Here is a 288,358-nt window from a genome sequence, read left to right as displayed (position 1 = left end):
TTCTGTTAGTTTCACTGTGTCCCTGTTTAGTTTCTGTTTCCATGATCTGTCCATTGATGAAAGTGGTGTGTTGAAGTATCCCACGATTATTGTATGAGGTGCAATGTGTGCTTTGAGATTTACTAAAGTTTCTTTAATGAATGTGGCTGCCTTAGTATTTGGAGCATAGATATTCAGGATTGATAGTTCCTCTTGGAGGATTTTAACTTTGATGAGTATGAAGTGCCCCTCCCTGTCTTTTTTGATGACTTTGGGTTGGAAGTCAATCTTATCAGATATTAGAATGTCTACTCCAGTTTGTTTCTTCATACCATTTGCTTGGAAAATTGTTTTCCAGCCTTTCATTCTAAGGTAGTGTCAATCTTTTTCTCTGAGATGAGTATCCTGTAAGCAGCAAAATGTTGGGTCTTGTTTGTGTAGCCAGTTTTTTAGTCTATGTCTTTTTTTTGGGGAGTTGAGTCCATTGATATTAAGAGATATTAAGGAAAAGTAATTGTTGTTTCCTGTTATTTTTGTTGTTAAAGTTGGCATTCTGTTCTTGTGCCTGTCTTCTTTTAGGTTTGTTGCGGGATTACCTTGTTGTTGTTTCTAGGGCGTGGTTCCTGTCCTTTTATTTGTTTTTTTTTTTTTTCTGTTATTATCCTTAAAAGGGCTTGATTCGTGGAGAGATAATGTGTGAATTTCGTTTTGTCGTGGAATACTTTGGTTTCTCCATCTATGTTAATTGAGAGTTTGGCTGGGTATAGTAGCCTGGGCTGGAATTTGTGTTCTTTTAGTGTCTGTATAACATCTTTCCAGGATCTTCTGGCTTTCATAGTCTCTGGTGAAAAATCTGGTGTAATTCTGATAGGCTTGCCTTTATATGTTACTTGGCCTTTTTCTCTTACTGCTTTTAGTATTCTATCTTTATTTAGTGCATTTGTTGTCCTAATTATTATGTGTCGGGAGGTATTTCTTTTCTGGTCCAGTCTATTTGGAGTTCTGTAGGCTTCTTGTATGTTCATGGGCATCTCTTTCTTTAGATTTGGGAAGTTTTCTTCTATAATTTTGTTGAAGATGTTTGCTGGTCCTTTTAGTTGAAAATCTTCATTCTCATCCACTCCTATTATCCATAGGTTTGGTCTTCTCATTGTGTCCTGTATTTCCTGGATGTTTTGAGTTAGGATCTTTTTGCATTTTCCATTTTCCTTGATTGTTGTGCCGATGTTCTCTATGGAATCTTCTGCATCTGAGATTCTCTCTTCCATCTCTTGTATTCTGTTGCTGATGCTCGCATCTATGGTTCCAGATTTCTTTCCTAGGGTTTCTATCTCCAGTGTTGCCTCATTTTGGGTTTTCTTTATTGTGTCTACTTCCCTTTTTAGGTCTAGTATGGTTTTGTTCATTTCCATCATATGTTTGGATGTGTTTTCCTGTTTTTCTTTAAGGACTTCTACCTGTTTGATTGTGTTATTCTGTTTTTCTTTAAGGACTTGTAACTCTTTAGCAATGTTCTCCTGTAATTCTTTAAGTGAGTTATTAAAGTCCTTCTTGATGTCCTCTACCATCATCATGAGATATGCTTTTAAATCCAGGTCTAGCTTTTCCGGTGTGTTGGCGTGCCCTGGACTGGGCGAAGTGGGAGTGCTGGGTTCTGATGATGGTGAGTGGTCTTGGTTTCTGTTAGTAAGATTCTTAAGTTTACCTCTCGCCATCTGGTAATCTCTGGAGTTGTTATAGTTGTCTCTGTTTAGAGATTGTTCTTCTGGTGATTCTGATTACCGTCTATCAGCAGACCTGGGAGACAGGCTCTCTCCTCTGAGTTTCAGTGGTTAGAGCACTCTCTGCTGACAAGCTCTCCTCTTAAAGGGAAGGTGTACAGATATCTGGTGTTTGGACCTCCTCCTGGCCGAAGAAGAAGGCCCAAAACAGGACCTTTCCCAGATGCTGTGTTGCTTTGGAAGGTCACAGAAGCTGTCAGCTTCTGTGGTGCACACTCTCACCTGTGCAGACTAAGTTCCTAAGTTCGGCGGAGTCCCGGATCCAAGATCATAGTGGGCCTATCTTAAAGAAAGTCTAGTTATGACATCACAGGCAAACAAACAGAAAGTCCAAATCTAAAACTGGGTTGTATTTTATTTTATAGCCATTGGTGAGTAATGTTCCATTGAACAACAAACATTATAGACTGTTGCTAATGATCTTGCCCCCTGCCATGAGCTTGATGGTAAGAACCAACTGGTTGGTCAATAGAACAAAAATTGAGCCATATAATATGGAGAGATAAAGCTAAAATATGGAGAAAAAGAAGCTCTTAGAAACTTCATCCCTACTCCCTAAATTTTCAGAGTGCTGGAATGTACTATGCACACTACCAGAAGACAAAACTAAACATAAAATGTACCCATTTGTAAACCCTATGATCTACAAAAATGATATACCTGGCAAGACACACCCACTGGTGCAATGGTAACATGAATGTCATGAAAGTACACAACCACATTCTGATTTTATTCAAGGCCCTCTACACACAAGGAAACTCATGCCTGGCACCTGTGTAGGACCAAGAAAGTGTGGTTAAACAGGCTTTAGGTTCTATATAAAGACCGATTACTATCTCCTAAATAGTCACCGTAGTAAATGTACTCCTAATAGGGTTGGACAGATGGCTCATCAAGTAAGAGAACTTACTCTGGTAGAGGACCCAGGTTTAGTTCCAAGTACCTACATGGTGACTCACAACCATCTGCAACTCTAGTTTCAGGGCATCTGAATCCTTTTCTAAACTCAGAGGATGCCAGGGACAAATACTATAAATGTACATACATACATACGTGCATACATACATACATGCATACATGCATATTCATAGTTACATATTTATATACATACTTGCCTACAGGCAGACATCACAGTCATAAGTATCAATGTTTTTAAACCTACCCTTACTGGTTTAGCATTATAGCCATAAAATAGTATATCTCTAAATCTTCATCATAAAAACTACTTTTTAAAATTAGATGATTGTTTGCATAGAGAATGACAGTAGACAAAGATGCTGATAATATGAGACTAAGGAATGCTCAGACCTAAATGCGGCATCTATATCAGTCTCTCACCCTGAAGAACCATGGATTATTTTGGAAGATAACCATGGAAGATTGTAAGAGACAGAGGCAATGGATGAATACATATACAGACTCACAGTAATTGTGACAGTATGCCCAAGACTTGTGAAAGTGCAAGCCTGATAAAATATAGCATGGAGAATGAAAGTGGGCATAGAGTGATCCCCTTAACTGAGCTAATGGGAAAATGAAAGTCAATGATATTTAAGGTCATAACCTCTGGAAGGTAGGTCCATAATCAACTGGATGGCCACACATCCACTGATTGGTTGGTAGCACATCCACTATCTGAGAAGCGCAAGTTAAAGTTAATTAAAGTTGCTGTGTTTAAATTATATAAGAGGGACACAGAGTTAGACAGGAAAATGACCCAATCCTAGAACTTGGGAGATGGGCAAATATGTTTAAAATACATAATAGACAATTCTCAATGAGCTAATGTAAAAGACCTGTGAGAGTCTGAGTGTCAGACAGTAAGAAGGTCATCATCAAGGACAATGAAAAGGATAAAGTTAAACTGCAGAACAATTCACAAGAACTTGGTAATGTTTTCTCCAAGGTTAAATCAAAATGAAATACTAATGACCACTGGTAGATTCCAGATAGGACAGTGAAGGATTGCAAGCAAGGCATGATATGTATGGTGTAAACACAGTAACTCGGAAGGCTGAACCAGAAATGTTGCCAGTGTCTTAGTATTGCCCTCACCTGAACAACAAAGAAAGCTCATCTTTTAATCAAAATCAAGAATGGGAGACCCAACTTCAAGTCTCAGATCTTTAAAAGTTACCTGCTTCTTCTCAGTTTCCGTTTTTCTTTTCAGTTTTTAAAACAGAACTATATCATTTTAAAATAGAACTATATCAGTGCTTCTGTGGTTAGTGTTTCATAAACTCTGGGTTGTGACTTGTTTATTACACAGTTATGAAGAGCCAGCCTCTTTATTTCTTATTATATTTGCTAGTGTATGTGTGAGTGTGTGCATGTGAGTGTGTGTATGTGTGTGTGTGTGTGTGTGTACATTTCACAGCACATCTGTGGAGGTCAGAGAACATCTTACAGCTGTCATTTTGTTCCTTCTACTGTTACCATGTGGGTCATGGGATCAAATTTAGGTTTTCAGGCTCAGTGGCAAACACCTTTATCACCTAACTCATCTCACTGGCCCATTATTCAGCATTTTTTATAATGGTGTGGAATAAAATTGTAACCAGCATCACACATAGAAAGAATGGTAATTGTCATAGTAAGTAGTTTCTGTCAGTACAGTGTATATGTGTGTCTTTGTGTGCGAAAAGCAGTAATGTAGCAATTAAAATACTTTTGCTATGGATTATGTTAAAAATATATGTGAAAATGAAATACTGTTTTAAGAATACATACAAATGTTTCACATAAGAACAAGGCTTATCACCACATCGAGGGAAGATGTGGTGAAGGAAGAACTTATTAATACTATAAAAATACAACAGAGGGCAAAATGAAATTTGAATAAGTGGTACTGATGTGGAAACCATTAACTTCTAAACAAAACAAAACAAAACAAAACAAACCCAAAAAAAGGTGGCCTACGAAGAGTAGGTGTAACACATTATGTAAATGTAAGAATGTTACATTATTATTTATGGCAATACAGTAACATTGCTTCATAGTGCTTTATAGAATAGAGTCTATAAAACTGATCGTAAAAAGAAATACAGGTGATTTATAAGTAGAAATTGTAATCAATAATAAAAAAGTGACTTGAGCTTTCTCATTTCTGTAGAAGGTAAAACAGATACATTTACATTTTGTTATTCTGATTTTTTCTAATTAAAGTACCACAAAAAAGTTAAATATTTCTCCACAGAAGTAGCATACATACATTTACATTTATTATACTTATATTTTTTCTAATTGGAAGATTACTAACAAGGTTGGAGCACATGAAAGTTCAAGGAGATTTTTCCCCCCTGTCATGCAGAGAAAGGCCCTTTGATTTTGTTGGCAGAGTGTATCTGGAGATAAGCTTTATGGCTTCTCCAGCTGGTGTCTGCAGATTGCAACCAGAGCAGTGACTTCCAATCTGAAGTTCAAAGTGACAGATTGCATCTTACCCACTTTTGCATAAAGCACCAGATTTTAGTGAAGGTTCTTAAAGTTTTTCAAATGACTACCCCTAAGAATGTACTAGGGAGTGTGGGAAAAGAAAGGAGGGAAGATGTGGGTAGGTGGACAGAAAAATTGAATCCCTCCTCTTAAACCTGAGAGAAAATGCCTCACTTCTTTGGCCTTCCCTCAGTCTACCCCTTACTGCCTGGCCCATGCTCTCTGGTCTTCCTTATACCCTCTCTCATCCGGGGTTTCTGTTTAATGTTACATGTCTCAATTCCTAGGTCACTCCATGTTATGATAACAAAGGGTCAAAAACTGTATGGCTTATAAACAATAAAAATGTACTCCTCACTGGAAACTATAACTGTGAGATCAGGGTGCTGGCAAGATAGTAAGGACTGCCTCCGAATGCCAGCAACTGACTTCTTTGTGTCCTCACATGGCCTGAAGATGTAGTTAGTTTCCAAGTCTTTTCTAATGAGGACAACTGTCCCCATTATAGAGGCTCAAAGTGTTACTGCTTAATTTCCTCCACAATTCTCTGCTTCCAAATGCCATCAGATTGAAAGCAGTATTCCAGTACTTCAGTTTGAGAGAGATATAAGCTATTAGAATATCTTTCCATTTTCTTGGTTTTTCTCTGTAATTATTCCACTTCTCCTACAGAAATTAAACATACTAATTCTTTTCCCCTTTCATTTTCTTTTACAAATTATCAACATTAGAGGTTCAGTTTTTATAAAAGTATTCTTGCTTCTCAGTAGAAGCCATGTCTCTGTCAACAAGTCTATCTAGTATGGAAGGAACCTAGTAAGAGCATACCACAGGTTATCTATCTTACAGATGAAGGTTTGTGGAGAAATACTGAACAGGTTTTGCTACATGGTCTATCTATATTGATCCTCTCATGATTCTCAGCCATAGATGGAGAAATTTATACAATGAATAAAACCATCTCAATTATCAATTCATCTAGAAATTTGCTCATTTGTACTCTATAGAACATGTTTTGTTTAGTTTTTTATTTTGTTTTACATTGCTAAACTGATCTCTATTTGGCACCCACAATCATAGAGTGCATTTTTGTCACTTAAGATGCAAGTTAATCATATGAAGATCTATTGAAATGTAGATTCTATTTTAAGAGTAATACTTAACATTGTACTCTCTAACAAATACCTAAAGATATGAAAGATATTATCCAGGGATCACACTTTAAATAATAAAGACCTAGAACAATGAACATTAATCTGACTAATCTGATTAGTAGATCATCAAATTTATTGTCATATGCAAGGGACTTGTGACTAGTGAAACCAAATCCGGAAGATGCTATTATCATACAAGTACATGTTGAAAGAGAAACAGTGTATATATCAGAAAATTTTCTTCTTTTCATTAGTATAAAATTCAGTTAACTAAATTAATAGTATCCATTGATTTCCTATGGTTCTTTGACATTGTTGTTTTGTACATGGACACAAAACTGATAACATTGAAAAATTTCCTAATAAGAAACTCTCTGGTTCTGATCATAGATCTGGAACCATACTAGATTATGATTTCTAGTGTTTCTCTCATTTTACATTACCCCAAAAGTACCGTGAAGGTTCAAAACCCATCCTAACATGTCTTAAAGGTGATTAAGAGCCATATGCCAACATAATGTTAAAAAGAATGTACAACAAGCAAATAGGTATTGTATATCAGACCACCAATTGAGTACAATCAATTTTAGTGGGCATCTAAGGAAAGGTTGAGAGATGACACTGTAGTGTAGAGAGCTGCTTCATTAATGATATTTAAAATACATTAAATGTTTATTCCATTGTATTATTTAATCATCATACCAAATCCAAAACATATAGGTACTAATAAAAATTTCAAATGAACTAGTTTAGAAACTATTAGAAATGGAATAGATTAGCAATGTGACTTAGTTTGCAAACCTAGCAAATGATTGAGCCACGTTTTCATCTTTGTGCAGAGTTTTCTCCTCTCCAGGACACAAAATGAGTAAAGAGTCAAATGCAACTTTAAGACCATAAAGAAAAGCTATACCAGTAGCTCCAAGTGTAGCAAGTATGGCAAGATTAAAGGTCTCAAAAAACATAGGAGTACACTTCCCATAAATCACTGTAATTTCATAGACTTCCTGATATCATTTATAAACTGAGATTTAGCACTTTGAAAGTAATAGACTTGGGCTTTTACCAAATGAGTATTAAGGTGATGCCCAGGTTAAGTTAAAAATCATATTTTAAGTATTTGATAAATCTTATTGTGAAGGCAGCATATTTCTCTACAGTCAGATGGAAGCTGCACAGGTTAGAGACTCTGATGTTAATCTATAATTGTAAACCCAGAAGACCAGTTTTATAAAGCTTTTGAAAAAGTGGAGATGTTATACTGAGAAAATTTAACCCTCAGTTTTCATCATGGCAACAAAGTAATGAGAAGAGATGAACTGGTGGTGATAAAAGGCTTTTGACAACTTTTACTATCCAAGTCGGTGCCTTGATTAAGCCTTTTCAAGTTTAAGAGATACAGTGGTGATATATCTGCAGATTTACTGTGAAGTAAATCTATCTATTATGTAACTATATTGTACAGCACTTGAGGCTTAAGCACAATCCTTACACAGGCTATACCTGAGTTATATTCCCAGACTCAAATTTCTCAATTATTAATATTTGAAGTTACTAAAAGCAGATTATAGACAATTTATTAAAAATCACTGTAAATTTATTTTTATAATTTCTTTCTTAAATAATGTGTTGAATATATATCATGTTACTCTGCAGAGATTCAGAAATATTTCCAATTTGTTTCTGTTCATTTCTTTGAGAGGGCTTATCCTATGTTGCCTAGACTAACCGTAAATCCTGAAGATCAAGAAATCAAACTCTTGAATACTTTGAATTATAGACACTTATTCTTTCACTTTGCCAGAAAGATTACTTTAAAGTTTCTGAAATGATATTTCCCAATGATTCTTATTTGAGTTACAAAACTGGAAAAATTTCACAAATTAAAATCTGAAAAGGGTAATGTGTGCCATCACAAGAATATTGATTAATTTAAATGCAGAGTAGACTCCTTCAATGGTTTCTACTAGACAGAAACAGCCTCGCTTCCATAACCATGGTCTAAACAGGAAGTAAAAACCTTGTATGGGATGAGTTGACCTTTCGCTGAAAAAATCATCAGAAGCAGCAGTTCTGAGGTGACTGTCAAGCTATATATAAGACATAGGACAAAAAGGAAGCTTGTTGTAACTGCACTCTACACCAGCTACAGATCAAGACCACAAGAGAAAAGCTTGCTAGCCAATCAAACCATAAAAAATTTAAGGACCTTGCAAAACAAATCTCCTTCCTCAAAAGATACTGAAGTGTGTCATTCTTGGTTTTCGGATGCACTCAGCAATTGAGTAGTGCTCTGAATGGCTTTTATGTCAACTTGGCGTAAGCTTAAGTAAGTAAAAGCTTTCTAAACTCACAATGATCAGAAATGACTTCAAAATCAACACAATGTCAGGTCATTTCTGCTACTGATAAGCTTTGGTGCATTGTGTAGCTCCCTGGAACTCTCCTTCTAAATACACACATGTATACTTTTCCCTTTGTATGTCTTGATGATTCATGATACCATCCAGTGATGAATGTAACATCTCAGTTCAGAATCTTCACTATTGAATGTCATGAGTTGCATTGATTTTATTTCATCAATACTCGTGTGCTCTCATAGACCCAGTATGGTCCTAGTACAGAAAATAAAAACATTCAGTGTTTTGATAATTTCGAACCATTATTCCTCAGAATCTATTAAGTTATTTTATATTTCAATTATACGTTTGGATTTTTTTTTAAAGAATCATTTCTACTTGTATAGGTGTGTGTGTGTGTGTGTGTGTGTGTGTGTGTGTGTGGTTGTGTGTGTATGTGTGTGGTTGTGTGTGTGTGTGAACATATGCCAGCAGAGGTCAGAATAGGAGACTGGATCCCTTGGAGCTACAGTTACAGGTATATACGAGACAAATAAAATGAATGTTTAATATTTTTAAATTTCTATTGAGTGTTTAAGGGAAGTGTCTGCTCTTACCAATGACCCAAGTTTGGTTCTCAGCAACAACAACCATTACAGCTCCAGAGAACCAAATGTCTGCTTAATTCTCATTCAGGCTACTCTATGCATATGGTGCAGATAAATTCTCATAGTCACATCAAAATACACATAAATAAGTGAATAAATTAATCTAGACAAATTGTAGACTTAGTTACAAAATAAATTAGTTTGGAATTACTGACTTAATTTCATTATAAAGAAAGGGAGCACAGAGGGGTGTATCTAAAGATTGGAGGGAGGATAGGTAAAGGAGAAATGTTGTAATTGTATTATAATCTCAAAAAATGTTAAAAAGAAATAATATATTAAATGAATTTGACTTGCATTGGGAATTTCCAACAATTGCGGAAAAGAATCTAGACATATTTTTCAATTTTCTATTATATATATAATATAATATATATATAATATATATAATTTAATTATATATAATATAATTTTCTATTATATATTATATATATATATATATATATATATATATATATATATATATATGCAAACACTTTAAAATTTCAACAGAGGTTCAGCCTGTCCTTTGCCTATGATGTTTTTTTCCTAATTCCAAAAGACAGCATGAGGAGGTCATGAGGAAAGATGGGAGGGAAGAGCAAGCAAAACTGCACTATGACACTTTATTTAGGATATATGGAAAATTTTTGACTCACAGTGATGGCCAGCTTCCATACATTTTTGGAGTAGGCTTTCGGTTCTGGACAGGTTCTGTCTCCCTAAACATTTTACTACTTCATAAGAAAAGAGTATATCTCACCTCACATTAATAGTCACTGTTGTAGTATTAATTAATAAGAAAATAATAAATCACTAGCCTAACTACTGACATTAAATATGGCAAGTTATAAATAAATTTTCCAAAGTAAATTAGTTTTGAGGTATGACTCTGGGTATTTAAATGATAGAACAATCTTATAGGAGGACTGTTGGCTAAAATTCACATGAATATTAAATGACATCTTTGAAAAATAATTATTTCTATTTTAGAGATAGTTTATTTGAATCATTCTTTGGCAATAATTAAGAAGCAGAATCAATTTCTTTTTGTGCATAAATGCAATGTGTTACAAAGGCATTACATATGCAACAAAAAGATAATAACTATTCATACTTCCTTCTAGACAGGAAAAATTTGAAGTGCATAAAATATAGCTTAAATACTGCTTACATAGTGATTATTGTCAGTTATCAAGTAGTCCAGATCCATTCTTACTGTTCTATGTTTAGGCTTGGGGACATTAAGTTTGCAGCAAACACCTTTACCATTGGACATTAAAATACATTTTATACTGGCATAATAAGAAATTAAATATTAATTTTCATTATCTGAGAAAGGTAATGATGAACCTATAACTTAAGCAAATAACATGTGCTCAGTCTCCAGTTGGGAAACAGTAGTGATACTGAAAAACCACCTGTATAATTTAGGTTAGTGGCTTCCTTTAAAAGCCCCTCATAATTGGTAGTAGGATGTTGTTATAATTAAAGTCCTAAAAGTATAAGCCGGATGGTGGTGGCACACACCTCTAATCCCAGCAGGTGGGAGGCAGAGGCAGGCAGATTTCTGAGTTCGAGGCCAGCCTGGTCTACAGAGTGAGTTTCAGGAAAGCCAGGGCTATACAGAGAAACACTGTCTCGAAAATCAAAAAAAAAAAAAAAAAAAAAAAAAAAAAAAAAAAGTCCTAAAGTGTGAGTTGGAGGGAAGAACCTTGAAGAAAGAGTAGGTAAACTTGAAGGAAAACCTGCAGAGATGTCTCAGGAAAATGCTTACTGCACTAGCATGAGAATCTGAGTTCATTCTCAGTATTGTTGTAAAAGGCAGACATGGTAGTGCTGGACACATGCAAACAGGTAGATCCCTGGGCCTCAGATCTCAAGAGACAGACACTTTCACAAAAAGACAGATGGACAGCTCCTGAAGAACCACATTCATGGTTGAGCCCTAGGCTACAAACACACATACACTCTCAAAGGATAGTGAGAATAAATATCACTAATGCTAAAAAATATTGCCTCTTGTCATGTAGCACTAGATTTTCACTTGTTGTCTACAGTACAATTATGTTCATTGCTATGGAGATTTCAAGGCTGGGCCAAAAGTGCAAACAGCTTTCCCTTGCTCCTTTTTTTTCCCTTTCCTTCCTTTATTGGTTTTTGTTTTTGTTTTGAGAGGGGTTCCCTTACCCTCTGTTATACTGAGTGAAACTGTCACAAACACATTTCTAGTTTCATATCATATATGTGTGTGTATAGAGACACATATCTTCAAGTATAAATGTTTACGTCTACAATTATTCATATGAAAGCATGATATTTATCTTTCTGTGTCTAGCTTATTTTGCTAAAGATAATGGTTTCTAATTTTGAGTCTCCCTTATCCACAGAGTTGTTGATCACTGGCCCAGGAGAACAAAGAGAACAAAGTCAACAAACAATATGACCCATGAGTGAGATGGAGTTGATGACACTCTGGGATCAGCATCAGGGAGACAGATTAACTTTATTCAGGGTGAATCAAGGGTTATTTAGTTTTGGGAAAAAAGAAAGTAATATCCAGTGTGGGCAAAGGTCATTGGCTGAAGGTTAAGGTACACAGATGCCTTATTAGCATGGGGAGGCATTCCAGGAATCTCAGGTGCTTGCTGGGTAGGTTCTTATCAGAAGAAAGGTAGCTGAACCTGTTATCTCATCAAGGCCATGTGACATTCCTCAGGTAGAGGGCATGGGGCCTTTAGGCTCCCCAGACAAGGTCAGAGAAGCAGAAGCCTTGCTAGTGATGGGATTCTGATGTTTTGCAGGGAACTCAAGGCTTTCCAATAATCTCAGACTTCAACCTTAATTAGCAGGGCCCAACAACTAATTCCACCCATTTTCACCCAAATGTCAATATTTCACTGTTCTATAGAAGTAAGTTCCATTATGAATGCTTGCCACCCTTTTTTTCCCATTCATCTTTTTTTGATGAACAGAAGGCCAAGAAAGATAGATCTACTCTTTCTCAATATATTTTGCCTGAGCAAAGACTTTAATTGACCTGCACTTTTCAGTTTATCAGTTCCATCCTAGCCCCCCCAGTTTCCACAACTGTCAATTAGGGCTGTTGTTCGCATTAGGCAGTACCAGGACAAATTCAGGTTCCCTGACTTCTTTTCTCAGGAAGCTCCAGTTAGCTCAATTTATAAAATAGCTCCTCCTCAACATGGGTCCCATCCATAGTCCTCATTGAGTAATGAAATAAGAGTCTTCTCCATTGATGACCATTCACATGGAATAATGTGTCAAATCTCACTAAAACTTGTGAGTGAATTTAAGACTTATGAGTGTTTATAAGCTTGTGTGGGGGTTGGGACTGCCAGAATTTTCTGTAGCCCAGCTTACCTTTTGGGTGACTCTTCTGTTTCTAGTTCAATCCAAAAGTCATCAAAGGGCATATAAGATTGTTTTATCAACTCTTCAAATAAATGGTCCTTTTAGTATGTTAGGAGTTTGGGTTTTAGAAGCCATTAAGCAACAAAACTTTTCTTGGAACCTGAGATAAAGACCTAGCTTGGGAAAAACCTGTTGTCACACACCTCTAATCAAAGCATTTTAGATATTGATATAGAAAAATCATGAGTTCTAGTCCAATTTGGGCTATATAGTAAGCTGTAGTCTAGGTTGTTTCAATCAAAACAGAGGGAATGGAGGATTGGATGAAAGAAAAGAGAAGGAGAGGAAGGGAAGAAAAAATAGAGGAAGGTTCTAAACAGGGTAAAAATATGACTCTGTTACAAATATGGACAGCTTCTTACAGGAATAGTCAAAGACCCAAGGAAGAGGAACAATTACTCATCTGACAAAACTGGAAGCCACTACTGCCATATCCAGGGATCCATCCCATAATCAGCTTCCAAACGCTGACACCATTGCATACACTAGCAAGATTTTGCTGAAAGGACCCAGATATAGCTGCCTCTTGTGAGACAATGCCAGGGCCTAGCAAACACATAAGTGGATGCTCACAGTCAGCTATTGGATGGATCACAGGGCCCCCAATGGAGGAGCGAGAGAAAGTACCCAAGGAACTAAAGGGATCTGCAACCCTATAGGTGGAACAACATTATGAACTAACCAGTACCCCAGAGCTCTTGACTCTAGCTGCATATGTATCAAAAGATGGCCTAGTCGGCCATCACTGGAAAGAGAGGCCCATTGGACTTGCAAACTTTATATGCCCCAGTACAGGGGAACGCCAGGGCCAAAAAGTGGGAGTGGGTGGGTAGGGGAGAGGGGGGAGTGTATTGGGGACTTTTTGGATAGCATTGGAAATGTAAATGAGGAAAATACCTAATAAAAAAAATTGATTCAAAAAAAAGAAAGAAAGAAAGAAAATTTATTCCCAGGATACAGAACCACCTAGAGGAAGGAATGAACCCATGTTCAAACTAGATTTTAGAAATATAATACATTAATCATTTCTATCCAGCTTGTTTTACACTTGTTGATGGGAGTGACTATTGTGACCATGCTTTGGTTGACTTTATTTCATTTGCATGTAATAAAAATATACCTTGTCTTTTTAATTAAAAGAATTTTAATAAGAATCCAACCATTTGTTGGGCACTGAGGGCACATGCCTTTAATCCCAGCAATTGGGAGGCAGAGGCAGGCAGATTTTTGAGTTTGAGGACAGCAGGGTCTACAAAGTGAGTTTCCGGACAGCCAGGGCTACACAGAGAAACCTTGTCTCAAAAAAAAAAGAAAAAAAGAAAGAAAGAAAGAAAGAAAGAAAGAAAGAAAGAAAGAAAGAAAGAAAGAAAGGAAGGAAGGAAGGAAGGAAGGAAGGAAGGAAGGAAGGAAGGAAGGAAGGAAAAAAAAAAAAAGAATCCAAACATTTGAGGAGTCACAGATGCATATGAACTCGGTTTGGATAATAAAATCATGAGTATCAGGTCTGAGTTCAGCCCCATGATTAGTTAAAAATATAGGCAAGATTGGGAAGAAGAGGCTGAATAGTAAGAGAGAAGATGTAAGTAATTGGGAATACTTTGATATTTCAATTGAAGTTGATACATGGTCACTAAACTTATCATGGGAAGAATCTATGTCTGTGGGCCAACAAAGTACATGCAAATGATGCTGTGCTACTAAGGTCTCAAGCCTTAGGAATCTGTTGGCTTCTACCCCCTGTCTTATGAAACACTCCCTGTTTCTTGAAGCTCTGAGTCACCTAGTAAAAATTTAGACTTCCATGTTCTCAGAAGGGAAGAAAATTAGGAAGGAAAAGGGAGGGAGAAGACTAAGAGAAATGAAAAGAGAGGATTAATAAAGAGGAGAAGGGAAAGGGAAGAAAAACAACATTCAGTCTAGACTACTGAGCTCCCAGAGAGCAAGTACATAGAGCACGTTCCCCTGCTGTGTTTTGCACCTAACTACTAAACTGAGAAATTAAAGCAAAATAAAAATATCAGGTGGCTGTTACAAGTCTTCAAGCCCTGAGATTTGGTGAATCATTTCACTGTAATATATAAATAAATGTAATAGACTGTGAAAAGGGCATTTTCCTATCACTCTGTGAAACAATCTTTTTCATTTAAAGTAAATGAAAATTCCACATTAATTTAATTAAATTTTAACTCTGGCTATTTATGGGCATGTAGGAGAAGTGGAGTGTGTACTATAAATACCCTGACTCAATTTCCAGACTTAGAGTTTCACAAACAACTTTATGTTTGTATCATTAGATGCTTTATCTAGTAATCATTAAGGTAATCCAAACAGTGATTTGAAGTTGTGATCAATACTTTCAGAAATTTGATGGGGGGAGGGGGAAGGAAAACTAAAACCATAATCCAAAGGAAATTTTTTCCAGAGTATTAGAAGTAAGGTTAACAAACATGTAGCTGGAAGTTACTCTGCATGTGACTAGAGGAGAAAAACAATCACCAATATTTTTCAGCTACAGACTCTGGGACCTATAATGGACCAACCTGCAAGATATACTGATATAATAGTATATAAGTGCTATTGGAGTAACCAACCACTTTTTATTTCATGAAATGGAACCCACACCTGATACTGCTAAAGAAGCTAACAATCTGAGACTAGATAATTCATGAGCCCAGGGAATAATCTACTGTTATCCTGGTAAAGGAACACAGCAATAAAATGACTCTGAAGAACATATTGCTATAACATTAGAGAAATGGCTTTCTCAGCATTTATCAGAGATTATTCTTCTTGCAGTGGAGGGGAAATAACACAGAGACCCACAATGTACAATGAATAGAGAGTAACCATCTTTGGAACAGTCAGTCCTAAATGGGATCTTTACATCAAAACTCTGCCCCCAAGGCACAGGGGTCTAGGTGGACGAGAAAACAGAAAGATTGGAAGAGCAAGAAGTAATAGATGACTCCAAGGAAACAGCATCTTTCAGACACAACAGAATTCATACTCATATGAACTCAGTCAGTACTAACAGAAAGTTTCAAATAAAATCCCTCTTCTCAAGGCTCAGGGATCCAGGAGGAAGAGGAAGCAGAAAGATTGTAAGAACCAGAGGTGATATGTGTAAAGAAACAATGTCTTTAAGACACAACAGGATTCATGCTCATCTTAATCCATACAAACCATAACAGGATTTACAAGTCCTGCACAGGCTCAAACCATAAGTTCCAGCATTGAGCCAAGGGGAGGGAGTAAACTTAGGCTCCCTTCTTTGATCAAGAAGCTATATTCAATTTATACCTATTGCAAAGAAAAAATAAATTTCCTCCAATGGAGTTGCTCTAGGTGTATTACATACTTCAGGACATGCTTCTGATCCAGCAACAATCGACTGTCACAAAATGAACTCAATGGTATTTCAGAAAAACTTTGACTCATTTTGTTTTGTTTTGGCTTATATATATATTTTTGTTTTATTGATCTTTTGAATGTTTATTTTGATTTCTCTTTGAACAATTTATTTTTGTTTTACTGTATGTGTTTTTGTTTATGTTCTGTTTGTTTATTGTTTCATTTTTATAGTTTGTTTTAAGGAGTGATAACTAAGTGTTAACTAGATAGAGAGGAGGATCTGTAAAAAAGTAAAGGAGGGGAAACCATCTACTACAGTATATGAAAAAAATTGTTTACAATAAAAAAGTAAAATAAAAAAGCATCTGTACCAGCTAATATTTTTTGTCAACTTGACACAAGCTATAGTCATCAGAGGAGAAAGTCTCAACTGAGAAAATGCCTCTATTATATTAAGCTTTAGGACATTTTCTTAGTTATTGATGAGAGAAGGCCCAATCCATTGCAGGTGATGTCATCCCTGAGTTCATGGTTTCTGATTCTATAACAAAGCAAGGTGAGCATGTCATCGTGAGTAAGCCAGTCAGCAGCACTCTTCCATAATCTCTGAATCAGCTCCTTCCTCCTGGTTCTTGCCCTGCTTGACCTCCTTCCTCTCTTCCATTGATGGTTAATAGTGATGTGGAAGTACAAGAGTGTTAGCTGAATAAATCCGTTCCTGCTTTGCTTATGGTGTTTCATCACAGTAATAGAACCTTAAGAGTGTCTCAAAAAATAAAAATAAAAAAGAGGATTGCCTATCATAGAGGTAAAGATGAGGTAATGTTACAAATTCTGAAATTCTGAACAAAACAGATACTTTTGTTTAAACTGTCCCAGTTCATGGAGGCCACAGGGAGTAAACAAATGAGGCAGATTTGGGAAGGTTTTTTTCAAGTTTCAGGAAACTAAGAGTTGGTTGCTTTTGTCTTCATGACTTTCAGCTGGAAATCAGGCTGAGTTCATGCCAAGTTGCATGGTAAACTTGTAAATAAAACCAGCAGAGGAGCTGGAGGAATAGAAGAAAAGTATGCCAACTATTGTTACAGCTAGGCTTTTGTTTTAAATAGGATGAGAAAAGTAAAACAGATGTTTTAAAAGTACATGGTTTGTTCAGGGAATCACACAAAGGAACATGGTTTTAGTAGAGATTTTGGGTCACAGATAGTGATTTAAAAAAAAATGTATGCAACAAGTTCCTGCATGTCATACATACACAGGTATCTGAAGTCAGTGTTAGGACATGAACCAGGTGTCAGTCTAGCAGAAGATAGAAAAGAACGGTACAGATCCAAGAATAGTAAACCACAATCAGAATATATGAGCGTGTGTGACAGACTTGTAAAATTCTCATAGTGTAGATAAACATCAGGTGGGTAATAGGATTATATATAACAAAAATACAGTTTAACCTTTGCAAGTATTATTACTAGATAAGCCTTAGGAGAGTGTTAGGTATTTTTTGTTGCTTTGATGAATTATCTGACAAAATAAACTTAGGAATGTTAGGATTTCTTTTGACTTACAGGGAAGATGTCCAGTCCATATTACCATGGGGTAAAAGTTGCTCTCATCGTACTGCTTACATAAGTTAAATCAAGATCAGGTAAGCTATTTAAATAGTCTTATGAGTCCCAAGGAATTGAAACAGTCATTAAAAGACTCTCAACCAAAGGGAAAAAAAAAAAAAAAAAGCTCAGGGCCAGATGGTTTTAGCCACAAATTCTACCAGACTTTCAAAGAAGAGCTAATACCAATATTCCTCAAATTATTCCGCAAAAGAAAAACAGAAGGAGCATTGCCATACTCATTCTATGAGTCCACAGTCACCCTAAAATTTAAACCACACAAAAACTCAACAAAGAAAGAGAATTTCAGACCAATTTCCATTATGAATATTGATATAAAAATACTCAATGAAATACGCACAAATTGAATGCAAGAGCAAAACAAAAACATCATCTACCATGATTAAGTAGGCTTCATCCCAAGAATGAGCATTAAACATTTATTTTTAAAAATCCTCTAATGTAATCCAGCATATAAACAAACTTAAAGAAAAGTAATCACACAGTCATCTCATTAGATGCTGAAAAATCCTTTGACAATATCCTACACACCTTCATGCTAAAAGTCTTGGAGATTTTGTGAACAGAAGGTACATACCTAAACATAATAAAAGGCAATGTACTGTCAATAGCCAACATCAAATTTAATGCAGAGAAACTTAAAGGAATTCCATTAAGATCAGAGACAAGACAAAACTGCCCACTTTCTCCCTATCCAATATGGTACTTGAAATTCTAGCTACAAAAATAAGACAACTAAAGGAGATCAAAGGGAAATTGAAAAGGAAAAAAGTCAAAGTGTTGCTATTTGTGGATGATATGATAGTATATATAAGCAACCCCAAAAATTCTACTAGAGAACTCCTATACCTGATAAATACCTTCAACAAAGTGACTGGATACCAAATTATCTAAAAAATAATCAGTATCACTCCTTTATAAAAATGATAAGTGGGCCAATGTCAAAAATTCAAGTGAAAGCACAAGATGGCTAGGATGTGGGGCAAGAAAGAACTCTCCTACAGTGCTAGTGAGAGTACAAACTGGTACAAGCACTTCCAAAATCATTTTGGTAGTTTCTCAGAAAACAGGGAATAGTTGTAATTCAAGACCCAGGTATATCACTCCTGGGCATATCCCCAAAATATGTCCCACTAAAACACAGCGTCACTTCCTCAGCTATGCTCATACCACCTTTATTCATTATAGCCAGAAACTGGAAACAACCTGGATGTCCCTCAACTGAAAAATAGATAAGGAAATTGAGGTACATCTACACAATGGAATGCTATTCAGTAATTAAAAACGAAGACATCAAGAATTTTGCAGGCAAATGGATGGAACTTGAAATTATCATTCTGAATAAGTAACCCAGTCCCAAAAGGACATGCATGGTATGTACTCACTTATAAGTGGATATTAGCCATAAAATACAGGATACCCACCCTATACTCTGCAGATTCAAAAAAGCTAAACAAGAAAGAAGGCCCAAGTGAGGCTACTTGAATCTCACTTAGAAGGGGGAACAAAATAGTTGTAGGAAGCAGATAGAGGGATGAAACTGTGTGGGGGATTCAGGATCATGTGTGGAAGGAGACAGGATAGATGGATAGATGACCAAGGGAATGAATGGAAATCTGCAGCTGTTGAGGTGGGGTTGGGAGACATGCCAGAGATCTGGGATGGGTGAGGTTTCCAAGAATCAATGAGGGTGACCTTAGCTGAGACTTACAGCAGAGGGCATACAGAACCTGAATGGACTATCTTCTGTAATCATGCAGAAACCCCAGTGGAGAAATAGGAATGTCCACCCAACCACAAAACTTTTAGTGCTAAAAGTTGTCATGCCTACAAGAAATGCATGAACAGTGAGTCTTAGGGAATGGCCAAGCAATAACTTGTTCACTAGAGACCCATACCATGGGCAAGCATCAGTCCCTGACATTATTAAACTCTATTATGTTTGTAGACAGGAACCTAGAACGTCTGTCCTCTGACAGGCTTTATCTGGTAACTGATTAAAAGAGATTCAGAGAGCCATAGACAAACATTGGATGGAGCTTGGGAACTCTCAGGAAAGAGTTGAGGAAAGGTCTGGGTGCCCTAAACAGGATAGGAACTCCACAGAAAGACCAACAGAGTCAACCAACCTGGGCACTTGGATGCTCTACTAGACTGAACCACCAACAATGAGCAGACATTGGCTGGACCTAGGACCCTCACATATGTAGCAAATGTTTAACTAGGTGTTCATGTGGGTCCTGAAGAGCGGGAGCCTTGGCTGTCTCTAAAGCTGTTGCCTGTCCGTGGAATCTATTCCACTAACTTAGCTGTCTTGTCTAAACTTAGTGGGAGAAGAAGCACCTAGCCCTGCAGAGATTTAAGGTGCCAGGGTGGGGGGCCCACACTCTTTCAGAGAAGGGGAGGGGAGATGGGGAAAGGGAGTGTGGAACGGGAAACCAGGAAGATGGACAGTTCTGGAGATGTAAACTTAATTAAAAAAGGAAAAAATGTATAAAAAAGGATTATATTAGAAAAGAAAAATAAAACACAGAAAGAAAGGGAGAGGTGGAGGGTTATGATAAGCTATTCCCCTAACATTTGCTATTTTTGTTTTTTGTCCAGATCCTTAGATGGGGATGTGGAAAAGATTGCATCCCCATTTCTTAGTGGCTTAGCTGATGCTGTTCTTTGGCCTGGAATATTAAAGAAAAATTGAGAGTGTCCTGGAGAGCTCACTCTTGTGCATCTGAACTGAATCATCAAGGTGTAAGACAGCTGAGTAACAAATAGCCAAATAACCAAATCCAAGAAAGACATGACAATTCATCTGAAGAAGAAAATTTAATGTTCCCATAATTCTGCCTGTTAAAAATTTGCTTGTAAAAGTAGTTTAGTGAAGGTAAACAGGAGCACTTTGTTTGTTTTGTTTTTTAATCTTAGAGCAATGATTCTCAACATTCCTAATGTTATAATCTTTTAATAAGGTTCATCATGTTGTTGTGACCCACAACCATGAGATTATTTTCAGTGCTATTACAATTTTGCTAGTATTATGAATGGTAATGTAAACACCTAACATGTATAATATCTGATATTTGACCCCTGCTAAGGGTCATTCCACATCCAAAGAGGTCACTAACCACAGGTTGAGACATTCTGTGTTAGCGGGATGAAATTAAATGATATATTTTATTAATTGCCTTCTCTTAGAATGTTTTTGTAGAAGGTCAATGATAGCTCAGTTGGTAAAGGAGTTGCCAACCTGAGTTCCATCTGTAAGACATATATTGTAGAAGGATACATTTGAATCCCGTGAATTGTCTATAACCTCTACATACCCACAAGCAAACTAAATAAATACAATACTGTGGGACATAAAAGCATGCCAGGAAGTTTGGTAAGGTAGAGCAGATCGAGACCCAGAGACTTGGTTGGTACATACCTGAAGCTCCCTGCCAGACTCCTGAATTGGAACATGTGCTATGTTTCTCACAGAAAAGAGACTTAACCAGTCAAGTTGGCTGAAAACAGAGGTCTCAATGCAAATGAGGTACCTAGAAGTCTGAAGAACTTAGCCAATAAGCTTCCCTTCCCTGACTTTCCTCCCTCAAAAGATTTTTAATCTCAAGCCCACTCTGAGAAGTATGGCATTGTTTGATGCATCCATTTTCTGTCATGACAATAAACTGTTGGGAACTACAGACTGCCTCTTTTCACCAAGATCCTCCATGAGGAGCCATGGAGGAGGCCTTTGCCTACAGAGCTCCTCCAGCCTAGTCTCCTATAGAAGGCATCTCTGTGCTCCTAGCCACAACCGCCCCCAAAGCCTGCATCAGCCAAGTTAAAGACAATTATCTCTGCTGGAACAAGCCAGAGCTCCCACACCCAGCCCCCAGGCTATATGCTATCTCCAGCCCTCACTTCCTTGACTCCTAGCAGCTCCTGGTTGTCCAGGAATCTGAGAACCACATGGTCCAGCATCATCACAGGCCTGGGGACCCCAACCAGCTTCCTTTCAACATCTCAGACTGTGCTTTCCCAACCCCTGGTGGTGATGTAGGATAAGCAAAGTCAAACATCCCACTTTCTGCCTCCCTAAGCAGCCATGCCCAGTGGGTGAGTCCACACAGGCTAACAATCCTACACAATGTAATTATTAAAAATTGTGTACTTAAAGAAAAATAAATGCACAGTTTTTTATAATTACATTGTGTAGGGTTGTAATGAATTCTAAGTCACTATACAATTTATAAGGCTACACTCAAAATTCAATGTATTCAAACTGGAAAATAGTTATAGCCCAGTATCTTACTTAATGAATTATATCTCGACTTGACAGTCTTCCTGTGTACAAACACTTATGTGATCAAGCTCATGCATAAATTATAGAAACTGAAGAAACCAAAACAGTAGAAAAGGCCTATGTGGAAAAACCAGGACAGCCCACCTTTCCAAATCACAACATTGACCTGGCTCAAGCTCCAAAAAATTCCTGGACAACCCCAAGCATTGAGAACATTTTAAAGAAAGGAATTTGGAAGATGTCAGACACTCCAAGATGATTCCCACTTCTTATAGTGCTCTGAGTAACTCAGGAAGTTGCACTGAGTCACAGAGATAAGGGCCAGGTAAGGGATCTCCAGAGAATCTAGAATCCAGGCCACCAAGATGGAATACAATATGAAACAGGATCTTATGGAAATGGGGGTTGGCTATTATAAAGATGAACTTTGCTACCAGTGATGTGTGTTTCTAAGAGAGAATTCTGTAAGCTGGAAGACAGGGAAAGTGAAGAAAAAAATGAGAAAATGTGAAAAATTTAAATGTGAAAAATCAAGGCTGTGAATTGTGTGATTCCAGGTAGAGAAGAGAAATTCACAGAAGGCTGTAGTCATTCAGAGTTCATGATTAACATACAAGATTTTATATCTGTAGTCATTTTGAGTTCATTACTAGCATACAAGTTATGTCTGCCACCAAAAGAGCTTTATTTTACTCAGCACAAATTTCCATCCATTGGTCATCTCCCCATACTAATAGATAAAGATGCCTAGACAATGAGATCATAGCCCATACTTCTGCAGTCCTCTCATCACCCAAGGTCTGTGGGTAAGGGACACCTAGACACATAGACCAAACCTTCCAGCTCAAACTTCTGCAGTCACCTCATAGCTTCTGATGCTGACAGATAAGGGGAGTAAGGATCCTGAGCCTACAGGCCACACTTCCACAATTGCCGTAGCTCTTGACACTGACAGATCCACAGACTATCAGCCTTTTAATCTAAATTCCACTCAACAACATCAGTTATATAAGACCAGGCCCAGAAAGAAGTAAACACAACACACACAAAAAAAAAAAATTCCAAGAAAATATGGTTCCTACAAAAATTAGCCATATGATAATGGACTCTATTTAGAATGTCTTAGAAGAATTTCCAGATCAAAAAAAAAAAAAAAAAAAAAACCAAAGGAATGATTATAACTATGTTTAAACAAGTCAAAAATGGCGTGAAAAAACTACAAGATCAACACAAAATATAAAAAGAAGATTCAATAAACAAAGGCCAAATTGAAATGATACTAAACATGAAAAACTCAATAAGCCAAAAAGAAACTTTAGTGGAGAGCCTCACAAAAAGAATGTACCACATGAAAAACAAAATAAGTGAAAAAAGCCAAGGTAAAGTCAATGGATCACTCACTAAAGGTTATTGATAAATTCAGGAAAATCCATAGGTGGAACATGTAATAGCTTTGGGATACATAAACAGGACATATATATTAAACATCACCTCTATCCATCAAGGCTCAGGAAATATCATCGGAGAAGGAGCAGAAATAATACAAAAACCTTTAGTATGGAGCAGAATACTATAAAATGTTGTCTTCTGGACATGACATCATTATAGCTCATATTAATTCACAGCATCTGTAGTCATACAAATATGATATGCACAATATCAAGCCACTCTAGATCTCAGAGTAGACATGATAGGGGCTCTCCAGGCCATTATTGAAAAGCTATTATGTATTTAGTAATTGCTGAGAGAATGAGAATTATTCCTTTTGTGAATGTATCTGCTGGTAGGTTTTATGCTTCAGTGGATAATCCCACATCCATATACATACAGGAATCACTAACTGGGAATATACATACATGGTGTGTGTGTGTGTGTGTGTGTGTGTGTGTGTGTGTGCACATACATGTGCAAGCCTGTGTCTGTGTATGTGTTGTGAAATTTATGTGCATATACATATATGTGTATATATAAAATATATAGATTATTGGGAGATGTGTGGAGGAATAGGGATGAAATATGGCAATTATGATATTTCATCATATATGTATGAAATTTTAGAAACAAAAAAATTACCAAAAGGAAAGAACTTTATTTAAATTGCACCAAGACAACCAGACTAGAGCTAGATATCTACCTAAAAGTTTGCCTCTCAAATTGAAAGACACCAAAAGGAGCCCCTTGCTCAGGCCTCAGGACAATATCGGACACCCAAGAACTCACGATAAACTGAGCTTGATGCAAACCACATGAGGCTTTATTCGGGGAAAGCCAGAGCTCTGGGGACGACTCATATCCCATGCAGGGGTAGAGGAGTCAACCTCGAGGGGAAAGAGGACCCAGTTTTTATAGGCCCTCAGGGGGGAAAGGAGAAGGGGAGAGTAGGGGATTTCCAGATCTAAACAATGTCTATTCTAAAATGATTGATTCCTCAAGAAATGGGTATGGGAGGGAAACAAGGAAAGAGTCTAATGAAGGTGCAGCACTCCGGATTGGCCCCGACTATGGTTGCTGGGGAGATTTCCCGACCCTTTCCCAGCAACCAATATCACAAACACCTGGAAGTGAGGTGCAGCAATGGGCACGCACCTGGTCAGAACATTGGCAGACACACAGGTTCAAAGAGTGGCCAGAGCATTGTGCACCTCTATTTTTCTAAATCAGTGAAGCTAGTTCTACTAACAATGAAATCTATTTTGCCAATTTCAGGGCTTCTGTGACCTTTTACATTCTGTCAGTATCTTTCAAAATCAGTTGAAATTAGATTATAAACTTTAGGTATAGTACATCAAAACTAACACTAAACAAAGCAAACACAAAGGGAAATAGAGAGTTTGGAGGCAAGGAAGCTTGCTAGACAAATGTGAAGATATCCATTAAAATATCTAGGGCCCATAGAAAAAGTCTGAGACATGTGGGGATATGAGGATCACTGGGGATTGTTGTCTGCAAGGCTAGCTGAAAAATACTTTGGAGATTCTGCCAGAAGAGAATAAAGAAGAAATTGATAAAGTTACCTAACATCTTCCTTTTGCCTTTGTGCATGATCAAACACATACAATCCCACATACATACATGAGCACACACCCACACACCACAATAAAACATAAAGAACAAGGTCTGCGAATGTGTCCACAGTAGCTGCTATATACTTCATAATATTCTGAAAAGGTCATGTTCATTCTAACCACAGAGATATGCCATGGTGAGTGAGAATGTCTCCTGTATCACTGGGGCAGTGTGAGAGCAAACAAAAATGGGAGCCTGAGAATAAGGAATAGGGTCAAATTAGAGTTAGCCTTTTAGTTATGGGAACACCCTTCTCTTTGACCTTCCAATAGAGTTGGGCAACCGGAGAAGATGTGGGTACCCTGAGGTAACATGAACATTATAAGGGTTTCTGTGCTAAGGAAATTACACAGGAAGAAGGTAAACCAGGATGGATTGAAAAGGAGTCAAGGTGATTGAGATAGATTCAGCCTGTATGCTGATGGTATGCCAGTGAATTATAAGATCTTATGTCTATAGCAAATAGAGCTTTATTTAATGTAAATCTGAAGTAGTCTAGTTCAAGTTCATTAAAATAATTCACATTTGTTGTTAATGATAAGGACATCTCTCAAATCTTAACAGCATAACATAAAAGAAATTTAAATTTTATCTCAATCACAATAGGCCTCAGACATATCTAATTGTTATCCAAGCAGATTATTCCAAATATTAGTTTGTGAACTGTGATCTTAGAAATTTTATTTTAAATTATATTCCAAGTTAAATGATCATATCTCATGTTGCTTAGAACTTAGATTTCTGCCTAGGATGGTTGTAAACCCCATTTAATCCCAGAACCCAGAAGGCAACACCAAGCAGATCCTTGAGTCCCTGGCTGACCTGGTCTGCAGAATGAGTTCCAGGGTAGCCAGGGTTCAGTTCACACACACACACACACACACACACACACACACACACACACACACACACCCTTTGATGGACTATTGCTGGATTTCTGTCACCCAAACATGAATCATTCTCAAAGGGAACAACTCTAGCTTATACTTATGGTGCTCAAATGCTTGAGTGAAAAGAAAAATGTTTCTTTTTTTAAAAAGAGGGAGAAATAATAGGGAGAAAACTGAATAAACTTTTGTATGGAAAACTAAGGTATTGAAATATACAACACTGTACTTATTAGCAATAAAACAGAGAAGACTAAACTGTCAAGAAATCCAAACTGTAACATATTGTCTATATGTCAGATTGCATTCATAATAAACATCTGTAAATTGAGATACCACCATCTAGAAGAAAAAACAGAGGAGGAAAAGGAGGAGGACAGACAGGATAAGAAGGAGGAGAGTGATTATAAATAACCAACCAAGTCACTTAAGCAGGTAGCTTCAAACATTTGAGTTCATATCTGTTTGGGACAAATCCTCTTGCTTTTGATATCTGCTTACCTGAACTGCAATTCCTGGTATCTTAAAATCACTGTTGCCTAAAAAGGAAGTCTTCAGAATGTGAATTAACTTAAATATATAGGTGAACACTGTATATACATTTAAAGTTCTCATAAAGAGTAATTCTGAGTTAAAGTCTACATTTGAAACAAAAGACATAATTCCCTTGAAATCAACTATTCTTTGAGGTCAGTGAAATTTTGTCTTTTTATTCTTTTGATGACTATCAACTCTGGCATCCTCGCTGCTAGGATTCTTGTTTGCACATAGAGAAAGCCATCTGGAGCTAACTGAAGCAAAACAGGACAGACCATTACAAAAGAACAAGAGAGTATCATGAGTTCAATAGAGAGGATGTGTTTGAGACCTTGGAAGGTTGAAACTAGCTTCCAAGAGTAGAAATTGTAGCAAACTTAGACAGCTCTTCTCAGCATGTATTTAGTTTCCCCTCCTCCCCAATCCACAGTGCCACATGTAAGTCTCTTGAATTTGTTTGTTTGTTTGTTTGTTTGTTTGTTTGTTTTCAAATAGCTATGGGAATGACTACTGTGGTCTCAGGTCTGTGATTAGACCATTATTCTACCAATCAATGCCAAGAAAAGAATGAAATGGTACAATAACAAGTTTATTATAATGGTAATAAACTAAACCTTGTTCTGGATACAGAACAAATTTAAAATCTCATAGTTGTTATGGTCATATGACACATTCATATGTTCTTTGCATCTACTATATAATGAAGTACTTAATGTTATGGCACATATGAGCATTTCACCCAGGATATTTTAATATGAAAGAAATATAATATCAATATTTAGTAACCTATGAAAAACAAGTCAAGTAAACAAACCTCAAAACAACAGACTTACAGAAGAACTGGAGCTGATCAGCTAAAGGTATAGATGGTGTAGAGGGATGGAGTTTGTTAAAGCTAAATCATAGGTCTGTATGAACAAAGAGGTACCCACTCTACTGACAATAGCTGAAGTCGGTAGTTGAAAGTAGCATGAAATTTGGAATCAACCAGATTTCTGTCTAGATATGTCTCATCAACCCACGTGGCTTTGCTGAGATTATTTCGCCTGGATATGAAATAGTCAGATTCATTATTGCTATTAGTATTATTATAAGGTTCCACAATATTCTGCAGTGCCGGTGTATTATGCATGACACATACTGGTATCTACAACTCTTATTTTCCCTATATCTTTGATACATAGATGCTTTCTCGGGGCATAGAATGTTCCACTAAAAATGTAGCATTAAGTAACTCCAAAAGCCTGTGAACTGAGAGCTATTAACCACAGAGATTTCATCACAAAGACCAATTGTTTTGTACATTGTGTCCAGTTTGATAAATATCTCTGATTTATTTACTGAGAGAAGAAAGTTTTCCAGTGTGTCATTGAACAAACAAAAGCATTAGTCTTTCTGGAGACAGATTTTTTTGACTTTATGTATTTTCTCTAGCCACGTGTTTTCTTAATTTTTTAAGTGGTGAGTAGTCGATATTTTCTTTCTCTCTTGTCCTTCAAGATAATTTCTTCAAGAATGTTGAGTGTATGGACATTTCAGGACACAAACTTGAATTAAAATCACTCAATCAATGAGAGATTGAAACATCTCTAGTCTCTAGTGGTGTCTAGTACTTAGAAGTTGCTTTCAGGTTTTCACGTGCTTTCATGTCTACTGTTTGGTTGATTATTGGGTATGGCACAATTGTACAAGTGGGTCTTTCACCTTTTTCTAATTTGTACATTCTCATGTCCTCACACTCTATTTTTAGACAATTTTATTACTACTACAAATTGAATACCTTTTAAATTCTCCGTTTCTGTCTTAAATATGTTTCATTATGGCTATATTAGAAATAAACTTATTTTTTTAATAAAGAAAAAAGACTAGAGAGATGGCTCAGTGGTTAAGAGCACTGACTGCTCTTCCAAAGGTTCTGAGTTTAATTCCCAACAACCACGTGGTGGTTCACAACCATCTGTAATAGAATCTAATGCCCTCTTCTGGTGTGTCTGGAGACAGCAGCAATGTACTGTTGCTCCATAAAAGAATAAATAAATCCAAAAGGAAAGAAAAGAAAAGAAAGACGCACGGAAGGAAGGAAGGAAGGAAGGAAGGAAGGAAGGAAGGAAGGAAGGAAGGAAGGAAGGAAGGAAGAAAGAAAGAAAGAAAGAAAGAAAGAAAGAAAGAAAGAAAGAAAGAAAGAAAGAAAGAAAGAAAGATAGATCTTTGTCATGATATCATGAGTCATGGAATTTCCAAAGATGCCACTGAATTCATTTTCTGTTGGCCTCCTACTGCAGGACATGCAGAAAACCTTTCAGAATATTGTGCTTCCCTAGTGAGATTCCTTTGATTAAAACTACATTTTCATTTTCAAGTAGTTATTAATTAGAGATAGTTTCTGAGTTAAGGAAAGGGGCATATATCCTCTGTTTTCAGCTCTAAGAACCCCTCTGGCACAGATCAATGCAGGCCCATGCACTCTGCCTCACTATGTTCACATCTGTTCTGTTGTGTTTAGAGGGCCTTGTTTTGTTTGTGTCTTCCATCCCCTTTGGTTCTTATACTTTTTTTGCCTCCTCTTCCTCAGGGTTCTGTGAGCCCTAAGGTGAGAAAAATGATGAAATATTCCATTGAAGTCTGAGTTTTGCAAGGTCTGTCACTCGCTGCCTATCATCTGATTTTGGTCTCTGTATTTGTTCCCATTTGATGCAGGAGGAAGCCTCTCTGATCATGGCTGAGCAATGTACTGATCTAAGAGTATAGCAGAATGTCACTTTAATTCTACATTCCTTTAGTTGAACAGTAATATTTGGTTTTAGCCTAGGTCTCTGGGTTAAATTATCTCAGGCTCTTGGTCACCCAGGCAATGTGAGATAGAGGTCCCATCTCACAGAGTTTGCTTTAAGTAATATTAGATAGTGGCAAGTTCCTCTCACAAGCGTGGTGGTAACATTGTACTGGTGTATCTTTCAGTCAAAACTTCTTTGTCAATTAAGGGGTTTGTAGCTAGATGGTTGTTTACTATTGTTCTGTGATAGCAAGAGGAATCCCTCATAGAATGTATTTATGCAAACTTAAAATTTTGCCATTATTTTAGGAAATGTACAGACTTTATGCAGTTAATCTGTAGTTCACTTTTCTTACAAAGAATCCTATCATAAGACAATTTGAGCTTCATTTTCTCCAAATGATACCCTTATTTGGACAGAATTTTATTCTACATTCTTAAGTCCACTAGCACATCAGGATGTAATCACCCAGAACATAAACAGAACTTTTAAATTTTAAGTTCTTTGATGCTATTTCTTTTTCAGCTGACCACTTTGCTTATATTTGGAAAAATTGAATCATAAACAAATTCTTAATTTCTAAAATACATCATTATAAATTCTTAGGGGGTTTTTGCAAAGTAGAGCTTTTACTGGGGAGACATCTACTCACCCTAGATAGGGAAACCGCACTAGATCAAAGTACAGATGCTACCAACATCCAGTTAGGTGAATCAATGAATTTCATTGGAGTTATTACTGCAATATGGGTGAGAGGTTACATATAGGAGCAGACGTGACTCAAAGACAGCTGCATCACCAAAGCCCACCCCATCATGTATGACAACTCACACAATTAGGAACCTAGAGTATACTAAACAGCCAACAGGCAGTTGAACAGATTATAGAGTATTCATTCCAGGTGCCTCAATGAGTTTAAATCTCTTCCAGTCAGCTGAATGTTTTCGCTTCTTTTGGCAGCTGGCCTGATCTCAGGGTCTGCTTTGCAGCTTGGTTTGTCTGAGTCTTCCTTGCAGTTCAGCTTCCTTCCATTTGAACAGATCTCTGTTTTTATTATTTAATCTGGCAGGTAGAGAGAGCTAGTGAATCTGGTCATTTTCAGGGACAGCTTAAAGCTATTTTAAGTTGTTACTTTTCTGCTTAAAGAGCTTCCTGCCTGATGGAAAGCATCTATCTCTAAGGAAGCTATTCCACAACGTGGCTAGAGACATGTGCTATTATTTTGGATATTTTAAATGATATTTGAAGTCAAATTTTCCATGGTATACAGGAAGTTAAGAAGACTCACAGTTGAATTCTTCCCACGGGCATGGAAACATGCATGGCTGCACATAACCTTTCAAAGACTATCAGAAGTACTCTTAAAGACTTCAACTAAGTAACTTATTACCAAGCACTAATTAAGAAAAGGCCTTACAGTCACATTTTATGGAGGCACTTTTCTCAGTTGAGCTTTCCTCCTTTCAGATAATTCTGGTCTATATCACGTTGACATAAGACTTCCCACCACAATAGTCAAACCTATAGAAACAGAGAATAAAATGCTAATTGCCAGGAAGGTAAATTTTGAGGTGAATAAATTATAATTTATTGATAAATTGGTAGAAAATTTGTTATATTAAATGAGTAAGTCATAGAGATGTATTAAACAATACAATAATAAAATACGATAGCATGATCTTAGCTGCGTTATGAATGCTTTTTTAAAAACAAAAAAAGGACAGAAAAAAGTGGATATGATGAATAGCTATTATTTAATTGTTATTTTATGAGTTTCACATGTGTTCAAACTCATCGAATTGTAAATATCAGACAGATGTAGTTTTGTGTATCAGTAACAAACCAGTAAATTTTTTAAAATGATTTAACTGTTGACTTATTCAAAGGGACATGATAAAATGTAATACACATACATGATATGAAGACAAATTAATTTTAAATTGCTCTGTTAAGCTCATGGATGGCCTCAGCAATGTAAATACATTAATATAATAATTTTATTTGTATTATCAAAACAGAGGAAACTGATGATCTAGATGTGAAGTATCTTGTTTCAATATGTTTGTGATGTAGAAATTGTTTTGGGGGCTCGTGAGATGGCTCAGTGGGTAAGAGCACCCGACTGCTCTTCCAAAAGGTCCAGAGTTCAAATCCCAGCAACCACATGGTGGCTAACAACCATCCGTAACGAGATCTGGCGCCCTCTTCTGGAGTGTCTGAAGACAGCTACAGTGTACTTACATATAATAAATCAAATAAAACTTTAAAAAAAATTGTTTTGGTCATAAGTGCAGTTGGGCTCGTTTGAAAACAAGCATGAGCTTTGTGTGTGAGCCATATGGAAAATCTGAAGTGCTTCTTCTCTTTATCTTTATTTTGCTTAGATAAATGTCAGCCATTGAAAATGAAAATTTTGGAAATTAATTCAACAATGCTGAGCTCTTAACTATGGCTTAATGAAGCATTTATTAAAATTTTCTACTTTGGTTTTAGAGTCTATATTGAGTTTTGAGAAAGGACCTGGGATGTCTTCTGATACATAGGCACTTATGATCAGATCTTATCTTTGCCACTGGAATATCTGTTAGCAAGTAGTCAGCTGGAAAATGCCAGCCTTCAATAATGACCCTGGCTTATAAAATCTCCAACAGGACAAAAAAGTTTTGTACTACCCACAAATGTGTGCAATCTATGAAAGTTGATCTTAACAGGCTTGGTGGTGCAGATGATGCAGGCTTGTGGCTTCAGCATCCTGGAGGCTGAGGCAGGAAGATGAAGAACTTAAGTCAGCCTCCATGACATGGTAAGATCTTGTCCCAGCTCTCTTTCTCTAAGTTAAAAGTTTGTTTCACCGAAGCAGAAAGTAGAAAACTGGCTGACAGAGGGGAGAAGGCAGATGGATAAAATGGTGGGAGAGAGGACAGATGCTCACTGAAAGGATTCCAAGTTTCAGCTGGACTGTAGTTCACTCTGGATGATGATCTTAGTCATAGCACACTAGTGGGTTCAAATTTTTAGAAGACCTGGTGTGCGTGTGTGTTGTATTTGAGGATGGGTTTTGAAATTTAGAGCCACACAAATGTAGATAAGTAGTTTACCCCTTAAATTTCACTTATAGACACATGATAGATTTTTAATTTCCTTCTCTCAAATGTATGACAACTTGATGAGGTGATGGGTATGTTATTAAGCTTGATTCAATCTTTATAAAAAATGTCACACACATAAAATAAACAAGTTGTTACTATTAAAAGCTACATGATAAGCAAATGGATACAGGAGCATAGTTGTATATAACAGGACACAAGCAATTACACTTTTACGAAGTGTAGTATCCAAAATTTTGTAAAATGCTTGGGGCGGGGATCACCTTCAGCAGGAGAGCTTTGTTAAATTTAGGAAGATATATTCTGCAGTTTTCACTGAAGCCCCTCTGTTAGCTTTGGAATTACAAAGTTCAATCCTGGTGTAGATTCTTACAAATTGATAATTTCTGGATCAAAGCCAATGTTTCTCAAGTGATGTGCCTCTGATGAAAGCAAGCTGGCAACATATTGCAATTAAAATTTAAAAATTACTCTTATATCAGGAAAAAAACACAAGTATTTTAAGTTGGTAGAGAAAAAAATTGTCACCTTTTTATTTTCTTGGATTTTTTTTAAAGAATGTTGGTGTTCCTTTGAAAGTATAGTCATTATACACAAGTATGTGGTCTGATTCATTACAAAATTGTGTGCACTTGCTAATAATAAAAATACTGCCTTTCAGCAGGGTGTACTATCACACTGCAGATATCATAACTAAGAAGGCTGAATCAGGAAAACTATCCATGAATTTGAGGAAGTTTGAGTGACTCAAGAAAATGACTCTTCCCTGCCCCTCCCCCCCTCTGTATATGTGTGTGTGTGTGTGTGTGTGTGTGTGTGTGTGTGTTTTGTGTATACTGTATTTAGCATCTACAATGTCTGCAACCTCCATATATGGAGGCCTCCTGGAGGAAGTCACATGTTTGCAGTAAAGAAAGCAGAGGAATGAACTGGGGATGATAGAGATGGAAGTGGGATATAGGGAGACCTCAGTCCTCTCTGGTCCAGGATCCTTCATGTAGGCAGTCCTGTGTTCCTCTGATTTTGTTGCGTTCACTCATCGTAAGTCTTACAAGCAAATAATCTCCTACAAGTCCTGTTGAAACAATAGAAACCTCTCCCCCAGTGCAACAATTTCTAGTCTTTTATTCTGAGGTTAACATATTCTTAAGTTATATAAGCTGATTTAACTCAGTAGTACTTTCTAAAATCTAGTGACTTTTAGTAGCTGTGTTGCCTGTCTCATGGACATTTAAGAATATTAAAAACAAAAACACATAATTTATTCCATGTTTTTCGAGTAGCTGATAAAGGAAAAACTATGCTAACAAATGTGGCCTGTGTATAGAAGCCTGGAGCAGTGATGTTTCTTGGTAACATTTAAAAATTGCATTTTGGAGCTGGGCAGTGGTGGCACAGGCCTTTAATCCAGCACTTGGGAGGTAGAGGCAGGCAGACTTCTGAATTCAAGGCTAACCTGCTCTACAGAGTGAGTTCCAGGAGAGCCAGGGCTACAAAAAATAATTGCATTTTGGTTGTTTTGCCTTCTGAAAATTATGGTTATGTTCTATGTCTTTACTCCTAAAGGTACTCTATTTTAATATTACCTTTAAAACCCTTTTTAAAAGTTCTAGAAACTTTATAAATTGAGGCTTTTAAATTAATTTTGCATCCATGAAGAAAATATATTAGTTTGGACATTGCTAACTACTAGGATATGTCATACATCGTTATTAGAAAATTCCATGTGTTATAAAAGATAACATGATGCCAATAAACAATAATTTTGGAATAATCAGTAATAGCTTGTCTAAGCAAATAAACATTACTCCAATAAATGGTCTTACCTCTATTACATTAATAGAACATTAAATAATATAAACAAAATAAAAGAGGCAAAACATATCTCCTATTAATTTTTGTACTTATTTGTTATTGAAATCTTGAATGAAATATATTTGTAGATACAAAAGAAATGTACTGAAATAAAATAACTTTTGCCCATTTTGTTAGCTTTAATGTGTTTACTGGAAAATATAAAATTATACATAGCTTACATTTTATTTCTATTAAATGGCTCTAATTAAGAACACAGATGTTCATTTAGATTGATTGATATCAGAAGTAAACTTATTCATGACAGCACACTTACAGTGAATTTCTCAAGAGCAAAAAAAAAGTACATTAGAGTTTTGGCAGCCTTTATCAATCACAATTCTATATTTTTATTAGTTTAATAATTATAGATTCCATTCAAAAAGAGGTAAACATATGAGCTAGTTGGTTCATTTTACATGGACTTTTGTAATTTTAGTTCCAAAGGGCAAAATGTTAGTTTCATATTAACCAAAGCATCGTGATCAAATTAACTTGAGTACTATTGAGGCTTTTAAAAAATGATTTGGGGTTAAAGGCATGAACATTCTTTAATTTGACTGCAAACCCTAAAAGACGGCTTTCTTTTCTTTATCCAGAAAACTGGATGTGTATAAATTTAGTACAATGTAAAACATTGAGATTTGTTGCTTTCTTAGTCTAAAAGGAGCTGCAATGATTTTTTAAATCATTGATGTTTATCCTTTTTAATGTTGTAAATGTTTAAACATTTTAAAAGAAGTTTAAAATCTCCCAATTGAGTTTTTGTAATATTAAAATAAAGTACCTTTTAGGAAAAAAGACATAGACATACATTGCAAATGATATCCCCCTTCCTGGTTACCCCTCCACAGACCCCCATCCCATCCACCCGTTTGCTCTCTCCTTTGCCTCTATGAGAATGCTCCTCTACCCACTCACCCACTCCTGCCTCACCACTCTAGCAATCCCCTATGCTGGGGCATCAAACCCCCACAGGACCAAGAGCCTCCCCTTCCATTGATGTCAAATAAGTCCATCCTCTGATAGATAGATAGATAGATAGATAGATAGATAGATAGATAGATAGATAGATAGAGATACAGATAAATAGAGATAGAGATAGAGATAGAGAAGATAGAGATAGAGATAGAGATAGAGATAGAGATAGAGATAGAGATAGAGATAGAGATAGAGATAGAGAGAGATAGAGATAGATATCTATCTGGAGCCATGGCTCCCTCCATGTATATTCTTTGGTTGGTGGTTTAGTCCCTGGGAGCTTTGGGTGGTCCAGTTAGCTGATATTGTTCCTTGTATGGGATTGCAACCCCCTTCTGCTCCTTCAGTCCTTCCCCTAGCTCTTCCATTGGAGTAGCCAGGCTCAATCTGATGGTTGGCTGTGAGTATCTGCATCTGTATTGGTCAGGTGCTAGTTGAACCTCCCAGGGAACAGCAATAACAGGCTCCTGTGAGCAACATAACCATAATTTTTAGAAAGCAAAACAACCAACATACAACTGAGTTCTGGATCCTCAGCAATCCATAATTTCTTTAACACCAGAGCCAATTTTTTTTGTCTCAGCTGATAATTTTCTTGTATCTTTAAGTCCAAATCATCTTATAAGTTTTGAGATAAATTACTTAGTTTGGGAGTGGTTAGTCCCATAATGGGCTATAGCCAGTTAGTCAATATTTCTCAAGAAGGGAACATTGACAATGAGTTATTTCTGTTATTTAGGGAAAAACAAAAAAACCATTTAAACAAAATTCAAAAACAATGAAAAAACCAAATAAACAAACAAAACAAAAAAAGCAAGAAAGAGAAAGAAAGAAAAGAAGGGGGAGGAAGGGAGGAATGGAGGAAGAGAGGAAGGGAGGAAGGAAGAAGAAGAATCTAAGTTTCATCTAAGTCTTAAGTGAGGACCAGTTGTGTTGTTCTAAGTTACTTCATCTGTAGAACTTCAGCCTTAGCAGCAAAGCTCTGCCCATCGTTCTTATTCAGATTTTGCTGCCCTGCACTGATTAGCTCTTAGCTGAGAAGCTGCTAAGCAACAAGTCTGGGTAGTCTGTTTATATGGTTTAACTTGGTCTTCTGCTTCTGGTATTGGCAGATCATTTTCACACCACTGCCTCCCAGACCTCTTTCCTTGCTAATAATGGACAGAACCTCTGAACCTGTAATCCAGCCCCAATTAAATGTTGCTCTTTATAAGAGTTGCCTTGGTCATGGTGTATCTTCACAGATGTAAAACCCTAAGACGGGGGATATTAAAAGGGCCTAAATTTCCTAATCTGAGGGTTATTTATTTTAATCTGATGAGTTATCCCAAATGATAGAAAAGAAAAGGAAACGCTTCATCCAATGAAGAACTTCCTGCAGCCTTATGGCTGGCAGGGAATTCTGCAATGACCCCAAGATGTCAGCCTGCCTGTAGGTTTTAACATTTCCAGCAACTACCCTAAGTTGTAGTCCTTGGATGCTGCATAACCATTTTTCATTATTTTTTTAAGAAGAGAAAAGATAGTTTTTTTTTTTCAACACCAAAAGGGCTGTTAGGGTTCAGGCAGAGGATTAGGGATCTTCTACCAACAACAGAGTGCCCAAGCCAGAAGGCTTTAATTATTCTTCCGACATCTGAAACTGAAATGATGACATAAACTGAAAACAAAGGAGGAAAAGATAGGCTCCCAGCCCTCAGTATGTGAAGCTTAACGCTCTTGGGGCTGATGCCAAATACTTGGGAACACTCAACCTTCCTTGCTCAAACAAGAGGTTCTGTTGAATTTATGTGGATATCAGCTGCCAACCCAGTTCTGCTATGCCCTCCAGGTATCCAGGAACCATTGCATACTGGGGCAGGGCTGGAAGGAATGAAGGGCAGGATGATTTGCACCATCTCAGCTGGCTTGAGTGTCTTCTCCACGAGGTTTTCAGCGAAGCAACTCTCTATTGAGGGTAACCAGGGCTATATTAACCTTGGAGAGTGGATGGAGGTTTTCAGGGTTATTGTACATTATTTGCTAGTACCGAGGTTCTGGTACTAACATGAAGGAGAAGTCCAAGTGCTTGCTTGACATGTCTTATATGGATAGCAGAAGTTAAACCTGTAATTTGGTCACCAAGCTACAGGACTACCTCAGAGGTGGCAGAAATGTGGGGTTGTCATGGTTTGAATATGCTTGGCCCAGGGAGTGGTATGATTTGGAGGTGTGGCCTTGTTGGAATAAGTGTGTCAGTGGGCTTTAAGACCTTCATCCTAACTGCCTGGAAGTGAATCTTCCACTAGCAGCCTTCAGATGAAGATGTAGTACTCTCAGCTCTGCCTGTACCATGCCTGCCTGGATGCTGTCATGTTCCTGACTTGATGAAACTGAACTGAATCTCTAAACCTGTAAGCCAGCCCCCATTAAATGTTGTCCTTTATAAGACTTGCTTTCATCATAGTGTCTGTTCACAGCAATAAAACCCTAACTAAAACAGGGGTCATACAGGTACATGCACCAGAGCATGTAGGCCTAGAGCAAGGAGGCAAAAGTCTTAACTCCTGCTGTACCCGAAGAAGGTTTTCAGCTTTTGGATACATCTTGACCTCATTATTGCTCTGAATTGGCTTCCCCAATTGCATTGCTCCCCAAGTTCTGGCCCCCACATAAGCCTTGGACAGGAAGAACTTACAAAGCCCAGGTTAATTTTTCCGGCCCAGACAGCCAGGAGTGGAATCACATGGTACTCTTCCCATAGCTTTCCATTACACTACTGTATAATTTCCTTGAAACAGTCCACAGATCCCAAAGACACAGTCCTGAAGTTGTTTCTTGGTGAAGCCCTCTCCACATTCACATAGTAACTGGACATAGACAATGTCTCTTCTCAGGCAGAGTGTCATTAGAACAGGTCACTTATGTAAAACTGAAGACACTGAAATACTGTATTTCCTCCAAAGTTGGTAGTTGTGTGCCTTTAGGCTGAGAGTATTGAATCTTATTAAATCTAATATAGCCTACCCATTTCAGTAGCTTCTTCCTGTTTCTGTGCTTTTGAGTCTAACCAATCTGTCTGATGGATATATTACCTCTGCAGACGTGGTGCAGGAGGTAGCTTAGATTCTTTAGCAAGTACTTCTAGAGGTTATTTTGGAGCCTGGAAAAAATCTTGTATACTGTCCACCACCATATTATGTTTGTTTCACAACTGTTACTAATTTGCCTGGTGTGTAGTTACTGGAAGATTCTGAAGTTTATTTCCATCAAATGCAATCTAAGGCAAAGCCAGCATGGGACAGAAGGATTTGTCATCTCTCTCATCCCAGACAATTGCTGCCCTTCAAGAATTTTTACAAATGGTTCTTGGATAGCAGCAAGTTGGGAGTCCCAGACTGACCTCTGAAAGTGTTTCATATGGCCATTTTGTTCTAATGAAGCCAACATTTTTTCCAGATGGAGGCTATTTTTAATTAATTGTTGTAATGTCTTACAGACACTGTCTATTATACTGGCAATCAAGATATATTGCTTCCTTCTTACTTCCTTTGTCATCCATCCATGCAATTGTGTTAGAAGAAAAAGTAATTAAATTCGTTAAGACCTCAAAGTCTTTACTAATACAATCTTATTGTGTCTGATTCCACTGGTTTTTGTTTTGTTTTGTTTTGTTTTGTTTTGTTTTATGGAACAAAATCATGGCATCATCATTTAAAATAAAACAAAATCCATAAAGTCCTCAATGACACTGTGATCTCAAGTAGAGCTGACAGTATCTTCATTTATTTCTGAGATTATAATAACATTCCCCCCCTCTTTTCATTTTTCCTAAATCCTCCCATTTACCACTCCTTCCTCTTTTTCAAATTATAGCCTGTTAGATGGTCTCCAACTTCTCCAATGTCCTCTCTTTTAGATCCTTCCCAGACCAATGCCCCACCTCAATCTCAAATTGACACTCTGCTTTTCATTCTTCATTGGTCTTTCTGTCTGGGACACTGTGATATAGAAACCCTCTGACATTCTACAGAGTGATTCTAGTGGCAATCCACTATTTCGGTGTTTTAGAAGATTGGCAATTGGATCAGTTTTTGCACCCCAGTTATTTTAAGGTTTACTGCCATGACCAGACATCATGACCAAGGCAACTCTGATAAGGACACCATTTAGTTGAGGATGGTTTACAGGTTCAGAGGTTCAGTCTATTATCATCAAGGCAGGAACATGGCAGCATCCAGGCAGGCATGGTGCAACAGGAGCTGAGAGTTCTACATCTTTATCTGAAGGCTGCTACCAGAATACTAGCTTCCAGGCAGCTAGGATGAGGTTCTTAAAACCCACACACAAGTGCCATGCCTAGTCCAAAAGGCCACACCTACTCAAACAGGGCCATATCTAATAGTGCCACTCCCTGGGCTGAGCATATACAAACCATCAAACCAGTTTTTCACTCTTTAAAATGTAGTTAATAGTTTATATGTTAAAACCCCCATGAACAACCCTATTCCCTGGGTTCTATTTTCTGACTCACAACTCTGCCTGCTTTTCCAGGGGCCACACCAGCACCAGGGATGCCAGACAGAAGCCTCGAATAACCTTCATCAGAGAGGCTTCACCCAGCAACTGTTGAAAACAGATGAAGAGATCCAGAGACCCCTGAATGGTTTGTAGAATATTTTTTTTTTTACTATAAGGATTTTTAAAGAAGCTAAGAAATTTTTTCACAGATACCGATGATTAACATTCATATCAAACACTTTAGCAAAATCTACTTTGAACAGAATGTTCACTTCTGACCTCTGTTGTCTGTCCATGAATTATCAGGAGAGCAATACTTATCTGAGAGCTATCAGCCATTTTCAGGACCAGTCATATCTTCTGTACAGACATGCCTGTTTGGGTACTTTTTACAGATCATTTCTAAGTATATTTGTTCTATATGATGGAAGTTTAGGATAGATAACCTATAAAACAGCAGGATACTAAGGTTCTTTCAAATAAACTATCATAATAGTCAGGAAAATGTCAATGTGCATTCCAATAGTTTTTGCATTATGTGATTTTCACATCAAATTGAGCTTCCAGAATGAATAGGGTCTAAAAAACTGAGTCTTTAGTATCAAAATAAATCTCCCTACATAGACTGTGAAGACAAAAACAAAGTCTGAATTTGTTTAGCTGAGAATGATTAACTATTTGGACTTTACTTCCTATTTGTTTTCATGTTTTGACCTTTGAATTAAGCTGTGATTTTTCTAAAAAATTCATTTTTTCTTAAAGTTCCATCACTGCTTTCCTTCGAATAAAACCATGCATGCAAGAGACACTTCTATTACATGTGAGTTAATATTATCCACGCAAATGATGGTGCTGACATTTTAAAATCAGAGATAAAAGCTATAAGTGAATAAAAATGACTATAAGAAAACAGAATACCTAAGAAACAAAAAACATTTCAAGTGGCATGATCACATTGATTTTTGCATAGTCAGGTGCAGAATGAAAAAGACATGAGGACATCTTTTAACAAAGTCAATCATGTGTCTAAATAGAAATGTAGGGCCGGGCATGGTGGCACATGCCTTTAATCCCAGCACTCGGGAGGCAGAGGCAGGCGGATTTCTGAGTTCCAGGCCAGCCTGGTCTACAAAGTGAGTTCCAGGACAGCCAGGGCTATACAGAGAAACCCTGTCTCAAAAAACCAAAAAAAAAAAAAAATGTAGTTTACCTTGTGCCAAATTAAATAACTAAACATATATTATAGAAATTTACATATGTGTATTCCATTATTATGTATAACTTGTTATAAATTTATTATTATATGTCTGTTATATCCATGTATACATATAGATATACATATATGTATTGAGTTATAATTAATGCAAAAATCATAAATTATATTCATTTAAAATCTAAATTCATAAACATTGGTGTGGAAACACTCCTGAAACTATCACCATAAAATTATGAATATATCCAATCTTGTCAAAGGATTCTTTGATTTCCTTTGGAATCTGCCCTTGGGCCCTTGCTTTCCAAGCCCATTCCATCCAGAGAAGATTATTGATGTACTTTCTGTAAATACAGAATATAGTTTTATTTTGTTATAACTAAAGCAACATAGTGGACACAGACATATTATTTTGTGTCTGGAGTATTTCCACTGAGAATATTAAGCTTCATGTATTGAGGTCTCAAGAGTTCATTCACTTATATGACTAAACAATACCTCATTGTGTAAATGAACTAAATTTTCTTCAATGCCAATATTTCTTCTTCAGGAATATGTGGAGTCTTTGTACTCTTATCCATTTTGATAATAGTTGTTTATCACTATTCTTTTAAATTACCTTTGTCCTACTTATGGTATTTTCCAATTATTGCTTACTGTCCATCTTCTTTACCAAAACATTTGTATATTTTCAACTGTTATTTTTTATATAATTAAATATTTCTTTCTGAATCATGATTTTACACTACAAATTTTCCACAAGTCTATAAATTCTGTTTATATCCTCTTAATATGTAGTTTGGAGAACTGAAGTTGTATGGTTTATTTAATTTTGATTTAACAATAGAATAACTATATTATTTGCACAGAAGAGTGTGTGTGTGTGTGTGTGTGTGTGTGTGTGTGTTGTATATATGCATACTATGTAAGTATGAACACATGCTATGGCATGCACGTAGAGGTCAGAAGACAAGTTTGGGAAATCTGTTCTTTTCTTCCATTGTGCATTCAAGAGACGAAACTAAGGTCATAGGGCTTCTAAGTACAGACATTTTACCTGATGAGACATTATAACAGGCAAAATTTTATGTTTTAATACATTTAAACTACAATTTCTTTTTCTAGAACATGGTTTTGTTTTATGTTTAAGAAGTTTTGCCTTGATTTAGAAGGCTATGGTTATCCTGTATAATTAATAACAGAAGTTTTGTAGTTGAAGGTTTTACATTTATGTCTGTGATTTGTGTCTAATTTTGAGTTTCTATCTACATATTGTACAAAATACAAAGGAAAATATTCCATCTCTACCTACAACTATCTACGTGTTTTAAAGGTAAAATTTAAAACTTTATTTTCTCCAGACTTCTTTTACCCTATATTGCAACATTTTGCTTGTATATGTTTCTATATTTTTGAAATCCAATCAGTTCTACTGCTTCTTTAACTCTATTGAGGCTCACATCTTAAATGTGGATGTTTTCTTGGTTTAGAATCTCTCAAACAGCAATGACTCATATGGTTGCAGAATTCATTCCACCTATTTTCCAATTTTCATGGGATACTTGTCTTAGGATTTTACTCATGTGAACAGATACCATGACCAAGGCAACTCTTATAAAGGACAACATTTCATTGGGGGCTGGCTTACAGGTTTAGAGGTTTAGTTCATTATCATCAAGATGCGGCTGGAGCATGGTCTCCCTTGTAATATTAAATTATCATCAGTTTTCTGTTTTCCAACTCCTCCACTGCCTAAACTTTGCTTTCCTGGAATTTGCTCTGTAGGTTGACCTTGAACTCAGAGATCTGCAAGGTTCTGTCTCCTGAACATTGGAATTAAAGTGTGGATTTATGCTTTTCTTCACCTACAACTGGTCTTGAACTCAGATCTGCTTGTCTTTGTCTCCTGGGATTAAAGATCATACTTGGGCCAAAGCTTTTCAAGGCTACTGTTCCTCAAAATCCAGACAAAAAGCCTGTGTTTTCCAGCCTCAAGATCTAGATCACAAATGTGCCCCCCCCCCCACTTCTGGATTGTAGATCATTTCAGATTAAAAGTCCAAATGAAAACAATAATCAGGTCATAATAATGCTTCTTCAACTGCAAAACTATAAGTTTACCTAGGTGGGATCTTGCCTCAAGGTCACCATTTCCTTAATTTCTTTTAATATCCTTGAAAACAGGATTTAGGTTCATTCCACTTCCTGGTTCCCCTTTAGTCTTTGAATCATACATTTTGCAGTTTTCCTTTCTGTGCTTGGTACTTTTCATTAAAATGCTCTTCATAATATTGGACTTTAGTAACCACGCAACATAATTTATACCAAGCGATTTTGAGATTTCCTTTGTCAAAGCAATTAATCTAAATCTCTTTACCTTAGCCTCAGGCAGACTCTTCAGACAATCGGGGGGGGGGGGGGAGTCACATTCTTCACCAAAATATCACAAAACAAGTCAAGTAGGCTACATACTAAATGCCTTCTCTGAAACCTCTTGAGCTAGGTCCCCACAGTTCAAAAGCGCTCAGGAGCACAGTCTTCCATGCTTCTAACTAGTATGGCCGAGTAAGCCCCACTTAAAGCGTTCCACTGCTTTGCTGCCTTACAAAGTCCCCGAATCCACATTCCTCCAAAGAAAAGCATAGTCAGGCTTATTATAGCAATACCCTACTAGTAGTACCAACTTCTATCTTAGGTTTTTTAGTGCTGTGAACAGACATCATGACCAAGGCAACTCTTATAAAGGACAACATTTAATTGGGGCTGGCTTACAGGTTTAGAGGTTTAGTTCATTATCATCAAGGTAGGAGCATGGCAGTGTCCAGGCAGGCATGATATGGGAGAAGCTGAGAGTTCTACATCTCATTCCACAGGCAAACAGAAGTAGACTGGCTCCCACATGGCTAGGAGTAAGGTAACCAAACCCGCCCCCACAGTGACACATTTTGTACAACAAGACTGCACCTACTCCAACAAGGCCATACCTCCTGATAGTGCCACTCCCCGGGCCAAGTATATTCAAACCATCATGCTTGTACTTTACTTTATCCAGTTAAATATCTTGGATACCGTTCTAAAAGTTAATTCAGGAGAAATGGTAACTAAATCCATGGTTTTACCAGTTTCTGGTATCCATTAAAATTATAAATGGATTACCATTAGTGTGCCTAGTATGTAGCATTCCTATTAGCCATATTTCTTTTGTACTTAGGAATCACTCAGCTTCAGGATCTGCTTGCTAGTTTCCCAGCATTATACGTCCACTCTGTGACACACTCCTCCAACTGTCTTCACTGAACTCATCCCTTCTTGATGACTTAGGGACTGGACTCTATCTACATCAACAGGCTGCTCCTTAGAACCCTCCCCCACTCTTACCTTCCTTCTAGAATATTCTTAGGCTAATTCTTCACCTGACGAGATCAATTGCTCTGAGTCTCAGCTTCAATACATCTTCAATGTCTGCTTTTTGGGAAAGCTTTTTCTAACCCTGGTGCTCTCATAAGAGATTTGTTCCTTTGATATATGTCTAACAAGAACATTTTTACTGTAATGCATTTTGTTTTGAATTTTATATTTATTTGGTTACTTGTCTTGAAAAGCATAACTTTTGTAGTTTTGTTCACCTTTATCCTTTGTAGACCACTAAGGTCCTTGTGCACCGAGACAGTCATTAATCAAGAAAGCAGGGTTAAATCTGGGACCTGAAAGATAAGTAACAGCTAGCAAGGTATATCTAAGAACTCGGTGCTTAGCCTGGAGAGAAGAAACTCATTTCAAGCTGGGGATAGAAGAAAGGTACATGCTTGAACTGATGGCGCCAAATAAATTATCATTGTTTTTGTTGTATTGAAGTTCAGAGGGAAAAATGAGGGAATTAAGACAGTAGTTAAAGCTTCTATTAGTCATAATCAGAAGTCTTTCAAACATATGGAATTACCTGAGAACCAATGGCCACCATTCTCTTTTTTTTTTTTGATTTATCAAGACAGGGTTTCTCTGTATAGCCCTGGCTAGCCTTGAACTCAGAAATCTGCCTGCCTCTGCCTTCTGAGTGCTGGGATTAAAGGTGTGCACCACCATACCCGGTATGGCCACCATTCTTAAGATCTAGTGAAACATACTTGGACATTACTTTAAAATGACAGGTTCTGGGATCTTCCTGCCTCAGCCTCTAAACTACTAAGAACCTGTCAAGTATCTGGGAAAATTCTGATTTTTATGTTTCTAAAAATCTTATCTTTTACCATGAGCTATAATAATTTTGCTTCATAGTTTCATGATATTTTTGAGAAAGTGACACATAGGATGTATATTGATACTAGATAATCTCATCTCATCTTGTTAATATTTCAAACTTGTCTAAGTGTGTGGAATTGTGAATTTGATACTATAATTTTTTTGGCTTTTCAGGAAATTTCTTTTTAGAATATTAAAGAAAAAAAATCCCACAAGCATTCAGGAATTATTGCCAATAGATGTGCTTAAGAAACACCATACACCAAAAGGGACAAATATATCATAAACAATATGCCCAGCTGTCTTCTGAGAATATGCATTTTTTTGTAATATGAAGGCTGGTACTTCTTTATCCATCTGGGATGATGGTGGAGGCTGTGAATCACGGTCTTATTTGTGGTCTAAAGCAATAGAGCTCAGAGCACATGGAAGTCCTGGCTCAATAATAATGACATGATATAGAGGAAGCAGCAAGAAGATGTACCTCTGGGACTCTACCACTAAGTATCGAGGCATCATGGACAATTTGTTTATTGTCCATGTATCTCAGTTTACTTATATGCAGAATGAATATAGGGAATGTTCCCTCCCATTCTATGAAAGATATTTGGGGATGAGATGATAAAAGCTCAGAAGACTATTCTGAAATGACAGAAATAATTTTGTAGATGGTATGTGTTTTAGTCAGGGTTTCTATTCCTGCACAAACATCATGAACAAGAAGCAAGTTGGGGAGGAAAGGGTTTATTCGGCTTACACTTCCATGCTGCTGTTCATCACCAAAGGAAGTCAGGACTGGAACTCAAACAGGTCAGAAAGCAGGAGCTGATGCAGAAGCCATGGAGGGATGTTCTTTACTGGCTTGCCTCCCCTGGCTTGCTCAGCCTGCTCTCTTATAGAACCCAAGACTACCAGCCCAGGGATGGTCCCACCCACAAGGGGCCTTTCCCCCTTGATCACTAATTGAGAAAATGCCTTACAGTTGGATCTCTTGGGGGCATTTCCTCAACTGAAGCTCCTTTCTCTGTGATAACTCCAGCTGTGTCAAGTTGACACAAAAATAGCCAGTACAGTATGTTTGTTAGATTTAAAAAGTTGCTCTAATTGCAGAAGCCTTTGGTTTGTCTGTGCTGGTATTTATTCATTTGATTATTTTGTAACAGCTCAATGGATATATTAAGACATAAATGTGGATATATTTTAATATACAAATTGATAGTTAGATCTGCATATAGATTTTGAAACAATAACCTTTAAAAAATTATACTAGTCTATGATTCTAGTAGTTTGGACAAGTATTTTGTAAAAGGCAATTCTAAACAAAAAAGTATTATTCAGTTTTAGTCAAGAAATTATGATTGGATAATTTCTTTTCCTGGAATTCTTAACTTGCCTTCACGTTGTAGGACTTGTTTTTCAGCATAGCATCTGGTCCTCTAGGGCATGAGAACTTCTCCAACATCTCTGATTCCATCAGGAGCTGCCCAAGCCATGTGAGTGCACAGAAGACATTCCTGAGAGACTTAGTCATATGGTGGTCTGCACTTGTTTTTGTATAGAAATGACAGTGAGTCACTGTCTGGAATGTGTCCCCACTCTTCAAATGGGAAGCCTCTAGGGCACTTTTCACTGGTTTTCTGATGGGCTTTCTTTCTTGCCAAGGGCTCTGGGGTTAAGGTAAAGTTTCCTACACCTTTATCCTGTAAGTAGTTCAAAGGTTGTGGATTTTCTGTCAGTTAAAGCATACCTAGGATGGTCTTTTCCATGTTCCCTCTTTTTTTGTTTCTTGAAAAAAAAAACACCATCTTTCTTTTGAGTCTAAATACTGTTGTGTCTTGGCAATAAGATCTTTGCTAGCAAAAACAGTAAAGTGCATGTTCTTGCCTGCTGTCAATCATATTTCTAATATTTAATTTATTGGGTCTTAAAAGAAAGGCTATTTAGGAGCACTACACTTTTATCCCTTAAAGTGGATTTCTTCAAATGTGAAACTCCAAGGCTTACGTTTTTAGTCCAAAAGGATAAAAACAAAAGAAATGAAAAAGAGAAAATTAACATCAATTAATTTAAGTGCAATGTGAACTAAGTAGTTGTCATCCTTGAAAGAACTGATATCAATCCTTAGAGACTGTAAATATTACTTACAAAATGCTTTTGTAGGTATGATTAAAGTACAGATTTTTGTTCGATTGTTTAGTTTCATCATGTGGTTTAATCTATCACATTGCCTAGGACGGCTTGTAGTAGCAAGAGTACAAAGACTTTTCCAGCATGTCTCTTAGAGACCATTTCACCTACTGCTCTGTTTGGCCTCTAGCTCTTGTCTCTCTCTTCAACAGTGGTGAGTCAGATTCCTTTTCCTTGGGGAAGAGAGATCCATGATTTGTTGCTGTTGCTAATAACAACAATTTTGGAAAGCCAAGTGGTAAAACTGTTCCTATTGGCATCTTTCACATGAACCACACCAAAAACCAGGGATGCCTGTCTCTGTTAATGATCATACCATTAATTCCCAAGTTACCACCACCAGTCATCATACACAGATTCCCAGTTGATGAAGTCTGTTATTTTCCCAGTCTCCAAACCAATCTGAATGGTGTCATTCCCCTTCATGATGTTATAAGGATAGCAAATTGTATGGGAATGATGGATTACTTGATATGGGATTCCTTTTGTGCCTACAAAGATCTTTCTCTCTTTCCATAACTTGTACTTGGCCTCCTCAGGTGTAATATGATGTCCAGCAAAGAGGCCCTTGGTGTCATAGATCAGACAGAAGTTCTTTCCAGTCCTGTCAATGCCAGTGACATCCATAAACCCAGTATAATAGGTTATATTGGTCCTGACATTGCCATCAATCTTAATGAAGCACTGCATGCAAGTCTATTTTTTACTTCATCCCCAGTCAGGGCATACATTTATGTCTGTTCCTTAGGAAAATGATCAGAGGCAGTAATTCTGTCAGCTTGTGATAACCAGTGGATAAACAAGGACTAAGCACACCAGTCAATTTCTCAAGCATCCAATGTTTTGGACCTGCTATACTCTTCATATGTTTCTTGGAACCATGGGCCATGGCTGTGCTAGAAATGGGAAAGAGACTCCTAAATTAAGGATCATGACATGACTTGAGTCCTATCCACAATCACAGTGTGTCTTTAGAGGACAAAAAATAATGGCATTTGAAAGAATGGAGAGTAAGATGACCATGATGGCACAGACTAGGTACAAACCAGTCAAAGACTAATTTTAGCTAACAGAAGCGGGAATGATAAGGAGCAGATCATCTCTTGACACCTCAGTTGAGGGTCCTGTCACAATCCTGTTTTTTGACTGGGTAATACTGACTTCAGGCCTCTGGTCTTCAGAAGTGTTAGGAAACATATTCTGATTGTCTAAAATGGAGTGTTAGGCAGTGACTCATAATGGTGGCAAGAAATAAATTAAAGTGTCCACTCAGCATAGATACTTCTTTTAACTGGTAAGATAGGTGGCAACCACCTGGAGGTACATTTTCCTATCCATCCTCATGTGACTGTTGTTACTATGATGAACAAAAACTTTTCATATTTTACTAGGAAGTTAAACTTGAGGACATGTAGTTTAAGAAAGACATAGACCAACATATGATATATCATGAATTATGCATTCATTGGATTGAATGATTTATTGAATAAACATTTTATATGTCAATTGACTATGTTAAGATTTGTGCAAAGACCTGTATTAGAACTAAACAAGACAGGGTGTTTATTTTTACAAAGCCTAGTTTATTAGAAATAAATGCATGCAGGAATAAAACTAATTGTGTGGAAAATGCAAGAATTATCTTGCAAACAGGGTATTGTTTATCCCAAAGTGAACACATCTAGATGAGTCTGTGTGTTTGTGGAGAGAATGCTGTTTAGTGAATGCTTCGTGCCTCTTTGCTTAGACAGAAAGGAGTATAGTATGGATGGATAAATAAACTTAACAAATATTCCCCATGTATTCCCCACTGAGGATATTGGACCATAGCTTCAGTGTTTATTAAGGAGGATATAATAAATCAAGAACATTTACAAAGCCAGGTATGCTGGGATACACCTGTAATCTCAACATTCAGGAGGTTGAAACAGGAAGACTGCAGCAAATTACAGGCCTGCAATAGCCACACTGTAAGACCATATTTCAAAAGCCAATGCAAACAATGAAACAAATAAAACATAAAGCATGTGTGAATGTGTGTGTGTGTATATATATATATATATATATATATATATATATATATATATATGTATGTATACACATACATATATACACATAATGTTTGTGTGTATGTGTGTGTGTGTGTGTGTGTGTGTGGTTTTGCATGTCTGTGAAGGCTCGAGGTTGCTTTCTTGATTGTTCTCTACCACATTTATCTTCTAAGTCAAACTGTATTCAACCTCATTAATTACACTTTTCATAAATGATTATGGTGGTTTTCAGACATGGGCAGACGATCATTAACAGTGTTTAAGCATTTTCAAACTCCCTTCTTAGATGAACTACCAAAGTCAGAAAGATACTATAAAAATCCAATGGAGTCTATATTTGATGCTCTGAACAGGATACATTCACACATTTAAGTTTAGCCTGTTGTTTGGCAACTTTCTACAAGCTACCCTTGACTTTTAGTGAATGAAGTTCAGGTAGAAGAATTATTATTCTGAAAAAAAAATAGTCTTTTTGTAAAAGAGCAGTAGGTTTTGAGGAACTTCAGCCATGTTGCTGCAAAATTCAGTCACCTACCACACCAGCAAAAACAATTTTAGCATTCCCTGCAGCCTCTCTATTTGGACATGGCTCTGGAAACAAAGATTAAGCACCACAAAGCATTTTGTATGAAGGTGGCCAAATATGTCAGAATCAGAGACTCCCCCCTGGGAGGCAAGATGAACCTTTCAAATCAAGAATAAGGTGTTTCCTCCTGCATCAATCCAGGTTGGTAGATACTTTGTCTGTAACACACGGGGAGGAGGGGCATCCTGAAAACAATGAAGTGTTGTACTAACAACATAGCTCAAAACAAATACACAAAATAAAGTTGTGCATTTTCATAAAACTTGATAGCAATAGTATTTCAAATTCTACACAGTTGCCAAAAACTCAAAATAGTTTCCTGGGCATCTCCAGCCACTCAGCTTTCAGTGCTGTTCAGTTTCGGCATCTCCATTTTCTACAGCTTTTTTCCCTTCCTTGCCAAAATACACACCCTCTGGTTTCCCATCCATCTCTCTCTCTCTCTCTCTTTTTTTTTTTTTTGTAGGGGTCTTTGCAGGCTCAGGCTCCAGGTTGGGAAGAACAAGTTCAGCAGATAATTCTCAGATGCAAATCTCCTGCATCCCAACTTGGGAGTTTTGTCTCCTGTAACATTCCCTGCAGCCTCTCTTTTTGGGCATGGGTCTGGATACAAAGGTTAAGTGTTGAGTTTGAGGATGCAGTGGCCTCTGGCTTTGGATATTCTCCTTTCTTTAGTGATGACACTCCGGGGGGGGGGGCATATGTCACTTCTTTGGTTCTTTAGGTATAAAGAAGTATACTTAGGTATGAATAAGGTATATTAACTGACAATGAAGTCTTAGTATTACTTACACATCATATGGTAGACAACTCTGAGAAGTATTCTTGATTCACTCATGCTTGAGACAGGTTACACATTGAAATGACAGGGCACAAAGAAATGTGTGTGGTGGTCAACTAGGACTCGATACAGATTGATTCCAGTTTTTCAATCTGAAGGTTGGAATCAAATGCAGTAAATTAACTTAGATAAGGAAGTTGCATGAAGTACAGCATGATTTATTAAATTTTAGTTCCATTAATTAAACTTTTACTTCAATTGCCAGTGCAATAAAATGTTTTTCATTTTACAAGAAAAATCTTGGATGACATGAAATTAGATTAAGCCCATCAAATGCCTTTTCTTTCTTTCTTTTTGACCTATTACGTATGTTAGTTAATAAAGTCACTGAACATCGATTATGTTACAGACATTATTTCATACGATTAACTGTTTAATTAATTAACTATGCCCATTGCACACTCCTCACCTTCCATAGACTTCTGGTACAAGTTTAAGAGGGTTTCTTTTTAATGAGTTGACTTTGCAATTAGCAGCATAAAGTGCACATTCCTAGAGGGAATCTGAGCTTCCCCAAAACTCCTGAAAATAACGTCGTTAACTCTTTGCCTGCCTGGTTTGTTTTCAGCAAGATACAGAAAGTTTTATCTCAAGACAGGAATAGGTGGGGAGCTGATAGAGAAGTGAGAAGAAAGGAAGACTTGAGCTTCTGACTGTGAGATGGTACTTCTTTGTAGACACAGGACTGGCTGGATAGGGAAGGCTAATACACAAAAGGCTACTTCCGTCTCAAATTTCTTTACCAAGTTTCTTTCAGCTGAACTTTTCTTTTTTGTTCTTTTTTTCTTTCTTTCTTTCTATCATTTTGGCGGCGTGGTGGTGGGTGGTGGTGGTGGCGGTGGTGGTGCATAACCATTCTAGGAAGTAGGGTGTATGCGCCACGGGATGCAAAGAGCGTCCCCAAGCTTCCGATTCCCGTTCTCACATCTGGGACTTGTCTGCAGCTGGACAGGCCCAGCTGGAGGCTGCAGGGGACGCCTCCACCTTCCCACCCGGGACGTCCTGAACGGCCGCCACAACAACAGGCTCGCGCGAGACAAAGGGGCTGGCGCGGGGCGGCGCGCGGGGCCAGGGGGCGTGGGGAGGCAAGGGAGCTGCGCGGTGGGAGCCGGGGTGGAGACCTCCAGCCAGGCCTCCAGACTCAGTACAGCTTTTGACCCTCGCCACCACGCCGCTCCCCTGCAGGCGGCGCCCCTGGATCTGCTGCCCCGGCCACTGATCGCTCCTTTCGGTCCCAAGCACGGAGCAGAGCGCAGCACCCCCGCGCCGGCGGCATGGCGGTGTCCTGGAGGAGCTGGCTGGCCAACGAAGGGGTTAAACACCTCTGCCTGGTAGGATGGAGGGCCAAGCTGGCCTGGCAGACTGTCTGTCTGTCTATGCTGCAGCCAGTTTGATTCATTCTCAGAATGTGCACTGGTGGGATGAGAGAATTGGAAGTTTGGGGGTTTAGTTTTCTGACTTTCTCACCTAACCATGACTTTATGCATTCCTGGAAATACTTCCTGCTCAATGCAAGGGAACTTTAGTACAGATTGATGAGGAGCCAATGCGGAAGAAAGGGGAGCTAAGGGAGCTTTTCAAACACTCATTTCCTATGCTCTCCCAATTGCTTCCGTATATTGGGCATCCCATGCGCCATGATAATGCTACTACTTTCTTACTCTCAGTTTGCACTGGAGTTGGGGAAGTAAGGTGTAGCTGATTAAGTGATCTATTTGCCACCAACCTTTATTTCAGTGCAGGGTCTGGGTAAGGCCAGGTGAGTTGTCCTCAGAGCAGCTTTTCCACTTACTGACTGAGCATGCTTTCTGCTTTCTGAAATTGCATGTACCCAGGTGAGTCTTGTGTGTGGCTTCTATCAGATAATTATTTTTCTTTTTTTTTTTTTTAACTTTGATTTTTTTTCTTTCTCTTTGACTGGTCTAGTTCATTTGGCTGTCCCTAAACGTTCTACTTTTCTGGAAAACCTTCCTGCTGTACAACCAAGGGCCAGAATACTACTACATTCACCAGATGTTGGGCGTAAGTGAATCTGGGATGACCTGGTGGAGTGGGTTTAAGGCAACAAACTACTACAGGATTTTGTCAGTACACCCAGTTCTCATAGTAATATTTGCTGTCAACTTAAAAAAAAACAAAAAAAACAAAAAAACATGTGTTTCTTTGAGCAGTCAAGCTTCTTGAGTTTGGCCCTTTAAGGAGCAAGGGTAGTAGTATCTGTTAAGTTGAGGTAAATGAACCTGTCAGACCAGGCTATCAGAGTTTGAGGGAAGTTGCTGGCTTCTTCTTCTTCTTCTTCTTCTTCTTCTTCTTCTTCTTCTTCTTCTTCTTCTTCTTCTTCTTCTTCTTCTTCTTCTTCTTCTTCTTCTTCTTCTTTCTTCTCCTTCTTTTTTTTTTCCCCAAGCTGCACCAGTGAGCAAGCCCTGAAGGGTTTGCTTCTCCCAGAGGACCAGCTGATGACAGACTGTTAGTCTAGACTTATCAAGGCTCTCTGCCTTCCCACAAGTCTGTCCAGAGGATGTCAGCACTGGCTTTCTTTTACTGACAGTTCTCACAAAGTGAGCTGTTATTTATTTCTGAGTAGTCTTGGCTGGTTGCCATAGGTTATTGGTCGGGTCTGGTTCTGGTCTAAGGACAGAATCAAACAAACTCTGTCCTGGTTTATTTCATGTTGATATTTCTCTTTGTTCTGTTTCTCATCTCATCTAATTCTCTCTACTTTACTAGATCCTATAAATGGCAGGGTCCTCCAGGACATCTTACTTTGTACAAGGAGACTGAATTCTCCTAAGCAACCACACAAAGTATAAAAGGTGTTATACAATTGCAGATTTATCATCACCTGAGAGGAAAACATATGCTAAAGAGGACACTTACTGCTTTTTTTTTCATAAAATTGTAACTATTTAAAATCACTTCAGTTGAATTCAGTGCAACTAGCTTCACTTTCATGATTGGACTACATACTTTCATCTTTTAATCTTAGTTCTCTGTGTAGTGATTAGGACATATCAAGTCTGCAGTAAGCTGCAACTGAATTAATTGATATTTTTGAAACAGATTACTGTATTAAAGCTCTTGATTGTGACATCTTCTTAACATTTAACACCACTAGTTTTAACTAATGGGGTCAGAAACATTGTTTCAGAAAAGAAAAAAGAGACCCCCCCCTTATTGAAGATTCTGAAATTAAAATGCTTGTCCTTTCTCATCTATCTAAATTTGGTCTATTTAACTAGAACTGTTCTTCAAATTGCTTTCTAAATAGCCCCAGAGAATAAAGTATTTACTATTTTTCAAGTGCCTTACACTCTGATGCAAAACAGCAACCAAAACCCACAAAGCAAACAAACCAATCAAATAATTGTAGGTTAATAACCAGATTAAGAAGAATTTCTCTGATGAGTTACCAAGGACTCCTAGCTGTTTCATTCTCTTTCTTGAAAACTCACTACTCAAAGTGAATTAATAAGTGAGAAGTTTTTAAATATGAGGTTTATTTTACTTAATACATAACACACTCGGTGAACAACTTGTAAGAAATCACGTGAGAATTACCCTGGCAGAGTTTGTTCTGGATCAGGGTGCTTATGTTACTATCCAAATCTAAGAATTATAAAAGCCATAACTCAACTTTGGAGTCTTACTCTTAACATAATAGAAACGTTTCCTTTTTAAAGGGAGCTAAGCTAATTTTGTTTAGAATCCAACAGGGTGGTTTTCATGTATTTGGATGCTGTGTAATTTGTTGTTGACAAATCAGCTAAGATTAAGCTGGTGTGTACTTGCCCGTACATACAGGAACAGATATAGTCAAACCCATTTTAAAGACACTTCAAAATACGCTCCATGTTTCTACTGTTACTTGACATTAGTGCTTTTGCTCAAATGATGTTATAGAACAGAGATGTCTAAGAGCTGTGCATTCATGACAGGGACTGGCCATGTGAATGAAAAGCTCAGATGGGTGATGAGGAAAAAGAAGTGCAGCAAACAGACTGATGAAACTCATGACTAGTGACAGCAGGTGGACCAACATTTTCACCAGACTCCTTGTAAAAAGGAGTGACCTTTCTTATCACGTGTTGCTTTCTGAACATTACTTGTTATGAGTTCTGTAGTTTACCTAAGCTATTTTCAATAGATATTTCAACTTACATATTGGTGTTTAATGAACAAGGACTTCCATCCATACCTTTACTATTTACTTTGTAAAGGAGGATTTAATGTGTTTTTGTTGATAGTCATCCTCGGCTTATCTTTCTAGTCTTATAATGATTGTGGTATGGTTTCACAAGGAATGAATTTACATTTTGTTCCATGACAAATACAGCATGATGATGAGATATAACTAATTCCAAAATATACATTTTGGTCTCCACATTTTATATCTTTTGCATATCACTTGTTTAATAACTTTAAAGCTGTACAGGTGAAAGAGTTCCACCATGACAGAAATGTAGAAATGATGAGGGATACCCAGGTATTGTGATGTTTTAAGTCACTTTCTGATAATCTTTAGATTAAAAAAAATGGTGGTAGTCCTAGAAATCAATTTACTTTACTATAAAACACAAATGGAAGGTGGAAGTTGAAACTTGCCCGATCACAAGCATCAAGTCGAAAGTGGGGAATGGCCACAAGCTCCTATAACTTCATTGCTGTGGGAGGCAGAGACAGCAGGACCACTGGGGCTTGTTGGTGTTAGCCTAGCTCTAGGTCAGTGAGAGACCCTGTCTCATGGGAGTGAGATTAATAGAGCCAGACACTCAGTGTCTTCTGGTATCTACATCAATGCATGAGCTCATGTACCCAAACACAATGGTGTTTATATAAACAAAAAGGGGAAAAAGGCACAAAAGGAAATAGTAAATTTGTTCTGCAAACATTTTGATAATGCCATTAAGTGATCCGATTGCTGTCATTTATGTATGAAATATAACCCAGTTGTCTAGTTTCATAAGCTGAAAGGAACCACTGGATATGTCTTATTCACAGAAAGATGTAACTCTCTGGAGGTATTACTTATTAGTCATTGTTTGAAATCCCTACTTTTATATTGAAGCTGATTATCTATGAAAGTTCATTTATTCTGATAGTATGTCAGGCACTTGAAAAATGTTTGTTTCAGCTAGGAAGCTATTCTATTTGCCTTATGGAGGAGGAAATATAGAGTAGTAACGCGGTAGGGCTTGCTCAAATGTCTTTGGTGGTGGCAGAGTCAATGTTACAGTGTTTTCTGGCCTCTCAGCTCTTCCCTCATTACCTATTTTTCTAAAGCTCTATACTGGCTAATCTTAGGTACATATCCAGTTGGTTAATATCCTCCTCATCAGTGTTCATCAATAAAAATATGATACAAGACAAAGTTAAAAAAGCTACAGGAATTAATTAAAAAATACCTTTAACCAAATAAATGCAAAGTGCCATTCTTTGGATATGTAGCCATGATTAAAAATATCAAAGTAATATTTGACAGTTTATCATACAAACTATTTGTAATACAGTATGCTACACTCATTTACATTATAATATACTGTTCACTCAGTAAAATGTTATTAGAAATAGTAGACTAGTATTTAGATTTTTACAAAGCTTACAGCTATGAAGCTGATTCATATACCTAAATGCTCTACACATACATGAAGATTGTCTAATAACACAAATGAGTATCAGCTTTTAAATTTAAATTTAGAAGTCAGGTGTCTGTGGCATCTGTCTGGTTTTCCTATGGTCTCAGCTACTTAAGAAACTGTATCAGGTGGATTGCCTGAACTCTAGCAGCGTGATAGTAGGGCCCTGCTTCAAGAACAACAACAACAAAAATTAATTAATTAATAAGCATAAAACCCAAAACTTCAATCTCTTGGTGATCCTAGGCACAGTTTATCCTTCAGGTTACCAGGTATACCAAGTGACTTGTTTTGGGCATTTCAAGTAAAGGCCATGGTGGTAGAATATTCTTGCCTTGATATACAGGTAACCTTACCATTCTGCTTAAAAACAACAGCTGGTCAACCAATTAGCTCAGTTATATATGCCTCGGGGACCAATGGAATGGTTTATCAGGAAAGGAGGGAAAGGTACATGCTACCACACCCTTAAATCTACAGAGAGAGAGAGAGAGAGAGAGAGAGAGAGAGAGAGAGAGAGAGAGAGAGAGAGAGAGAGAGAGAGAGAGAAAAGGGGGGGGTAAAGAAAAAGAAAGAAAAACGTATCTGAATTTTGGTGGCTTTCTAGTTCCTTTTCTCTGGACACTGAGTGGCAAGGTGTGGGATATAATTATTTAACTGGACCATAAAACCAACCAGCCAACCAACCAACCAACCAACCAACCAACCAGAAAATCAAACAAAACCAAATCAGAACAAGAAACATCAGAGTTCTGTGTCAGTATCTGAACTTGTTGATGGGGGCTCATTAGAATTTTGGGAACACTAATTTTCAACACTGGAGTGTTTGTTTTTATTGCCAGATGGTTTTTCTTAGAACAAATTTAAAGGTTGATAAACTTTTGACAACAGAGAAAATTAGATCTGAAGCACTGGAAGATTTAAGAAAAGGTGAGATTAATTTGTTTTGATAGCGTTCTTATGATTATTAGTCACTGGGTGGGTCTGATACAGACTGAGGCACCATGGTCACGGCTGGTTTATGCTCAAGTTAATGTGCTAATCAGATCTTGCACTCCTCAGGAGATGTTTAATTGTGACACGAGGTGTAGTTTGGAATCTTAACATGGGTCGAGAGAAAACAAAGTGTAAGCGAAAGCCAAGATAAACATCCAAACAAGCTAATAAGTAAAATCCCTGTCATCCATCTCCCACTGGAACTCTTAAAATAAAGGATTCTATGGGCTATTTAAGATGAAACCTGTTTCCATTTATTTCAAGGAAGGTGAAGTGTGGTTACTCATTTTTCCACGTTAATGATTACCAATGTCTTGTGAGCCACTCTGAGAAAATTAGTTTTCTATTTTTTATGGATATTAAGTCATTGTTTGCAGTGTTAGATTTCCCAAACTCAATACAATTTCTCTCCAGTACATATCTCTGTCTGTCTATCTATCTATCATCTATCTATCTATCTATCTATCTATCTATCTATCTATCTCTTAAAGGTCAAAATGTGCTAGACACGTATCTCCATGGTATGGTCCTTGTCTAATACACAAGATGCTCTTGCTTCTATCCCCTGTAAAACATGCTATTTTATTGGTATAAATATTTGAGTGTGAGCCAAGCATATATCTGTTAGTAATAGATCAAGTTGTCATGACTTTCTACTTTCTTTTCTCTACAAAGTAATTTTTATATAAAGTATTTATTTTCTCTGTAATTATTATCTTGGTACCATGATGGCAACTTACTTTTTTTATCCTTTTCTCCCATAAATATATATATATATATATATATATATATATATATATATATTTTAAATCTACTGCAGTGATGATGATTTTCTATTCCTTTGGAAAGTCTTACCTAAGATTTTCATGTTGTTGGGAAAAAGCTGTGAGTGTTCTGACTCTTTTTAAGTTTGTAGAGTTATATAAGCATGGCATTTCTAAAGACCACCTTCTGATTCCTAGGGCTATAACATAGCGTTTTCGGAAGTAGCTATCAGCCTGCTCCCCATGGTGTCTGAGGTATCCAGATGAATAGCCCTGGGCTTTCGAGTCATTTTTAGTTCACAGCTTTGATTCTGCTGAGGAAGAATATACATTCTTTGAATTTCAAAGAAGGCTTAATAATTAACTTTTCCTTTTTATTGCACAAAATATAAAAGTCAGTGTCTAGACTTAGCCACGCATGGATTGAGCTTTCAATTCAGAAAATATATTTTCAGGCAAGTGTTTTTGTTGATGTTGAAATGTGAAAACCTGGTTATTGACAATTGAGGTTATATAATGTAGTTCTATATTATATCACATTAAAACCAATCACATATTCTTTATCTGCTTATACTAGATAGGAAGGCATACATTTTTAGGGTTGGGAGTTTTGATTTTGTGTGTGTGTGTGTGAGACTCAATGGCTTCAGACAGAGTCACTGTGTAGCACAGACAGACTGACTGACTATGAGCAGTTATCCTTCCTCTGAGTACAATGATTACAGCTGTGTACCATGGTCCATTGTGCACTTGCATGCCTTATTGTAGATTTCTTTTCTTTTCTTTTTCTTTTTTTTTTTAATTTCTAAAAGAGAAAATTAATGTTGAAGTGGTTTGTTTACTGTTGGTCGTCCAATCAATGGCCTGATCACAATTTACTCTATTTATTCTCAGGCCAGTCTTATCCCCCTGTAGTGAATAACTCTTTATTAATTGGACTGTTGAGATGGCAAAGCAGGTAATAATATTTGCTATACAAACCAGGTGATTTGAATTAGAGCCCTGGAACACATGCAAAAGTTGAATCTCTGATCTCCAGTTTCATGCTGTGCCCCATTCCATTCTCCTTCATCACGAATCACACACAAAGACAAACACACACACATGCATACACACACACACTTACACACACATGCACACACATACACAAAATATTGATAGGCAAATTTAAAGAGGAAGAACACATTAAACTTCACACTATTATGGATCAGTAGTTTTTGATTTTATATGAAAACATATGACGATCTAAGACGTTAAGGAAGCTTACTGACTTAACCTTCAAGGTAAAATATATGTTTAGCACTGTGGTTATTTTTGATTCCTCTTAAACTGCTAACAAAATATGAGGTATTTTACTTAGATTATTTCTAATTCCACATAGCATAAATTTAGGGCTCAACATTCAGCTTCTTTTCTATATATATACTGCATTATTCCCTTTTATAAATATACAAGGCAGCATTGAATTGTAAGCTGAGATGGGTCTTAACCTTTTATCAAATCTGCTTTCTTCATTTGCTATGGAAATCTTACTCTCAGTAACATTGCATAATTGAAGATGTGGCATCTATACCATTCCGACATCATAGCTTTGTAGTGATTAATTAAATTTTTTAAAGATTTTTATTTATTTATTATAGGTAAGTACACTGCAGCTATCTTCAGATCTCTTTACAGATGGTTGTGAGTTACCATGTGGTTGCTGGGATTTGAGCTCAGGACCTCTGGAAGAGCAGTCAGTGCTCTTAACTGCTGAGCCATCTCACCAGCCCCTGATTAATTAATTTTTAAACTAAATCATGAATTAGAGATTTTCAGTTTTCTATTTTGAAGCTGTGAAATTGAGTTATAGAAACTCTTTCACTTGCTAGTCTCACTGTCAGACTGGAATCACGTTCCTAGCTGCTGAACTTTTATACTTTTGTTTTTTTATATTTGCTGACAAATATAAACTGTCTATATTCTTCTAAAATATTGTTTTGACATATGTACATATGTGAAATGGCTCAATGAGCTATTTAACATATACATTGCATTACTTTATCATTTTTGAGGCCAGAATTGTAGTCTGTCTTAGCAGTATTCAAGAATTGGATGGTAAGCTGCTAGTGTCACCTTAACATCCAATATCACTTGAACTTCCAAAAATCCTGAATAACTGAACATTTATGTTTTTTGACTCTAACTTTACCTACTGCCTCTATCCTGGGAATCACCATTCTATTCTTTGCTGTATAAATGTAGTTTTTCTAGATTCTGTCGATCAGTGAGATCATGTGGTGTTTGTCTTTCTGTGTCTGATTTATTTCATCTAATATACTAGTCTCCAGGCTCACCCATCGTGTCTTTCAAGTGAAAGGATGTGCTATTTATTTTATTTAAACACAGACTTTTGTTTCATTTTGTATGTTCAATGTTTTATTTATCTCTTTATCTACTGACAGAAGTTGTCTTCTGTGTTTTTGTGCTCATGTGCCTCCATGCACACCAGTATGAGGGTGGACCATATGGAACTGCCATTTTTGTGAGTCAGTAACCATCAAATGTCAGCCATTTTGTACAATTCAACCTGTAACAAGTGTTACCATTTATTGATCACACACAATGTTCCAGGTATAGTTCTTGGCTCATTTGTTTTTTAAACTTATTTAATCCTTATATTTAATTGAAAATTTGTACTTTATATCAATCAAACTTTTTAAATTCCCAACAATAATTGAAAATAGAAATTTACAACATAATAAACTTTGGAAAACTTAGGTTCACAGTGGTTAGATAAATTCTACAGATTGTGCTACAACATGGAATTCATATATATATATATATATATATATATATTTATACAATATATATTTATATATTACAGGTATAATATAAAATATAAACATATGTAATTATACATTTTAATTATATAATTATCTAATAAGTTATATAATATACAATATATATTACATATTATATAATATATGGTACAAGTAGGAAAGGCAATTTTTAGGACTGTTTTTTTTTCTTGCCATCTTATGCATACATCTCAGGGATAAAAGTTATGCTACCAGGTTTGGCAATGATTGTCTATATATGCTGAACTCTCTTGCAGGCCTACATTCTTTGTTCTTAGCTGAGGTTCATACACATCCTCTCACAATGGTCCTGAATAGGATTGTTTGGATGTGTGTTTACGTTTGTTATTATATATTTACTTTTGTCAATAGGTGCTTGACCAAAAGCAAAGACAAGAATATTATATTATGAAAAAAATTTAGATTTTTTTTATCTTATTTTTGGATGTGTAATTTGCCTCTCTGTACGTCTTTGTATCATCACGTGTCTGGTTTCTTCCAAAGTCAGAAGAAACCATTGAATTCCCTTGGACTGGAGGATTAGAAGGTGGCCAACCACCAGGGAGTTGTGAGGAAGCAAGTCTGGGTCCATTGGAAGAGCAGCAAGTATTCTTAACCAATGAGCCCCCTCTCCAGCCTTCCCTGCTACCATCATTTTGAATAATGTTATTATATGACTCAGATATAACTTTCTTCATGTCCTTAAAGGAAGTCAAATCAACGAACACTTTATGAGCAGTGGTATCAGTATTTTATTTTGATATCTTAAATGTCACTAAATCTGACTTCAGAGAACTGACTTTGTGAATTCTCAGGGTCTATTTTTGTTTTGAATGCAGCAGAGGCCAGTAATAGTTCTAGTGGTTGTGAATATAGTAGACATTTAGTTCAGAGATGCTTTCCTTTGAGAATTAGTCAGCCTGGGAAAATGTGAGGGAGGCTACTAGTCCTGTGATGTGTCACAAAGACCAAAAGAGTTGCTATGGTCTGTTAATGTCATCTGATGGATATACTTAGCACATTCTTTGTGTAGTCAGAGCAAAGCTGAATGTGGAAAGCCAATCTTCTAACTTATGGTCTGTGTTCCTTCATGTTCATGATGCTAATTATTGTGTTTGTCATATAAATAATTTTTAAAACTGCAGAACTAAATCTGGAGAGGAAATAACATTGTAATTTTTTATTAAAGAGACCAAAGGTTTTAGAATTTCTTTGCAGATGAGTTTGAATCATGGCCCAAACATTGCATTGCATTTAGGATTTGGATAAACTAATATACTTTGAAATGAGATTTAAGTTCTGAAGATTCAATGAGAAAAAGCAGGTGGAATGCTGAGTATCTGGTACATAAGTTCTTAGAAGATATAGAAAATATTTATTGGCTTTCCTCTGTTTCTGTTGTTATGTCTCCCTTTTCATTTATGATTTTATTAATTTGGATATTGCCTCTTGGCCCTTTAGTTAGTTTGGCTAGGGGTTTATCTATCTTGTTGATTCTTTCAAAGAACCAGCTTTTGGATTTGGTGATTCTTTGTATTGTTTTCTTTGTTTCTATCTGGTTGATTTCAGCTCTGATTTTGACTATACTCAGTAGAAGGCCCTGCCTTCTACTCCTCTTGGGTGTGATTGCTTCTGTTTGTTCTAGAGCTCTCAGATGTGCTGTTAAGTTGTTAGTGTAAGATCTCTCCAGTTTCTTTACCAGGGCACTTAGTGCTATGAACTTTCCTCTTAGCACTGCTTTCATTTTGTCCCATAAGTTTGGGTATGATGTGTCAACACTTTTATTAAATTCCAAGACATCTTTAATTTATTCTAAGTAGTTTTTCTTTATTTCTTCCCTGTTCAAGTTATAGTAAAGAGTCGTTCAGTTTCCATGTGTCTTTGGGCTTTCTGTAGTTTTTTCTGTTCTTGAAGACCAGCCTGAGTGAGGTCACTTGGACCCAAAAGGATATGCATGATATGTACTCACTAGTAAGTGGATGTTAGCAAACAAACTAACAAACAAACAGACAAAAACCCGTACAAAATACCCAAGATACAGTCCACAGAACTTAAATAGCTCAATAAGCTGAAGTGCCCAAGTGAGGACACCTCAGTCCCACTTGGGAGAGAGAAGAAAGCAATCACAAGTTGGGAGGGAGGGAAGGACCTGGGAGGGAAAGTGGACAGGGTGGGTGGGGGAGTGGGAAGGAGAGAATAAAACTGATCTTGTATTGAGAGAGGGAAAAATGACTGAAGCCCTGAAGGCCAGCAGAAAGAATGTAAACAGGCAACCTCAGGAAATAGGAGGCTGGGTGGACACCCCAGAATGCACCAGAGACCTGGGAGGTGAGAGACTCTCAAGACACAAAAGGAGGAACCTTAGATGAAACTCCTAACAGTAGGGAGAGGGAACTTATAGAGCCCACAAGTGTGGGATGAGGTTGCCATCCCACAGTCACATCTGTGACCCATAATTGTTCCTGTCTGAAAGAATTAAAGGGATGGAAATGAGAGGAGCTTGAGGAAAAGAAGGTCCAGTGACAGGCCCAAAGTGGGATCCAGCTCAAGGGGAGGTGCCAAGGCATCACCCTATTACTAAGGTTATGGAGAGCTTACAAAAAGGGATCTATTTAGACTGCCCTCTGAAAGACCCAAGAAGCAGCTGAAAGAGTCAGATGCAGATATTAGTACCCAACCAATCAACAGAAGCAGCTGACCCCAGTTGTTGATTTAGGGAATGCTGAAAGAAGCTGAGGAGAAGGGTGATCCTGTAGGAGGACCAGCAGTCTCAATTAATCTGAACCCCCTCGATCTCTCAAACACTGGACCACCAAGCACACAGCATACACCAGCTGATATAAGACCCCCAACAAACATACAGTAGAGGACTTCCAGGTCTGTGCTCATTCAGAGATGATGCACTTAACCCTTAAGAGACTGGAGGCCCCAAGGAGTTTAGAGGTCAGATGGAGTGGATGATGGGGGCATTCATGTGGAGATGGGTGTGTTGAGGAGGAAGTGTGGGATGTGGAGCAGACTGAGGGTGGATGAGGTGTAGGGAATTGAATACGGTGGGTAAATAAATTAAAAATGAAATAAAATTTTAAAAAGTTTAAGAAAGAAAATAAAATACTGTATGTATTAGTATAGTGTATATCTATTATAGTTACTGTATTTATATATGAAACATTTGGTATTAGTAGTGATGCTGTAGATACTGTTCAATAGTATTATTGTGAGCTATTCACATGTATGAGTATACATGCTAACTGGAATGCAATGGCATAGAGAAGGGAGGAATTTGCTGAGCATCCAGCACATGACTTGTAGGGCATATTCTTTTGTCCTTTTTTTCATTATTATAGCACTTACAGAATGCTTAGTAAATAGATATTCAAAGATGATGCTGTATATTAGCTACTTATTTGGAACATTTTAATCTGAGTCATTTGGTTGACCTCTGGTTCTTCCTTGCTTCTTGAGAGAAGAGAGATATATGTTGTTGTCGCTGTCACAAAGTTTGTAGGAACTTTGCTGATTGTTAAGTAGAATTTCTGTTTGTGGAAGAAGACTTTTATCATTAAGAAATCATTAAGAATGACTGTTATTAATATTAACTGAATCAGGTTTTTAAACAAGAGAAATACTGTGTTTTATGTGACTGTTCTGATTCTTTAAAAGAAGTTAAAATAAAAGAGAAATTGTCATTGAAGCTTCCTCGAGGGCTCGACATTTGACTATATTGCTACTATTTTTTCCACAGTCGCGAATATTCTTCAAGGTAAATCCTATTCATAAGGGGACACTATGGAATAGATTTTAAACATGAAACCCATTGTGTTATTTTACCAAGGGTGAAAAATATAATTTTCTTCTTTCCTTTTCTGTATTCTCTTCCTTTACAACCATATATAGTAATTCATGTTACTATTTGATATCCAGGAAAACACAAATATATTCTAGCCATATCTGTGATACTCTGAGAATTAAGACATGAAAGTCAAGTGTTTTGGGAACAGAAAATACTACAGATGTGAAAGATGTTTTATCCAGTTTGTGTCTCTCAGCATCCAACAAATTCTAAGGGTATTGCCATGGTGCTGTGCCATAATTCCCTTGAAGAAACATTTGCAGAAAGACATAAGAGTAGGGGTACCCTTCCTGATTGAAAAAAAAAGTAGTTAACTTTCAATGTCAAACACACCTTCCTTTTGCAGATGTGACTACTGAAGTGTGATTTAGAATGTCTGTGACATGTCTACATAATCACGCTTGTTTAGTAGCAAGTTACTTGAATAGGAAACATTCAACACCTTAACCCTACTTCACTTTATAGTTTCGTATACCCTGAAGTTTGTGCTGTGGTGAATTTTAATAGTGTGGCAGAATATTTTGTGTGAAAATAACTTTCTTTCCAGTACTGACAGTGGGAACAATGGAAGACTAGATAGAATGAAAAGAATAATAGATTTTGATAAATCTTGTGTGTATGCCTTTTTAGAAATTGGAAAGTTGAATTTGTCAATGCTTACTATCTGCAATAAACTAATTCAACATTGTTTTATATGGTCAAATTTGTTTCTATGAACTTTGAAGTTCTTACTTGTTTGCAGGTGCAGAATATATTAAGGTTATTTGAAGTAACACATAGTAAAGGCAAATAAAATGAGTTATATACTCAGAGTAAAACATTTCATATACCTGAGATTAAAAATATTTTTTAAAATTAAAATTTGCTTAAGAAATAATTTGTGATGATGCCTTTTTTGACCATGTTACTATACTCCCTTTGCCAGTGATAAGGTTTTCAACGTCATGACTTCAAATTACAAACAACCACATTTAATGAAAATTGGAAAGCTCATTTCAGTTGAAGGAAAGAGACGGGCAGTTGCTCAAGCAGGTTGCATTTCTCCCATGCTGTGCTTTTGTGTCTCCTTGTGCGCCTGCCACTTCAGTATGCTTTTGCCTATGTGCCTTCTTACCAAGCCATCCCTGATTTCAAGCTGGTGCCCTAAGGAAAGAGGGAATATGAAAGTAAAAAGGAGGAGTTGTGGGAAAAGATGGGTTAGAATGATGAGGCAGCCCTTTACGTAGTGCTGCTATTCTTTGGTCATGTTACTTTATAAGTTACATGGGGATTTTGAGCTTTGTCAGATATTCTTGATTTGACAAGTAGGAGCTTCCAATTCCATTTTCAAAGTAGACTGAAGTGAACAAAGCAAAAATATCTTTTCTCTGTTTTTTCTATAGTTCATATTATCTAAGGATAACACTTGGCAAACATCATCAGTGGTCTGATTAGTGGATTTCAACTGATGAGAAATGACTCCCCTTAAATCCCAGGAATCTAGGTTTTCAATAGGAAGGTCTATTGGTGTTTGCTGTTGGGAGTTGTCTGTATTCTATTTGTTACATCTCACTCTGCTTTTCTGTAGGGTTGGAGGTGGGCCTTAACTATAGAACCTTTCACTGAGATATTTTAGTCCTGCATATATTTTCAAGTGTAAGAGAGAAAATGAAATTCTTTGAAGAATTTGCAGTCTGGTTGACTAGGTCCACCATTTTGAAAGTTTACTTGAATAAAACTGGACTATTTTATTTTAGTGTGTCAAATATAAGGAGAAAATGCATTTTGAATGCAAGATTTTAGATGTATAAAATTTAATTTGATGTTGTTTTTACATCCATTTTAATTTTTATTGAAACCAAGTATTGGCCATTAAACTTTTCAGATCATGATGTGACTCTTACCTTAAGTGTCAAATTTGGAATTGATTATAAAAGTCAGGAGAATCAAGGGGAATATGATGTTGCATACAGATCATGGATTTTATGGACAATTGATCAACTTTCATAATCTTCAAATTATATTTTATATAACTTTTTAAAAACCCGGGGTCTTGTTCCTCAATTTCAAGTTGAAAATACAGATGTCTACTTTGACTTTTAATTTTAGAACGGATGTTAGGAAATTTTGAAAATAGTTTAATGATGTGGAATGAGGCAAATGTTGGTTTGGTTGTTTTGGGAGATCAATACATGCAGTGGTTGTAATCAAATGCGCTAAGCCTGATCCATGGGAAAAGCCCTGCTTAGCTTAGATTTCAAGACAACTATGCTCAGCAAAGTCTGTTGTATCACCCCGACCCCCACTCCCCGCAACACCGCTGTTCCATTCCCTTCTGTTGAAGGTGGAAAACACAGCAGTGTAATGTAACAAAATTCTCTAGCTCTTTAGACTTTGTTGCAGTAGAAAGTAGTCAAGATTTAGGGGTGGGCATCAGCAGCAGCAACAAAGAGATGATATATAAAAAGAGATGATCCATTTCTGCAGTGCCTTTCAACTAAAGAAGTAAAGCCACTTCTTTACTTCTTTACAGGATTTACTGGATGCATTTTTATTCCTTGAAGCCAAGTGAAGACAGTTTTTAATGTTCTTTAAATTCTTCACCAAGCAGTGGTGGCACACGCCTTTAATCCCAGCACTTGGGAGGCAGAAGGAAGGGGATTTCTGAGTTTGAGGCCAGCCTGGTCTACAGAGTGAGTTCCAGGACAGCCAGGACTACATAGAGAAACCCTGTCTTGGGGAGAAAAAACAAAACAAAACAAAAAAACAAACCAAACCAAACCAAACAAAAAAAAAACCCTAAACATACAAACAAACAAAAAACAAAAACAAAACCAAACAAAAAACCCTTCAATTCTAGATTCTGGAAGCCAGTGACTTAAATTGAGGCCACAGGTGTTATTTGAGATACACATTTTATTGCTTTGTGGCTGGTGATCTCTTCCTTTAATAACACTCTCTGTAGAAATACATGGATATGCTTATAGTCTTGAATTATATTCATGTTGAATATTAACTTTCCCAGACAGACACAGTCTAGTAGTAAATTGCTATTGCCCTAGGGGATTTGACACATAAAAGACAAGGTAGACATAAACTGACAGAAATATCAAGTTCTGGTATTGTTTTCTTCTCTATAAAGAAAGAATCTATAAGCTATTATATAATAGCTACATGTTCCATTGACTTGTATTAGACTTTTATAAGGAAAAGCTACCATTTGCCTTGAAAGAAGGCAACATTGCCTGTCTTCTGTATCACCCTTTACTCTATTTTTTTGAGGCAGGATTTCTCACTGAACCTGTAACATCCTGATTGTCTTGACTGGTCGGATATTGCTTTTCCAGGATTTCCCTGTCTTTTCCCAGTGTTAGAATGCTAGGCATGTACATTTGATGGATTCTGGGGATCTAAACTCAGTTTTTCATACTTGTGTAGGAAGAATTTTATTGACTGAGCCATCTCTCCAACCATTTAGCACATGTTTTCTTCTCACATGAAATCTTGCTGCCATAGAACATCTATTCTGTTATAAATTCATATCTTTATAATGATTTATTCATTATACAAACTAAATGATGAAGCCATTCACATTAGTAATGAATAACTGATTTATAGGCATAAGAACCATAGTGTCCCAGATATTTTAGATTATAATTACAATATCAATAGAATAAAAAATAACAAGTACCTACAAAAATGTTTACATTTTATTGTAAGCTTCTTCATGGTGTTGTCTATTATCTGTATTTATTTGATGACTACATTTATTTTTCCCACTCATTCCTCAAGGCATGTTTTTTTTTCCAGTGATTACCTATTTTTTCTTTTTTCTTTTATTATAATTCGGTATTTTCTTCATTTACATTTCCAATGCTACCCCAAAAGTGCCCCATACACTCCCTCCCCACTCCCCTACCCCCCCACTCCCACTTCTTGGCCCTGGCGTTCCCCTGTACTGAGGCAGATAAAGTTTGCACAACCAAGGGGTCTCTATTTCCACTGATGTACAACTAGGCCACCTTTTGATACATATGCAACTAGAGACAAGAGCTCTGGGGTACTGGTTAGTTCATATTGTTGTTCCACCTATAGGATTGCAGATTCCTTTAGCTCCTTGGGTACTTTCTCTAGCTCCTCCATTGGGGGCCCTGTGATCCATCCAATAGCTGACTGTGAGCATCCACTTCTGTGTTTGCTAGGCCCCGGCATACCCTCACAAGAGACAGCTATATCAGGGGCCTATGAACAAAATCTTGGTAGTGTGTGCAATGGTGTCAGCGTTTGGAGTCTATTATGGGATGGATCCTCGGGTATGGCAGTCTGTAGATGGTCCATCCTTTCATCTCAGCTCCAAACTTTGTCTCTGTAGCACCTTCTATGGGTGTTTTGTTCCCAATTATAAGAAGGGGCAAAGTGTCCACACTTTCGTCTTCCTTCTTCTTGAGTTTCATGTGTTTTGCAAATAGTATCTTGAATCTTGGGTATTCTAAGATTCTGGGCTAATATCAACTTCTCAATGAGTACATATCATGTGAGTTCTTTTGTGATTGGGTTACCTCACTCAGGATGATACCCTCTAGGTCCATCCATTTGCCTAGGAATTTCATGAATTCATTCTTTTAAATAGCTGAGTAGTACTCCATTGTGTAAATGTACCACATTTTCTGTATCCATTCCTCTGTTGAGGGGCACCTGGGTTCTTTCCAGCTTCTGGCGATTACAAATAAGGCTGCTATGAACATTGTTGAGCATGGGTCCTTCTTACCAGTTGGAACATCTTCTGGATATGTGCCCAGGAGAGGTATTGCAGGATCCTCCAGTAGTACTATGTCCAATTTCCTGAGGAACTGCCAGACTGATTTCCAGAGTGGTTGTACAAGCTTGCAATTCCACCAACAATGGAGAAGTGTTCCTCTCACTCCACATCCTTGCCAGCATCTGCTGTCACATGAATTTTTGATCTTAGCCATTCTGGCTGGTGTGAGGTAGAATCTCAGGGTTGTTTTTATTTATATTTCCCTGATGATTAAGGATGCTGAACATTTTTCAGGTGCTTCTCAGCCATTTGGTATTCTTCAGATGAGAATTCTTTGTTCAGCTCTGAGCCCTATTGTTAATGGGGTTATTTGATTTTCTGGAGTTCACCTTCTTGAGTTCTTTATATATATTGGATATTAGTCCCCTATTTGATTTAGGATAGGTAAAGATCCTTTCCCAATCTGTTGGTGGTCTTTTTGTCTTATTGATGGTGTCTTTTGCCTTAGAGAAGCTTTGCAATTTTATGAGGTCCCATTTGTCAGTTCTTGATCTTACAGCACAAGCAATTGCTGTTCGATTGAGGAATTTTTCCCCTGTGCCCATATCTTCAAGGCTTTTCCCCACTTTCTCCTCTGCAAGTTTCAGTGTCTCTTGTTTTATGTGGAGTTCCTTGATCTACTTAAATTTGACCTTAGTACAAGGAGATAGGAATGGATCAATTCTCATTCTTCTACATGATAACTGCAAGTTGTGCCAGCACCATTTGTTGAAAATGCTGTCTTTTTTCCACTGGATGGTTTTAGCTCCCATGTCAAAGATCAGGTGACCATAGATGTGTGAGTTCATTTCTGGGTCTTTAATTCTATTCCATTGGTCTACTTGTCTGTTGCTATACCAGTACCATGCAGTTTTTATCACTGTTGCTCTGCAGTACAGCTTTAGGTCAGGCATGGTGATTCCACCAGAGGTTTTTATCCTTGAAAAGCATTTTTGCTATCCTAGGTTTTGTGTTATTCCAGATGAATTTGCAGATTGCCCTTACTAATTCTTTGAAGAATTGAGTTGGAATTTTGATGGGGATTGATTGAATCTGTAGATTGCTTTTGGCAAGATAGCCATTTTTACTATATTGATCCTGCCCATCCATGAGCATGGGAGATCTTTCCATCTTCTGAGATCTTCTTTAATTTCTTTCTTCAGAGACTTGAAGTTCTTATCATGCATATCTTTCACTTCCTTAGTTAGAGTCACGCCTAGGCATTTTTCATTATTTGTGACTATTGAGAAGGGTGTTGTTTCCATATTTTCTCTCTCAGCTTGTTTATCCTTTGTGTAGAGAAAGGCCTTTGACTTGTTTGAGTTAATTTTATATCCACCTACATTACTGAAGCTGTTTATCAGGTTTAGGAGTTCTCTGGTGGAATTTTTAGGGTCACTTATATAAACTATCATATCATCTGCAAATCACGATATTTTGACTTCTTCCTTTCCAATTTGTATCCCCGTTATCTCCTTTTGTTGTCAAATTGCTCTGGCTAGGACTTCAAGTACAATGTTGAATAGGTAGGGAGAAAGTGGACTGCCTTGTCTAGTCCCTAATTTTAGTGGGATGGTTTCCTGCTTTTCACCATTTACTTTGATGTTGGCTACTGGTTTGCTGTAGACTGCTTTTATCATGTTTAGATATGGGCCTTGAATTCCTGATCTTTCCAAGACTTTTATCATGAATGGGTGTTGGATTTTGTCAAATGCTTTCTCTGCATCTGAAGAGATGATTTTGTCTTTGAGTTTGTTTATATAATGGATTACGTTGATGGATTTTCATATATTAAACCATCCCTGCATCCCTGGAATAAAACCTACTTGGTCAGGATGGATGATTGTTTTGATGTGTTCTTGGATTTGGTTCACAAGAATTTATTGAGTATTTTTGCATCAATATTCATAAGGGAAATTGGTCTGAAATTCTCTATCTTTGTTGGGTCTTTCTGTGGTTCAGGTATCAGAGTAATTGTGGCTTCACAGAATGAATTGGGTAGGGTACCTTCTGCTTCTATTTTGTGAAATAGTTTGTGAAGAACTGGAATTAGATCTTCTTTGAAAGTCTGATAGAACTCTGCACTAAACCCATCTAGTCCTGGGCTTTTTTTGGTTTGGAAACTATTAATGACAGCTTCTATTTCTTTAGGGGATATAGGACTGTTTAGAACATTAACCTGATCCTGATTTAACTTTGGTACCTGATATCTGTCTAGAAATTTGTCCATTTCATTCAGGTTTTCCGGTTTTGTTGTATATAGCCTTTTGTAGAAGGATCTGATAGTGTGTTGGATTTCTTCAGGATATGTTGTTACGTCTCCCTTTTCATTTCTGATTTTTTAAATTAGGATGCTGTCCCTGTGCCCTCTAGTGAGTCTGGCTAAGGGTTTATCTATCTTGTTGATTTTCTCAAAGAACCAGCTCCTTGTTTGGTTTATTCTTTGAATAGTTCTTCTTGTTTCCACTTGGTTGATTTCACCCCTGAGTTTGATTATTTCCTGCTGTCTACTCCTCTTGTGTGATTTTGCTTCCTTTTGTTCTAGAGCTTTTAGGTGTGTTGTCAAGCTGCTAGTGTGTGCTCTCTCTAGTTTCTTTTTGGAGGCACTCAGAGCTATGACTTTTCCTCTTAGAAATGCTTTCATAGTTTCCCATAAGTTTAGGTATGTTATGGCTTCATTTTCATGAAACTCTAAAAAGTCCTTAATTTCTTTCTTTATTCCTTCCTTGACCAAGGTATCATTGAGAAGAATGTTGTTCAGTTTCCACATGAAGGTTGGCTTTCTATTATTTATGTTGTTATTGAACATCAGCCTTAGTCCATGGTGATCTGATAGGATGCATGGGACAATTTCAATATTTTTGTATCTGTTGAGGCCTGTTTTGTGACAAATTATATGGTCAATTTTGGAGAAGGTACTATGAGGTGCTGAGAAGAAGGTATATCCCTTTGCTTTAGGATAAAACATTCTTTAGATATCTGTTAAATCCATTTGTTTCATAACTTCTGTTAGTTTCACTGTGTCCCTGGTTACTTTCTGTTTCCACAATCTGTCCATTGATGAAAGTGGCGTGTTGAAGTCTCCCACTATTATTATGTGAGGTACAATGTGTGCTTTGAGCTTTACTAAAGTTTCTTTAATGAATGTGGCTGCCCTTGCATTTGGAGCATAGATATTCAGAATTGAGAGTTCCTCTTGTAAGATTTTACCTTTCATGAGTATGAAGTGCCTCTCCTTGTCTTTTTTGATAACTTTGGGTTGGAAGTTGATTTTATTCGATATTAGAATGGCTATTCCAGCTTGTTTATTCAGACCATTTGCTTAGAAAGTTGTTTTTCAGCCTTTCACTCTGAGGTAGTGTCTGTCTTTTTCCCTGAGATGGGTTTCCTGTAAGCAGCAAAATTTTGGGTCCAGTTTGTATAGCCAGTCTGTTAGCCTATGTCTTTTTATTGGGAAATTGAGTCCATTGATATTAAGAGATATTAAGGAAAAGTAATTGTTGCTTCCTATTATTTTTGTTGTTAGAGTTGGCATTCTGTTCTTGTCGATGTCTTCTTTTAGGTTTGTTGAAGGATTACTTTCTTGCTTTTACTAGGATCTGGTTTCTGCTTTGTATCATTTTTTTTCTTCTGTTAATATCCTTTGAAGGGCTGGGTTCGTGGGAAGATAATGTGTGAATTTGGTTTTGTCATGGAATACTTTGGTTTCTCCATCTATGGTAATTGAAAGTTTGGCTGGGTATAGTAGCCTGGGCTAGCATTTGTGTTCTCTTTGTGTCTGTATAACATCTGTCAAGGATCTTCTGGCTTTCATAGTCACTGGTGAAAGTCTAGTGTAATTCTGATAGACTTGCCTTTATATGTTTCTTGACCTTTTTCCCTTACTGCTTTTAATATTCTCTCTTTAGTGCATTTGTTGTTCTGATTATTATGTGTAGGGAGGAATTTCTTTTCTGGTCCAGTCTATTTGGAGTTCTGTAGGCTTCTTGTATGTTCATGGGCATGTCATTCTTTAGGTTTGGGAAGTTTTCTTCTAAAATTTTGTTGAAGATATTTGCTGGCCCTTTAAGTTGAAAATCTTCATTCTCGTCAATTCCTATTATCTGTATGTTTGGTCTTCTCATTGTGTCCTGGATTTCCTGGATGTTTTGAATTAGGATCTTTTTGCGTTTTGTATTTTTTTTTTTTTGATTGTTGTGCCGATGTTCTCTATGGAATCTTCTGCACCTGAGATTCTCTCTTCCATCTCTTGTATTCTGTTGCTGATACTCGCATCTATGGTTCCAGATTTCTTTCCTATGGTTTCTATCTCCAGTGTTGCCTCACTTTGGGTTTTCTTTATTGTGTCTACTTCTCTTTTCAGGTCTAGTATGGTTTTCCTCATTTCCATCACCTGTTTGGATGTGTTTTCCTCTTTTTCTTTAAGGACTTGTAACTCTTTAGCTGTGTTCTCCTGTATTTCTTTAAGTGAGTTATTTAAGTCCTTCTTGATGTCCTCTACCATCATCATGAGATATGCTTTTAAATCCAGGTCTAGCTTTTTGAATGTGTTGGGGTGCCCAGGACTGGACGAGGTAAGAGTGCTGCATTCTGATGATGTTGAGTGATCTTGGTTTCTGTTAGTAAGATTCTTGCATTTGCCTTTCAACATCTGGTAATCTCTGGAGTTAGTTGTTATAGTTGTCTCTGGTTAGAGCTTGTTCCTCTCCTGATTCTGTTAGCCTCTATCAGCAGACATGGAAGACTAGCTCTCTCCTGAGTTTCAGTGGTTAGAGCACTCTCTGCAGGCAAGCTCTCCTCTTGCAGGAAAGGTGGACAGATATCTGGTGTTCGGACCTACCTCCCAGCATAAGATGAAGGCCCAAAACAGGGCTTGTCCCAGAATCTGTGTAGCTTCTGTAGTCCACACTCTCACCTGTGCAGACTAGTAGGGATCCGGGAACCAAGATGGATCCCCCAGGTGCTGTGGCAAAGCCCTTTCAGGCAGGGTGGACACCTCTCCTCTTTTACCTATTTTAAATGATTGTCTTTTTTAATGACCATGTATTTTGAGATCACCAAAAGTAAAAGGAAGTCTGGCTTTGATATTTTACCTGTATTGACACTTGATAACTTAAGGAGCTGTGAAGAATCAAAGATAAAATGCGCTAACATAGAGGTAAATGTTCCTTGGGGTGACAAGAAATCACTGAGAAATGCTGTAGGCTTGTCAAAGTATCAGAAAAGGGGAGAATAGACATAGAGTGTGCAGTGAGCTGTTTACTCTACCAGGTCCTCATAGAAAAAGTAAGCCTTTAACTGGAGTTAGAAAGCTGTTGCAATTTGTCTATTTGTCATGGAGGCGTCATAAGGTCAATTTGTGTTGCAGATGAGATAGAAAGAGTGTGAACTGGGGATAGGGAAGTGAGTTTTGGAGTGATAATGTGGTCTAATTTAAGAATGCATCTGGGAGCTAATCTGAGCCACATATGAAAATATAGCTTCATGGCCTTATGACATCATCAATTTGGCTTGTCAAAACCAACAGTTACATAAATTGAGGCAAAACTGGCTTAGACCAACTGACTTCTGTAGACTCACAAGACTTCTTGGTAACTGTCAGTAGTTTCTTCAGACTAGGTTTTGCTTAGTTCCGGAGTAAGTATGAGTTGCTAGAAACTGGATAATAGAAGAGGACTGGCTAAATGGGTGTTAAAGATAGAGCAGTCTTGAATTCTAGTCCTATGATTAACTTAGATTTCTTGAATAATTACTTTTAGTTACCCTTTTTTTTATTCCTAATGGAAACATATTCATTCATCCACTGTCTAATAGTTGCTTAGAACTTCCTTTGTTTGAATTTATTAGATGTATATGAACAAAATAAAGCTCACCTTCATAACTGTAATAGGGACCCTAATCTATAGAGCTGAAAATAGAATGGCCGAAAGAATAAACACTAAAGAGACTAGTCATGTTTGTGGAGGGCTAGAGTGAACCCTGTTGCTAGGGACCACTGCACTAAGTTCTGTGTTATTCAGTCAACCCTATATATTCCTGTGTGATATATGTAGTAATATCTCTTTGTGTTTCTTCAGTTTCCATGTGAGAAAAATGATATTGAAATTGAATAAGTTTTCCCTAAATTCCCACAGCTAGTAAATGCAGTTCAAACTTAAATTTGCCTGGCTTCAAAATGTACTTTAAACAGCAACAGCATGTCCAGCTGTTTTTTGAGGGGTACAACACAAAAATTGTTTTTCTTTTAGATGTGTGTGTGTGTATTATATATATATATATATATATATATATATATATATATATATATATATATGTGTGTGTGTGTGTGTGTGTGTGTGTGTGTGTGTGTGTATGATTTATGTGTGTATTTGGGTATGCACAGGTGGGCATGAGGGTGTATACACTCTAATGCAAATGTGAAGGAAAAAGTGAGATGTTTCTTACAGCCTTACTCTCTTGAGATGGCTTTCTCACTGTACCTGGACCTAGGCTGGCAGCAATTAAGCCATAATTCTTCTGATTTGACTCTTGCATTGCTAGAGTTGCAGACACACGGACTTTTCCAACTTTTTATATGGGTTCTGGGACACTGCACTAAGCAAACTGAGCTTATATGGTTTCTGGGACATTGCACTGAGCTATCTCTCTAGCTTGCTACCCATCATGAGATTAAAAAAAAAAAAAACCTAGAATTTTAGAAAGTAAACTGAAGGTACATTTATTTTAAGATAGTCAACCAGATCATCAGGCATTTCCATCAGACTGAAATTTTTGGAGAAACTCTTATAAAGACTTACATGTAATGATAGGAAACAGTATAGGTTTTATAAAACATAAGAGCAGATGAATTGGTAAGGAGGTTTTGTAGTTTGGAGGAGTACGACAGAGGTGTCTAATTCCTATTCTTCTCTGTGCTATGATTTGTAGTTAGGAAGGTGACTTACATGGAGGAAATTGGCTGTTTCTCCATAAAATAAAGTGCAGTTTACTTAAATATAGGCAGAATGATGTGCAGATGACTTGCCAGTCTGTGAAAAAACTGTGGCTTTAAAACGTGAATGTGGGCATTCACTTGGTTTAATTAAACTATCTTCATGGGTGAGAAAAATCAATCAAAATTAATCTTACAGGGGGAAAAGGGAGATATATTTTGACAAATATAAATACCAAATCACAATAAAATATGCTTCATGAAACTCTGAGGTATTTTTATTTTTATTGTTTCTAAAAATGGCTCATTGTTGCCTCACCAAGAGGAAGCTACAGAAGTGACCAGATATACAAACTTCCTATTAATACCCCTTAGGCCTTTTTAAATGCCTTTGAATAACAGATTTGCATAGCCCTTTACTTGTAGAATGTCATAGTTCTGAAAATTGTGGAGGAAATTCCTAGTTGTAGAAAAAAATGTTCATTTGAAAATTAGTTTAACAGAAAGGGTACCTGGTGTGTTCTTCTGGAGTCAGCTAATTCCCAGATTTTTTTTTTTTTATTGAAGCCTTTTAATAGATTGCTAAGAATTAAGAAAAACACATACACATACGTGTGAAGCTTTAAATCTAGGCAAAGTTAAGAAGGAAAACAGAATGGTGGACTCATAGTAATGGTGGACTTATTTAGTGAGCTGTGGCAGGAGCAAATTCTGTACTTGTGCTCTTGTCCTCATTTTTTTCTTTCTAATGTAGAAAAGAAGGATTATTGCTTCATGGTGACTCCCAGGAATCATGCTTATACATTGTGAACTCAAGGACAACCATTCTTGGGTATAATTGTCCTATAATAGGGGATCTTAGTATGAAAGCTAGAAGCAGAGTAAGGAATATGGTGATCTTCAGTGCTGTTCTTTGTGTTTGTTGAGATGCTTTGGGAAGTGTCTTAGATGATAAGCGACACTTAAATTTATTTCAAGAGTGATAGAGGTCACCAACTACATTCAACATAAGAAAAAACAAAAAAACAAAAAACAACAAAAAACAAGATCAGGCTCAGGCTCAGGCCAGGAAATCATCCCCTTCTCAGAGTCTCTTATCTTCTGTTTTAGATATCCATGTCAGGAAATTGTTCTCCAGTGCAGCTGTGTGGGCGGAAGTTACCAGGAAACAGATTTCATCTCCTCAAAAAAAAAAAAAAAAAAAAAAAAAAAAAGACAGGGTTGACAGTGGACAGACTGCTGTCTCCAGAGGAATTAAAACAGGATTTTTCCTTTTGGATGTAGCCTTTCAGAGGAGAGACAGACCCTAGGTTGGATGGAAAGAGATGAGGTCCTTATAGTTTTTAAAGAAAAAGTATGTTCTACAAAAAATGATGGTGACTATATGAAGTAACATAAGTGCTAAGCTCCCTTCTCAGACTTCCTTCTAGTCTGTTAATTGAGCACAAACATTACTAAACACCAGTCAGTCCCTTTAGTGCCTACGTCTCTGCCTAAAACGCATTTGCTCTGTGTTATGTTCTGAATATATGGATCCTCTCCCATGTTGCTACCATGATGATGGCTTTAAGAGGTGAGGTCTTTTGTTGATTAGGTGAATAGGCCATAAGGTTAGAGTCTGTGAGACAGACTAGTTTACACCATGAAAGAAGAAAGAACTCATGGCTATAAGGAAGTCATTCTTACCATGAAATCTGCCTTAATCGTGAACTTTGACACTCCGAGAATTGTGAGATTAAAATATTTGTTGTTCATAGAGTATTTAGTTTATAGCTGTCATATCGCATCAACAGTGGACCAAGTCACTCTGACCTGACCTTGGGATAAAGGCAAATTCTAACCCAGGCATGGTAATGGATGATTATTTTATCCAGGATGTTGAGGTGGTGGGAACTTACATTAAGTTAGCCTGCACTATATAGTTGTGGACAAGCCTGGGCTGTAAAGACACTGTACTCAAAAACAACAAAACAAACAAAAACAGAGAAAAAGAAAGACTGGTCTTATTTAATATAATTTGTATAATCTAGCATAGTTTTCCCCAGCTGCTTCTCAAGCTTCCTGTTGTCCAGCCCACTATTCTAATGCAAATCCATTGGTCAACTTTAAAAACAAAATTATGTGTACGGGTGTTGGGAGACTTGAGTTATATAACCACCAAAGCCAGAGGTTAGTGTTGGATATCTTGGAAGTCGAGTTATATGAGGTTGCAAACCACTACGTGGGTGGTGGGAGCTGAACTCAGATTCTCAACCAAACTGACCCATCTCTCCAGGCTCTGTTAGGGCAGGCTTTGTGAGGCCCATATACACTATGCCCCCATTTGTCATGCACAATTATTCATTCCATTCTTATATGTAAGATATGTTTCATTTACAGATGACTTTGGTTTCAAAAGATTTGGATAAGATTTCAGCATTTTGTTTAATCAGGAAAAGTTTAGCCATTTAGATCTAATTTATCTGTCAGATATGGATACTCTATCCTCATTTATGGTGTTTGTTTCTGTTAAACTACACATCTGCTTATCTGACAATTTGATTAGTATCTGAATCCCCTACTACAATATAAGCACCCTAAAAGGCAAATGTACTTACTATTTTAGTTTACAAGTTGTGTATTATTGGAGTGTGTAATACAGTAAATATGTGATGAATGAATAATGCAAGTGGAGCAGATAATATTTGCTGTAGGCATGGAAAAAAAGAACACTTAGAGAAATAGTATGAGATAGTGGCCCTAAGGCACATTTAACTTTATATCCTGTCTGCATTTTAAATTATTTTTCATGTTTCACAAAGCCCTAAAATCTAGTATTATTCGATTACCATATTATATATTTCATATTATTTATGATATTCTTATATTATTTATTTCATATAGCTAGTATTTATAATGTTATATTAGATTAGCTTTATAGGCTGTTCAGTAGCTACAGATAAAGACTAAGGAGCAGATTTAAGCTATGAAGCCTTGTGTTTGAAAATTCAGGATCTTGTACCCATATGTTATATTGTACCATTTTGTAATTGGGCAGTTTTGATTTGGCTTCCTTAACAGCACAGCATAAAGAGGGTGACTTAAGAGGCAGCTGTTGTTTTCTTGTTGCTGTTGAGTCTGGGATATCCAGGAACAAGCTTCCAGTGTGTCTGGGAAGGTGGGGGGCATCTTCAGGCCTCGCAAATGGCTGCTTTAGAGGTTCATTTTAACATCACAGTGAAAACCAATGGATATAAACAGACATGCAGACAGATGTGGAACATAAGCTAGTCTTTTCTTCTCTAGGATTTCTAGTTCTTTCCTGGGTGTCTGATTCCTTTAAGCTATAATTTTCCAATATGCTAAAGAATTTCACCATGAGAACTAATGCTTCAAGAAATAACCTGGGTTGGGGAGGGGAAGAGCAAGCAGTCTATAGCAAGAATATATGCCTGCCTACTCGTTTAAAGTGTATTTGTAGTCTTAAAATTAAATCACACCAGAAATTCTGAGTTAATTATCTGTCTCAGAACTTTGGGACAAACCATGCACTATTAAAATCACACTGCCCTCTAGTGACAACTGGCTTCCTGAGCTGTGGAATCTCTAGACAGCACAATATGAGATGCTTGTGAGCCTGTGGCAGAAAAGTGACTAAATAAAAATAAGTAGACTTAGCAAACATATCAGTGTAGAATGTTACTCAAGAAATAAGGAGGTGAAATGTTTCCCATAACACCATTTTAAAAGTATCTGTCTCCCTTCTTCTCATTCTCTCCTATTTCTGAATGTATGTGTTTTGTACTCTCGGAATTAATGGGAAAGTTTTTTTTTTTTTTTAAGTGTATTCAGGAAACATATGTGAGGAAATGAATCATTGGTAAAATTTCCAGTTGGATTTTGCATCATAGAAAGGAAAAGAATTCCAAAATAAACTCTGTACTTCCCATAGGAACATTTAAAGTCTCTTTGATTTGAATTACTGTGTGATTTAATGTAAACACAATAATTAAACACCCCCAGACATGCAATGACTAGTAATGAAGGAATGTACATTTTTTATAAAATATTGAACATCAAAGAAAATAGACATAATTTATTTGTATTTTTAAGTCCTGAACTTTTATGTTGAATTAGACCTTAGTGTATACATTTCAAGATATGACTTGGTATATTAATACTGCAGATAATATAGCCATCTAGAATTCCTTGGGTTAACATTTTCTTATCATATCCTGATGCCAGAACAAAAGAAATAACAGGAAATTTCTCTGAAGTTCTAGATAAACAACAAACACATCACTCTGAAGTGATTAAAAAAAAACTTTTCTGAGTAAGAAAATTGTATTAAATGTCTTCATTAAACATCCCAGAGAAAATGGTGTTCATGTGTCCATGTAAGTATACTCACTGAAGTGTATCTGTAATGTATTCTAACTCCTGACATGGAATAGTCTGGTGGACATGCTAATTACATTTTATCTTTTAAGGGAAATTATTGCTTTTTAAACAAACACTGCTTTTCCCATCTATTCTTTGGGAGCAATAATTCATATGTTGAAAACAACTTTGTCTTAGAAGAGTTAATATTTTGCTAAGTACTAATATGGGGCTCTTGGGGGCATGGACACATTAAAGTCAAGAAAAACATCTGTTTTGTACATATATCTTAGTATTCTTAAGGCAGGTTCATTTGGTGCCTACTTCTGGAAAAATGTACAGATGGGACACTATCATTTATTCTTGCGGGTAGTACTTGCAAGAGTATAATTTAATTCAGTATCTGAAAACTGTGTCATCAATACCAGAGATTACTGAGTTTCCAAAATATGTGTTAAGCAATGTGATTTTGAAGTTGTATGAATAAGAAAAGGTTATCTGTGATTAAAATCGATTACTGATCTTGAAAATAATGTTCCTCTTATGGATATCAGCATTTTATTAAGTTCTTTCTGTATTGCAGTTAATAAATTAACTTCTTCCTATATTATAATTTCCTTTGTTATTGTATTTTTTTTTTTTTTTTAGTTTGAGTTGCTGATGATGTTGTTGTTGTCAGGAGTGGTGTTGAAGCAGGGCTTCACCATACAACATAGGCTGGTTTGAAACTTTCATGTATCTCTTACCTTCCTTGAAATTTGCTACCCTCTTACTTCTGCCTCTTGAGGGTTTTGGTTTTAGATGTTCAACACCATTCCTAGCTGCTTCTTTATCTTAAATGTACAGAATCTACTCACTGTTGATCCTCAGTTCTTGCAACACTGTGATACTTTAGGCATGATGCTAATTAATGTTTTTATGCTCACTAAAATTCTAATGTAATATCATGGGTGCACTTATAGTCACAATGTTTTGCATCCATACTCTTGTAAGTCCTTTATCATAAACACATACTTTTCTTTTTATATCTTGCAAGAGATTCCCATTATTATGCAACTTGGGTTTGTTGTTAGTCTACTATTGAAACAAAAATACTTATGTTTGATATAAACACTTGTTACATAATATAATATTTTAAGATTTATTTTGAGCATTTAATGATTTTAGAAGTGCTCACCTGTACAGAATGATTATATTTATGCTCACCAGTGCAGAATGTACACACACACACACACACACACACACACACACACACACACACAGCTCTTAAAAATTCATACATTGTTTTTGATATTTAAGTTCTTTTTTAAAATTATCTTTAATCTTTTTTTTTTTTTTTTTTTTTACATTCCAGTCATTACCCCCTTCTGGTCTACACTCCAAGAGTTTGTCATCCCATTCCTTCTCCACCTTCTCCAAGATATTCCCACACCTCACCCAATCCCACCCTACCCAACCAGGCCTCTCCACACCCTGGGACCTCAAGTCTCTTGAGGGTTAGGTGCATCTCTCACTGAGGCAAGTCTAGACAGACCTCTGCTGTATATGTGTTGGGGGCCTCAGACAAGCTCCTGTATGCTGCCAGGTTGGTGGCTCAGTGTCAGAGATGATCTTAGGGTTGAGGTTAGTTGAGACTGCTGTTCCTCCTATGGGGTCACCCTCCTTCTTAACTTCTTCCAGACTTTCCATAATTCAATCATAAGGATCCCCAACTTCAGTTGGGGTAGGTGTAAGTATCTGCTTCTGTCTTGGCCAACTGCTTTTTTGGGCCTCTCTGAGGGCAGCCATAGGCTCTTGTTTGCAAGCACACCATAGCATCATTAATAGTCTTAGGCCTTAGAGCCTCGCCTTGAGATGGATCCCAATTTGGACTGGTCACTGGACCTCCTTTCCCTAAGTCTCTTCTCCATATTTGTCCCTGCAGCTCCTTCCGACAGGGGCAATTCTGGGTCAGAGCTTTTGATTGTGGGATGGCAACCCCATAACTCCACTTGTTGCTCTGTCTTTGTACTGGAAGTGGACTCTACAATTTCCCTCTCCCCACTCTTAGGCATTTCATCTAAGTTCCCTCCCTTTGAATCTTGAGAATCCCTCACCTCCCAGGTCTCAGAGGGTGCTCCCCCCTCCCCCCACCCAATCTCCCGAGGTTGCCTGTTTCCATTCATTGTATTGGCCATCAAGGCTTCTCTCTTTTCTCCCCCCAATACCTGATCATGTTCCCTTCCCCCAACTCTCCCACCTAGGTCCCTCTTTCCTTCTGCTCCCCGAGGTTGCTTTTTTCCCTCTCCGAAGTGGGACTGATGCATCTTCACTTGGGCTTTTTGGCTTGTTAACCTTCTTGAGTTCTGTAGATTGCATCCTATGTATGCTGTACTTTTTAGGCTAATATCTACTTATTAGTGAGTATATACCGTGCATGTCCTTTGGGTCTGAGTTACCTAAGTCAGGATGATATTTTCAAGTTCCATCCATTTGCCTGTAAAACTCATGATATCCTCTTTCTTAATAGGTGAATAGTATTCCATTGTGTAAATTAACCATTTTTCTGTATCCATCCTTCCATTGTGGGACATCTGGGTTGTTTTCATTTTCTGGCTATCAAAAATAAGGCTGGTATGAACATAGTGGATCACTTACCCCTGTGGCATGGTATGGCATCTTTTGGGTATATGCCCAAGAGTGGTATAAAGCTGAGTCTTCTAGTATATCTATTCTAATTTTCTGAGGATTCTCCTGATTGGTTTCCAGACCATTTGTACCATTTTGCAATCCCACCAGAAATAGAGAAGTTTTCTTCTTTCTTCATATTCTTGCCATCATGTGCTGTCATCAGACGTTTTGATCTTAGTCCTACTGATTGATGTAAGGTGTTTTGATTTGCGTTTCCCTGACGACCAAGGATTTTGGACATTTCTTTAAGTACTTACTGCCCAGCCATTAGAGAATCTTCTGTTGTGAATTCTCTGTTTAGTTCTATACCCCAATTTTTTTATTGGGTTGCTTGATTTTTTGAAGGTTAGCTTCTTGAATTCCTTATATATATTCTAGATAATAATAGCCTTCTATTGGATGTTAGTGAAGATTTCCCCCCCCCCCCCAATCTGTAGGTTACTGATTTGTCCTATTGACTTTGTCCTCTGCCTTATAGGAACTTTTTAGTTTCATGAGGTCTCATTTATCAATTTTTGATCTTAGAGCATAAACCATTGGAGTTCTGTTTAGGAAATTTCCTCCTGTGCCAATGAGTTTGAATCTCTTTCCCACTTTCCCTTCTATTAGATTCAGGTTTTATGAGCTTTGGGCAAGGTGACAAATATGGATCTATTTTCAGTTTTCTACATACCTGCTGCCAGTTAGACCATTACCATTTATTGAAGATGCTTTCATTTTTTCTATTGTATATTTTTGGCTTCTTTGTCAATGATCAAGTGTCCATAACTGTGTGGTTTTATTTCTTGTTCTTTAGTTCTATTCCATTGATCAACCTGTCTGTCACTGTACCAATACCGTCCAGTTTTTTAATCATTATTGCTCTATAGTATAGCTTGAGTTCAGGGATCGTGATTGCCCCAGAAGTTCTTTAATTGTTCAGAATTGTTTTCACTATCCTAGGTTTTTTTTTTCCATATGAAATTGAGAATTGCAATTTCCATGTCTTTGAAGAATTGAGTTGGAATTTTGATGGGGATTGCATTGAATCTGTAGACTGATTTTAGTAGAATGGTCGTTTTTACTATGCTAATTCTACCAATCTGTAAGCATGGGCGATCTCTCCATTTTCTGAGGTATTCTTTGATTTCTTTCTTGAGAGACTTGAAGTTCTTTCCATACAGATCTTTCACTTGTTTGTTTCGAGTTATGTCAAGATATTTTATTTTATTTGTGACTATTAGGAAGGATGGTGTTTCCCTGTTTTGTTTAGTCCCCACCCCCGACCAGGCAGTTTATCATTTGTAGAAAAGAAGGCTACTGATTTATTTTAATTAAATTTGATATCTGACCACTTTGCTGAAGTTGTTTATCAGCTGTAGAAATTATCTGGTAGAATTTTTGGGATGGCTTATGTATGCTATCATATCAGGTGTAAATAGTGATACATTGACTTCTTCTTTGCCAGTTTGTCACCCCTTGATCTCTTTTTGTTGTCTAATTGCCCTGGCCAGAACATTGGGTACTATATTAGATATATATATGGAGAGATTGGGCATCCTTGTTCTGTCCCTGATTTTAGTGGGATTGCTTCAATGATCTCTCCATTTAATTAAATATTGGCTGTTGGTCTGCTGTATGTTGCTTTTATTATGTTTAGGTATGGGCCTTGAATTTCTGATCTGTCCAATACTTTAAACACGAGTGCATATGGTATTTTGTCAAATGCTTTCAGCATCTCATGAGATGATCATATATTTTTTTTCTTTTTAGTTTATTTTTTTTTTAAGATTTATTTTATTTATTTATTATATGTAAGTACACTGTAGCTGTTTTCAGACGCACCAGAAGAGGGCATCAGACCTCATTATGGGTGGTTGTGAGCCACCATGTGGTTGCTGGGATTTGAACTTCGGACCTTTGGAAGAGCAGTCGGGTGCTCTTACCCACTGAGCCATCTCACCAGCCCATTAGTTTATTTTTATAGTGTATTATGTTAATGGAATTTCATGTATTGAGCCAACCTTATATCCCTGGGATGAAGCCTACTTGATCGTGGTGAATGATGATTGCAATGTGTTCCTGGATTTGGTTTACTAGAATTTTTTGAGTATTTTTGTATGGATATTCATAAGTGAAATTGGTCTGAAGTTCTCCTTCCTTGTTGAGTTTTTGTGTGATTTAGTTATAAGAGTAATTGTGCCCTCATAAAAGGAACTAGGTAGTGTTCCTTCTGTTTCTATATTATGGAATAATTTGAAGAGTGTTGGTGTTAGCTCTTTTTGAAGGTCTGGTAGAATTTTTCACTAAAACCATCTGGGCCTGGATTGTTTGTTTGTTTTGAAGGTTTTAAATGATCTCTATCTTCTTAGGGGATATGGGCTGCTTAGATAGTATACTTGCTCTTGATTTAACTTTGATATGTGGTATCTGTCTAGAAAATTATCCCTTTCATGTGGATGAGTTTCCAAGTTTATGAGTATAGGCTTTTGTAGTAGGATCTGTCAATTTTTTCAATTTCTTCCGTTTCTGTTGTTTGTCTCCCTTCTCATTTCAGATTTTGTTATTTTGGATATGCTCACAGTGCCCTTTAGTTAGTGTGGCTATGGGTTTATCTAGCTCATTGATTTTCTCAATGACTAGCTTTTGGTTTTGTTGAGTTTTTTGTATCTTTCTCTTTGTTTCTTTTTGGTTGATTTTAACCCTGAGTTTGACTATTTCCTGCCTTCTACTTCTCTTGGGTTTGTTTGCTTCTTCAGGTATGGTGTTAAGTTGCTAGTGTAGAAATTTCTTCAATTTCTTTAGGAGGGCACTTAGTGCTATAAATTTTCCTCTTGGCACTACTTTCATTGTATCCCATAAGTTTGGGTTATTTTCATTAAATTCTAGGAAGCCTTTAATTTCTTTCTTACTTCTTCCCTGACCAAGTTATCATTGAGTTGAGAGTTCAGTTTCCATGGGTATGTGAGTTGTTTTTGTTGTTGTTGAATTCTAGCCTTAGTCTCTGGTGATCTGATAGGATGCATGGGATCATTTCAATATTCTTATATTTGTTGAGGCTTGTCTTGTGACCAATTATATGGACAGTTTTGGAGAAGGTACTGTGAGGTACTGAGAAGAAGGTATATTCTTTTGTTATACAGCGAAATAGTATGTATATATCTGTTAAATCCATTTGGTCCATAACCTCTATTAGTTTCACTCTGTCTTTGTTAACTTTCCATTTCAATGGCCTGTCCATTGGTGAGAGTGATGTGTTCAAGTTTCCCACTATTATTATGTGGGGTTCAATGTGTGTGTTCAAGGGATTGAGACTTTCTCTTGTTGGATTTTCCCTTTCATCAATATGAAATGTCCTTCCTCATCTCAATTAATAACTTCTGGTTGAAAGTCTATTTCATAGGATTTGAGGATGGTTTCTCCTGCTTATATCTTGCTTCAAAGACTTTTTTCCAGCCTTTTACTCCGAGGAAGTATTTGTTTTTGTTATTGAGGAATGTTTCTTGCATGAAGCAAAATTCTTGATCCTGCTTGTGTATCCAGTCAGTTAGCTTATCTCTTTTTATTGGGGAATTGAGTTTGTTGATATTGAGAGATAAGGCAGATAATTCTTAGTTCCTGTTTATTGTTAAAGGTGGCATTATATTTATGTGATTCTCTCTATTTTTTTGCTCTGAGATGATTAATATCCTGTTTTTTCTTTATGTGTGTACCCTCCTTGTGTTGGAATTTTCCTTCTATGATTCTCTGCAGGGCTGGATTGATAGATAGATATTGCTTAAATTTGGTTTTGTCCTGAGGTATTTTGGTTTCTCCATTTATGGTGATTAAGAGTTTTCCTGGGTTTAGTAGCCTGGGCTGGCATTTGTGTTCCTAAGGGTCTGTATAACCTCTCTGCAGGTTCGTCTGGCTTTTAGTGTCTCTGTTGAGAATTCTGGTGTAATTCTCATAGGTCTGCCTTTACATGTTACTTGGCCTTTTTTCCCATACAGGTTTTAATATTCTTTCTTTGTTTGCTTATTTTGTGACAAGAGGATTTTTTTTCTGGTCCAATTTATTTTGTATTCTATATGCTTCTTGTACATTTATGGCTGTCTCTTTCTTTATGTTAGGGAAGTTTTCTTGTATGATGTTGGAGATGTTTTTGGGTCCTTTGAACCTGGAATCTTCACTCTCATTTATTCCTAGTATTCTTAGATTTGGTCTTTTCTTTGTATCCTGAATTTCCTGGATGTTTTGGGTTAGGAGTGTTTTTTTTTTTTTTTTTATGTTTTCAATTATCTTTGACCATCATGCCAGTATTTTCTAGGGTATCTTTTTGCCTGAGATTTCCTCCTCTGCCTCTTGTATTCTGTTGTTGATGCTTGCATCTGTTTTTCCTAACCTGTTTCCTCGGTTTTCCATTTTCTTTTCCAGGGTTCTGGGAACTGAATTTAGACATGAGTCCTTTGAAAGAAAAACAAGTTCTCTTAACTGCTGAGCCACATCTCCAGTCCACATTTTGTGTTTTATTTGGCAGAATCTTAATGCTATTTTGTGTCTTAAGAATATGTTTTAATAATTTCATACAAAGTACAGTATTTTCAAAATTCCCACCTGTCCTTGCATCTCCAACTCCTCCTTTTCTCTCTACTCCCTATATGTTGTCTTTATTACCTCTTCCACAATTATTGACTCTAACAAACATATACAATTTATTGTATCCATTTACTGTTCTTTGTATACACATGAGGTAGGGCTGGCCACTTAGGATGGGATAACACACTGAGTGGTCTTTCTTTCAAAAGACTGATTCTACATTTTCTGTAGCCAATGATTGACTGTAGTTCTTCATCTAGTTGTGAACCTCATTAATTTTTCCCAGCTATGTTGAGATGTCAGCTTGTGTAGTCATTTTCACATCTTATTTAGGCATCCATATTATTGAGATTTCACAGGTGCAACATCCTTTTCATGTTGAAAAGACACTATTTCACATCATGAACCCTAGTCCTCAGCCTTGTGCAATCTTAATATTCCATTTTCTGTGATGTCCCTGCAAGGTTAGGTGTGTTGTAGTTGTATAATTTGTAGCTGGGAACTACATGACTTCCTACTCTGTATTTTGTCTCTTATGAGTTTCTGTAAATACTTCATCTTCTTCACAAATAAACTTATTTAATAAGGGATGAGAAGTACTTGTGTTACTTTTTTGGTGTTGTTGTTTTTGTTTTCGAGACAGGGTTTCTCTGTATAGCCCTGGCTGTCCTGGAACTCACTTTGTAGACCAGGCTGGCCTCGAACTCAGAAATCCGCCTGCCTCTGCCTCCCAAGTGCTGGGATTAAAGGGGTGTGCCACCACACCTGGCACTTGTGTTACTTTTGATTGTTTTAAGCTTACAACTTTTGCTCAATAATTCAAATTATAAGCATACCAGCTTTGAGATTAGTTAATTCAAATTGTTTAAGAAATGAATTTATATGATTTTTGTTGTTAAGTTCTAAGTGAATTATAGCATTGATTAAATGTACTTTACTTTCTCCATCTTTTAACATGCATACTAATTTTATAACTCATTTTCTTGAGTTATCCATAATTTGGTTATAGCCAATTAAGAAACAATATGATTAGATATTTCATCAAAAGTCTGTATCCGATATTTCCATCATGACTATTAATCCTAATAACATGATGACTTTCAAAACATTATGGATGTGTGGAACCAATTAGATTTTGCTTTTACAAAGAACTGTCATTATGTTAGGACTTAGCACAATATTCTATGAAGATCAGATCTTGTTTTTGACAAACAACACAGGTATGAAGAAGCAGTAGGCAGGAGCAAGTCAGGGCCTCTAACCGTGGAGTTAAGAGCCAGGCATAAGGAAAGATTAGTTATTGCACAGATATTATCTCTCTCTATGAATGGATTTGTGAGAATCAAGGCAATGCAGGAACCTTCAAGTGTGATTCCCAGTCAGACACACATATATTTATGATTGTACTAACTGAACAGGGGGTGGTGCTGGCAAGGACTCTAGTGGTAACTCATAATCCAAGAATGCAGTGAAACACGCAGTCTTGATGGGAGATGAAATTCAAGATCTTGACTTGGCTAGTGAGTTATACTGGTAACTGAGATATGATGTATGTGTCTCATGGGAACTATTGGTGCTAGATTGTTCTGTTTCAAGATTTTCATCCCATAACTTTCGATGGCTATTTTTTGCCATGTTTTTAACATGAGATAAAAACACATAGTCTGATTAAAGAATTTACCTTCTACAATTTCTGTGGCTTTGGACAAGTTATTTCACTTTTTCAAATCTCTGAATAAATCATCTTCAAAATTTGTGGAATAGTTTCTTTCTTACAAAGGTTTGAAAACATCTTTTATTCATTAAAGTACATAATGTACTTCAGATGATCAGGCAGTGGTCCGAACGGCTTTTCAACATACATACTATGTCAACTTTAAAGAGGTGAGGTTGTTGTCACTTCTTGCTTTATGTGTATTTACAATAATCCCTTTTATATTTCTTATAAAAATCAAGTCTTGAGTTAATTAATAATACATTTGGGCACACACATTGCATAATATAATAATGTAATGGCTGTTTTGTCTTCATTTCTTGCTTTATAAACAACACATCATAGCTTACCAGCTTAAGTCCTACATCCATGTTGCATGTTTGAATCATTTGGAGATATTGCAGAAATTGCATAATATGTTACCACAAGACACAGACCTTAGAATTCCTGGCTGAGTAGCTTTCATTTTGTTAACAGCTTACTATTTATGGGGTGGCAGAACCTACCTTACATAATTGATCTGAGGATCACCATAAAATTCTGTTCCAAAGCAACTAAAGTAAAGTGATCTTAATTTTAGAAATGTTGTACTCTTAGGGACATCTGCAAGTACTAAGAGAAACAGGAGAAGACAAAAGTCAAAGAAGTCAAGGAAGTCACAAGAAATCAAGGTGACAACATGCTGTATATTGAATGGAGCAAGAGAAGTATGTTGGAAATCCCATTTCCACCACCATTTAGTCAATACTTTTTGGGGTGTCGTTTGTTTTGATTAAAAACAAAACTAGTGACCTCAGGTGCAAATTCTACAATCCTACACTGTCCAGAGAATGATCCATGCCCCAGATGTCCTAGCACACCCAGGATCTTAGGACTCAATATCCACAGATACCAGGAGCTTAGTCACACCAGGATATAAGGGTCTCAGAGGAAGCTTGGCTGCCAAGAACTTTGACACACCCAGAATCTCAGGTTCACAGGATCCTGGAATCACAGGATGACAGAGAAAGCTGGATTCTGAGGAGTTCTGACTCAACCGGGATTACAGGAAGGACAGGCTCCAATCAGATATATTGAGGGTATCGAGCACTTGAGATAATCAGATGGCAGGAGGCAAGCATAAGAACAGAAGCAACAGAAACCAAGGTTACTTGGCATCATCAGAACCAAACTCTCCTACCAAAGCAAGTCCTGAATACAAAATCACATGAGAAAATCAAGATATGGAGCTAAAGTCACTTCTCATGATGATGATGGAAGACTATAAGAAGGAAATAAATAACTCCTTAAAGAAATACAGGAGGATATATCCAAACTGGTGAAAGAATTGAAGAAAACCACCCAGGATCTAAAAATTGAATTAGAAACAAAAAAGATATCACAAAGGAAGACATCTTTGGAAATAGAAAACTTAGAAAAGAAGTAAAGAGCCATTGAAGCAAGCATAACCAACAAAATATAAGAGATAGAAGAGAGAATCTCAGTGCAGAAGATACCATAGAAAACATTGACACAACAATCAAAGAAAATGTGAAATGCAAAATGATCATAACCCAAAACATCCAGGAAATCCAGGGCACAATAAGAAGACCAAACCTGAGGATAATAGATATAGACAAGAAGGAATATTCCCAACTTAAAGGGCCAGTAAATATCTTCAAGAAAATTATAGAAGAAAACTTCCCCAACTTAAAGAAAGAGATACCCATGAACATACAAGAAGCCTACAGAACTCCAAATAGTTTGGTCCAGAAAAGAAATTCATTCTATCACATAATAATCAAAACGCCAAATGCACAAAACAAAGAAAGAATATTAAAAAGCAGTAAGGGAAAAAGGTAAAGTAACATAGAAAGGCAGACCTATGAGAATTATACCTGACTCCTCCCCAGAGACTATGAAAGCCAGAAGATTCTCAGCAGATGTCATACAGACCCTAAGAGAACACAATCGCCAGCCCAGGCTACTATACCCAGCAAAATTCTCACTTACCATAGATGGAGAAACCAAGGTATTCCATGACAAAACCAAATTTACACTGTATCTTTACACAAATCCAGCCCTTCAAAAGATAATAAAGGGAAAACTCTAACACAAAGAGGAAAACTAAGCTCAAGAAAAAGCAAGAAAGTAATATTTTAACAAAACAAAAGAAGATAGCCACATGAACAGAATTCCAACTCTAACAAAAAAATTAACAGGAAGCAACAGTGAATTTTCCTTAATGTCTCTTAATATCAATGGACTCAGTTCCCCAATAAAAAGACATAGACTAACAGGCGTGTTATGTAAACAGGACCCAACTTTTTGCTGCATACAAGAAGCACACCTCAGGGACAAAGAGAGACACTACTTTAGAGTAAAAGGATGGAAAATAATTTTTCCAAGTAAATGGTCCCAAGAAACATGCTGGAGTCTCCATTCTAATATTGAATAAAATTGACTTTCAACCTAAAGTTCTGAAAAAAGATAAGAAGGGACACTTCTTACTCAGCAAAGGATAAATTTACCAAGATGAACTCTCAATTCTGAACATCTATGCTGTAAATGCAAGGATATCCACATTCATTAAAGAAACTTTGCTAAAACTTAAAGTACACATTACACCTCACACAATAATAGTGGGAGACTTCAACACACCACTCTCATCAATGGACAGATCCTGGAAACAGAAACTAAACAGAGACATAGTGAAACTAACAGAAGTTATGAAACAAATGGATTTAACAGATATCTATAGAACATTTCATCCTAAAACAAAAGGATATACCTTCTTCTCAGAACCTCATGGTACTTTCTCCAAAACTGAGCATATAATCGGTCACAAAACAGATACAAATATATTGAAATAGTCCCATGTACCCTATCAGATCACCACTGACTAAGGCTGATCTTCAATAATAACATAAATAATAGAAAGTACACATAGACATGGAAGCTGAACAAAACTCTACTCAATGATAACTTGATCATGAAGAAATAAAGAAAGAAATTAAAGACTTTTTAGAGTTTAATGAAAATGAAGCCACAACATACCCAAACTTATGGGACACAATGAAAGCATTCCTAAGAGGAAACCTCAGAGCTCTGAGTGCCTCCAAAAAGAAACTAGAGATAGCATACACTAGCAGCTTGACAGCACACCTAAAAGCTCTAGAACAAAAGGAAGCAAATTCACCCAGGAGGAGTAGACTTCGGGAAATAATCAAACTCAGGGCTGAAATCAACAAAGTGGAAACAAAAAGAACTATACAAAAAAAAAAAATCAACCAATCAATTTTCTTTGAGAAAATCAATGAGATAAACCACTATCCAGACTATCTAGAGTGAACAGGTACAGTATCCTAATTAAGAAAATCCGAAATGAAAAGGGAGATTTCATTTAATTTCCAATTACAACAGAATTTGAGGAAATCCAAAAAAAATCATCAGATCCTACTACAAAAATCTATACTCAACAAAACTGGAAAACCTTGATGAAATGAACAATTTTTTAGACAGGTACTAGGTACCAAAGTAAAGCCAGGATTAGCCTAACTATCTAAACAGTCCCATAACCCCTAAAGACATAGAAACAGTCATTAATACTCTCCCAACCAAAAAAAAAAAAAAAAAAAAAAAAAAAAAAAGCCCAGGATCATATGGTTTTAGTGCAGAGTTCTATAAGAAGTTCAGAGAAGACCAAATTCCAATACCCCTCAAATTATTCCACAAAATAGAAGCACAAGTTACTCTACTCAATTCATTCTATGAACCCACAATTACTCTGATACCTAAACCACACAAAAATGCAACAAAGAAAGAGTACTTCAGACCAATTTTCTTATGAATATCAATGCACAAATACTCAATAAAATTCTCACAAACCAAATCCAGGAACACATCAAATTGATCACCAATCACGATCAAGTAGGCATAATCCCAAAGATGCAATGATGGTTCAATATATGGAAATCCATCAACAAAATCCACCATATAAACAAACAAAGACAAACACCACATGATCATTTTATTAGATGCTGAGGTAGCATTTGACAAAATCCAACATCTGTTCATGATAAAAGTCTTGGAAAGATCAGGAATTCAAGGCCCTAATCTAAACATAATAAAAGCAATAGAATGGCATACCAGTAGTCAACATCAAACTAAACAGTGAGAAACTGAAAGCAACCCCACTAAAATCAGGTACTAGACAAGGCTCCCCACTCTCTTCCTACCTGTTCAATATAGTACTAAAAATCCTAGCCAGATCAATTAGACAACAAAAGGAGGTCAAAGGGTTACAAATTCGAAAGGAAGAGGTCAAAATATCACTATGTGCAGATGATATGATAGTATATATGAGTGACCCCCCAAATTCCACCAGAGAGCTCCTAAACCTGATAAACAACTTCAGTGAAGTAGCTGGATACAAATTAACTCAGACAAATCAGTGGCCTTTTTCTACACAAAGGATAAACAGGCTGAGAAAGAAATTAGGGAAACAACAACCTTCACAATAGTCACAAATAATGTAAAGTACCTTTGTGTGACTTTAAGGAAGCGAAAGAGCTGTATGATAAGAACATCAAGTTTCTAAAGAAAGAAATTGAAGAACATCTCAGAAGATGGAAATATCATCCATGTTCATGGATTGGCAGGGTTAATATAGTCAAAATTGCTATCTTGCTGAAAGCAATCTGCAGATTCAGTGCAATCTCCATCAAAATTCCAGCCCAATTCTTCACAGAGTTAGAAAGTGAAATTTGTAAATTCATCTGGAATACCAAAAAAACTAGGATAGCAAAAAATATTCTCAACAATAAAAGAACCTCTGGTGGAATCACCATCTCTGACCTCAGTCTATACTTCAGAGCAATTGTGACAAAAACTGCATAGTATTGGTTCAGTGACAGACATGTAGATCAATTGAATAGGATTGAAGACCCCGAAATGAACCCACACACCTATGGTCACTTGATTTTTGACAAAGGAGCTAAAACCATCCAGTGGGGGAAGAAACAAAACAAAACAGCATTTTCAACAAATGGTGCTGGCTCAACTGGTGGTTAGCATGTAGAAGAATGCAAATTGATCCATTCTCATCTCCTTGTACAAATCTCAAGTCTAAGTCCTTCCAAGAACTCCACATACAAAACCAGAGACACTGAAAGTTATAGAGAAGAAAGTGGAGAAGAGCCAAAGGTATGGGCACAGGGGATAGATTCCTGAACAGAACACCAATGGCTTGTGCTGTAAGATCAAGATTCGGCAAATGGGACCTCATAAAATTGCAAAGCTTCTGTAAGGCAAAGGACACTGTCAATAAGACCAAAAGGCAACCAATAGATTGAGAAAAGATCTTTACCAATTCTAAATCAGATAGGGGGCTAATATCCAATACATATAAAGAACTCAAGAAGTTGGTCTCCAGAAAAATCAAAGAACCCTATTAAAAATGGGGTATGGAACTAAACAAAGAATTCTTGTCTGAGGAATACCGAATGGCTGAGAAGCACCTGAAAAAATGTTCAACATCCTTAATCATCAGGGAAATGCAAATCAAAACAACCCTGAGATTCCATCACATACCAGTCAGAATGGCTAAGATCAAAAACTCAGGTGACAGCAGATGCTGGCAAGGATGTGGAGAAAAAGGAACACTCCTCAGTTGCTGTTGGGACTGCAAGTTGCTACAACCACTCAGGAAATAAGTTTGGCAGTTCCTCAGAAAATTGGGCATAGTTTTACTGGAAGATCCAACAATACCACTACTGGGCATATACCCAGATGATGATCCAACATGTAATAAGGACACATACTCAAATATATTCATAGCAGCCTTATTTATAATAGCCTGATGCTGGAAGGAACCCAGATGTCCCTCAACTGAGGAATGGATATTGATAATGTGGTACATTTACACAATTGAATACTACTCAGCTATTAAAAACAATGAATTTATGAAACTCTTAGACAAATGGATGGATATGGAGGATATCATCCTAAGTGAGGTAACCCAATCACAAAAGAACACACATGATATGCACTCACTGACAAGGGGATATTAGCCCAGAAGCTCAGAATCCTTCTTAGAAGGGGGAGCAAAATACCCATGGAAAGAGTTACAGAGACAAATTTTAGAGCAGAGCCTGAAGGAACGGCCATCCAGAGACTGCCCTAGTGGAGATCCATCCCATAAACAGCCACCAAACTCAGATACTATGGCAGATGCCAACAAGAGCTTGCTGACAGGAGCATGATATAGCTGTCTCCTGAGGGGTTCTGCCAGTGCCTAGAAAATACAGAAGTTGATGCTCACATTCACCCATTGGACCTAGCAGAAGGTGCACCATGAAGGAGGTAGAGAAAGTACCCAAGGAGGTGAAGGGATTTGAAACCCTATGGGAGGAATATCAATATGAACTAACCAGCACTCCCAGAGCTCTTTGAAACTAAACCACCAATCAAAGAAAACACATGGTGGAACTTGTGGCTCTAACTGTATATTTAGCAGAGGATAGCCTAGTCGGTCATCAATGGGAGGAGACACCCTAGGTCCTGTGAAGGTTCTATGCCCCATTATAGGGCAGTGCCAGGAGCATGAATTAGAGTGAGTGGATTGGGGAGTAGAGGGGTGCGGATAGGGGATTCAAAGTAGGAAAGGGTATACCATTTGAAATTTTGAAATGTAAATAAAGAAAATATCTAATAAAAATGAAAAAGAAAGAAAAAATCTTTATAGGCTGTGAGTCCATGACCAGATGTGGAATACAAACCCTGGTAAGTGGAAAAATGAAGTTGAAAACAAAGAACAGTTTCATCAATAGTTAACATTTTATTCAGGTTTGAAGTGTCACAAATATATGAGTGATAGTAACAAAGAGGAACATGTTTGCCTTGTGTTTTGAAAAAGAGTCTCAGTTGTAGCTCAGGCTGAACTCACAACCTTTCATCATTCACTTCCTGAATATTGGATAATACGGTACCTTCTTTAGAACCTTTTGTTTTAAATCCTTTATCTTCTATGTAAGGTGTAGACTTCTCCACACCTTATGAATCTCCATTAATTTTGACTTCATAACCCATGGTCATGAAGTATGTGTGGGCCACCTAAGCTCTCAGGTGCAGGTACACAATATCATGGATGTGAAGAGAGTCGCTTCCCTTGCAGCCATGCTCATTGACTATTTTCCCATTGACCCAAGAGTCAGTGAGTTCTTGCCAATATTTGGCCACATGTCACTATCATTTTCCTGAGGAAAAGCACTAGTAAAATATCCTGTCCTCTTGTTGGCAGAGGATTTAAAAACCAGCTCAGGACAGATGTCTGAGCATTGAGCCCAAGGTAGGGGTCAGACCCTCACTGAGATTTAGCCCCAGTGGCTTTCTCTGTCTTTAGAAAAGACAGGGCTCCTCTCCTTCACATTGAGTTCCATTCAGAGAACTATTCTAAATCCCTTCTAGACAAATAACAACACTTCCTGACACATTCTGGTGGCTTTCTCTAGTATAACTACAGTATTTGAATCTCAGGCTTCTCTAATGGTTAAGAACAAAAACAAGGAAAGGGGAGAGCATTTGAGATGTAAATGAAGAAAATATCTAATAAAAATAACATTTTTTTTAAAAATGAACAAAAACAAGGACCATCTTATGGAAGAGCTATTGGGAGGGAAGATTTATTTAGGGCAGTTTTGTAAAATAAGTTACTCCTGATTTCCATTGATCTGTCATCAAAGTATTTACTGCCTGCTATTTCCTTCTGTGCTGTACAATGGTGCTTGAAGCAGCATCCTTAAGTTCATTTAGTTCTGGCATTTTAGTTCTGTAACTTCCAAGCTGGTGGTTGTTTTCGTTGTGTAAAATATTAATAGCAGGATGGCACTTTTTTCTCGGATATAGAAGAGATATTATTAACAATAATTATTTCCTTATGTTCTAGGAGTTAATATAAATAAATATAAAGTGGTCAAACTCTACATGACCAGTAAAGATAGACAAGGTATCTTCACATATGATTATAGGATTTATTTTGTATAATTCTTTATTCAAACATGAAAAGTATTTTAACAGTGATCAAATGGAAATGGATTTCCTAAAAAAAAAAGCTAAAGCAAAGCACACTAAAATGACAAAATAACTTATATATTTAAACTTGTGAATCACAGTTTTACTAGACATGGTCTTTTGTCAAATTACTAATTTGTAACAACATTATGAGCTGGATGTGCTTAGCTAAGTGAGTTATACGCAGAAGACAACTATCCTGATGTTATTTACATTTCAATTTTAACAATAGTTCAATCCACACAGAGAGTAGAATAATGACTGCCAGGGACTTGCAGTGGTGGCCAAGGGCAGGAAAATACTAGTTGAAGTGTAAATGGGAGGGACAAGTTCTGATGGCCAGTTAAACAGTGTGGAATTCCCAAGTCAGTAACATATTGTATGTTTTACAATACTGATAATAGTGGAATTGCAAGTGATCTTAGTGCCAAAAAATGGAAAGTGTTGATGCTAATTAGGAAGTGATGTTAGTCTGGTTTGATTTTTTTCTATACTGTGTGTTCATAGTAATGCTTCACAGTTTAGCTAATGAATGTGTAGAGTACTTGTTTGTCATTTTAAAATAAAATAAAATTTAAAAAGAAGTGATAATAGAAGAGTGCTGAACACATGATAGGAAAGTACAAAAGCAATGGAAGTCCTAGTAACATTGGGATATTTCCAATCCTCAGACCAGGGAAACACTCAAGGGGAATAGAGTTTTAAGATGAAGCTGTAGTGAAATTAAACTACAGGGTAAAGACCTTGAAGACAAGTGTGTGAGAATGAGTAGGCTGGGCAGAAATGGAGAAAACATCAGAGAGAGGTAAGAACACAAATCCAGTTTCTTTTTGAACTCTTCTGAGCTTGTCAGTGAATACAAATTTCTGTGCAACTTGATTGTGGATGTATAGAACACACTTCGATGAGATCTTAAGCATCTTCCAGCTAGGATTGTATAAGAAATTGACCCTGAAATGGAAAAGTATATTAAGGTGATTATATCACTAGCAAAATGGAGAAAAATAAGTTTTAAGGCTATTGAGAGTAGAAAGAAATTGTTTGGGTATCCCGAGCTTTTGTCCCCACCGGCAAGAACACACTCGGGACAACCGGAATCAGCTTTATTGCTTCTTCAAGAGGAAAGACCCCAACCCCAGAAAATGGAGTTGCTTATATAGCCCTCAGCCATGGCGTTTCAGCACCTGATATGGCGTGTCAGCTCCTGATTTGTTCCTCGCCCATCACCCCACTACTACGCCCCCAAGATGGGTAGTGACTAGGAGTGAGTTCACTCTTGCACCTGCGTACAAGGCTTGTTTACTAGTTAGGCACAGTGGAGGCCAGCACCATCTTATAATGGCGATTGCTTGCAGCAAGGCTCTCCACATTTCGGAGGTTTGGTAAGATCAAAGAAACTCTACAGCATTCTTGAAGGAATTGGCATTTAACATGGTCCTTAGCGAGCAAGGTGACACATACAACTTCAGATACAGGCTGCTTTTCCTTTGTACTTGACACTGTTTTGACCCTTGCCTTATTTGTTCAGCTAGGATTGTGCTTAAGCAGAGCATCTGCATCTGTCCTGAACCTCAACTGCAGCCTCATCCTTTTACCTATGTGCCGGACAGTCCTGGCTTATCTTCGAGGATCACAGAAGGTACAGAAAAGAAAATCTTATTCATGAATTTCTATGGCAGGATCTAGTGTAATAATCACATATTAGTTGTTCCATTTTTATGAACTGGTTTTATTTAGAATATCTCTTCTCAGTGGTGGTAAGGGATATGTTACCTTTAAAAGTGGTCAGAAAACTATTCTGTAAACTAGACCAGGGAAGAGGATCACAGATGTATCATCCACCATGCTTACAGGTACTATGTTCAGTGCTATGATGACTCCTAACTACAACTCTACAATCAGACACTACTGGTTCAATTTAAGCTTGAGAACCTGGGGTATGGAAAGTATGACCAAGCCAAGATCAGCTATACATGAGTGGCAGAGCTAATTCCAGCTCTTAGAGATTCTCTACTGTATCAGACCTCATTGAGATTGGTGTTGTATTTAGAAAATCCAGGTGAGCAAACCAGAGGACCGTGTTCTTTGGTATTGTTCAAAATGATTGCTACTGTTTGCAATTTCCAATTGCTTAACACACATGACCCCTTGTGAGCTATGCAAAAGGCTTAAATAGATGACTGTATTGAATAGTGATCCTCAATTCAAATGTTTGTTGTTGTTGTTGTTGTTTTAGTAAAATGAGAGGGACAAGAAAGAGAACTAGTTTGTCATTAAAAAAAACTGCATTTTTTTCTTTAATTGGTGCTTTCTGTACATGTGAGCATGCTCATGTTTGTATGTATGTTTTGCTTTTTTACTAAAATAATGAGGGATTCATGGATAGATAATTATGTTTTCAGAGGTTTTAGTGATCTTTGCAGTGTGTAATGCTGATTTACTGAATCAACATCTTTTTAGTTTTCTAAGGTAATTATATTTGGAAACACTTTATTTTTTCAGTCATTTATGGAAATAACATTCCCTAGGTTGACTACTATTGTTAAATGCTAGGATTTGATCTCTCTACTGGCCATTGGCTTGGCATGAAGAGAGGCACTATAAGTGCCAGAAAGTGAAACGTTCCCTCCCATGTTTCTCAGTAGGTAATAGGTCTTAAAGAGTTGTTGCCCAGTATGAAGCACAGATATTCAAAAATCCTTGACATTTAATTTTCTACAAGATCAAGCCGACATTTAAAACCACAGATCCCATTGGTCTTACTTAAAAATAACCTTAGGTCTTTGCAGCACAAAGGATATCCTATATTCTATCAAATTTAAACATTTTATATATATATATATATATATATATATATATATATATATATATATATATATACCAGGTTATCAGAAAGTTTCCCCTGACTGTGGTCCAACAGAACAACCGCTCATGACAGTTGGGGACAAATGTCAGCATAGACATTTATGTACAGTGACATTTTGTGGAATCACAGTGTAGTTTCTAACTTTTTCATCTAACAGTTTATGTTTTTCAGGTGTTTTTCAAGTAAATAACATCTTTTCACATTCATTTGAAAGGCTTCAGAGACTAGTTATGCCACAGTTCTCTCACTTTTGACTAGGAGACGTGTTGAATTATCAATATTTTTCATGCTATGATCAATGCTATAGTGAACATTTTTAACCATATTTTGACAGGTTGTATTATTTTTACTGTAGTAAATAATTTTTATTTAGGTCCCTAGCAGGAGAACAAGAAGATTGTTGGATAAAAGCAAGACTCTACACATCACATGTGGCATAACTATCTGTATTTTCTCAGGTGAGAGAGCTAAATAGCACTATTTTATTAGAATTGTATATTTTACCAAGGTAGAAAGAGTTGATTGTGTTGTTCTGTATGTTGTCACCTATAATGATCTTATTTGATGATTTTCTAGTTATTTATGTTAGTGCCTCTTTTGTGAGAGTTAGAAGAGAGTTGTGAGGGCAGTTACAGAGCATAGGTGTTTCTTGTGGCATTTTGCATTAAGTTTCCAAATGCTAGATGTAAGCTCATACTGATTTTCTTATAATAGTAAATAAGTTAATTTGTAAAGTTTAAAATAAGGAGACTTATTCCAGGCTTAAAGGTAACATTGTATTACATAAAAATGAATATTAAAAATGTGAAATTTTCATTTTAAAATATGATTCTAGGTCAAGATATATTTGACAAGTATTATTTATATTGATAATATAAATTGTATAGAAGAATAGACTTTACATCTGTGTCATTTTATCTTGATTCATCTCAAGTTAGCAAATGTAAACTTTAAGTTTTAATCTTGAATATTTCTACATAATATGTTATAGGTTTAAGTATGTAAATAGTAATAAGTATCCATGATTACAGTATCATAATGAACATTTTCATTGTTCTGAGCATACTCAGTGTTCTGAAAGTTCATGTTTCTCCTCTCTCTGATATGATACATTTTCCCCCATTAACTGATTTATTCATGTTACCTCCTAGTTGCAGATCCCCTCTCTTCTCTATTCCCCATCTCTCCCTCATGAATCCTTAGAGAAGGGGAAGAACCCCACTTGGGTACCTGCCTACTGTGGGACATCAATTTGCAGCATGGGTGCAGAAGGGTCCTAGGTCCAGCCTCTGCATGTTTTTTTGGTTGGTGGTTCAGTCTCTGTGAGCCCCATGAGCCCAGGTTAGTTAACTCTGTAGGTATTCTTGTGGTATTCCCGACTCCTCTTGCTCACTCACTTATATCCCACACTCTTCCACAAGACTCCTCAATGTCCTCCTGCTGGGACTCTGCATGTTTCCATCAGCTGCTGAATGAAGCCATTCAGCAGAATTATGATAGGCTTCTGTCTGCAAACATTGCTGAGTATCATTAATCGTGTCAGAGATTAGCTTTCTCTCATTGTATTGGTCTCAAGTTGGATCAATCATTGGAATATTACCTCAATCTCTGCCTTTATTTTTTTCCCTGTGCATCTTGTAGGCAGAACAGATTTTGGGTCAAAGGTATTGTGGGTGAGTTGATATCCTCCTTCCTCCACTGGAAGTTCTACCTCACTATAGGAGGTGGACACTTCAGTCTCTATGTCCCGTGATACTAGGGGTTCTCAGCAATGGATACCCCCATAGATTCCTGGCAGTCTCCACTGTCCCATGTCTCCAAATAGTCCAGAGATGATCTCTACCAATTTCCGTTCTCTCTCTCAACCATCTCCCACCCAACCCCATCTCCCCACACCTGATCCCCAATCTCACTGACCCTCAATCCCCTCTCATCCAGATCCCTTCTTCATTCCACCTCCAATGTCCATTTTATTTACTCTTCTGTATGAAATTCAAGCATCCTCCCATGTGCTCTCCTACTAGTTTCTATGAGACTGTGGATTTTGGCATAGTTATCCTGTACTTTATGGCTAATGACACTCATAAGTGAGTGAATGCCATGTCTCAGTTACCTCACTCAGGATAATATTTTCTAGGTCCATCCATTTGTCTGCAAATTTCATGATGTCTCTGTTTTTAATAGCTGAATTACATTGTTTAGATGTACCAAATTTTCTTTTTCTATTCTTCAGTTAAGGACATTTAAGTTGTTTGCAATTTCTGGCTATTACAAATAAAACAGCTATGAACATAATTGAGAAAGAGTCTAGTGGTATAGTAAGGCATCTTTTGGGTATATGCCCAGGAGTGGTATAGTTGAGTTTTGGGGTAGAACTATTATCAGTTTTCCGATAAACCATCAAACTGATTTCCAAAGTGGTTGTACAAGTTTGCACTTCGACAAGCAATGGAGGAGTCTTCCTCTTGCTCCAAATTCTGTCCATCATATGCCGTCACTTGATCTGTTCCATTCTGATGGGTGTAAAATGGAATCAAATTGAAAACCCAGAAATAAACCCACAAACCTAAGGACACTAGACTTTGTTTGTTTGTTTGTTTGTTTGTTTCGAGACAGAGTTTCTCTGTATAGCCTTGGCTGTCCTGGAACTCACTTTGTAGACCAGGCTGGCCTTGATCTCAGAAATCTGCCTGCCTCTGCTTCCCAAGTGCTGGGATTAAAGGCATGGGCCACCAAGCCTGGCTGGACACTAGACTTTTAACAAAGAAGCCAAAACCATACAGTGGGAAAAAAGAAAGATTCTTCAACAAATGGTACTATTCTAACTGGATGTCTACATGTAGAAGAATGCAAATAGAACCACATTTATCACCTCACACAAAACTCAAGTTCAACTGGATAAAAGACCTTAACATAAAACCACAAATACCAAATATAATAGAAAAAAAAGTTGGGAAGTTTCTTGAATACATTGGCACAGGAGATATTCCAGAACAGAACACCAATGGCTCAGGCTCTATAATCAACAATTAATAAGTGGGGACCTCATGAAACTGATAACCTTCAGCAAGGCTAAGGATACCACCAATAGGACTAAACAGCAGCCTAAACAATGGAGAAAGAACTTTATTCAATGTACATCCAACAGAGGACTAATATTTAAAATATAAAAAGAACTCAAGAAATTAGACACCAGGAAACTAAATAGTCCATTTTAAAAATGATATACAGAGGTAAGCACAATTCTCAAACAACGGAATCTCTAATAGCTGAAAAGCACTTAAAAACATCCTTAGTGCTGGTTCAACTGGCAGTCAGCATGTAGAAAAATGCAAATCAAACCTTTCTTATCTCTTTGTACAATGTTCAAGTCCAAGTGGATCAAGGACCTCCACATAAAACACAAATCACTGAAACTATAAGAAAAGAAAGTGGTGAAGAGTCTCAAGCACATAGGCACAGGGGAAAATTTCCTGAACAGAACACTTATAGCTTATGCTCTAAGATCAAGAATTGACAAATGGAACCTCATAAAATTGCAAAGCTTGTATAAGGCAAAGAACACTGTCAATAGGACAAAATGACAACCCAACAGATTGGGAAAAGATCTTTACCAGCCTTATGTCTGGTAGAAGGCTAATATTCAATATATACAAAGAACTCAAGAAGTTAGACTCTAGAGAATCAAATAACCCTATTAAAAATGGGGTACAGAGCTAAACAAAGATTTCTCAACCAAGGAATATCAAGTGGCTGAGAAGCACATAAAGAAATGTTCAACATCCTTAGTCATCAGAGAAATGCTATCAAAACAAACCTGAGATTCTACCTCACACCAGTCAGAATGGCTAAGATCAAAAACTCAGGTGACAGCAGATGCTGGTCAGGATGTGATGAAAGAGGAGCACTCCTCCAGTGCTTGTAGGATTGCCAACTGGTACAACCACTCTGGAAATCAGTTTGGTGATTACTCAGAAAATTGGATATAGTACTTACTGAGGATCCAGCAATACCACTCCTGGGCATATATCTAGAAGATGCTCCAACATGTAATTAGGACACATGCTCCACTATGTTCATAACAGCCTTGTTTATAATATCTAAGAGCCTAAAGAACCCAGATGTCATTCAACAAAGGAGTGTATACAGAAATATGGTACATTAGGTAAATTTACACAATGGAGTACTTCTCAGCTATTAAAAATGATGAATTCATGAAATTCTTAAACAAATGGATGGAACTAGAAAATATCATCCAGAGTAAGGTAACCCAATCACAAAATAACACACATGGTATGCACTCACTGATAAGAGGGTATTAGACCAGAATATTCAAGATATAATTCACAGACCACATGAAGCTCAAGAAGAAAGAAGACCACAGTGTGGATATGTCAGTCCTTCTTAAAAGGGGGAACAAAATAGCCATTGAAAGAAATACAGAAACAAAGCTTGGGGCAGAAACTGAAGTAAAGGTCATCCAGTAACTGTCCCACATGGGGATCCATCCCATATACAGTTACCAAACCCAGACACTATTGTGAATGCCAACAAGTGCTTACTGACAGGAGCCTGATATAGCTCTCTCCTGAGAGGTTCTGCCAGTGCCTGACAAATACTGAAGTTGATGCTCATAGCCATCCATTGGACTGAGCACAGGGTCCCCAATGAAGGAGCTAGAGAAAGGACACAAGGAGCTGAAGGGGTTTGCAGCTCCATAAAAGGAATAACAATGTGAACCAACCAGTAGCCCCAGAGCTCCCAGGGACTAAACCACCAACCAAAGGGCACACATGGAGGGACTCATGTCTCCAGCCACATATGTAGCAGAGGATGGCCTTGTGGAACATCAGTGAAAGCAGATGCCCTTGGTCTTATGAAGGTTCGATGCCCCAGTGTAGGGGAATGCCAGGACAGGGAAGGGAGAATGGGTGGGTTAGTGGCCAAGGGGAGGTGGGATGGAATAGGGGGAGTTTCAGAGGGAAAATGGGGAAAAGGGATAAAATTTGCAACAAAAATAAAGAAAATATCTAAAGAAAAATAGAAATAGTAATTGCATCTATATTCACCAGATTCCCAAGATAGGTAAGACACTATGACAAAATGCTGTCATTGAACTTGCTAAACCTTTTGAATATACAGATATTTAATAAATTCTGACATTCATAGAATAAAAAAAAAACTTAGTCTTCAGGGAAATACAAATCAAAATGGCTGAAACTAGCTTTTTTCTATCTACATAGATTTCCCATTTTCTTTTCAGATGTCAAGTAGTTATAACAATAGAGTGCACTGGCTTTCTCATTTGTATTATCCACTACATCACGTAAATTTACATTCTTTCCTTGTATTTTTATCACTGGATGAATCATTTCATTTCATAGTGGACTGATAGTTTATTTCCTGGATAAACTATAGGTTATCATCTGCCTACATCCAGGTTGCTTCCAACTTTTGGCCATTATGAATAAAGTTGCTCTAAAATATTGTCTGTCTGTTTGAATCTGCCTTTGAATCTGTCTTTGTCTTCTATGTATATATATATATATATATATATATATATATTATTATATATTTGTGGATATTAAGTTTTTTAAGTAGTTTGGATAAGTGTGAGAGTAAAGGAAGTTAAATTTTACCTTCCAAAGAGGCCATTCCACCATCAGTAAAGCAGAGTTCCAGTTTCTCCATATCTTTGTCAACATCTGATGTGCTATATTCTGGATTTCTGCCATTCCATCAGATATTTATTACATTTCATGATACAGAATATGAAACATTTCATATACTTAATTATTATAAATCCTCTTTTGTAAAATCTATTTTAAGATCTTTTCCTCTTATAATCAGATAATTTTTGAACTATTTGTTTAAGTATGATTTGAATAGTTTTAGTAAGAGTCCTTTGTTAGGACTTTATATCTTTTGAAAGTGTTTTCTCCCAATCTGTGGCTTGTGTTCTTATTCTTTCAAACTTTCCTGGAGGAAAGTATTTAAATTTTAATAATGTCTACTTTTTCAATCATTTTCTTAGATTATTTCCTTGAATTGAGTCACATATTAATTCATAGATTCTATGTAATTTCTATTAAAATGTTAATAATGTTCCTTATAGAATCAGAGACTCTAACACTACAAATTATTTGGAAGTAAGGAGAAAGCAAAAACACAATGAAAAGCCAAAACAGTTATGAATAAAAAGAACAAAGATTGAGTCATTATGCTTTATAACTTCAATTTTGATTAAAATTTTTACAAAATTATAATTTAGTACAAAATTTAGTACAATTTAGTGCAAAAGTAAAAGTACAAAAGTATAAGAACCAAAGAGAGAAAATAATGCAGGGCTAGAGAGATAATTTTGTGGCTAAAAGGACTTCTACTCCTCCAGAGGACCAAAGTTATGTTCCCAGTACCCACACTGAGTGTGTCACAATTGCTTGTAACTCTATTTCCAAGGAATCCAACACCCTCCTCTGGTATCTGCAGGTACTTGTGCACATATGGTATATGTACACAGAGACACAAGCATACACACACACACACACACACACACACAACTTTTGAAGAAGAGTAAACATAATCTTGACATATAAAAAAAGGCTTTATAGAACCTTAGCTATTACTCAGTGGGTAAAAGCAATTTGCCACACAAGCCTCTTGACCTGAAGTTTGTGAGCTCCAAACCCCACACAAAGAGCCACATGCAGCCGGGCGTGGTGGCGCACGCCTTTAATCCCAGCACTCGGGAGGCAGAGGCAGGCGGATTTCTGAGTTCGAGGCCAGCCTGGTCTACAAAGTGAGTGCCAGGACAGCCAGGGCTACACAGAGAAACCCTGTCTTGAAAAACCAAAAAAAAAAAAAAAAAAAAAAAAAAAGAGCCACATGCAGTGGTGTCGATCAGTCATCCATGAACACTTACAGCAAGTTCAGAGACAGGAGAATGAGTGGAAGCTCACAGGGCTACCTAGCTAGTCTAGAATATGTTGTGCAGTCGAAAGAAAAGAAACCTTGCCTCAGGAAGGTAGAAGGTGAGATCTAACTCTTGAAACTTTTCTTGAAGCTCTTTCGCTCTCTCTATATACCATGACACATGTGTGCGTACACAATTTTGTTACTTAATTTAAAAAGAAGACACAAAGAGAAATGAGGCAGAGTTGTGTGTCCAGATATAATGCCATGCAACTGTAGTCACATGATTCTCTACACAGAAGCCAAAATCCTAGTGGATAAACAGGAGCATTGTCATGAAATTGAGCCCAGCAAACTGCCTTCACATGCAGAAAAGTATAACTCTCAGGCTAAAGACAAACCAACTTAAAAGGAGATCAGTGACTTACCTGTCAGATGGAAAGATACCAGGGCTAAGAGAGATGGCTCAGCATTTCAGAGTGCTGCTCAGTTATGAGGACTGGACTTCAAATCTGGTTGTTCATAAAAGCTAATAACTCCAGTTCCAAGGGACCCAGAACAGTAAGAAAGTAGGTGGGTGGGCCCATCCTTCCACTGGGAGCCCTGTTTGTCTACTGGAGGTGGTCGTTTCAGGTTCATCTCCCAATTGTTGGGTATTTCAGCTAATGTCATCTTCACTGAGTCCTGGAGGCCTCTCACCTTCCAAGACTCTTGGACTTTCTAGAGATTGTGTTGAGTTTTTTTTTTTTTTTTAAATGGGCTTAATATTCAGTCGTTCTAGGACTGTTTATTGAAACCCTACAATTTTCTTCCATGTGTTGTCTCTGCTCTTTATTAAAACACTAATGAATTATATTCATTTGAAAAGATTTTTGGGTTCTCTATTTCCTTATTCCACTTGTATATTCTTCTGCCAGTAACATACCCTCTTAAGTACTGTAAGTTTATGGCTCTTTTTAAATATACCTAATATTAATGCAACCCATCTTGATACCCAACTTTTTAGCCTGAATTATAATTCCTAAAAATAAACTTTTAGGTTATTTGGCATTTTGAGCCTCTCTTGCCTTTATTGTCCTTTGTGGGTAATGAATAGTACTTGGTGATGCTGAATTTTATAGTCTACGTTTTACACTCTGCAAGCTCTTCTATTTTTTCAAGCCATTCTTCCCTTTGAAACAACATACTTAATAAATTATTTTAACCTGTAGTGGCTTGTTAATAATTACAGAACTTTTATATCTTTCATTACTGTCTTCATGATTTTACAGATAAATTGAAAACTAGTAGATAGGTTATAGGGCCAAGGCTACAGGAGTGTCTTTAATCAGTATGTTATCACAGAATGTTAATGTGTCCCTCATTTAACCCCAGGGAAAAACAGATTGGGAAAGGAGGAGGTTTTGAGGCCTAGTTGAGCAGATCACTTTCTCCCTCCTTTCCTATCTTGAGATAATTTTCATTGCTGGCTATGAACAAATGGGTTATTTCAAACTTCTAGTAATCCTCTGACACATGCATCTTTTATATGAGCTCAGAGTCAGATGAGCACTGTGTTGGCAGTGCCTTTATAGGATGATTGGTTGTCATGTGGTAATCACTACTTTCCAAAGTTGTTTTTTTTTTTTTTTTTTCCCATGAAGTGCCTCTCAACCCTTTACTGTTGAGTTTAGAAAATTATCTATTGATTGTGGAAGATTTCTTCTGGTTAGAAGCTGTTTAGAAGGCTGCAATTTGGGAATGAATGAGAGTGAAGTGCATAAGGTAGAGTGGGTTAGAGCTATTTGAAAGATGAAATGTGTGAAATACAAAGGGATCCAGGAACCAGTAAACAGTTTATTGAACAAATGAATGTTTGTAATGATAGATGCAAAATCTAAAAATGTGTGTGTGTGCTTGTGTGTGTGTCTATGTCTGCGTGTGTGTTTGTAGGGGGAGACATTAAGTTAGAATTTTCTCTAGATCTTAACCTTAATTACTATAGTTATTTAACTCTAGCTTTTGAAAATTTAGTAAACTATCTATATTCAGGTGAATTTGATTTTGTGTTTTAGAATGATTTCAATTCAATATTTTATTGCTCATGTACCTATTGCAGTTCTAGTTTTAATCTCTAATTGTTTATGGAGAACAAATGACTTCTAGCCAAGGATCATATGTGGAAACCCCACTGACTTATACCTGGTGTGGTTCTGTAGGTGTGCATGTAGCTGCCCACTTGGTAAATGCCCTCAACTTTTCAGTGAACTACAGTGAAGATTTCCTTGAACTGAATGCAGCAAGATACCAGAATGAGGTGGGTGGTCTCTGCTTTTCCATTTTCCGCTCACTTGTCATTAGATAACTAATGAGGGTCTGTGATTTTTACAGAAAATCTGTACCTTGCTGCTCCTTTGAGTGCTTTTAAAATGCAGTTGTCAAGTTGAGTTTTATTCCCTTTCAATAGAAATTGCAGGTAATTACTATGCTATAGTTTCTCCTGCTGAAAATGGGAGTTTGCAGTGTCTACTTTTTATATTCTGCAGTATTCAGAAGGTTGCCACTCAGGTCTGCTTTCCGACTCCCAGCAGCTTTTGTCTAATTCCTACCATTTAGTTGAGAGTGTTGACAGTGCCAATCTCAGGAAAAAATACTTTAATAACTCACTTACTGTGCTTGGGTGGAAAAGGGCACAGCTGTAGGTTGATTATTTGTCGATACTAAATAATGAATTTATTTGACTTAAAAATGTATTGTTTTTTTTTATGAGTTCTTTATTTTCATGAGATAGATGACCTTGAGCTGAATTTACAAGTATGTGCGATCTAACTTAGGGGCAATGTTGTTCCATATGATCTTTTATATGTTCATGAGATTAAATTATATGTGCTGAGGAAGAATCAGATGCTCAGCAAATATATAGCAATTGTCAGGTCTATGTTGCCTAGTACTTTCACATTGTCTTCAGAGAGTCATTATTTCCCAAGGTCATGACTACACTCAAGCCAAACTGCTGACTCTCTGACCTTTTCTGATGAATTACAGTGACTTAACCTGTCATTAACCATTTCCCTCATCCCAGACTCCATTTTTTTTTCTTTTACATACCATGAGCACTCTCACAGCTAATACCACTCTAATCATCTGATTGTCTTCCTAAAAGGAAACAAATAACAAAACAAATTGTAAAACTGAATGCCTCAAATAATTTTTGATAAATCTCTTGTCTCTACTAGTGTCTATAGGCATCAATATGATGGGGCTAGTCTGACTAGGGCCTGGGCATTGCTGTTTTTAAAAAGAACGAGCAGGTGATTATGTACTGCACAAAAAGTTGAGATTCACTGGCGAATCTAGCTTCTTAGCTTTCTCAGTGACAGCTCTCCAAATGTCATGATTTCAGACTGAGTTCTATTTCTCACATCTCCACTTCCTCTCCCTGAACTGTCCTCCAGCCCTATTGTCATATTAGCAATGGTTGCTTGTTTCCAGGCTCCACTCCAGTTTCCTTTGCACAGCATTTCCTTTTATGTTCCTCTTTCTTAAATCCATCCTTCTTTAATACCTACAAATATGTTTCCTACTTTCTTACTATGTTTAGTTGTCCAATATTCCACTATGATGGTGTTTTTAGTCTTAAAATTACCTTTTGGTTGAGCATTGAACCCAATATGTTTAACAGCTATCTTGATTGTAAAGGCAGGATAATAATGAATTTATAAATTTACAATCTGCTGGTCAGCATAATGAGACATATATATACCATATAATGTATGTTATATGCAATATATATTTAGTTTTGCATTATAATTTAAACTATTGTATCTCAAAATTGTTGAATAAACACCACCACCATGAGAGCCAGCCTGCAATGAGATTTATAATCTGTCCTAACTTAGTCAATGCTCTCTCATTTTCTATGCTGGTAAGACTTCTCTAGTTTTGCTTTTTATAATACAAAATTGTTCTGAGAATTAATTAAGTGAGACTATCACTTGTACTGGATGAAGGGTTCCGTCATTCCTAATATATGGCAACACACCTGGTAAACTTCTTGTGTTGTATAGGTTTGTGTCACTAGCATTTTATTTTCCAGTCAAATGTTTTATTCTTTTCTTTTCTCAGGATCCCAGAAAACTTCTCTTCACAACCAGTAAGTTTTTATTGTTTTTCAACAATGAATGAAACAAAGGTTTTTGAAAATAAGCATAGTCAAATTATATATCAGTTGATACATGCTAAATTACAACATTCTATAATTGATATTAATAGTTTAGTTATAATGCTGCAATGCCAACTGTTTCAAGAAATCCAATAATTTGAGTCTTGGATAAATAAAGAGAAACAGTAATCAGACACATTGGTTTGCTATTCAGTTTTTGGCAAGTTGCTCAAATGAAAACACTATAATCCTCATGTCTCATGAAGGCCTGCTATAGCTGGTGTTGTGGCAGGTAATATACATGTTCTTTCTCTCAGAGTAGAAGGGAAAATATTGGACTATAGGTGTTTGTGTAGTTCTAGCAATTGAGTTGTCTTAAAGTGATATCTGGGACATGATCTTAAAACCCATGAATGGGAAATTTATTAAAATAAGTTATGTGTTGGGACTCTGTTATTTTTACATTTACATTTAATTATTCCTTGTTAATATTCATTTGAAATGTCAGTCTAGATTATTTGATTGGAAATGCACAACTTTACAACTCAAAAATTAACCCTAATACTGGAGAAAGTTGCACTGCGAGGATGCTTTCAGCGTGTATGTCAAGTATGAGGGGGATTGGGGCATTGAGACAATCTGTGATAAATGATTAGCAGTGATTAACTAGTAAAGATAAAACATACAAAGTGTCTGGGGAATATTACCCAATTATATGCATTGCCTTTCCCTAGCACTAGTTTTATGATGAGAAAGTAATGCAATTTACATCTATCCTTCTACATCTTAGAGTCATAAAGTGTTTTTGTTCTGATGACAAAATTATTGCATTATCATGTTACAGTATTTCACAGTTCTCTATTCAGGAACAGAATTTAGTTTTGCTTAGCCTTTTGTTCATCAATAACATGTTTTGACTTAAATTTTAGTGACTGGATGGAAAAATAAAAGTGAAAAGAGTATCAAAACAAAGCATTATGTACAAATAAATACATTTTAGATTCACATGAACTAAATCAAAAGACAGAACAGAACTGTGTCTTAAGAATATTTTCGCCGGGCGTGGTGGCGCACGCCTTTAATCCCAGCACTCGGGAGGCAGAGGCAGGCGGATTTCTGAGTTCGAGGCCAGCCTGGTCTACAAAGTGAGTTCCAGGACAGCCAGGACTATACAGAGAAACCCTGTCTCGAAAAAAAACAAAAAAAAAAACAAAACAAAAAACAAAAAAAAACAAAAAACAAAAAAAAAAAAGAATATTTTCTGTGGGGCTGGAGAGATGGTTGGCTCAGATGTTAAGAGCTGGCTGTTATTCCAGAGGTCTGAGTTCAATTGCTAGCAACCATGTTGTTGTTCATCAACACCTATAATGAAATCTGGTGCCCTCTTCTGGCCTGTAAGGCATATGTGCAAGCAGAATGTTATATATATAAGTCTCATAATATGTTGCATGACTTCCTAAAAAAACTTGTTTTTTAATTAATATTTTCTACTAAAAGAAGTTTAATGAAAGAATGCCTTGAGATTTTTAACATTCTTCAAAAACTACGAGTTTCAAAGATATAAAATATATTGATGTAGGTATTACATCAAGACAAAGTAGCATAATTGATGCTTCTGACTATGTAGAAGATCACTAAACCCAAATAAAACCTCATTGTCTTCACTTCAACTCTAGTAGAGACTACATTCCATAGAGACCTTTGCATATTCTCAGGAATAGCACCTAGGTAAAGCAACATTCTTTGAGATGGGATTTAAACATTATAAGGTTTTTCTAACATTGTCATTATTATTGGTTCTTTTCTTGTACTGTAGTGAGTTTAATATTCTATTGTCTTCTCTCTTGGTGCCTAATTATGTTTTAGTATACTAAGAAATTATTTCTTAAAATTAACGGCCCGTAAAAATACAATATAGTAGTTACACTTAGTATTTAGGAAATGAAAAGAGTATTGAAAGGAAGAACTTATACAATAAATTCAATAGTTTTGAGTATACACACATCCCTTTAAAATGCTTCTATACTAAAAATTTCCTAATTCAATAATATATTCCATGATGAGCATAAAATACTTGACATTTAATTAAAATAAGAAAAATGTGCATAAACAAACACAATTATGTTTTTAATTAAGTTAAAAGAAGTAGGATAATGAGTAGAATATGATGTGTTTCCAATTGCATTTTGTATAAGGGAACAAATGTGGCTCAGAATCATTCACACAGGGTAGTATAATACAATTGTGTATTGTAAAGTATCACACAGGGAGGTATAGTACAACTGTGTATTGTAAAGGCTACTAATTAGTTGCTTTCATATGAGTAGATATGAATAAATAAGAAAACACATGCCAGTTTTCTTTCTCCTAAAAATAAATATACATATTTGGCTTTATTTTTTTGAGAGGATCAAGTATTTTCAGAAAAATAAGTGTAATTCCATATAGGCAAGTTTAGCTTTGCCCAGTACAACTTGACTAGTGATTAATTTTAGCCTTTTTTTCCTGTGTCTTGGAAATTGTATCCATAAATGGCTAATAGATTAGAACTTAGCTCAGTTGCTAAACAAGAGTACATTGGGGACCATTCAATGTTTCAGGGATGATTCAATGTTTATTACTTAAAATCCTCTATGCTGCAATTTCTATGTTGTTTAACGGCCTTGGATGTACCACTAGACCAAGATTTCTCATTAGACCAGCTTCATTTTATATCTAATGGTACACTTGGAATGCCAACCAACGATTAATTGAACACAGAAAACCACGTTTTTATATGTTTAATTTGATGCAGAGAGCTACATAATTATCCACATAATAAGTTATCTAGCTTTTGCCTGTTTACTTGCACTAAGTAGGTCCTGGGGCTACATTAAGGGGGTCTCAATCCTTACCTTTTCAGTAATTTTAATTACAACAGGTAATATATTTTGACCAGTAGTTCTCTGGGACTAAATCCAAGGATTGCATATTTTGGGGATATACTCTGTGACTGAGCTATATGGACTCCTAATCATTTGACAGATAGATTCCTGCACATGCAAATTTAATGCTTCTTTATTCATAGTAGCCAAGAAATTGAACTAACCAAGATGAATAGCTAAAGAAAATCTGATACATATATGTTATCGAATGAAATAATGACATTTACAGAAAATGGATGGAACTGGGAGTTATATTAAGCAAAATAAGGCAAAGCCAGAAAGCCTTTGTGCTTTCTCCTACAATAAATTCCTACTTTAATTTTTTTTTTTTTTTTTTTTTGGTTTTTCGAGACAAGGTTTCTCTGTATAGCCCTGGGAGTCCTGGAACTCACTTTGTAGTCCAGGCTGGCCTTGAACTCAGAAATCCACCTGCCTCTGCCTCCCAAGTGCTGGGATTAAAGGTGTGCGCCACCACCACCCGGCTCTACTTTAATTTTTATGTGTACGTATGCATCTGTGTGTGTGTGTATGTGTGTGTTGAGGTGTGTGGATATAGACCAGGAAACCAAATATGGAGTCATGGAGAGAGGATTGGAACCATAATGGGTGAAATGAGGAAAGGAGAATAGTCTGAGGTGTGTGACATGCAAGCAGAAGGGATGGTCTGGGTGAGGTTAAGAGACCTGGAGGAAGGGAACAGCAGGAGCAAAACCGGGAGGAGACTTGACAGGAACAAAGTATGAATAAAAATGTCATAAAGAAACCCAATGTGTTGTATGCTGCATTAAAAGAAACAGTGAAAATAATTTGTATATATAAAAAATGCAAAAAAAATTAGATAAAAATATTTCATCAAAGGAATTAACATTCATTAAATTTATTCCCTGTGGTATACAGACCAAATTCAGCAAGATTTGATTTTGCCAAAGGAATGACTACAAGACCATAATGTCAAACCATTTTGAACTTTGGCTCAGAGGTCTTGGCTTCTCTTTCATCTTCCAGTGACAAGAGTCAAGCCCGCAATGTTCCATGCCACATACCTCTCCATCTCTCTCCCTTCCTCTCTCCCTTTTTCCCTCTCTTTCTTCCTTCATTTTCTTTTCTTTCTGTGTTCTATGGGTGGAATAGAGATAGAGTTTGTTACAGAGTTTTGCGTATTCCTCTCTCTCAACTGTCTGTCTGTAATTATGGATAACACTACCTATGCAGTTTGTTTGCTCTTTATGGTCTGTGAGAGTATAGATCATGATTTTCCACATGATGGTTTCTGGCATCAGCACATGCAATGAACAAAACTCCTTGCTGTAGTTGGACCACAGATAAGGTCCCCCAGTACAACTGCTAACATGGATATCAACATGGCATCCCACCACAGCATAGAACAGAGCCTGTCTTAGTTAGGTTTTACTGCTGTGAATAGACACCAAGATCAATGCAACTCTTATAAAGGACAGCATTTAATTAGAGCTGGTTTACAGGTTCAGAGGTTTTGTGCATTATTATCAGGGTGGGAGCATGGCACACATAGGGCTGGAGGGGCTGAGAGTTCCACCTCTTGTTCTGAAGCCAGCTAGGAGAAGACTAGCTTCCAGGCAGCTAGGATGAGGGTCTTAATGCCTAAGCCCACCTACTCCAACAAGGCCACATCTCCAAATAGTGCCTCTCCCTGGGCTAGGCATACTCAAACTACCACACGGGAATTTGTTGCTTACATGGGCCACAGACTTGGCTTCAGTAAGACCTCGGATGGAGACATGGCTCCCAGCTGCATCATAGGTTGTGGTCATCACTATGGCCCCAGGTGGCAGCATTGACGACAGAGATCAACATGGTTGAAGGCTGCAGGACAAAGAGACCATGAACATTCATATGACGTTTGGGAATAACACAGGCCATGAGCACCAACACAGACCTTGTAGCATTAATACCATGGCAAAAGGATGGACCATCCAGAGTCTACCCCGCCCGGAGATCCATCCCATAATCAGCCACCAAACCTAGACACTAATACATATGCCAGCAAGATTTCGCTTAAAGGACCCTGATATAGCTGACTCCTGTGAGACTATGCCAGTGCCTGGCAAATACAGAAGTGGATGCTCACAGTCATTTATTGGATGGAACACAGGGCCTCCAATGGAGGAGTTAGAGAAAGTACCCAAGGAGCTGAAGGGGTCTGCATCCCTAATAGGAGGAACAACAATATGAACTAAACAGTACCCCCCCCCCCAGAGCTCGTGTCTCTAGCTGCATATGTAGCAGAAGTGGGAGTGGGTGGGTAGGGGAGCAGGGCAGGGGGAGGGTACAGGGAACTTTCAGGATAGCATTTGAAGTGTAAATAAAGAAAATATCTAATAATAATAATAATAATAATAATAAAATAATAAAAAGACCATGGACCCAGACATGGCCCTCTGTGGCAGCTTGTTCCTAGGCAAAATCTGCATGTGCTTAAGCTCTGGCATGGTTCACACCATTCCATAGACCTCACATGATTGGCCATCAATCTCAGCCCCCTCTCTCTCTCCCTGTCAACAGTTCAGCAACTCTACCCAGTGCTCTCACCATTCCACTTCTCCATCTCTCTCATTTCTCCGCCTTGAAGTAATAACTCAGGCTGTGCAAGAGCAAGCGGGGACTGTTTCTACCCAGTCTGGCCCTGCTGGACCCACAGTTGCTTTTCTAAATTTTCTAAATTTTTCTGTGCATATTAATCAGCACATTTCTACTTTTTACAAGGTGAAACAATTTATCTTCTTTTACTCAAGTCTAGTCATTTGGAAGATTCGTCTATACTGATGCTTAATATTCCAGTATTTCCTACTTTATTGTTCATTGACTTTTTAGATATGTATAACAATACAGTTGTTTCTCTGCTTGTCTGTTGATGTTAGTATGAGCATTTGTGTTCCACAACCATTAAAAACAGATGTAAATATTCTGAAAAGAGTATTTGTGTTGCTATATGCTTGTTTCTTTGAGTAAATATTTGGGAGCCAGGCCATGCTGTAGGGAGGCTGATTTTAAATAGTCTCTTGTCTGTCCTTGAGTGTGAGGTGGGTTGATTTCTTCCCATGTGGTAGGGAAGCAATCACCTAGAGGAAATAGAAAAAAAAAACTGCTGTGAAATAAAAACCATAGGGAAAAATGGCCCAGAAGACATAATTTGTATTAAGAATATTAGGCAAGGGAATGATTCCTGATGGCACTAAGTCCATGTGAAGGGAAATTTGTTTCTACCATAGTGAGTAGTCTATTATTATTATTGTCCATTTGCTCTAATCACTTTGCTATCTGAATAATACATACAAGCACTGTCCCTAAACTGACCCAGGACTGGTTGTTTCTTTAGTGGTCATATGTCAGTGAAAGTATTAATGTTCCATAGGTGATGCCCAAACAAACAGAGAAGTGGGAAGTTTATATATTTCTCCAAATTGAATTTGTTGAATAAGTCTTCTTTTAGCCCAATTTCAGTCACCCAGATGGGTAATTTAGGATTGATTACTATATCTATAACACCAGCAGAACATGATAATGAATACCTTTAATCCTATACTCAAGAGGCAGAGGCAGACTGATTTTCTGTGAGTTTGAGGCCAGCTTGATCTTCAAAGCAAGTTCAAGGACAGTCAGATCTGTTCTACAGTGAAATTCTCTCTCTCTCTCTCTCTCTCTCTCTCTCTCTCTCTCTCTCTCTCTCTCCATATATGCAGAGAAATTAATTTTATAGTAATATCATTGTAAGGGAACTATTTACATTTTACCTTAGATATCATGTCATCTTGTGATTCTGAACATGGTGTATGGTCTAATGCTAAATTTGTAGCTGTAAAAAATGATCATTAATTTAAACATCTGTGCAAGTTTTCCTATTTATTTAAATAAATTTTATACTATATCAAACCACTGGTTTTACATTTTATAATGTGTGTGTGTGTGATAGTGTTTCTGTGTATGGGGAGTAGGTCAGGGAACAACTTGCTGGACTGGCTTTTCTACTTTCACCATGTGAAATACTTGGACAAAATTCAAGTTCTCATGCTTCTTTGAAAACACTTTTACCTGCTGAGCTATGTCTTAGACCCTAGAATGCTGTGGATATGAAGAGAAAATGTATCTACAAGCTTTCTTCAAATAGCATCACAGAGAGGGAATATTATAGATAATGGATTATAATAGATAATATTATAATAGATAAAGAAAGATTATAAGAGCCAGAAGGCTAGAACATCTCTTTCAAGATAGTGTCTTCTACATATAACATGGAAACTCCCCCACTTAAAACCTCAACAATATGACACCTTAAACAAGACCCTCCATGCTTTCACCATTATGAATAGAGCACTTGGCAATGTAAGAATAGATGCCTCTGCGCCAGGAGCAAAGGAACCAGACTTGTTGGAAAGCCGGAATACTTGAGTCTGTGCTGGTTTTCTAACAGTTTGTCTGAGGAGTTGTACACACAGAGAAATAAAATCTGAATTTGTTTTCTGCTGAATAGTGTACTATACTTTAGACGTTAAGGTAATAATTTTCTTCCAGTATGAATTAAGTTAAAATGTACTTGTAAATGTTCTTACAGTTCCTGGTCTGACGGGTGTCTGCATGGTGGTGGTATTGTTCCTCATGGTTACAGCTTCTACCTATGCAATAAGGTAAGGGTCAGACTGACGACTGAGACTATTTTTTATTCATCTGTCCAGGTTGTCCAGATTTTCCACTTATTTTCACTTTCCTACATATGTGAAAAGTCTTGAATGATTAAAGTATTTAAACAGTGCCTTGGTGAGTGGGTTGTTCTGGGTTGAACACAGCTGAAATAGAAACATTCCAATATTTAATTTACGTTTTTAAAAAGATATATTTATTTATTTATAAGAGTACACTCTAGCCATCTAGCCGTCTTCAGACACAACAGAATAGGGCATCGGATCCCGTTACAAATGGTTGTGAGCCATCATGTGGTTGCTGGGAATTGAACTCAGGAACTCTGAAAGACCAGTCAATGCTCCTAAGAGCTGAGCCATCTCTCCACCCCTCAATTACCTGTTTTTGAAAATTACATTTTATTAGTCATAAGGAGTACTATATGGAAATTTCTACTGAATACCAATGGAAATATAGAATATGTCAGAATCTTTTTTAGAAAACATTGTTGGATGTGAATTGGAATTTTACTGTGTGCCCACAGACCTTGAGAGGAATTTATGCCTTAAAAATATTTTACAGCTGATTACCTGATGATAGTTTTTTATTTTGACTATAATATAAAATAGTGTTCTAAATAAAGCCTCAAAACAAATTTGACACCTGTTTAAATATTTAGCTACACTCCAAATCATACTTTTTTTTTTCAGTTAAAATCTTTTCATGGGGCTAGGGATATGCCCAGTTGGGAAATTGCTCACACACAAGAATGGTATCAATCTGTAGTATCAATGTGAGAGTCAGGCATAGTGACATCTGCCATCCTAGGACTAGGATGGAGATACCTATATATAGGATATAGGGTATAGGATATAGGATATATATATATATATATATATATATATATACTTGACCACAATCTGTAGGTATATGTGTGAATGTGTATAAATAAATAAACAAACAAATAAATAAACAAGTAAAGATTTCATATTTGCATTGTCCGTAGCATTTTCATATCTTGTTTGTTTTTTCTGGTGAACACATTCCATTTCGGAATAGAAGTATCGCACATATAAGATTAAACTTTTTGCTTGAAGCAAAAAAAAAAAAAATCTTATAATTTAAAATTTTGTAGGTATTTCCTTGGCTGAGATATGAAAGATAACGAAGAAACAAATGTTTATATGGTTTGAAAATAATTGGAAAATAGTATTTTCAAATGATTCTCTTGCTGTATTTCTATGTACATCTACTCATAACCATACCTACGCCCACTCATCACAAAAGATTAGTGCTGTCATCCTGTGCTTAGTTTCACACACCAGGCTTCATGTTCTTGCTTATTCTGTGCTGTCCCACCAGCCTCACTCTGTCTCACATAGAAGTTTTAAATATTTTCCATGTAGGCACATTTTATCTTTCTCTTTACTGATGATCAGCTAGAAGAATTGATCCCCTTGTCAACTGGACACATCAATATATTGGACAACATATTACTTTCCTTTCTTATTTATTCCTAAGATCTCCTCTTGATATCAATATTTCAACATAAAACAGGTTTCAACTTTTAAAAGTCCTTGTCTTTATAAATTGAGTCTCTTTAAAACATTAAGAGTATCTCTAAATTCTAAAGTCCTTAATTATGTTTTCCCAATAATCAAAAATAAGTTACATACTTCTTATTTCAAAAAGATGAGCCTGTGCACAATTCAAATTAAAGCAAAACCAAAATTGAACAGTGTAATGCTCTGTGTCATGCTTCTTGACTCATGATTTTCTGGACCTCAAAGGGCTTATGCAGATCCACTTCTCTGGTTCTGCCATCTACAGTACATATAACTTGTCTTATAGTTGCAGGCTAGCTGCCACACCTCCCTGGAGGTCTTCTCATGTGACTAACATTTCCAAAATGCTGGAATTTATGCTCAAACTGTGCTGCACCTTAACCAGTATCCTCCTCTGGGCTCTAATGAGGGACTGATATTGCCACATGAATCAAGCCTGATATTCTTTCCATGACTTCTCCAATCCTGGAGCTTCTACTGAAATGGAGGCCTTTTCATCACCAATGGATTTTTTTTTTTTTTTTTTTTTTTTTGGCCTCTCACAGTGCCACGACCTCCATGACTCCTTCATGATTTCAAGATTAGTATGATCAGACAAACTCTTACACATTTCCAAATCTGGCTGCTAGCCTGAACTTCAGTACCTTTGGAGCATAGCTTTTGAGTTGTGACCCTGAAGAAACACTTCCCAGAAGTTTTCTTTTCAGTTATGTTGGTCTCTTCTTATTCAAGGCCAATTCTTTATCTTCTGGTGAGCAGAAGTGTATGTTCTTAGTCCAACTTATTGAGCATCACAGAGAGTCTTTAAGAAATTGTCAACTTCCCTCTTAAACTTCAGGTCAAGTCATCATTATCTGCACAATCTCTAGCATCTTCTAAATTCCCAAAATAGCCCAGCATACTCAGAACATTCAATAGTTTTCTATCACAAAGTTCCACTCCTTCCACAATAGCTTCAACTCCAGAACATGCTCAGGTCTATCACCGAAGTAGCCCATTCCTGATACTAATTTATGTTTTAGAAGGGCTTTCTATTGTTGTAATGAAAGAGCATAATAAAAAATGATTTGGGGACAAAAAGATTTATTTCAGTTTACTATTCCACATCAGACTATGTTGTCAAAGAAAGTCAGGGCAGAAACTCAAGGCTGAGACTTAAAGCAGTAACTAAAACAGAAGGAAATTGCTGACTTTTAATGATAATTTAATCTTTTTCCATTTGAGGTTTTGTTTTAGAACTTTTAAAAAAAATCCTTTGAAATCAGAACATTACTTTGAAAAACACTTGAAAATATAAAAGTAAAAGAAAAAAAAAAAAAGAATGAGCTGAGAATTGTGGTCCTTGCCATCGATTGGGATGCTTAATTCCAGCACTCAGGAGGCAGAGTCAGGTGGATCTATGTGAGTACCAGGACAAGCTAGTCTGCAGAGTGAATTCCACGGTTACATAGAGACTCCATCTCAAAAAACAAGCAAAGAAAAACAAAATGCTATCGAAAAAGACAAAAACATTATAAATCAGACTCCATCATGGAGTGTTTGTATGTGTGTGTGTGTGTGTGTGTGTGTGTGTGTGTGTGAATCACTTTCAAATGATGAGTTTTCTTAGTGCACCTTGTAGAGTAAGTTAATAGCCTGATATCAACTGATGAATCTTAGACAACTATATTAGTGTTTTTCAAATATGATGTGTATTTTCCAAGTACATGTTTCTTTCATGTGATGAATGTAAAGCTGGACTGATGCAAACTGATTTATTTTTCAGAGTTTCTAATTATGATATCTTCTGGTATACTCACAACCTCTTCTTTGTCTTCTACATGCTGCTGCTGTTGCATGTTTCAGGGTAAGAAAAACTGTCTGAACTACCATCTACATTCTCATGTCAAACATGACTGAAGGGAGGCATTTGTGGGAAGTGTGATTCTCTGCATGAGGCAGCATTTTGTTAGCTGCCCAGGGCTCACAAGGAATACCTTTGCTTTAAACATTATCCTATCTACAAGAACTGATATCTGGTCTCAGGATGACATTTTAGTTTAATCACTGTGTTGTAGTCTAGATATTTTTTCAACAATCATAAATAGAATTAATTAGGAATATGAATGGCATGGTCCCATTTACCCCACCTCGAGTTTCTCTAGGGAAAAAGAATTTATAGAAACAGACCCATTGTCCTTTCTTCAGATTGTTTTGTATAATAGTTGTCAAGGTATTAGATAAATTATATAAATTATGTACTTATTCCCATGTACATGTCAAATTTCCCTCCTCTCCTCAGTTTTGGTAACCATTAGTAATGACAGGGATATTAACCAGCTTTGTTCCAAATGGGCTGGTAGTTTTCTCTGGTAACCCAGTTTGAACATAGAAAAGTGAGACATCAGCAACTTGACTACTCATAATAATCATGGGCCCTGTCTAGCCATTCCTGCTCATAAGGGAGAATGCAGTAATAGATGGAACTGGGAGCTGCTCATTTCCCATGCTGGAGGTACATTCTGTGGAGCCTTGGGCTACAACAAAAGCCTGGGTACTGTGAATTTGCTCTGCATTTTTCTTCTGGAAACAGCTATGTCACCAGCACACCATGTGTTATTTTTCAAATGGCTAGTTTCTAGTTTGTAAGTTCAGAACTGTGGTCACTGAGTAGATACTGAATCAGCAGAGTCTATTCAGGGTATCAGTAATTTACAATAAAATTATCCACTGCTTGCCACAGGCCAAATATGAATTCAACTTGTTTCAAATATTTTCTGACATGAAATGACCAGGACATTATGAAGATAATATTTTGAAAACTACAAGTGAGACTCTAAAGTTGAGAAAGATTCAGCAACTTGGCAAAGTTTACTCAGTATAAACTTGATTCAGACATAGGCATGTTAAAATGTCTTTATTATTGCTAGGTCATACACACACACAAACATTTTTGAGAGCTTCTTAGAATTTGACTTGTTATTGTAATATTCTGTAAAGTTTATCTGGCCTGACTCAGGAGTATAACCCACTTGTCACTATCTCCCTTTGTCTCTGTCCCCACGTCTTCCCTTTCTATTAGAAAAGAGAAGCATCTCCTCACTTACTAGCATAACAAAGGATTCATTTTGCCTTTATGGTTTGGAAAAAAAGTTCCTTTGCAATTTAAAACTGTAGCATATTTTTTTCTTTTTTCTTTTTTCTCTTAGACTGGCATTGAACTCTCAGAGGTCCACTGCCTCTACCTCCCTAGTGCTGAAATTAAAGACCCTAGCACCTGGCTAAAATTAGTTACTTTAGAGAAGGATGATAATAAGATTTTTTTCCCATTTTTTTCTTAAGAAACAGCTATTTAAAATTAACTCTCCTTTGCAGAACAAATATCATAGGCAGATGGTAATTTTAATTTATATACATAACCAACATAATAGCTACTAAAAAATTAAATATATATATAATTCTATTTTATAACTTAATTAATAATGAAATGAAAGCAATGACTATAATTCTGAAGTAAATGTTATTGCATATGCTCACAGTGAATAAGCATTATATACTACATAGGTATTTTTTTCCATTGACCTTTTTTTGAAGATTTATTTATTTACTTTATGTATGTGAGAACATTGTTGGTCTCTTCAGACACACCAGATAAGGGCATCAGATCCCATTACAGATGGTTATGAGCCACCATGTGGTTGCTGGCAATTGAACTCAAGACCTCTGGAAGAGAAGTCAGTGCTCTTAACCACTAAGCAATCTCCCAAACCCCAGACTTTATTCTTTACTAAAATATCATAGACTGTGCTTCTGAGAAGAAGAAAATGACTACTGGTAAATTTTGGAACTTTTCAAGTTTATTTTATTTTTTTTTAACTAACAATTGTATGTATGTAGTTAAGTCATTGTAAATTTTCTTTTATGCCATTATTGGAAATCATGCAAATTCTTATTCTTGAAACTCCTTCATAATGTCATGTTCCAGTCTTTTGTTAATAAGATGGGTATGGAGTCGTTCGAAGCAAAATTCAGGCATGCATGCTAACATTTTTACTTAATAGAATTCTGTAGGCTTGATGGGAACAATCTCTCCTTACGGGGTACCCATTCCCTTGCCTATCAGTGTGTTGAATACTTAAGGGAGAGAGGAGCAATATAGTGTAGGATCACAGTCTCCTGGGATATAATTGATTTGAGGTTAAAAAAAAAAAAACATCAATAAAGAGCTGTAGATGGTATCTTCGAATACAAAAATTTTTATTTACAGGAATTCTAGCCATTCAGGGAATAGATGAATCCACATTGAATAGAAACTTTAGAAAATATTTGGCTTCAAAGATGCGGTGATTAGATTTTTTTTGGCTGGCTTTTATGCTTACATAAAGTTTACAGGAAAAAGGTTGATTATTTCATGTGATTTTTGTAAGGTTTTGTTTAGCCAGAGAATTTTCAAATATATTTTGTATAGCTCCTTTTTGATCTTGGCATATAATATTCATATTTAAATTTTCACTGCATATTTAAATTACTGATACTAATTGTTTATGTTTATGAATAATGATATGAGTTTTGATACATGTATACATTCTCAGTTGATTAAATTAGGTTTTCCAGACTCCATCATATATACATTCACTTCAAATGTATGTTTGGCTTGAATCCCTGTATCTTTATGGAGTAAATGCCTAATTACAAAGATACTCATTCTGATGTGGCAAAACCTTAATAACCACACAGTTTCTTCTTTTAATATCACAAGTTTATTTCATTACAGTTTTACCCAGAGATTTAAAAGTCTATGATTCGATACTTCATCCCTATTATATTCTCATGTATATCTTATGTGGTAATTTTCAAAACACATCATCATTTTATTTTTTCTCATGGAACATATCATTTAATATTGCCTGAATGCTTATCTTCTTCAATGTGTGTGTATGCTTGTGTGTGTGTGTTTGTATGTGTGTGTATTGGGAATTATATTCCCCAGGATTTAAGCATTTGCCATGCTAAGTGAGTACTCTCTCACTGAGCTAGATTAGCCCACTAATATATATTTTACTGAGTGTTCCCAGCAAGCCTACAGTTGCTTCTTATTCCTTTCACGGTTTGCCAGAGAATATAGTGGTACTACACAGGGCCAGTGAGTTGGTTCAATGGGTAAAGGCTCAAGTTAACCAGTCTGACACCTTGAGTTTGAGCTCCAGAATTCACATTGTGGAAGAAAAATACTAAATCTTGCCAGTTGTCCTCTAATCTCCTCATAATATATGTATGTGCATGCACATATGTAATGTGTACATGGGCACACAAACACATACACACAAATAAAATATAGGAAGGAAGGAAAGAAGGAAGGAAGAAGGAAAGAAAGTAACAAACAAAGAAACAAAGAAACGAACAAACAAAGGAGGAATTCAGGAATTAAAATATAGTAAGAAGCAATGAGATGCCTTTGTAAAGACTTCTCATTTTTAAGCTTTTGTGTGGATGTATTTACAGAGAGATTGAAAAACAAACAGCTTTAGGACTTGACAGGTATGTAAAAATTGTTTTCACATAAGCAACAAACATTTAATGTCTGGTATTTTCATTTACTATCTCTCCATGAACCATGAAGTCTGTTTAATCTAGTCTTATCTTGATCAAAGATTATCCCTGTGTTTTTCTTTTAAGCTTGAAGATGTATAGCAAAGTTATTTTCACAGTGTTTATTGAAGTGAAAATTTGTAAGTTAATGCATGAATGCCTAACAGAAGTTAAGCTTGCCCTATTCAAAACACAACAAGAAATTTGAATCTGTTTTCTTCTACCTCACAGACATAGCATTTGTTTGGAAAACTAAACATGTTTACTCTATTCTTTAGTACAGAATTTAGGATATTTTATTTCTTCTGAAATAGATAACACAAATACTTTGTATAAATGCTATAAAAAGTCAGCAGGAAAAAACGAATAACTGCTTCTCTTTACCCATTCCATCTTTTAACTCAGTCTCTTTTCCATCTTCTTGTTTTTATCTAATTTAACTTTAGTGGTTTGTTGAAGTATCAGACAAATTTAGACACTCACCCTCCTGGCTGCATTAGTCTTAACCAGACATCATCCCAGAATATGTCCATACCAGATTATGTCTCAGAACATTTTCATGGATCTTTGCCTCGAGGGTTTTCAAAATTAGAAGATCGTTACCAGAAAACACTTGTGAAGATTTGCCTGGAAGAACCCAAGTTCCAAGCTCATTTCCCACAGGTCAGATTAATTCTGTGTTTGAGATCTGCCAAGTCTGTGGTTTCATGTGACTGTCTGACATTGAATTCAAATATGTCTTTCAATCTGTGTTTTCAGGTACAAGAGGTTATTTCAGGATGTTTAGACAGCAGAGTACTATTTTTTTTTAGTGTGTTTGTGTGTGTGTGAGTGAGAGAGACAGGTATCTAATACTCCAAGACAAAAGGCGTATATAGAAAAATGTATGCTTTTCCTAGTGTTTGCTTTCAGAGAGACAACAAATATATATTCTAAAGCTATAAAGACATGCAGTTTAAATTTAACAAACTGTAAACAAACAAACCCTACTAATTGTTGCAATATACTATTACAACATATTATATATAATAGTGATGTTAATTTGTTGAATGTTTAGTATAATTCTCTTGGCACTATGCCGAATTGCTCTGTATGCAGCATTTCCTTCAGTATCCACAATTAACCTTTGAAACAATTACTCAATTATCTGATGAAAACATTGAGCTTAAACAAGTATCCTGACCAAAGTCTATAAACAAGTGGTGGAAGAGGAAATGTGTAGACATAGGTCTTTAACTCTAATCATGGCCTTGGAAAGTTCTTCAACTACTCCACAAATACTTCAGTGACTTGCACCCCAACTCTGCCCTTGTCTGAGGTAACTGCCAACATCTAACTGAAGCCCACTATTTTGCATATGAAATAGAGGAAAGGAAATTCTATTTCAAAGAGAGAAGACAGAGAAGCACCAATGAATTTTTAGATGACTTTGGAGTCAGCTGGTCAGTTTTCCAAGTGTCATAGAATGATGAATATTATGTAAGGTAAATATGGCAAGTTCCATTTTCTTTATGTGGGTCTTAATCATCTAGGAGTCACTGACTTGCAGATGCAAGGTCACTTCATTGTAGAACTTATCTCACCCTGCATATCTTCAGAGTGTCACGTTCATTGTCACAGTCTACAGAGCAGGAGCTAACTGCATTCATTGAGTGAGCAATGTCTGGTAAAGCTGTGTAAATAAGTTTCCTTCGAAGGGCCATTAAAATCAAACTGAAGGTTGCATGGATTAGCAGACACCTCTAAGCCTATATAATCAAAAGGCAGAGACAGCAGGATATCAAGTCCAAAAGAAAGCTGCCCGAATACAATGAAACTCTGTCTCAGTAAACAAGAAAGCAAACATCTTTATAAATACATTACAATTCAGTTGACAGCTTTGAAGACAAGGAGAGGCTATAGTAGTCAGTTGTAGGGGAAAGATGATTCTCATAGGCATCAAAACTGTCATTTCTCATAAAAGTGTAATTTTGGCCTATTATATTATGTAAAACGTGTAATACAAATGTGCTCGGTGCATACTATTTTCAAAACTAGAAATGCACTTACATTAGACATCATGTTTATAAAGCTGAAATGTGTCTATACATCAGTGTTATATCCATTAACTATCGAGGGCATTATGTTTTCTACTAAACCTTGGAACGGTTTTATTTTTCTAAATCATCAGCAGATAAATATGAAGCTTTAACTTCTCTTTACTATACAGAGGGTTCTGGTATATCCCTGTCACGCACTTCAATGTACAGATGGTTGTCTGAAGGAATGTTTACATAGCAATGGTAGTGCTCAATAGGATATAGATTTGAGATTAGGGTTCTATATTACTTTTTCTCTCACAATTTCATTGCTGAGAGCTTTAGCCATATTTTACTCATGCTTATTAATATCTTCCTGTTTAAAATATAAATTGAAGTATTGCTCAGTTGTTAATTCAGTCATACATTACATGAAGCAAAATTGTGAAAATTTTCCTTTAGACCTGGATTTGGATTTCTGGACCTTTGTGCCTTTATTGTGCGGAGAGGCTTTACCGATGCATCCGGAGCAACAAACCTGTCACCATCATCTCAGTCATCAATCATCCCTCCGATGTGATGGAACTCCGTATGATCAAAGAAAACTTTAAAGCAAGACCTGGCCAGGTGAGCCAGTGGTTAGTGGCTTTGCAAATATCTTTTATCCTTAGGAAATTTTTAAAAGTTAATAGACAGATTTATTGGAATAGTTGTATTTCTTTTTTGATCATTTAAAACATTATCTGTTTGTTGCTTTTTTAGTATATTATTCTCCATTGCCCCAGTGTATCAGCATTAGAAAACCACCCATTTACTCTCACAATGGTAAGACATATTTCTTGAATTTTAAAAAAAATTTAGATTGCAGAACATCTTTGTCTATGCGTATATATGTGTGCACATGGGCATATGTATTTGTTTATCTGTGTGTATATACATATTTGTGCACACACATATGTGTGCCTATACAGACACACATGTCTGAATATATGTGTCTATGTGATTCACATGTGTATATTTGTGTATGTGTTTTACTTCATTCTCAAAATTATTAGATGATCATAGTTTCTTCATGTTTTAGTTAGCTTTTTTTTTTCAAAGAAATATAGTTTTCTATTCAGAGACTTTGTAAGTATTGGCTTTCCATGATTTTCTAATTCCTAACTATTCACTAAACAATGTGCTTATTTAAAATTTATTAAAGCTTTTTGCTTTAAAGCATAGAAAACTCTTAGTTTTCCTTTTCCATATATTTGTAGTGGGCTTGGGAATGTTGGTCAGATGGGGTTTTATTCCTAGGATGCATGAGATCCTGTCAGGTTCCATCCTGAAAACCCTGTACACTGTGCGTGCTGTTGCATGTCTATAATCCAAGTACTCCAGAGGTAGAGGTAGGAGACGCCAATGTTCAAAGTCATCCATGGCAGCATAGTGAGTTTAAGGACAATGTAAATGGCTTGGGATTCTGTATTTAAAAAGAGAAAATAAACAACAAAAAAAAGAATTTTGTTGTTTTCTGTGTATAAATTATGTGTGGAAATAAAATATGGCCAATTTTCATTAAAGAGTTGGAATAAGGGAAGAAAGATACTATGGATGATGTAGAAGCATTAAAAATACAGATAGTAGTAAGAGAAGGTGAAGCACAATTTAGCTGATAACTTCATATATGAGGAAAACAAAGTTGGATAAATGAAATTAGACAAATCATAGAGATATCTGTATACAGTCACAAATTATGCTTAAACCTGCATTAGTATAATAATAAAATATTTTTACCCAATATATGCTAAAATTTACATCATATACATATAGCAAATTACTAAAGATTAAAAAATGGATTTTATTCCAGCGTATCATGTATCTACAGTGCCCTCCCTTTTCCCTCATCCTTTCCTCCTGAACTCTTTCCTGAAATATATAGATGATTTTATGTTAGGGGTAAAATCGATCATCCAAAATTGAAAGAAATATCCAATATGCCTCTTCCTGCATCAGAGTGCTTAATCTGATGACCTTGAGTTGGTCATCTCATTGTGTGTATAGGTGAGGCATTGGATTGTATAGTTGAGTATACAGTGAGCATGTGATCTCATTTGCTCCCAGAGCAGGAGGTTTGTAAGCCTGTTTGAGCTTTTACCACTTATATTTCACATGATTCAAAAACGAAAGATAAAATTGATGGATTTTTAGTTTTTCATTTTCATATCTTCTTCCCCATAATTAGGTAATTCCAGATATTTTATCATCTATTTCAGCATATACAAATTCCTGGGGTTTGCTTGTTTGATCAAATGGTTCTCTCACTACATCACATCCTTCAAGGCTATACCATGAACAGTTTCTCATTCTTTTCTTAATTTTTTAAAAACTTTTACTTTTTATTAGATATTTACTTTATTTATATTTCAAATGGTGTCCCCTTTCCTGGTTTCCCCTCCGAAAACCCCCTATCCCCTCCCGCATCCCTCTGTTCACCAACCTACCCATACCTGCTTTCTGGTCCTGGCATTCCCCTACACTAGTGCATAGAGCCTTTCACAGGACCAAGGGCCTCTCCTCCCATTGATGACCATCCTCAGCTACATATGCAGCTGGAGCAATGAGTCACAACATGTGTATTCTTTGGTTGGAGATTTAGTCCCTGGGAACTCTACAGGTGCTGGTTATTTCCTCCTGTGGGGCTGCTAACCCCTTCATCTCCTTGAGTCCTTTCTCTAGCTCCCTCATTGGGGACCCTGTGATCAGTCCAATGATTGGCTGGGAGGATCCACCTCTGCATTTGTCAGGCACTGGTGGAGCCTCTCTGGAGACAGCTATACCAGGCTCTGTCAGTAAGCACTTGTTCGCATCCACAAAAGTCTCTGGGTTTGGTGATTGTATATTTTGGGATGGAGCCACAGGTGGGGCAGTCTCTGGATGATCATTCCTTCGGGCTCTGCTCTGAACTTTGTCTCTATAACTCCTTCCATGGGTATTTTGCCCCCCTGCCCCCCCCCCTTCTCAGAAGGCTCGAGGTACCCACACTTTGGTCTTCCTTCTTGAGTTTCATGTGGTTTGCAAATTGTATCTTGGGTATTCTGGGTGTCTGGGCTAATATCCATTTATCAGTGAGTTGCATACCACGTGTGTGATTGGGTTCCCTCACTCAGGGTAGTATTTTCTAATTCCATCCATTTGCCTAAGAATTTCATAAATGCATGTTTTTAATAGCTGAGTAGTCCCTCATTGTTTAAATGTACCACATTCTTTTCAATGCCTATATAATATTCCACAGTGAGGAAATACTGTTTATTTGATATTTGCATTAAGGACTGATGTTTAGGTCTCATTCATGTTTCTGATAAAGAATAACTAACACAACCTTGATGTATATACAAAAAGTAAAATTTACCACATTAGGGAGAAAGAAAGAAAAACCAATAACTTTTTTTTCTAATCACAAAATTATATTTTATTATTTTACTATTTCCTACTTTTCTTTTTTTCCTTTTTTTTTAATATTTTTTTATTATGTATTTTCCTCAATTACATTTCCAATGCTATCCCAAAAGTCCCCCATACCCTCCCCCCACTCCCCTACCCACCCATTACCACTTTTTGGCCCTGGCGTTCCCCTGTACTGGGGCATATAAAGTTTGTGTGTCCAATGGGCCTCTCTTTCCAGTGATGGCCTACTAGGCCATCTTTTGATACATATGCAGCTAGAGTCAAGAGCTCCTGGGTACTGGTTAGTTCATAATGTTGTTGCACCTACAGGGTTGTAGATCTCTTTAGCTCCTTGGATACTTTCTCTAGCTCCTCCACTGGGGGCCCTGCGATCCATCCAATAGCTGACTGTGAGCATCCACTTATGTGTTTGCTAGGCCCCGGCCTAGTCTCACAAGAGACAGCTATATCTGGGTCCTTTCAGCAAACGCTTGCTAGTGTATGCAATGTTGTCATCGTTTGGAGGCTAATTATGGGATGGATACCTGGATATGGCAGTCTCCAGATGGTCCATCCTTTTGTCTCAGCTCCAAACTTTGTCTTTGTAACTCATTCCAGGTGATTGTTTCCAATTCTAAGAAGGGGCAAAGTGTCCACACTTTGGTCTTCATTCTTCTTCAGTTTCATGTGTTCTAACCAATAATTTAAATGTTTATGTTTAGGGTATAGGTTTGTGAAGTGACTTTTGGATTATATGTATTAGATTTAAAATTCACAGCCAATGGGTGTATTACTTTATCTTTTGGGACATTTGGCTTTCAGTATAATATTATGATTTAGTCAGTTCTGAATAATAGATTTGTAGGAGTTAAGCAAACTACAAGTACAGCATAAAAAAATAATCATGAAAGTACTGAAAGTATCTGGTGTGTGAATAAAACCATTATGATTTTAATTTTCAGTTCAAGTTTATGTCTCAAAATCACCAGAACATTGACAGTTGAGCTAAATAATTCTATACATAAAGAATAAAGGAACCAACAAGCTTGTATTAATTTGTTAGAATAAAATCAGAGGCCATATATTCAAAAGGGTTTTCTGAAGAAACAAATGACACTTTTCTCTTTATTTACTTCAAATTTTGTATTCTGTCTATATGAGTGAATCTTGTTTAATAATCATCAAAGAAAAGTTGTTTAGCATCTAGTGAGATAATGATATATATTTAGATCTGTCATAAACGATGGCAGCCCTGGCACAGCACAATATGGATATACAGTTTCTTGTCTGTAGTGATGGTGAGTTATTCTGAATACTCTTTCATCTGCTGCTGTATGGGCTTTGACTAGTGTGAAAGTGAAGCATTTGTCATGAGAAATAGTTAAAGCTAGGCTACTCACATGGAGTGTATCCTAGGAGCTTTTAGAACACAGTTCTTATGAGAAGTCAGATTGCTATGGCACGCCCATTAGTCCTCTAGTGTTTCTCATGTTTTACCAAGTAACAGAAATGTACCTGAATAACAAATGTTTAACTGTAACAAAAATAAAATTGCATCTAAATCATGTCTGCTTCTGACAGTTTTAAGACATATTTTCATATCTCAGCTTTCATACATTGATAAACATGAAGCTGTTATCAGAAAAAAGTAGAAGGTGAAAAGGGAGAAAATATACAAGTAGCTTTATAGAATTTAGGAGAGCAGACCTACTGTTTACAATCGTTATAAATTTCCTCCAGAATCGCTGTTTGAGAATTTATTTTTAAATTTCTTTCATAGAGGTAGTATTAAACAGAACATAGATTGTAAGAAATGAAGCAAATTATTGAATGCCAACTACAAAGCTTGGAGAGTCCTTTTTTTCATAAAAAATATTTTCCAACATGTTCCAAATGGAGAAAATAGCATAACATACCAGTAAGCATCAACTGTCTTAGGGAAAAAAGTTATCTCACTGTTATTATACTTTACTAAAAATGTTATGTTTTCTCAGAAATAATGACAAGAGTTTTCCCCTGACATAGAGAGGCTTTTAGGTCAAACGTCTCACTTCTCTACAGCTTCTTTCTCAAGCCAAAATGAGAAAGACACACACACACACACACACACACACACACACACATACACACACACACACACACACACACACACACACACACACAAATCAGAATTCATAAACCTGAAGGGCTTTCATCCTGCACACGACCTTGAATCAGCTGCATTTTAAATCACAGTTCAGATCAGCACATTCCACTGAGATACCTCAGTATTATGTATTTGTTATATTGAAACCAAAATATATTCTTGAAGCTTCTGCTCTTTAATCTCCAAGTCTTGTTTCTATACAATGGGAGCACTAGATCTGGGGATGTTTATTCTATAATTTTATTGACATAGATTTTTCTATGCCTGTAGTTTTGATCTCAGCCCTATGGATATTTATGTTTGGTTTCATGATAGAGCTCAGAATTCTGGGAAATTGTGATTAGGCCCTTTTATTTATTGTATTCCTTTATTGATATTTGAATGCGTTATTTTTTTTTTTACTTTGATCTTCATCGTTCACATTCCTTCTTTTACTTCGTTGAGACTGCTGTGACATTTTCTTTGTATTTTAACTTGATTCATTTGATATTTCACTGCCAGAATCTATTTTCATTTTCCCCCAATTTAATTATCCTAATGAATTTCTCTGCTATGGTATTAACTTTCTCATATATTTTGACACTGCCCTTCTGACTTACTATTCTGTGTTGTTGGCTTTCTAGTCCAGGTCTACTGTTGATTGCCTTTCTTCATGTCTCTGCTTATTTCAATTATTTTTTGTGGCCAATGAAAACTCTCATGAGTAAATTAGTGCATTTTTGTCATTGTAGAATCTTTGAATTCATAAATGCATGGTATCTTTTATAGGAGGTGTGTAGCCTTTTTTTATGTCATTTGGTGTCCGTATGTTGCCAATTAAGTATCGATTGTTTGTATATCGCTTCCATTTGGTTTTGGGCATCTTCTCAATGATCAGCATATTCTTTTGTCTAAAAATATTAATTTGTGTGTGTGTGTGTGGTGTGTGTGTGTGTCCTCTGTGTGGATATGAACATTTGTGTGGAAGAGCCTGTAAAGATCAGATGATTTTGAGCCACCTCATGTTGGTGCTGGGTACTGAACACTGGTTCACTGCCAATATAACAAGTGCTCTTTAATAGAAACCATCTTCACAGCATAGCAGCCTACTCTGGTAGAGCTCAATCTCTAGTACCATTCAGAAAGTAAAGAAGAAAAAACAGTTGTTAACAGCAACTCAAATCAAGCAGTATGTTGAAACATGCTTAAAGTTAATTAGATCTCACTAAACTATAGTTAAATCTATTATCTGTAGAACAACAACAAAAAGGCAAAAAATATGTACAGCATGCTATGCAAGTCAAATAATTTAGGGTAAATGGACTGGTAACCAAAGGAGCTGGGACTGAAGAAAATGTAGCAGAAATAAGGTTAAATAAAGGAAAAACAGAAGATTCAGAAAGGTTATTGAAGAGAAGACAAATAAAGAGATATAACATAAAATAACACAATAATGAAAGAATTTGTAAAGATAATTATATAAATGGAAAAAGAAAAAAATGGGAGGAAGGCTGGAGTGATAGGTCAGTGGTTCAGAGCACTGGCTGCTATTCCATGGGTCTTTAGTTCAATTTTCATATGATTGTCACAATCATCTATAATGGGATCCAAATCCCTCTTCTGTTATGTACAGACAAAGCACATGTATGTATAAAATAAATATTGTTTTTTATAAAAAGAAAAAAATAAAAGCATAAGTCTTCGAAAATTAAGACCAAGAGGGAGATTACATGATATCGAATTGTTGGGAATTGTACTCAGGACAGCATCTTGTAAGGCTTGACAGACAAAAAGGCAACCAGAACTTTAATGGTACAGTAGAATAATAGAAGAGGTCTCAAAACAGCTGACAAGAGCTCTTCAGATGAGGTGTTATTTCACAGTTGTCCTGTCTTGGTGTCAAAGACCCAAAGCTTTTTATCCCCCAGTGGAGTTGACTTTGAATTTTAGATGTCTCCATGTCTCCAGGGCAGGGAACTTGGATTCACATGAAGAAATTTTGAGTGAGTATCAGGAAAGTCCCAGTAGAAAGCCAGTCATAGGTAGCCATCTCTACTGCTGGGAGCCTTGAGTGTTTTGATTGTAAATTTTGAGAAGAATTGGAAGGAAAGTGAAGGATAACTTATCTCAAAGCACTATTTGTTTGTGCAAAGTGATTCTCTTTTAGAACCTGAAATTAAACATATAAATCCAACTTACTAATATATTTAAGGTTCAACATTTCCTGTCCAAGTTTTTTTAAGATTTGTTTGTTTATTATAAATATATATATATATATATATATATATATATATATATATGTGTGTGTGTGTGTGTGTGTGTGTGTGTGTGTGTGTGTGTATACACTGTAGTTGTCTTCAGACACACCAGAAGAGGGCATCAGATCCCATCCCAGATGGTTGTGAGCCACCATGTGGTTGCTGGGAATTGAACTCAGGACCTCTGGAAGAGCAGTCAATGCTCTTAACTGCTGAGCCATCTCTCCAGCCCATCCTGTCCAAGTTTTATTTGAAGAACCAAAAATGTAAATTGTTGAAGAGACAAAAGTCATTAAACAGTGTAACTGATGACAAAAGCTAGAACTAGAACCAATTTTTCATGATAATTTTTCCTTTTAGGCATTTATTGACTTAATAAGTAAATAGAATTTTACGCTGTGTTCCTATGCTACTAGGTGTTTCCCAGCTGTTTTCTATAACGAATGAATGTTTAGATTTTTTTTTTTTGGCTTGGGGGGGGTCGCACATCATGCTGTTTGTTTTCTAATTTAAAAAGCAAAAATAAAAGTGAGTTTTAAAAGGACTTCGCAAAAGGACTTAAGAAAAGATAAGATGTACTTATTACAAAACTCAGCATCTCTTAATTTTTTGCTGTGGTACATGATTTTATCTTCTTTTTCATAAATTATCAATTATAGAAGTAATACAGTCTTCCTTTTCAGTATTAACTCATTGAAGCCTATGCACATACCTCCATGTCCTTCTAGTGTTGTTTTTATTCAGAAATAAACATGCTTTCCTGACATCTGTAGTTTCAGTTGTATGATTCATCATTTCGAAATATGAAAAACCCAATTTTGTATTTTTTCCATGAGTCAGAACCTAGTGGTTCTCCTGTTTATTTTCTGCACTTTTCACATAGCATGCCTGCTGGTCCATTATTTTTCTGTTTCATGTTCTTTTCTTTATATATATATATATATATATATATATATATATATATATATATATTTAAAAGAAAATGAAAACAAGACAATATGTTACAGTTGTCATTTATTAAATTTTATGTCATTAAATGTAATTAGTAATTCTTTGTCAACTACTTTGATTTCTGTTCTTAATCCCTTCTTGTTAGCACTTAAAACTTGCCTTACTCTTGTTTTTCTCAGATCTTTTGCACTAGAAACTTGGAGGAGAAGGTAGCTTGCCAGGCACAATCTCTCATTATGTATTCAAGGCACAGTGTTGAAAACCACAGACAGTGATTAGTATCCATAGAACCCAACAAAATGTTTGAGGTTTTTGAGAATTAAACATCACCTAACTCCTGTACTTTGGCTGTCTTCCAGGAGAAAAGCAATGTTTCCTCAGAGGCTAATGATAGCTTCTGTGATAAATGTGAGCTAAATAAAGCAGCATACTCAGAACAAATAGACTGGTTAATATTAATTTGATTTATTCCATCAATAGTTTTTGATATTTCTTTCACCTCCTGGTTTCAAGGAGAAAATGAAGACACTCCTTTCCTGACTCGTCCCTTCTAGCTACTGCTGCATTCATCAGCAGCAATCCATGTTGCTTACCCTTGGATTTGGCCACAGCAGCATGCCATGAAGATACTTCCAAGATGAGCCATGCCTTCTTACTGGTAAATGCACTGAGCATTTCCCATTGATTCATGGTCTTTACAAATCAGCACCTTTTCATGCTGCTGTCATTTTTTATTGAAACACTTTTTACAATTTTCGTTTTGTTTCCAGGACATCCATGTTTATGATGACTTTTGATTCAGTCTTGTTTCATTTATTTCCCTTTACATTCCCATGAGCTCTGAATGCCAAAAGACACTATTATCAGTCGACTAACCCTCTGTTACTTTACAGCTGTCTATATTTCTCTGATGGTCCACCTGTGTTTCCAGATCGAAAATCCCAGTTCATATCAGGATGTGTTTCCCAGACATTTAAGGCACTGTCCTTTTCCGTGTGTGATTCTGGTTACTACATTAGCAGAAGCAGGGAGAGCAGCTAGGTGTCTGTCCCATCCAGTAGGTAGGTATGATGATAGCTTTGATAATGGTGGTGACACTAGACCTGACAAGAACTGTCAACTCCTAAATCCATTTTGAGGTTTTGGTGGTCAAGACTTGTTTTTCTCTTGCAATTGGGTTGTAAATGTACAAAATTCAAGGTTCATACCTAAGTTTCTGGCCTAAAGAATTAGAGTTCTATTAACTAAAAGAGGAAAGACTGGATTAGGATCCAGGTTGTGAAACTCAGTTTAAATCATATGATTTGGATGTATTATGCAGCATGCTTGCATTTTTTATCCAATAAATGAGTGATAGCCTACACTTTGCTTTCAATGGGCCATAGTTCCAGACCCAAAGACCTGTGTGTTTTGCTTCTGTTTTACTTTGGGTTTCTAGAGTGGTACTTCTCATATTTTTTGTCAGACTAAAGAAAATCTTGGGAGAGAGAAACTGATATACAAATATAGATAGACATTTTTGAACTCCAGATTTGATCTTCCTGACTCTGAGAGCTGAGGTTCTCCAGTGTTCTGGTGGCATTAGTTTCCAAGTTGCTCCCTTCAGAAGAATTTTAGTTTCAAATATTTCCCTATTCATTTCCAACATCTCACTACATTCTGCCTTTTAAAAACTTGTACAGGGAACGAATCCACATCCTCTGAATGAGCAGGAAGGGTTTTTAAACACTAGACCATCTCTCCAGGCCTTATTTGTTAGTATAAAGAACAACAAAAAAATAAAATTGGACTTCTAATCTATGTTATCAAAAGTACATTTACATATTCTGTGTTTAATAATGAGTATAAAATTTTCAAATATACAGATATACACTATTTTATTCTATTTATGTTTAACTAAACAGTATCATTTTGTATGTATAAAAATATTTAGCTCACAGTGTTGCATTTCTATGAGGTACTCTATGCTCCTAACTCACTGTGCTTTCTCATGCTTTTTTGAATATTTCTCATTTGTGAAATTATATGTTCTCCTATCACAGTATCTAGAATATTTTGAAACCACAATAAATTTGTCTTTAGAAGATGAAGTAGTCATGGAAGAAAGACATACATTTGAAGTCCATATGTTTCTCTCAGGTTCATTCTTTAATATTTTATTCAAGTGATACTTCATTCAACTAATGTTTTTCCACCTTCCATCCTGTATGTAATATATTATAGATTTTTAGAATATGTAACAATAATTTTGAACTACATCTTGTTTTCATTTTTTAAATATTTTTATTAGGTATTTTCCTCATTTACATTTCCAATGCTATCCCAAAAGTCCCCCATACCCACCCCCCCACTCCCCTACACACCCACTCCCCCTTTTGGGCCCTGGCGTTCCCCTGTACTGGGGCATATAAAGTTTGCAAGTCCAATGGGCCTCTCTTTCCAGTGATGGCCTACTAGGCCATCTTTTGATACATATGCAGCTAGAAACAAGAGCTCCAGGGTACTGGTTAGTTCATATTGTTGTTCCACCTGTAGGGTTGCACTTCCCTTTAGTTCCTTGGGTGCTTTCTCTAGCTCCTCCATTGGGGGCCCTGTGATCCATTCAGTAGCTGACTTTGAGCATCCACTTCTGTATTTGCTAGGCTCCGGCATAGTCTCACAAGAGACAGCTATATCTGGGTCCAATCAGCAAAATCTTGCTAGTGTATGCAATGGTGTCAGCGTTTGGAAGCTGATCATGGGTTGGATCCCCGGATATGACAATCACTAGATGATCCATCCTTTCGTCACAGCTCCAAATTTTGTCTCTGTAACTCCTTCCATGGGTGTTTTGTTCCCAATTCTAAGAAGGGGCAAAGTGTCCACACTTTGGTCTTCGTTCTTCTTGAGTTTCATGCGTTTAGCAAATTGTATCTTATATCTTGGGTATCCTAAGTTTCTGGGCTAATATCCACTTATCCATGAGTACATATTGTGTGAGTTCCTTTGTGATTGGGTTACCTCACTCAGGATGATGCCCTCCAGGTCCATCCATTTGCCTAGGAATTTCATAAATTCATTCTTTTTAATAGCTGAGTAGTATTCCATTGTGTAAATGTACCACATTTTCTGTATCCATTCCTCTGTTGAGGGGCATCTGGGTTCTTTCCAGCTTCTGGCTATTATAAATAAGGCTGCTATGAACATAGTGGAGCATGTGTCCTTCTTACCGGTTGGGACATCTTCTGGATATATGCCCAGGAGAGGTGTTGCTGGATCCTCCGGTAGTACTATGTCCAATTTTCTGAGGAACCGCCAGACGGATTTCCAGAGTGGTTGTACAAGCTTGCAATCCCACCAACAATGGAGGAGTGTTCCTCTTTCTCCACATCCTTGCAAGCATCTGCTGTCACCTGAATTTTTGATCTTAGCCATTCTGACTGGTGTGAGGTGGAATCTCAGGGTTGTTTTGATTTGCATTTCCCTGATGATTAAGGATGTTGAACATTTTTTCAGGTGCTTCTCTGCCATTTGGTATTCCTCAGGTGAGAATTCTTTGTTCAGTTCTGAGCCCCATTTTTTAATGGGGTTATTTGATTTTATAGAGTCCACCTTCTTGAGTTCTTTATATATATTGGATATTAGTCCCCTGTTTTCTAAACCTTTTAAACATATTCATATGGACAAAGTATACAAAATATCACAGACTGTAAAATGAAGTGGGGATACAAAAGCTTCACAAATCTTTTAGGTTCAGAGAAGTGAAGAATTTTTTGACAAAGAAATTCAGGCTCTTATGAAATGCAGGCTTTGAGATAAGTCTCAAAGAGTTTCCAAGAGTTAACAGCCGAATGGAAGAGAACTTGTTATAAATGACCAGACTGTAAATAAATTGTGTTTAGGGATGTATTAAATGTTGACAATTTGTTGAATTAAAATAGATGAAATTGAATCGTACAGAATAGAGATGAACCAACTAATTTTGACTTTTGACTGTAAGAAAGAGAATTTGCATGCTTTTGAGTCAGTTTTTCATTACTGTGACAGGATACCAAAGAAGTTAACTTAAGCAAAGAGTCTATTTTGGCTCATAATACCAGAGGTCATAGAATGTATAAAAGGGAAATGTGAGCACAGAGCATAGCCTTTAGTATTAGGCCTCCCATGCTCTAATTTCTTTGACTTGGCCTGTACAACTCACACAGTTGTACAGTCATCAGTGAATTAACCAATTGATTCAGTTACTGCCCTCCTTACTCAATTACCTCAGTAGCATCACTAGCTTGGAATCAAGACTTCAATCAATAAGAAGGTGCTTTTCCATATAGCACAACCAATATGAGATTGCTATGATCGGACAGTTTCTTTTGGAAACTTATTTGAAAGGGCTTAAAAGTTGATTGAACCTGGCAGCAGGACTAATATGTGATATTGTGATATTTGGTCCTATTCTGGAAAGAATTTGGTTCCATGTACAGATATATGAGAATCAAAAGAATATAATTTGAGACATAAGGTAATAACAATTTCAGCTAAATTAAATTTAGAGTGAACTGGCTAGAAGACAGTAAAAAAAAGTGAGAGATTGGAGCTAGAAAATAAAAAAGGGCCACAGAGACAGATCACAAAATGATTTAATAACATTCTTTTGATCATTTTGTGATCTGCAATCATTTTTCTGACTTATGAAATTAGGTTACACATAACTTTAGATAATGAACATAGATATAAATTTCAATTATTTTGTTTATTTCAAATCTCATGTTTTAAAAACAAAAATATATTATTTCTTATATTTTTGATGGTTAATTAATAAGTACATATATAATGAAATCATATTCCTAAGTAGATATATTTTAATATTTTGTCTCACTGATATGTAAACATTGATAAATTTTTCATACTTAAAATTTAATGCCTATCAAATAAATATGAACAATACTTTTGTAGCATCCAGTGATATGATCATATGGGTTGTTTTCTCTCCATTTGTTTATATGGTGTATTATATTGATTGACTTTCATATGTTGGGCCATTCCAGCTTTCCTAGGATGAAGCCTAATTGAACATGGTAGATAATGTTTTTGATGCATTATTAAATTTGGCTTTTGAGTATTTTGTTGAGTATTTTTGCATCAATATTCACATAATTGGTCTAAAATTTTTCTTGTTGAGACTTTTGTGATTTAGATATCAAGGTGACTGAGGCCTCATAGAGTAAGTTGGCAATGTTCCTGCTGTGTCTATTTTATGGAATAGTTAGAGGAGTGTTTATGCTAGCTCTTCTTTAAAAGGACTGGTAGAATTCTCTGCTAAAACCACCTGGCCTTGGGCCTTATTTTTGATTGGGAGACTGTTAATAACTGCTTCTATTTCCTAAGGGGTTATAGATCTATTTAAATTGTTTACTTGATCTTGACTTAACAATGCTAGTTGGTATCAAGAAAATTGTCCATTTCATTTACATTTTTCAATTTGTGGGATTTAGGTTTTTAAGTTAAGCCTGATGATGCTTTTGGTTTCCTCAGAGTCTGTTGTTATGGCCCTCTTTTCATTTCTGATTTTATTAATCTGGATACTGTCTTTATACCTTTTAGTTAATTTTGCAGAGAGTTTCTCTATCTTGTGGATTTTCTCAAAGAACTAACTCTTGCTTTTGTATATTCTTTGTGTTGTTTTCTTTGTTTCTATGTCATTGATTTCAGCCCTCAGTTCTATTATTTCTGTTTTGATATTTGCTTCTTTTTGTTCTAGACCTTTCAGGTATACTGTTAAGTTGTTAATATGAAGATCTCTCTAATTTCTTTATGAAGGTTCTCAGTGCTATGAACTTTCCTCCTAGCATTGCTTTCATTATGTTCCATAAGTTTTGGTATGCTATGCATTCATCTGCACTGAACTCTAGGAAGCCTTTAATTTCTTCTTTATTTCTGCCTTTACCCGAAAGTCATTCAGTAGGGAGTTGTTCATGTTTCATGGGTTTGTATGCTGTCTGTTGTGTCTATTGTTGAAATCCATCTTTAATCCATAGTGGTCTGATAAGACACATGGGGTTATTTCAGTTTTCTTGTATCTATTGAGACTTGCTTTCTCACTAGTTACATGGTCAATTTTGAACAAGGTTTCCTGAGATACTGAGAAGAAGGTATATTCTTTTGTGTTTGGGTGAAAAGTTTTGTTGATATCTGTTAGGTCCGTTTGACTCATAACATCTGTTAGTTTCATTATTCCTCTGTTTAGTTGCTGTCTGAATGACCTGTCCATTGGTAAGAGTGGCATGTTGAAATCCCCCCGCTATTAATGTCTGGGGTTCCATTTGTGATTTAATCTTTAGTAATGTTTCTTTTATAAATGTGTGTACTTTTACACTTGAGGCATAGATATTAAGAATTGAGATGTCATCTTGGTGTATATTTCCTTTTATGAGTATGAAGTGTCCTCCATTTTTTTGATTAATTTTGCTTGAATGTCTATTTAAAAATTAGAAATTAGAACTTAGAACAGCTCCTTCACCTTATTTGTGTCTGTTTGCTTGGAAAATCTTTTTCCAGCCACTTACTCTGAGGTGATATTTATCTTTGTTGCTGAATTTTTCTTCTAGTATGTTCTGTAAGGTTTAATTTGTGGGTAGATATTGTTTAAATTTGGTATTTTCTTGAAATATCTTGTTTTCTCCATCTATGGTGATTGGAAGTTTGGCTGGGTATCGTAATCTGAGTTTTCTTAGAGTCTGTGAGACATCTGCCAGGCTCTTCTGTCTTTTAAAATTTCTTTTGAGAAGGTATGAAAAATTCTGATAGGTCTACCTTTATATGTTACTTGGCCTTTCCCCTTGCAGCTTTTAATATTCTTTCTTTGTTCTGTAAACTTAATGCTTTGAATATTGTGTGGTAGGAGGATTTTCTTTTCTTGTCCAATCTATTGGCTATGCTATAAGCTTTTTGAATATGTATAAACATCACTTTCTTTACATTTGGGAAATTTTCTTCTATGATTTTGTTGAAAATATTTTCTGGGTATTTGAGCTGAGAATCTTCTATTATTCCTCTTAGGTATGGTATTTTCATAGTGCCATAGATTTCCTAGATATTTTGTGTCAGGAACATTTTAGATATAGCATTTTCTTTGACTGATGTATCAATTTCTTCTATCCTATCTTCTAAGCCTGAGTCTGAGATTTTTTTCTTCAGTCTTTTGTATTCTGTTGATGATGCTTGTGTCTGTAATACCTGTTCTCTTTCCTAGGTATTTCATTCCAAGTATTCCCTCAGCTTATGTTTTCTTTATTACATCTATTTCCATTTTCAGGTATTGAACATTTTTATTCATTTCCTTCACCGGTTTGATTTCCTGTATTTATGTAAGCGGTTAATTTATTTTCTTTTTAAAGGACCCTATCATCTTCATAAAATTAGAATAAAGTCATTTTCTTTTGCTTCAGCTCTGTTAGGATATCCAGGGCTTCTTGCCATAGGATAGCTGGTCTCTGGTTGTTCAAAATTGCCTTGGCTCTTGTTAATTATGTCCTTCTGCTGGCCTTTAGACATCTTGTTGTTCCTAGTGCCAACGAGCCTCCAGGAAATCAGGCAGAGTTTTGGGCCAGAAAATGGAGTACAGGTTTACAGGGCAGTTTGCTACCCTGAAGGGGACCTGGCAAGCAAGGGGCCTGGGGCAGGGGTCCTCCTTGGTTGTCCTCACTACTGGTAGGTGTGTAGTAATGCAGGCAGAATACTGTGGGACAGAAAAACCATGTAAGTTAGTATGGGTCTGAGACCCTGGAGACTTGGTGGGCACACACTTAAAACTTAGGCTACTCCCCTCTCCCTGCCAGATTCCTAGCCTGAAACCCATGCCACACGCTGCACATAAAGAAACATGACGTATGGTCACAAAGGCTCAGGACAGAGTCCTCCATGCTAATGAGGTACCTAGAGTCTCTGGAGCCAATAACGATCTCTTCCCAGACATTCCTCCCTGCAAAAGGTATTTTTTAATCTTGAGTCCCCTGAGAGGTTGACTATGCATCCATTTTCCACCATAAATAATCAATAAACAGTTTAGAAGCATAGACTGTTTCATCTACCACCACCATAGGGAACATGTATAAGGTTTTCACTGACAGTACTGCAACTCAGTTCTCTAGTAGGAGGCCTCTATGTTCCCATACAACTACCACCAAACTAAGGACAATCACAGCTAAAATAAGCCAAGCTCTTCTTTCCACCAGCCAAGCCTAGATACTAGTCTCCAGACTCTATTCCTGACTTAATTCTCTGCTCTTTCACAACTCTCAGCAGCACCTGGATGTCCTAGAGTCTGAGAATCCCAGGAGCCCCTAAACTCTTCCAGCTTTCCCACATCTTAGACTGTGCTTTTCCATCCCTGAGCAGTATCTTGGTGCTTCCCTGAAGCCCAGCACCCGCCCGGAGGCTGTGTGAAATAAGCACAGTCAAACTCACAACATTTCACCTTCAGATTGGCCTTGCCCTGAGGCAGGTGGACTGTGGACCAACAGAACAGTGGGACAGAAAATGGAGATTAGGAGGCAAGGTGAAACTCACTACTGCTGAGTGTGCTCCACGGGAGCTATACCTGGTATCTGCGGGCCTGACAGAATGAAGGCCAAAAAATCCTCAACAGATATCTTCACAGGTTTTATAGTTACCTATAATAATCTATTAACTTTTATTTGCATATTATATGGTTTATATGCGTATTTATGGGTCTTTAGAGAAATGCAAATACCCTACTGATCAAATGGCATTGCTTTATCTATCATATACATTTACACCCTGTTCTTTCTCATTAGTTGTTGATCTGGGGGCTTGCAATAGAATAAAGGTTTTAATCACATCATATTCTTCTAATAGATAACAATTAATCTGAATTGATGCTAGCATTTTTTTTTTCAGTGTCCTACTGAAACCAAAGCAACATTTGGTGTCCACTTTAAAGTAGTAGGAGACTGGACAGGTATGTACCATGTAATAGCTTTAAATTCTTTGAAAAGAATGTAGTATAACAAAATGTATCAACACAATTAACTACTCATTTGTATGGAAAGATATATATGTTCAGAAGTTCATTTTTCTTTGTTTATTTAGTTTTATTGCCTAACTTTTCTTAGATTTATGAAATCAGAATAATATGAGTACCTGTAATTATTACTGATGAATTATTTATGGGGTTTATATCATAGACTTCTTATTGTCAGTTGTGTTGGTAGAAAATAGGAATGCTTAAATCTATTTCTAGAAAGCATGATTTTAAAGTTCATGGTGGCATTGAGCTGCAAAATAATCTGCATTTAGGTGAGTAATACTGTTAAGAAAGATGAAGTGCTTGATGTCAAGCTTGGGGGCCCAAGTTTGAGACTCAGAAACTGCATTCAGGAACGAAAGAATCAACTTTCTCAAACTGTCCTCTGAATTCTACACAAATTTCTTAACTGGTTTACACACACACACACACACACACACACACACACACACACACACACACCATGTAAAGGTTTAAATAACCACTTTGGATTGAGAACAAGCAACTCTCAAGTTTGAATGACCTTGATGTATATCCATAACACCAAAACATCTTTAGAATAGAAGTTACTTTTAATATCAGGTCTTTTGGTGTTACTTTAGACATCTATTTAATAAAAGCTTTATAGTCTTTGAGAGATGCATTATATTGAATCCCAAACAAATACATCAAGTATGATTTATTATTATAGTCTCTGGATCCAACACAATGGGTAAGAAATGCACACTTAGTTAATATTGGCATGTTGGTTCTTTAGAGGGCTGTCAAAAGAAAAGAATGAAAGTATAAGAAAGAACACAAACACTTTAAAATACATTTACAATTAAATAATTAGCAAGAATCTTCTTTATAGTAAACTCAGTGTAGTCTAGAGTTAGACTAAGAAAATCCATGGAGAAGATAGAATTTTTCAAATTTAGACATTGAGCAAATGTATGAAGATGTAAGAAAAAGTGTAAAATTAACAAGGAAATCTATCTCAAATCAGGGAAAGTAATGAATAATCATACTCAGGAATCAAATGAACAAAAAACCAAGACACCTAATAAATCAAAATGAAAGAAAACAGTGTCAGCCAAATCAAAGCAAATAATTTGTTCCAGTAAGAATTTGTTTGGATCCAGCTTAGCAAAAGATTGGGTGAAATCACAATATTCTGGAGATGTTGGTGAACCTTTGAATGAAGTGAACCTCTCTAGTGAACATACCATCAGTGAGTTGCTATTACAATCTATTACTAGCAAATGAAGACTTATATATTCTTAGAAACAGAGGGGAAGCAATCAGAGGCTTATGTACTAAACCTGGGAAAAATAACTATGAACAAAAGTTAAGAAATTAGTACTGGAAGGAAGAAAATACTTTTAAAATCAAGGAAAGATAGAATTCTGGATAAAGATGGAATATTCAGGAATGTAGAGTAAGGTTATTTATATAAAGAGGTTATAGTATATAATAAAATACATGGTGCAAATAAATATTTTGTATTTAAAGGCGGTGAACATGGAAGTTGAAATTTGAAAAAATGGGAAATATAAGCTATGTTCCCTTTTTTAATGGGAAAAAAGCCCAAATCAGTTTACAAAGATTGATTTAAAAAGATTGAGAAGTAATAACCTTCATGGAGCCACAAAATATAATCTTAATTAGATAATGGTTATGCATTGCGCTAAAAATGCATCGCAGCAGTCCATCTGTAGATAGATTTTCATGTATCATGGAAAGGTTACTTCTTATGACATAGCAGGAAGAGTTGAAAAAATGAATTTGTTTTGACACTGTCTGGGAAATAAAGAATGGGGGAAAATCTTTTCCAGTAAGAATTTTAATATAGCAGAAATTAAATTCAGCAATGAATTGTAATTGATAGAATTCTGTATATAAAGGAAAAGAACAAAAATATAATTTAACTCATAAGAGCAAGGAAAAGCCATATGATAGTTTGTAACTATCTATTGTATATGATTTTTTTTCCTCTGAGACCTTTGTGATCACAAGTAGCTCATTAAAAATTAACTACCTCAATATTTATTTTAATTACCTCCACTTGAGCAGGAAATATGGTCAATTTTGCACCCTTTTTAAATTGTGCTAAAATATTGGTAGAGATGCAAGATCATTCTATTCAGAGAGTTAAATTCTGTCTAAAATAATGGAAATTTTCATATAATAGAGGTAAACATGCATGTAGAGGAGCCCAAAACAATTGTGTCACTCACTGACATAAAATTTCAAGAGGAGATTTAGCTTCCAGGAAACAACAGAGTTACAATTATTGAAAGAAAAATGAAAACATTCTTCTGAGATCAGAAATCACTGAGTTTTTCTCCAAAATTAAAATTATGAGCAGAATACTATTTCTAGAAGTGCCAAAGAAAAACTTAATAAGAATGTGAACATTGGAAGCTTTTTAAAAATGATATTGTTTATTCATTTGTGTGTACAGGCATCTTTGTGTGTGTGTGTGTGTGTGTGTGTGTGTGTGTGTGTGTGTGTGTGTGCATTTTGTATTTGTGTGGTGGTGGTGGTGTGTGGGTGTGTGTCTATTTGCATATATTCCATAGTGTGCATGTTGAGGTCATAAGGCTACTTTTGAGAGTAAGTTCTTACCTTCCACAATAGCTGAGGATAGAGGTGGTTTGAGATCCAATCACTTTTACATGCTAAGCGATCTCTCCAGCCCCATTTTGGATTTTTAACTGTGATTTTGTTTTAGTGAAGTATGCTTTACCATGGGCGATGAACAGTGCTTGCTGATAGGAGCCTGATATAGCTGTCTCCTGAGAGGCTCTTCTAGAGCATGACAAACCCAGAGGCAGATGTTTGTAGCCAACCATTGGACTGACCACAGGGACCCCAATGGAGGAGTTAGAGAAATGACTGAAGGAACTAAAGGAGTTGTCAACCCCACAGGAAGAACAACAATAATAACCAACTAGATCCCCAGAATTCCCAGGGAATAAACCACCAACCAAAGAGTACACATGGAGTTACCTATGGCTCCCATGGAGTAACCTCATAGAAGGAGGGGAAGGGGTGATGGGATAAGGGAATTCCAAAGGGGAAACCAGGAAAGGGAATAACCTTTGAAATGTAAATAAAGAAAATATCCAATAAAAGGAAATAAAAAAGAAAAGATTTAGGTATGTTCCATACCAATTCTTTCAAGAGTTACCTACAATATACAGTGTACAAAGATGTAAATGAAATGACTACATAGTTCTTGAGACTCACCTAGTTTCATTCTTGTCAGCATTTTCATTAAGAATTGCATCTCTTGAATGCATGAGTGATACATTAAATATAGAGGACTATGAAAGATATGTTTTTGTTCCCTCTAACAATGATAATAGTAAAGATAGTCAAAATAATTGCATTAGAATTTTATTTCTCTTCTAAAATTAATCATATTTTTGTTTCAAAGATATGATTAAGAATATTACCTTAACTATACTTCTGTCTAAAATATCTTATCTATGGTAGATATGATTACTGTGGAATAATTTCACTATTTGCACATACTCTGTACGTTTAGTACTTTAAATTACAGATTATTTTAAAGACTTTTTTAAATTTAACAACTAAAGAGTTATATATGCATTATCCCAACACAATTATTCTACATGTTTAATATGAATATATTCAACAACCAATGAATAGGTAATCATAGATAGTCAGAAAATAAAGAACCTATTATACATGTCACATGATGGATTTTTATTTATCCTTGGTATCTTAGTCAGGATTTCTATTCCTGCACAAACATCATGACCAAGAAGCAGGTTGGGGAGGAAAGGGTTTATTCAGCTTACACTTCTATACTGCTGTACCAAAGGAAGTCAGGACTGGAACTCAAGCAGGGCAGAAATCAGGAGATGATGCAGAAGCCATGGAGGGATATTCTTTACTGGCTTGCTTCCACTGGCTTGCTCAGTTTGCTTTCTTATAAAACCCAAGACTACCAGCCAGAGATGGTACCACCCAAAAGTGGCCCTCCCCCCCTCCCCCGCTTGATCCCTAATTGAGAAAATGCCTTACAGCTGGATCACATGGAGACGTTTCCCCAACTGAAGCTTCTTTCTCTGTGATAACTCAAGCCTGTGTCAAGTTGACACAAAACTAGCCAGTACACTTGGTTATGAAATTTTTGTATTTCCCATTATAATTTGCAGTAATAATTAGATATAGTTAACTGATAGAATCTAAACTGAAAATGAAGGACAAACACTGTGAATTTTCTTTTATAGTACTAATCCAAACTAAACACAGTGTAAGAAATATTAAATGTAACTTTAATCAAAGACATCCACAAAATACTTGATTATTATATCTCTGTATGTCTATGGCATTCTATAAAGCATGCATACTTCAGGTACCATCCAGCTGATTTTCATGAAAAGATGAAGATTGGATATGTACTGTATATGTTAAATACTTTTTAAATTTTGAGTTTTCCTTATAAGTTGTGATATTTTCTTATGAGACATGATAACACTAAATTATATTAATTTATGGTTACAACGTAGTTAGGGAAACTATATAACTTATCATATAGTAGAAATGACTTTGACTTCCTGTTTTACTTTTTATTCAAGTAGTTTTTATTAAATTTATAGAATTGTGGTACCATCAACAATGTTCTTATTCACTTATATTTCTTTTTAAGTTTCATACATTGCATATAATGAATTAGAGTTGTTTCTCCTTATTGCTCTCTTTCATCCCCATCTCTCCCATGCAAACATTTCTTTCTGGAAAGCTATCTGCCAACATTAAAGTCTTTTGTGTGTGTGTGACTCAATGAATCTAATTCCAGTTGATTGTATGAGCATGGTAGAGGCTTATTAGAGCATGAGCAACTCATCAGTGGGCTCACCACTGAAGAAAGCGATATTCCCTCCCCTAGCAGCCATTAACTGCTAATAGATCTTTACGGAAGGATGGGCTTTTTAGTTACTGCAAAATTGCAAGTAAACCTGAATGCCACCAGTGAATCCCAATGCAAAGGGAATCGCTAAAATAAATTGGAGAGTGAATTATTTGGACATCTTAATTTTTTTTCTGGATGTCAGGTGTCCATTTAGTTCATGTGCTTGTAATGCAAATATTAATCTAAGTTTATAATAAAAATCATTATCTGCTGCTTCCAGAAAATATTGCCACAGAGAATATTCTCTATGATTGTTGTTGCTATGACCATTGAATTCCTTGGATAGCCACCAGTAGAACATAGTTTTTAAAAACAATTGGTCATTTTGGCTAATAAATATTTATCAACCATCTACTCTAGGCTATAGGAGGATGAGATATTAGTCTTTCAGACATGTCACAGGTATGGTTTTCAAGTCTGTCTGAATGATTTTTACTTAGGTCCTAATAGGATCAACCTTGTAGTTTTCAGGTTGTACTTATTTGAAGGGAATGAGTTTACAAGGAAGGAAGGGAAACAATTTTGAGAATCCTAACCATTTTAGGAAAATGATAAAACTCTTTGGGGAATAGACTTATACCATAATTTCTGTGGTTCTTTGATGGTGGTTATATCCTGCCATATGGTTGATTAATTCAATTATCCTCAGTTTCATTTGTGTCCATCGGACTCTGCAGTAGTTACCAACTGAGATTGCGAGGATCCATCAAGGAAAAAAAAAAATCACTGTGTATGGCAGCTTTAGCCTTATAAGATGTGTTAGTTAAACAAGAGGACTTTATACAGAGTTGAAATTGTGCCAGTTGGTTTTCCATCTCTGCCTGAGTTCTTAGACTATTGGATACATTGCTGGTGAGCCGCAGTACCTTGATAGAAAACTTGATTTCTGAGCAATAGTTTTTAGCAGTGTGTTTCAATGACTCGGTGAGCCATGGTCTAATCATGTGTGGTATCCTCCAACTTCCTGTCCTATTTCCTTCATATACAGGACATGCTTTCATGTGATTTCATCATTTTTATTCTACATTTATTTATTATTTATTTTCTGGTCTACTTTATATGTAAGTGTGTGTTATCACATGTGCATTGGAGAGTATGTGAGGGGGTCAGAGGCCAACTTGCAGGACTCAGTTTTCTTTTTCTACAGTGTTGCTTGCTCAGGTTATCAGGCTTGATTGGAACAGGCTCTTTTACATGCTGAGCCAGCTTGCTGCTCTGCTTTAATATAATTTTCTTTCTTTCCTTTTTAGTATTTACTTTGTTTTTGTTTATTGATTTTTTTATTTAAAAATTTCAGGCATTAATATTGTATTTACATAATTTCCACCCTAAAATCTTCCTTTCTATCTCTTCCTGGGACTTTCTTGACTCTATTATATACATATATTTGTGCAGTTATAGATGTTTGTGTATATGTGCATTTACATATACATGGTTTTATGTATACATGTATGATTTATGTGTATATGTGTTTATTTGTATACACATATATACTTATATACCTATACCCTGGGGACTTCATTTAGTGCTGTTATTCAATTATGTACATTTAGGATGAGTCCTTGGTATTGGATAACCTATCAGGACCTCTTCCTGGAGAAACCTGAACATAAACAAAACTTTTGAGATTAAAGAGGAAAAAATGCAGTTCATAGGACTCATAATGTGGTTTTCCATGATTCCATGAGCTACATCATTTGACTTAGTTCTGGACACAGTTAAGTATAATATCCCTTCAGTTTACAAAGTAGTTGTAATCCTAGAAATTTGATTTGTAAGTTAAAGTAATTTAAAACATTTCATTTTTCATAGTTATACATGATTTTTTCAATTTGTATGTATGGCCAACATTTTCAACATATTCTCTAAAAGGATTTCAGAGAATTATTGTATGATATGATATTTTGTACAACATTGCTGAATATCTAATGGTCCCCTTCCCTCCATTTTAATTTCAGTAACTTCTGATAACCATTTTGAGAAAAAAAATTGTTTTAGTAATTACACTAAACTTACCCTAGGAAGTGGCACTGTTTCACATCTTAAAGTGTTCATAGTTAAAGAAGAACTACACTGGAGAACTGAACTCTGAGACATTCTTACATGTTATGTTCAGCAATGGCAACTAAACAGCACTAGCCACTAGACTAGAAGAGAGTTAAGATCATTTCATTTACACATCACAGGAAGATGCTTCAAAATGGTCAGATGTTGACCAGTTGTAACAGATGCTTTTAAGAAATCACAGAAAATGAAGATTGAGCTAGTAACTTCAGAAGATTTTGTTTTTGTAGAATGCTTGAAATAAAAGCCACATTGAAGTAGTTTCATGAGACCATAATTTTAAAACCAGATAGACATCCTGAGAGATGCTAGAGTTCATCTCAGTTCAACCTAAGTTGGGGAGCGTTTCTTCTCAGTTATTTATCTAATGAAATCAAGTAGGACCACTTCCCATCATTCACAATGGGGCATTTATTCCACAGTAGTTAACATGTGTTATCACAGTTACATGAAGCCTTCCCTATAATTTATATGCTGAGACTTAATTGCCAATGGATCACTACAATTGGTAGGCCTGTTGTAAGAGCTGCAGGGAGTTAAATTTGCCCCTTTTAAGTCTTAATTCATGCATGCATAGCAAAGAGATACCATCTTGGAAACAGACTAAGCATCAAATGTTCAAACAGACTAAGTACCTCAATGTTCAAATTTCTGTGAGAAATACACTTTGGTAATGATTTAGTCATTGGCTTTTTTTAGACATGTCTCTTGAACATTTGCCAAAACACAACAGTACATGTTTTTAATATTTCTTATTTTAAATGAAGTTAAAAATATAAGTTACTATTAGAATGGATTAGGGACAGAACAACTAACTAAATCGTCAGGATACATATATTGTAATAACTGCACACATCAGGATACATATATTGTAATAACTGCACACACTTATATACTTCTGGAAGTGATGTGGATAACCAGAATGAAGTATAGAGGGCAAGATTTGTACTGCTAGAGAGACAAAAATTTACAGTTATGAAATCAAACTGCCCTCAAAGAGATTTGATCCAATATGTATGTGACCAACTTGAACTTTCCCTAAGGCAACTTATATACTTCTTGCTTTATAAAAGGAGGAATGGGTCATTTAGTAGATGTGGCTGAAAGAAATGGTAATTTTGTTCCGGTTCTTCCTGTCTCTAATGAAGATAAATTGTAGGACTAACACTAAGAATGAGGACAGGGAAGGTATGCAGTAACGTTGAGAAGGAATGGATCATATACAGTATTAAATTGATGAGTGAATCCTGGTGGCTCCTCTGAACTATGTCAACTAGTCTTCTGAGATGTGTGTTTCTAAATTTGAAAAATGATAATTCAGAATAATTGTAATTTCTTTTCAGTTATGGTTCACTGTTGCAAATTAGCAGTTGAGCAGGTGGTAAATTGGATTTTAATTGACATCAGTCCACTTCTGAAAAAAGTGTATGATATCTGCCACTTTGAATTCATTCTTTTTACAATGGTCTAGAAAATTCAAAACATCAATCAACTTAAGGGTCTTTTGTTGTTTACAACTCCAATACCTTCCCGTTGCTTCTTGGGTGAAGGTCAGATTATCTCTACCATGTCGTAAAATGATCTTGTCTTAATTAATGTTCTATTGGTTGGAGAAGGCATCATGACCAAGGCAACTTATAAAAAAAAGCATTTAATTGTGGGCTTGCTCACAGTTTCAGACAATTACATCTTGATCATAATGGAGGGAGGCAGACAGGCATGGCTCTGGAGCACTGGCTAAAAGCTTTACATCCTGACCTGTAGGTGATAACCTGAGAGAAAAACACAGTGGGGCTGGAAAGGGATTTTGAAACTTCAAATCCCACTCCCAATGACACACTTTCTGCAAAAAGGGCACAATTCCTCCAACAAGGCCACACCTTCTAATTTTCCAAATAGTTCATCAACTGGGGACTAAGCATGTAAATGTATGAGCCTACAATTGCCAGTTTCATTTTAACCACTACTGACCTTCAAGTACTGGCTCTCTTTTCCATTATTTTGCTTTCATTAATTTTTATGCCCATTAGCAACACTGCCTTTTTAAAAAAAATTTTTTTTGTTCTCTCCCGTAATATACATGTCCTAACCTACACCCAGAGAACTTACCATTGCCCAATGTGATCCCTACCCTCAACAAACATGCCTTTAATGTCTTTAGATCACATCTTATGATTCAAATCCTCTTAGAAATCTATAGATACCTTAATATGGGTTGTACTTTTTTTAGGCATTTTTACTAGATATTTTCTTCATTTACATTTCAAATGCTATCCTCAAAGCCACCTATAAGCTCCCCCTGCCCTGCTCCCCAACCCACCCACTCCCACTTCCTGGCCCTGGCATTCCTCTGTACTAGGACATATGATCTTCGCAATACCAAGGGCCTTTCCTCCCATTGATGGCCAACTAGGCCATCTTATGCTACATATGTAACTAGAGCCACTGCTCTGGGAGGTACTAGTTATGTAGGATAACATCATACATTTCTCAGCACTTGTTTTCATTGGCAACTGTAGAACTCAAGTGTATTCAGAGCAAGCAAGCAAGTCTACCAATATAGGGTCTTCAGAATCCAGTTAGGATTGCATGTTTTGCTTGCACATGCAACAGCTATTCGGGCTGTGCACAGACATACATGCAAGCAAAACATGCATATGATTAAAATAAAAATAATTTAAAAAGTTAAAGAAAAGCAAATCTGTAGAGTTAAAACATAATCAAGTTTGGCTTTCATGGACCTTTGGATAGATATAAAAGGATTTGATGTACCAGCACATAAAAACCAGAACAAAGTTTTTTTTTTCTTTTTTTCAACTTTTCCAGGCTAGTTAAAACAAAAACAAACAAACAAACAAACAAAAAATTTCTTTGTGCCTGGCCAGGTCCTCTCTCTCCTTCAAATCTGGATAGGATTCAAGAAGTACCTGATACAGGTACTCATCAGCAAAGTTCATGGTCCCCGTGTCTGGGTAGAAAAATATGTGCTGTCATTGGTGAACAGTTAGATTCCATGTGGACAAGGCTCAGCCATAACCACTCTCCAGTGGATTCACGCTTTTGTGAAATTGTTGTCTGTAAGATTTATATGGTCTTCATTACAAAATTAAGGGAAAAATATGAGTCTTTGCGCAATGGATAGGAAAAAAATGTAAATGCTTTTAAAAGAACTGAGCATTCTCCGAAGTAGCTTGTCTTCAGGAGAAATTATTTTTTAGCAATGATAGGAACTTACTGACCATAACTTACCTGAGAAGTGGGAAAGTGAGTATCCCAGCCCCTTCCAGCTAGCTCTCTCTCTTCTTTTCAAGCTAAGAAGGCAGGAGAGAAGAAGCACTTCTTAACTTCACAGTGTCCAGGCACAAGCTCTCTCGCACTCCTTTTATTCCATTCATATACCTGCCTTACTGAGAGCAATGGACTGTTGCTTGTTCCATCCTATGCATCAATGAATTGATGTTTGATTTTGCACAGATTCAAGGCATATATATTGCAAAGACGGAAAATTACAGAATATCCAAAGCTAATATTCAAACTAGATACAAATCAGTAGTAATGTTAGAATTATATAACCAGAAAAAGCTAAAAACTGAATAAAATGCAAAGATCTTTAAAAGAAAAAGTAGATCCCCTGATAAAACAGATACATAATGTCTATGGCCAGAGAGAAACTCAGAAAAGAATAGGGAGAAATGGTAAATACATGCTCATTAGACAATAATCTTGTGTTAACAAGGCTGAGTCTCATACTGTGTTGAGTGGAGGGTCTTTTAGCATTTCATAAAAATTTTAAAGCTGAGCCAAAGAAACCAGCCTTCTTTTTCTGTTCTATGGGAGATAACGAATCTCTACCTCATTTCCTAATTTTAATGTGTATAATCTCTCACCATCAACTGGGAGCTCAGGAAGTTCAGTGAAAATATTTTTACTGTGTGATCAGCCTTCTCAGAGAATGAAAGTCAGAGTTAAGCCTTTAAATCTTGGGCAGGACTTGATGAAAGACATGGGGTGAAAGAGGTCCTGGCAGTTGAAAAGTGGGTAATCAGGGGGCCAAGGAAAAATGTTTAGTCTACTGGAACAGCCCAGCATTATATACTTGGGCTCTTCTCTGGTGAAGTATTCCATGTGCTTCATCTTTGGCTAACATGTCTTCTACTTACTAACATAGAAGACTCACTGCTGGGTTGATTTTAATATATTTCAAAAGACTATGTATTGCACGCTATTGCTTTTCATAGCTAAAGTTTTAGTGAGCATACTTTAAAAACACCCATACACAAAAACCTTGTATTTTCTATGAGTCCTGAACAAAATTACCTTTTTCTTTTGAATATGAGTGTAGGTGGTATTAGAGTTTGTGCTGAAAGCAGAGACTGAATTAGTATCAAGCTGAGCCTTGATCTCTCTGAGGTGTTTCTTTTGTTCAGTGCCAACACCGTTTAAAAATGCATTGGCTGTGACAATTGTTAAGTATAGCTTTTTCCTTTAAAGGTGGATTGTGTTAGAGAAAACTCGGCTGCAGTAATGTGCTTATCCAAGACAGTCTCTGATATTTGCTTTTGCCTTGCTTTAGCCTGCGTTTCCTTCCTTTCCTTTGTCAGTGTTTTTGTTGTTATAGCATAATTTCCACAACAATAAAAGATAATTTATATTTTAGGAGAATACCAGTTATAGACAGTGAATCACTGATGTGTTTAGAGGCCAAGAAGTCTGTTTATAGTTTCCAAAAGTGGATTTCACTTTTTAAAATGGTAAGTTTAATAAGTAGGAAGCAGAATAATGGGTGTCAAGGGAATAGAATGTTATCCCTGCTTCCCTTAAAAGTCCCATTGAAATGTTTTTCTTTCTCTAACACAGCGTTGTCTCTTTTCAGAACTTCAGTGCTTACATGTAGCAGGTGTAGACCTATGTAGATGGTATGTCTGTTTTTCTGTTACTTTATAATCCTTAGAAAATGGAAAAAGGAGGAGGGAAGGCAAGCCAGCAGCATGTCTCTCTCTAAAGAAAACAGTGGAAACACAAACCAAAAACCCTAGACAAGGATTTTGCTTTGCTTTGTTGATTTTTGTCTCCATCGCTTGCCCTGTGGTTAGTCAGGTCCTTGCTGATTTTTAGTTTCTTCACCTACACCATCAGGATTTGAGAAAATTGCTAACCATTTCCTTGCTCAATATTGATGCCAAACTCTAAATCTTCTCATAGAAGTAAAATCTAGAATAAATAATTCAAATCTATATAAAGCAACAATAAAGGTAGATAAATTTTTATATAGTTGAGAAACTCTAAAAGGAAGGTAGTGCAGGAGAGATGATCAGACAGGGTGAATATTGCACCTTTGCCCAGGTTCATTCCTTAGCTCTTCTTGTTATACATGCATTATGCTTATGTTGGCTTCTGGAAAGTGTGCACAGAAGGTTGTTTTGTGTAGCTGTACATATGATGGAATAACCTTTTTCTTTTATAGTGCTCTCATTTGCTCTTAATATTTGTGGAAAGAAAGTTTTAGGATACCCAAACAATCAGCTCTCATTTTCTTCTAAAATTGTTGTCTATTTTCTTGTAAGTTCTGTTTCCAGAGTCTCGGCCCTATAAGAAGATATTTTTGCTCTGTATCTGGTTTTCTTGATCAAACCAAAATAGTCTAATTTGGATGCCTTGAATGCAGTTTTGAAAGCAATATTTTAAATGTAAAGTATTGTCATTCAACACTAGTTACCATGGTAATGAAGAATGTTATTGGATTTAAGCAAACTTTTCAAAAGGGGAATTTCTATTCTATCTCTTTTCAGTTGATATGGCTGTCTCTGTGTCTGCCCTTTAATTCCATTGTCCAAAGTAATTTCTTTTGCTAAGATTAATGTGTTTATTTCTTTTCCTAAGAAAACAAATTTAAAAAATTAAAAACCATAAAATTTTGAGTCACTACAAATAATGTTCTTTCACTTTTAAAGTAATTTTATAATTCCATTTAAAACCTCCTTAAGGAGCATCTATAAAGACTTTGTAATACTTTTCTCATTTAAACTTTATTTTTCATTCAGAAGAGTTGCCTTGATGAGAATTTGTTTTATTCATAGCTCATGGCAAATAATAACTACTCAATACATGTTTTGTTGAGCAAGGAAAAAATGTATAAAATGAAGTAAAACTCTAACTCCCCTACATATTGATCTTATGCCCAATTCTAAATTGTCTTCCATTAGAGATTAATGGTCTTTGTTGATGTGGGAGAAAAGGAGAAATCTTATCAAATATATTTAGATTGTCTCTTAGTACCATGAAACAGAAGAGTACTCCCCTCTCTTTCACTCACACACACACACACTTGCATGTGCTTGCTTGCTTTTTTAAATTATCAGCATGTTCAACAATGTTTGGAATTCTGAGGTTACAGACTAGTATGTATAATACAGTTATCATTTACTTCTAATCTGGGTGTTTTTCTGTATATTTATGTCTCATATAATTTACCTGTAACTCACTAAGTAATAGACATGTTGTAGCATGGAAATCCAGCTCTCCTCTTGCGATTCTTAATATGACCAATAAAGGAATTAAGAAAGGACTCAACTGGATCCTCAAGGACTCTAGGGTATACAGAATGGTTGGGATCATGGTATAAAAGCATACTTCATTGAGTTGGCTTTATCAAATACAAAGCATATCAAATACTGGTACCTGTTCAAATAAATCTGTGTCTGATAGAAATTTAAGAATGAGCACCTGTTTGTCTGATCCAGAAGTTTGTAGAACATCTGGACCATTGGAAATGGTTTGTTTTGGACTGTGGTCCTCCTTAGTGGCATGCACATGGGTTTTCACCTAGTACTTCAATTCAAGATTCATGGAGACTCTTTCAGAACAAGATGGGAACCTGACAGCCTTATCTTTTCAAGCTGTGTTCAAAGAAGCTGATTCTGAATTTTGTTTGCTTAATGCAACATGCTTATTAGAGATTACTACCTTAAGTGGAAGAACAAGGAGTTATTAGGTAGAGGGAGAAGTTGAACAGCTGTTGTACAGTCTCAATCTAGTGCAGATACATGGATAATAAGATTTAGAGTAAAGATTAATAATCAAAGCTGCTGGAATAGGGCTGACAGATCTATGCTTTTTTTTTTTTTTTTTTCATTTGTGAGCTGTTCTGGGGGATTTCAGAGCCCTTGCATAGAAAGCCAACTCAGGAGGAAATTAAGCCTCTCAATAGCTGTTTGACTGCACTTTCCAGAGCTGAGCAACAAAATCTTTGAAGAGGACTATGAAGACAATGTCTCTACCAACAACATCATAACTAATTTTTTTTTACTATTTTTCCTCATTTAATCAAAAGATAGAAACATGAAATGAGCACTATATTGACCAGAATGTCGGGAGATAGGCATAAATCAGGCTGTCCAAAGCATTGGCTCATGCTTTTCTACTGACTTTGGAAATCAAGACTACAAGCTTTCTCATGAATTTAGGGTGCTTTCTTTATTCTTTTTAACAAGGAAGACTTTATCTTCATTTAGATTTATTTAATAAAATAATTGTATATAGTCAAGGTATATAACATGACATTTGGTATATACTGTGAAATGACCACCAGAAGCAATCTAATGCATACATTTCCATATAACAATGTTATTTTTTCTGTGTTTTCATGATAATACTTAAGATATACTTTCCTGTTAGATATTCTTTCTGTTATAATCTTTTGCGTCTAAGTACTGCAAAGTATGCACAGAGAAATATTTGTTAGTGTTATAAAATAATTTTAACTTTTAGTGTAAAATCATTGTAAAAGAAAAAAATATAACCTGGTATAAAAAACAGAACCAATAGAATGTGTTTCTATATAATATACATAGATATAGACACTAGATAGGTGAGATAGATGGATAGATAGATAGATAGATAGATAGATAGATAGATAGATAGATAGATAGATAGATAGATAGATATAGGTAGATGATTGATGGGTGATAGGTAGATAGAGAGATTGATAAATGATCAATAGCTGCTAGATAGATAGATAGATAGATGATACATGAAGGATAGAGATGATAGATAGATAGATAGATAAATAGATATATACATATATACCCATTTACATATATACATAATAGATAGGTAGATAAAGATAGAGATGAGTATGATAATGATACATTGATTGAAGGATCTGAAAATGAAATTATTTTGAATTGGCCTACACCCTAGATCTAGGCAATCAATAACTACTGTCTGGACACTACAGGAGTGAATTAAGAAGTTAACCAATCCAGGGAGCTCAACAGTCTCAATCCAAGGCTGACACTTCATGGAAAGTTGCTGTTGTTGATGGTACACCAAAACGGTGATGAAGCCGGAGCATTGTGGCAGCAGCAACTCTTGAACTGACTCAGGCAGAAATGGCTCACGGCTGTCTAAACACTGCTTTCATCCAACTTCTTTTACAGCAGAATGCCAGCTTCTGGGAATTTATCATTAATATTTCACTCTCTAGCCGTGCATACACCCCCACAGACCCTCTAATTTTCTCACATGGTCCTCTCTCGAAATGACCCCTGGAGCACACAGTGATATTTCAGCAATCCTACAAGTATCTCAGTGCAGCTGAGCTGAACACAAAGACCAAAGGTCACATATCTATACTCAAATAGTACTTTCTATTTTATAAAATGAGTGTAAGATCTCATAAGTATCTTGGGAGGATCATTTTTACTAATTCATTTTATATTGTCCAGAGCTAGTTTCTGTTTCCTTGGTAACACACCTTCTAAAACTACCTGTTATATCCTCTGTTTATTTTTCACTGTTTTAAAATTGTATTTTCTTATTTATTTTTAAGATGGTATCTCACTGTGTAACCATAGCTGTCTCTTATTTGTAATTTTCTTGCCTCAAGCTCTAAAGTGTTATAATAGAAGTGTTCCCTTTCATGCCTGCTTTTTCCAGGTAGCTTTATAACTTAGGTCAAGTGTGCCATGGGGGAACTTCAGTGTCCTTTAAGGATTTGACTTGGGTGCTTTTTGAAAAGAAGAACTGACAACTTAGGTGTAATATAAATATTGAATGAGAGAAAAGTTTTATGTATTAATAAAAACATAATTGATGTCTCTTTTGTGGCAATGCTCTCAACCTTGAGAGATGTTTTATATGATTGCTTTTCCTTACTTATGAGCATAGATCATTCCAAATAAGTGCAACATTCATTTATATATTGGAGATAATGGTGAGGCAGACAGAGAGTAAAATGGCCACCTCCTGAAACATAATAATTTGAAATTCCCTAAATCTGTCTGACAGGGTCTCTCCAGCAAACAAGTTTCTCCCTAGGATGTTACTGAAGAAACTAATTAAGTTCGGTGGTCAAGAGACACTTAGGTTATAACAGAATAGAGTTCATTAGTGTCATTTTTTTCATAAATCATTTTTTCTTTGTACAGATAGGAAGATTTCATTCCTTTCTCACAACATAAATAGATTCCCATGTTCTTTATTGTCATGACATAAATGCCTATTCTGGTTAGTATAACTTCACGTTTCCAATAATTGGAAGATTGATAACCCCGCTCCCCCCCAAAAAAAGGTGACACGAAACTGGGTCATAGCAAATGTAACAAAAATCAAATCATTCTAAATTGTGAAAAAGTATTTTTCCTATTTTCTTCTTTAATAACTAGCTATTTTGTATAATAAATTATTGTCTATGTTGCACCTATTAATGTAATTATGTATAGAATGTCCTCTAGGCTTGTGTTATTGATTGAGTTTGAGAGAAATAAAAAGAAGGTGAAAGTCTATAATAGCTTGTGTCAATTAAGGAATCCCCTACTGGTGCGAAATCACATCCAGACATCTCTACCTCATTAGTCAGCTCATCACAGCATCGTTGTAAGTCCCTTGGTTCTTGTCAGTTGCTTTAACATCTTCCTTTAAGATGCCCTGTGAAAGACTTGAGCACCAGTGCTGGAAAGCTACTGTTTTCTACAGAAATTATGTGACATCTGAGAAACCACTAGGAGTAGCATTTTACTCTTCGTTCTCAGCAAATGAAAAATCAAGTTATGTTTTCTCCAGAATCCTATGAAGAATGAGATGGCAGCTGAAGTAATTGTTGGCAGGAATCTTAGAGGCTGAAACCTACACATACCTATAACTGATCTTTATTTTCATAAAGGACAAACATATAAACAGTGATTAAACTGTAATAGGAAAAGCCTAACTGATCATGTTTAGGGAGTTACTCATATATTAATAATAACATTTTAAGAAGAAAAAATTACAAAGTACTTCATATTTCTTGTGTGTCTGTATACTTTGCTTAACAGTCCTACGTGACAGCTGAAGGAGTTTTAAAAATGTTCACTTACTGTCCTTCACATTTACTATGTTTATATGTGTATATATTCTTATTTTTCTATAATGTTATACTCAGAGATTTTCCACCATGGCTTTGTAATGAAAATTTGGGGCATATATAAAAAGAGGCAAACCCATCCCTGGATAATTGTGTATGAAAGCACAATTATATGAATTAAGAATTCACATTGTTGCCTGCTTTTAAGCAAGTTTGGAAATCATTCTCCAAATTTCAATTTGTACATTTAGCTCCCAAGAATATCTGCTATATATTTTGGGCAAAACTTACTTTTACATGATGCATAAAGTTCTTGATTTCTTTTGGGCTTAAGTTTTATTTTCAGGGTCTATTTTGGAAAAGGACTAAGTGGTTAAAATGATTTGATTGGGTAAACATTGCCAACTAATCTTGCAAACTTAAAGGTAAGATCATGTATTATCAAAAATAGAGGCCATTAATTTGAAAGGGAGCAAAAAGGTGTTTGTAGGAGGTTTTGCAGGGAAAAGCCTCCTATGTAGGGGAAAGAAAAGTCTAGATGGTGTCATTATAATCACAAATAATAAAAAATAAATTTGAAAGAAGAAAACATAGAAATTTCAAAAGTAGTTGACATTCATTTTATTGGAACAAATTATTTATTCATTTATTGGACTTCATAGATTAAAAATAACAATGTAACAGATGTTGATATTGGTTAATTTTTCAAAAATGTGGATTCAAATTAAAGGAGAAATATGTGTCACAGCTTTGGAACTCCACACTTCAAAATAGAACAAGAAAACCTCACACCATTCTTAGATGCTACTTCACTATGCCCAGTTGTGTTTTAAAGACTGTCTGAGTGACAAAAAACAAAATTAGTATGGAAACCAGTGAAATGATTCTTATTCATGAAAGTAAACTCTATGCCTTGTTCAGTATTACTTCGTGGCCATTCTGCTTAGGTCTGTGACCTACTCTCTTCATTTGATTCCTCGAAACTCATTTATTTAGTCACCACAATAATAGAATTAGAACATTTCATCATAATACAGTTAATGCATAGAAAGTATTAACAATGTCTTACAATCCTCTTGTTGCTTCTTTTACTAAATCATTCTACCACTTCCCAGAAGTTACAATGAAGTATTATTGACAGTACCATTCCTGTTCTCACTGCTGTGTTTGGATTTATATATACTGTGCTGAACCCATGCATGCCTTCATTGCTTTCTATCTCAATGAAATTATTTTGAGAATTTCCACCCTCAAGTGTACATTGATGTGTTTCCATTCCTAGTTATATTTGAAAGCATTCAGTTTCCCTTTAATTTGTAAGTAGTCTATTATATGGATAAAGCACAGGTTGGCCATGCTCATGTTTATGAGAATTGTAGATATTTCTCTTTATGGTTATTTTTAAAATAGTGCTATTGGTACACTCCTACTTGCTTTCTAAATCACATGTGAATGTTGCTGCAGGACATAGAATGAAAACATTTGGCAACAGTCAATGCAAAGTTCACATATCAAAGAGAGCTCTGAATCACTTTCCCCTGTCAGATCTGCATCATCAAGTGGCATGCAACAAGAAGTTTGGTCTTTACATTGATCTTGCATCACTAATTTCTGACAAATGCCTGCCACCTTACACAAGAGCTACAAATGTATTTTTTTTTGCAACTTATGTTGCCCAAATTAATAACACTGTAGAACTCTTAGTATTTAATGTCATATAACTGTTTTCTCAAGTCCATATCAAAGAATATTCTTTTTGAAATATTTTCAGTGATTATGTTATTTTGTTTAAAAAAATGTATGCAGACAATAAGGATAATAACAAACCCTATTTTGACATTACTCTCATTACTTATTTTTTCACAGTTGATATTTTATTTCTTTTGGCAGAACGATTCCGAGATTTGCTACTGCCTCCATCAAGTCAAGACTCTGAGATTCTGCCCTTCATTCACTCTAGAAATTACCCTAAGTAAGTAAGAGATGTTTGTGGATATTGAGAAGGGAATGGTCAAGATACTGGCAGAAATTGATGCAGGGAAGGTGAAACGTTATTGTTGTTTGGGACTTTTACAAATCCCGAGTAACCTAAACTGACTAATTAGGATCTCACCTGTAATGTATGGCAATTGACTCTTTACAAAATAGATCTGGGGATCATTGTTCTAAAATATAACAAAGTTACTTACATTTTTTAAATTTATGAACTCTCATAAGACCCATTGCCAAAACCAGGAACATCCATTCCATCTTCAGAATTCAAGTGCAGACATTGTTCTGTGAATGTTCCCAAAGTGTGAATAGATGAGAACAAAATGGATGACTTAAAGGAAAGTACACTTACTGCAAAGTATGCGTGGATTTAGAGTTAGAAGATGAGGTGGCCGTAACAAGCTTCATTGTCCAGTTATGTCTGAAGAGATGTTGGTTTATGATATATCTGGATGTTTATATTTATAATCCTATTCTTATAAAAACAGCTCAGATATGCTAAATATTTCAGAATATTTGACATGATTTTTATTATACATTATATTGGACAATCAAGCCCCCAAATATGAGCCAGTAGCTCTGGAAGGTTTAGTATGTGTACAAATAATTGAAAAAGTACAGGAAGAACTTACATCCACTTTGTTTGCACAAGGATTAAGTTCTATGAGCAGTAGCATCTAGCATCCACTGCTTATAAGGAGGAATATTATTTATGACAGAAGTCAGAATAGTTTTTTGACTTTACTGCCAAAAAACAATCTTAATTGTTTGGACAGAAAAATCTGTATCTCAGTGCACTCTCAGTTCCAACTGGCTGCCTAAGCGTGGCTCAAATGATAACATTGGGTAATATCTCTCAAGTCCTCAGATAACCTTTCTCAGGTTTAAACATTATTTGCTAGATAATCCTCCTTTCTCTTCTGTGCAGTCTGTATTCTGTTTCTAGAAATTATCATTTCTTCTTCAGTAATTTTAAGTTCAATTATGTGAAATGTATTTTGAGCCAAACTTTTATTATCATCAATAATAATAAAGTAATATTAGTAACATACAGAATATCTTTATTCATCAGGGATTATACTATGTGTAAGGTATTTTATTTATTTGTTTGATCTTTTCTTTTGAGGGTTTTGTTTTGGTTTGAATTTTTGATTTTTGTGGTGTTTTAGCACAGGATTTCTCTGTGTTCCTCTAACTTGCCTCGAACTCACTCTGTAGACCAAATTGGATTCAAACTGAAAGACCCACCTGCCTCTGTCTCTTGAGTGCTGAGATTAAATACTTGAGCCACCCTACCTTCAATACTATATGCTAAATGCTTTAAATACTTCTTGCTTTAAGTGAACACCCCATATAATCTTAATCATTTCCATATTATTATTACTATTTATTATATTTTATATTATTTGTGTCTATTGTGAAGGATGTTGTTTCCCTAATTTCTTTCTCTGCCCTTTTTTCATAGGTACAAAGGATTTCATAGGTACTGATTCATTAGAGTCAATTTTATGTCCAGCCACTTTGCTGAAGTTGTTCATCAGCTATAGTAGCTCTCTGGTAGAATTTTGAGAGTCACTAATGTCTAGTATCATATTATCTGTGAATAGTGATATTTTGACATCTGACTTTCCAATTTGTATTCCCTTGATCTCCTTGTCTTATTGTCTTACCTAGAACTTTGAGTACTATATTGAGTAGATAGGGAAAGATTTGGCAACCTTGTCTTTTCCCTGCTTTTAGTAGGATTACTTCAAATTATTTTCCACTTAATTTGATTTTGGCTATTGGCTTGCTGTATATTGTTTGGTCATGTTTAGGTATGTACCCTGTGTCCCCAGTTTTCTAATGTCTTTAACTTGAAGGGAAATTAAATTTTCTCAAAGGTGTTTCCAGCATATCATGAGATGATCATGTGATTGTTTTTCTTTCACTTTGTTTATATAGTGGATTTCATTGATAGCTTTTCATATATTGAACCATTGCTGCATCCATGGGGTGGAGCTTACTTGACCATGGCGAATGATGGTTTTGATGGTTTTGATGTGTTCTTGGATTCTGTTTGTGACAATTTTACTAAGTATTTTTTCATTGATAATCAAAAGTGAAATAGTTCTGAAGTTCTCTTTCTTTGTAGAATCTGTGTGTGATTTAGGTATCAGGGTACTTGTGGCCTCATAGAAAGAGTTAGGTAGTGTTCCTTCTGTTTCTATTTTGTGATATTGTTTGAGGAATGTTGATATTATCTCTACTTTGGAAGTCTAAGTATAATTCTGCACTAAAACCATCTGTCCCTGGACTTGTTTTGGTTGGAAGAATGTTATTGACTGCCATTATTTCCTTAGGAGTTATGGGATTATTTAGTTTATCTGATGTTGATTTAAATTTAGTAAGTTATATTTGTCTAGAAAATCATCCATTTCATTTAAATTTTTTAGTTTTATGGAAGGAAATACAGGCTTTGGAAGAAAAATCTAATGGTTTTTGTTGTTGTTGTTGTTTGTTGTTGTTGTTAATTTCCTCAGTTTCTATTGTTATGTCTAGCCTTTTCATTTCTAATTTTGTTACTTTGTAACTATCTCTATGCTCTATAGTTAGTTTGGCTAATGGTTTATCTACCTTGTTGGTTTTCCCAGAGAACCATCTCTTGGTTTTGTTGATTCTTTGTATCTTTCTCTTTGTTTCTAATAGGCTGATTTCAGCCAAAGTTTGACTATTTCCTGCCATCAAATTCTCTTGGCTGTGTTTGATTCCCTTTTGTTCTAGAGCTTTCAAATGTGATGTTAAGCTGCTAGTGTAGGATCTCTGCAATTTCTTTATTAAGGCCCTTCTGCAATGAACTTGCCTCTTAGTATTGCTTTCTTGGGTATGCTGGGCTTTCCTTTTCATTGGTTTCTAAAAAGTTTTAAATTTCTTTCTTATTTCTTCCTTGATCAACTGATCATTGAATAGAGAGTCGGTCAGGTTACATGAGTATGTGGGCTTTCTTTTGTTTCTGATGTTGAGAAGACCAGTTTTAGTCTGTGGTGATCTGATAGAATTCATGCAATTATTTCAATCTTCTTGTATCCATTGAAGATTGTTTTGTGTCCAGTTATATGATGAGTTTTGGAGACGGTTCTGTGAGGTGCTGAAAAGAAGGTATATTCTTTTGTTTTAGATTTTGTTTTGTTTTCCATTCTATAGATGTTAAATTCATTTGTTTCATAACCTCTCCTAGTTTCACTGTTTCTGTATTTACTTTCTGTTTTGATAACCTGTCCATTGGTGAGAGTAGGGTGTTGAAATTCCCCCACTAACATTGTGTGGTGTCAATGGGTGATATAGCTTTAGTAAAGTTTCTTTTATGAATGTGAGTGTCCTGGCACCCAAATCTTAGTAGATTTTTCCTTTAATTAGTATGAAGTGTCCTTCCCCATATCATTTGATAAGTTTTGGTTGAAAAATCTGTTTTATTAGATATTATAATGGCTACGCCAGCTTGTTTGTTGTGTCCATTTGCTTGAAAACCCTTTCTCTAGTCCTTTACCCTGAGATAGTGTCTACCCTTGTTGCTGAGGTGAATCTCTTGTATCCTGCAAGATGTGGATCCAGTCTTCTTAGCCAGTGTCTTTTTATTAGTGAATTGAGTCCATTGATGTTGAGAGATATTAATAGCCAATGATTGTTAGCTCCTGTTACTTTGATTTTGGAGGTGTTATCATGTTTTTGTGATTTTTTTCTTTTGGTTTTGCAGTATAATGATTAATTTCTATGCTTTCTTGGTTGTAGTGAACCTAGTGTAGGAGTTTTCCTTCTAGCATCCTCTGTAGGGCCAGATTAATACAAAGATATTGTTTAAATTTGATTTAGGCATGGAATATTGTTTTAATCCAAATGTTATATAGGTCCTCTGGGACCTCCCATGATCACTATTTGTAAACTAACTACCTGCAGTAATGCAGTTCTAGTGGAGATGTTAGAATTGCCAGGGATACTGTGTTTCACATCTTAACCTTTATCCAGGCATATCAACTTTGAATAGAGGGTCCAGGCTAGGGTCCTGGTCTGTGTGTTTTAATAAACCTTCCAAGAAATTCTGATTCTCATATTACTTTGCAATTAATTAAAGCAAAACAGATATTGAAGACCATGTCATGCTCTAATGTTCCCTGGTGGCTTTTTATGGCTTTTACTGATGGAATTATCTCCTGAGTAGTCTAAATTGCAATATCATCTTCTGAGGAGTAGTTACTCATAATCATTTTTCTTCCAGATGAAGAAGAAACTGTTACCTGATAGATGATATATAACTATATGCCCTTTATTTCCCTAACAAAAATAAATAATGATTGACAAGCATAGTCATTAAGGAAAGAAATAATGGAGATAGATTAAAAATAATTGAGGAATTATCTTTCATTTAAATAGAAGGTGTGGTCATTGCAATAAAATGAAAATTCATTTTCCCTATTTTGTTATTCTGTGACTCTAGAGTGAAGGTACATATAGAATAATCAGTACAGCTTCCAGAAAAGAATGAATTTTGATTAAACAGTTTTTATATTCTTTTTTTAGGCTCTGAGGTAAAACTTAAATATTTGTTGATATTCTTTTTTTAATTTAATCTTTTACTTTCTGATTGATTGATTGATTTTACAATCCAGATTTTTCCCCTCCCTGGCCCACCCTCTGACTGTTCCACATCCCATACCTCCTCCCACCCCCCTGTCTCTACAAGGATGTCCCCACCACTCACACACACACACCCCACCCTTGGGCCTCCAGTCGCTTGAGGGTTAAGTGCATCTTCCCCGATTGAATCCAGATCCAGCAGTCCTCTGCTGTATATGTGTTGAGGGCCTCATATCAGCTGGTGTATGCTGCCTGGTTGGTGGTTCTGTGTCTGAGAGATCTAGGAATTCCAAGTTAATCGAGACTGCTGGCCCCCCTACAGGATCACCCTTCTCCTCAGCTTCTTCAAGCTTTTCCCTAATTCAACCACAGGGGACAGCAGCTTCTGTCCATTGGTTGAGTGCAAATATCACATCTGACTCTTTCAGCTACTTGTTGGATCTTTCAGAGGACAGTCATGATAGGTCCCATTTTGTGAGGACTCCATGGCCTCAGTAATAGTGTCAGGCCTTGGAACCTCCCCTTGAGCTGGATCCCACTTTAGGCCTGTTGCTGGACCTTCTTTTCCTCAGACTCCACACCATTTCTATACCTGCAGTTTTTTCAGACAGGAACAGTTATGGGTCAGAGTTTTGACTATAGGATGGCAACCCCTCCCTCACTTGATGCCCTGTCTTTCTGCTGGAGGTGGGCTCTATAAGTTCCATCTTCCTACTATAGGCATTTTATCTAAGGTCCATCCCTTAGAGTCCTGAAATTCTCTTACCTCCCAGGTCTCTGGTGCATTCTGGAGGGTCCCCCCCAACCTCCTACCTCCTGAGGTTGCCTAATTTCATTCTTTGTGCTGGCCCTCAGGGCTTCAGTCCTTTTTCCCTCACCCAATACCAGATCTGGTTCCACTCCTCCACCCCCTAACTCCAGTCCACTTTCCCTCCCAGGTTCCTCCCTTTCCCTTGTGACTGCTTTCTTTTCCCTCCCAAGTGGGACTGAGGTGTCCTCACTTGGGCCCTTCAGCTTGTTGACCTTTATTAGTGAGTACATACCATGCATGTCCTTTTGAGTCTGAGTTACCTCACTCAGGATGATATTTTATAGTTCCATCCATTTGCCTGCAAAACTCAGCATCTCCTCATTCTTAATAGCTGAGTAGTATTCCATTGCATAAGTGAACCACATTTTCTGCATCCATTCTTCTGTCGTGGGACATTTGGGTGGTTTCTAGCTTCTGGCTATCACAAACAAGGTTACTATAAACATAGGGGAACATGTGCCCCTGTGGCATGGTTGGGCATCTTTTGGGTATATTCCCAAGAGTGATATTGCTGGATGTTCAGGTAGATCTATTTCCAATTTTCTGAGGAATCTCCAGATTGATTTTCTGAGTGATTGTACCAGTTTGCAATCCCACCAGATTTTATTTATTAATTTTTTTTTAGAAAGATGGCCTCAAAAATTATCTGCAACTTCAGTGCCAAGGAATCTCTTGTCCTTGTCTGGCCTCCAAGGACATCTACATATATGCAAAATACACACAACAACAACAACAACAACAGCAGCAACAATACCACCATACACACACACACACGAATAAAAAAATAAAATTTTAAATTATTTAAATAATTTTTAAGCAGCATGAAGTGCTTATATACATATGGACTCCCTTTCTCTTCAGAGATTATTGACTACCAGCTTGAGGTGAGAAAGGGTCAAAGGTGGAAAGCATGGATGTTTTGGTGAATGACTGTAAGTGTGGACAGAATGACCTCTGAAGACCACTTCAAGAAGAGGAGTCCAGTTTGTTGTTTCTGGGATAGAATATATAAGGGCTTTCTATGGGTATAAGTGGAAAGGGCTAATTGGTCATGGCATCAAGTGAACAGGAAGGGCTGACCGATTATAATACCTAATTATCACATGGTATTCAGTAGATTTGTGCTGAGTTATGCAGCCTTGCAGAGAGATCTGTCTAAGGTTACTTTTCAGACATCACCCAAGGCCAACCTCCTGTGTACAGGAACACTCTCTAGACAAAGACAGGCAGAGATGAGAAAGGAAGTCCCCCATTTTGTGCCAAGCTTAGAAGCTATCAGATCATGGGGAACTGCTACCTTAAGAGCAAATTTTCCCAAAGTATACAGATCTCAAATGTTTCTCTGTAGTAGCAATACCATGAGGTTTTTAAATATTTTCTGTGTCAACATTTAGGGTTAAATGGGTTGTTTGGCACTTAATGTATAAATTTATTTTGAATATGATTTTCTCTGTCTCTGTCTCTGTCTCTCTGTCTCTCTCTGTCTCTCTCTGTCTCTCTCTGTCTCTCTCTCTGTCTCTCTCTCTGTCTCTCTCTCTGTCTCTCTCTCTCTCTCTCTCTCTCATTTTTGTATTCATTACCCAGTATCAGGAAATGTATTATAGCGACACAAAATGTCCTGAGAAATCTTGCATAACTTTAATGAAACATTTAACAATAGATCATCTGAAGGGATTCAATTGCATGTGACATTCAAGAGGCAACAAAGTCTTAAAAGCAAGTGAGGTGGTAGGGAGTGGATGATGTTACAATTCTAGATTATACTTTACAGGATGAATAGATTGCATGGTGTGATACCTAGCAATTGTAGCTTTGATATAACATATATACATTTTTTAAACAAGTACCAATTAAAGTAGAAACTGGGATTGATATAGAATTAGAAAATTTCATCTGAGGTGTCCACAACTTTCTTAACGACCTATCTGATGATATCAATGTAGCTCCTCAATGTCTGAGATTATATCCTCAGAGCAGGAGAAGGAAACAGAATGAAGGCTTTGTAAGCACCATGATTTCCCTCTGGACAGTCCTCTGCAGCCTGAATGAAGGCTATTTGATCTATCTAAACTAAACTGAGCCTTGTGTATTTCACCATTTAGAGAAGTGTAAATAGTTTGTTTAAATAGATTACCTTCTTGTTTTATATTAAATGGGTAGGCCTCATGCCAATTCCCCAAGATTACAGAGTTTATTTCATAGATGTTTTATAGTAAGTAAGCTAATTTATAATCATTTTTGTAATGTATATCCTAAATTTATTTCCATAGCATATATTTTTTTAAAACTTCTTAAGAAATTTTCTAGAACTCATTTTTGTAAAATACTTTAAAAATATTAATAAGGGCATTTCCCTAATATTACAGCAAACTTTCTTCTTATATTGTTAATAGAAATACAGATTAAATTGGATGTTAAGCAGTCTGATTAAGAGAAGCAATAGCAAGTGCCTGGATAGAAAATATTTAAAACTATTGACGATATTTTTGTCATTCATATAATTGGATTAATTTACAGTTGATTAATTTCTCCATTCAAAACAAACAAAAAAAAAAACCCAAAAGACAGATTAATCAACTCCATCTTAACTAGTAACTAAAACAATTGAGAAAATATGAATGAAAATTATCATAAGCTAAAAACATTTATAAAAATATAGAAAATGCTTGTATAGTTTGGGGTGAGCCTTGCAAAGGCATGACGTCTTCTCTTAGATATGGTGTCTTTCAAAATGAAACTTTTTATCACTCATCTACTCAAGTTTAAAAATATGCCCATGTCTTGATTGCAGTTTTGAAGATGTGAACAATTGTCTGTAATCTCTTTAGTTTTGCCACTGCTACTCCTAAATTAAAGCCAAAGAAATTTCTACATTATACAAGTTAATGTAATATATATATATATATATATATATATATATATATATATATATATAAGTTATTTTGTTTTCCTCTTTCTACTTCTCATAAAAAAACTAAGTCTTGTCAGGTAACCACTTACTAGTGATTTTGTGATTATTTTTTCCCTTCACCATTGGTTGGGTCCTCTGTGTCTCTGTGTGTGTGTGTGTGAGTGTGAGTGTGTAGAGTGTGTAGAGTATAGGCTGAAGATTGACAAGTTGATAGTAAGTTTCAGTTAAAGGAGTCAGAGATTCTTCTTTGCTCTTGCACAGTCTGGTGACATTACATAACAGGGAGTATATACTTTTAAAGGTATTATAAAGGTTTCTGAATATAGTCACAGTAACAAAATAAATAGTAATAATAAAATAGAAATAAATAACAAATGTTTGAATTATAGGTGACTAAACTGATTTAAATATTTCATAGTAAATTCGGTTTTCATAGTATTACATGAGACCTTATTTATGTATGTTCTTTATGATTAAATTTATCGATTCATAACAATTTAATAAAGGTATATGAAATGAAAAGCAGTTGATTCTCAGAGATTCATCAGAGCAAATCCATGCTTTCCCTATCTTGTTTTGGGCCCTTTCTGCCTCTCTGTCTATGATGTACTTTGTCCCAATGCCATAATGTGGATACACTGATATCAACATTAATAAAGTATCTCTGATTTTTATATTGCATTCTCCAATTACTAACAGGTTTTCTCTGTGTCATCACATCTTGTCTCTTTTATACATGAAGTAAATGGAGTTTGGAGAGCACACATAGGTCATCTGTGATCTCATTCCTAGTAAATGGCTGGAACTCCAAGTTCTAGGGTTCTTGTTCAAAGCTATTACAAAACACCAGAGAATGGCTGTTTGGGGAAGGAGAAGCATGTGTTGTTTTAGAAGCAAATAATTAGCAAATGGGTATTTTTCATGATTCCTCCCATTTGCTTATGAAATAAAATAAAATTTATTGGTGAAGTCTGTGAAGGCTTCTTAAAATACCATTGCATTCAATTAATTTATTTTTTAATCTAACTTATTTGATGTGACTTTCAGATAAAGATACAAAAAATTATAGGGTAGAAGTCAAGTCATTTTTGGTCTTGAAGCATGCAAAGATGTCACACATAGTTCATGATTTTTGATTAATAAAAACATGAGTTACATAGACAAGAATATTATATACACACACACACACACACACACATATATATATATATATATATATATATATATATATATGTAAAGTATATAGTAGTAGAATGTTTTCCATGTTTAAAGTACTACATTAGGCATATTAACTTTGGTTATTTTTTTCTTTAGGTAAAAGCTTTTTTGCCTTCCTTTACTGGCTACAGTATTTTTCAAAAGCAACCTTTGCAAGTTTTCTCTCTAGATAATATGCATGCATTACCTAGAATGGCCTAAATTTTGTCAGTGTAAACAGTTAACCTTGAAATAGCAACCCAATGTGGTTCAATGTCGTGAAACATTAAAGAATTTGTTTTCTGCAAATGAAGCATCCTCTGTGGGTGCAGTGAATCTCTAGGATGACGTCATTCAAACAACAATGCAAAAATTCAATCTGTTTCCCATTTCTGTGTCAACACATGTTTCCCATTTCTGTGTCAACAACCAAAGATGTGAAATGACATTTGCATGTCCAAGAAATGGCAAATTTCTTATATTTGGAATGATCCATATGACCCAATACAATCACAGATACCTATAAATTCTAGTCACTTGTGTAAAGGTGAAAAATAAAATATAAGCAGTGATTAAATACCATGAAACCCTGCATTCAAAGAAATGCCTATTAATGAATTTATTCTACAGACATTTAACAGATGCCTAATCATTAATTTCACAAGTATATTGACTTACCTGGCCTTCTATTTAATTGACCTTCAAACATAAATGGCATGTAGACATGCTATAAAAACAGACTGTTTGAAAAAGATATAATGAAAAAATTATAAAATAGCAGTGTCTTATATTCATAGGGTCTATCAAGATGTCTCAAATGTCACAAATAGTATAAATATGGTCATTCTCCAGTAATCACAGATAACTCCCTTGATCATAAAATGAATGTTTTTCGACATCAGGGATTCAGAAGGAAAGATGAAGTGCAAGAGAGCCACAGCATCCAAGTGAGACAGCTTGTTACATCTGCCAAAATAACCACACAGGCAAAACAGATGAATGGAATCTGGGAAATGTGGTGTTTTGGCTAGACATTTGCTTCCCTCAATAACATTAATGTTCTGTTACTAAGAAAAGGAGGGTGGATAGTAAGTGGACAATTCACAATTTCTGTGTAGTTAAGGATGGTTGTATAACACAACACTCACATATACACACATATTTAAATAACCATACACAAAGCAAGAACAATTTTCTTTGTGATTTTTTTCGGTAGTGTTTATACTTACTAATTTATTTAGGAAAAGAGAAGGCACAGTATTAAATTCCTCTCCTCCTCCTCCCCCTCCTCCTCCCCCTCCTCCTCCTCCTCCTCCTCCTCCTCCTCCTCTTCTCCTCTTCTCCTCTTCTTCCTCTTCCTCCTCCTCTTCCTCTTCCTTCTTCCTGTAATTTTCTATTTCCATAGTTGATATGAAACTAAATGTGTCTGTCGGAGCACTCACTACTGAAAGATAAACTATCCAGTTTCAAATATTGAATCAACTAGTATTTTCATTTGTCAGTTATCACAATGAAATATCATCAAGCTTTAACATATTGTTATCTCTATAATTTCCTATATGTTTAATTAACTTAGAACTGGGAGAAAGTTCATGTTTTACTATCAATCACTCAAAACAAATTGCTTATTCCTTTGGACTTACGACTAAGAAACAGTTAGATAAGTCCCAGGCCACCACAATGCTAGAATTTGGATTCAGCACAAATGTTACATGTTATAGAAAAATAACTTTTCATCTTTTCAACCTTTGTCTGCCTTCCCTATAGGTTATACATTGATGGTCCATTTGGAAGCCCATTTGAGGAGTCACTGAACTATGAAGTTAGTCTCTGTGTGGCTGGAGGCATTGGAGTCACTCCATTTGCATCGATACTAAACACTCTACTGTATGTCACTTTGATCAATCTTATTACTGCAAATAGAGAAATATTCAAACATATAATTTACATATAAAATAATTCTTTATAGAGTTTTCCCACTCAGTGTTCAAGAAATGACATTTCCTAATTGGTGAAAGAAATAATTCAGTAGTTCTCAGTGTATGATCTGTAGTTCCTAGAATCCTCTATGTAAAAACAAACCCATCTTCTTTTCCTATCAATAGTTACTCACCCTCAGACGTCTTTTCTTGACCTCCTCACAGTGGTGTCACTGTTCATTTATTCAATTAACAAGTATTTGGGGTGCTCTTGTGCTAATTAATCTTGGGTTACTGGAAATAGAACAATGAATGTAAAAATATAAGGAGGGCATCTGCCCTTCATTGCCAAAGTATATGATAGAATCAGGAATAGGGAGAATCATTGCCTTCAGTTTTGTACTCACTGGTGACTCTACCAGGCTCCAATGATTAGTTCAACCCTGTGAGCATAAAGGGCCCTGAGTATTTTAAATGGATCATGAAGTAACCCAAAAATCATGAATATGGGAAAGGGACTAATAGTGAAGTAACCAGGTAGGCTTATAGTGATGGAAGGAGAGAAGATAAGATTTGGAGGAGAGTAATCAGAATGCACTATATTTGAAAGAAATGAATAAAATAGAAAGTTACAAGTAAAAAAAAAAGGTAAATAAATTATAAAAACAAATGGCTGCTGTGGTTGTAAGAATATGTTCAGGGAACACTTTTATGACAAGATGATAAACATATCACCACCTCATTCCTTCATTTATTAACATATTTGCAACAGACTAAAGAAAACAAATGTCAACATTGAGATTGCCCAATTGGGAAATAGTCTAAGAATTTCATTCCAGGATTATAAACTTAAGTTCATTCATCACTATAAAGAACAAACAAGATGACAGCAAGATGGTGCTCCCAGATCGCTTCCATTCCCTTCTCAAATCGACAAAGTTAAATTAAAATATGTGAGAGGAAATATAAAAAGAAGAAGAAATAAAACTTTCCTTTGCCTTAGTTGGGAGAATCATGACTGTAAGATAAACTAGAGCCTTGTCTCAAAAAATTTAAAAAAATGACATTTTGAATATTTTATTTCATTTTCTAATATTATACTAAATGTGATTTGGGGACATGTTGGAGACTCTTACAAAAATAAGCATGTTCCCGTCCAGAAATCATTTGTTTCAGACAACATATTACAAGTTATTTTGATTCTTAGTGTTATTAAAAAAGGAACATTTTCTTAACCTCAAGTCTACCTCATAGTCATAAGTAGGCATCCAGACTTGGAATTGTGGGTGGCTGGAATGTATTACATAGTGTGTGATTGTGAAATCTCTCTTAAATGATTATTAAGGAAAGGATAAACAACCAAGTTTCTGGAATGGTATTACCTAGAAGTGAGGGCAACTCTGAATGTCCTTTGGATCCCTGCACAATGATACAGTTCACTGAAATAGAGAACTTGTTTTTTTCTGAGACTTATAAGCCAACGTTCTTCTGATCCAAGTGTTCAGTTTTTGGTCTGGAAGTTGAAACAGGTGATATGTATAATACTGACAAGTATAGCATTCTATGACATCTTAGTCACCATTTTGTGTACCATATCTGTTTGAGAGTTATGATAAATGTTGGCATGGAAATGGTTGAAATGTGGTATGTTTATTTTTTAATTGGTTGTGTATGAATGAAAAGCAAGTGTTCATGTATATGTAGACTTTGTACTGTCTATCCAATTCCAGTTACAACTTCATTACATTGATTTTAAAGGGATGACTGGAAACCATACAAGCTAAGAAGACTGTACTTTATCTGGGTGTGCAGAGACATCCAATCATTCCAGTGGTTTGCAGATTTGCTCTGTGTGTTGCATAACAAGGTAATGTTGGGATGGTTATTGTTTTTTACTTTTATAATTTCTTGAATAACATTTACTTGTATATTTTAAAATCAAAAAATGTTCACTATAAAACAGAAGCCTCTCTTAAATCCAAAACCAGTGGTAATATCAAATAAAAATGAATGCACATCTTTTTAGATATGAATGTTTGTTAATATATGTCTTTCTCTGATATTTTTAACAGGCATATCTGCATTTTAACATAAAATAGTAGCTATCTATGAACATGACTAGAGACGATGAGGAAAGAAAGACAAAGTGACCATCACAGACATGACGGAATCTTCTAACCTCTGTTATAAATTTCCCTCATATTCTTGTTTTAATGTTTTTGTAGTCAGCACATTTCTTGATCCACTATATAGTTTTACAAGTAAAAAAAATTTCTTGAACTAGTTCACTAGGAAAGTAAAATCTGCTATTATATTTTTCTTTAAATTATTTTAAAGCTTATTGCTACATCTTAAATGTTATTTTTTATGAATGAGAATAAAATCAATTGTCTCTATTAATATTTTTGGGCTCACTGTATCTGATTTACTTTTCACTTTCTTAGTATTGGCTACTTTATATCTGTACACAGTGCTTCAGTAATTGTTCATATGCTTCCTTAAAATGTTTTTTCTTCTTGAAGCTAAGCATGTTATCATCCAGAAAATATCATTAACTGACTCTTGAGAATTAGGGTCTGTCTTAAGATCTAAAGATATAGTACATAACAAAATAAAACCATGATTTTTATCTCTCCTGTATTCATAGTAACACAGAAAACTAAACAAATATATGTGCAGCATGTCTGATTCTGAGACTTAAATTTGGGACAAAAAGAAAAGAAAAGTATATCAATGTGGCCACCAGAGGCTGTTTTCTTTTCTCTTTTTGTTTTTGTTTTTTTTAATTTTATTAGATAGTTTCATTATTTATACTTCAAATGCTATCCAGAAAGTTCCCTATACCCACCCCCACCCTGCTCCCCTACCCACCCACTCCCACTTCTTGGTCCTGGCATTCCCCTGTACTGGGGAATATAAAGTTTGCAAGACCTAGGGGCCTCTCTTCCCATTGATGGCCTACTAAGCCATCTTCTGCCACATATGAAGCTAGAGACATGAGCTCCGGGGGTACTGTTTAGTCCGCCAAGCCATGTTCTGTTGGGATAGTCTTGAGTGTATTGACTAGTCAAATGCCTTGAGAGCAAATTCAATACATACCTAACTCTCAAAGTTCTCTGATGCAGTCATATGTTTACTGCAATGGTAGAAGAGGACAGAGGTCGATAGCATAATAAAAAGAGAGATCCAACTGGAGAGTGGTATACATGTGTGTGCATGTGTGTAGTGCTCTTAGATAGGTAGATTGCAGAAGTCTTGTAGACTTTATATTAGAAAAAAAAGAGATTTAAATTTATACCTAGTGTTATTGAAGATGTGGATTGAACAAAGATGGTTCTAGAAGAATTATTTATAATATTCCAAATATTCAAACAGGTAACCTATAACTAATTGGAAAAAAGGGATGTGTATTTATATAATAAAATCATTTAATATTACGATAAAAGTTCTGACATGTTAAAACTTGAGTGGACCTTAGAAATACTATGATAATTAAAATTATGTAAGTCAGCCAAATATAAAGGGACAAATACTTTCTGGTACAATTTACATAAGATACTTGAATTAGTTCACTTTGTAGTTTGTTAATGTAGAAAAATAGTTTCTGGGTAAAAGAGGGAAAGGGAAGCTGTTGTCCTACTTTCTCTAGATTACTTCTTTGCAGGTGTACTTCTGGTCTCTCATAGCCTTAATTTTTTTTTTTTCCTGAGGAAAATACACAGTGAATGAGTAGAAAGCCAGATGGCATGTCTACTTTTTATGCTTTGGATTCATTTTCCTATCTGAATACCTGTATGCCTATTGTCTCTCTTTTAAAGGAAAATTATGTTTATTGATGAGGGAAGTGATGGGTTAAAATTTAGGTGTCTTAGCAAATAAAATAGAAGTTGTTTATAAGAAACCGAGAGGAATAATATATTGCTTTGCATGATTTATCTTTAGATTGTGTTCTTCTATCATCAAAACCATCATCACTAAATTTCACCAGAGCAAGTTATGTTGAAAGAACTTGTCTCTCATCTGTCTGTCTGTCTGTCTGTCTATTTATTAATAACCTATCACCTCCCTGCTTACTTTTATTTTACTATAAATATTTACTGTGATAAACCAAATTATCTACTGCATTATAGAATCACATATGCTAGGTACAAACTCTGAATATTTAGGAAGAATTTAAATGAAGCTTTTCATTTTTATGTCTCTCAGTTTTGGCAAGAAAACAGACCTGACTTTGTGAACATCCAGCTGTACCTCAGTCAAACAGATGGGATTCAGGTATGTGGCTGGATGTTATTGTTAATTAAATGAGCCCCTTGATAATAGAAGATTTACTGTAAGAGCTGTGCTGGAAAAAAAATTTCTGCATAGGGTTTTAGCAGAAGTGTCCTAGAGGAAAGCCTCCACTGGGATACATCCAGGAAACTCATAGCTCGTCCTTGAAGTCTGTTGTTCCTTTCAGTTCTCCTCACAGCATGCTGAAGTAAACCTTTTGATTCCATATTTCTTCTCTGGGTTTGTTTCAAGTTCCATGTCTCTAGGGAGACATCAAGTAATAAATGAACAACCTCATGATCTCTTTTCCATAGAGGGAAGGTTTTCTGTGATGAGAAAAGATAAAGTCTTACACAATCAAACATATTCCATCCCAGAGGAATCTAACATAGAAACAGTAAGAGCCACAGTGCCTTGTTTACTATAAGAGAGACTATGCTGAGAATTCCCCATACATCATTTTGTATAGTAATCTCAACTAATTTAAGCAGTGCATACTATTACTCTCTATATTATAATGCAAGGCAAACTAAGGTTTAGGAATATCAAATAGTTGCATAATGTGATGAATCTTTGTGCAAATGTTTTTCCATACTAAAAAAAAAAGACCTGTGTCTGTGTGTCTGTCTGTGTGCACACATGTGCATGTGTGCACTTCCTACAGAGCTCACAGTATAATCTTGAATGTTGTAATTAAGTTCCTCAACTCCTTTGAGAACAGGTCAGTATCCAAATACCCACAAATTAGGCCAGACTCCTAGTCAGTGGGCACCAAAGACCCATTATCTCACTGCCACTACAAGTTCCTGTCACTGCAAGTTCACACTATCATATTCAGCATTTCTATGTGGCTTCCAGAGATTGTGCTCAGGTCCTCAAAGTTATAAGGCAAGAGTGTCATTGAAAAAGACCCCAGATTTTTTATTAATCTTTTTCTTCATCCATTTTATTGTTTTTCAGATAAAATATGAATGCTTATCAGTTACCTAGAAACTGTCTTAATTGGTTTCTGAAGCTTTTAGTTAATATTAATGTTTTCATTTCATTTTACTTCAGCTTGAAGCAAGAAAATATGATATTTCTTTAATAATCTAATAATAAAATCAGTATAGATAAATTATATCTGGTACTGAGTCTGCCTAACTGAAAATCAGGCACTTTCTTTTCTTTTTATTTCCCTCTGACAGTTCATTGTCAATTAAGAACAAGTGCTTATTCTCTGCAAGGATGAGCCCTTTACCAGTCACTGTCCGATAGGGAATAGACTTAGATATCCAGTGTTGTGGGAAGTCATGTCTAGAGTTATTCCCCCAAATTTGTGATGAAAATCTGTGTTAATTTACTCATATAGTGAGCCTAATATGACAAATGTACTTAGCTACAAACATATGTCAATGACATTTAATTTTGAGTCCACATACTATTAATATGTGATGAACTGGAGTGTGTTCTTCATCTTACATCGAATGTATTTAAAACTGAAGAAAATAACTAAAATCAAAGTAAGTCAGCAATTTGTGAAAATAACATTCAAAAGAATACTGAATTTTAAAGGAAAAGAAAATGAAAGTGACCCTTTGCAATTGTACTCCTTAGAATTCTGATTTGCTCCTTAGGACACAGCAATTTGGAAGGAGATGCTAGCTCAGGTGAATTCATGTACGAGAAATATACTGTTTATCCAGAGCTGCATTTTATAAAGCATATCCTTCCTTTTTGACAGAAGATAATTGGAGAAAAATATCACACACTGAATTCGAGACTTTTTATTGGGCGTCCTCGGTGGAAGCTTTTATTTGATGAAATAGCAAAATGTAACAGAGGGTAAGTAATGTTCCTCACGAAGTTAACGTATGGCTGAAGGTCAAATTTAAAAATTCCTGGGTCATCCCATGAAATGTTTAAAGATTAATTGCAAATATGTTTATCACAAATTCATTTGAACATTCAGTTTCAATCAAAAGATGAAGTAAAATGGTTACCACTCTAAAAACCTGGAAAATGGAATAATTAAAATATGATTTAGACATAGTTAAGTATTTGTGATTTAGACTTACCTACCTACTTTTAAAACTGTATGCTTGCTTTAACATTTATATTTTTCCTTATTTATTTATCTATGTATTTATTTGGGGATGAGGGGTTGGGGGTCAAGACAGGATTCTCTGTATAGCACTGGCTGTCCTGGAACTCCTTCTGTAGACCAAGCATGCCTCAAACACTGAAATCCATCTGATTTCCAAATACTGGGATTAAAAGCATATACCACCACCACCTGGATTAACATGAATATTTATAGTCATGGTATATATCAGATGATCTGCATAAAATATTTTCAGCATCAATTTGGGTAAATAAGAGAAAGTCACCAATGCATCTAGCAATAGTCACATTCAGAAATTAATTTTTGTACTGTATTATTATATTGAAATTTTTATTATATTGAAAATTTTAACCATTTATTTTAACGTTAGCTTTCCAAGCCAGGAGTATTTCCCAAATGTATTTTTTCCTCCTAACAAAGATGGTTCTATCAAGACTATTAGCATATTGAATGTGTGTCTATGATCTGAAGAAGTAACTGGAAGGAAGGGCATTTACATTATGATGGAGACACATCAGGCCATTTGTCATCATTCCATATATCATAGTGAAGAGCAGCAACTCTAAAATACCTAGAAGAAGTTTAAAAACTGTGTGTACATGAAGATCATTTTTTAACTGATTATTTTATTGATTTACATTTTAAGTGTTGCTCCCTTGCTGGTTTTCCCTCCTCAAATTTCCCATCTCATACCACTTCCCCTTTGCTATGAGAGTGCTCCCCAACTCCCACCCCCAACCCATTCCTGCCTCACTGCCCTAGCATTCCCTTATGCTGGGTATCGAGCCTCCACAGGACCAAAGGCCTCACCTCCCTTGATGCCAAATAAGGCACTACTCTGCTACATATGTAGCTGGAGCCATGGGTCCCTTCATGTGTACTCTTTGTTTGGTGGTATAGTCCCTGGGTGCTCTGGGGGGTCTGGTTAGTTGATATTGTTGTTCTTCCTATGGACTTGCAATCCCCTTCAGCACCTTCAGTCCTTACCCTAAATCTCCCATTGGGGTCCCAGTGCTCAGTAGAATTGGCTGTATCTACATCTATCTTAGGTGCTGGCAAAGCCTCTCAGGGGGCCGTTATGCCAGGCTCCTGCCAGCAAGCACTTCTTGGCATCAGCAATAATGTCTGGGTTTGGTGTCTGCAGATGATATAGATCCCTCGGTATGGACTATTCTTAAGTCTCTGTTGCATTATTTGTCCCTGCATTTTCTTTAGATAGGAACAATTCTGGGTTAAATTTTTGAGATGGGCGAGTGGTCTCATCCCTTAACTGGGGGTTGTTACTAGATATGCTCTCTACAGGTTCTATCTCCCCTTTGCTGGGTATTTCAGCTAGTGTCATCCCCATTAGTTTCTGGAAGCCTCTTGGTTCCCTGGCATCAGGGACTTTGTAGTGGCTACCCCAATTCCTTATCCCCTACTACTACATATTTCTGTTCAACTTCCTGATCCTTTGGACTTCACTCCTGTCTCTCCCCATTACTGATCCTGCCCCCTTTTTTCCCTCCTCCTCCTCTCTCCCAATCAGCTCTCTCCCTCCCTCTACCTCCTGTGATTATTTTGTTCTCCCTTCTAAGTAGGATTAAAGCATCCACATTTTGGTTTTTCTCCTTCTCAAGCTTCATATGGTGTGTGAATTGTGAGTATTCTGAGCTTTTGCACTATCAGTGAGTACATACCTTATGTGTTCTTTTGTGTCTGTGTTACTTCACTCAAGGTGATATTTCTAGTTCTATCCATTTGCCTGTGAATTGCATGACATTATTGTTTTTTTGTTTTTTTGTTTTTTTTTTAAGATTTATTTATTTATTATATGTAAGTACACTGTAGCTGTCTTCAGACACTCCAGAAGAGGGCGCCAGATCTCGTTACGGATGGTTGTGAGCCACCATGTGGTTGCTGGGAGTTGAACTCTGGACCTTCGGAAGAGCAGTCGGGTGCTCTTACCCACTGAGCCATCTCACCAGCCCCCGACATTATTGTTTTTAATAGCTGTGTAGTACTACCACATTTTCTATATCCATTCTTCCACTGAGGGACATCTGGGTTGTTTCCAACTTCTGGCTATTATAAATAAGGTTGTTATGAGCATAGTGAAGCATGTGTCCTTGTTATATGTTGGAGTATCTTTTGAGTATATGCCCAGTAGTGGTATAGCTGGGTTTTTAGGCAGAACTATTTCCAGTTCTCTGAGGAACTGCTAGATTGATTTCCAGAGTGGTTGTGCCAGGTTGCAGTCCCACCAGCAGTGGAGGAGTGTTCCTCTTTCTCCACATCCTTGCCAGCATCTGCTGTCACCTGAGTTTTTTTATCTTAGCCATTCTGACTGGTGTGAGGTGGAATCTCAGGGACATTTTGATTTGCTTTTCCCTGATGACTAAGGATGTTGAACATTTCTTTATGTGCTTCTAGGCCAATCAAGATTCCTCAGTTGAGAATTCTTTTTTACCTCTGTACCCCATTTTTAATAAAGTTATTTGGTTTTCTGTGCCTAACTACTTGAGTTATTTGTATATATTTTGTATTAGCCCTCTTCTGGATGTAGGGTTGGTAAAGACCTTTTCCTAATATATAGGCTGCCATTTTGTCATATTGACAGTGTCCTTTGCCTTACAGAAGCTTTTCAATTTTATGTGATCCCATCTGTCAATTGTTGATCTTAGAACCTGAGCTATTGGTGTTCTGTTTTAAGTTTATAACATGAGTTTAATGTTTCCACAGTCTTGCCTTAGTTCAATATCAGAGACACATTTACTCAACTGAGATTCCTTCTTCCCAGATGACCCTACTTAGTATGAAAATGACCAACAGACAATCAGCACAAAGACATTTACACAGGTTCTCAGAATGTCTTTAAGAATTCATGACAATAAAATAGCAGCCCCCTTCTGAGCTATATCAATATAAGAAACATTTTCTTGACTAGTGACTGATATGGCCAGCCTCTGTGGGCAGTGCCACCCCTAGGCAGATGGTACTGGGATGTATAAATGGTAACCTAAACAAGCCCTTCAGATCAATCCAGTGAGCAGTGTTCCTCCATGGTCTCTGCTTCAGTTTGTGCCTACAGTTCTGACCTGAAGTTTCTGCCCCAGTGTCTTTTCATTATGGGCTATAAGCTATAAGATTAAATAAATCTTTTCCTCTCAAAATTGCTTTTGCTCATTATATTTCTCATAACAATAGAAAATAGTATGTAAATTCATAGACATACAAACATATGAAACTTAAGCTTTAATTTTTTAAAACAAAAATATATTGACCCTACAGTAGATAATTATATATTTTGTAAAATTATTTTCAATTTTTTCTTCAGTTAACTTTTAATAATATTCTTATGTTTTCATCATGGACAATTTTCATATAATCTTAAAAATTTCTCTATGACCCTACATTTTTCATTATTATACAGGTCTAAAAAAACATTAATTTTAATATGATTTTTTTTGTTCTTGCTGTATTTAGAGTGATTCTGATCAGCTTCCAAATATGCAAATATTTTTCAATTATATTTTGATTATTGATACAGATTTGTTTGAAAAATCTTCTGATCAAGCTTTAAACTGGAGACGTGCACACCCTGTCAAATTTTTATATATATATAAATGTACAAACTGCTTTTTTCTTTTACTGAAAATAGACACTTTTTTCATATAACATATTCTGATTATGGTTTCTCTTCCCTCTACTGCTCCAAGTTCTACGACCTTCACCTCCCATATGGATCCATAGCCCTTTCTGCCTCTCATTAAAAAACAAACAGGCTTCTAAGGTATAATAATTAATATAATATGACATGACGTGATAAAAACAAAGGTATACAGATAAGAATGAGACAAAAGAAGCAGAAGGAAAAGCACACAAGAAAAGTCACAAAAAAGGGACATAGGTGTAGAGAGACCAGTTTTTCAAATACTCAGGAATCCCATAAATAACACTTACCTGAAAGCCATAATAAATATACAAATGACTTGTAAGTTAAATTTAAAAAATAGTGATAAAATTTTTTTAAAAAATCCTTAATGTGACCTTATGAGACAAAGAACCTCCAAAACTGCTGTTGAATTTACTTTCTCTTGGCCATCTACTCCTGGACTTGTAGACTACCTTCAATATTAGTGTGTTTCTCCAGTGAGACACCCTTGGAGAAAATTAAAACTTCATTTTCAAGGGGTTATTAATTGAACATGGCTTCTAGTTAGGGATGGGGACATGTGTCCACTTCTTTCAGCTCTAGGAAGACATCTGGTACAGACCCATGCAATCCCTGCATATGCTGCTACAGTCTCCATGAGTTCATATGTACATCAGTTGTGTTGTATTTCCTTGGTGTCCTCTATCCTTAATGACTTTTTAACTCTCTCTGCATCCTCTTTCTCAGGATTTCCTGAGCCCTGAATGGAGGGATTTGATGGAGACATCCCATTTAGGGCTGTGTTTCAGTCTTTCACTCTCTGAATACTCCTTGATTGGTCTGTGTGTTTGTCCTAATATGCTGTAGGAAGAAACTTCTCTGATGATGTCTGAGCAAGGCTCTGATCTGTGAATATAGCAGAATGTCACTGGAAACCATTTTATTGATACATCTCTTTAGCAGAATAGTGGTATTAAGTTTTACCCCATGTCCCTGGACTACCACACAGGTTCCTAGTCATCCAGACAGTATCAGCTATGGGTTCCATCTCCTGCAGCAGGCTTTAACTCAAATCAGACATTGCTTGGTTACTCCCACAAGCTTTGTACAACTGCTCTAACTTGACTTGCAAGAATATCTCCACTGTAGATAAGTTTGTAACTGGTGTGGTGTTTCTCTTTGGATAACATGCCGCATATCGTATAGGTTGAGCAATGGGGTTTTACCATCAGAGTGTGAAGATCAACCTTCAGACCTGCCAACAGCCTGGGTAGTTTGGGCATTCTCATGGGTTCCCTTTGAACGACAACTCTGTTAACTATAATCCAATTCTGCTCCAGGAAGCTTCATTTGGTGACAATAAAAGTACAGGTGTGGGGGAACGCCAGGGCCAAAAAGTGGGAGTGGGTGGGTAGGGGAGTGGGGGTGGGGAGAGTATGGGGGACTTTTGGGATAGCATTGGAAATGTAAATGAGGAAAATACCTAATAAAACTATAAAAAAAGAAAGTATATAGCAACTATAATGTTTTGTGAGTTACTATCAAGAGTAAATGTTGCGGCCCGCCCGCGGTCCACAACACGAACGGTTCACTGAGAATGGCAGTTCCCTGCAAAGAGAGGAATCTAGACGGGGCGGAAGAAACAATGGAGTCAAGACAACATTCTGATCAAGACTCAATTTAATATTTCCAGACACTCAGTTTATAAAGGAAGGGGGAGGGAACCCAATTTCCCGCCAAGTAACTCAGGGTCCAGTAGCAGGACGAACACGTGTGTGACTCCAGGCAGCAGAGGCAGGTTTCAGCAGTAGGTAGGCATGGCAGGACGAATGAGCCGGTAGCTCCACCCTTGAGCAGGCAGGTTCCAGGCTGGGGGAAGGGAGGCCACAAGTAAACTTTAATAAGAAAAAGACATGGTTAATAAAACAATATTTAAATGTTTTTTCCAAAAACAAAAAAGTACAGGTGTGGTTCTGTCTCCCATATGATATTGTTATCACCTTTATGTTTATATATATTTTAGGAAGCTTCTACTATATTAAGTTTCCATACTACCACTCAACAGTTCCTTAATTTTAGCTGTTCTTCCATATTTCCTTCCTCATGCCCTTCTTCCATCCCACTTCCTAGATGGATAGTTTGGAACCTTTATAAAAGACAGGGGCCATTTAGGAGCATGTTTAAAATAGGCAAAGCAATTAAGAATGACAGATTCTGTCTGTGAATTCACTTGATATTGGAGTGAAAAATCTTCTGCTTCCACTTTGTGCATCTGGATTGTCAGTTTGGCAGAACTTAGACTCATCCTAGAAATAAATCTCTGGACATTTGTGTGAGGGTTTTTATAGAGACATTTACCTAATGTGGAAAAAGCCACTATGAAAGTATCACCATTCAATTTGGTTGCTGTCTCAGAATGATCAAAAAGAAGAACAGAGTTGAGCAGCCCCATTCATTGCTCCCTGATCCTCGACTCTGGGCATGATGGTACTAATCACCACATGTTCCTATAGTTGTGCCTTTCCTAACAGAATGTGCAATACCCACAAACTATAAATGAAAAAAGAAAGACTGTTGAAAAATAATATTCACTTTCTAAAGCTTACTCCATTCAGTTTCATTGTCCAGGATACGGTCTATCTAGTATATACATTTGAAATGGGTTTTTTTTTTATTTGACTATTGTTGACTAGCTGAATCATAAATAACAGATGATAATAGTTTTAATGGTAGTGTTTAATATTTTAGTATACTTATGACCTTCCTGTTTACTTTTCTCAATGTTTTGAAATCAACTATAGTTTTGGGTCTACGGGTCCTTGAAATGCTATATATTTTTTATTTCATGTATATTAAAACTTATCTCAATTTATTTTAAATTTAATAGAGATATGGTTGGGTTTAAGCATATTGGTTAATCCTAGCATGTTCATGTGTTCATCATTTGTCATCTTCTACATTTCTTTGGATTTGGATTGATTATTTTTATGATAGTGCTTTCTCCAGTATTGATATATTTGTCGTGTCTTTGTGTATTATTCCTTTCTGAAATAGCAGCTTTAAACAGTTAATTCCCAACTTTTTTCTTTGAGCACCAGTGGGTAACTAAACACCCAAGCTCTTGAGTCCATTCCCAAATCTCCAGTACTGAAGCTCTTGGATCTATAGAGCTGAGTTCTGTAAAGGTTATATGTGGATTGTAATAGTCAAAATTGGAGGAATTTTGTTATAGTTTGTCATGTTTTTAATTAATTATTTTATTTACTTATATCCCAAATGTTCCCCCCACCTGGTTCCTCTTCCAAGAATTCTTCACTCCATCCCCTTTACCTCTGAGAGGGTGCTAACTGCCACCCAGGTATCTCTCTTCCCTACAACATTAAGTCTCTATAGTGTTAAGTGAATCCTCTCCCACTGAGACCAGACAAGGATGTCCTCAGCTACATATTTGTCAGGGAACTACAACCAGCCTGTGTTCTTTGGTTGGTGTCTTAGTCTCTGTGAGATCCCAGGAGCCAGGTTAGTTAACACTGTTGGTCTTCCTATGGGGATGGAATTCCCTTCAGATCCTTCAATCCTTCTCCTAACTCTTCCATAGGGGTCCTCAACCTCAGTCCAATGGTTGGTTGTAGCAGTTATCTCAGTCAACTACTCGTAGAGCCTCTCAGAGAACAACCATGTTAGGGTCTTCTGCAAGCACAACATGGCATCAGTAATAGTTTCAGAGATTGGTGCCTGTCCATGGGATGGATTCTAAGTTAGGACAATCAATAAATGGCCTGCCCTTCAGTCTCTGCTACAACTTTGCCCTGCATTTTTTTTAAGTGAGGAACAATTCTGGATCAAAAATTTTAAAGGTGTGTTGGTGACCCCATCCTTCCACTAAGGGCCTTGTCTATCTAATGGACATGTTTTTTTCAGGTTCCCATCTCCTCCTCACTGTTGGGCACGTTGGCTAAGGTCACCCCCATTGAGTACTGCAAGCCTCTCATATATTCTACTTTAACCCTCTTTTATCCCTTTAAGTACTACCATCCCCTCTTCATTCATTTTTCTGGTACTGTCACTTACCTGGCCATAAACCTCATTCTTAGAATTTTTTTATTTGTTTGATTCAACAGTCGATAAAGTGTTGAAGAGATTAAAAATTATACAAAAGCAAACTGTACATTTATCTATATGTTAATGTGGCCTGATCCATCCAGAATTTATTATGCCTACTGCTAAATCTAAATTAAACTGTTCCTATACTGTGTCTTTCTTTTTTCTCAGTCAATGCTCTGCTGTGTCAAGTTGACAAGTACAGCTAAGCAGAATACCATTGAATAATATTTTGCTTCTTCATGAACAATTTCAGATAACTTTCCTTATAATAGTGGTTTTCTTTCAATAAGTTCAGGTTTTGTTAGAAAGCTTTCGATTCTGTTTTCACTTTCAAGACATTCCTGTGTAGATGCAGCTTATTACACAATGGTTGGCATTTTGCTTTGTTGGCACTTTCAGATATCTGTCACTCTACTACTTCCTGTTATGTTTATTTTGAAGCAAATGCCTATTACCAACTTCACATTTTGTTTTCTCTTTATCATGCATAATATATGGGTTTTATCCCTTTCTAGGTCTCGCTCAAGTTTTCTCTTTGTTGTACCTTTTCAGCATTTTCTTGAGATCCAGGAGATTCTTGGGTTTATGCATTGGGAGTGTTTTACATCAAATTTGAGAGATGCTTTGTAGAAAACTCAGCTTTGTCAAATTCTGTCTTTGCTCCCACTGGTATAACAGTTGTACACATATTAAAACAGTTGTTATCCACAAGACTGCTGGCAATATTTTTCTCAGTCTTTGTGGAATTTGATTTGGATAGATTCTAATGTTATGTCTCCCAATTTATTTTTCTTTGTCAATGCCTGTTACTATATTATGAACCTATCTAGTTCACTAACCACTTAGAAATTGTATTAAATCCTAGAAATGTAACTATGCATTTTAAACACATCTTCCCTTTCTCTTTTAAGGAAACACACTGCCCCACCCCCATTTTGAAGATGGCTGCCTTCATTCTGTTCCTTCAAATGACCTTGTTTTTCTGTTTGCACACAATACTAGCATTCAAACTCTCTCTAATTATCCTTCATATGGTACTTCAGCTCATACTTCCTGTTTGATTTTGACTTAATCATCTTCTTAAGTGTTCTATGTCCAATAATAGTCACATTTTGAAGTTATGACAGTAACGTAAGAGTGGAGGGAAACAAATCGGTTTAAAAATATTCCTAGGTGGGTCTTTCTTTTAGATTTCTGAGGGAGGGTGTATGTGAGAGAGAGAAGGAGGGGTGCATGCTCAGTACATGGTGATACACTCACCTGTACACACAACTCTTTCTGATAACATTTAAGTGTCTGCCTATTTTAAGGTTTGGCCAATTTTAAATTATTTCCACGTGTATTGGGCTTGTTACACCATGAAGCTCCACTACTTTGGTTCAATTTGTTCTTTAAAAGGAATACCTGCTTTGTGATTTCATATTATAGAGTTGGATCAGCTTGAAGTCTATGGCTAATTTTAACATCTCCACTACAAATAAGGGGACACTTAGAGGAACACTAACTAGGGATCATGAAGTCTTGTGGTTTTAGAAGTTCCTCGAAAGAGTTTAACCTATTGATCTCTTATACTCCTTGACCAAATTTAAGTGGTTTCCTTTTTTTTTTCATATGACCCTATTTCTTTTTCCTGCCAAGGACTTGAGATTTCTCCTTTCCAGAACTTTGGCTCTTCTTGCTGTATATTTCTCTTCTCTTCTTTAATCTGTCACATAATTGATAGGTATTTTGGTCTCAACAAACTCATTTGTGTGGAGAGCAATTATTCTTGTTGTTATTGTTGTTGTTTTGTTTCATTTTGTTTGTTTGGTCTCTTTAACCCAGTGATACTTTTGTCACACTATTCTTTGGCATACAGTTTGTTGCCAGGAACAAGAAAGGTAAATGTAGGTTTAGTTTGTTTTCTTGATTTTTTTTCCCATCATAGTATGTGTTCAGTTTCTGAAACACCTTCTTCACATATTTTTGGGATATTTGACAGATAGATAGATAGATAGATAGATAGATAGATAGATAGATAGATAGATAGATAGATAGATAGATAGATAGATAGATAGATGATATAGATAAAATGTTTGAGAGTTTTGTGCATCTATAAAGTGTATTTTGATCATAGTTTACTCCAGCTCCTCCTAACTCCTCTCAGAGTCCCCTTTCCCTCACTTCCCAACTTCACATCATTTTAAAACAACAACAAAATCCAGTTTATACTGTCTTCATACAAATGTGTAGCATGGAGACCTACCAGGAGCCAGACCCTTAAGAAAGTTGTCTATCCCTCCTTAGCATCCATCAACTGTCAGTAACTCATCAGTTCAGGGAGGTGTCCCTTGAACCCTCCCCTCCATGCTTCAGTGCTGACTTTCCTGTTCTTGTGTAGGTATATGTGCAGACAAACACAGCTGTTATCATGAGTGTAACAGTCCTGTCATGTTCAGAGATTTTTACTACAGCTCTCCCTATACTCTGGTACTTAAAAATCATCACCCCTTCTTCTATCATGATCCCATAGCCTTAAGTAGAAGATGTGTATAGATTTCACATTTATGGAAGAGCACTTCACAGACACTAATTATCTGAACTTTGACCATTTGTAAGTTTCTACATTAACTACAACCTGTTGCACCATTTTCTTCTGAGTTCTCAGGTCTGAACTAATTATGGGTATGATGATATCAACTTAGTGGACAGATTAGTACTATGTCCATTTAGCAGAATAATTGTAGTAAGTTCACCCCTAGAGCCTGTTAGCTTCCCTGCCATCTCTTCTTATGTAGATGTACAGTACAAGGCACACATTTTGCCTATGAAGTGGGTCTTAAACTTAATCAGAAAGCAGCTAGTTTCACATAATATTTTTGCGACTAGCAACCATGGGCATATGTTGCCCATTCTTTCTTATTGTAGCTCTCAGTGTTCGCAGCTGGGTAAGACTCTTAATAACATTTATATCCAGCAGCCTACATAGAATCATTTTGGACTATGAAAGATATCTATGAAGGTGGAAGCTTCCTCATCAGGAGCAGGTATCTTCTCTATGTCCTGTGACAAAAGTGTATAGTGTCTTCAGTAATAATGTCTTACTGTCAAATTCTGGTGGGGTTCCAAGGAAAGTGACAACAACATTCATTGTTTGGTAGTCTCTGGGATAGCCCTGTACAGCATCTCCGGAAAAGCTGCCCAAGCCTGATTCCAAGCTTTTCATTTGTCATTCTGTGGCTTCTTGGAGATGCATGATGCCCTGTGTACAGTTATAACAATTAACCATAAAATTATATGTATAGGTGGGTGAAGTACATATAATAGAAGGTTTCTCATAATTGCAGGGTTAAAGGTCAAAGTCAGGACTTTGTGCCTGCAAGGAAACAGCACTTACACAGAGGTGCACCTAAGGCTTTTTCTTTCTTCTCTAATGGAAAAGAATATCTCCATTTTACCATCATGACTTTAAAGAAATGTTGTTTTCATGGTTCTCCTTTAATTTTTGAAGTGAAAGTCAATAAAAATGTTTTATCTGGTTGTACAAGTTTAAATAAAATGGGGTCTTTGTCTTCGGCTCCCAATTATGCTGAGGTAATGAGAGCATACTGCATTCGTCTTCGTTGGGATAAGAAGAATTAAACAATTGTTATCACAAAAGGAAGTTAGTACATATCAATAAACCTTAGAGCAAAATCAATTCTAAATATTTAATTATTGAATTTTATTTTTCCTATTTGTTAAAGATACGTTTTGATTTTGGGGTTTTGGGTTTTTTTTGTTTGTTTGTTTTTGTTTTTTATTTTGGGTTTTTGAGACCAGGTTTCTCTGTGTAGCCCCGGCTGTCCTGGAACTCACTTTGTAGACCAGGCTGGCCTCGAACTCAGAAATCAACCTGCCTCTGCCTCCCGAATGCTGGGATTAAAGGCATGCACCACCAGTAAGTTTTATATAATAAAAGTCCATTTATCATTTCTCATGAACACAGCAGTGCAAAAACTAAAAATGTACATTTATATAGATGCATGTGTAGGTTTTTTTCAGGTGCATAAAAATGTTGGTTTCCAACATTGGTAATCATTCTGTCTCTCAGTGTCTCTGTCTCTCTCTGTATCTCTCTCTCTGTCTCTCTGTCTCTCTCATCTCATGAAACTCAATGTGAAAAACTTAGAACAATTTTTATAAAATGCAAATTAAAGATTTGGCATCTGTTCACTCTCTTAGTGTGGTTACCAGTGGCATGTGGGAATAATACAAAACACACTGCATAATTTCTAGCAGCCAATTTATGCCCATAGTTATTTCTTTTCTGAATTCAACTATGAATATCATAATTGGAAAATGGATTTAAAATGAAAAGGAGCAAGAAATTAACTTTGCAAATACCTTAAATCCATGTTCATACAGTAGGCTGCTTATCCTGTTCTGCCAAATTTTGTACCTGATTTCCCAATTCTCTTCTCTTTCCAGGAAAACAGTTGGAGTTTTCTGCTGTGGACCCAGTTCTATTTCCAAGACTCTTCATAGTTTGAGTAACCGGAACAACTCATATGGGACAAAATTTGAATACAATAAAGAATCCTTCAGCTGAAGTCTTAGGAGACTACTGGGGACTTTAAAGAGGAACAAGTGCAATTTCTAAGACTTAGAGACTCGGCTGAATCAAACAGCTGTGCTATGCCAAAGAATATCAAGGGTTTGCTATTTATGATTATTTAAAATGAGAATTCAGAAAATGTGGCAAAATGGTATGGTTAATCTGTGAGCCAAAGAGGCCCTGAAGAATATCTGATGTGGTGATTCACATTTTGATGAGCAAATTAAAAGAATGCTGTTAGATGCACACTGTTGATTTTTATGGGAAATTCAAGAACTCTCTTACAAGGAGCTGAACTCACTTACACTGAAGCTGATAGCTGCAACCCTCTTTAAATTGTTTTCGGTTGAACACATTCAAGATTGAACAAAATTAAAAATTCATTGAAACTCAGACTCCATTTTCTAGGTTGTGCATAAGTGGAGTAGCTTTAATTTGGATAGGCTCCAGGCAAACACAGGGAGGTTGAAACTGTAGCACAAAACTTTGTATCAATACGGGTACTTTGCGTCTGCTGCTTCACTACTGACTCTCCTGCCTTGCTGCAGTGTTCCTAATCTACATGCTCACAAGGCCTATGCCCATGTGGATGTAGCATCTACTTTCTTATGTTTGCATCTTATCCTCTGTCTAGGAAAATCTGCTCACCCTTAGCCGATCTTGTACACAATAATTTAATAGAACTGTTTAATCACCAGTTTGTTCAACTTAGTCCTATGGCGTAGTAATGAAAAAGTGCTTTGTTAAGTGTATCCTTAAACACCAAAGAGCTTTGTATCTTGCACCAAACACAGAAGCACAAGACCTCTCTCCTTTGACTCACTTTGATTTCAGATAAGAGATGCTGAAATCATGGAGTGATACCCTGCTTTGCTTTCTACAAAAGTAGAACTTCTTCAGTATTTATTCAAATTTCAGTTTAGAATCACTAATATTATTTTTGCACTGTTTGCTATCATGGTGAGTTACTAGATTTAAGTCCCCTGTTCATGTGATCCAATCAGTTTATGACCTCCTATTTTTTAATATTCAGGAATCAGAAGGAAAATTTACTTTGCTACCTTAAGAAAGAAGGTATTCAAACAGTTTATCAACTTAATTTGGTATATAACTATTAATTATATCAAATAGAACACACTGCTGAAATTAGTACCTTACTTTATGCTTGGTAATCTTTTGTATATCACATGATAACAATAAATCCTGTTATTATTTGGATTTCATGTGATTCAGTGCTAACAGACAAGCATACTAAAACATTTAGCACCAAATAACCACCTGTATATTTAGTTACACATTTTTTTTATCCTTGGAACACTTTCTTATCCCTCCTATGGGCAATGTGCAATGCTCATGTAGACTGAACTGTGGAGACATAAACTATGACATCATAGCAATGCTGTCTAGATTACAAAGGGTTTTCACAAAACACATACTACAAAAAAACAAAAAAACAAACAAACAAAAAAACTCATAAAAAGAAAGTTGGGCTTGTCCAGGCTTGATGTGCAATACTGATTCCTTACCGATCATAACTTATTTTTATGACTATGTGAATACATCACATTTCAAAAATTCAGGTCAAACTTACAAAACAAGATGATATTTCAGACTTGTGTGCTATGTTGAGTGAACTTCCTTGCCTAATCTAAACTCCAGTGCATGTTCGAGCATCTATATGTTAAACATAGTTTATTTTTGAACAGGAATAAATTAAAGCTTTATCACACATATAGAAGACAGCTTCGTTTCTTTTTAGATTCTATGGTGGTGGTTACTATTGTATAAGTCTTAAATAACGAATTTTGATGGTAATAAATATTAAAATTAAAATGGTGTCCGTGGAATTTCTATAAGTTTAAATTAGTAATTCCAAGGAGAGGTGGTTGTTGGTTTGTGAAAAAAGAAAAATAATTGAAGGAGCACTGCCTAACTACACACTGGCATAATAATCTTAAGGATGTGCATTCTACAACTGTTAATGTCATAGTCCAGTCATGTGAATGCGGCAAATTACCTCTCACAATGGCCATTAGATTTTGCTTTTGAGCCTGGTGAGGAATATAAAATACTACTTACTTTCTCAATTGTTTTGAAACAAAGCCTCATATTGAATGAGTCATTTTCAAATTTGCTATAGCCAAAGATAGCCTTGAACTTTATTTCCTTCTGTCTCTTGTTTCCCAAGTTCTAGAATTATAAATACACACATACCCAAATATTAATTATCTTATGTAATGTATCTTTTTGAGAAAATAATGGAATTGTGCTATGACGTATAGCATATTGGATATAATTTTGGGACACAAGCATTCTCAAATAGCAAGATCATATATTTAAGAGACTATAGAGGACATAATTTCTACTATAGGTTTCTCTCCATGTATATTCCTTTTTCTTTAAGAAATTATTAGTTTTTAGGATGATACTATAAAATTTATTTTGTAGATAGAATCTAATTTATATGCCTCTAAGCAAAGAATTCAGTACAACTTTAAACAAGTTTTTAAGTTGCTTCTCATTTAGGTAAAGGGAAGAGACTGTGGTTTTACATATATCTAAGACCAAAAACTCAGAATATATATCTATATCTATCTATCTATATATATATGCACACATATATATGTGTGTGTGTATGTATGTGCATATATATATGTGTATATGTGTGTGATATACATATATAATATGTATATACACATATATTATGTAAATATGTACACATATATAATGTATATACATATAATGTATATACATATGCATATATGTGTATGTACCTGCCATAGTAGATAGGTAGGTAGGTAGGTAGATGATAGATAGATAGATAGATAGATAGATAGATAGATAGAAAGATAATGGATATCTGTGTGTGCATGTATGTGTGTGTGTCTGTGTGAATGTATGTGTGTGTGTGAATGTATACCACATGTGTGCCTTTTGACTATGGATACAGAATGAATCAGATTTCATGAATGTATGTATGCATGTATACAGAGAGAGAGAGTGAGAAACTGTATTTATCCAGATCTTTAAGATTTAGTTCTCTTCAAGATTAATGTCATATAAGAAAGAAATGCTACTTAATTCATTTATTGACAATATGACTGTGTAAACACTGGCATTCTTAAAAAACACAATAACGCAATGGACAAACTATATGGTGAAATGTTTTCTGCACACTGTATGATTATGACTTACTAAATCAATGATTCCTTGAAGCACTTACTGAAAAAAAAAATAATACATTTAAATTAAAGGACCCTGCTCAAGATTCATTAGAGAAAAAAAGGTGACATTGTCATCAGCAGATAGGTAGATATAATTGTTACACTGATGTTAAATAATGTTCTTTATATTAAAAATATTTTTTATTTTAATTTTTATGTATTCTCTTTACATCCTGCTCATTGCCCCCTCCCAGTCACACCCTTGCACAATCTTTATACTTCCCCCTTGACTTTTCCTCGGAGCAGGTGGGGGTCTACTTAAGTATCTCCATCCTGGCATTTCAAGTCCGTGCAAGGCTAGATGTTATCTCTCCCACTGAGGGTAGACAAGGCAGCCCAGGTTGAAGGACATATCCCTTATATATACAGGCAACAGCTTTTGGGATAGCCCTCACTCCAAATTTTTGGAACCCACATGAAGACCAGGTTGCAATCTTCTACATAAGTATTGAGAGGCCTAGGTCTACCCCTTGTAGGTTCTTTGGTTGGGTGTTCAGACTCTGAGAGCCCCAAAGGTCCAGGTGAGTTGACTGATGGTCTTCCTGTGGAGTTCGTATCCCCTTCAAGACCAAGAATTCTTCCTTCTATTCTTCCATAATGACAACAAATCCCATCCACTGTTTGCATGTGGGTGTCTATATGTGTCTGAGTCAGCTTTTGGGTAGAGCCTCTCAGAGGACAACATACTCCTGTCTTCAAATATAACAGAGTATCATCAGTAATGTCAGGGCTTGGTGATTGCCCATGGGATGAGTCTTAAGTTGGGCCAGTTATTTATTGTTTGGCCATTCCCTCAGTCTCTGTTCCATCCCCCTTGCCTGCATTTCTTGTAGATAAGATACATTTTACCTTGAAAGTTTTGTGTGTTAGTTGGTGTTTCTACCACTCTACTCAGGTTCCTACCTGGCTACAGAAGGTGCCCTCTTCAGATCCCATATCCCTAATGTAGTATATCTCACCTAAAGTCACCCTCAATGATTCTTGTGTACTCCCATATCTCAGGTGTCTGTCTTATCATAGAGATGCTTCCCACATCCATACCCCTGTCATTTGCAGATATCCATTCATTTTCATGGCCATCTGGCCATCTCTCCTGTCCTTCTTCACACTGATCCTGAACCCCTATTTCCCTCCCCACACCCTCTCCCTCCCAGTTCCCTCTATAACAAGTAACACTGCTGAGAACATAGTTGAGAAAGTGTCATTATGAAATTTTGAAGCATCGGTTATGGATATGCCCAGGAGTGGCATTGCAGAGTCTTGCGGTAGAACTATTCCCAGTTTTCTGAGAAACTGCCAAATTAATTTCCAAAATGTTTGCATGAGTTTGTATGCTCACCAACAATGAACCACTGTTTCCCTTGCTTCCAAATCCTGGTCAGGATATGCTATCACTTAAAGTTTTGTCTTAGCCATTCTGATGTGTGTAGGATGGAAACCTCAAGTTATTTAGATTTGCATTTCCCTGGTGACTAATGATTTTGAACATTCCTTAAGTGTTTCTTGGCCATGAGAGATTCCTCTATTGTTAATTCACTGTTTAGCTCAGTAACCCACTTTTTTTTTTTTTTTTTTTTTGGTTTTGAGAGACAGAGTTTCTCTGTGTAGCCCTGGCTGTCCTGGCACTCACTTTGTAGACCAGGCTGGCCTCGAACTCAGAAATCCAGCTGCCTCTAGTAACCCACTTTTTAATTGGGTTATTTAGGTTGTTTGTGTCTAACTTCTTGAGTTCTTTGTAAATTTTGGATAGTAGCCCTCTGGCAGATATAAGGTTGTTGAAGATCCTTTCCCAATCTGTAGGCTGCTGTTTTGTCCTATTGCCATGGCCTTTACCTTGCAGTTTCATGTGGTCCTATTTATTAATTATTTGTCTTACGGCCTGAGCCCTTGGTGTTCTGTTCAGGAAATTGTCTCCTGTTCCGGGACATCAAAGTCCCGTATTAAAGGGACATTAAAGGGAATTCCCACTTTATCTTGCATGATATTTAGCATATGTTGATGTTCTTAATCCACTTGGACTGAGTTTAATGCAGGGTGATAAATATGGATCTATTTTCATTCTTCTACATGTAGACAACCAATTAGACCTGTACCATTTACTGAATATGATTTCTTTTTTCCATTGTGTGATTTTGGCTTCCTTATCAAAAATCAAGTGTTCATAGGTCTGTGAATTTATTTCTGAGACTTAGATTTTATTCCATTTATCAACCAGACTGTTTCTGAATTAATAACATGTAGTTTTTACCCCCCTTGATCTGGAGTATAGCTTGAGGTCAGGGACAATGATTCCTCCTGAAGTTCTTCTATTCTTCAGGATTGTTTTGGCTATCGTGGGTGTTGTTGTTGTTGTTGTTGTTGTTGCTTTATATGAAGTTGAGAATTGTTTTTCAAAATATCTAAAAAGTTGCATTTGAAATTTGATGTGGATTTGCATTGAACCTGTAGATTGCTTTTGGTAAGATGGCCATTTTCACTATGTTAATCCTACCTATCCATGAGCATCGGAGATCTTTCCAACTTCTGATATCTTCTTCAATTCCTTTCTTCATTGACTTGAAGTTCTTCTTGTACAAATCTTTCATGTGCTTGGTTACAATTACACCAAGATATTTTATATTTTTTGTGGCTATTGTAACGGTTGTTGTTTCCCTAATTTCCTTTTATGCCCATTTATTATTTGTATAAAGAGGGCTATGAACTTCTTTGAGTTAATTTTGTATCCAGCTACTTCATTGATGGTGTTTTTAAACTGTAGGAATTCTCTGGTAGAAATTATGGGGTCACTTATATATACTATCATATCATCTGCAAATACCAATACTTACACCTCTTCATTTCCAATTTGTATCCCCTTAATCTCCTTAATTTATCTTAACTACTATATTGAATAGACAGGGAGAGAGTAGGCAGCCTTGTCTCATGCCTGATTTTAGTAGGATTTCTTCAAGTTTTTCTCCATTTAGTTTGATGTTGGCTATTGGCTTGCTGTATATTGCTTTGGCTATGTTTAGGAATATGGCATGTATTCCTGATTCCTTTAATGTGGCATGTTGGATTTTCTCAAAGGCATCTAATGAGATGATCCTTGTTTTTTTCTTTCACTTTATTTATATGGTGGATTAGTTTGATTGATTTTTGAATATTGAAACATTCCTGCATCACTAGTATGAAACCCTCTTAATCATGATGGATGATGCCTTTAATGTATTCCTTGATATTGTTTGTGAGTATTTTATTGAGTATTTTTGCATCTATTTTCATAAGTTGGATCCATCTGAAATTTTCTTTCTTTATTGAGTCTTTGTGTGGTTTAGGTGTGATGGTGACAATGATCTCACAGAATGAGTTTGGCAATGCTCCTTCTGTTTCTATTCTGTGGACCAGTTTGAAGAGTATTGGTATTAGCTCTTCTTATAAAGTCTGATAGAATTCTGCACAAAACCATCTTGCCCTGGGGATTTTTTAGTTGGGAGATTTTTAGTGACTGCTTTTCTTTCTTTAGGGGTTATAGGGATGTTTAAGTAGTTTACTTGATCTTGATGGTACTTTAGTACCATCTGTATAGAAAATCATTCACTTTGATAAGATTTTCCAATTTAGTGAAGTCCAGGGTTTTAAAGTAAGACCTAGTGATTCTCTGAATTTCGTCAGGGACTGTTTTTATGTCTCCCTTTCATTTCTGATTTTGTTTATCTGCATACTGTCTCTCTGTCTTTTGGTTTATATGTCTAAGAGTTTATCTTGTTGATTTTCTTTTTTTTTTTTGATTTTTAATATTTTTTTAAAAGATTTATTTATTGATTATATGTAAGTACACTGTAGCTGTCTTCAGACACACCAGAAGAGGGAGTCAGATCTCGTTACGGATGGTTGTGAGCCACCATGTGGTTGCTGGGATTTGATCTCTGGACCTTTGGAAGAGCAGTCGGGTGCTCTTACCCACTGAGCCATCTCACCAGCCCCCGATTTTTAATATTTTTATTACATATTTTCCTCAATTACATTTCCAATGCTATCCCAAAAGTCCCCCATAGCGCCCCCCACTTCCCTACCCACCCATTCCCATTCTTTTGGCCCTGGCATTCCCCTATATTGGGGCATATAAAGTTTGCAAGTCCAATGGGCCTCTCTTTCCATTGATGGCCGACTAGGCCATCTTTCGATACATATGCAGCTAGAGACAAGAGCTCCGGGGTTCTGGTTAGTACATCATGTTGTTCCAACAATAGGGTTGCAGATCCCTTTAGCTCCTTGGGTACTTTCTCTAGCTTCTCCATTGGGAGCCCTGTGATACATCCAATAGCTGACTGTGAACATCCACTCCTGTGTTTGCTAGGCCCCGGCATCGTCTCACAAGAGACAGCTATATTTGGGTCCTTTCAGCAAAATCTTGCTAGTGTATGCAATGGTGTCAGCGTTTAGAAGCTGATTATGGGATGGATCCCTGGATATGGCAGTCTCTAAATGGTCCATCCTTTCATCACAGCTACGAACTTTGTCTCTGTAACTCCTTCCCTGGGTGTTTTGTTCCCAATTCTAAGAAGGTGCACAGTGTCCACACTTTGGTCTTCATTCTTCTTGAGTTTCATGCGTTTATCAAATTGTATCTTATATCTTGGGTATCCTAAGTTTTGGGCTAATATCCACTTATCAGTGAATACATATTGTGTGAGTTCTTTTGTGATTGTGTTACTTCACTCAAGATGATGCCCTCCAGGTCCATCCATTTGGCTAGGAATTTCATAAATTCATTCTTTTTAATAGCTGAGTAGTACTCCATTGTGTAAATGTACCATAATTTCTGTATCCATTCCTCTGTTGAGGGACATCTGGTTTTCTTAAAGAATCAGCTCTTGGTTTTGTAGATTTTTTATATGGTTTTACCTCTATCTGATTGATTTCAGCCCTGATTTTGATTATTTCCTGCCTTCTACTCCTCTTTTGTATGCTTCCTTCTTTTTTTTTTTTCTACAGCTTTCAGGTGTACCTTTAAATTTCTCGTATAAGATCTTACAGAAGAACTTAGTGATATGAACTTTCTTCTTAGCACTCTTTTCATTGTGTCACATGAATTTGGGTTTTGTGATCCTTTATTTCCATTGAATTCTTGAATGTCTTTTTTTTTTTTTCATTTCTTCCCTGATACAGAGGTCATTAAATAGAGAGTTGTTCAATTTCAATGACTATGTGGGCTTTCCCGTGTTTTTGTGGTTGTTGAAGTCAAGCTTTATCCCAAGGTGGCCTGATAAAATGAAAGAGTTATTTCAGTTATCTCATATCTGTTGAGGCTTGCTTTGTGACTAACTATATGGTCAATTTTACAAAAGGATCCATGAGGCACTGACAAGATGTCATATTCTTTTATGTTTGGGTAAAGTGTTTTATAGATGTCTAACAGGTCCATTTGATTCATGTTTCTTAGTTTCATTATTTCTCTGCTTAGTTTTGTTTGTATGACCTGTCACTTGGTGAGAATGGGGTCTTGAAGTCTTCTGCATTAATATGTAAGGTTCTATGTACGATTTAAGCTTTGGCAATATTTCTTTTACAAATGTGGGTGCCTTTGCATTTGGGGCACAGATGTTCAGAACTGAGATATCATCTTGGTAGATTTATCCTGTGATGAATGTAAAGTGTCCTTCCCTATCTCTTTTGATTAATTTTACTTGGAAGATGAATTTATTGGATAAAAAAATGGCTACTCCAGTATGCTTCGTGCATCTGTTCTCATGAAAAACGTTTTTCCACTCCTTTACTCTAAGGTAAGGTCTATCTTTATTGCTGAAATGTATTTCTTCTAGTCAGTAGAATGATGAATCCTGTTTTCACATCCATTCTGTTAGCCTGTGTCTTTTTATTGTGGGAATTGACTCTGTTGATGTTAAGAGATAAAAAAAGATCAGTGATTGTTATTTCCTGTTATATTGGTGGTGATGATGTTAGTGTGTGTGAGAGAGAGACACACACAGAGACAGAAAGACAGACAGAGCCTTCATTTTTTTCTGATATGGAGTTATTTATTTCCTGTGTTTCTTGGATATAGTTATGTTTCTTGGGTAGGGCTTTTCATTCTAGTATTTTCTGTAGGGCTGGATTTGTGGAAAGATATTGTTTGAATCTGGATTTGTATTGAAACATCTTATTTCCTCACTCTATGTTGATTGAGAGTTTTGACATATATAACTGTCTAAGATGTCACCTTTTGCTTTTTAGAAGTTACATGCTTTCTGTCCAGACACTTCTAGCTTTTAGACTCTGTTGAGAAGTTGGGTGTAATGCTCATAAGTTTTGCTTTGTAGATTACCTGTTCTTTTTCCCTTGTTGCTTTTAACATTTTTTCTTTATAGATTTTGTATGTTGATTATTATGTGCTGGGAAAATTTTCTTTTCTTTTCCAGTCCAATTGGACTTCCATAAGTTTCTTGTATGTTTAGAGGCATCTCTTTCATTAAGTGAAAAATGTTTTCTCCTATGATTGTGTTCAGAATATTTTCTGAGTCTTGGATCTCTGTCTCTTTACCTTCTATTTTTATTATCTTGAGATTAGGTCTTTAGATATTTTCTTTATTTACATTTTCAAATATTATCTCTTTTCCTGGTTTCCCCTTCAAAAGCCCCCTCTCCACTGTTTTCCCCTTCAAAACCCCCCTCTCCCCTGGTTTCCCCTTCAAAACCCCCTCTCCCCTGGTTTCCCCTTCAAAACCTCCCCTCTGCCCCTGTTCAACAAACTACACACTCCTGGATGCTGGCCCTGTGGCATTCCTACACTGGGGCATCAAGCCCTCACAGGAAAGAGGGCCTCTCCTCCCATTGATGACTGAAAAGGTCATCCTCTGTTTCATATGTGGCTGGAACCATGGGTCACTCCACTCTTTGGTTGGTGTTTAGTCCCTGGGAGCTCTGGGGATACTGGTTGTTTCATATTAGTGTTCCTCCTATGGGGTTGCAAACCCCTTTAGCTCCTTGTGTCCTTTCTCTAGCTCCTCCATTGGGGGCCCTGTGCTCACTACAATGGTTGGTTGATAGCATCTGCCTCTGTATTTGTCAGGAACTGGTAGAGCCTCTCAGAAGACAGCTATATCAGGCTTCTGTCAGCAAGCACTTGTTAGCATCCACAATAGTGTCTGGTGCCAGGGACTGGCCTCAGTCTCCCCCCCTCAATCCATGGGAAATTAGGGTTCCAGAAAGGTGGGCATGGAGTTGGCAGCATGGAGCTGGGGACAAAATGGGTGACAAACAGACAAGAACACAAGGGAGTGCTGTATCTGGATGTGATTTTGTCAAAGTTAGCCTCAGTTTTATATAATACAGAAAACAAAGGAGTAGGGTATCACAGCAGGCAAGGTACATTGAAGTATCTGACACAAAACAGGAATGCCTTCAAAGGACTGTCAGGAACCAGGCAATGTTTACAGTAAAAATAAAACAGCCCTACCTAGAGTCAGCTAATGATAGGGACCATGTAAGGATTTCACACCTTAGTCACAATTTATGCTATTCCTTTGAGCCTTGTGAAAGCTAGCACCAAGGAGTTCTGCTCTATCTGACCTTATCGTGAATAATGCAATACTACAAACCGCGCCCATTTCCTAGGCCTTGGTAGATTCTTGCATATGAGAATAACTTGGCTGTTCTTTTGAATATCTGTAGGAAATCTCCATTTGTCAGAAGAATTCACCAACTTTCTTCTAATGTGTAATGTAGTTTGCAGTACTTGACTGTAATGAAGATTCTAGGTATACTTTTGCTAAGCCTGCCCTGAGACTTCTAACTCTAATCCAGTAAATACTGTAAGAAAACATGCAAGACCCTCCACAATATTACAGGGACAAATATTCTAGCTATGGGAATGCCAAGGTTCCAGGAGGCTAAGTATCTGTGAAACTCTTTGCCTCAGGACTGCTTCCAGGCTTCCCAAGCCTGTCATGCCAGTCACTACTGGAGTGGATGTAGCAGTCTGGATTTAGTGACTGTATATGTGGTGGATTCTCAGGTTGGGCAGTCTCTGGATGGCCTTTCCTTCAGTCTTTGCTCCACACTTTGTCTCCATATTTCCTACTGTGAGTCTTTTCTTTCCCCCTTCTTAGAAGCCCTGAAGCTCTGTACTTTCATCTTCCTTCTTCTTGGACTTCATATTATCTGTGAATTATATCTTGGGTATTCTGAACTTTTGAGCTAATATCCACTTGTCAGTGAGTGCATACCATGTATGTTCTTTTGTGACTAAGTTACCTCACTCCAGATGATATTTTCAACCATTTCCAAGTTCCAACCATTTGCCTGTGAATTTCATGAAGTCATTGGTTTTAATTGCTGAGTAGTATTCCATTGTGTAAATGTACCACATTTTCTGTATCCGTAACTCTGTTGTGGGATTCTGGGTTGTTTCCAGCTTTTGGCTATTGTAAATATGACTGCTATAAACATACTTATTGTATGTGTATGTGTCCTTATTATATGTTGGAGCATATTATCGGTATATGCCAAGGAAGGGTATTCCTTGGTCCTCCAGTAGTACTATGTCCACTTTTCTGAGGAACCACCAGACTCATTTCCAGAGTGGTTATACCAGCTTGCAATCCCACCAACAATGGCGTGTTCCTTCTTCACCACATCCTCATCAGCATCTGCTGTCACCTGAGTTTTTGATGTTAGCCATCATGACTGGTGTGAGGTGGAATCTCAGGGTCATTTTGATTTGCATTTCCCTGATGACTAACAATGTTGAACATTTCTTTACATGCTTCTCTGCCATTCTAGTTTCCACGGTTGAGAATTCTCTGTTTAGCTCTGATCCCCATTTTAAAAATAGTTTTTATAGTGTTATATTTCACTTTTAGAGACTGTCTTTCAAGAATATTTACCCTTTTCTCCTCTCCCTAAATTCATATGGATCTACCTCCCACATTATTACTTTGGAGACATTGACAAATGTCTGCTCATCTTAGATTGAGAACTGATTTCAGACTAAATTAAGGTTACCACTAAAGTCTTAACTTGGTAAATCAATTAGTTTTATAGGGTTTTTCACAGGAATGAGTGAGAGTTTAATCACCTAGGTTACCTGTTGTGGATGACGACTCTCCACACCTAGAAACCTGAAAACTCAAATCTTACTGCACAACTTGCAAAGAACTTAACACAATGAAGAATGACTTTTGTAGGCATTTCGGTTGGTGTGGACTTCATCCAGGAAACTCTGCCTCTTTCAGTGTCTTCTCTAGTCAGCTGGTTTGATTCTGAAATTTTTGTTTTTCAGAAGGCTCTTATAATTTATAAATACTTTGGGATGAAGGAACCTAATATATCTGTTCTGTGTCCATGACTTCCTCTAGCCTTTCCATTGTTTGCTTCCTGAACTTAGTGTATGATGAAATATTTAACCCCACTTTAAGACATCCTAAGTTCTGAAGAATTTTCCTCCAAGAAGAAATGTTTTTTTCTCACAGGGAAATACTACACAATAGCCACCCATATGGACTTGAGTGTAGAATCATCCAATGGGGAATCACTCATTTTTAAAGTACCATACTGTCCTCTCAGTGGCTATACCCAGCAGTAAATGAAAACAGAAGCAGATACCCATAGCCAAACATCAGATGGATGGTAGGGACACCTATGGAAAAGTTGGCAAAAAGATCAAAAGCCCAGAAGTAGATGGGAACTCCACAAGAAGACTAACAGAGTCAACATACCTGGACACCTGGGATATTTCCTCTTTCACAATGTTCCCTGTACCTTCTAGGGAAATAGTTGTGAGATAGGAGGCCCATTAATGGCTGAGCACTTCACAGATTATTATTTCAGGCTCTTTGACCAGGAGGTAAACAAACTTGGCTTAGAAGCCCTGTGATCTTACTTCCATATGCAGAGCCCACAGACACAAATTCAAGGACCCTGAAAGACTGTCTCATCAGGGTAACAGGAGAAAAATGACTCCCAAAAAGTTTTGCTCTGACCTCCACAAGTAGATCACAGCGTTGTGACAATCTCTCTCTCCTCTCTCTCCTCTCTCTCTCTCTCTCTCTCTCTCTCTCTCTCTCTCTCTCTCTCTCTCTCCCTCCCTCTCTCCCTCCCTCCCTTTCTCCCTCCCTCCCTCCCTCCCTCCTTCCCTCCCTCTTCACCCTCTTAAATAAGAAATAAAAGTAACCATTACTGTTTATCATGAGGTTTCTTTTTCTACATTCTGTTATGATACAGTAATATAAAATGCTGAAGTTAGAACTCTCCTTTTGTACTTAAAGAAATGATGCTCAAAGAGAGATTGTGATATATTTTAAGATATCCATCTTTAGCAAAATTCAGTTTTTAGAAATCTCTGACAGGCACATTTCACATTGTTATAAAATATACATCCAACTGAATATCAAGCTATGCTATCTTGAATCTCTCTAGAAATATTTGTTTCATTTGGTATGGAGGGTAAGGTCTCACTACTTTCATATAGACATGGAAGAAGGTCACATTTTTTGGATTCAAACTTTGTCTATTATATTTTGCCTATTACATTTGCCTATTATATTTTATCTATTTCTACAATCAGTCTTTAACTTTGACAACTATGCTAAATGGTAATGTTCTCCATATCTTAATGTTGGAAAGTACAAAGCAAAATTTCTGAGAGATCTTAATATTTAATATTTTAGTTTTAAATGCAAGTTCATAATTGTAAGTCATAACTTTGCCAGCTTTCTGGCCTACAAAAATTTTGGTGTGAAGGTGTGTGATTATTATTCTGTCTTTCCATGAACAACTTGCTGCTTTTCCAGCAAAGTCAGCCTTTTAAACTACCAAGAAATGAAATACATGAAATAAAACATCATTGATTCTACCATCACTAAACAGTGAGATTCTTTGTTCTGCTAAATCTAACTTTCTTTTCAATTGCCCCCAATTTTACCCCATTGCATGTTATTTTCCATGGACAAAATTTTAAAAAGCTGTGAGACTAGGTTTCTTAAGGAAAAACAAAGAGTTCTAATAAATCACTAAGGAGAGTCAATAAAAAGGGAGAAACAACTGGAGTGACTTTTTAAAATTTAGCATAGATTACATAATGTTAGAATAGATATTGTCATTTCAATGCAGGATGCTAATTTATATACTTAGTAATTGTTCAGGTCAAAAACATTCTCATAAGAATGTAAGAAATGAGGAAAGAATTACAAGAAACTCTTTAAAACATAAAGACAATTGTGCTTGTGTATGTATTACAGAAATTGCACAGTGTAGGAAGACTGAATATAATTTTGTCCTGTTTTTTCATCAGAGACCTTTTCAAATTTTCATCCACATTAGTATTTAACAGAACCTTTATCTTTTTAAAGAATTATATCTGACTTCTTTAAGAAATAGCTCTTTGATGAGTTGCTTGAACTAGAGAAAGAACATGTGCATTTTCTAACATAATAGTAATAAAGACAGGAAGGGTGACACCCACTGCTTTAGTTAAAAAAACATACAGTAAAATTGTCATTGAAATGTCCTATCTCACAGCTCTTGCTTAATGCAAAATTCAACAAATATAGACACTAATAGGCCCATCCTCTATTGTATTACAACTGTAAATCTGTTCACCTATACTTACACATTCATTTGAATCCTGTCATCAAGTTAATATAACTATGCAATTTTAGTAATGAGATCTGTGCATAGTATACAACAGGGAGACTTTATTCATGGGCTTGAAAATATGGCTTGGTGAACACATTAACTAAAAAACAGTTTTGTTTGTTTTTTAATCTTCAACTTGATCTTGAATGTAATTTTATATCTTCCTGTAACTGTGTAATGTGTGGTAGAAGTAGTATAAACTATCTGGCTCAGTGGAGTACTAGGTAGGTTTTAAATCCAACTGATATTTTTAAAGACATATCTGCTGCTTGCCTTGGTGCCTTTATTTAACACATATGGCTTTCTGATTTGTAATTGCCATTACCAAAAAATTTTATTTTATTGTAGTTATAATTTGTTTAAATCAATTTGGATTTATTTAAGAAGTAAAACCATTTTGCTGCACATATTATCTTAAAGGTATGGCTTTTTAATACACTGTGTTTCACACAGAAATGGCCCCACCTATAAAGAAAACTGACATTTCTTCTCCTGGTAGCTCATTAGCTAAGGATGAAACTTAATGTCAACCACCCTTCACCATGCTGGGATTTTCATCTGGCTTGAGCTTATGTAGGTCTTGTGCACACTACCAACAATTTCTGAATGTTCATATATGTTATTTCCATGCTGTTTCTGGAAAATGCAATTTTCATTAAGTCATCATCATCCTGACTCTTAAAATCTTTCCAAATCTTTTTTTGTCAGGATTGGAAGGAAAAATGTGATAAAGTCTGTGTCTATGAAATGTCTTATCAAACTAAACCTATTGCTTATAACTGAACTAATTCTACAAGGAGTATACAGTATGTTGTGACTTTTCATCCAAAGAAAAAAAACTAATGTAAATTTATAGGTCTTTTACTCTCACCCAAGATACTTTGCATTAGGTATTATCAAAGCCATACTGCTTTTTAGACTTTAATATTTAAATTGTATATGTAAGTATGAAGAGAATGACCTATAGACAATGGGAGGAACCACATGGCCACAGCAGGTATAGGACAGAAGGAGGACTATCGCTAGAGAAACCGGGTGAGGGGTGTGTTTTAAATTATCACATTGTCGGGGCTGGAGAGATGGCTCAGCGGTTAAGAGCACTGACTGCTCTTCCAAAGGTCCTGAGTTCAATTCCCAGCAACTACATGGGGGCTCACAACCATCCATAACAAGATCTGGTGCCCTCTTCTGGAGTGTCTGAAGACAGCTACAGTGAACTTACATAAAATAAATAACTACATCTTTAAAACACAAAACAAAACAAAATGTCACATTGTCAATAAACACTTCTTGTATTTATTTATTAGTAGGAAGCATATAAGGAAGGTTGGTCAAGAATTTAGACAAATACTAGCGCTGGTATTGTTAGTGTTTAATCATAATGGGGGAACTTTGCACAATGCCATGACCAAGCTTTAAAGTATCTATGCATCTCTACAGCTGATGGTAAAAAAGAATGTTTGAATGAAAATGAAATGTGGCCAGCTTATTTACTACATTTTCCAAACTTCATAGTGTAGTAGTGCTTACCTCACAGTTGAAAAAAGCATAATCCCTTTATTTAAAAATGATGTGTATGCTGTGTCATTTAATGCAATAAGAACTCTAGAATGCAAATAAAGTCTGGGGAAAAAAATTGAACTCCCTCATTTCTCAACTAAGTTTGTGTTCTGGGTGGTAATACACCCAGCATTTCTACCAGAAAATAGTTTGGTTGTGTTACAGTTTTCCACCTCAAAGAAAAACCAAAGTAACAAAGGTAAGAAAGTACTATTGAATAAATATTCTTTTGAAAGCTGGACAGATAGATGGCTCAACTTTATTATATAGGCTAGGCTTACAACCAAAACAAATGTTCACTTGAGCCACTTTCTGAATGGTTATGCTTTCCACCTTTACACTGACATTTTTCTTTTTATGTAATTAATTGGGAATGGTAGAGTCTCAATTTAACCTTTCTGTGCTGAGTCTAAGACTTTAGTTTTATTTATTTTGAGGAGATTTTATTCTACTATGCTGAATTCTTATATTTGTTTCAAAAAACTAAAATACTAAATATTTATGAAATGTAGAAAGTCAAACCTAAATAAATTTTAGGCCAAGAAAAAAGCAATAATTTGTTATATGCTCATTATGAAATCTAGATGCAATTTTACATTGGATCATTTTTAATTGTAGCTTGCCTAATTGTTAGCATAATGCCCAACTTCATATTCTGGTAATCAGTCCTGATTCCAGCTCACCACAACCTCGATGTTTCAAATGTGCTCACTACAAAATGAAGAATGATAGAGTACCTCCAGGTTTCTCTGGCATTTGGATAGGAGGGAAATGAGACATTTACATCTGTTTGCCTGCTATTATCTGAAAATTGATTAACGTATCAGTAAGTTGAAGGCCAGATTTTTCTCTATAAATAATTCTGTTTTGTTTTTCTACATTGGCTGTGAATTTTAAAAGAATCCGTAATTCACCATTAGCTGAATGAGTAAAATGCTTTTATATTCATGAATATGGTGACCAATAGTTCTTAAAATATACCTAATATTGTGCACAAAGTTGGAAAAGGATGATGACTTTGTTTAAGCAGAATGAAAAGAGTTTGCTTCAGAATAAAAGACATTACATCATTCATATCCCTAAATAAACATTCTTTACATTACAGAGTTACTCTTTATTTTTTACTGTAAAATATATTCCTGAGTTAAATTAGAATCTGCTGTGTTCCAATTTGCAGAACATTTAATAGTGATGACAAGGTTGTAGGACTTAAGCAGGTTATTTCATTATACAGTTTTGAAATTTTTCAAATCAATTTCTACCGTGCAGCAATCCTTCAAGTCATTTAATTTCCAAGAAACGGCTTCCTTGAAATGATGCCTTGCCCTTCTTTTCACAACACTGTCATACAATCTGTAATGAGCGTTTCAGTAGGTCAAGTTCAAATGCATTTAGAAGACAAGATCATTAGTTATATACATACATTCTTCATCCACATTATCTGCTTTGTGTCAAAATGGGGTCATGAGTACATGCATTAATAGCATTAGTGTTGCAAAAGTGCCCAGTAGGAAGCACACAAAAGCTAATTGGTAAAATGGCTTTGTAGTTAGTGTGTGCGTGTGCGTGTGTGTGTGTGTAAAGCAAGAAGCTTTTGATCCAAATCTCAGTACTGAAGATTAATTTTCTCAAAATGCCTCTTTCTAGTCACATTGATTACTCTGTTGAGAGTGATATTTTTACCAAAGTCTCAGAATTTGAAAACATGAGAAAGTTAGTTTCATTGGGCTTCCTTTAATGCACTAAAGCTAATTAAAATTTCTTAAGTTATCTGTGTGTTTGTAGGTGGCAGGGATGATGTTTACAGCATTCTGGTGAGTGTGTGACCCCCATAAACCACTTTCATATACCAAAACATAAGTGGTATATGAAAGTGGTATATGAAAGGTGTTTTATTTTATTTTATATTATTTTATCTTAGAGCAATGGCTAATTATGATAAATTTCAAAGTTATTTGCATTCATCTTAATAAAACAATTTCTGAAAATAAAAATTCTGTTTATTCTGACAAATATTAGGTGAGAAATTTGCAAACAAATTCAGATATCAAGATGCTTACCTCCACTAATTTGCTAAGTTCCCTGTGTGCCTCTGTTTCTTTTATTATGGTATTAATAGCTGATTCATTTAGTCCTTTCAAAATGTCTTAATGGAATATTTGTATTTGGTGAGAGTGAAATGTGAGACACTTCTTGGCTTTGTTCTTCTACAACAGGTTGAAGGAAAGTATCTAGTAATGGATCACTACGTGGACTTTGTAAGACTTGGAATTTGACGTCAAATAACCCTAACCTGCAAATTCCATTTGCTACTAACAGGAAAGATAATTGAACGAGTGAGAGCACGTGAAGCTTCAGAAGCCACAGCCTGGAAGTAAAGTAGCTATTAAAACTGCACAATGATATCTTCTCTCTTCAGTCAATGTTAACTGTCCTTTTTAAACATTCTCAAATGCAGTGTGGGCTGTGGCTCTGTAAAATTTGTAAGGCCTTTTCTAGGATCCCAAGACATATGCCACACTTGATATTTGCCTACTTATATCCTTGGATTTACCCAGATTCTGTTTGTTTTATTACCTATTAGATTTTAACATGTCATACAGGTTAGATGTGACATACTTGGTATTTGTTCAGCACACATTATCTTTCCAAGACAACGTACCTCTGTGCTTATGGCTCTTCCATCTCCCAAAAGACACAAACTAATGGAATATTTATCTATAAGGTACAATTTATTTGCATGAGACAGTCATAGTGGCTTTTGCAATCCCAATATTTGTTGGCATGAGGCAGAAGATTTACTATACTGTACTGATAGATCTAGATGTAAAAATTTTTAAAAAAAAGAAAAAGAAAAAGAAAACGGAAAAGAAAGAAAGAAAAGAAAAGAAAAGAAACTGAGGGAAAAGAAAGGAATATATGGAGAGAGGGAGGGAAGATAGGTCTTCCTCCTCCTTCTTACTCTTCCTCCTCCTACCTATCTTGGTAGTTGTGTTATATGAAGTTGTTCTGTAAAGTGTGAATTAGTAAAACCTAAACCATTGCATCTAGTTTGGTTCTTCTGAGCATCTGATGGCATTTTCCTCAGCTAACCTTTGATATTTGTGTTTCTAAATAAAAACACACATATATCTATTATATACAATATTTAAGGGCTAGAAATATACCTCGATGGCTAAGAGCATTGTGGGAATGTCTGACATTTAAATTTGATATCCAGACCCAATATGGTTAAAGGAAAGAACCAATTTCTCCAAATAGATTTTGACTGATACATATAAATCATGTCATAAGAATGCCCCCACATACACACACAGTATTTTATCATATATAAATATAATAAAAATTTAAATATATAATTTAATTCGATTAACATTGAACTGCTGACAAAAGCACTATAAGTCACACATAAATAAATGTTAGCTATTATTTTCCTCCAAAGCCAAGAAGACTGACTGCCTTATCTTTTGTTTGATTTGCTTTTTCTTATTTAACAGTTTCCTTGAGAAATGTAAAGAATTTTAATCATTTGCATCACTCCTTTTCCTCTCTCAGACATCTTTCACTCCCACTAAAGCCATTTTATTCCCAATAATTGCTCCTCTTACTTTTATGCCTTCCTTTTTTGTGTGACAAACTTAGTATAATAATAGTTGCTTACACAAATATGGGTGGAACAGGAGCATCTTATCAATGGTTATACCACTGAAGAAAATGACACTTCTTCCTGTAACAGCCATTAACTAGTCCCCTCAGAGGAGAGTCTCATAGGCCTCTCCCATTAGTGATGAAATGTTTACACATTCATTGTGCAGCTTTTGTGCTTAAGGCAATCATAGTTTTGGTGACGTCATGTATGTAACAGTTGTGCCATTTCCAGAAGACTTATTTTTGCTGTATACTTCTCTGTCCTCTAGCTCTTAAATTTTTTCCACACATTCTTCCTCCTTTCTTGCTTAAGCATCAGAGGAAGTGAGATAGATCCCCTTTAGGACTGAGCATTTTACTGTCACAAATTCTTGGCACTTTTACTGGCTATGAGTGTCTCCATTAGCCACCAGTAAGAAATATGCATGGTATATAAACTGGGGTATTTAAAGGACCATTTAACATCAGGAATCATGATCAGTGTAGTTTATGAGGGTACAGTTAACTGTTCCAAAGAATTAGTGCTATTTTCAGTTGTCTTACCAAGTCCGTCAGCCTATCACACTCCATCTTTCTCCCAATATTTTCCTTTCCTCAGAGTACTGGCTATAGGCAAGATAAACAAAATGCACTCTGTCATCTATTTTATATTACACTGTGATGACTCCTAGTGACCAATGCAGAAATGTTATTGATTGGTTCTAATGCTTTGTCTTAGAATCTAATGCATGTCCCAAAATCACATGGGATTCTGTGTTCAGATGCTGAGGGTCCCTGTCCCCAGTTGGTTTTTGATTAGTCAATAAAGAGCCAAAACCCAATAGCTGGTCAGAGTGAAAGAGGCAGGACTTTTAGGATTTCCGAGCAAGGAGAAGACAAAGGAATTTCCACTATGAGGGGGCTTAGTACTGACCACCCCATGCCCCATGATGACAGGGAAGCAGAGAGTTCATCATTAAGACACGAGGGCATGTAGGAGTCAGGGAAATGACCCCAGAGGCCACTCACCTTCTTCGGTCTAGGGCAACAAAGATAAAATATAGATTTAGAAAGTTTTCACTAAAGAATACAGATGGAAGTGTATGCTAGCTGAAGGGAGGTTTGCAAATGCCTGGCCATTGAACTAGTCAAGGCATATTAAAATTAAGCTGACCTGTGTCTGTGTATGTGTGTGTATGTGTGTGTTGTGGTGTATGGTGTGTGTGTGGTGTGGTTTGTGTGTGTGTGTGTGTGTGTGTGCGTGTGTGTGTGCGTGTGTGTCTGTCTGTCTGTCTGTCTGTCTGTCTTTCATTCACAAATCCAGAAAATTCTGGCAGGTGACTAGAAGTGTGATCACATGTCCTGACCCCACTCCCAGAAGGGACATCAAGGTAGATTAACTGTTCACTGCTACACAGAAGAATCATCCCACCAAGAACAGTTTTAGAACAGTTGACATATAGGTATTGTTTCACTGTGGGTGCTTATCCAGGAACTTTCAGACCACTGTCAAGAGGAAGCAGGATGATGTCTTTCTATTTTTAATTATCTCTTTCTATCTGTATTATTTTTCTTGACTTTGTGTCCCTATGGATCTATAGAATTCCAGGACTTACTGTACAATGTAGTTATTTTTACATGCTGAGACAAACTGTGAATTTAAAATCATACTAGCTAGTGTAAAAATATGTTTCACTAATTTGAACTTCAAAAAATTGTACAATTAAACTATTTCCATGTGCACTTTGATTTTCTCCATCTCTGTCTCTATTTCTACTGTCTTTATCTCTGTCTGGAAGGAAGAATTCCCAGTGTCCTTCTTTACCAATTCCTACCCATTCACTGGAGACAGAGCTTCTCACTGAAGCTGGAACTAGGCAGGTAGACAGAAAATCGAGTGATTTTAGTGTTCTTATCCACTGAGCATAACCTCAGCTCAATAACTTCCACTATCCATGGAATGATGATATATGTGCAAACATATGACAGATTTTTGTCATATAAAACAAATTCCCAGTGTTATTAGTAATGGTGACAATTATAGTAAAGTAATCAAAGATATGTGTGAAAGTCATGGAAACAATATGGCTTTGCATTAGAAATAAGAATTAAAGTCATGGAGGCATAAATTAAAAGTTGTGATAAATCCAATTTAATAGGGTTTTTAACTTCTTAAAATGTCTTTGTTACTCAAGCTTCTTCATCATTAAAATAAAGTAATATAACTATACTCAGTGTTCATATAGCAAGCAGAAATTATATAGAGTAGTGCTTAGACATGCATCCAGTATATAAATGATAAAAGGTTCTATTATAATTGTTAAAAAAGAAATTAATCTAATCTAAAAAATTATGTCTTAGAATTGAGATGGGTAATTATTTTTATATTTTATGACCTTACTTTTAAAATTGTGTTTTAGAATATTACTCTAGAATGATTATTTCCATCATAATTTTATAAGTAGTTATCTATTTTCCTATTACCTCCATTTGCATTTTCAATGTAGCATATGGTTTATGTGCCTTAATCATCTCTATAGCCCCAAATTCTAGAAAATATCTGTGAACTAAGTTAATGCTGATTTCATTTTGTCTTTATAAGTAAAATACATAACTACTTGGATTTCTTTCTTTAATCTTTGGCATATATTTATTGTACAATATATTGGTATATATTTATTGTATACATTATAAATTTTATTATGGACACAATGAATTATAATGAATATAATGTTTTTATTATAAAATTTTCATGCTTAGATACCTTGTTCTTTGCTTATACTGATGCCACCCGAAACTACCCACAATATTCTCTTTTCTGCTACATTCTGGAATGCTTTTTTTAAAAACCAAATAGTTCCTCCTGAAAATATGCGTGTATACACTTATATGTATATGTAATATAGAAAAACGTGATTATTTTAGTGTGACCTATTGCATTCATCATCATGAATTATAAATACATTAGTTTTCTTGAAAATGGCATAATTTAATTCTTCTTTATGACTGAACAAATCTCCACCATGTATACATGCCATGGTTTCTCTATCCATTTGTCTGTGGATAGACAACTGGGGTGTCTCCACAACCTAGTTATTGTGAGTATCACTGTAACAAACAGATGTACAGGAAATTCAAATAGTATTTTGACACAGATTTTAGGGGGTATATGCTCTGCAAAAGCTGCTACTGCTATTACTTATGAGCCAAATCATAAAGCAGTTGTCATTAAGAAAAAATAAAATATTTTAAAAATTAAACTGAAATTAATTAATTATTGTGTATATTTCTAAATATTTCTTTCTAAACATTTCTACATTTGTTATCTAGCTAATGAAAAAAATACTAGATTTTTAAAAGGTAATAGTTTTTTACTTTATTTTGTTTTATTTTGAGGTTCCATGATCACCAAATTATTTTTCGTATAACTTCAGCATCAGACAGTCAACTCAGCACCTATTATGAAATGCCATTACAGTTAGGATTATTGGCCCAACATAATAGAAATCACCTTTCCATGTGAACTTGAGAGTATCTCTCATTAAAACAGTCTACTTTTGTTGCGCCCACCTCAGCCGGCAAGGAAAACGCAGCACGGTCGGATTCTTCTCAACAGCCTTTATTGCAGGAAAGCCTCACCGGGGTACCCAGGGAGGACTCCTTATATACACCCCAGCACAGTTAAAAGCTTTGTATCCTCCTCGGATTGGTCAGTCTGCTGGCACCTTAATTTGCATGCACCCGCTTGGGAGGGGTTGGCGCCAGATTCCGGCTAGTGTCTCCACAGTGGTGTTGTTTATGGTCAAGGTGTACTGGAAACCGACGTCATCTTTTCGGTGTCAGCTGCCTACATACTTTCATCCTAGAACAGCAGTATCTACCTGTAATCCACACACTGCTCTGAGAAAATCCAGCAGTAGTATTGCGCGCGCTTTTGTTCCCCCTGGTAAGAGCACGCTCAGGGCAACCGGAATCTTCTGCAGCACAAGCTTTATTGCTTACCCCATCAGGAGCCAGTGGCGAAGAGAGCCAGAGAGGGAGCCAGAGAGAGAGCCAGAGAGAGAGAGAGAGAGATGGCGGAGCCCTCTCCCTTTTATGGAGGACTGTCCTCCGCCTCGGACGTGTAGCTCCCTGATTGGCTGCAGCCCATCGGCCAGAGTTGTCGTCACGGGAAAGGCAGAGCACATGGCGTGGAAAGCTACCCCGGCACATGCGCAGCTTGCTTGTTTACTACTTAGAACACGGGTGTCAGTGCCATCAGCGCCATCTTGTAATGGCGAATGTGAAGGCGGCTCCTTACACAGTAGGAACCAGTTTATGCAACATATAGAACACTGATTTAGAAAACAAACTTTTTACTTCTGTACATTTACTTTTAATTTTGTAAAAAAAAAAAAAAAGACTAAGAAAGTAAAAATTTTAGTAAAACAAATTTATTAAGAACTATATTTCACTAAATGTTCACACTTACTCAACATATTATTGTCTCATATAGTTTTATTTACCTATGGGACAAACAGGATGCAGAGCTGTTTAATTAAAGAGAATGCATATATTTTAAAATAGACAAAAAGAAAGTGAAAGTGATTACTATGAACTTTTAAGATATATTTTTGAGGAGACATTCAATTGTGATCCCAAATTTGGCAACTAAATAATTAAGGTACGTCTCAAATCTACTAGTGTAAATGGTTAATAATTAATTCACAATCAGTCAGATCTAGTGACTGAATACAGTTCCACATGAGTTTTCATTCCAACCCATATACTGTTCATTCAATTACATTTTATAAATATTTTATTATTTTTTGAAAATTTGATACAATGTAAACCTACCCTCCACTTCTCCATGTGACTCTCTGCAGATCCTCCCCAACCTCACTGTCTCCTCAGCTTCATGCCTCTTTTCTTTTTTAAACATAATAGCTCAGAGACTATAAAGTACGGTGTACCTATGCTACTGGGTTTGGATCCTTCTACCAGAGCATGATGACTCTACCAGGACTTGAAAAGAAAACTGAGTGTCCCTCAAACAGAAGCCATCACTGTCCATATGGCATCAGATGGGGATTGAGGCTAAGAAATCTCTTCACACCCCATCCTAGAATGATGCCATATAAAAAACAAAAAGAGGCCCCAAATAATAAATTTGAAGCATATAAAACTTAAATAGAACATTAAAAATATTAAAGTTGTCCATATGTAGTTTGCAACAGCTAAATAATTTTAAGGCTTTGGTGGTATTAATAGCTTGTTTATAATTTATATTCTATTGTATAAACTGTCAAACTGTCCTCATAAATGAAAGCTTATATAAATGCTGAAAGGCTATTAAACATCAATGATTTATGCTTGTTGTCAGCCTCATAGGGACACTGGTTAAAATGACTTGTATCCATCACAGGTTAGTCTCTACAGATAGAGAATTACATGTTTGATTTGATAAAAATATATGAATACTAAAATTAATTTTAAAAACATAAAACCTAGAGGAAGAAGGGGGGAAAATAATGCCACTTATTTATTTCTTAACAGAATGATGTAGCAACAGTACAATTTCAGAAAAAATGAAGCAGTTTATAAAAGCTTCACAGTAAGCAAGACTGAAATATACAAAGTTAATGAAAATTTAATGAAACTTTCAGATATATTGAAATATTCATAATATAATTTTGTTACCATAATGAGAATATAGAATCAAATAGATAGTAACTTTTATCAAAAGGTGTGCCTGCTATACAAATACATACCTTGAACCTCTAGAGAAAAAAACCAATATTCTATAATGACATGCAGTGGCAGAGATGAAAATTATATTGTGATAAAGGGAAACACTGAGTTAATAAAGACCCCTGTCAGTTGTAATGAGCATTTGTTGGGTGGATTTATATATAAATGCTAGGTAGAAGAGTACAAGAAAATGCTTGCATTGCATATACAAGGCCCTGGGTGATGTCCAGTACTAGAAAAAAAATAGTTTAGAAAACTAAAAATTTGCTTCCTAAAATTTTACTAAACTAAAAACTAAAGCTAAAATTTTACTTTCACTAAAGTAAAATTTTACTTTACAGTAAAAATTTACATTCGCAGCAAATTTTGGTGAATCAACAGGTGTGAAGGTCTCAAAGATGACCCATGTGCCCCTGACACTATCACACTAGAATCTGATTCAGATAGTTTCCCATCACTGTTCCCGTTCCTTTGGCCCTTGGGCTTGATGATTTCAGATTACAGTCAAGCTGACTTGAAACTTCAGATGTTATTGTAGTCATCGGTTTTGATTCAATTTCCTGGCTATGGGTAAACTTCTCTAGTAATAATCTCTAGTAATAATCCACTCCTCTCAGGAGCCACTATCCTATTAAGTAGTATATTCCCATCTCTTGCCTGATTTTTTTCCACCATAGAAGGTAGATAAGATAACTTAAATGACAACTAATAAAAGCTGGCAGATGTTCTCCTCTGTTACTAATTTAGTAATTATTCATCTTTCCTAATCATTAATGAAATAAATTCAGAAATTAATGAATCTCTTCTATCAATCCAAGTCTTTCAGAAGTGTTTGAATCAGTTAACACACACACACACACAGACAGACACGAAAGAGAGAGAGAGAGAGAGAGAGAGAGAGAGAGAGAGAGAGAGAGAGAGAGAGAGAGAGAAGGAAAGAGAATATTTTTCTTGGAAATTCACAATGAAGTAAAGAAAACAAAAATGTGCCTCAAGTTTAAATAATTAAGACACATTCATAAAAGCAAGCCCAATAAGTTGTAAGAGGAAATTTTATTTAGATATTAGTAAGGTTTTTTTTTTCTTTTAGCAAATCTCAGTCTTTCCTTAGAAAAACTTAGGAAAAAACATGGGTCTGAGAAAAAAAAAGTCAAACAAATGGTCTATGTCTTATACTAGTTTAAATTTGTAGAAACACCAACAAATAGGTCGAGTGAGGTCAAACCTTTCTGTCCTACTCTGTTTCCTAGGATGTTCACAGATGGCTCTGATACAGCAAGCTGTGGTAGTCGTCTTTGTCCATGAGGAGTGGCTGCCTTTCCTCCTGGGGTTGCTTCTTCTTCTTCTGATGGCATAGCCTACTGCTAAGCCCAGACAGAGCTGCAGCAATAACAGCTCCCACCAATGCTGCCCCAAGAAGCCATGGCCAGATACGACTGGCTTGTTCCAAGTAAGGCTCAATATAGTTTCTGTAAAAGCCTGGATCTGAAATAGAAAGAGATCAAGCTGTTTTCACAGATATCACCAGCACCATCAGCAGCATTTTAGCAGGCTACTTAGGAGTAAGATGCTTGGGTTTGAATGCCAGCTATTTTGCTTAATAAATAGAAAATCTTAGAGGAAAATTAACCTCTTCCTTCTCAAGCACAGTTTCCTCCCTAGGAAGAAAAGAAAATAATTCTCTGCCTTTGGGATCTTTTGAAACCTAAATATAACCCTTGATGTGTAATATTGTTAGGTACTATTGTTACAATTCCTTTTGATGATTATGTAATTATACTGCTGATCTATGAACCATAGTTGTATTATTAACTGTTGATGATCTGATTTAAATTATTTGAGTAACACTGACTATAATGCTAGAAGAAACCTTGTAGTCTCAGAGCATTCTCAAGAACACTAGGACATTTGTACACTCTCTGTTCTTGCAGAGATCTTAGTGTGTGTAGGTGTGTGTGTGTGTGTCTGTATGTATGTTTGTGTGTACATTGACATGTGCATGTCCACACAGATGGCACCAAGGTAAAAAAGAGGGTGAATGTACCCCTGGAGCTGAAGCTACAAGAAGTTACAAGATGCCAATGTTGGTACTGGGATTTGAACTTCTTTCCTCTAAGAAGAGCAACCTCTTAACTGTTGAGACACCTCTCCAGCACTACAATTTTCAGTCTTAAGACAATAGATTTTAGCCAAGAGTATTTTAAAAATAATTTCAAGTAAGGAAAACTTATAGCCTTTGACCATATATAATTACTTCAAAACACATAAGAAATTACAACTGGGTTTAAATTAGAACAATTATGAGTTCTGCCACCCATAAATAAATTTCTACCTCCGAATCTTCTAGTACAGATAATCTAACATACATATTTTGAAAAGAATGCACTTTTGATATTCTCCTGTACTTTCCCTAAAATTGTTTCTAGAGTTGAATTTCACCTTTAGTTTCATGTGTTTCTTATAAGCATTTTTCCATTTTTCTATTTAGTCCAAGAAGCCCTAAACATCTAAATGCTGTAAGTATAACATTTCTTCTACTATTACACCAACACATTGTATTAGAGTTACTAATTATATGTTTCTGTTCTATATTATACTGACTCCTTGAAAACCCAAACTATGGTGTGTAGGGATAATATCTTCGGTACTGTGTGGAAGCATCACTTGACAATAAAAATCTGATGGCCAATAAGCTGAGGAATGATTACAAGGTGGGACACCCGGCAGAGAGAGATGAACTCTGGGAACTAGGCAATGGAGGATAGGAAGTTGAATGAGGTAACCAGCCATGTGGCAAACATAGAATAGTATAAACAGGATAACTGAGTTACAGGCTAGTCAGAGAAGCTTAGTTTAAGGCCCAGACATTTATTAATAAAATAATAAGCCTCCAAGTCATTTTTGGGGAACTGGGGTGTGGGTGGAATGCTGGTGGATACAATGAAGTAATCCTGAAATTTGGTAGAGTGCCTGAATCCCATGAGTAAAGTAAATGTTTACTCCATGACTGAATGTATTATTACACTCCAAAAAGGTAATGAAGAAACATTAGGCCAATTGGGAGAGATATTCAATAGATAGCTATGGAAAACAAATTATAAATTAGCCAGTATCTACTATGTTTTGAGATAAAACTTAGAGTTTATTTTTAAAATCATGTATTGGTCATGATGTATTTTATATATATTAAAATAAAAATATGGCGCTTTGTCTCTCAGAGAAAAAATATAAGAAATCACTATACCAGACTCAGTGTAGAAAAATAACAAAAAATTCAAAATGTGTCTTTAGGTGACAGTCCCATATTGAAATGGTACAAATAAAATAGGTTTGTAAGAGAAGTAAACTCATTTATACATGAAGACACCTGAGATAGACTTGAGGAATAAAAAGATATTGCTATTTACATATTATTTGGAAACATGGAATAATTTTTAAAAATGTAGCTACACAAGTTATGGTAACCGACTTGGGACACTAACCTGGTGAAAGCATAAACATGGAAAAGTGAAGTCATTGTTTTGGTATTTGGAAAAATTTAGCCTTTAAAATAACACATATCATTATTTGACAAAATGAAATTAAGAAACATGATGATAACATGATTTACATCTGAGAATAAAATGTAAGCAGATACAAAATAGAGACAAACATAAGCAGAGTGCATTATTTTCCAGCACTAAAAGAGACTATAGCATTAAAAAATACATAAATATATTATAAAAATAGTACCTGGAATTTAAAACATACCTAAAGTAAAAAATAAATAGTATGGTGAGACATACATTATCAGATGATATATATTGAAGTAGTATGTTTTTGTAGAAGTGAGTCATGTCAATTAATTATATACGAATTTAGAAAATTAGCTCAAAATAAATACAATTAGAAAATAATAGTCTTGATATCACATATATACTTAAAGCATGCAGTATCTCAAAGAAACAGTTAAAATGTATATGCTTCTAATTATTAATAATTAATTAATATTAATTAATATTAATTATTAATTCTGATTATATAAATACAGACTACATAATAAACTTTAATTTTCAGGAAGCAAGGAAAGGGTACATAGTATTATCTCAATAAATGTAGATAGATTGCTTATAGACGGCAACTTCTGTATACTGTCTTTTGTTTGGATTGTTTAGATTGAATTCTGTTAAGAATATGAATAAGCCATCATAGATTATAGAATCCCATGTAAACATTTAAGTCTTAAAGAAGATTAAGGTCTAGTCTTCAAAATTATGGATTATTTTTTCAGTAGAGTATCAATCACTAGCAAACAATTTATTCAAGTCACAAAATTTTAACTAGTGTTTTAGTATCTTTGCTATCCACTTTTTAATCCCACCTCTGTTGAAGTGGAAATTACAGTAATTCTTCCATGATCACCTTTTTTAGATATACTTTATAATTACAGGATGGATGAATGCCTGATTCATGATAATAATTCCTAATCACTATTCAGAATGCACTATCCTGCAAACTAAGAAAGAGTGGACTCAGGAAATGAAGCCAGCACAGTATAAGAAGCAGAAAATCAAGAGCTGGAGAGAGCTGAAGAAGACCTGGTTCTCTATATCTTTATCCTTTGTCCTTTTTGATCCTTTGAGTAGTCCCCCTCATCTAATTTGATAATTAAATTATCTTTTCATCTAATCTAATTCCTATTTATTTGCTGATATTCAGTCTTCAAAAGTTCTAATTACTTTGAGAACCTAATTAACTTCTCATCCCATAAAAATAAAAGATAAGTACTCATGGCATGCTGGAATGATAATTCTATATAAATAACTCACAGTGAAATTACATATGTAAAACAAAGAAAAGGCAACATTTACTTATGAGACATTTGGAGAGAAATGGATGTATGTCTCACGTTAGCTTGATAATGTTCAGAACGAATGACACAGGAATATTCTCTTTCAATCTGGGGGATTTGACTAACTGCATATTAAAGTTCAGTATTCAAAGAGGACAAAAATAGAACTTCTTTTTTTAAGTGGTGATTACAGAGATAAATAACTGTCCATCTTTTTTCTGTTTTTTTTCTTTACTTGTCTCTGAAAATCTTCGTAGAAGTCATGAAGATAGTTTTAATGAAATCGATTGTTTGATTGTTTATCATCATTAGAAAAGTTAAGAAATGACTGGCATAAAAAATGGAAATCTCTAGATTTGAGTGACATTAATTCATATAATAAAAATATGAGAGCAGTGGAAATGTGACATTTACTTTCAGGAATCCTGAAAGTCACTCTTAAATACATTTAAAAAACATGTTTTGATAATAGGACTTAAATGTCTAGAATCAATTACTCTTAGATATTCACATACATAGTTCATTTTAAATGTCTCCTCAATGTGTAGCACATTGCATAAGAAGTGCTATTTCTTTTATGTCCTGGGGATCAAAGAGAACAGCTAGTGCTCTTAAATACTAAGTCATCTCTCCATGCTAAGAAACAGCTTCACAGTGGAGAGGGGGTTCTCAGAGGGGTGTTTGAGAATGGCCAAAAAACAACTCAACATCAGTCATGGGTACAAGCTTACAGCTCAGTGTTCTACTTGAGACAGCTTTCCAGAGATTTCCAGGCAGCTCAGGCTTGCCAGAAAAAAATCTAAAAGCTCTCTGGATAGTGCACGGATTTTCCAACCAGGGTCAGAAAGCTGCTAAAAAGAAAAAAAAAAATTCTTGGGTTTTCACACATAAGTCAGAAATTCTGCTAAATTTTTTTTTTAAAGAGAGCTGTAACAGTTCCCTAGGATAGCTTTTGGGTTTTTTGACCAAAGTCAGAAAATCTGCTAGAAACAAAACAAAACAAAAACAAAAACAAGCAAAACAAACAAACAAACAAACAAAAAACCAAACTTGGGTGTTCTGACCAAGGTTAATAAAACAAAAACAAAAACAAAAACAAAAACACAAAAACAAAAAAAAACCCAAAACAACAAAAAAAGAAAATTCTATGCCAGGCGGGGTGGCACACACCTTTAATCCCAGCACTCACTCAGGAGACAGAGGCAGGCGGATTTTTGAGTTCTACAGAGTGAATTCCAGGACAGCCAGGGCTACACAGAAAAACCCTGTCTTGAAAAACCAAAAAAAAAAAAAAAAAATTGAGAAAAGTCTAAAAGACCAATGTTTGCTCTCCAAACAGTACTCTCTGGGTAGCTTTCTCTTGCAGACTAAAGCCCAGATTAACATATCAATTCAGTCATTTACTCCATGTTTCTTTTTGACTATCTCATAAATCAGCAAGTACAATTTTTTTCTTTCTTTTTATTTTTTTTAACGTGGCAAATGAATTCAGAGGTCTGCCTGCCTTTGTAAGCACAGGCAATAAGCTACCTGGGTGAGATCCATCTCTGAGATCACCATTCCATCTTTACCTCTTTCTCTCTTTTCTTAATATTTTTCTGTCAAGCTGGCTCATAGTGCAGTTGCCTTTGTTCTTCTAGGTCCATGAAGCCTTTCTTATAATTCATAATGCTTCCTTATGTTTTGCATAGTTGAGAAATTATACATTCTTGGATTCATGTTTTCAGAGGTTTTTTGGTTTTGATTTTGTTTTTTTCTAACAGGCTGTCCTGAAGGTCAGAGCATTTGCCATTTTGCTTAGTACATTAGACATACCCTGGTCTCCATGACTATTGTGGTTTCTGATTATCAAGGGTCATTAACCTTGGCAAAGAAGACATTTCTCTGAAGGGGGAACATAAAGTAATTATGTACATTATTATACAAACAAGTCTCATGTGCACAGCGACCATTAATAAACATTCTCTAGCATTAAGACATCAAGACTTCTGGAATCATCTGCCAAAATGAACTCTTTTTTGATGTTTCTCTCCTTGCCTTTTATCAGTTACCCCTGAAAGAAACTCACCCACTTCTCAGTTTTTAAAGTAGCACTGAATCTCATTACAGGAGAAAATGTTTGACAATTTCAGACATTAGCTGCCCTCTACAACAAAATACTTAAGTAATTATCAACATGAATACCTGAATGATGAATAATGACCCTCATGAACTAAATTCTTGAAAACATTTATTTTTTTAAGAAATCTTGAAGTTTAGCAATGAATAGAGATGAATTTTAAGTACTTTGAATGCATAAACAATATTGAAGAATGCTTCATAAAATAGAAAATAGGCAATTTCTATTATTTATTTTAAAATCAAATTTCTCTAAAGTTAACTGTGTAAATTCATAACTGTATAAAAGAGATAGTAAATCAATAAAGCATTTCAAATTAATATTGCTTATTTTGACATACTTAGAAAAATATATTCCACTTTCTATTAGGTTTTTTTGACCATCCTTTCTCATATAGATCTAAGACCTAGGTGTCTGGAGCTTCAAGTTTTTGTATCATATTGCACTGAGAACTATTTAACCTGATGTTTCCTATCTTATTCTAGCATAGCAAAAATATGGACGTACCCCTTGTGTTTGGCCTTTCTTTTATTATAGTTAAATATATCATTGAATTTTACTATAATGAATTTGCACCAAAGCTTTCAAAAGAGTCCTATAATCTCCTTTTCCTTCACTCAGTATATAACTTATTTGCCAATTTCTATGAGTTTTGTCCTAAAAATGTAATGAGGAATAAAGTGATCCACACCTAGACTATACTGCAGTAATAAAAAGCATATAATTTGTGATAACTTTTACAAAACATCTTAATCTTTTCAGTGTTACTTTCTTTGTTGATAACAACCAATAGAAGAATTTAATATTTCATAAACAAGGTGGTCATTTTGCTTTTTAGTCTTATTCTTTCAGGTTAAAATATTTTCTGCCCTTTTCTATCTGTGGCCTACTAACTCTTCAAATATTGTCAAAGATGAATTATACACAAATCAGTGCTTCCCTATCTGAATCTTTGTAAAATTTTGCTGTTCAGTCTTTACATTTCCTTGCACAGTCTTTTGGATTTTGTAGTGGTTTGAACATGCAAAGCACAGGGAATGGCATTATTAGGAAGTGTGGCCTTTTTGGAGAAGGTATGGCCTTGGAAGAAGTGTGTCACTGTTAGGATAGGCTTTAAGAGTCTTGTACTGGCTGCCTTAGAGCCAGACTTTTCTTAGCTGCTTTGAAATCAGAGGTGGAACTCTCAGCCCCATGTATGTCTAGAAGCACCCTACCATCATGATAATCAACTGAACATCTGAATTTGTAATCCAGGCCCAATTAGATGTTGTCCGTTATGAGTTGCCTTGGACATGGTTCACAGCAGTAAAATCCTAATTCAGACAGACTTCTACTTTGGATTTGGTCCTTACTGTGATTAGTCATTTCAGTGAAACTAAAGTTGATCATAAGAGCTAGGAGTTATTGAGGATCACACATTTGTTCATTTCTCCTTATCGAATGAACGTATTCAAGTTTCTTTCATGTAACAATTTGTAATTCTACATTGTATTCTTCTAGCCTTTATATAGAAGTCTTTATATACTATAGTGAAAGCATAGTGTGCTAAGGGAACTGTCAAACTTGCTTTCTATTTAACATTTTTTTTTTTTTTTTTTTTTGGTTTTTTCAAGACAGGGTTTCTCTGTGTAGCCCTGGCTGTCCTGGCACTCACTCTGTAGACCAGGCTGGCCTCGAACTCAGAAATCCGCCTGCCTCTGCCTCCCGAGTGCTGGGATTAAAGGCGTGCGCCACCACGCCCGGCTCTATTTAACATTTAAGAAGTCACTTCAATTCTATAAGACTGACATTCTCACCTCCTTTATGGAAAATAATACCTATCTAGTGAATAATAAATTAAATGATGTAAATACATATACTTCAACATACCCACACACCCAGAGACTAATGTTTAAAGCACTTAGTTGCCAGCTGATAGTGAAAGTCTCCGAGAGGAGCCCCTCTCTCAGGCCTCAGGACAATAGTGGACATCGAAGAACTCACAATAGACCGAGCTTGTTGCAAACCACATGAGGCTTTATTCGGGGAAAGCCAGAGCTCTGGGGACGACTCATATCCCACGCAGGGGTAGAGGAGTCGACCTCGAGGGGAAAGAGGTCCCAGTTTTTATAGGCCCTCAGGGGGGAAAGGAGAAGGGGAGAGTAGGGGATTTCCAGATCTAAACAATGTCTATTCTCAAGAAATGGGTATGGGAGGGGTACAAGGAAAGAGTCTGGTGCAGGGGTAGCAACTCAGGATTGGCTGGGCTGTGGTTGCTGGGGAGATTTTCTGACTCTTTCTCAGCAACCAATATCACAAACACCTGGCAATGGGCTTCATCAGTGGGCACACACATGGGTCAAGGAACGGTCAAAACGTTGGCAGACACACAGGTTCAAGGAGTGGCCAGAGCATTGTGCACCTCTATTTTTTTAAATCAGTGAAGCTAGTTCTGCTAACACTGATATCTATCTTGCTAATTACAGGGCTTCTGTGTCCTTTTACATTCTGTCAGGATCTTTCAATAGGTTTGACAATTTGTATCATGAGGATTCTGGCTACATCAATTGACTAATCTATTGATGGATTCCCAACATGATACACTAATTAGGACTTTCTGGAAAGTAGAAAGTGAGGACTGATTGGAGGAATTAAGTCACTGGGAGTTTGCCTTTGAAGGATACATCGTAAATATAACTCCCTCTTTGTCTTTTCTACAAACTCCTAACATAATATTTCTATCTTGCCTCAACTTCAAACCCATGAAACCTGTTGATCATGGTCTGAAACCCCACCTTTTTTAATGTGACTTTTCAGCCATTTTTCATTGCAACAAATAGGTAGACTAGAATAGTAGGAAGTTCCTGCATGGACAAGGCTTTCTTTCTTTCTTTCTTTCTTTCTTTCTTTCTTTCTTTCTTTCTTTCTTTCTTTCTTTCTTTCTTTTTTCTTTTCTTTTTTATTAGATATTTTCTCTATTTACATTTTAAATGTTATCCCGTTTACTGGTTTCTCCTCAGAAAACCTCCTATCCCCTCCCCCCTCTTCCTGCTCAGCAACCTACCCACACCTGCTTCCTGGCCCTGGCATTCCCCTATACTGGGGCATAGAACCTTCACAGGACCAAGGGCCTCTCCTCCCATTGATGACCTGCTAGACCATCCTCTACTACATATGCAGCTAGAGCCATGAGTCCACCATGTGTTTTCTTTGGTTAGTGGTTACAGAGACAGAGTTTGAAGCAGAGACTGAAGGAATGACCATCCAGAGACTTCCCTACCTGGGGATCTATCCCATATACAACCACCAAACCCAGACACTATTGTGGATGCCAACATAGCTTGCTGACAGGAATCTGATACAGCCCCTCTCCTGAGACACTCTGCAAGTGCCTGAAAAATATAGAAGTAGATGCTCACAGACATTCATTGGACAGAGCACAAGGTCCCCAATGAAGGAGCTAGAGAAAGTACTCAATGGGCCAGAGGGGTTTGCAGCCACATAGGAAGAACAACAATATGGACTAAGTTTTTATCACTACCTATTCTTTCTTCATCAAGAAGATATTAATGTAGTTCTGACTAGGAAGGCCAAAGCCCATAGGTACTTCCAGTCCTAAGGCTTTACATTATGCTTCTAGCCAAAGGTATAATAGTTAACATTAAAGAAGTATTATGAAACCCAATATTAGTTCATTTTGAAAGTTTCCATTATTGCATTGGTAATCCTACCAAGAGTCTCAAGATGGAAGATCACAAATTGTTAACTCCATATGATTCGTAGACTGAATTCTTTAATCTGATTCAGAAAAATACACTGAGTTATTCCTATCTAAATATATAATGAATAAAATATGATTCACAGAATTGAAAGAATATCCGTAGGTCATAAAACAGCTGACATAATTCATTGGAATTCATGGTTCAAAAGCTTCCCAATCCTATATTCTTCAACAATTTAACTGTATAAAATTCCTATACTAGATGGAATAGTTATACATTTAGGAATCGTTGAAATGCAGTTCTAGTTTACACAATTATAAATTGGTATAATATAGTTTCTTTAGAAGTTTTAGAAAAACATTGAGTATACAGTAGATGTTTTTAACTGCCCCAAAAGAGGTTACCCACATTGCATTTCATAGTTCATCTGAAGGCAACTGAGCTTTACCTGACTCTTGGAGGTAGCTGTAGTCATATCCCAGATCCTTGGATGTTATGAAGAAATCACCATTTCTATAGAGCGGTATGAAAGGAACCATGTAAGAGTCTCTGTTATGGCCGATAGGTGCATTGGCTTCTGGGTAAACTTCCAAAAGAGGGCGGTGCCTTCGCAGCCATTGTTCAAAAATACTACCGAGGGAAGGGTTACTCAGAGTCAGGAACATTTAATTATAAGGTGTACATTTTAAGTTCTTAAAAGACAATTATTGATATCACAAGACTTGATCAAGTGCTGACTATCTTCAAACTTTGACAAGTTACAATTTCATGTCCTGAATAAGGTCATTCATCAGGAGTAGTGTAAGGATAACTTCAAATTTTCCTTAAGAAAATTAGACTTTTATAGATAATATAGAGGTTTCAGAATTCAACATTTGTTTTCATGAAATATTGCCATAATATTAAATATAACTTTAAAAATGCAAAGAAACTCAAAAGAAAAACCATATAAAACTAAATTGGCAAAAGACTAGACCTTAATCATTTTTTATTTGTTTTTCTGTATATCAGGTATTTCAGTCTTTGTCTTATGGTTAGGAAAGATCATGTTTTCTAAGGCAGAGCCTACTTTTAATGATAGAAGATGAAACAGCCAATTTCCAGCTTCCCATAAAGCTTTTATGTGACCACATGATTACTATTCAGGGAACAAGACAAAAACATTCTAGGAATAGGAAATAGTGACCAAAACAAAACAAACAAACAAACCAAGGACAGTGGAAATCCATCCTAATGGTGGGCAATGACATTCTTTGGAATAGCATTGAGCAAATAAGATTGCCAGGTCAGATATGGACTTGTTAGAGGTAGAATGACATGGTTCCTGCCCCTGAAACAGGGCCAACAAGCATGGGCCTTCATGAGTGTCAATGGCTGCTGTGGGAATATGACTTGTTTGTATAACAATGTACATATTTTCACATTCTTCTTTTAAAAAATGTCCTTCCTGTTAATGGTAAAGACTCCGATAATCAGAGATAGCATGAATCTGGCAGGTGAAGGTGTGGCTAATGTCTCACCAAAATGATAAACACTGGAATCTTCAGGACAGCCCTTAATGCTGTGGAAGAGAACTCTAGAAACATGAGTTTGAAAATATATAATTTCTCAGCTATGTAAAATATAAGGATATGATATGAATTGTTTGGGGAGCAGGAGTTTTTTAAAAGAACAAAATCAGCTGCACCCTCAACCAACTTGTAAGAAAGATAGGAAGGAAGGAGATAAGGAGATTTAGGGAGTGGTGATCACAAGAGATCCCACTCTGCTAAGATTTTTTGTTTAAGATTACAAAGGCAGACAGACCTGAGTTCAAGGTCAGCCTGGGACAGAGGGAATTTAGTCCCAGGCCCAGGCATGAAGAAGTGGTAATTTCAGGGCAGGATCCCACCCAGCTAGTTTATCATCTGTACAGATCTGCTGGCAGATCTTTGAATTCTTTTGCAATGTTTAAAAAAAATATTGTGCTTGCTGTATCCTAAGAATCAAGAGGCAAGGTCATAGGATAGTGATTTGTAGGATAATCAAAAGGGAACCTGGAGAAAATGACTAGATTGATATGTACAATAAAAGACTGGGTTTATGATCTGTAAGATATGAGCTATCCAGAGAAATGTTTAACAAGAACTGCTTGGTGAACAGTCTAAAGCAGAATACAGCGAAGAGAGCTGCCTGTAGATCTCCAGCGAAAAAAAATCAGAGAGAAAGCAATCTGGAAAGCTATCTCAAGTAGGCTACCAGTTTGGAACCAAAATTTGACATCCAGTTGTTTCCTTCTCTCAGAATCTCCCTCAAAGCTGAGGCGATCCTTGGCAAAAGACAGCTGTACCATGAAAGGAATCTATTCTGCACTAATCTGTTCTCTGGCATGTTTGCTCATGAGTTTGCCCCTATTGTTCTGATCTGTCCCTGAGTTTGTTTCACAATAATTCTGTAAGCTAACTAAATTCCTTTTGGAACATTCCTACTAAAATAAGCTAATGTTAGTTTCTGTTAGACATAATAAAAATTAGTAACAAGGCTTAAAAAACTAAAGACATCAGAAGATTTCAAAAAATGAATTCTCAAATAGTAAGAGAATTTATAGAGAGCTCTTATAAGCATGAAAAAGAAATCAATTTGTGTTACAAGACTGGTTGACAGGGGAAGAACAAGAAACCTGGAGTTAATGAACTCTCCTTGAGCACTACCTTTAGGTTTTAATCTCTCATGATTAAAAATTAAATTAAAAATATGAAACTTATCCTTACTATCCAACTGATTCAAAACGCCAATGTTAGAAATATTTATGAAAGTCCAAATAAGTTATTGCTAATTTTAAATATAAGTTAGAAAGTCAGAAGGTAGTACATTGTAGAGATCAAGTTACATAAAAGGGAGACTGTTAATACTGCAATAAATTTAAAAAAAATACAGTTTAAATGACAACAAACAGAACAAAAAGTCAAATAGAAAAGAACATACTAATTTTTTATGGTATAAAGCAATTCTATCACTTGAGATCTTGTTGTGGATAGTCCTGGGATTAATTATATTGGATATTAATTCCACTCTCCTGTGAGGGGATGCGAACTAGGAATAAGTCAGCACTCAGGTGATTTCCTATAAACCTGCTTCCCTCCTTAATTTATAAAATAAAGGACAGCTGATGATTGGGCAGACAAAAGGGAAGCTGGGGAGAGAGGGAAGAAGGAGAAAATGGAAGAGGAAGAGAAAGAGGAGGTATAGGAGGAGGAGCAGATGCACATGGCCTGGAGAAACCTCAAGTTATGAGGGGTCTCATAGATGTGGAAGATGGTAGTGTAGTGGTAGAGCTGCCCAATCTAGGTGCACAGCATGTATTCATATTAACTAAGTTGTGTTTTCATTGCTCGGGCATATTTGAGTTGGAGATTTACCACAAGATCTGGATTTCAATCACTAGTCTAGTCAATATATTATCTATATGTGAAACATGAAAATATGAATCATGACTAACAAAATTTTTCTAATTTTGGTTCATTATTAAATATATATAAGCCATGTATTGCATGTCAACTTCTGCTAATTCAAAATGGAAATAACTTTTATGGTACAAAGATACTATGTAGATTAAAACAGCATCAGACACAGATTGTTGATAGTAGCATTTTTCCTGATCCCTTTTTCTAATCATCTTTCATATTATTATCAGCAAACTAGGAGAACTTTACAGCTGGTAAGAAAAAGAAAATGTGCTGTGACAGAAATATGAAGGCCATGTGCTTGAAGCCAGTTCTCTAATAATGGTCGTGTTCTGGTAGGCAGAATTAGGAAAGAGACCTCTGAAGGATTGATATTCTTTTCCAGCTTTTATACACCAAAAAGATTAGAACTCATTTCTAAACCCTAAGTCTCTGTAAGAGTTATAATTTTATGACTTTTTAAAAATATTAGCTTGTACTTTTATCTTCAAATAAGGCTTACTTGTTAACCACATGCATTTTAGAAAATACAAACAAGCCAAACATGAAAAGATCACATGTAATTGCTTTATATTTAGTTTTAAGATATGTACATATAATATTCTATATATACTTGAATCATATAGATATTATACTATTAACTTATAAATAATATATATATATATATATATATGTGTGTGTGTTTGTGTATAATATTTTATTAGTTTGAAGCCTTATATTTTCAACTAGTAAATATATATATATGCATATATATATAGGAACAGGCCAATATGCAGAGGGTGAAGAAAAAATCTGTACCTGATTTCATCTGAGAAAAATTACTATTATAGTTTAATTTATAAATAATCTCGTTTCTACTGAGAAATAAAAACAAAACTCTTACCTTAGTAGGACAAGGGCATCAATCCTTAGCTCCATATTTAATGGATGCGACCATTAATTTGCTTACTATTTCATCAACTTATAAAAATGAAGGCATTAGTCTCGATTAAAATCGTCAGTGATAGTTTTCATCTTCAACTAATTTCATGAAACTGTGTCTAGAATATGGTTTTCATTGAAATACTAATAGTAAACTGTATATTCACGGTGACAGTTTGGGTGGAAAATCATATAAAAAATAAACAAAATACCCTCCTGTGTACTGAATCTGGATAGATTATTGAAAGTCTGAGAAATAGGGAGAGAGGTATTGTAGAATTAGGAAAAAGCCACCATAGAGAGATGGCATGATAAGTTTTAAAGATAAATTTACCATAGACTATTTGGTTTCAGGTCTAGTATAAAGTCTTAGGTTGCTATTTTCTATCCAATAATAAAAAATAAAGTGGAAAATGAGCAACTTCTCTTGAATCCATAAGAAAATCGAGGTTTCAGAACAAATTTCTTACCCTAAAGCTGTAGATATATATGTATCCTAAAGAATATGACTAAAATTTTATCTACTAGGAGCCAATGCAACTGGATCCCTAAAATGATAACAATACCTAAACATTTCAGGAAAACTTAGACTTGGGTAATAGTGACAAACTTCTGGGGTAGCAGTCTCAATGATATTATGACTCAATGATATTATAACACACATTATGACTTTACATCCAGGAATTCTACAAGGATTTCAGGATGAAGGTACGAGATCTTGTCTAACTCTGTCCATGCAAGCAATTATTGTGAAATATGTTGAGAACCTTTCCAATTAAGATAAGGTCCACAATTTGTTTTACTGAAGAAATGGATTTCTCTCAATCTACCTGCTGTTCTTATCTTATTCAGTGTGTGTGTGTGTGTGTGTGTGTGTGTGTGTGTGTGTGTGTGTGTGTAGGGGGGAGAGGCCAAAGGGCCCAAGGCCTCCAGAAAATGTTTTTTGTAGTGCTGAATCAAGGGAGGAGAAAATGGGTAAGGTTAAAGAGGTTTAGAGACACAAGTTTGTAGCCATAGTACCCAGACATTGGTGTACTAAAAGTTACAAAAGTTTCACAATATGTCATGACTTCCTGGCTCTCTGACTATAATATCACACAAACAAAGGTACAGTGTCAGAACCAGAGATTACACCTAAAGGAACTACAATATTCTGAGGAACAATATATATGTCCTTAAGAAAGGGATACGGGGAACTCCAAAACCAAAAGAAAAAATATCAAAAATCTGAAACCTATGCCAACTATAACCACAGTAAATAAATTAAAGATTATTGGATGTTGAAAAAAAAACATAAATCTTCACATTAACATTGTGCTTACCTCAGCTACTACAATTAAATAAAAACAAAACATGTCCAAAGTAATAAAACTTGTCTGAAGAGACAAAGCAATTATCAGAATTCCAAATACCATGTATACTTTTGGTATTATCAAACATAGAGCTCAAAACTATACTAATAATATGCTGAGTTTTAAAAGGAAATGTAAAAAACTCACAATAAGAAACTCACAAGACAAGATGATATATGTAAGCAGATGTACAAACTCTAATAAAGAATCAAAGAATACTTCAGAAATAAAAAATATCTACAATAGAAATGAAGGGTATCTTCAGTGACTTGATGAGTATACTTAATATAGATGAGGAATACATTAGCAAATTTAAAGATGACTTAGCAGAAACTTCTCAAACCCAAATGGAGAAAGAGAGAGAGAGAGAGAGAGAGAGAGAGAGAGAGAGAGAGAGAGAGAGAGAGAGAGAGAGAAGACAAAGAGATACAGACAGACAGACAGAGAGATAGAGATAGAGAGAGCGCAGAATCAAGAGAGAAGCAGAGAAAGAAGAAATAAAAAACAAAACAAATGATCCAAATGAAAATTGTTGAGTAATTTTAAAGATGAAGCATAATCATAACTGAATTACCAGAATATAAGAATGAACAAATCAGATAAATTCAAGAGAATAACTTGTGGTTTTTGTCTTGTTTTGTTTTGTCATGGTGGCAAATGAATATGAATTCCCTGTGAGTATGAATACCTTGTAGTGGCATAGAATAAGCATATGATTAAAGACAGAAATATTTATGATAACATACACACAGATACAGACACACACTGGGAGGGGAGAGAAGAGAGAACAAGATAGCGAGAGAGCAAGAGAATGAGAGTGAGCAAGAGAGAGAGAGAGAGAGAGAGAGAGAGAGAGAGAGAGAGAGAGAGAGAGAGAGAGAGAAATATTTCAGGATAAGGATCAAACTGAAATTGTTCACAGTTAGTAAATATGGAACAATTTAAATTAAAATACTAGGTATTATTGGTTTATAGTCCAAAGTATAAAATAAAGGAGGTATATTCACACTAATATAAATGAATTAGTAAGTAGGAGCAATTTACAGTATCAAATACTTTCAAATAATTATGGTTTTTTTCTGCAGATAGTCTATAAGGACTTCCTTCTGAAGTACATTATCAGATAGTAGAGAGATTTAACAGTTTGAGAAACCTGTCAAAAACCACCTGTACCAGAAAACATATGCTATTAACAGTGGTAAGCTCATTATATGTCCTTGATATGATTTGAAGCAAATAGTGCTTTACTTCTGTAATATTCTTACAATACAAAACTTATATCCAATAAGAATCAAGTTCTGTTGAGGGACATTATATAAGACACCTGAGTAGGACTCCAATATGTCAAGATCAATAAATGGAAGTGAGAAAAACTATCATAGCTGAGAATAGGAAAGCTTGGTGAATAATGGTAAGATAGGATCTTAGGCAGGGCACAGGTCCAAGAATAACGTTGGGTCACTTCTAATATGGACTTTGCCTATGTAATTTATCAGTGTTGGCTTGCTAACTGCAACAACAGTTCCATACTCTTTTAAGATGTTATTGATTCAATGAACAAGGTATGATGCACGCCAAACCCCAGTATTTTATCTAATTAGTGAAACTATTTTAAAACAAAACATAAGTTTATTAAACAAAATTAACAGAAGGGCCTTAAAAAAGTTGAGTGTTTAAGAATCAATTTTAGAACATCCACTAGTAATAACAAAATGTAACAAAATGTTGTATATACAAATATAAGACATTTTATTCTTAAAATTCATTCATTTAAAATAGGTGAATTCTTCTGAAAAGTTTTCAGCATTTATAATACTTTTTTTTTTCTGGTCAAAGCATTAGTGAAATTCTCTGCCCTGTGGTTCTTAACAGTATAGTGTTAGATTTAAACATCCTAAAGAGTAATTTTAGAAATATCTTTGTAATTATACAATAGAAAATTTTACAAAAGAATTCTATATAAAGAAGTCCTGATTCATGGTTATAGGATTTTCTAAGTGTGCAAACTCAAGGAAAGATTTTGATGGTATATTTAAGCTCAGAGTTGAAGAATGAGTATACAGGGGAAAGAATGAAGAGGAACAGGTATACAGCAAATCACACACACTTAGTGTGTGACATACTTGTTCATAAGGGTCAAAGAGGGAATATTTTTAGATGATATTGGAGAACAAAAACCTGGGTTTCAGCCATGAAGAATAGCAAATGTCATATGTCAGAATTTAGCATATTTTCCTTCTATGAGCAGTAGGAAGTAGCTCTTCGAATTTGGAGTGGTGAATGAGGGCATTTACAAATAAGCATTTTGACATATTATACAGATTACTTTGTGGATGATAGATGAAAGATGAAGCTATGGTTTGAATGTATCCCCCCAAAGTTATATTGAATTTTGACCCTCAATCTGAAAGTATTGAATGTCAAAGCAAATATCCAGAGATGAGGTCACAAGAGTTCTGTCCTCAAGAATGGATTAATGTTGTCTTTGGAGTGAGATAATTTCCCTAGGTATGTGTTAGTTATGAAAAAAAAAGTTGTCTCTCTCTTAATTCTTGTTATCTTGTTCTATTTGAGCATGAATCTCATCACATTGGATGTCAATTCAAGAAAAGTCCCTCAACCCGTAGCCTAAGAACTGTAAGAAACACATGTGTTATTTAATCAACCAGTCTCAAGTATTCTATTTTAACACAATCATGGACTGAATCATATAATAAAACTTGATAGACATATATGAGTAAGGTTTAAATTTATCAGAGAGGAAATCTATGTATAAGAAGAAAGAGCGGGGCATGGTAGCGCACACCTTTAATCCCAGCACTTGGGAGGCAGATTTCTGAGTTTGAGGCCAGCCTGGTCTACAAAGTGAGTTCCAGGACAACCAGGGCTATAGAGAGAAACCCTGTCTCAAACACACACACACAAACACAAACAAACATAAAAACAAAAACAACAACAAAACAAAAACAAACAAACAAAAACCAAAAAAATAAAAATAAAAAATAAAAGAAGGAAGAAGAGGTGTAGAAGCAAGAACTACTGAATGGTGAGATGCTACATAGGTCTTTACATATTATGTCTCATGCTTCTGGGCAAAAGATTTTCACTCTCAAACAAATGGAACTCTAGAAAAGTGGTGAATGTATTACAAGATTTAATATCTTAGTATGAATTCTCCATTAAATGTAAAGGAATCTCTCTGGAATTTTGAAATAAAATATTGAAGTAATGTGTAAGGCTGACTATTGTATACTCAACTAGAATGTGCTAAAATTATCTGGGATTTCATATCATATTCTGTGATGTACTATACCTAAGTTTTATACTTTTCTGGTAATATGCAAGAAATTCCTTAGCAATTAGAAAGTAAAGTAGACAGTTAAACAAAACTTTAATGTTTTGCGTCAAGTGGTAGAAAACCTTTTTATTTGTGCATGTGTAGGGTGTTAAAAGTCTAAACTAGACATCTTCAGTCATTAATTCTTACACGAGAAATGGATTTTTATCATAAAATATTCTCCAGATGGCAGAAAAGAGATGAATTCATAATTGTAAAATACAAGGCTAAAGATGTGTGTGTGTGTGTATGTGTGTGTGTGTGTGTGTGTGTTTATAATTGAAACTCAGTTTTCCTTCTTGTACTACAGGGACCAGAATTCAGTACCAAGAATTCCAGGAATAGACACTGACATGGGATTTTCTAATGAATAGCTTGAGATTCCTTTTTTAGGGAGGCTTGTGAGTGTCCATGAAGTGACTCACAAATTGCTGAGTGTTTTCTAGACAGTGCATATCCAAAGCAGGTAGGTGTGAGTGGAAAGAGTTAAGGAAAAGAATAACAATACAATCTATCAAGATTGTATCTATCAATGCTTTACAGGATGAACAGATGAGAAGAAAATATGTGCTCTGTGGTATGTGAGCAAGGAGAAAAGTGCAAAATATAGACATTTTGTTTCAAATTGTGTGTGTGTGTGTGTGTGTGTGTGTGTAAAACAACAAATTATTTTTCCTGGTTTCAGTTTCCTTAGGTGTAAAGTGTACCTAATAACAAAGTCGAATGCTTGTGAGAAACCAGTGAGCTAGGTGTGCAATGTACCCTAGACAATCTATTAGGCACCCAAACTGATTAGTTGTGGCTATTCTTTTACATGTGAGAAACTACCCATTTTACTTCATAAAAGAGCTAATATTAATATTTTTGAAATAAATATTCTACATTTTGGATCTGGGGTTATATTTGATATACTATGGACAAGATATCATTGTTTGGTTTCTCAAACAATGTTTTACTTTGTACCTTTATTAATGATTAAAAACATTTCATTACTTATATGTACATATACTGTGTTATATGAAAGACTCTAACTTCCATTATCTTCCATGATATTTTTTCCAATTACTCCTCATCTCTCCCTCACTTTTCTTTCCCAATATCCTGACTACTCTCTATCTCTCATTCTCTCTCTCTCTTCTCTCTCTTCTCTCTCTTCTCTCTCTCTCTCTCTCTCTCTCTCTCTCTCTCTCTCTCTCTCTCTCTCTCTCTCTCTCTCTCTTTCTCCAATCCCATACATACTGCTTGTATGTGCATGGGTGTGGGGCCACCTACTGGAGGTTGGGTAACTTCCCAGGTCCCCACAAAATTATTATTAAGAAAGCTAAGAAATATTTTTTAAATCGAGAAAAACAATTGAAGATGGGGTTCAGGGTGATTTAGTCAGTAGAGTACTTGTTATACAAGCATGATGAACTGGTTCTAGATACCCAGCAGCCATTCAGAAGGAGAGTGCAATATAAATTACATTGGTAAATTGTCATGTCATTTGCGCTTATTAAGAAGAAAATCTGGGGACAAGATGGACCCTTTGTTTCAGACTTAAATATATTTATATCATGTCCTCTGAGACCCTTTCCTAAGACTACCTGTCCAGCTAGTCTTGCCAAGTGGCACTCTCCAGGTTTATTGAGATCTTTTCTCAGAAAATAAAGTGAAAAGGTAGAGAAGAACATGCCCAGTGTAAGCCTCTAACATCCACATGCATGAGCACAGCATTAAACACACAAACACATATGTATGCATAATGAATATAAAATAAAAATTTGCAGGGTGAGCACTTTGTAGAGGATTATGAAGAAATTCTGAGGGTCTTCAGATGGAAATTTGGGTTCAGAGTATTGTAAGAATAACTCTAGAAATATGGGTAACCTACTTAACTTGTGACGATGCTAGTTTCATTTCGGTGAAACAGAGTATAACAGTATTGGATGAACCATTTCAGCCCCAAAGTTCAAATGGTGAAGGAACTCCTAGAACCTTGGTGACTACATTAGAAAATGAGTTTAAAAAAATGATTGACATAAAATGAATCATGAGACCATTACAGACTAATGACATCCTCAGGAGAAGAGAAGATTTAGACTCAGAGACAGAGGGAAAACTGTGAAGTTATCTTTCATCACAAAAAAGGCCTTAGAAGAAACATCCTTGCTGTCTCTTTCAGCAGATTTCTAACCTCCAGTGCTGTAAGTAAGCAAGAAAGTAATATCTGGTATAAAGGTTATAATTATTGATATTGGTATTAGCATTATAATTTGATTTTAAGGACTTTATGATATATATGTTTTTCTACTTTATCTTTTGCTCCAACAATGCTTAGGTCAAATACCACTTCTATGAGAACTTCACTTTCCTCACTTGATTATTACATTATGATAATTTTTGAATATGTGCTTAATACTTAAAATCCATTCACTATTACCCCTCAGTCTTTTGTTTAATATTATATGTACAGAATTCAAATAAAGCAATTAATCACCTCTTTAGTTATTATATACCATATATTTACATAGTGCTTGCTCACAAACCAGATGGGCATTCGAATCATTCATACTCACCCATAAAATTTAAAGGAAATTACAGAAACTATGCATTTTATTGGAAAAACCACAATTTTTCCAAATTCTTAAAGTAAATACAAAGTAACTCTTTTAGGAATTACTACTTGATGATCAGAAGTGATTTTAAAAAAATCTGAGATATGCTGGTGATTTTAAATATTTCCTAACTGAATCATTCATTGAACTTCACCATGTGATCAACTTGAAGCCTGATGCTGGAAATACAAAACCCAGTGAAGAACTACCCTTGTCTTCCAAGATGCTGAAGTTGGGCCCACAGTTCAACACAGCATAATATGAATTGCAAACAACAGTCAAAATGTTTTATCCATTACGAGAACTGTGAAAGAACAGATAGATTCTGCTTGAGGAGGGATGTATGTAGTAAGAGGATCCTTGAGTGACATTTGAACATTCTTTCAAGAAGTAACTGATAGAAATCTTGCAACATAATAAAAAGAGAAAAGGCAGCCAAAACAGACTCAAGAATAAAGGAGCCCAGGACAGTAAGTTGCTCAGAATGAAAAGGGAATGTGTATGCCAGTACATATGCTATAACAGATACTTGCAAGGAAGCAACTGAGTCTAAATAGTACTGTGTCCCTATGAGCTTTCACAGGGTAGTTTAGGCAATAGAATGGCAGTCATACTACCTGGTATAGAAGTGTATGGAGAATCAAGTTTGTGGGATTAGGAGGAGTGATCTTCTACTAAATAAACAGTCTATTTGAATGGAGACCATGGAGGGCAGAGGTGGGGAGGCATGAGCCTCTGTTTGCATGGGAAATAACAGTGCTTCATTACTTCTATTTCCTAGTGTTCTTCAATAATCATGGAACCCAATGCACAAGTATTCAGAAAGTATTCATGAAAGCATTCCTTTTAATAGAAACTCACATTTTAAGAAAAGAGATTGTCAGATATGAATAATTTTAAATGAAAATTACATAAAGGAACTATGAAATTCAACTGAACCCAATGTCAACTGACCACCATGTCAAGTACCTACTTTAAAACTGTTTAGCTTAGTTAAAGAAAGTATGAAACAATTCCTAGGGAATGGCAAGGAATTAAGATGAGATTAAAATCACTTAAACTGATGAATAAACCTGGGGGAACTTAGCATAAGAATCGAAAAGAGAAGTAAGGATAAAGGTCAAGAAAACAAAAGCAGTGATCTAATTTTCCTTTCCCAGAGATACTTAAGCATATATGTAGGTGGCAGGGTACACTGTGAACAATTTGGAAGAGAAGATGGTTATAATTTGCAATTAAATTGAAAGATTTTAGGGTGGATAGAAACTAAATTCAAGTCAAACTAATTAAACTATACTCATGAAGCACAGTCAGTATGAATCTATGAAATGGGTTCATAAAGAGCTAGCCCCTCCACCTGCCCGGACTGTGCTGAATAGAGGTAGGAGATTGGCTCTACATTTGTTTCTCAGTAGAAAATGTTATTTGTTTTTAAAACCTCAGTGTTCCAATATCTAAAATCATAATAATGAAGCTTTCCTTATCCCTCTCATTATGGTCCTCACTAATTTTTCAATACATTTTCTATCATGTACCCATTATATGTCAAATTCCAAGAGTAGTTATAGTTGTCTATGGTTTTGCAGACATCATTTTGTGTAGTGATAAAGGAGCATATGAAGATCAAAACAACGTAAGTGTTACAAGATCAAAGGTGAGAACAAAGGGAGTTTCTCAGAAGAGAGGACTTAAATCAGGAAAATTATGGAGAAGAAACTGACTGGATTCCAATTACATCCTTACAGGAAGTTGAGGCACAATAACTGGAAAGTAAAAGTAGCTAAGTATGGAAGGTAATATTGAATAGTGCAGAGTCAGTGAGAAATGAGCCTAGAAAGATTAGAATGACTTTTGAAAGCCTTGTGTGAATAAAGAGAGAATGTAGATTGAACTTGAGGGTCCATCTTCTGTGTATGTACAACAAAGAAGGTGTGGTTGTTATTGGATTTTAAATTTCTAATTATGGTTATATTGATTATATGTGTTATGTATATTTTTATGTTGAATTAGCTACTATAGTATATGATAGGACCAATAATAGACAAAGTCAATGTTTCTATGTGAAAATAAGCACAATTAGATAATCTTATCTAAACTCCCACATCTATGAATTCAGCAACCTAAGGATTAGAAATATGAGTTTTTGGTATATATACTGAAGACGTGTAACCTTTTTCCTTCTCTAGCAACAATGGAGGATAAAGAAAAACCACTAAACACTGTTAGATATAAACAAACCCTGAATGATAAAAGTCAATGAGAGGATGTTTTAAATTATGCTCAAATAACACAGCATTGTATGTGAGAAACTTCACCATCTGTGTATATGCGTATCCTCCTAAAAACCCAGGACAACTCTATTGCTTTCCTAAAGTAGTTATTTTGCAATTCTTTTTTTTAATTATTGCTGATTTTTTATTTACATTTCAAATATTTTCCCCCTTCCTTGTCTCCCCTCCATGAGTCCCCAATCCTTCCCCCTCCACTTTGCCTCTAAGAAGATGTTCACCCACCCACCCACCCACCCACCCACCCACACCTACCTCAACCCTCTAACATCCTCCTTCCCTGGGATATCAAACCTCTACAGGATCAAGTGCTTCCCCTTCCACTGCTGCCAGATAAGGCAGTCCTCTACTACATATGTAGCAGAAGCTATGGATCAGCCATGATAAATGCCTGGTGGTTTAGTCACTGGGATCTCTGAGGGGTCCGGTTAGTTGATATTGTTATTCTTCTTATGGGTTGCAATCCCCTTCAGCTTCTTTAGTTTCTCCCCTAACTTTTCTATTGGGGTCCTGGGATCAGTCCAATGATTGGTTGTGAGTTTCAACATCTGTCTTAATCAGGTGCTGGCAAAGCCTCTTCTGCAATTCTTAACCATCATTAATTGTAATAAAAATTAAATAACTTCAAGATGGACTTGGTATAGACACACTCTTAACACATTTCCACTAAGAGTGACAGGAAAAAAAAAAACACTCTTTATCCTTATTCAGAGGTTCTCATTATTATACCAATTCTTTATACATCATTAGCTTCCTTACTTCTTTTCCACTTATGATAGATTGTACTAAGCCTCTCCCAACACCCAGGATTACAATGGATAAGTTCATCATGATGATGGGCTCCTTGTTTTTGTTGGTAACTATTTACTACACACCACAGTACATATGACATTTCATATGTAATATTTAACCTTTATAGTCTCACAAGTAAATAGCATGTCTATATGAAAATTCAAAGAAACCATCCCTCCAACTGATAACCTACTAAGAGACAGAAGATACGTGTAGTTGCAGTTGCATAAAGCCAACAATTCACAGTCATTGATCCTCCTACTGCATGCATTATCAGTATATTCTTTATTTTCTTTATAAGATTTCTTTCTAGATTCTTTGTCAATAAAAATTACATGAAGTATCATTTATCATTTTAGATCATTAGTAGGCTACGTGCCAATTAATCTATATTCTTTCCTTTCTGTAAATCCCCAATGTCCACCTCATTTATTTGAAAAACAAATTATTTTATTTGAAATATAAAAATAACATAATCACTTTCATTTTGTTTATTCTTATTAAAAATTAGCACAGGAATAGTGACTTGAATTAAACAGGAAGAAGTATGAATGTTTGTCAGAGGACTTTAAATTAATTTTGGATCCAGTGGGAGATGTAGTTACCATTTGATCAAAGGGATGGTGTGAAAAAATTGACTTCATGAAACATTTATTTGAGAATTTTATACAGAATTTGCTTTTTAAAACTTGAGCTATGGTCCATATGACATAGTTTAGTACCAAGGGATTATACTAATCATAATAGCAGTTACAAGTAATGCATGAGGATATAAAGAATTTCACAGATGTTTCAACACCATGAATGATATTTATATAGAGAAAATTTCCTATAAACTCAAATGTTTTTCCCAACTAACAGAAAATGTTCTATGTATGCCTCATCATACTTATAGTGCATAACTATAGAAGCATATGGAGTATGAATACACAAATAATTTATACAGTGATAATACTATTATCATTGGAATTTCAATGACAAAAATAGTGTGTTTAAGCTAGTGTAACTAATGAAAAAGATAATGTAAAGCATTCTTCAGAACATGAATTGAGGGCTGGAGAGATGGCTCGGAGGTTAAGAGCACTGACTGTTCTTTCCAAGGTCCTAAGTTCAAATCCCATCAACCACATGGTGGCTCACAACCATCTATAATGAGATCTGACACCATCTTCTCGTGCATCTAAAGATAGCTACAGTGTACTTAGATATAATAATAAATAAGTCTTTAGGCCAGAGCGAAAAGGGTCTACCTTCATTCCCAGCAACCACATGACGGCTCACAACCCTCAGTAAAGCTACAGTGTACTCATATACATAAAATAAATAAGTAAATCTTTACAAAATGAAAAAAAATTAAAAAAAAAAACAACCATGAAAAGCATGAATTGATCCAGGCAGCAGGCTGACACTTAAACCACAACAAATCATTCTTACCACTGGAAAGATACACTCAAAAATGCACAGATGAAAGGCTGAAAACCACACTTTTTTGTGTGTGCTTTGCTCTCTGTATCTTCCCGCTTGTCACTATCATTTTCCTGTAGTGAGGATATTCATCTATTCATAAATTCCCTTCCCTTTTCTACTCATTTAATCGTCTCTTTCAACTGAAGTAACTGAAAACTAAAGTTATTCCTTAAAAATAACGTGTTGATTTGTGTGTCACTTAATCAGGAGTTTAAAATATGTAAACTCTCACGTTAAGCAAAGGAGAAACCTCTTTTTTTTTTAATGAGATATTTTCTTTATATACATTTATATACTTTATACATCCCGAAAGTTCCCTATGCCCTTCCTCTGCCCTGCTCCCCTACCCACCCACTCCCACTTCTTGGCCCTGGCATTCCCCTGTACTGGGGCATATAAAGTTTGCAATACCAAGGGGCCTCTCTTCTCAGTGATGGCCGACTAGGCCATCTTCTGCTACATATGCAGCTAGAGATATGAGCTCTGGGGGTACTGGTTAATTCATATTGTTGTTCCACCTATAGGGTAGCAGACCCCTTCATCTCCTTGGGTGCTTTCTCTAGATTCTCCTTTGGGGGGTCCTGTGTTCCATCTTATAGATGACTGTGAGCATCCACTTCTGTATTTGCCAGGCACTGGCATAGCCTCATACAAGACAGCAATACCTCTCCTGGGCATATACCCAGAAGAAGTTCCAATTGTTAATAAGAACAAATGCTCCACTATGTTCATAGCAGCCTTATTTAAAATTGCCAGAAGCTGGAAAGAACCCAGATGTCCCTTAACAGAAGAATGGATACAGAAAATGTAGTACATTTACACAATGGAGTAACTACTCAGCAATTAAAAACAATGGATTTATGAAATTCTTGGAAAAATAGATGTATCTGGAGGATATCATCCTTAGTGAGGTAACCCAATCACAAAAGAAGTCATTAGCTATGCACTCACTGATAAGTGGATATTAGCCCAGAAACATGAAACACCTAAGATACAATTTGCAGAACACAAGAAAATCAAATCAAGAAGAGGGAAGACCAATGGGTGGATACTTCATTCCTCCTTAGAATAGGGAACAAAATACCCATGAAAGGAGTTACAGAGACAAAGTTTGGAGCTAAGGCCAAAGGAAGGACTATCCAGAGATTACCCCACCCGGGGATCCATCCCATAATCAGCCACCAAACCCAGACACTATTGCACAATGCCAGAAAGATTTTGCTGAAGGAGAAACTTCTTACCCTGCTTGAATTTTTATTATGGGAAGGAAATGACTAGAAGGAAATAATTTCTGTTTATTGTGCTAAAGAATAATCTTTATATAAGTAAAGATTAGTGAAAATAAATAATGAATCAATGGGTAGAATACCAAGAAAGTCAACAGGGATCATCTGGTGAAGAGGCAGAGACGTGGGCCCAAGGGAACTGTGAAATCCTCATAAATGTCACAAGATCCTATCAATCTTTTCCAGTTTTCCTTTAAGTGGTTAGTTGTGAAATTTATGAAGCTTAAAGTGCCAAATTAAGTAACTTTAAGGAAAAGGGAACTCTGGAGAAATATTCAGCCTACAACTTAGGGGCTTGGTGGGGGTAATTTTGAAAGATAAAATCAACATGACAGCTATTTGCAAAGCCCTCCTTGAACCCATCTGATAACCTCTATAAAGGTTTCCTGTCTGAAGTCTGTTCTAGCTGCTTATGTATTGTTTCATTTACAAATGATAATTTCATTTACTATCAATTTCCTCTAGCTTTAAAATATTCTTCCTTCTTCTAAAGATGTGAGTTATTTCAATAAATGTCCAACTCACCACTATCTGTTTGTGCTGAAAACACTGAGGCACTCTTGTGGTACCGAAAGAATAGATATAAGCAGTCAAGAATTGTAACAAAATCCCCATGGATTTACTGTATAATAGGTCTGAGCTTAAAACTGATAGAGATGAATGAAACTTGAAAACAATCAAACATGCATTTAGCATATTGGAATCCCTTAATGGAGGAGAAACAAATCCATCTTTCTTGAAGCAATGGAAAGAAAATGACACTATCAAAAAGCAATTTTCTTCAGAAAGGAGAATTCTTACATATATAATATATTTTACATATGACAGAATATCATAGCTTGAAGTAATGTTGTCATTTACTGAGATGATAAATATTTACCCTTGGTTCATCATAATTTCCAAGAATTTCCCATGCAAATGAACAATCGATCATAAAGAGCACAGTTTTAACTATGTGTACATTATCATGTCCTTGATACAGAATTGAAATAAAGTGCCCTGTATTTCTATTTTTGCTATTTTGCAGAAAAAAATATAGCTAGGAAAAATTATGAGATAAAACTGTCATTTAGCCTTAGACATTGTCTAATTGCATTCTTAAAAGTAAGAAACCATTATTCAAGAAAATCTTATAAACATTGTGAACTCTGAGTGTCTGTGCCATGTGACTAGATTATATCACTTCCTCCCATTTAACTGAGATAATACAGAAAACAAATCATTTTTAGAGAATCTGATCATTTTAACAAGAAGTTAAATTGATGAGCAAGAAATATCTATTAATTTCAGAGATTTATTAAATTTACTTTAATACTATTTATGTACTTTTCAGCATATAAATCATGCTTCTTTGAATTAAAAATATTCCTTACTTTTATCCCAGTGGTGCTGCAGTCTGAATCAGGAGAAATACAGATTTCTGATACTATTCCTAAATGACAGCCAAGAACAGTTGATTTAGTATGAGATCTGGTATTCAGGGTCATATAGGTGGCTAAGAGTATACTTTTATGAAACGAGCCTGCATGACTTTTTTTTTTTTAAAGAAAAAAGTTTACAAAGTGTCAATCCTCTTAGGAAGATATTGAGACTAGGCAAAATATGAATGGTTTGATTCAAATAGTCACCTGCCTATAGGGCACCTGATTTGTAACATCAAAATAGTGTAAATCTTGTAAAAAATTTATTTGTGTGGAAAATGAGTTCAAAGTATACTATAAATCAAGAACTACCTGCATTCTTAGGATTAATTCATATTTGTACTTTGTGGTTGTGTATATATTCCCAATTCCAGGCTTACCAATTGTATGCATGAATACACTTCATTCTTAAATTCATTTAAGTATGGATACCCAGACTTCTACATATGCTACTTCAGCATCACTGTGTGTGTTTTACACATGACTGATACTCCTTAGTAATTGATCTATACATCAAGGAATATGTGATGCTTTGGCAGTAGATTATCTATTCTTTCGGATTTAAAAAAAAATGAGAGAGATGTTGAATGGAACACATGAACTACCTCAATCTATGCAAAGCTGGCAAAACCACTAGAGGACTAACTAAAAAGAAAAACACGTTTATATTCTTTATATAACCCAGTAATGTGATATTGTATTGTGGTACAAATAAAGTTTCTATCAATTGTCGTAATTCAATCAACATCACTTCTTTGTTAAAATTATTTTTTATTTGTGAGATTATAATCACATCTCTCTTTTCCTTCTCTGTCTTCCCATCAAACCTTGCCTTATTTAAAATTCATGGCTGACCATTTGCTATTGGATAACCAGAGTGCTCTACCCTAGAGAAGACCATTTCTCCTGCTCTGAGCAGGAGGATGTGTAGAGTTAAGCACTCTGGGCTGCCCCACCTGCCTATCCATTTGAGAAGGCCAGTTGTTTTCAGGGATACAGAAGAAAGGCAGAAAAAATCATAAGACTCAAGGATCAAAGAGTCAGGGTGTTTCTTGTATGTTTGTGTTGTATAACTGTGTTAGAAGATATATCCATAACTCTCATAAGCATGACTACATAAATTTGAGCTAAACAAGAAAATAACGTATTTTATACATAAATGAGTTAAATGTCAACAACTCAGTTAGACTAAAACCTATGGAATAGTTAGAATTCCGAAGACTGCAATTCTGAGAAAAGTACACAGCCACTTAGCACTGCTTTTCTGTAGACAATTTATTGGTTGCTCATGAGAAAAATTAGGAAGCAGTGGTAAGATGTACTGGCTTTTTCTTATCAGAAGAAGAGTCAGGCATGTCTGCAGAAGCCAATACACTGTTGGCAGCAATAGCACAGGTTATTACTGGGCAACTGATGAAGCATAGGTATAAGATCGGCTCTTGTTATGGTTCTTTAATAATATAAAGCCAAAAGATCAGCTGCTCAGAATTATAAAAGGGTCCCTGCCTTTTTACTAGAAAGAATAGCTCTGTCTTTGTAAAATATCTGAGACTTTGTCCACAGACTCCACAATATAGTGACATGAGGTCTAAACAGTTTGTACTGGTCCAAACAGCACCCATGTTCAATTCCAGAATCTCACATTGACAAAAACTAAATCTTTCTTCTGATAGAAAGGAGGCAAAACATGCATTCAAGCTCTTCAGCAAAACAGTTTCAGTGCCATGTATAAAAAGAACAGAAAGACTATTAGCCTTCTAGTCACTGTACTAAGTGACAAAGATTATTACTACTACAACAAGGATAGGAGTGCTAAAAGTTCCTAACCCTAGGCTCAAATGCACAAAGACAACATACACCTAATGCCAACACAGAACTGAAAGTCTCCTGGACCTCTGAAATAGCAGTGCAAACATGAGAAGGGTACATGTAGAAGATTCTTTACACACACACACACACACACACACACACACACACACACACACACACAAAACCTGCTTAAAACTTTGGCTATAGCCAAGACATTGTAACAAACACTCTAGCGACCCAAATGTTAAATACCTTCAAAAATTAATGTTAAGCCATAACTTGAAGGATTTAAAGATAGTGATTTATCAAAGATAACCATAATCTCAATAATATACAAACTGATAGGGAAAATTAATTAAATGTTATACTGGAAAATTGTAATGTAGAAGATACTTGTTCTTATCTCTGGAAATAAATGTTATTTACCTAAATATTGATTATTCTTTTATATCTATGTCTGTCAGTTATATATTACTTATAAAACACTACGAAATAATTATACTACAACACACACATATGCACGCATGACTTTGTCAAAGTATTAAAAACTAAAACAACAACAACAAAAAAGAAACCCTAAAGATTAAATAAAAGTCAAAGACTGAGAAAGCCCTCGGATTGATATTATATGATAGGCTTCTAAAAGTAATTTTAAACAAATAACTATGAAGATGAAAGATAGATTTACAGGAACCTCAGAATTACAAAGGAATTTTTTTAGTCTTAGCCATGGACTTAAGCCCTTCATTTCTGTTGTGATCTAGCCATTAATTTACACGAACTAAAATCCTAATAGTCAAAAAACAGGAACAGGCTTAATTTTAAATGTAATGATACTTCCAGTTTCTTTCTCTTCCCAGAATGTGCCTGAGCATAGAAGTTGGAGGGTCAGCTATACATGTGTAATAATATTTATAAATGTGAAATAATATTTATTGTAACATTTCTTAAAGCTTTATCTGTTAGTCTAAAGAGAATGTGAGACATCTCAGATTTTTGTCATTTTAAACCATTTTTTCTAATTTATTTTCATTGCTTTGTACTCATTTTCTTTTAGTACTTTGTATCCATGTTCCTTCTCCCACTCTGCCAAACATCACTTCATTCTCTCTTTCAGAGCCACACAACTTTGTGTCATGTCTGTTTTTGTTTTTTTTTTTTTTTAACCCATCAAGTTCAGTTTAGGTGCACATCGATTTTTGGATTTGTGGTCTATCACTTGAGTAGTCAACTTACCAGGGGCCACAACCTTAATAAAAACTGACTCCTTCTCACCCACCTGTCAGTCAGATGCCAGTGTCTCCTCAGCTAGAGATGGAATATCTAATAATTTAGTATCTTTCTGGAACACAGAGCCTTACATACCTTATAATTACACAAACTGTAGATTTAAAATTATAAATAACATTTTCTTAAAACAAGTGAAATATCTTCTCTTCCTTATAGCACATGAGAAATGAGACATTTGTAATATAAAAAATAACAGAAAGAGAGGACATACTAACTGTATGTACGGAACTGGAACTGGACAACAGGTGGATTATAAGGATGCTCTGCTGTTTGCTGAGTCTCTTTACACAGTGTGTTTATACAGAGTTGTTTGTTCACAGTTCAGTGGAGTAAGCAAGGACTCTAATGGCTTTGTATCCATAGAACTAAGAGAAGAGAGATCACTGTGATTTAGGGATTATTTGTGATTTCTCTACCCCAAAGGATTTTACTTCTGGTTTGTTAAGGAAAACATGGTAATGTCAATCTTGAATTTTGTTCTGATGCTTGTCTTTTTATTTTTCTCTGTCTCTAAGATTAAGGGAGTTCTACTGTCTCTTTTTTCTTGTGAGAAAAATCACATTTAAACAAATCTTATTCTTTTGATAAATATAAACATTGCTATCCTGATGCAGTTAAAGAAAACTGGCATTTATCTCTGAGATACTAGGCATAGTAATATGTCTTTTTCAACACCCAGCAGCACTGTATCCTTTGCTATTTGAGATTATGTGATAGTTTGTACTCCACAGATGCATCTTGGCTTGCTGATAGAATGGAAATAACATTTGCATTATGCATTCTTGCTTTCTTCTGTTTTGCCAAAAGTACATGAAGAAATTTTGTTTTGATGCTTTCAGAAACTCACAAGGCATCAGAATCCTATTAATAACATAAATTAATGAAATCAAAAATATCAGAAATAAAATGTAAAATTAGCATTTCTTGTGGATATGTTATACTTTAGTAATTATTATTGGCTTTATTTTGTATTTAAGAACAATTTGGAAATTTTTCCTTTTAAAAATAGTGTTTAAATTGAAGCCATGTAATTTTTTAAATTTGAGTTTTAAAGCAGATCAATGTTCTTCATTTCTAGTGATTTTTGTACCATTTCATTGGCAAAATATTCCCGTAAATTCTAACACCAGTAACCTGCCATTTGGAACTAAAAATCTGTTCTAAGAATTATTTGTCTTCTTACTCTTGCTATCACATTATTAAAATCTCTACTTTAGTTCAACATTTTCTATTACTATTATATCTTCCTTCAGTTTACAGTTTAATTTTTCTTTGTACCAATCTTAAAGATTAAATGGGCCCCCACACCCAAATCAATAATATATTGAACTACTAATCCCCTGAAACTCATGGTGTTACTGGATTTAAAGACAAAGTCAGAGACTGGCAATTAAGTTAAGTAAGTCATTAGTGGGAGCTACAATCAGATATGACCAATGTCTGGAGAAGAAATACATACAGGACACAGATGCACACAGAAAGTATTCTACATCAGCACACAGGAAAAGGATAGCTATGTCCAAACCAAGGACAGAAATCCTCAGGAGAATTTGATTCTCTTGACATTGATTGGGGGCATTTATTCTTGAAATTATGTTAGTATACATGTCTGTTCTTAAGCTACTAGACTGTGGTATTATTCTATGGCAATAAAAACTTGAATTTGTTTCTTGGGAGTTTAAATTACTATTTTTATTATCCTTGAAGTCAGAACTGATTTAATGACAGACCTAGGAGATGATAATTCCAAATAATAGAGCGGTCAACTGAAATCCTGACAGTTGACTATTAGCTTCTGACTGTGAATTTACAAATCTTAAATAAAAGTTATAATCCATACATTTAATGGGTGATATATATATATATACACATATATGTATATATATATATTCCACATATACATATACACATACACACACACACACACACACACACACATATATATATATTCCACATATACACATATACACATACACACACACACACACACACACACATATATATGTATATATATATATATATATATATATATACTTCATGGTATCAAACAGGTTGTAAAGAACTGCATTATGTTGTAGAACTTTCCCGTACCAGTATATTTCTTAAATTCAACAACCTACTTGATGTACTGAGTTACATAAAGAAAAAAATTTCCTAAAACTTTTATAAAGTCTTGTTTTTCCATCTTCTCCTCCCGAGAAGTCATCACCAAATTTAAAGGTGATGAGCACCAGTGCCATTGAATGGAATAGTAAATAAAAACAGGAACGACACTAAAATACTATCAAAATACCTCAACACTACATTTGTACACATATATGTACTTATTATCGATGTTTTCTTTCTAAATGTGCAGAAGTCAGGCATATCTCACAGGAGGGCTTCACTGATTCCTTGTCTTCAAACCTCAAACATTAGCGTGATTATTTGAATAAGAACAACTTCCTATAGGCTTTTATATTTAAATGTTTAGGTACCAGATTGTGGAACTATTTTCAAAGGATTAGGAGATGTGACCTTGTTAGAATGGTTCAGCCTTGGAGGAGGTGTATCACTGGAAAAGGGCTTTCAGATTTCAAAGGTCCAGGCCAGCCCCAACCCTGTTTTCTGCTGAAGACTAAGTTGTAGAGCTTTCTGCTTCTGCTCTTGTGTCATGCCCATCTGCTTCCTGCCATGATGATCATGAACTCCATGGTCCTCTGGGACCACGAGCCTCAAATTAATCTTTTATAAGAGTTGCCATGTTGTGTCTTTACAGCAATAGAACAGCAGCTAAGACAGTCAACCAACATGCATAGGTGCTTTTCTTACTTTCCCTCTGTATCTCCTTATTCCATTTAACCTCCTAAGAACTTATTCTTACATACCCTATCCCACTTCTCATTAGAAAACTTTGCAAAGAATTGTTCTGAAACTCCCATTCTGCCTTCCTGTATTCTGAGCAGCTACCAAATCTGCTATTGCCTGGGTAACTACCAGGCCCAATAACATAATGAAATTGATCTTTTTAGAGCAGTAGATATATTTGTTGGTAGCCTTTCTTTGTTTCTTTTTGTTGTTGGTGATGGTGGTGGTGGTGTTGCTGTTTGTTTTGTTTTGTTTATGTTCTTAAATGGATCTTAGAACTTCATATGCTGGTTTTCCTTTTCCTCCTTTGTCCCTTGTTGATTTTCCCACTTGCTAATCTGTATATGTTTATCCTCTTAAATAATGGTATAGGTGAGATAGGTGATACTTGTGTTCCCAACCTGGAAATTGGAGGAGACCACAAGGAAAGCAAGAAGGTGAAGGAGGAGAAGGAGGAGGAGGAGGAGGAGGAAGAGGAGGAGGAGGAGGAGGAGGAAGATGGAGAGGAGGAAGAGCAGGATGCTGCTGCTGCTGAGGAGGAAGAGGAAGAAGAAGAGGAAGAGACAGAGGAAGACACCATGTGTTAGAAATCAAGAAAGAATGGATCTGAGGACCAACCAATTGGAGTTAAGACCAGCTCAGATGAAGCATAGTAAGTAATAACTCTAGGTTATCTGTAGGAAATAGATTCTAATAGCACAGAGGGTAGATCTCTGCTAAGCTCTAGTGCTGATTAAGGCTTATTGTAAAAATAAAGATTGTGTGTGTCTTTTATCCTGGAACTAAATGGTCAAAGGTGGGGTAGAATCCCTGGAATGGAATTAAATGATCTCTACAACAAAATAGCACTTGAATAATGTCACTTAAAACGCAAGTTTACAACCTAAAAGGGCCCGGTAAAAGGGGGTGGGGAGAGTCAGGCTAAGCAACACAAGGTCTATTTTCTTTAAGTTAATCAATCAACCATCAATCAATCAGACCAATTCAAATGAAGATAAATACAGAAAATAATATTAATTTAATTTATATGAATAAAAAGGGTATATAAATATATTTACTAAGAGATATTAATCTCTAAAGAAGGGAGATATAAATGGAAATTGATATAAATGTTTCTAAGAATACATGGATGAATGACTAAATCCAGGCCTTTGATCACAGTTGCTTAGGAGAGAAAGGCAAGGAAAGTGAAGTTTCTTGTGAATTTTAGTGTTAGCATTCCTTGTAGGCTCCTCCCACACACAGTTACCTGGCAACATTCAGCTATGCATTATTCACTATAAAAGAGACTGTTTGCCCCCTCCTCACTCTCTTACTCCCTTACTCTCTTCCCCTCTCCCCCTTTTACTCTCTTACCCTCTCTGTCCCTTCTTTCCCCATGTTCCCCTCCCCATTCTCTCCACATGTTCATAGTCAGCGTCTGTTCTCTCTCTCTCTCCTGTCTCTCTGCCTCTCTTGGTCTCTCTCTGTCTCTGTCTCTGTCTCTCTCTCTCTGCCTTTCTCTGTCTCTACTCCATTCTCAGTTCCCCTCCCCATACCCTGTATAAAAGGAAGAGATGCCTCAACATGGGCCCACAGAGGCACCCCATTCCACCTCACCATACCATGCCTCTACCAAATATATCCTGACTGTTTCTTTTTTATAAAACACAACACTGAGGCCAACATAATCTACAAACAAATCCAGGTCAGCTCTGGCTACACAGAGAAATCCTATCTCAATAAACTCTGGAATGAGATTAAAATAGATCTCTGGCTGGTTGGTTCACTTCAGCTCTTCTGGCTCAATCTCCCCTTCAAACTGACTGATTCAAACTGATTCAAACTGGCTTCTCTAAGTTTCTGACTGAATTGCCATGTTTGGCCTCAGACTAATGTTAATAATTTGTTGTGACCTTCTGGTTCCTTCTCATTCTCTGGGTGATTTTGTCTTCACCTGTGTCTATCTTGTTCTTTCTACAACCTGTCTCATTTTTTCACATCTTTCCCTGATTCTTCACTTTGTCTGTCCCTCAATTAGATACCACTTTCAAACATGGCTGCTTTCTTCTACAGAATAACCTTGCCTACATTGCTTGAAATTAAAGGTGTGTACTAAATGTGTGTCTATATTCCAGCCAAAGAGATTTAAGGTCTGTGACATTTCTGCATTCCAGCCAGATCACACAGACTTAGGAAGTGTTTGGATGTAATCCCTTGCCAGAGCAGCCATATTGCTGCATTAAAATTCCTCTATATTGATGAGTGAGCAATGATTTATTTTTCACTGAATTTATTACTTCTGTTGTCTACTTGCATTCTTTTATAGTATTATTTCTTCTACTGGTCTTCATCCTGAGTATCCTTGGGGTTTCCTTACTTTTTAAGTTATTATTTCTAGTTACATCAATATCATCATATATTACAAGATAACTTCTGTTGATTTTACCTCTGAAATACACATGAGCGGTTTTCTTCCCATCAAACCTCTAGCTGATAACACTAACTAATGCCACAGAATTATCCCATCTGTAGTTTTCTTCCAATAATCATTTGTCTCAGCAAGCAAAGTAACTTGAAAAATACCTACACATTAATAGTAAAGTCCAATCATGTCCCCCTTAGATGGCATGCCCAACAGTGGGGAGAGGAAATGTGTAGAGTCCATCTCCAGTAGAAAGACTGGGCATCAAGTGGAGAGATGGGGTTGCACTTCCACAGTCAAAAACTCTGACCCAGAATTGTCCCTGTCTGAAAGAACTGTAGGGACAAAAATGGGGAAGAACATAAAAGAAAGGAGGGTTAGTGACTAGTCCAAATTGGAATTCATTTCAAAGGGAAGCTCCAAGGCCTGACATTATTATTGATGCTATGATGTGCTTCCAGACAACAACCTAGCCTTCTGCCCTCCAAGCGGCCCAACAAGCAGCTAAGAGTCAGATGCAGATACTTACACCCAACCAATAGACAGAAGTCAGGGACCCCAGGGGTTGAATTAGGGAAAAGCTGGAAAAAGCTGAGTGGGGCAACCCCATAAGAAGACCAGCAATCTCATCTAACATGGATACCCGAGATCTCTTAGACACTAAGCCACCAACCAGGCAGCATACACTAGCTGATATGAGGCCTCAGATACATATACAGCTGAGGACCTCCTGGTCTGGTCTAAGTGAAAGAAGGTGCACCTAACCCTCAAGAGACTTAAGGTTCCAGGGAGTGGTGAAGACTGGTAGGGTGAGGTTGGGGTGGTATAAGGATATGCTCTTGGAGAAGAGGGGAGGAGGAATGGGATGAGGGCAGATGTTGACGAGCATACCGGGAGGGGGATAATGACTGAATTGTTAAAAAAAAATTAAATAATAATCATACCGGTAGCATTGGGTGGTCGAGTCAAAGCAGAGCTGCAGAGTTTGTCCTTGTATTGCTCATAAGAGAAAGCCAGAGTGCTGATCTGCTCAGTAACCCCCCAGGCCCAAATCCAGGGCTTTTAGATAGCACATTCCAAAATCTGAATGATCTGTTAATGATCAGGACCAGTGTAAGGGCCAGTCCTGTTGACCCAAAGCTTTAGGATCTCCATGACCCAGGGCAACAACAGGAGTCCTGGTCAGGATCCAATATTGATGCTATCACAGAAGCCAGAGACCTTGACCCAGACCAATAACTCATTGCAATGAACATGTGTAAGTGAAGATGTGTGTACAGAGGGATATGACACATTACAGATGATGAGATATTTTTCTGATTTTTTTCTTTCTCTCTCTCTCCTCTCCCTCTTCCTCTTGCCCCCCCCCCCGCTGTGTGTGTGTTTGTGTGTGTGTGTATGTGTGTGTGTGTGTGTGTGGGAGAGAGAGAGAGAGAGAGAGAGAGAGAGAGAGAGAGAGAGAGAGAGAGAGAGAGAGAGAGAGAGAGAATGTGCGAGTGGGAGAGAGAGGTTGCAAGATAGAGGGCAGATATGAAGGGATGGGGAGATGAACAGGACTAGGACGCGTTATGAGAAATGTAAAACTCACAAAGAATAACAAGTAAAAGACAGAAAACAAAAACTAAAACGCATGCTCAACAAGCCACGGGGAGCAAGCCAGTAAACAGTTTTTCATGCCCTCTGTGTCAGATGCTGTGACCAAGTTCCTACCTCTAGTTGCTACCCTGAATGAATTCCCTTAGTGTTAGATTGTGACACAAGAGTTATAAGATGAAATAACTCCCTCCCAGAAATAAAAAAGCATAAGTATCACATTGAACCCAAAAAATATTGGGGTTGGGTGTGTACCTCGGTAACAAAGCACTTGAATTGCACAAGGTTATCAATACCATTCACAATACCACATGCAAACACACAAAGTATTGAAGCTATAACTTCATACAGATACTAATATTTAAACCATTTTCTGCCTTAGGAAGGTTATATAATAGCAAATAATGTAGCCAAGATCATAAAAATGGATAATTTCAAATCATGCATGTGTAGTACTAAATTATAGTGTCTTAATCATAAGATTTATGATCCCCAGGGATTCTGTTTTCTGGCAGTCTGAATCACTTAGTAGCTCTCTTGGATCTACTATTTGGTATTATTAAAGAAGTTCTTTTTGACCTTTGCTCTCTAAGTATGAAAGCTGAGGGCCTTTTCTATAGTCCTACTGCTTCTGCTTGACTTGGTTAAATAACCTTTTGCTATGTTAAGTAGTCTGCACTACCTCCTGGGAGCTGATAGTTTCCATTCCTCCTTATTTATTTATTTATTTATTTATTTATTTATTTATTTATTTATTTTCAGAAAACTCTGTGGGAGGATTGCCTTGCTTGTGCCTTTAAAGAGTTTGGTGCATGAATTTAAGATTCTTTTTCAGATTCCATAATGAAGGCCTATTTTTCTTCCTAGTGTTGCCAGTGAAATATTTAGGTTAACAATATTGTAATTCTCCTAATTCTAAATCACATTATCCTAAAAAGAGTTGAGAGATTTTCTTCATTATAGGACATGCTTAAGGTTACTTGTCATAACAACTGATTTCTTTATCACAAGATAGAGTACAATTCAATGTCCCTGGGTGAATATTTTATCTCACAACAAAATGTTATTGATAACCCATAGTGGCTGACTGCTCAAAATTATCAATTACATGACCCTTTAGGAAGTCTTAGTGGATGGTTTCTATGTGTAATGGACAGTATTAGATGCCAGAAGTGATCAATATATAGACTCTGTCAGCAGAGAGCTCAAGATTTACTGGGAGAGACACACATGAATCAATCTAACATAGACAAACTGTTTTAGGAGCTAAATCTAACAGGAAAAGCAGCTGGGGGAGTACGGTTGAATATGATTATAATGGTACAATAGCAATTGGTTATAGGGAATGAATTCTGAATCAGAAAACAAGTAAGCATTGTAAACTAGGTTATAGGCCAATAATAAGAAAAGCAACACACAGAGAGCAGGTTCCCCTCTGACATCCCATCTGATGGCAAATGCAGACTTGAAGATATATCTCTGATTTCTGAGATGATCCCCTTTCATAACCCTGATATTTCTACCTTTCTGAGCAAGCTTTGGCCTCCAGTCACCAATCTGCTGTTCATTCCTGAAATCCCAGGGACCTGTCTTGCTCCACTCTTCTGCCTGGACTACTCTGCTGCCAATTTGGTACAGCATCTCATTTGAGGGCATATGGTTCAGGCAACCTCCTTAAGGAAGCTAGCCCAGGGTACACTTGGTGAGTAGTGTGGAAGGAAAATACATCCAAGAAATCACTGCAGGAGAGGTAATTATCTGTAGCTGAGGATCAAGGCAGAATCACTATTCCTAAGATGCATTAGTTCATGTTTGCACTTAGCCAGGATTTCCTACCCTCAAACTGCAGGCTTCAGAGACTTGCTGAAGTCATGTTACCTTACTGGAGAGCACTGAGAAAATAGTAAATAGAGATGATGTAGCCACTTTTAAATATCCGCCTTATTTCTTATGAGAGTTAGTCTTTGTATGCTGTGTTATGATTTGTAAAATGGAGATACATTATACTGAAGAAGGTTCATTAACATCATTTTGTATGTGAGGAGACATAGGTCCTGAGAGGTCTACCAACTTTTCCAATCTCACATAAGATTCACTGAACATTGCCAGAATTTTCTCATGGGCTCTGACTCCAGAGCTAATGATTTTTCTATCACACACTTTATTTTTATATTTAGGTTCTGGAGTTTTAAATATGAACATCTTATCCTGTGAATACTTATCCTGTTTCTTTTCCTCTGCTCATTTGGCTCATCAGTCAGTCTGCTCCCACTGTCTTACCATTATACATAATAATATAAGACTAGGATTTGAGAATCAGTTGAAATGGCTGTTCTAAACTGGGAAGGAAAAATGGCAACAGGACCATCTTGGTCATTCTGGCTTCAGATTGCCAATGTTTTGTAGTTCATTCTACTTGAATAATGTCTTCTGTAGCAATCACACTACTTGGCTACTGTTAAAACAACCACTGTAATGACGTTTTAAATTTTCTCACTGGTTGAAGACTATTCTCTCTCTCTCTATTAATACATATACCTTATATTAAGTATTTTATGAAGCAGATTTATACCAGGTGACTTAAACTCTTTAATTCTGTCTTTTATCTGTAACGTAATGACATGGCACTTAACTGATAGGATCTGTAGATATGAAATGAGTCCCCTTATGCAACATACAAGAATTCAGCATACATCTCGTTTCTTACAAATGTTACTTGTGATTTCAATACTTTAGTAGATTTTTGTAATATTTGGAGTTAATATGAACTTTCTCTGACTGCAAACTTCTTTATGAGATTTGTTAGCTATAGCATGAACATTTTTCCTTCCAAGTTCCACCAATTAAAATTGTATTTATATTTCAAGAAGTCGACAGTCATAAGTATATTCCATAACTAGTGGATATTTCCATTGTGACAGTCACAATTTGAGTATTGTGAGTTCATAGGCTAAAGAGGATGCCTGTCTGTCCTTACTTCAATCGTGTTCTTTTCTTCACTTCCAAATGTCCGTGCCTATTAAGTCACAATTACCAAAGGAGCTACATTTTACTATATGTTACTTAATTTACATTATATAGCTTGGGTGGAAATAGGTGGAGATGAGAAATATATAGTGATTGCTACCTGCTCAAGTCTAATATGGCATATATAGAATATAAAAGTTACTGATGAATGTACAGATAATTTGATGTATGGGTGCAGAAGTGTGTTTGCTTTTGCTCATATAAACCTTGAGTTGTAAACTAAACAGCATAGCAATATCTTAATAAAGCTCCCTCTCTGCTCCCAAACATTTGTCTATGGTCTGTGCTACCCACCAACAATCTATTATTTCCTGGGGAAGTTATCATTTTCTCAAAGGTTGAAAATAGAAACATTTTTACCAAACTAAATCACATCAAAGTAAAGCATGGATTTGTAAACCTTAGCACAGACAATTTCCATAAGAGAAATTGAATATCAGCTCATATAGAAAGTTAATAGGAGCATTGCATGTAGAGGCCTCACCATGGCATGCTGTGCCAAATGGGCAGACATCCCAGAAGCCAAGGCTAGAGAGATATCATGTAATATATAATAACACTAGACAGCACTTTGAGCTGAATTGCCAGGAAGTCTTCATTAAACCAACCTGTAGAGAGAAGGCTTCAAAATAAATATCTCACCAGGAATCACTTTAATAAAAACTCATAAGAAATAAACATTTCTAATATATTTTAAGAGTCATAGGGAAACAAATGCCCATCTCCTTCCATTCTTTTCAGTTTTCAGGACTTATTCTATCATTCGTATTATTGAACAAGTATAGTCATCCACTTTGAGATATTAACAAATTGAAAAAAAAACTAATAAGAGTGTGTTTAACCACAAATCAGAGATTGTTCACTAGTATTTGTTTATGCTTGCCTCTCATGTATTAATAGGCATATTCATACATATTAAGACACATATGCAGTTGAAGTAGTAAATATCATGTAGCCTCCATTCCTCATTTTAAAATATAAATGATACTGTAAAACTCATCAACTGTAGGTACATTGGCATTATTTTAATGCCCTCTAAATTTCCCTTACCATGCAAGAGCTCACTACAATTTATTTTGTGAAAGAACAATAGGAAATGCATTCAGCCAGTTCTTCTACTCAATTTTTAAAATTAGAATATATTAGTTGCACATTCCAATGCTCCATTTATTCCCTCAACTACACATTACATGTTGTCATGCTGATTACTGGTTAACAAGTCATGACTGATAAAATAAAACTTGAACTAATGACTTGAACTATTGAGTCAAGATGTGTTTAAATAAACTAGTACTTTGATGATTATGATACAATGAATTAAGTTCTATAGGAAAGAGAAGAACACAAATTTCTGAAGACATAACATAACTCAATAAGCTCCCTGGAGAAATGGAAAGAATTGTATAGTGAGGAGTGAACGTAAAATAACCCTTGACTTCTAAATATTGGTACAGACCATCGTTCCATGCTTTTAACAAGCTCAGTTATGAAAAGAGTACAGGGAGTGCAAAATGCATTATAATTATTTCTTGAATAAACATTAATGAATATATAAAGTTAAGGAAACATCCTAAAATGTTTTTATGTAGTAATATTGAAAAAGTTTGCAAGAAATCTCCAATATCTCAATAACTTAACTCTGTTTCTTTATAGTATCATTTTTGGTATCATTTTTAATATTCAAACTTTTTAAAATAATGCACTATTGAAGAACAATTATTCAAATTGCTAGATAATAATATAAAAGCTCACTAATATAGAATATCATTAAATATTATTACTTCTACCACTCAGCATTATGACGAAAGTTATAATAATACTTCCATTGTATATGTACCCCAGAGGCTGTATGCTTATCATCAAGTTAGCCATAACTTATATGTGCTGCCTACTGTTAACACACAACTGTTTAGATAGTTTCATAGCTTATTTGTTTTTAATAATCTCTGTATTCTTCATAACATCTCCTAAAGACCATATTTAAAGATAAGAAAAGAAAAACTCAGTGATTTGCCTAAACTCCCATGGATATTTATCATTATTTATATTTATTTGCATCCAGTGATCCATGAGAGTAGTAACCATCCCCAACAGATTGTTATTTCTGTACAAATTCTGAAATAGTAAATATCAGGATATATTACAGCTGATTCTCTAAGGTCTAAATGACTAACACCGTTACCTAAGTCCTCTCACATCCACTTAGTTTGCTTTAAATTAGTAAAAAGATTAGTTCCAACCATGCAAATTCCTATGAAACAATAATATGTGTTCATCTCTTCCATGAAAACTGTCACTTTTTTCATCCTTCCATACACAGTAGATTCCCTATATTCATATTTTTACTCTTAACCACAAATGTCTACAAGCTTTCAAATTCAGAAATAGAACCACATAGCCTCATAGCCTATGAGGAATCCAACTAGTACTTGGGAGTTCTGCATCTACTGTGTAAAGTCAACCTGTAGCTATTGACTCTCTACTATTAGATTCAAAATTTATTCCTTTGTCCTAATCTAATATGAAATAAAGGATACCCTAAACTGTCCCAAGACATGGCTGTATCTGACTCCTGAACTTTTATTGTAGCTTAACATGAAATTTTCTATTTCCTTATCATAGCTTACACCTTACTGGTTTCTCTTCAGTAAATACTACTTTAATAAATCATTTGAACTTTTAGGATTAGTAAAGGTTCTCTCAAAATAGCAAACCACCATCATTTATAAGAATTGGTATGATAAAGTCACATTTGAAACACACATTGATAATACATTTAAATGCAATAAATGCATAATTTATGAGGAAATGTCAACCAACCTGTCCACAAAAGCATGATGAAGAAGAAAAATGGGATCGTTGGCCGATCCCTGTACTTGGGACATTGTTCCATTCATAAAGATATGTAAGGCATTGTGCATGCTACTTTGAGAAGGATCTGCTATCCCTGTGAGTGGACTGGCAAATCCTGTTGAAACAAAGGGAAATTTAAAAAATTAGTTTTTCTAAATGATTGAAAATCTAACTGATTATCTCATCTCATCTACAACTACAGAGGAAAATAATGATTTTAAGTAAAGGAAATCAATAAGAAAACTCATTTGATATTGGGATTCTGAATATTCATTCAGATCTCTTCAGAACTGAAAGATATTAGGTTTTGTACACTGTGTGATAGATTAAGCAGTGAGATAGGCTGGGCCAACATGGACTTCTTAACAGTACATCTCTCTTAAGTCCTTTGAATACTGAAAAGTCCAAAGAACCTTTGCAATAATAAGCATTCACTCTCATTTAAATATAAAAATGTACAAAATATATCAACAATGTATTAAAAAAATAACCCTGAGAGGCATCCTTTGCAGTCTACTTATATCCTCTTGCTTTCTGGTTCTAAAAAATATTTAAATTTTGGATCCTGGTTCCAGAAAAAGAACAAAATTTGTTGTCAACCTTATACTCATTCATCTGTAATTGTCCTAGGGACATCAAATCATAATGTTTTTATTTTTGTAGAATGTTCATTTCACAGATGATTGCAACCTGATCAGAGGAACAACAATATGCCCAGAAACTTAGAATACCGAAGATATAAGATACAATTTGCTAAACGCATGAAACTCAAGAAGAATGAAGACCAAAGTGTGGACACTTTGCCCCTTCTTAGAATTGGGAACAAAACACCCATGGAAGCAGTTACAGAGACAAAGTTTGGAGCTGTGACAAAAGGATGGACCATCTAGAAACTGCCATTTCCAGGGATCCATCCCTTAATCAGCTTCCAAACGCTGACACCATTGCATACACTAGCAAGATTTTGCTGAAAGGACCCAGATAGAGCTGTCTCTTGTGAGAATATGCCAGGGCCTAGCAAACACAGAAGTGGATGCTCACAGTCAGCTATTGGATGGACCACAGGGTCCCCAATGGAGGAACTAGAGAAAGTAGCCAAGGAGCTAAAGGGATCTGCAATCCTATAGGTGGAACAACAATATGAACTAACCATTACCCGCCTGGAGCTCGTGTCTCTAGCTGCATATGTATCAGAAAATGGCCTAGTCGGCCATCAGTGGAAAGAGAGGCCCATTGGTTGTGCAAACTTTATATGCCTCAGTACACGGGAACGACAGGGCCAAGAAGTGGAAGTGGGGGGGGGGAGTGGGAGGGGGGAGCGTGTGGGGGACTTTTGGGATAGCATTGGAAATGTAAATTAAATAAATACCCAATTAAAAAAAAGAAAAAAAAATTAAAAATGAGCTAACCAGTATCCCCCAGAGTGTGTGTCTCTAGTTGCATATATAGCAGAGGATGGCTTAGTCAGTCATCAACTGGAGAAGAGGCCCTTGGTCTTTGGAAGATTATATGCCCCAGTACAGGGGAATGCCAGGGCCAGGAAGCAGGAGTGGGTGGGCTGGGGAGCAGGACATGGGGAGGGTATAGGAGACTTTCCGAGCAGAAACTAGGAAAGGGGATAGCATTTGAAAGGTCAATGAAGAAAATATCTAATAAATAAAAAGAACTCATTTCAAAAACAACATCAAGTCCTTATCTCTGTATATTCACCGTAAGATCATATAATATTCTCTTCTGTCCTTTCTTGTCTATAAGGATTGGGGGTGGATATTTCTAAGAACTTGACATTATTTCATATGATTCAGAATCATCATACATATTACTTCTTTTCTTTATCATAGATTTCAAATAAAAGGCTTAGCATACTAAAGAACTGCACATGTTTATGTATAGAAACAGGGATTGGAAGATAAACCTGTTTAATTAAAGAGTTTAAGCTTTCCTATGCAATAGTTTATTGACTTTCCTATGTAGCAACATACTGTGCATCACTGAAGAGTATAGTCTATATAAGAAGAGACTTCAAGTTTTAGTTTTAATCATAATCATAGCATCAAATGAAAGCTTTAGAACTTTATTTCATGTTCGGTCTTAGATACTTTTAAAGTGTAACTTAATTATTTTTACCAGAGATATAAATATATTTTGAGGAATAATTTAGAGATATTGCAAATAGTATAAAATTTAAAGGTAATGTAGTTTTGAAGAGAACCACCTTAAGGATTTAATTGTGAAATTCATATTTAAGTATCAAAATAGACTCATATGTCTTAGTATTTTATAATTTCTTTTATGTGCCTCCTTAATTTATTACTACAGAATTATTAACCTAAATGTTACACATTCTATGGTGGAGATTTTTTCAGGTTGGTGAGTTTAGGGCTATTCTAGTCAAATAAAATTTATGTTGGTGGGAAAGAGTAAGGCAGGGAGATAAACAGAGAACATGACAGCAACTGTACATCATAGTGAATAGTACACATGGAAATTGCTAAGAACAAAGATTGCAAACATTCACAGCAAGGAATGTAAGCCAGGCAGTGGTGGCGCACACCTTCAGTCCTAGCACTTGGGAGGCAGAAGCAGGTGGATTTCCGAGTTTGAGGCCAGCCTGGTCTACAGAGTGAGTTTCAGGATAGCCAGGGCTACAAAGAGAAACCCTGTCTTGAAAAATAAAAACAAACAAACAAACAAACAAACAAAAAGGAATAGTAAGTATAAAAGACAGCAGACATGATGTTTAATTTTGTTTAGGTATTATATAATGTATCTACCACTATCAAAATATCATATACCATAAATATAAGTATTTTTTACTTGTCACCTTTCACCCCAATGTTTATAATATCTTTGTTTTTGAAATCACAGAAATTTTCACCTCCCCTTGAAAATGCTAAAATAAAAGTGGAAGCAAAATGATAGTTTTTGTGAATATAATTATACAAAGGGAATACACACACACACACACACACATATATATATATATATATATATAAATATGGGATTGCAAAGTACATTAGTGTCATAAGACCTTCGGTAACCTCTCAGTCTGATGTGTTTTAGACAATTATAGTAGAATACCATATAGCAGAATAATGACTGGCAAATAAATTCCCTTCAAATTCTCTGTGTTTTCAATTCTTCTGAGAGCCTAAAGCACTGTGTCTAGCTAGTCCTGTTTCAAGACCCTGCTGTAAAGGGCTAAGCAAACCTGGCTTTAACTTTTAGGTTACTTACCAGAAAGAAGTATAGTATTTGTCAATTTAGGTAACTATTTTTTGTTTTGCTTTTGTCATTGATATAATAGAAACTAGCTAAACACATTTCTTAGGATGTAACAGATAATTCTGATAGCTGGTATGAAAGCATCTAGCATCCATCTGATACCAGTGGTAGTTTCCTGAGTAATAATAACAGCTCTCAATGTTGTCAGATTTAGTTGATAAATGAGTGCCCAGTCTCAAAGCTGCTAACCAAAAATATGCATGCCTTTTCTGTGTGTATCCAGCAGTGGTGGGCAATAAGAAAGGCAGTCTTCTCATTAAAACCCAATGGACCATTAAAGTTTTATAATGTGGTATTTGCCAATGAAAATACTATTAGAGATTAAAATGATATTAAAATAAAAATAAACTATTTTCTATTTTACTTCTTTACAGTTCATTTGGAAATATAAGGGGAGATTATGGCTTCTGAAATTATCTTTATAAAATAAAAATGATTACTGTTAATTTCATTTCTTGTTGCATTTTGCTCTTTCCTGAAAGAAAAATCCCAATACTTTCATAAATCCAGGCATTCAAATATCATTCATGTACATGATCTGATTTTAGTAACAGGATTTCTTGATATTTGACAATATTGTTGTTCTTGTCCCAATTTTACTAATGATGAAACACCAGTTTAAAGAATTAATGTAATGCATCTAAATTCAAACTAGCATTTGAAGAACAAAAAACTTAAACATAACTGTGATTGTCTTGAAACCTGTGATCTTTACCAAATAGTAGGTTGGATTTCTTCAAAAAATGATCAGAAATGACTCAAAAATGAGATCAAATAATTTACTTTGACTTTTAATAAACAAAGAGAGTTTCAAATGTTTCTGTATTTAAAAGAAAAATATCCAACAGAGATTGAGAATAACAAAGATAATCTTCTCCATTAAACCTAAAATGTTACATATGAACTGGTCAATACACCTCAGACATCTCTTTGTGTAGTGTTCTTGAATTAGTTTGTACACTTGCAATGGTCAAAACCATTACAGGAAGGTACAGGATGTTAGGATGATATTGCTCTTGCTTGTTCTTAAATTCCCCCTGGACAGATCATCCAACAAGCCAGTAGGGATCATGTTTGCAACCTAGATTCCAAAATAACTCAAAGATCTTTGCAAAGGGCAGCAACAATTGCTCCAATTATTGAGAGTTGTGTCTTTAAGTCTCATAGGAATCTGTATTATTCCTATGAGAAATTTTAGGAGCATTTCACACGGATGACAAAAGGGAGTTTCAATTTGTCAATCCATAGTCTTTACTCTTTTATTTCTCCCCCAATTCTCCTCTAGAGATGTTTGGGTTATTTGTTTTAGATATTGATGTTTATCTCTGATACCTGGAGATTTGGATTTAATTGTTTTAGAATTGAACTCAGTCACTTATAGTCTTAAAAGCCCCTAAGTGATTCTAATGTGCAATCAGGGTTGAAGTTTCCTGAATTTGAGTAAATTGTTCTTTGTTTCCTGAACATAAACCTTCACTTCAAACTATTTTCTTCTGATCATAATATTTCCTTCAGGTGAACTTTTCCTCTTCTATACTTTGGTATCAAAAAAGAACCAATAACCATTCTACCTTTAAAATCTCGCTGTGTAAACTTATGATGTGAAATAATTTCTTAGAAGTAGTTGCTAATATTTTCTTGAAAATAAGTTTGCTACTATATTATGGCAGGTAATGCAAAGGCATTTTCATATGTATTTTCTTGTTTGATTAGACTCTTTTCTTTCCAGGATGTAGGATCATAGGTGATGTTGAACTTACATGGTTAAGCCTGCTCAGTTTTGAAGTGTGAAAAAACAAGTGACTAAGTTTTCACTAGAGAGAAGCACATTTAATTTTTTGGTTATATTTAAACTGGTGCTAATATTAAAATTATATCAATCATTCAACATGATTTGGAAATAGAAATGAAGAAATAAACAAGACAGCAATCTCATCTTAGTGCCCAGAGGGAGCTATGTGGCTCTTAGTCCCTTTGATTAATTTCTCTCTTAATTTATTCTCCTAACAAAAGACTTGGCAAAGGATTATGAGCATCACAGTCTCCAGATGACACAATGGTTTGGGGAGATTGTATTTAATGGCTAGACATTTTTAAGGAGTCACAATATCATTTTTAGCTGGGGTATAAAATGCAGCTCAAAAAAATGTACTTTCTAGGTGAGTCTTGAGGTATTTTGGACATAATCTAATTTTCATTTTTTTCAAAGAAGATGTAATCTTAAGCCATAAATGGAATTAATTTTCATTTTTATTTATTGGAACTCCTTTTTAAAAAATCATTCTCTCTCTGTTTCTGTCTGCCCCCCCCTCTCTCTCTGTCTTTGTGTGTATGTGTATATGTGTGTGTGTGTGTGTGTGTGTGTGTGTGTGTATGTGTGTATTATGTGGTGAAAATGTAGAGATACATTCCAGTAGAGATCAGAGGACAAGTTGGTATGTTGGGTCTTCCCTTAAAACTTGTTTGAAGCAGGATATTTTGTTTAATATTGTATGTGGAAATGATATGGTCATGAGCTTCCTAGGGTCCTCACATCTCATCGTGGGTGCAGTGGTATTAAGACTTCTGGCCTTTTGTGGATAAACAAGCATTTATTTTCTAATGCGTGTGCAGTAAGTATTTGGCTTACTGAGCCATCTCCTCTGCTATAGAAACATATTTAATTTGATTTAATACAACTGTCCAATTGTACCATTGTAGTGTAGTGCTTGGGGAGTGTTTTTCAATATGCAAATACTATGAGTGAAAAATCATGATTTGTTCTTTTTTTAATTTAGTCACAGATCCAGCACCACTACCTATAACACTCAAATGCTCTGGACCTCAAAGAGAAAGACACAGTCAAAAAGGGATGGAGCTTATCAAGCAAGGCAGCAGGTGCTGGCCATGACTTTCATGCATATTTAGGTTTTAGATTCCTTTTTTTTTTTTTTTTTTTTTTTTTTTGGTTTTCCAAGACACGGTTTCTCTGTGTAGCCCTGGCTGTCCTGGAACTCACTCTGTAGACCAGGCTGGCCTGGAACTCAGAAATCTGCCTGTCTCTGCCTCCCAAGTGCTGGGATTAAAGGCGAATGCCACTACTGCCTGGCGATTCTTTTTTTTTTTTTTTTTCTAATTCTGGTTATTGTAAGTCATGATAATATAAATAAACTCACATTAATTCAGTACACTTTTTCAAAATTGTAGTTTTAAATTATCACCATAAGCATTAGACTAGTTTCTTGGAAATTTGGTAACACTAGTGTTTGTATATACATCTGTTTATTCTCCAGCCATGTTATCAATACACACTATTCACATAACTGTAAAACTTTCAGTATATCCATAATGCAATATTCCAATGCAAAGGTAATGGACAATGTATTCACTTAAATTTATTTCTGAAACTTGTTTTAAATTGTTAAATGTTTTTAGTGTTTAATGTTTTGAAAGTTTATGATAGCTATTTATACTCCTTTAAAGCCTGTTTTTGTGCGTGCAGAACCACAGACATACTATATTATACAGCAATTAATTACAAAAATATAACAACAGAAAAATAAAAGATCTCTGTAAGTAAATTTTTATTTATGTTTTCTTCTCCTTCCTATTCTTCAATTGTGGTTCAATTAATTGTGCCTAGTTAATTTGGCATAGTTTATATATTGTGCTAATACTCTGATAATTTATTAAATATAATGCTAATTATTTTTGAAACAAGCTTAAGTAATCAACCATGCCACAACACTTTGCCTGAGGCAACTCTTTTTGTTTGTTTGTTTGTTTGTTTGTTTCCCCAAAGCAGCATTTATTTACTCTTTTAAATCCAAAACATTTATTTTAGCAGTCTGGCATGTCATAACCACCCATCATGATTGACACAGGTTGACACACAGGATGCTGTCAGGGTACACAAGAACAATAGCCAAAAAGTTACAAAAAATAAGTCCACGATTCTTAATCACAATCCAAAAAAAAAAAAAAGTTACACATATCAAAAACTTCTGATGCATTACATTAAAAAGAAGGTGTGCACACATCATAATTTAAAGAGGCACAGCAAGGGCTGCTGAGACCTCACAAGAAGCAGTCTATAAAGCTAGTGGTGAAGGAGTTGTCACTGTGTCAGTTTCCATTAGCTGAAGGGAGGAGTGAGAGGGTCAAATTCATTTTTACATGCACAAGATGTATTGCTTAACAAAACACTATCAGCTTGTTTTAAATAGCAGCCATAGCCTGTTTGGCTAATTCTCCTTTCTATACTCAATTAACATCACCTGAATTTGCTAGAGATCAACAGACATAATAGAATGCTTTGTTCAGAACACACTTCTCTGCACAATTCAAAAAGGGAGCGCCCTGTGACTCAAAGCAACCATCAGTCCAGCAAATGCCCATGAGGGTTTATCTGAAACTGCTTCCAAGGGACAGAAGGGCAGATCTGAATAACTGTGCTGCCAATACAGATAGGTTTAGCACTAGATATAGTGATCGTGGCAAGGAAGAATCAGTGATAATGGGGGTGGTGGGTGAAGGAAGGGCCAGGGACCTGAAGGGTCTTCAGTTGCCTTTTCCTGCTTCATCATCCTGCTGGTCACTAGTGCAGAGGGTGAGGTTGCTGTGGCAACTCTTTATTTTTAGAATTTAAAACCCTGTGTTCTTGGTAGAGTTGGCTTTATACAGAGACAAATGAGTGTTGCTCAAGAATAACAAGAACTGCTCATACTTGATGCATTCAGTAATTTTACAACAAGATGATTGCTTTGATTTGAATGAGAATGGCTCCCTTAGGCTCATATATTTAAATGCTTAGTCATAAATTGATAGAAATGTTTAAAAAGGATTAGGACGTGAAGCTTTGTGAAATGATGTGTGTTACTGGAGGATAGACTCTGAAACAAACTCTCTCCCTCTCTCTCTTCCTCTCTCCCTCCCTCCCTTTCTCTCTCATGCCTGTGAATAAGAATGTAAGCTCTCACCTGCTACTCTAGTGGAATGTGTACCTGTCTGTAGTCATGCTCCCTGCTATGGTGACCACGGACCTGATCTTTATAACTGTAAGCCTCAGCAAACTCTTTTCTCTCTATGCTGTTCTAGAAGTGATATCTTCACAGCAATAGAGGAGTAACTAAGACAGTGAATCGTATTTTTATATTTTACTGGCATCTGAAAATTATGTATTTGATGCTCATCCTGATCTTGGAAAATGCCAGTCTCAGAAAATAAAGACTGAAGGGAATCATTGTGACATATCATGGGTTCTGTGTCTTTAAAATGTCAACGCTAGAATTTTATCCATAAACATTATTTATACTTTTTGAGGAATTGCAACTAGCACCTCATGCTAGGCAAGGACTCTACTCAAAGAATATGTTCCTTCTTCTATTTAACAATTTAAATTCTTTCTTTCTTTCTTTCTTTCTTTCTTTCTTTCTTTCTTTCTTTCTTTCTTTCTTTCTTTCTTTTTTCCTTCCTTCCTTCCTTCCTTCCTTCCTTCCTTCCTTCCTTCCTTCCTTTCTTTTTCTCTTTCAACCACAGTACAATAAAAGATACTGCTATTCCTGTACTTTATCCTTCCATACAGTTAGTACTATAATGTGTTTCTATATGCGTTTATGGAACTGAATCCTCATTGAAACTCTGGAAACATGATATTGTTTAATGAGGTTTCAGGTAATAAAATGAAAATTCAAAGAAGCTAAGTGCTTTGTTCTACATATTTTAGCTGGGTCAGATTGAAATCTCTTTCAATTATGTGCCAGGCATCAAAATTCTGACCTTTATTATAGTCTCTCTCTCTCTTTCTCTCTCTCTCTCTCTCTCTCTCTCTCTCTCTCTCTCTCTCTCTCTCTCTCTCCCTTTGTGAAGCTATTATTTGTGTAAAAATTGAAATGGGAAATAAATTTTCTGGTCATGTTATGATTTTCATAATAGTTATCATGCTCATTGGAATGAAAGCTGAAGCCCTCTTTTCAAATTAAACTTCAGGATAGGCAAGGTCCTCTTGTGTTGAGTCCTTATTCAGATCAACTTTTCAAGGTTTATGTCACAGGACAACCAGCCCTTGATTGGAAATAATTTTCTAAGCAGTAGCATCACTATCTAAAGAATTTTTCCCTCTCTTTGTGAATGATCACTTCAACATGAGCTAGTTGTTAACTACATTATAAGTGAAAAAAATCTGCATTATATTCAATATTTATTCTTAATTTCTATAGAAAATCTCTTGTAACTATTTCATTCTCTATGACTCTTTTTATGAATAATCAAAACATTTATTTACTTTGTAAAATGTATATGGAATTTTAGGTATGCTGGTAGTCTTTGCCCTGCTCAGTGACTGCACTCTTAAAGCTGATACCTTTGTTTCCTCCGATGTACATTTACAGCTATAAATACATCTATTTGTAAATATATTCAGATGTATGATTTTAAATCTAAGTCTGATGTATGAGGAACATTGTTGGTGTTGTCTTTAGGAGCCTGATTTATTTCACTTAATGATTTCCATTTTCACCCATTTTCCTGTAAGTGTAAGGATTAAATTTTCTTTATGACTTCATAAATTTCCATTGCTCATATGCAAGACAAAATATTAGGGAAGACTGTGAGATCTGGAATAGCTGTATAATTAGCATGGGAGATAAAGCTGTTGTTCAAGAGCAAGGCTGGGCACCATAGCCCAAGGCCATCATGTAACAGATAAAACATGCTGCAAAAAAGCCAGTGCTACCAAGGTAAGCCAGAACTCCCATAAAATGTGATCATTGTGTAGTATTGCTGTTGTGCTCCCAAGCCTTTGCTATCTTGGGACCAGTTCTGATAGAGAAAGTATTTCTCTTCTAATAACTGTGCTTCTGCTTTAAACCATGAATCTTTATCCAATTCTCTGTTTAGAAATACAAGAACATGGAACTCTACAGAGATCCCCCTCAAACCACTATATCTGAAATTCTATTTACTGTATTGTCTACTCTCAGCCAATTCATGAACTGTATTGGTCATCAGAATACAATGGAAATAATGTCCTTCAATAATATCCTTAAACAGAATAGATACAGATTAGTGGCTACCAATTAGTCAGTGACCAAACATAACCTTATTTTTTGACATTTCAAAATCTGTCTTCCCTTTTTCAGGTGAGCATAATGACGGCATCTATAGAAGATATTTGTAAAGTTTGGTACATCATATAGAGTAGTTAGCAGGATGTTCTGGACCTAGCTATTACTTTTAAAGGCATCATTTTATTGCTGTAAGAGAAAAAAATATGAATTTTATCTTAACATCAGTCATCAAAGTCTATCTTTAAGGTGGCTTTCCTTTACCTATGGGTATAAATCTTTAGAATTATGTCTTGGAATGAAAGAAGAAGAAGAAATGTTAGCCATGGCTGTACACTTTTGTAAAGTTCCCTCATTATGGTTGAACTGTGAGACTTTCCATAACAAAATAACCAAAGTGAGCTGTTTCTATCACTTCTTGCCTGGCCTACACCAAAGACCCAGACAATGGCCATCCAGGATGTTTCTCAATCACTTACCTTTCTTTTATTGACTATTCAATGGTTACCCATAGCAATGGCAAATTTTGGGCCAAAAAGTAAACATTTCAACCTCATTCCTCTCTTTTTTCCTAGAATTATTGCCTCTTGTAATTAATTAATTAATTAATTGCCCCCATTTCCTAGTCTTCCCCTCAAAGAGTCCTTCCCTCATACCCCTTTCTACTCTCCTTTGAGAGGGTGTGGCCTCCTTTAGTATCCCCTATGATAGTGCATCAAGTCTCTGGAGGATTAGGCACATCCTCTCCCACTGAGGACAGAAAAGGCATCCCTACTGGGGAACAGATACTACAGTCACGCTACTTTTGATGACTTTTCAAAAGAGACAGTAAACTCACCCATTAAGTAGAAGAACAAAAGTGAGGATAAAACATGCTAAAAATCAAAGAGAAAAGTTAAAAAAGATTCACTCTTGGAAGAAAAGAAGATTTTCTATATGAAAGATTGTGAAGAACTTTTAATAATATTTGGTGGTAATTTCTATAAGTGTTGTTGGAGGTTATCCTCAATGTTTGCTCATGTATGAATCTAGGGCTTGAGGCGTTTTCCCTTCCCTTCTCTTCCCTTCCCTTCCCTTCCCTTCCCTTCCCTTCCCATCCCTTCCCTTCCCTTCCCTTCCCTTCCCTTTCCTTCGCTTCCCTTTCCCTTTTATATTACTAAATTTCTGGAGTATAGTAAGATATTCTATGCTAGCTAAGTTTACTATCACAATGAGTATATTCAAAGCATAACAGTTCAAAACTCACAAAATTCTAAATTATAAATATCTCTGAGCCCAGAATTTCTGAAAAGAAATTATAAATTAAAAAAAATCAAAATTAATGAACACAATGATATTACCTTCCAGTGTGTTTCTAAAGCTGAAATTGGCAGTTCTATCCATTGATCCAGATTCATACTGGGTCAAACTCAGACAAAACTCCACATCTGCTGAAGATGGGAGCCTGGGGGTTTTGGCTTTGTCATGGTTTCCAGGATTACGTAATAGTGGTCCCTCAGGTGTTCCATCGCATAAAACCTGATGGCTATTATACTCTTCTGATCTGCTACAAATGATCTGTGAAAAACAATTTATGTTAAATGAGTTACCTCTGAGACAAGAGAAAGATGTTGAAATTGCACATCATTATCATTCAGCTTTCTGGCAGTTAGATGAAAGTGAACTTAACCTACCATGCTAGGCATTTATTATTATTGTGACTGGCACTCACTAGTCTAATTTGTGTTCAGAAACTATATATACCAAACTATACCTTGATCTATTAACAGTTGTAATTCATAAAATGGAACCATATTTCTTTTTTGTGACTTTGGGTAATTTGTCACTAGTGACTCTGCCTCCCAGATATTCTCCAAAGTCACCTCATAGTTCAGTCTGTTTTCTTTTCTTCTTCCTTTTCCTTTTCCAAATACAAAATTTGTGTTATTAACACTTCTTTGTTCCAGTAAACAAGTTTTATTTCACTCTGTTGTATCTTGACTAACAAAACCATGCAAACTAAATCAGGAACTGGAAATCCTATGTTCTAATTATTTTAACATAATTCTATGTTCATTTTAACATAGAAGTGCTATAAAAACATTGGCTGCTGAACTCTTTGCAGGAGTTATAAATGAAAGGACACAGAAAAGAACAAAAAACTAACTAGCCCAGCCCTGAAGGTGGGCTTGATGTAGAACTCAGGTTTACACACTCTTTCTATCTTTCTTTTTATATTCTTTGGCTGCCTTTATGAGTGAGTTTCATGACCTACTCACAAATTATGTTCATGAAAATTCTCATATTCTAAACACATGCATCTGTTTATGACTTAAAATTTCAACACAGTTTTCATAAGTCACATATATACTTACAACAATAGATTCATTCCTTTCTCTTTTCTTTCACACCATGCAGTCTGCAGCTAAAGCCTGAAAGCAGTGGGTTTTATTTTGTATGGTGCCCTTCTTTGCTTTTGTCACATTGACTATTTCAAACATTGTTTTCAATTCTCCCTCCAAAATAGGTTTTTAACCTGGCCTGTGTTCGACATAAGCTTTTATCCCATGTGATCCTGCTGCTGAGGTCACACTGCCTTTTTTACTGCATGCTGCTCATACTTGTCTGTATTCCATGTTTCTTCCCATGCCTAAACACAGATGTATTTGCATCCTGGGGTCCAAGATCCTGCATATTCTTCAAAAACAAGGGAGAGCTTAGTAAAAAAAAAAAAATCCTGTTACATGATTGAGTCAAAATGTTTGACTAAGAATGGAAATAGTCCTAGAAACCCATTCAAATCATGCTGCCTATGCAGCCTCAGAATCTCAATCCAAAAATTCAAAATCCAGAATGCTGAAACTCTAAAATGCGTTGATTTCTGTAAGTGGAAATTCCAAATTTCACTTCGTATGACAGAAGCAGGAAAAATATGTAGGCTAAAATTGTATAAAATTATCCACAAGGTATATGTGTAAAGGACATGTGAAACATAAATTATTTAGACAACTCTCTTCCTTAAAATATCAATTTCTTCACATATGAAGATATTTGAAAATCCATAAATACAGAATTTCTGATTCTAAGACTTTATCTATTTCATTTGTTTTTCCATATTAATAACTTGTGAATGGTTTTATAAAACTAGTTCAGCTTCTGCTATGAATGTAACAGGTTGGATGGCTTTGCATTGATTGACTCGTTTACCAAGTCAGTGCCACTGAGGAAGTAATTTTCATTCCTCTTTGACTAATCGTCCTCAGGATACGCCCAAAAGATCTCTTGGCCAAAAAGACACCTACAGCAGATTCAGCTACATTAGAGAGGTTGGAGGAAACCATTTTTTTTCTGAAATGCCAGCTGCCATTTGACTAAGTGTTCAGTTGATGAAGACATTAGTGATGCACAATAATAACTGGTTGCAGAAATAATGTAAAAAATGTAGTTTCAATTTGTTGTCTTTATGTTTAATTTAGGGCAAGAAGCAAGAATAGAGAAACTGTCATTACAGTCCTGGAGATTACAGTCAGAAAGATAGTTTCTAATATAGATTCTATTAAACCCATAGTCTCAAGCAGGTTGGCCTGACACTCTATTAGAGCCCTATTTCTCTAAGTAGAGAGCATAATGACTCTTTATTCAGGATCAAATAGTCTAATGCATAATAACTGATCCTGATGTATCATTTAGAGAACTTCTCAAAGATGGGACTCAAAACTATATGGCAAACAATACTAAACAAGTTATTTTCCATGAATTGATTTCTTTAAATTGTTGTTTCATAATGATATTGTATTGAACTATTGTATTTTCTAGAAACCAAAATGTCTCTAAATTATTTAAGTAACTTCCTGGGGATCTTATAGGTATGTTAGAGAAATAACATTACCTTATGATTATGTGAGTCAAAAGAAAATTGCTTTTATAGTATAGTACATTGTTTTCTACTCCATTTGGTTCTCTCATTAGCATAGAAAACAATCATATATAATAACAACAGGGTTTTTGTTGTTGTTGTTGTTGTTACAAAATTCTAATGGCTTGTTTAGTAGTGTTTTTCAAATGGCAGAAATGGACTGAGCCAATGTCTTCTGGTTAAAATTTGATTCTTTCTCCTTCTAACCACAAATGATTTGTAGCATAGTCAAACATGTAAGTACAAAGAAACAAAGAAAGGGACAAAAGAAACAGATGTATTAATTCTGAAGTTGAAGCACAATAGTGTTCTATTAAATTTAGGAAGTAGCAATAAACTACCAGTTCTTAAAAGCTTTCAGGGGCAAAGATTTTATTATGGCATTTAAGTTTCTTTTGTTTTTCTGAAAAACAAACAAACAATCAAAAACAAAAAAAGCCTAAATCATATGACATTCCACAAAATCTTTTTTATAGAGAAAAAGGAGCTGTTATTTCATAGAGCAGTTGTCATGGTTACCTAAACCCATGACTTTCTGCTGAAATATGACTTTGTTTTTCTTCCCCCTGTGGCTTCCATGTGATATGCTTTCCACCTAATGAGTGAATTCCCTGGCTGAAGTTCACTCATATCTATCATCAGAAATGTTTTCCTGTCCACTCCGATCTATCACGACAGTTCCCTTTAACACACCTTTGCTTCTTAGGTTAGGGTCTCTGCTGATTGCATAACCAACAAAGCTAATAGTGTTGAACACAGGTATTTTGTACTTGAATGTCATCCAGTACCCTCCAAGCAAAGCAAAACAAAACAAAAACCTGTGGACTATTTTAATAGTTCTACTTGAAAAATATTTTTGAAAATGATCAAACAAGTGGATGAATAACAAGCTAAAAAAAAGACTGATTGCATATTAAACTCTCCTAAAACAATTAACATTAATTACAAGATTTTATATACTATCCTCTGTCAGAAAAAAACATGTCAAGTAATAATCAAGTCACATGATGTTTAGATGTATTATGATTTATAAACCATATATTTTCATGTACACATTCTCTCTCTCTCTCTCTCTCTCTCTCTCTCTCTCTCTCTCTTTCTCTCTCTCTCTCTCTCACTCACTCTCTCTCCCCTTACTTATGTAAACCAGCAAGTACTGCGCAAGATATTGTTCAAGCAAGAGCTATCTGCTGGAGTTATTGTGTATTCTGCATCAAGATTCCAATTCTGTAAGCTATGGGCTGAAACCTCAGAAATCCACATAGGGAAAAATTTAAAATGATCTGATTTGTATTTTTTTTAACTCAGCATTTTTTTTATAAAGTCCATTCTGTGAGTATAACACGGCCCCTCCGTATATGGCTACAAATGTATTTATAAATAGTTTCCACCTTGGAAAATCTGATAGTGGTAGACAGAAATAAGTTTAATAAACCATTCACATGTTCTGAAATATTATAGAAGTTATGCAATAAATCTCCACAAAATGTAGAACAAAGAGGAGGAAATCAATTCTCAGATATAAATAGAAATACCTGTCTTCCCCAGGCTGTCTGGTTCATGTGATTTTTTTTTTTAATGCACATGGTGTTTCCGTTAATGGGAAGTCCATGGACCCTGTGTGTGCCTAGTGTTCATAGAGGACAGAAGATGTCAGATCTCCAAGGACTGACATTACAAATAGCTGTAAGCTATCTTGTGGGTTCTGGGAATCACATCTGAGTCAACTGGATGAGAACTCAGAACAAGTAAAAGTAACTACCTGGCAAATTATACATACATACATACATACATACATACATACATACATACATACATACATTTGTTTTTAGACCTGCTTTAAGCCTAAGTCAATGCAATTACATAAATGGCAATGAATACATAGTGACTTGGGTTCTGTCCTCAACTGGTTACTTTAGACAAATCCTCCTGCTCGTTGAGACCTATCATTTATAAAATGTGAGCACTCCATGAGATATCACAAAAGATCTTTCAGCTTAGACTGGGTAAATACCATCAAAGCTCCTTTTCTCAAGGAGGAAGATATTGGAAGTCAAGCAAGAGTAGAAGCCTGTATGAAATAGCTACAGCCTAGCTAATTTGGAAGGTATTAATGAGTTCATTTTAACTTGGAAGCTATTTGATCTCATCTAACACAAAATAGTCTAGTTTTTAATTTAAATGTTTAATTTAGACAAAAGCATTCAAATTAATGGTGTGTTCATTACGGAAACTCTATTTTCATAAAGGAAAGTAAAGAGATAATTAAACAATCTCCATATTAATTAAATCTATGAATCTCAGTGCTGACTGCACATTAGAACCACATTAAGAGGCTTAAAAGTATAAACACCCTTGGGAGGCTGAAGGCAGGAGGATTGCTGAGATTTGGAGGCCAGCCTAGGTTGTAGAGTAAGTTCTAAGTTAGTCTAGGGTTACAGTGTTAAACCTCTTCCTCAAATAGACAAAGAGCACAGACACTGGAGATTTACAATAGACTCATTGATTCTTTGTTTCCAGCATGTAGTTGGATGATTGATTTTCAAGCAACTATAGAACAATAGATTGTAGTTGATCATAATATTGACAGTAATTGATTTAAAGCACTGTAAACATGCATTATTTATTAGTTCATTTATTAATTTATTATTTAATGTCTAAGGGTGTTTTGTCGATATGTATGTCTGTATATACCATATGTGTTCCCGGTTCTCAGAGTGGTCAAAAGTGGCTATCAGACCGCTAAGAACTGGAGTTACAAGTGGCTGTAAAATACCATCTGAATTTTGGGAACTGAACCATGTTTGTCTGAAAGAATTAACCAGTGCTCTTAAATTCTGAGCCATCTTTCCAGTCCAGAACAATCAAATTTGCTTTGTTTCATTTCTGTAAGTCATTATTTAGTTCTCTTTTGAAGTGGTATATGTTCTTTTTCTTCAGCACATATTCACTGAATGGTGTTTCATAAAGACACATTCATCTATGCATATCATCTGATTTGACAATAACCCTTTTTTCATGCTCTCTAAACTTCCTCTAATGGGAAATGAGGAGGAGGAAAAAAGTCTTCATTTTAGAAGGATTTTAACAAGACAGGTTGTGTGAATAAAGAAAACAGACAAGCAGAATTAGCTTATTTGTTATGTCTGCAACTGTTTATCCCTGGACAGTGCAAAAATTAAATATATAGAGCAAACTGTATTCATTTGACCTCATTTTAAAATAATGTTGTTTGTTTGCAAAGTTATTGTTGTTTTGTTTTGTTAATTATCTTTTTTTCAAATTTTGCTTGCTTTTCTTAGTGATTTTTTCCCCCTCTACTTTTTAATTTTACATAAAAAGTCCTTTTGCTCCATAGCCCTATAAATGCAATACGAAGTTGTAGGCAATATTTTAGCAGCTACACATCAGGACTTACTACGATAAGCAAGTCTGCTGTGGTTTTAAACTTTTATTAATTTTTTGTTTTGTTCTTTTAAGAAAGTTACAGAGTTGAGCATGATCAAAAGGAGATAGAGGAAAAGTGTGAGATCAAAACCGAAAACATGACTTAAAGACATTAAGTCTGGATATTATCTAGTAGTAAACTCCCCATGTAAATATTAATTTATATTTAACTACTGAACTCAGTGGATATATTGCAACTTTTGATAATTTTGATAATCCTTCAGTCTTTCTGCATCAAGTAATGCTATATAACAAATCGAAATATTGTAACTGAGAGAATTCCACATCGGAGCCTGACAGAACTTAAAGCAATAGCTAGAGAGGTAAAAAGCTAGATGAGAGTTTTTCAGTTCATGAATTAAGGTAGAATGACTGAAAGTATACAGCAATGTTACTTCGCAGCAGAGCCCCATGATATAAAGTACTCACTAGGCTTAGTAAACACTTAGCACCATTGGCACCAGGAATTAGCAGCTGTACTTTACAGTAGCCCTTTGAAGGTTTCCATTTTGGAAGTGTGTGACCAGCAGAGACAGAGGGCATTCAAATTTCAAAATTTCAAGTGTGGGGCAGCCTATGTTCTTTTTCCCCCATTTGAACTGGTAATCAGAATAGTTGCAATAGAAAATTTTACAAGATAGGCAGAAAAACATATTTCACATTTGTGTTTATTTAAAGGAAAACAATTTAACATATATTTCTTTGTTTATCTTTTGCTTCCATTCCAGAATAAGGAAAAATAATAGAAGAAAAGAAAATTAAATCTCAAAATAACAATCCCTTAATTCTATGTCTAACATTTTTAAAGTAGGAAGAAGGATAATTTTTCTCCATCCTAGAGAAAAAATTTAGAGAGTGCCAATTCTTTAAGAAGGGCTGTCTTCTCCCTGAACATAACATAAGTTAGCCAGACAGCCCTTGTAATCATTAGCAAATACCACCTTTGCTATTTACCAACAATGCTATCAAAAACTAATTTTTAACAAATTAAGTAGTATCTTATGACTTTAAAATAGAAGTCGGTTTATATTAATTGTACAATAAATTCTTTCAATAGATATTCACATATTCTAAAAACACAACAGGCTTTATCTCTTTTATTACTTAGCTATTTGAGAATCAACAACGTTTAAAATTTAAGCAACTGAAAATTTTTGTGTGTATGTAACCATTTTTTCTATCAGGCAATCATGCAATAAAGGTCATCTCTGATACTTAGTGAATTATCTCAGCACTTTCTCTTGAAGATCCTGAATAATAAGTCTTGGTTTTGGCCAGAGATTTATATTTTAAAGTAGCATACTTATGGATTTTACTGTTAATATTAATTTTAATATTATTCAGAAACATGTACTAAGATAATTTGGTTTCTCATCCATTCTTAAATAACTGAGCTACTGTTTATTCCAGATACCATAGCAGGTGCTAACAATACAGTGGTGAACCAAGCAGTCCTTGTTTATAGCAGCTTAGAAATCTTACTAAGCTGTTAGATATTAAGACAAATAAGCACATAGATATTTGTTTAATAACAACTTTGAAGAGTTCTCAAAAGAGAAAAAGAAATCACAAAGCATTAACATCTGTTAGTAAGGCACCTTTTCTGCCCTGAGATATTATCAGAGATGCTCACAGAGCATGAAAATGTGGCTGCTGAAGTACCATTCTTTGCAACTCTCTCTATATAGTGCATCTTACCTGCCAGGAGGAGAAGAAGGATGCTGGGCTGAGTAAGTTAGGATTTTCAGGGTGACGACCTCCCAAGTACTCATCGGTGCAAATTTCACAGTTTTCTGCATCTCTCCAATCCCAGTATGGAATAGTGAAGTTCTCATCCCCAGTTAGTTCTCGAATTTCTTGTTCCCACAATAACAAGAAAAGTCTGTGCCAAGGCAGAAACCCTGGTGCTTCATGGGCAAAATCAATGTCCCTCCATATTTCAGAGCCCTCAAGCAGTGTGTCCCTTGACACATAATAATGCATCCATACAAAGAGGTCATACATGTTGATGTCATTAAACATGGGTGTTGACCCATTGTTCATTTGGCCATAGGTGCCTGTGGGGATGACATAGACTGAGCTGATAGTATGCTTTGCTAAAGTGAGGTAAGAAAAGAACTTATTCTTTTCTGAGACACTCAAATCAAAAATGTTTCTTCTAATCAAGAGTCGCTTCTCTGTACAATTTGGGCCCCCAAATCCAAACTTACAGTTTCCGCAGTTGAAACCCATGAAGTTACCCGTGCACTGGCAGGTCCTATTATAAAACACAGAGGGCCAGGATTCACGGTCATCCACCCCTTTGAAGGGGAACTGAGGTCCAGATGGTGCACTGGACAGAAGGATGTCCTGGCAGGAACCTCTGCCTGAAAGCTGGCCGCAGGGACTCCCATCACCCATCCATGGTGGGCAGCATTCTTTTGCCAACAAGTTCTTAGAGGAGGCACAGGCTCGAGGAAAATGGCCATCGGAGATCTGGAAACTCCACAGAAGGCAATACAAAACAGCCAAGAACATTTTCTCCTTTAGATCATACAAGATCTGCACCAATAGGTTAATGAGTGTCACAGACTTCTTTTCCAGCAACCCCTGGAGTGACTATCACATGTTTTGGCTAAGACCTATATAACCACTCCCCTTCTTACATCAAATCCTCTCAGCCTGTTTTACACTAAGCTTTTATCTTCTGGAAAGCACATGACTAACTTTTTCTTGGAGTTTGTACATAGCCCATAGTGAGGTAACTAAATTGAAGGAAGATATGTTATTCTAATTGATATGAAATTAATAATAATTGGAATTGGCAAATGAGAAGTAGTATCAAGAATACATTATCTCCTATGAATAAAAGTCATGAAACATCTGGATTCTGAATACAAACCTGTTGTATTTAGAGATCATAAGTAGACAATAACATAGAAATCATTTTGTCAAAAAAATTTTCTTCAGAACTCAGAATATTGCTTATACCTGGCTACTGCTGAGCTTATTTATTTTATAAAAGTAATCAGTCTAAAATAGTTGCCTCTCATTTTTCTTTGATTATCTTGATGAATTGATTATTCCAAAGATATCTTACTTTGTTATTTTGGTGAACTGCTTCAATGCATAAAGCTTCTAGTTAAGAAAACACCTCTCTCTCTCTCTCTCTCTCCCTCTCTCTCCCTCTCTCTCTCTCTCTCTCTCTCTCTCTCTCTCTCTCTCTCTCTCTCTCTCTCTCTCTACTTCATTCTCACTCTATCTCCTTTTTATTGTTTTGCTCATAAAATGTGGAAGTGAGTAATGGACTTACTGGGTGGTTTGAATAGCACTGCTCCATGAAAGAAGGATAATGAGAATGGTCAAGAAACACATGTCTCTTTGGAACTCCCTTCTCTATGCTGCTTCATACTAAAAGCTGAGTGGTTCTTTGAATTTATACTGTAAGAGAGAGGAAGTGAAGGTTTGAGGAAACCATTTATCTGAACACTGGGGCTGTGGAAATCTAGGAAAATCATCGCTTTCCTGATAATGCTGGAATGTCAGCCTGCTCTGCTTCTTTTCTTCCCTAGGGTTTGTTTCAGTATTTAAAATGTGTTGACTGCTCCATAGGATTCTCTTGAGATTCAAGGCAGCCTTGGCAGGTAGAAAGAACAGTGTGTGGGTGCAGGAAAGAGA

The 288,358-nt window shown here is 36.0% G+C and overlaps 2 protein-coding genes and 1 pseudogene across 4 annotated transcripts; 1 reads left to right on the top strand and 2 right to left on the bottom strand.

Annotated features, from left to right (window-relative positions):
• Positions 1–47,505: 47,505 nt before the first annotated feature.
• Positions 47,506–48,268, bottom strand: LOC110297980 (small ribosomal subunit protein eS4, X isoform-like; annotated as a pseudogene).
• Positions 48,269–51,930: 3,662 nt separating this feature from the next.
• Positions 51,931–198,169, top strand: Nox4 (NADPH oxidase 4). Of its 2 annotated transcripts, none has more exons than XM_021166295.3 (18): positions 51,931–52,188; positions 52,784–52,879; positions 99,529–99,639; positions 101,240–101,324; positions 109,977–110,074; positions 111,883–111,910; positions 119,432–119,504; positions 122,827–122,907; positions 127,076–127,292; positions 129,110–129,274; positions 129,410–129,472; positions 146,303–146,363; positions 165,656–165,737; positions 177,055–177,174; positions 178,965–179,073; positions 181,413–181,481; positions 183,202–183,302; positions 195,770–198,168. In XM_021166295.3, the coding sequence occupies exons 1-18, from the start codon at positions 52,132–52,134 to the stop codon at positions 195,888–195,890; spliced, it is 1,737 nt and encodes a 578-aa protein (XP_021021954.1). In that variant the 5' UTR covers positions 51,931–52,131; the 3' UTR covers positions 195,891–198,168. The 2 variants fall into 2 exon arrangements, with proteins under 2 accessions (XP_021021954.1, XP_085697670.1); XM_085841544.1 differs by lacking the exon at positions 51,931–52,188 and adding an exon at positions 52,522–52,692 and having other exon boundaries at positions 99,533–99,639; positions 195,770–198,169.
• A 24,739-nt stretch (positions 198,170–222,908) lies between these two features.
• On the bottom strand, positions 222,909–287,218 carry Tyr (tyrosinase). Of its 2 annotated transcripts, XM_021167635.2 has the most exons (5): positions 286,400–287,218; positions 278,700–278,916; positions 266,999–267,146; positions 232,753–232,934; positions 222,909–223,138 (listed from the first exon to the last, which is right to left on the bottom strand). In XM_021167635.2, the coding sequence occupies exons 1-5, from the start codon at positions 287,216–287,218 to the stop codon at positions 222,909–222,911; spliced, it is 1,596 nt and encodes a 531-aa protein (XP_021023294.1). The 2 variants fall into 2 exon arrangements, with proteins under 2 accessions (XP_021023294.1, XP_085697013.1); XM_085840887.1 differs by lacking the exons at positions 222,909–223,138; positions 266,999–267,146 and having other exon boundaries at positions 232,798–232,934.
• Between the last annotated feature and the right edge of the window lie 1,140 nt (positions 287,219–288,358).

This window comes from Mus caroli, unplaced genomic scaffold, assembly GCF_978045245.1.
Source record: "Mus caroli unplaced genomic scaffold, Mus_caroli_1 scaffold_8, whole genome shotgun sequence".
NCBI classification, from domain to species: Eukaryota; Metazoa; Chordata; class Mammalia; order Rodentia; family Muridae; genus Mus; species Mus caroli.
The sequence above is the reverse complement of the archived record's forward strand: the minus strand, read 5'-3'. Positions and strand labels throughout refer to the sequence as shown.

Bases quoted from the DNA above. Each gene is read 5' to 3' on its own strand.
- Nox4 (XM_021166295.3), top strand. From the start codon at position 52,132: ATGGCGGTGTCCTGGAGGAGCTGGCTGGCCAACGAAGGGGTTAAACAC. The intron at 111,911-119,431 runs GTAAGTTTTTAT...ATGTTCTTACAG, and splicing joins AAAACTTCTCTTCACAACCA to TTCCTGGTCTGACGGGTGTC. The intron at 165,738-177,054 runs GTAAGTAAGAGA...CCTTCCCTATAG, and splicing joins CACTCTAGAAATTACCCTAA to GTTATACATTGATGGTCCAT.
- Tyr (XM_021167635.2), bottom strand. From the start codon at position 287,218: ATGTTCTTGGCTGTTTTGTATTGCCTTCTGTGGAGTTTCCAGATCTCC. The intron at 278,917-286,399 runs GTAAGATGCACT...TGTTTTTCACAG, and splicing joins CCTTCTTCTCCTCCTGGCAG to ATCATTTGTAGCAGATCAGA. The intron at 223,139-232,752 runs GTAAAGCTCAGT...TTTCTATTTCAG, and splicing joins CAGCTACCTCCAAGAGTCAG to ATCCAGGCTTTTACAGAAAC.